Genomic DNA, 209,151 nt, shown 5'->3' with positions numbered 1-209,151 from the left:
TGGGGCAATGTGTGGTTTTCTGTGTCATTACACATTGTGAGGCCCCCAGGATGCCTGATGTCACAGGGATAGAGTTTTCTCCACCGGTAACTACAGGTCCCAAGTGCTGGGGACTGTGCAGGGGGGTGTGAGCTGCCCTTTCGGGACTGGTGAACACACCTTTGCCACCCACCCTGCCTGTGTTCTATGCCCCGTGTCCCAGAGCTGCTGGGTGGGGGGGCCAGCAATGGGAGATCACAGGCCTGTGATTGCTGAGTCAGCCTGAAGTGAGTGGGATGGCCAGCGCATGATCTCCATCCAGCTGCTTTTACCCATCCAGCCCCACTGCCCAGGAAAGGATGTGACAAACCACAGAAGTAAATAAATAACTTAGGAATAATAAATAGGGGTCCAGCAACCACGAAAGAGTACAGGCCCATGTCAGCAATGTGTCTCCTCCAATTCCATTCGCCCCAGGGCCTGGGCTGAGGCTGGGACTTCAGAGCTGCTGAGTTCTCCAGAGGAGGTGTCCTGGGTCCGTGGCCTAGTCAGTGCCAGAGTCTGTGAGAAGTGGGTCCTAAGGTCTCCACAGCTGAGGTTGTCTGGTGCCTGCGGGGCTGGGACTTGCAGGGCCAGGACCCTGGGGCCGCAGGTCAGTCGTCCTTCCATCTCTCCAGGGCTGATAGCCATCACTCACCTGGCTGAGGCCTCCATCTCTGGCCCAGAGCCCCCTACCCGCCGGCCAGCGGGCTCCTGCGAGAAGGCCCCAGGTTCGAGGATCCGCGGGTAAGGGTACAGTCCGCAAACCCCTGGAGCGAGGTCTCAGCCCAGGCAGCCGCAGGCAGTGGCGGAAAGGCGGTCCACGGTCCTCCAGGTGCTGTTGACGTCCATGAAGGAGACCGCCTCGTAGCGCGTGGGTCGGCAGCACGGCTGGCTGACGGGGCGCGAGCCCGGGGGCGGCCGCAGGGCCCCGGCGCCCAGCAGGCTGGCCAGGCTGAGGTCGTGCGGGGAGCGCGCGCGGCGGCAGGAGCCGCTGCAGAAGCGGAAACGCACCAGCTCGTCGGAGCTGTGGCCCAGGCCGAGCGCGCGCACCGGCACCAGCTGCGACCGCAGGCGGCAGCCCCGCGACCCCGCGGTCCGCGCGCGACTCCCCCAGCTCGCGCGGCCGCCCCGGCTCCCGGCCCGCGCCGCGCGGCCCCCGCGGGGAGGCGCGGGCGAGGGCGCAGGTGGCTGGGGCGCGGGCCGGGGCGGCTGGGGCGGCGGCCGCCGAGCTCTTCCGCCGCACGTGCGAGGCTGGCGGCCCCCTGCAATGAGATGGAGTCACTCGCTGGGTCCCGGGCCGGCCCCGCCCCGCCCCCCTCGCCTTCTCACCTACCCGGCAGGTGGCCGGTGGGGGCCGCCGGGGCCGGGGCGGGGCCGAGGCGCGGGGCGGGGCTGCGGGGCCCGGGGCCCAGGGAGGCCTCGGCGACGCTGCTCAGCAGGGCCAGAGCGGCCAGGGTTGGCCACAGGGCAGACTGCACAGAGAGAAAAGTGGAGCCTCAGGGAGGAAGAGGGCACCGAGGTCAGCCTGGGGTGTAGGGAGTTCGGGAAGGGGCTGGCTGGGGCAGCAGGGATCAGAGGCAGGATGGGCTCTTAGTTGGGTGGGGGTAGCTATGGAAGGGTTTAGATAGGAGGACAATGGGTCCGCGGCTTCAGGGAGCCCAGGGGAGAGGTCAGCTGAGACACTGACTTTCCTACTTACTCCTAGTCCCTCCTTGACCATTTCCCCTTCCGCTTCTGTCACCCGCCTGCCGAGGCCAAGCCATGCGTTCTCTCCCCAATCAGACCACCTTTCCTCAATACCCAGTGGCATCACTGGGAGAACCACTCACCTGCCGCCCAAGCTGGGGCCAGTGGGACAGCACAGAAGGGCCTCCACATCTGGGCTCCATCTCTGTCAATACCAGGAGCTCCCATCAGCTGTAGTTGACCTGTTCACACACACACACACATACACACACACACACACACACACACACACCCCCTTCTCTTGAGGCAGCTCGGAACATTGAGAGAAGGCCACCGCTCCACTTCAGTGTCTTCAGGCCAGGAACAAGGGGCTTGGAAAGGCGGACCCAACCCAGGAGGAGAAGTAACTACATCAAGAACCTAACTATGTGTTGATGCTTTGCACCTGTTCCTTCTTTCAGTTCTCACAACTGCATGAGGTAGATGGCAGAATCCTCATGTTCCACCTGAGCAAATAAGGCTCAGAGAAGCTCAGTGACTATCTAATGTCACAGGCCTCTTTCCTCAGGACCTTCCTGCCCTGTGCTACAGAGATGGAGCTTCCAGGAGCAGCTGGAGAAGGAACTAGGGAGCTTTTTCTCCATGTCACAGGGCAGGAAACTATGGCCTAGAGAAGAATTAGGGTGCTTGCTATTGACCTAGCTGATGTTAGCGAGACCCCGGCCTCAGCCTGTGTTGCCCACCCAGCACTGCAGCACCTTGCTCCTCTAAGATTTCAGTCTGCACCCCGAGCTGCCAGAGTTCTGTCTTCTCGCCACAGATGTCCCTCAAGAGCTAGTCCATGATGGTGGCTGATGGGTCCTCTAACATAGGGCCTGGGCATGGCTCCCTATGGCCACCAGGGGGCAGCATTGCCAAACCTGTTGACTCAAAGGGTGGATGGGCTTTTCCCTTTGCTCAAATACTCAGGCTTGAGCTATTCCCAGGAGGACCAGCCAGGCCTCCACTTCAACCTCGTCTCTGAGAGCTGGTCCAGGTTTGTCCCCCTTCCAGCTTCCTGTAGGTCTGGAAACCTGGCCCTGCTTTTATAAGTTTCCCCCCATGAACCATCCTTCCTGAGCCCATCCAGCCTTTCTGAGCCCCACCAACCTTTGGTGAACCCACATTGGCTGGCATTCCCATACACCCCTCTGGGGCCCTGGAGTCCTCACTAGCTGGTCTGCCCTTGGGTCCCAGCTGTCACCTTCCACCCCCACCCCATAGCCCACAGAACGTCTGCATACCTGTGGGCCAGATCTCCCCAGGCCTCACTGGTGTGGTCCTCCAGGGCTAGGTGTGCTCTGCTAACTGAATCGAGCCTTGATGGGCCAAGCTAGTAACTTTTCAATGATGGAGGGAAACCTGGGCCAGGCAGCCTTAGTGGCCCCCTGCACTAGGGGGAGCTCAGGAGCAGGTCTCTTGAGGGCAGGGCAGGGCAGGTCCAGTCTCCCTTCTGCAGCCTGGGGCCACTTGGTGGTCCTCCAGTCCTTGCCCCGCTTCTGCCAGCCAGATACTCACCACAGGGGTCCTGCTCCGTGTTCTTCTAGGCACCTTTCCTGGGACCAGTGCTGGGCTTTTCCCCGCAGCTTAAAAGGCTCATGCCCAAGGCTGTGCACCTGGCAGCGCCTCTTTTAGCCAAAAGCGTGGCCTTGGCAGCCAGTCTGTGCCCTGTAGCGGCAGCAGGAGCCTCACATTACAGCGGGCTAGCGCAGTCCGACCAGCAACCGGGGGACCGAGGGGGCTGGGAGGGGCTGAGGGCTGTGCCTCCGGCCCAGGGGAGGGAGAGAGAATGTGAGAAAGGAGTGGAGGGGAACCATCCTGCCCACTCCCCCTAGCCCCAGGGCTGGGCCAACAGGTCAGCTTACCGAGGTGCAGGGCTCCGGGTCCGGGACGCAGTGAAGGCTGGGGCCTGAGGGACCTGCTGCTGGCCGAGCCCCTGAGCCGTGTCTGGGGGCCGGGCCCAACTCCATCCCTCAGCAGCCTCATGCCCGCCGCCATCCGGTGTCAAATTCCAGCCCCGGCGTCACCGGATCCTGGGGTGGGGCCCAGAGCGCCCCCGCCCAACTCCACCTTTCAGGGCTCACCTGGCCACTCCACCTGCTGGGATCGAGTCCCCCCACCCCCCCCCCCCAACTACCCTAGGTCCCCAGAGCTTGGGGGGAGGAGACGCTGGGAGGGGACCCTGGGACTCAGAGCTAAGAACCCAGGCGGCGGAGAGGCGCGGGAACTGGGCGTTCAGAGTTTGTAGACACGCGAAGTAGGGAGTCGGGAGGCTGGGCTGAGGGCGGGGAGGGAGGGGACAGGCCGGTCCCTGCCTTAGCCGAGGGCCCTGCAGTCAGTGCGGTCTCTGGGGTCCCGGCTGGCCGGCCCGCAGTGGCTGCTCCTTGCTGTCTGGCCCACCGCTAACTTCTCCCAGCGGACCCATGGAACTCGTCATGTTGGTGAGGCGCTGCGCTGGGGCCCTGGGGGCCTGACCCTGCTCCAGCTGCCCTGCCGCAGGGCCCCCACTGCCCGGGGCTTGGAGTGGAGACAGATCCGAGAACACCGCTGCTCACCCGGGCGCCACAGGGGCAGTGCTGGTAGGCGCGGGTGCCCGTGCTGGAGAAGGGAGGGTCACAGAGGAGAAACATGCGCGGAGGCTTTGAGGTAGCAGCTGGAGGGTAGTATTTCAGGTGCCTAATTACGGCAATTTGGCAGGTGGGGTGGAGGTTGAGTGAGTAACATGGATAGAGGTAAGGAAAGGCCAGATCCTGTGTGTCATACTAGAGTCTGGCCTTTATCCAGGTGGCACTGGGGACCACTGAAGGGTTTCAGGCAGGAGGATGGTGTGACCAGACAAGCATTTCAGAGACTGGCCGCAGTGGGGTGGATGGTCTGGGAATATGTAAGGAGGCTGCTGGGGAGAGAGGAGCCTGAGGCGGAGTGTGGGGCTAGCGGAGGGCTGCAAGCCTCTTTCGCGAGCACACCTTCTTGAAAACTCAATTGATCCCTGATTGGATGGGGTGAAGAGGTAGGACAAAGGTATGCCTTTGGCCTGGGTGACGAGGTGGAGGCGATGCATGCTGGCAGCTGGGGCTTCCCGGAGGAGGGGCATGTGGAGGACAGGAGCTCACGAGTTCAGTGTCCGACGTGTGGAGTTGGAAGGACCTGTGAATTACCCTAGCGGCGATGTTCAGGAAGTAGCTGAATCTGTAGCCTGCAGCAACGTGGAGAGAGCTGGGGTGGAGATGGCAATTTGGAAATTGTTGACCAACTGACAATTGGAAGCCATGGGTGGGGATGAAAGTGCTCAGGGGACGTGTGTGGACCAGCTGTACCTTAACTATGCATCAGAACCACCTGTGGACCTTTTAAAACCACCCACATCTGGGCTCCACCCCAGACCTGAATCAGAATCTTGGGGTGGGCATGTGCCGTTTTCCCAATCGGTGCAGGTTATTTTGGCATATGGCCGGGGCTGAGAACCACAGCTTTTGTGAGAGCAGTTTCTGTGCAGAAGCCAGACCACAGAAAACTGGTGGTGGCTGTCCGCAGGCTTGACAGGACCCTGGTAGGACAGGGGCCACGCAGTGAGTAGATCCTCTCTTTGCTGCCTCTTGCAACCTGGGGCTTTATCAGCCGTGGCTGCCTCTTGTAGGCATGCAGCCTATGCCCTGTACAACTCCAGGGGGCGACATTCCCGTAGAACATGATGTGCTTTGGAGTTGTGCCCAGTTGCCAGCAAAATCCCAAGGGAGTTCCGGGTGTGCCTGTCTCTCAGGGTCTTGCTTTCCCCTCAGCTGAGGAGGCTTCTGCCTGAGGACAAACCATGGCAGTAAGGGGGCAGGTGGGAAGGTGGTGGTCCTTGGGATGGCAAGGACTCTTGGATTGGGATGGCAGGTGAGAGGTGAGGGGACCAGCCAGCCTGTCATAGTGGCAGCTCTGGCAGGAAGCTCACTCCATGGCTTCAGATGCAGGTGTATGTTTGTCCCATTCTCAGGCTTGCCGGGGGATGCTGGAAAGGGAGGGATCAGACTCTAGCGCTCTAAGGGGGTGGGGGTGGGGATAGCCTTTCTAATGTTCACCTGAGGGTGCCCAGAGGGGGCTGTGCCTTCCTGTTCTGTGTGGGGAGAGGGGACCCTTTATGCTCTGGATTGGGGTGGGACATACTCTCCCCAGGGCTCAGCCTGGGGTGCCAGGAGCAGGTAAGGTCTTTGAGCCTGTGTCAGAGGCTCAGTATAGATCTTTCCTGTACTTGTAGGAATCTCTGTCCCTGCTTGCAGAACTGGGGTTCTGGGGACTCAGAGGTGCTATCGTAAGGCTGTGGACTTCAGTGGCTCCTTTAGGAGGACTAGGGTAGACTCTGGGGCATGCCCTTATACCTTTGGTCTGCTTCTCTTAAAGCAAACAGGGTGTAGGACTTTGTGGGATGGGAGAGGCTTCAGGAGGCCCCTAGGTAGCTACCCGCGTCCAGCAGTTGACATGAGAAGGGAAAGAGACCCAGGAATCTGCGTGGGCTAGAGAGATGGCCCTTGAGTTTAACATAATTGCTGAGGCCCCAGATTCCTGCCTCTTCCAGGAAAGTCAGAGAAAGCAAGAGGAGGCCAGATTCGGGGAAGAGCTTTATTGCTTCCAGGATGGCTGCCACAGCCTGGGTAAGGTCCTTGAGCCTCACTTCCCTCTGGTCCAAGCTAAAGGCAGAACCCAAGGACCTGACAGTCTCATTGCTGAAGTCCAGAACAGCTGCCAGGTTGGTCAGTCCAGGCTGGGGCACTGTCCTATGGATCAGCTGCAGCTGGGGAGGGGGGCGCTATTCCCATCAGGTTGGGCCAGGCCCCATCTCCCAGGCTCTGTAGTTCTTTCTGCTTAACCCAGGGGCTGTCTTGTTGGCTTAAATGATGGCTCCAGGGTTTCCTGTGGGGTAGTTAGGGGCTGGTGAATGGGAATACCCCATCTTCTCCTCAAGAAAGGCCAAACAGTGTCATGAGCTGGAGAGGGCTGGCATGAGACCTTGCCCACCTCCCCTGTAGTCCCGAGCAGGGCCCAGGCTAGTCATGGCACCCCTACGCTACAGGGAGCCCACTGGTACCACGACCCGATAGGCCCCCTAGTGGGCCTCTTTCTGTATGGCAAGTGGACCAAAGTTGACCTCTCCAACCTTATTTAAAAATAAATTATCCCTACCCTCCCCCCAACCCCAATTCACAAAATGATAATACACCAAACACTGATTGGAGAAATGATTCCAGCAGCAGCCCTGCTGCCTGATGTCCACCTCTTGCATGCTGGGCCTGCTGGGCACGGCTGGTGGCCTCCTGGCCCTCTAGCTTCAAGGACCCAGGCTGAGAATGAGGCCAAGTGCTGGTCTCTGAGGCTGGCCTCTGGGCAGACAGCTCTGGCTGCCCTGCCAAGGCCTCGCCACCCCTGGGGCCACTTGGCACTGTCCTTCTCGGGGTCTAAAGACTCCTGTGCCTTTCAGGCAGAGCCAGACCAAGGCCAATGAAGTGGGCAGGTGGTGGTGGCTGCTGCTTGCTCTTGGCGGTGCCAGGACCTCCGTGGCCATGTGCTGGGCCCGCCTCAGATGCCGCTGGTTAGGTCGGTGATGACACGTGCTTTCACCAGCTTCCGCAGAAACTCTTTCTCTCGCTGGATATTGTGCGTCCAGGACTGGAAGGAAAGACACGGAGATGTGATGAGTTGAGCTCAGTGCCCTCTTCTGACCACCACCCTCCCATGCTCCAGAAGGGCCACGGTTCATCCTCCCTCCTTCCCCACACTGGGAGAACTATGCCTCTTCTCCTCTTCCAAGTCTTAGATGTAGGCCTTCCAACCTTGTTCCCCACAGACTTCAGCACCTCCTTGTCTGGCCGTATGTCCAGGGCACCTAGGTCCTAGGCACCCTGAGGATAGGCAATGTGAGTCACTTAGGTCTGGCCCAGGCCTGGCGGGTGGGCCCTGCTGGAAAGAGAACCGCGTGGGGTGGCTTAGTCATCCTCTGGCCTGATGCAATCCAGTCTCCAGGCCTGGGGGCAGCTGATGAAATCCTGCCTCTCAGATCAGAGGAGCCAGGGGGCCCGAGACCAAGAGGCTCACCTTTCTGTTAATGTGGAAATTATAGGGAAGATGCTGCCTTCTGGGGCTTTCCTGGGGGAAGACTGCACCCAGGCTGAGGCTCTTTCCTGTCCCCAGTACTCCCACCAGGAGGCTCTGATGGCTAAGTCTCTGATGAAAAAGGGCTAACTGATTGACTCAGTGAGCGTGGACAGCCTCTTCACAGTTTGTACCCACCTGACTGCTCTGCTGGGTTGGTCAGCACCAAGCCTCACAGCGATGTTAACAAGCACTGTTTACTGGTGCTAAGGATACGGGGCTCTGTCCTGTCCTTATTCTCATTCAGTCAACTTTGTACAACTGGCCAGATCCTTTCAATCTAAAACGCAGGCAAAATTCCCTATATTCTCTGAGTGTTCCCTTCTACTTTTTTTTTTTAATTAAAAAAAATGTTCATTTTTGAGAGAGACAGAGTGAGAGAGCATGAGTGGGGGAGGGGCAGAGAGAGAGGGAGACAGAATCTGAAGCAGCTTCCAGGCTCTGAGCTGTCAGCACAGAGCCCAACACGGGGCTCAAACTCGTGAACCGTGAGATCATGACCTGGGCCGAAGTCAGACACTCAACCAACTGAGCCACTCAGGCGCCCCTCCCCTTCAACTTCTTATGCTAACCACAAACCCAGCTGCCCCTAAGGACAGTGTACCCCAGATGCATTTCAAGTGGGGACTGTTCTCCTCTCCCCCAATCCACACTCCATGACACCTGAAGGTCTACAGGGTCTTCCTCTCTCTATTGGTCCATCTACACAACTGTTCCTCCAAACTCCCTAAAACCTCTGGCTCCCTTGAGGCTTCTGTCATTATATTCTGCTGTCTGTGAACTGCCCCCTCCCTGTTGCAGCGTGATTTGCCCTCATTCCTTGAAAAGTCCATCTTCTGGCACACTCTCTCTTTGAGGGCAGGGACTGTTTGGCACAGAGTAGGTGCTCAATAAATATGTACTGAATGAAATTAGATTTTGTGGGTAAGCTTAGGAGTGCCTAGATGACGCAGTTGGTTAAGTGTCTACGTGACCAACTCTGGATCTCAGCTCGCGTCATGATCTCACAGTTTGTGAGTTCGAGCCCCACATCGGGTTCTGCGTTGATAGCACAGAGCCTGCTTGGGATTCTGTCTCTCCTTCTCTCTGCCCCTTCCCTGCTTGTGCTCTCTTTTTCAGAATAAATAAACTAAAACAATTAAAAAAGAAAGAAAGAAAGAAGAAAGAAAGAAAGAAAGAAAGGAAGAGGAAGGAAGGAAGAGAGAAAAAGAAAGAAAGAAAGAAAGAAAGAAAGAAAGAGAAAAAGAAAGAAAGAAAAGAAAGAAAGAAAGAGAGAAAGAAAGAAAGAAAGAAAGAAAGAAAGAAAGAAAGAAAGAAAGAAAGAAAATGGATGCTTAGAGGAATGGTAGGGCCAGGATCTGAACAAATGTAGAAACTTACACTGCTCTCTGCTTATGTATCCCCTCCATCACCCCCAGCAAGAAGCAATCGATCTGATGGGTTAGTTTTAAGAACACCCACTGGGAATCACCAATGTTTGAAAGCTCAGTGGAAGACTGGACATTTTTTTCCTTAAGTTTATTATTTTTTTAGTAATCTCTACCCCCATTGTGGGGCCCACACTCACGAACCCGAAACCAAGGGTCGCATGCTCTTCTGACTGAGCCAGCCGGGTGCCCCAAGCCTAGACATTTTTTATGACGTTAAGGGATTATCCATTTTTTTAAAGGTGTGATAGCGGTATTGCGATACTTTTCATAAAGCTCTTCTCTTTTAGAGAAAGTTACTGAAATATTCAAGGCTGAAACAATACAATATCAGAGGCTTGTTTCCAAATAATCAGCGAGGAGGGGTGCATGAGGGGATAAACGGATGAAACACTGGCTATGTGCTGATAATTGAGGGATGTGGGTGACAGGTACTTGACAATTCATTATTCTCTGTATTTATGAACACGTTTGACAGTGTCCATAATGAAAGAGCAAACAAAAAGGTGCCCTGGGGTGTAGCTCTCTTGAACCAGGAAATTCCTCCTCATTCTCCCTTCTATACAGACAGCATAGGAGCTTACCAGAACTATCTGCACTGTGTTGTCTAGAGTGTCTACGGGCTGGGGCAGAATTCTGGTGGTCCTGGGTCCCCAGCCTCAGCAGAACCCCGAATTCTGGAGGCAGCTGTCTTTCCGACAGCCCTTTTTGTCTTCATCTCTGGCTCCCTGTCCTTCAGCCAATCATTAAACGCCAGTGCTGCCCCAACTGCCCACACTTCTACCCTGTCGGCTCCCTGGGCGATTCCATCCATGCTGGCCTTGTATCTGAACAGGCAGCTGTGACCACAACTCACAAAAGGACGTTTCCAGACCGGGTCTCTCTGCTGGGTGGCACGGACCTTTGTGAGCCTGTGTAAGCCTCGGGCAAGCTGCTGCTCTGTCCCTCTCCTCCTCCTCGTCCATGCTCCCTGGGAGCACGTCCTATGCACCATGCCTGCCTCTCTGTCCTCTCTGCACCGCCTCTACTCACCGCTCAGCTAGCAGTCTAGCTCCTGGTCACCGGCCTTGGAAGCTGCTCTCCCCACCGTCCATGGGGCCCCCTCACTGGTGCAGCCACTGGCTATTTCCCAGTACTCATCTTGCTGGACTTCTCGACAGCACCCGACGTGGCAGACGGTCCATAAACGCTGCTCCCTTGGTATCCGTGACCCTGCACCTTCCTATCGCTTCTGTCCTTTCACTTTTCTCCCCTCTGAACTCCTTTGATGCCCCTTGCACATCCCCCAACATGCAATCCTTGCTCCACTGGCCTCCGCAGCCCACGCACTCCCGCTGGGCCTGGAGAATGGGCCCATGGGCCGAGTGGAGGGGAAGCAGTGGTGGGGCCAGGGTGCTGCCTGGTTCACTTGCCTACTGGAGACACTAAAGGTGACGGCAGGGACCCTGAACCCAGGCACCAGCATTTCCAGTGCATCCTCGTCTAGGACGTTGGTAGGTAACAGTGAGAAGCAGGGGTAAAACATTAATATTGGTAATACCGGTGGATCTTTATGTGTGCTTGCTATGTGCCAGGCCTTTTTTTTTTTTTTTTTTTAAGCATCATCACATCTAATCTTCCCCCAAGGCAGTAGGTGCTGTCATTACCCTTTTTATTGGTAAGGAAAGGAAAGCACAGGGCCAGGCTCTGAACCCAGGCCATTTGATGTCATGGCTTGACCTCCTCAGCGCCCTGCATGAAGGGGGTGCGGCAGATACCAGGAGCCTCAAGCCAGCCTGTTTCACAGGGCTGGGCGGGGGCGGTTGGGCCTGAAAACGGAGATCTGGCGCACCGAAGAAAGGGAACAGTCTCCACCAGAGGGCTTTTCAGGGAAGGTGCTGTCCCTTCTACCTTCTTCCCGTACCGAGGCAAGCCCGGGCCCTGCGGATTTAGAATTCTGTTTCTTTCTCTGTCTTCTCACTGACACTGAAAAGTTCCTGGTCAGGGGTGTTCATCTCTTGCCTAGACTGCTGTGACAGCCTCCCAGCTAGTTCTGTCTCCACCTAGTGCCCCTCATTTTTTTTTTCCTTTACTTATTCAAATTCAAGTGAGTTAACATATAGTGTAGTATTGATTGGTTTCAGGAACAGAACAGTGATCGTCACTTACATATAACACCCAATGCTCATCCCAACAAATGCCCTCCTTAGTGTCCATCACCCATTTAGCCATCCCCCCCACCCACCTCCCCCAAAGCAACCCTCAGTTTGTTCTCTGTACTGAAGTCTGTGCCCCTGTATTTCATGCTGCAGGCGCAGTGGCCTACTATGCACTAATCTACAGCCTAAAATCCTTCCATGGCTCCTTCTGGCCTTCAGAGTAGAGTCCAAGCTCCTCACCATGGCACAGAAAGTCCTGAGTCACCTGGCTACTGCCCGCGTCTACAGCCTTTCACCCTCTGCCTGAAACGCCGACACAAAATTTACACAAAGGGAGTATGTAAGAGACCACAGATACGAGGAAAGAGAAGCCAGGAGACAGGTAAAAGCTGTGCCAGTGGTTCAGAATGGGTGCTGGCAGGGGACAAGAAAAGCAAGAAGATACATGAAGAGAGACAGATGGAAAGACCAACAGGCTCCTGGCAATCAGGAGGCAGGCTTGGAGCCAGTCACTGCTGAAGGTGATGGGGTCAGACAGACAGTTCTGGAGCTGTGCTGGACCTGAAATGGGCCCCCTATTCCTGAACCCCATTCCAGGCAACAGGAGGCCCAGCCGTAAGGCAGTTTCTGGTTTCCCAAGTCTCTCTTACATTCTTGCAATAACTTCCCATTACTTGAGGTGGCCCGAGTGAACCCCAAGCATGAAACAATACAGATGGCAACTGAAGCCACGGATGGGGGTGTCAATCTCCCACAGAACGTGTACGGCAAGAGAAGACTGTCCAGGATGGAGCCCTAGTGAATGCTGACTCTGAAATCAAGGACGCTGAGAAAGAGAATGAGAGAGACTGGCGAGCGAAATCAGAAGAACGCCAGAAATTACTGACTCCGAAGCCCGAGCAGGAGAAGTTTCAAAGAGGAAGGAGTAGTCAACATAAAGCATGTTTCTGAGAGGTCAGGAAACATGTGTCCACTGGATTTGGCAGCCTTGAGGTGAGTCACTGGTGACCTTAGTGGGAGTCATGGCAGGTGGAGGAGGAAGCCAGGCTGGGAGGGAGTGAGGAGTGCAGCGGGCACGAGCCAGCAGGAGCTGACAGAGTCCCTGCCGCAGCCTCCGTTTTCCCCGCAGGACAAGAGGGTGGGGGAGCTTTCAGGGAGGACAGGGCTCTGGGCTGGAGAAGGGCGCACCAATAAGCGGTGAGCAGAAGGACGGCTGGCTGAGATGGGAACCCCTACACTTACAGAATCTGCACAGATGGGAGGCGTCTTCCAACCCCCCCTCCACCCCTCATTCCCTTGTGGGATCAGAGAAGCTGCTCGAAGTGCTGGCCCAAGATGTGCAGGTTCCAGGCTGGCATCAGTGGAAGGCTGGTGGTGGAGGTGGAGGGAGTTGTAAGAGGGGCTTACGTGGGTCCTGGGTGTGGAGGCAGAGATGCCATCAGAAGAGGCTGACTGATAGCCCAGGAGACCTGGAATGCTTCTGGAACATTAAGGCACCTGAATACAGGGATCACTTGGGAAGCAATGCTGGGCGATAGAGAGCTTCAGTGCTTTCCTCCGTGGGGGGAGGGGGGACGGGGAGGGGCAGAAGAGGTACAGGGACTGAGAGGCAATGTCTGTGGGTGGTTTGAGGGGGCACAAAAGTCCTTGGGGGGAAGGTAGGACTTGCAGTAGAGAAGACGGTCCTGAGCTGGTGCCAGGATGAGCTTGAGGGTTGGGAATAGCAAGGATGAGGCAGGTGCAGGACCAGGGCAGGGAGAGGGTCAGGGAGGGAAAGTTTGGGGAGAAGGGTGGGGAAAGGAGTCCTGGGTTCAGGGGCACAGAGGACACTCGGTGGTCAGAGACCTGAATACAGGGATGGACCTTCAGGGATCCAACTTAGCTAAGGGCAGGGCAGAGCGTTCTTGCGAGCTCTTGGCAGCCAGACCAGCTGCTGGCTCACCCCTTTCTGTTCTTTTGTGCTGGGACACCCCTCCATCAGCCCTGCCCAAGGGACTGCCCCCCAGCCAGCCCGGCACCTCTTTGATGGCCGCCATGCGCACGGTCTCATAGTAGTGCAGGGGTGCATTGGGTGTGCTCATGTCGTAGCCAAAGCCTGCAACCGCCACCTCATCACAGCCGTGTAGTGCCATGGTCACTGCCACACTGCCAAGGGTCGGGATGTTCTGGAGGGGAGGGAGGAAGCGTAGAATTCAGCTGGAGGACCGAGTCAGGCTGAGACCCTTAGCGACACTCATCAGAGCTGAGTTCCATTTCTGAGGAACAAGCCCTCTGCCCCTCACCCTGCCACCCTGTCCTCCCCTCCCACAGCATCTCTGACCCAGCTCCCCTCTGCCCTCTCCCGGGGTCCCACTCTCTCACCCCGCGGCCCATGAGGCCGTTGTTGAAGGGCAGTCCGATGAGGGTGAAGGCGGCCTCCTGGATGAAATACGGGTTGAGGATGCGAATCTCAGGGGGCTCCTTGGGCACTCGAGTGGCCACAGATTTCCAGAAGCCATCCGACGCACTCTGTAGACACAGCGTAAGTGGGCATGAGCTGGGCACACAGCTTGCGATGGGGCCGCGTGCGTGTGTGGCCAGACCCCAAGTGTGTACAGGCAAATGAGAAACAAGGTGGGGCCTGTGTGGAATAAACACCGTGGTAGAGGGATGACCTGGTGTGTGTGTGTGTGTGTGTGTGTGTGGCGGGGGGACACGGGATGTATGACAGTCACAAGAGGAGGTGGTGGGGAACAGAGAGCACATGGTGGGGCCACGGTGTATGATGGTGGACACAGAGTGAACTGCAGGGCAGGGGCACACAGCGTGGGGCACTGGGGTGTGCTGTTCCCGTTCGAGGGGATTCTTGGATCAGCACGAAGACCCAGTGGGCCAGTTGTCCCCTGCCCTTCGCAACTAGCTGAGGGGCCCACGAGGACCCTGCCCTCTCTCTCCTATCTGCTCTGCTGGGCTCTCCTCCTTTCCCTTCTGGTGTCTCCTTGCTTTCAGTCAACTGTTCTAAAGTGAACCTGAAAAATAAGGACAGAACGTGAGCTAGTAAGGCACAGAGGAACATAGTATGCCACTGATTAGTGGCGGATGACGTTAGGCAAGTCACAAGCTCTCTGAACTTCAGTTTCTTTAACAGCAAAGTGGAGATCTCAGGGAGTGCAGTCCCATATGGGAAAGGCATCAGCTCTGAAACGCGACATCCCAGCATCCATTCCAAGGCCACACCTTCGTCTCCTGACTCTCTCCCTTCTTCCAGTTCCCAGCCCTACATTTCTGTTCAGTACACGACCCCTTCCTGGTCTAGTCCCTGAAGTAGATCACGCCAGCTCTCTTGTGAGCTCCCTCAGTCCCCTGCCCCCTTGCTCTTCGATTGCCCCAGCCTAGGGAAACCCTGAACTTGGGCTCAGTCCATTCACCCACCTTTTCCACCCTTACAACTGGGCTTCAGTACTGCAGGAGAGAGTCACAGTAATCCTGCAGACTGGAGGCATTACCAAGCCATGGACTCTAACCTACTATTTCAGGGTGTTTGTTATTCGCCTAGAAAACCTAAAACAATCAACTAAACTTAGAAGGCACAGAATAATTTAGTAATGGGATCTGTACTCCAACAGAAAACAGTCACCAGATACAATACAAAGGAGATCCCATCTGCAATCCTAACAAAATCATCAAAACTGAGTAATAAACTTAACTATAATTAAAAAAACAACAACACTACAATCCTTTATCGAGAGATATAAAAAGAGGACTTGAAAAAAAATTGGAGATAAACCATGTTTTTAGATTGGAAGGCTGAATATTAACACAATGGCACACCCTCCCTGATAAATGAAGGCCTAACAGAAGTCTAAGAAAAATCCCAACAGGGCTTTTGAAATTTACCAAAAGGATTCTAAAAACCCACCCAAAATATTCAACAGGTAAAATAGCCCCCAAATTTAAAAATTAGATATTAACAGGGGTGCCTAGGTGGCTCAGTTGGTTGAGCATCCAACTCTTGACTTTAGCTCAGGTCATGATCCCCGGGTTGTGGGATCGAGCCCCCTGTCGGGCTCTGCACTGAGCCTGGAGCCTGCTTGAGATTCTCTCCCTACGCCCCCTCCCCTGCTCATTCTCTCTAAATAAACAAATAAATAAATAAGATATTAAGAATATATTATGAAATTGCAATTATTAAGATATGGGATACGTGTATAAGAATCTGTGTGTGACACAAAGATCCGTGAAACAAGACAGCCCAGAAGTAGAGCAATATATATATTTGTTACCCTCTAAAGTATGTGTATGCGTGTGTATGTGTCTCTGTGTATGTATCCTGGTGCTTTGTGGTGGAATGCACACCTAGGTAGAATTCTCCGGTATTGCTATAGGAGTAAAATTGGTAGAACCTTTCTAAAAGACGATGTGAGGGGCACCTGGGTGGCTCAGTGGGTTAGGTAGCTGACCCCTAATTTCAGCTCAGGTCATGATCTCACAGCGAGATCTCACGTTGGACACTGTGCTGACAGTGCGGAGCCTGCTTGGGATTCTCTCTCTCCCTCTTTCTCTGCCCCTCCCCTGCTTATATGCACGCTCTTGCTCTCTCTCAAAATAAAAAATAAATAAAAGGCAATCGGACAATATGTATCAAAAGCCTCAAAGTTGTTTTTATATCCGCTGACTGCAATATTTCTCTTCTAAAAGTAGTCAGAATGGTGAAGACCTTTGGAAAAAGGTGTTTATTACAGTGTTATTCATAAAGGTGAAAAAAAAATCCAGAGGCTTACAACAGAGGTTCGATTAAATGATACATCTGTATAACTCAGTGTTATAGACATCAAAAGTATGTTTTCTAAGAATTGTGTCACTAAGATGCACTGTAACTTATTTAACCAATCTGCTGTTGCTGGACACGGACCTGGTTTCTTCTGGTTTCTCCAGATCTGCTCTGCCTTCTGTGTTCTCTCTTCTACTATCCACCCATCTTCCAAACTAGAACACCAGGAATCCACATTAAATTCTTCGTATCTTCAGCCCATCCTGGCTTACTTGGTCATCTGCTTCTTTCAATTCTATCTTCTTAGAATCCCACAGACCCAAGGTCAGGGGCGACTACCCGGTAGGAAAGGGAAGTGTGGACATGGCCCAGATCTCACGCAGACCTGGGGAGGAACCGCTCCTGGGAGGGCCAGGTGTGGACTGAAAGGAATGACAGGTGCCAGCCTGTGCCAGGCCCCTGTCCCCTCTGCGGAGCCTGGCAGGCTCCAAGAGTTCTCCCCCCGGGGTTTCTGCCCGTGCCTGTCCCCCACACGTGAAGAGCAGAGGGCACAGGGGCTGCTTGGGAGAGCCAGGAACAGGCACAGCCTGGGATGTGCGAGGCTTCAGGCTAGTTTTCACAGACAATACTTGATTTGTATCTCCTCCATTCTCCCCCACTTCACAGCTACAGATCCCAAGACAAAGTAGCATGCTCAAGGTCACACAAGTGGCTGGGCCAATACTCAAACCCGAGTGTCATAAAACCAAGACGGGCATACTTTCTCCACGCTAGTTATCACCATCACTACCATTCCCACCTCAGGAAGTCTGGGGCCTGGAGCTGAGGAAAAATGAGACCTCCCCTCTGCCTCCAGCAGCTCTGGGGTGAATAGGGGTCACCTGGTTGGTGCCCCACATCCCATTTCATGGAGGGCACTGGGGCCCAGAGAGGCGAGGAAATGGTCTGGCTGGATCCAACTTCAGAATCTGGCTCTCTCCATGACACCCTCTCTGAAACGTCTGAAGCCCCATATGTGACCACTATGCAAAACTGGCAAATGAGCTTATCACCTCAAACCCTCTGTGAAAATCTGATAAAAGCTTCAGCGGGGAGGAGGAGCAGCTGACCTGGCCACTTAGGTTTGAGGGTACTGAATGTGTCACATTTACTGGGACAAGGCAAAAAGTCTCTCTCTCTCTCTCTCTGTCTCTCTCTCTCTCTCTCTCACACACACACACACACACACACACACACACACACACACACACGCCTCTCTTTTTGACTCCCTGCTCCCATGCAGCACAGGCCCAGCTCCTGATCTTGGCCTCTGCTCCCTGCCTCAGGGGAAAAATGTAGGTCCCCCAGGGACAGGAGGCCTGCGCTTGGTCTCAAGTCCCAGGGAGCCCTGCGTGAGAGCCCTGGGAACTGGCATACGAACAAGTCAGTGGCTCTGTTTTATTTTTCCCTATCTGTCACTGTCCTGAGGCAGAGTCTCCTTAGGAATTTCAGGGAAAGGAGGAACAATAAGACTAAGATATGATTTGGGTATTTCGGTGTTTCCCCAGCCATAAAATATCAAGTACCAGCCTGTCTCCTAAAATAGAAGCTATGGCTTCTCTTCTCAGAAAAACATATACAGGCACATACACATTACATTTTGCAACCCTTGCAGAGGTTCACAGAATCCCCGAACTCAAGGGATCTGCTGACTTCTGATTAAGAATCTCTGGTATCGTGGGGCACCTGGGTGGCTCAGTCGGTTGAGCGACCGACTTCGGCTCAGGTCATGATCGCACAGCTCATGAGTTCGAGCCCCGCGTGGGGCTCTGTGCTGAAAGCTCAGAGCCTGGAGCCAGCTTTGGATTCTGTGTCTCCCTCTCTCTCTCTGCCCCTCACCCACTCACATTCTGTCTCTGTCTCTCTCAAAAATAAATAAACTTAAAAAAAAAAAAAGAATCTCTGGTATCAGGATGGGTTAAATAGGTGATGGGGATTAAGGAGGGCACTTGTGATGAGCACCAGGTGCTGTATGTAAGTGATAAATCACTAAATTCTACTCCCGAAACTAAATTTACACTGTATGCTAACTAACTGGAATTTTATCTATCTATCTATCTATCTATCTATCTATCTACCTATCTGTCTGTTTTGCTTTTAGACAATAATACAGGTATTTCTGAGGTCAGTTATGATCATTTGTTCCTTATTTTTTAAAAATTTTATGTAAATCCAAGTTAGTTAACATACCACTTACATGTAACACCCAGTGTTCATCCCGACAAGCGTCCTCCTTAATGCCCATCACCCATCTAGCCCATCCCTCCTCCCACCTCCCCTCCAGCAACCCTCAGTTTGTTCTCTGTATTTAAGAGTCTCTTATGGTTTGCCTCCCTCTCTGTTTTCATCTTATTTCTCCTTCTCTTCCCCAGTTTTGTTTCTTAAATTCCACATGAGTGAAATCATATGATATTTAGCTTTCTGACTGACTTATTTCCCTTAGCATAATACATTCTACTTCCATCCACATTGTTGCAAATGGCAAGATTTCATTCTTTCTGAGTAATGTTCCATCGCATACATATACCACATCTTTATCCATTCATCTGTCGATGGACATTTGGGTCCTTCCCATACTTTGGCTATTGTTGATAGCGCTGCTATAAACATTGGGATGTGTGTGCCCCTTCGAATCAGCATTTTTTATCCTTTGGACAACTAACTGGAATTTAAATAAAAACTTGGAAAGGAAAAAAAATCTCGGGTTATCAGGTGAGAAGGGATGAGAACCCCATACCCACCAACGTCAACGGGGCAGGTGGAAGCAGAGGCACCTGGGGGAGACCAAGAGGAGCCATGAGACAGACAGGGATGCGAGTGAAAGAGCAGGAGCCTTGGAGTCTGGAAAACCAGGGTTCGCATCCTGATTCGACACGTGTGTGACCTGGGGGCAGTCACATCATCTCTTCAAGCCTCAACTTCCTCGGGCCTAACAGGGATGACGGGACCTACTTCCCAGACTGTTGCGAGGATTGTACGAGGTGCTATGCACTTTGCAAAAGCATCTGGCACCATGTTTGGCACATAGCGCGAGCTTAGTAAGTCTCGTCTATTATGTTTGTGAGCCAGTGTCACAGAAGTGGAGAGGCAAGGAGAGGGTGTGGTCGGAAACGCCGGATGCCACGCAGGCCAGTACACAGACACACACGCGTTCACACGGGGAAGCCTGCTTTTCCCTCCGGTTCCCTGCAGGAGGGCAGTGGGCGACGGAGCCTTCCCGCGCTGGGTGACCCTGCCAAGCCCGGCCCCACAACGCAGCCCTGTTCCAGAAGGCTTGCCCAAATTTGGCCCCAGGCCTCTCACAGCTCATTTCCCTGCCCCACAGGACACAACACAGAGGCCTATAAAGCCAGCCCATGACGCTGGCCCCAGAATGGTCAAACCTCTCCTCAAGGCCAGCTGTGGACTGCATTCCTTGTCGAGTCCCTCCCCCTCCAGGAATGTCCCTGCCTCAGTCAAGCCTGGACCCAGCTCATGGGTGTGCAGCCGCCAGTCTCCCGCTGATGCAACAGCCAGGAGCAATGGGGAAAGCTTCTGGGAAGAAGGTGCCTCCCTGGACAGGTCTCCTTCCGCAGCCCCTTCCTCCCTCTCCCTCAGGAGATGAGAGATCTGGGAGTAGAGAGGCTGACCTTGGGCTGGTGTCCCGCGGCCCAGGGCAGGGTGGGCGCACTCACTCGGGCTCCCAGCTGCTATTGCCTTGGGACAGGCTACCCCTTCTCCCTGGGGTCACCCCAACAGCTACCAGGTCTGCCCACCTCCACCTTCAGTTCCTTCCCTTCCCTGCACAGGTCTGACCTGCACACTCTCAGGAGGACTAGAATGTTCAGTGGCTTTCCACTGCCCACGGAGACAGCCTGTCAGGATAATTCAGCGCGTGGGTCTGGTTTTTGCTTTTGTTTTCCTAAACCAACAGGAATCTGTAACTCAGTGGAAAAGACAGGGTAGTATACAAAGACCTCAATACATGGTAGGATGATTATAATGTGAGCAAGAGCCAAAAAAGAGGCTTAGAATACCTGCCGTGCTTATTTAGAATACAGAGGAGACATACCCCAAAAATGTTCACACACGTGGCATATAAAATGGGAGGGAGGGCAAGGTGACACAGGAACAGAACTAGAAGCAAAATGAAGAGCTCGAAAAGAAGCTATTTACAGATGCAGATACTTCAAAGCTAATGATTGCAAATCACAAAGATCACAAATACTTGGGTGCCTGCTAGACATAAACCATGTTCTTTTTGTACAGACATATTCTATAGTATTCCAGACGACCAACCCTCAAAATGCAGATTACAATCATACAAAAAGAGACCTTCAAGAGCATGTGGTCCAGTCCCCTGCTGAAGAAACCCAGGCCCAAGAGGCTTGTTTTCTTATCCAATCTATGTCCCCCGAGGATCCACTACCACTGTTCTTCCCCAGCAACCCAAACCTAGTGATCCATCTCCCGTGACCTTGCCCTCTCCCTCCTGCCCGGGGACTAAGCAACTACCAAGTCTGCAGCTTCTGCGCTGGTTCACCGTGCGACCATACGCTTCCCACCTTCAAGCTTCAGCCCATCCTGCTTGCGGCCTGAGCTGCCCCAGTTATTCTGCAGGTCTGTTTTTGAACCCTGACACCTTAACTGCTCACTCTGTGTCCCTGGCCTATGTTTTTGTCCTATCTAAGTCTTATTATCCTCGTCTATAGAGTAGGGGAAATAAGAATAGTTTCTGCTTCATGGCGTTTTGGGGCTATGACAATGAAGTCACGCGTGTCATATGTCTGGTGACAAGTCAGCTCTTTGGCTTCTGCTATTGTTTAGTCCACAGGATGAAGTCTGAGCTCCCTGACGTGACCTTTATACCAAAGACCCGTCACAAGACCCTTCACCGTCTGTCCTCTGCCTACTCAGCCTCGTCTGCAGCCCTTGCCCCCCACATACATGCAGGCCAGCCCCATCGCTTGTGGGGCCAGGGACAAAATTTCAAATGGAAGTCCAGATACCACATGTCTGAATCTTGGATTCAAATATTTGAGAGTTATAAATCAAGGTACCAAGCTGTTAAATAAAAATATATTCTCTTCTCCCTTGAAAAACCACCTGGGGACCCAGGTTTGAATTTAGAATCCGGCCTCCTGCAGATCTGTGCCGGGCCGTGGTGCTGTGAGGAGAGACAGCCCCAGCCCGGCTCCCTTCTCTCTCCACTCCCGTCCCCACCCCACGCCACGAGAAGCGTTGTGCACACGTGAGCAGACTCCCCAGCCCGCACCTCCACCTCCCTGCAAACAGCCCTCCTTGGGCTTAGGGGTCTGCACAGAGAGGTGGATTCTGTCTTTAGGAGGAAGGAAGTGGACTGACCACTGCGAGTGCAAGAAATTCTGAGGTCTCTAGCAGCTGGTAATGGTCTAGCGCCTGGGGATGCGCCTGCGGGGGGCAGCTCCCTCTTGGCCTGCTTACTCCTCTTCACTCCATGGCAGGGGTGTGGTAGGAGGAGAACCAGGTGCCCTCCCGCCCCGGTACAGGGGCACTGCACTCACGTCGCACACCAGTTATACTGAATTATTTTTAATTCACCAACTGTACCACACTCACTACCAGTGCTCTTCTCTGTGCCCCAAACTTCATCTACGATCTCCAAGAGGCTGAGACGGGCAGCTGGTTAGGGTCCAAGGCAAATTTACTTAAGTGTCCTGGAGGCTGAGAAATGGGGTGGCTGGACCTTCCCGCCCAAGTGGCACTTGCCCTGTGCCCAGGCCCCGTGCTCTCCCTGACACACTCACTCCTGGGCCCTTGCCTAGCTGAATCTCGCTTCTCAGAAGGGGACCGTCACCTGCAGGGGGAGCACACTGTGTCCAGCGTCGCCACGTGTACTGTCTTGCTCGCTCCTGAGGGCAGTCTGACAGGGAGCCACACGGGGAAGCTTTTCCTGTCCCCACTGTACAGAAGAGGAAAAACGAACCCCGAAGACATGGGCTGAGGCAGAGGAATCATCGTTTCCAACACCGAACCCAGCACTGCTTTGCCAACCTTGCCTACACCAAAGGAGCATGGCAGGGGGGGGGGGCGGCCGTGAGGACGGCTGTGAGGACAGCCATGAGGACAGCACTCCTTCACGTCACCGAACTATCATTTACATAATAGACCCCTCAGGTTATATTTGGGTTTGGCCATTATTAAATAACACTCTAATAAAACAATCTTTGTGTGCCGATCTGTCCTTCCTTTGGGTAATGGCTATTGGTGCCAAATGTCATTTTCTTTCCAAAAATCTTCTCCCCGTTTATACTCCGACCAGTAGCCTCTGAGAGCACCTGTCACTGAACTCTTGCCAGAATCACATATGATCATTTAAACATGTTCTTTAAAGATGTGGTGGGTGATAATGGCATCCTGTTGTCTTCACATGAACTTCTCTGACTGCTGGAAGGTTAAACATATTTTTGTTACTAGTTATATTTCCTTCTGTGTGATCTGCTCAGTCTCCTGCCCTTTATGTGCTGGGGTCCTAATGGTTTTCTTGTCAACTCTCATAACAATAACCATTTGTCTGTCATATTTCCCAAACACACTTTCCAAGGCTCTGTGGCATCCAGTCTCTTCATTGTTGTGAATTCAGTTTAAATTTTCATATATTATCAAGTCTCATTTCTCCTAGCGCGTCCACCCCTTGAAAGTTCTTTTCCCTCCGGGGATGTGATTTCTATTCTACTTACTTCAAAGTTCCCTTTGGTTGTATTTTTATATTTTACTTTTTAGTCCATTTGGAATTTATCTTGATGTGTGCTTTGAGGAGAGGGTCAAAAAAACCGTTTTGAAAGCTATATTTGGCAAAAGCAATGGACAGAAATAGGAGTCAGCTTGGGGCCGACTTCATGAGGTTGACAGACAACTGAAAGAGGCAAAGCGCCAGGCACCGTGCAGTTCTCGTTTTTTTTATCAAGGACAGTGATCTTGACCTGCAAAAAGAAGATCAAACATGGCTAAAGGAAAGAGAGGCCCCAGAGAAGCAAGAGGAGAGCAAGGGTCTGGATCTAAAAGAACGACCTCCCAGGGCCATGAAAGGGGGAGGCAGCCCAGCCAAGAGGAAAGAGTCCTGGCTGAGGGTCAGAAGACTTGGGTTGGAATCCTGACTCTTCCAGAGGTTCCTGACTTACTCTGGGCCTCAGTTTCCACATGTATTTATTCATTTATGTGTGGGCCAACTGTGTTTAAGACATTGCTGGAGGCGATGGACTTACAGAGACAAACCCCATGGTCCCGGTCCTCTGGGGGCTTGTGAGAGTTGGCAGGGCAGTGACCCCTCAGGCGTGAGGAGTGTTTCGGTGGGGACTCTGAAGAGAGGCATCTATGACAGCCTCACGAAGGGGAGCAGGTGAGGCGTGGAGGTGGGATATAGGATCTCTCTATTCCGGCACAGCCAGAGTGGAGGGTGTATGTTGGGTGCAAGGAAGAGGGGCAAGGACAAGGAACGGGTCGGCAGGGGCCAGGTCATGGGCGCTATGCCACAGAGCCTGGTTTTATCCTGCAGGCCAGTGGTTCTCACAGCTGAGCCTGTATCCAAACCTCCTGGAGGGCTCATTACAACAGATGGCTGGGCCCACCCCCAGAGGTTCTCATTCACCAGGCCAAAGGTGGGGCTCCAAATGCATTTCTGCCAAGTTTCTAGGTGATACCCACGTGTGGGCATAAGAAGGCCCTTTGAGAGTGGCAACATGTAGGCAAAGGGAACCATTAAGCAGGAGAAGGAACCAACCAGAGGGACACTTGAGGAGGATTCTTTTGGACACAGATTTGGAGAACAGACTGGAGGGTGACTGGACTGAAGGCAGGGAGATAGGAAGCTGCTGAAATAAGGCAAGTGAGGTTATTTTTAAAGGGGGGAAATCCCAGATTTGGAGACTGAATGAATACAGAAGGCAAAGGAGAAGGAGGAATGAAGCATGCCTCCCAGGAGTTTGGCCACGAGCCTGTAAGACCAGGGACTATCCCCGCAACTCGGTACTGTGCCCAGTTCACAGCAAATGCTCGCTGGGTATCTGCTGACAAGTTGTTCCTTTAAAGGGAGGCAGAGGTTGAGTCCACTGGATTTGGAATCAGGTCGCTGCCAGCAGAGAGACAGGTCTGGAAGCTGGACTGGAGAGGGTGGGGAAATAGAAGGGGAAGACATGGAGAGGCATCGTGGAGAGGTAATGACTCTTTCTGGAAACCTGAAAAGGAAGGAAGGACAGAGGAGGAACACAAAGTAAAGAGGGCTTTCACTTTTAAGGTGAGAGAGACCTGAACAAAATTACATGTGTGAGAGGAGGATCCAGTAAGAGGTGAGAAAAGAAGTAAAGGAAGATAGTTCCTGGGGAGGTGGGACAAGACGGCATCCAGAACCTGGGAGAAAAGCGACCTTGGACGGGAGAGGCACAGAAAGCATACTGAGGGAAGCCGGGATGGATGGGGAGGCAGGTAACTTCATACACTGGAGGCTGGGAAGTCCAGAGTTCTTGATTGCTGACCACCTTTATTCTCCCTGTGGAGTAGGGTGTGAGACTTCGGCTTAGGACAGGGATGGAGGTGTAGTGGAACTGAAGACGGTGGTGAGTAGGCTCCGAGAGGAACGACGGCCAGGGACAGGACACAGGGGTGGCAAGTGGCATCAAGATGCTGGTAAGGTGGGGCACCTGGGTGGTTCAGTCAGTTAAGCAGCCAACTTCGGCTCAGGTCATGATCTCACAGTTCGTGAGTTCGAGCTCTGCATCGGGCTCTACACAGACAGCGTGGAGCCTGCTTGGGATTCTCTCTCTCCCTCCCTCTCGGCCCCTCCCCAACTTGTGCTCTCTCAAACCAAATAAATAAACTTTAAAAAAAAGACGCCGGCAAGGTAACACCACTATCTCAGCTCAAGTTTCTCTCCATGGGGACTCCCTGGCAGTGGACTGGCTGGACGAGATAGTCGTGGGGAGGGGGAGTTGTCAGGCCAGGGAGACAGCACATGAAGCCTGGGGCTCTGTGTGATTTTGGTGATTGATTGGAATTGGCCGAATGAATGAATGAATGAGAGGTGTTACATGTTATGGTTACACAAGATACCTCTGGCTCCAAACGCGACCCTCCCACTTACTGTTACTTGTCGCCTGGCCTTGTAGGGTTGTTGACATGGCTGGCTGATGCACTGCTTGTAAATCGTGTGGCCCAGAGCCTGGTATGTGGAAGAGCTCAGTAAACGGCAGCTCTTATTCTCATGGGCCGTGACAGGTGGGAGCTGATCGACAGAGGATTCTACGCAGCAGGGTGATGTGGCTGAGCTTATTTCTTAGCAAGACCCCTGAAGCAGTCAGAGCTGGGTATGACTTCAGTTCTCCCACTCAGCTAGCTGTATGAGCTGGAGCAAGCAACTCATCCTCCCTGTGCCTCAGTTTCCCAATCCCCCAAATGGGGGTAGTAACAGAACTGATCTAATAGGATTGTTACGAGAATAAATTCAAAGGAGGCTGGCAAACTGGAGAGCGTAACACGTGACAGCTGTGACGAGGGTGGCGGAAGCCGGAGGAGGCAGAGGAAGAGGAGAAAGGAGGATGAGGAGAGAGGCAGGAAGAGGGGAGAAGAGAAGGTGGCACAGTGATCATACTGATTATGAGGCTCAGTAACCAAGAGGTCACCGATGACAGTGACGAGAGGAGCAGGGGGTGAGACGGCATGAACCCTAATCCCTCAGTACTTTCTGTCTGCGCGCAGAGGAGTAGCAGTTAGCATGTGGCCGAGGGGCCGAGCATGGAGGCCTCCTGGCCCTCAGGGCAGAAGAGGAATGAGCCACCAGAGCTGGCTGCAAAGGAAACAGTGTCCCAGGAGAGCTTGTCTCTGAGGCCTGGCGGGGAGATGGTTGCTGGTTCAGCAGAAGCCTAGTCACAGCAGGAGGAAGCCACGCTGCGTGCCAGCCTCAGCACCCTTTCCAGGTGCCCTGTGCGGAGTCGCCCCTGACGTGAGGTGATGTCCACACTGAGCTCCTAAGGCTCGGCATCCCTCCCAGGTCTGGAACAGCATACAGGCTTAGGTGCAGATGGACATTCAGTCCCCATCTCGGGCCCAGTCCAATACGGCCTCATAGGCAGGGACCTGGTGGCCCTGTTTGCCCTGTGGATTTCCTAGACTATTAGCCCACCCCTGCTGTCTCTCCCAGGAGGCCCTGCGTCTCCTGCCTCAAGGCCTGGCCTCGGACCCCTGCTTTAGGTCATCTCCTAGGTCAGACCCTACAGCCTAGACAGACAATGCTTCATTCCCTAGTGCAACTGGGCTTTTCTACTGGCACCAATAATTAATAGATAGATAGATAGATAGATAGATGGATAGATAGATAGACAGAAGTAGCATTAATCATTGCTACAGATAGCACTTGCTAAGTGTTGAGCACCAGGCCAGGTGCTTCTATATTTCAGCTGGTTTAATATTTAAAACAATCCTGAACAATGGGAAGGATTACTCCTGTTTTACGGATAAGACTAAATCTAAGGGGCCTGGGTAATTTGCCTAAGGTAACCCAGCTAACAAGTGACAGACTCTAAATCTAAACCCAAGTCTATATGACTCCAAGGCCTGATCTGCTTTCCCCTCTTAAGCCATGTTGTCTTCCCAAATTCTGGAGCCCAGTCCTCTCTTGTGCATGAATGCGGCACCCTGGCTGGCCTTAGGCCCCTCCCTCCTTCCCCAAGGCCTGAGCTACAGCTGGGAGGTTGGGCCTGTGTCCAGGCTATCCAGGGGCCAACCCCCCAGCCCCTGTCTTCTGTCCCCCTGCTGGGCTGGAACCACACCCATTCCAGCCCAACCTAGGTCTCAGGGCCTCGCTGAACTGACAACCAGTCAGAGGCCCCGCAGCAATGAGACCAGCTTTCCACTTTCAGGACTGAGGAGGGGGACAGGGAGGAGGTGGGGGATTAGGAAGGCAGCTCCTTTCTGGGTTACCGGGCATTCTGGGGCATGGGAAGGGGAGGCTGGTGGAGGCGGGAGGAATGGGGCCTGAGTGACTGCCTCTCACATGCCCTGTCCTCTCCAGACCCCACAGACAATGGACGGAGCACCTCCAGCCTTCATCAAGCATCAGGAGGGTGGTCAGTGACAGCACCTACTACATCGCATTACAACTCTAGTTTCGGGCCTGTTCCCACTAGACCGTGAGACAGGGAGCAGCATGGTGTCAGCACACAGGACACCTCAGTGACGCCTGGCAAATAAGCGCATGGCGAGATGGAGTGAGATGTGCCTCTGAACATTTCACAAGAGCTGGAGGCTGCCCTGTCCCACCATGGCCTTACATACACCTGCACCTCCGTGTCTCCGGACCTCATCTTCCCCACTCAACAGTCCACTGGTGCTCCTCTGAGCTGCCCTGAGCATGGCCTGCTGGGAACTCCTCCAAGCTTGCTGGCTGGCTCAGGGCTCCTGCGGGCTGGGAGATAACGAGCCTTGTGGTAACTTGTCTGGAACTTGTAGTGCAACTGTCCAGTGAATGAGGGAACCAAATGGCCACAAACGGTGACAAGAAAAGTTCCCATATGGATGAAGACAGTATGGCCAGCCTTAGCACAGGCTGTCTTCTGGGTTGTCCAGTCTTCCTTTCCGGTCTTTCCTCTCTCCAGACCCCACCATGACTCCTGGGTACCAGAAAGTTCCACCCACTGAGCAACTTGTTCACATAGCAAGCAGCAGGCAGCAGCCGTGACCGAGGCCTGACGCTTGTTCCAGCACTGCCCAGCCAGTCCTTAGCTCCCAAATGCAGAGCTGCCTCCTGCCAGAATTCTACAGGTGAGGCTTCCGGCAGGTGCAGAGAGTTCCCCAGTAGCCCAGAGGCTGCATGCTGGAAACATTGCTGCAGGAGCAGGACAAGCCTGTGGTTGGCACCAGACGGGGAGGCCCTGGAGAAGCAGTCTCTCCCACATTTACCTGGGTCTCAGATGCCAGAGAAGTGGAGTAGCGTGTGGGAGACGTCCTGTGAACTCATCGGCCCTGGGCTTGGAGTAGGGACGGGTTCTAAAGGACAGGCTTCTTAGGTCACCAGGAAGTGCTAGGGCGGGTGAGGCCATCAGCACTGCTGGCCTCCTCTGGCAGCTCACTCTAAAGGCCCAAATTATCTTTTTTTTTTTTTAATTTTTTTTTTTAACGTTTATTTTATTTTTGAGACAGAGAGAGACAGAGCATGAACAGGGGAGGGGCAGAGAGAGAGGGAGACACAGAATCGGAAACAGGCTCCGGGCTATGAGCCATCAGCCCAGAGCCCGACGCGGGGCTCGAACTCACGGACCGTGAGATCGTGACCTGAGCTGAAGTCGGACGCTTAACCGACTGAGCCACCCAGGCGCCCCTGGCCCAAATTATCTTTGACTTTGGAGCCAGGGAAGGATCACAGAACTTCAAAGGACTCCTCCCTGTCCCTTCTCTTCTCACTCACCCCTACCAACCCTGGGAATGAGTTCTCACTAACACAAGGCCAGTCCTACATCTCCAGTCACGGCCAGGCCAGGTCAGGACACAGACATCCACCAGAGTGACCATGTGCCTGAGCACAGCCCACACTTCCTCATCCCAACTGCTCTAGTATCTTCGATCAGACTGCAGCCTGGGCCAGGCCAGGCCAGGTGGTAAGCTCCTCAGAGTCTTCCTGGGAACAGTGAGGCCCTAAGTGGCTAGAGTACAGTGAGTCTCTAATTGGCTGCCTTCCTTTTCTTCTTTCTTTCCTTAGTTCCGTGGATGAACTATAAAAGCCTTGAATTAACTGACCTTGTTGTTCTCGGAAGGAACATGTAAAAACAACCCACCTGGCTGCCCTGACCCACCTCCTTGGCCTGGCCTCCCGGTCTGCTCAGCAGAAAGCAGGATCTGGTATTTGAGCCAATTCCAGATCATTTATGATGACTGGGCATTGAGGGGTTAAAAAAAAAGCCAGTGGGATCAGGGCCCTGCCCTCCAGGAGCTCTTCTGACAGGTGTCCATGGGCAGAGGAAAGGATGTGCCAGGAGGGGGTGGGCAGATGGTCAGAGGCCAGGGTAAGAAAGCAGCTCCCAGCCGCCCTGGAGTTCACCAAGGTGGACCAATTCCCTCCCGTTTCCCCTTAGAAGTGCCTACCTGTGACCCCAATTCTGTTGCCTTCAAAGCAAAGAGAAGGGCTCTCCCACTAGTATCCAAGCCATGGTTCTAAAAACAGAGGGGTGCTCCTTCAGCCCCATTCTCTGCCTGGTTTGCATGGGCAGTGGGCCTTCTTGCAGCTGGAGCCGGCTGAAGCCAACCCCTTCCTCCCCTTTGGGGAGCCAGGCTAAACCCAGGGGAGCCTGCCTGTCTCATTCAGCTTCCCCTTCCCCACTGTCCCACCTACCTGAATTTCTGGACCTGACTTCTGTCTTCTCTCTCGCTTGCTACCTACTTGACACTGCCTGCACTTGGCCTTGCTTGGGAAAGGGCTGTGGAGTTAAACCAAATTGCACTGAGACCTCCATAGGAAGGTTAAGCTGTTCCCACCTCCCAACTCGCCCCTAAACCTCCAGAAAGAACAACTAGCTTCTTACTGTATGCGGAGGCCATCTGTCATCATTCTCCTCACATAAGAGGCTTGGGTGTTGGAAGACGAATGGCCTGAACTCTGCAGTACTCCTCCCCTGGGGTGGCTGGTGATAGCCGGTTGAGGGGAGAGGGGGGAACGGGCCTGGACAAGTTGGCAGGCATCCCTGTAGGCCCCGAGCTGTGAATGGAGGACTCAGGAGGGGATTCCGTGGGTGGTCCACCAAAAGGAGCAGTCACTCTACTTGGCCACACAATCCCCTAGAGAAACGGGCCTGGGCCCTAGTCTGCCTAGGACAAGGAGTACAGAATCTGATCATTCCTGGAGTAGAACCAGACTCAGTGGCAGCTGGGGATCTAACTGCAGGTCAGCGGTATAAGTACAAAGCAGGGAGAGGTGGGACTTATGGGCTTGGGAACTGGCACCCTCAAGCTCACTGAGGGGTCTGCTGTCCCTGCAGAATGGCCCCAGGGTCCAAATAAGGCCTTCCTCCCTTGGCTGGGAATGAGGGTAGATCCACATGAGAGTCAGAGTGTGAGGGGGCTTGGGGAGGCCACTACAAGGGCAGGGCAGGGCAGGGCAGGAGAAGATGAATATTAGGAGTGATGCTGGGGCTAGCCAGAAAAAAGCGTTCCTTCCAGGGGGTCCTAAGGCCAGGGAAGGGCCTGCAGGGAATGCTGGAGAGGGACTCTGAGTCTGGCTGAGAAAGAACTCACAGGCTGACCTGGAAGCCAGGCAAGGCCAGGGCAAAAGGGGAAGCAGCTGGCGTACGGGGAGCTTACCACTCTCTCCTTGTAGACAATGTACTTCAACCACTTGAAGTCCTGCCACTTGAAGCCAGCGAGGACAAAGAGAGAATCGCGTTCGTATTGTTCGGGCCGCTGCATGGCGCCCTCAGGGTAGGTGATGCGCAGTGTAGTTTTGCTGCCCACGTCCTTTTCAAAGCCTTTCACGGGTGCTGAGTTCAGTCTACAGAGAGCAGGCCCAGTCAGAGCCTGCCTTGAGCTCACTGCATGTAGTCTGTGGGCTTGTGTTTGGGAGGCACTATGACCCCGGAATTCCCCAGGGGCAGAGAATGGGGAGCCAGGTCACCTGGAGTCACCTAGCTTTTGGAGCCCTTCAAGCCAGGGTTCTTCTTGAGGCTTCTGCTGACCTTAGCCCAACTGGCCAGATGGCCAGATGGTTCTCAATGGACTCAGGGGCCAGGGTTTGGGCCAGGACACTCAGGTGCCTGAGGCACTGCTTTGGGGAGCTCACCTGACCACAATGTCATAGTCATCAATGCGTGACCCCAGAGACTTGTTGGCAAGGACACCTCCATTGCCCACGATGATGCAGCGGCGGCAGCTGAGGCTGAGGGGAGAGAGGCAGAGACCTCTGAAGAGCTGTCCGCTAGGTCTCCTTCTCCCTACCCCTTTGGCCCTTGGCCCCATGCCTTTGGCCATGTGCAGGCTGGAATGGGGGAAGAGCAATGGGCTTCTGGCAACATTCTGAGGCCAAAGGCATACTGTGGGTAGTTAGGTCACTCGGGACTCTCTGACATACCTAGTCCCAGATACTCTCCAGGAAAGCGTGGGTGTGGAAGGGGCAAGGGCACTAGTTCTGGGGTGGTGAGGAAGGAGCCTCTGGTAAGATGGCCTTCTAGGCTAAAGATTCCCCAAGGGTTAGTGGAGTTCAGAAGAGAGGGCAAAGTGTGCTGAGTTTGAAGGCTGTGCCAGAAAAGCAAGCAGAGAGGACAGGCCTGGGGGCACCAGGACCCATGGCTGGACTTATTTTCAAGTCAGAAGCCCCCATGCTTCCAGTAGCCACCAGAGAGCCCTATGCATTTTGCTTCCCCCACCTGGGGCTTCCCTCACCCAGGGCCCACTGGCTTCAGCACTGTCACCGCCTCCTGCATTTAAGCCATGGCATCTTCCGCTACCACCGCCACCCATGCCCTCAGACCTCTGATGGCTGAGGACCGAAATATCTTGCCAAGTGCTTTCAGTCCATGGGGTGCAGGCCCGCTGGAGGGCCTCGCTTATCTGCTCACCACCCCCAGCACGTGTGCTGTGCCTGCATGTGGGGACACGATACCCCGGGAAGTCTGGCTGGACCTCAACACCTCTGCGCATGCCAGGCAACTGAGGGCAGGAGGCTGGGTAGCAAGTGGCTCACCTGTCCAAGGCAGGGGTCAGGCGGTACTCTTTGGTGACTGACAGGATGGCTTTGATCAGATTGTCTGTGGACAGAGGAGGGAGGTTATTGTTAGAGGGTCACTGACATCCCCATGAAGTGTTTGCGAATGACGTTGGAAGCACATGCTACTGCGTAGGTTGGAGGTGGATAGGAGGGTGGGGAGAGGGGACTCTGGGCACAAGGTTGGGCTGGGCCACTGGCCTAGCTTTCTCCCTGACGAACAAGATGGAGGCAGGGGTACAGGCAGGGACACTCAGCTCTGCCTGGAGCCGGTCCCCAGCGCTGGCATGCAGTTCCTCCCCTCAGGGCTCCCCAGCCCTTCCTGGGAAGTCTCCTCTGGCTTTCAAAGGCTCTGCAGTCAGGTCCCAGGACATGCGTTCCCAGGCCTGGGACCTGCTCAGAGACAGAGTACATGCTGGACTCACCTCTGTGCCCTGACTGAGCAGACACCAGAGAGCAAATGAGGAGACCACCAACGCTGAAGAGTTCAAGTGTGCCCAGGCAGCTCCCGACTCAGACCCCTTTGCCTCACTCACCCTCTGATATGGTCTTCCCCTCACTTCTCCCCCCAGTACTGCCCATCTCCAACCTTGGTCTTGGCAGACTGTCTCTTCCTACTTCCTTCCCTCTTCAACCTCTGAGGCCTGACATCTGCCCATTTGCACTCCACTCAGGCTGCCCCCAGCAAGGGCCCAGGACCTCTGTGTTCTCAGATCCTGTGACCACTATTCAGACCTCATTCTTCTTGGCCTCTCACTGGCTTTGGCCATGGTCATTGCTCTCCTTTCAAACTCTAGCATAATGAGAACATTATAATATACTGTATAATGATACTGGCTTTGGAGTCCAATCCTGGCTTGTGCTACTTCAGGGCTCTGTGACCTTAGATAAATCACTTACTTTCTTTGTGTTTTAGTTCCCCATCTTTCAAACGAAGATGGTAATTCCTACTCTGCAGAGTCATTAGGAAGATAAAAAGATAATGTGCACAGAGATCTAAAGATTAAGTAAGTAAATCGGTACAACCATGGTGAAGACCATCTTAATAACATTAAGCAAAGATGTAGATGTGCACAGACTAAGATCTTGCAGCTCTCCTCCTAGGTAGATAGCATCAGAACACTCACTCATTTGTTTAAGGAAACCTGTACGAGAAGGTTCACTGCAGAACTGTTTGTAATAGCAAAATGTGGGAAGCAACTAAAAAGCCCGACAAAGGAAAACAGATTAAACGTGGTACACAGAATACTACCCAGCAGTAAAAATACATAAATCAGTGACCTTTGGCTTTGGGTACTAATACAGATATGCCTGTAAAGCATAAGCAAAAAAATCAATTTGAAACACACACACACACACACACACACACACACACACACACACACACACAGAGTATTATTTGTAAAGTGTAAAAACATGCAAAAACGATAGCAGATTTTCAATGGATATATAAATATGTCACAAAGATAGATAAAGAGACATTGAAACGATAACCCCCAAACCAGGATAATGGTCTCCTGGAGAAGGAGGAGAATGGAATGGGAAGGGATACACAGAGCTTTAATTGTATCTCCTGTTTTATTTCTTAAGCTGGGTACACATTGCATTGTATTCACCTTTATTCTTTTTTATATGCCTGAAATATTCCATGTAAAGAAAGGATGCCTCCCGACTTAAAAACGACAACTCCATAATTTTTTTTTAAAAGATGGGGTGGACAACACTGTCAGATGCAGCCAAGAGGTCAAGTTAGGAACTGAACAGTATCCTTTGGATTTCCCGGGGGCACTGAGCAGTTTCACTGGAATGATGGAGGAGAAGAGAGTGCTCCAGAGTAAAGGGTGAGAAAGAAGCAGTGAGCACAGTTAATCTTCCCAGGAGGTGAAGGAGAATGGGTAAGGAAATGAACCTTTAAGGAGTGTTCTATACTAAGTGCCTTCAGATGTACCTTATGGAGGGCTTCAGGGAAGGCCACAGACACCCTCCTTTTCCCACCTCCCATTTGACCTCTAAGGAAAAGCATATTGCTACTAATTGCCCAAGGTCAAGGTATGGCTTGGGTTTTTGTTTTCTAGGAGGGGACCTTAGCAGAAAGGGTATAAATTAGCAGGTGCTCTCTTGTTGCTGGCCGATGGGCTATGGACCAGCCTTTCCAGGCCTTCATAGCTTTGTAGGATTGGAGTCTTGAGTGAGGATTTGGGAGAAAAGTAGGCTGCTTAGCTACCTGTACCCAGCAAAAAGGAGTTCTTCACATGGTTCAGCCCTACCCATTAGATTTGCCCTTGGGGATCTGAGGTCAAAACTCCCATTCTAGAGTGTCCTCCTGCTGGTCACTGTCTTCTTTTCAGGATGGTGTGGACTGGCTGAGTAGAGGACTCAGGTATTTTTAAGTCCCCTGGCCAAATGATATCACCCCTTCAACAGTTATCTTATTTAATTCTGACCACAACCTAATACAGTAGTATTATTTTCTCCATTTAACTGAGGAAGAAATTAAAGCACAGACAGGTTAAGTAACCTGTCCAAAGTCACAGCTGATAAAGAAGTAGTACTGAGATCTGATCCTTGAATGTCTGATCCTAAAGCCCAAACTCAACCATGCCATGAAATAGTGCAGGAACTTGACAAGGCATCAGAACCACTAAACCGTCAGAGGTGGGAAAGTCAGGAGGGAACTGCATGAGCGAAGTCCCTAAGGCAATGGAAGGGGACAGTTCTGAGGGCACTGGGGGGACATCAGCCTTGGACAGGGTAAGAAAGAACTGAAAGGGAGACCGGGGTAAAGAGGGGATGATGGAGGAGCCTGGGGGATGGCCTCTGTCTTCTCAGGGATTTCCCCCTCGTACCTGGTCCTCCAGGATGGATCTCCCTGATGTCCTTTCCTGTGATCTCTTCCCCCTTCAGAGCCATTACTGTCCTGCGCTCTAAATATCTGTGTCTCTACCAGACTGGAGCTTTTTTATGGAGAAGGATGGTACTGTCCATTCCACTGTTGTATACCTGGCCCTGGCCAAGTGGTGGGCTCAGAGTAAACGAAGAGTGAAGCAAGAAAAAGAAAGGAAGGGAAAAATGGAAGGAGAGGGGTGGATCACCTGCATGGGGACTTCTGAGGGTACAGCCCTATCCTGAGTGCAGGGAGACAGGCTGAGGGATGAGATGTTAATGTAGAGTGGGCCAGGGTTCCCAACGTACCTTGACCTTTGATCCCAAAAGGCGGCACAAATTCCCGAATCCTAGCCCACTTGCGGAAAGAGTCATCCAGGAACATGGGTGCTGGCTTGGAGAACCTGGAATACAACAGGGCTGTTGAGGATCCCCAAATGCAATAAGCTGGGGTATGGACTGGCTCTTCAGTACATCTGTCTTGGCAACGGATCTGCCGGGAGGACCTTGACACTCCAGCACACCCTCCCTGCCCCCGGTCAGTGGGTAGCTGCTGACATAGCTTGTCCAGTGGAACCTGAGTTCGAAGGGGCAGATCTGGCCAGTCTCTATGTGGCCGGCCATAGGGGTGGAGAGGCAAGATCCACTTGCCCTGGATGGAACTGCAGCACGCCAGAAGCTCTCTGGCAGGCGACCCAGGCATGCACCCCACCAGTCGCTGCAGCCCATGCTGTTCCTGCGGTCTGGGAACACGGAGATGACACACTGGCCACGTGAACAGAAAGATACCCGAAGACAGCCAGTGCATGGAGACAAGAGTTTTGGAGAGAATTCTGGGAGGTGGACCACCCAGGGTGAGGAGGGAGAATTCACAGTGAAGACGGAGAAGAGCCACAGGAGACAGACGTTTGGTCGAGAAGAGAAAAATGGGAGCGTCCCATGGCTGAGAGGCAGGGCCGAGCGGAGGCCTCAGACAGGTAGGAGCCTGAGCACCTCTGCTGGCAGAGACCAGGAGGGAAGGCTAAGCTCCTCAGGAGGTGAGGGAGGGACACTAAACACAAGGGGGATGGTAATGTGGGCCTGGAGGAAAGATGGGAGGGAAACAGGGGGAGAAGGAAGGATGAGTTGATGCGGAGTTGAGAAGGGAAAAGAACGTTTCACTTCTCTTGGGAAAGCCCAAGGAGTGGGCAGGCTTTCAGGGGTGGGGGTGGTGGGGCAAAGTCAGAAGGGATTCATAAGGCAGTGTGGACAGAGGGAAAAGCTACAGGAGAAACCGAGCTCTTTGGGGATGCTTGGACAACACAACCTCACGTGGAACCAAGCACCCTGGCTCTAAGACCTTTCTCAGGGCACCTGGCAGCCTGGAAGAGGGCCAGTACCTGGTCATCTACTGTGTGTTGATTCTCGCTGTGGGACCTGCTTGGGGCCTTGCTGGCCAAGAATGAATGTGTGGAGGCCTAGGCCTGGGCTCCGTCTCTGTATTTCTAACTCAGTCTGAATCAGCCACTGAAAACCTGAAGACTAGAGGAGAGGCCCTCTAGTCTGGGAGCCAGGGAGGTAGCCTGGGAGGTAGCCTTCTGAACGTACTCCAACTCAAGCAAACCTTTCTCACTTCCATCATCACTGACCACTATAATCAGCCTACCCAGGAGGAAGAATACCAGTAATCACTTGGACGTCTAATATTATTACAGATTTTGAAGTGAACTTGAAAGAGGCAGAAAACTTTCAATCCTGCTCCCTGTCCCATTACTCATGGCTGGAAAGACGTTGTCAACACTCGACAGCACGGACAGGGCATTCCTGCCGAACAGCCTGCCTCTGGACTTCTGAGTCAGCACACTTCCCTTCTGTGTACAAGGATCATGTATGTCTCTCATACCCAGTATATCAAATCCAAGTACATTAACATATTTGATGTTTCACCAGAGGCACCGAGGATCCTGGCCACAGCCTATATGAAACAGCGAAGGAAACAAGGTCCCTGGATAAGCCTGGAGCGAGAACCTCTCCTCCTGTGTCAGGAGCTTATAAAATGTTTGCAGGGGCGCCTGGGTGACGCAGTCGGTTAAGCGGCTGGCTCTTGGTTTCAGCTCAGGTCATGATCTCACAGGTTTGGGAGTTTGAGCCCTGCATCGGCCTCCTCACTGCTTGGGATTCTCTCTCTCTCTCTCTCTCTCTCTCTCTCTTTCTCTGCCCCTTCCCTGCTTGTTCTCTCTCTCTCTCTCTCTCTCTCTCAAAATAAACTTTTTTAAAAAGCTGGAACAAAGTCTTTGCAAAGTTTCTCAGTCAGGCTTGGACAGGCTTTATCTGCTTCCCAATATGTACTGGATATCATATGCTAATAAAATCTTCTAAGGTCTTACCAATGTTCTCAACATATTTTTTCCTTTGCTCTCTTTTCTTCCTGAGAAAGCGCATTTTGTTAATTTTTACTTTAAAAAAAAACTTATTTTCAGGGGCGCCTGGGTGGTGCAGTCGGTTAAGCGTCCGACTTCAGCCAGGTCACGATCTCGCGGTCCGTGAGTTCGAGCCCCGCGTCAGGCTCTGGGCTGACGGCTCGGAGCCTGGAGCCTGTTTCCGATTCTGTGTCTCCCTCTCTCTCTCTGCCCCTCCCCCGTTCATGCTCTGTCTCTCTCTGTCCCAAAAATAAATAAAAAAACGTTGAAAAAAAAAATTAAAAAAAAAAAACAAACAAAAAACAAACTTATTTTCATTGTAGCTTGTAATATATGCTAATTATGGGGAAAATACTGACAGGTGCACACACATAAACAAACAAACAAACAAATAAATAAAACCCATAATCCTAAAACACAAAGGCAACTAACCTTATGGTATATATCTGTGCTGATTTTCCTTTTCCCATATTATTTCTTAAACTACTCTGTAGACTACTTTTTTCACTTTCTTTTTTTCAATTAAAAAAAATTTTTTTAATGTTTATTTATTTTTGAGAGAGAGACACACACACAGGCTCTGAGCTGTCAGCACAGAACCTGATGTGGGGCTTGAATGCAAGAACTGTGAGATCATGACTTGAGCTGAAGTCGGATGCTTAACCGACTGAGCCACACAGGCGCCTCTTTTTCACTAATAATGAAAACATTGCTGTGGAAATGGACACAACTTTCTCATAATACACAAAGGCTAGATCAAACAACAAAAACAATAAGCTGCTGGTCACCTGACACAAGTTGGTCCCCAACAATTGAATGTACAGGATACACAAATGAAAATATGACCAAAAAAGCAGAAGTTGCAACATTAGTGTTCTAGCCTGAATGTCTGTGTTCCCTCAAGTTTGTATGTTGAAATTTCATTCCCAGTGTGATGGTACTTGGACGCGGGGGCCTTTGGGAGGTAATTAGGGCATGAGAATAGAGGCTTTATGAGTGGGATTAGTGCCTTTATAAGAAGAGGCCAGAGAGTTAACTAGCTCTCTTCCCCCATAGGAGGGTACAAGGAGAAGTCAGCCATATGAACCCTAAGATGCCTCTCACCAGAACTCGACCTTGCTGGCACCATGCTCTCCGACTTCCAGCCTCCAGAACTGTGAGAAATACATTTCTGCTGTTGAGAAGCCACCCAATTTACAGTAGTTTGTTACAGCAACTAGAGCTAAGTAAGTAATGAACAAAAAAAATTCACGGGAGAGATCCTGGCAAAAAGCATTAAATGGGTCTGGTAAGTGTTTTTTAAAAATCTTTGCCTCTAGGGGTGCTTGCATAGCTCAGCTGGTTAAGCGGCTGACTCTTGATTTCGGCTCAGGTCACGATCTCACGGTTCATGGGTTCAAGCCCTTGCATCGGGCTCTGTGCTGACAATGCAGAACCTGCTTGGGATTCTCTCTCCTTCTCTCTCTGCCCCTCCCCTGCTTGTGCACTCGCTTGCGTTCTCTTTCTCAAAAATAAATAACTAAATAACCTATTTATTTCTGGTTTTTAAACACTGTCCATCTCACCTTGTTCTTTTATTGGGTCTTTCTGTTTTAGGTGCTTATTTTGTAGACCCTCTTTATTCCTTGACAGATCAAGCCAGACTCCTCTAACATTTCCTACTGCTACTTGGGTGCACCTTTGTGCAAAGGGTACTCTTTTTTCCTGCTCTGGATATATTTAAAAAACTTTTTATTATGGGAAATTTCAAACATGCACACAAGTTGAGAAACAAAACAGTGAACCCCCATGGACCTATTACTCAGATGCAGCAATTATCAGTCATGATCAATTTTGTTTCCCTTCTACCCCATCTACTCTCTCTGTGTATTATTTTGGAAACTCTCAGAAATTATACCATTTAATCCATAAAATACCTTAGCATTAATTTCTAGAAGATAAGGACATCTTTAAAAACCTAACCACAGGGGCACCCTGTGGGTGGCTCAGTCAGTTAAGTGTCCGACTTCAGCTCAGGTCATGATTCCATGGTTCATGGGTTCAAGCCCTGTGTTGGGTTCTGTGCTGACAGCTCAGAGCCTGGAGCTTGCTTTGGATTCTGTGTCTCCCTCTCTCTTTTCCCCTTCCCTGCTCTCTCTCTCTCTCTCTCTCTCTCGCTCTCTCTCAAAAATAGACATTAAAAAAACCCAAACATAACCACACCTAAACAACTCTTCTTAAAGCCATTATCACACCTAAAACACTATAATTTCTTAATAGCAACAAATCATCAGTTTCAGATTTCTCCTTAATTAATGTTTGTTGTTATTTTAAAAGTTGTTTATTTAGATCAGAATGAAAGCATGGTCCACACACTGAATTGGGCTAATCTCTAGTCTCTTTCTAATCCATAGGTTTCCTCCTCTCTTTTTCTCTCTTTGGCCTTTTCATCTTGGCTCCTGAATCCTTCTAACACACTCCAGTAATCAAGGAAAGAAAATGTCCTTGCTTTCTAGTATGTGAAGATGTTCCCAGGTTTGGTCCTATATATTTCTTGCCTCCATCTGAAGTCAGTCGTTTTCCAAGGAGTCCTGGTTATTGGAAATGGTATTTAGAGACTACCATCTGGGTGGCTGGGTCGTGCATGTCACTATGGTTAGTCATTTTTCCCAGGTGTTTTCAGGGGGAAAAAGCCAGGAAATAATTTTTTTAACATTAATTAATTATTATTATTTTTAGAGAATATGCAGGTGTGGGAGAGGGGGAGAGAGAGAGAGAGAGAGAGAGAAAGAGAATCCTAAGCAGGCTCCATAGTCAGCATGGAGACCAACATGGGGCTCAATCCCATGACCCTGGGATCATGACCTGAGCCAAAATCAAGAGTTGGACACTCAACCAACTGAGCCACTCAGGCACCCCATAAACAGAAAATACATCATGCATTTATACTAGTATTCCCAACCCAAATTCAGGATTACAAGATTTGTACTTACTTTCTTTTTCTTGTTTAATAGCTTTATTGAGATATAATTCACATGTCATAAAAGTCATCTATGTAAGCTTCCTTTATATTTGTATCTCTTTTCAATTAAGTAGACATTCTTGCCTATAGTGATAGCAACACAATTACTTATCTGCTTTATCTTAATACATATTACAGATAGATACATGTAGAAAAATATATAATATTTTTAGCATAACATTACTAACACTCTCATTACTAAAAACAATTTAAATACAGTTTCTTTACAGTTCTTTTTGTCTCTGGGTATACCCTATTAGAGAAGTACGGACAAGTGATGGTGCTTTTGCCACTTGAAATAATTCTGCTGAGTTTTAATTCGTTAATGATACGTAGTTAAGTCCATTTGTTTCATTTTGCTTTTGCTTTTTAGGGGTTGCTTATACCCCATTTTAATTTAATTTTGTTTTATGACAATATAACACTTTACCTAGTGCCAAACTAAATTCACAAAACAAGATACATTCAGAGGAGTCTGACATTTATTTCTGTGTCTGACTTCTGTTGCTTCTATTCCCCTACAGTATTTATTTTTTATTATTAACTTCATTTTATTTGTATTTTATTCACATTAGTATTATTCCTACAATGAATTCATTTTTATTTTACCCTTCCTTTTTTTTTTTTGAGGTGAGCAAATACACAGTACATATATATGTGTGTGCAGAGTACTACTATTCCCTTCTTTATTCAATAAAAATAACATATACTGTTTCGCCTACTGAGGTGTTTTTTTTTTGTTTGTTTGTTTGCTATACAATATTCTGTGGTAATCACTCCATAGTAGTATGTAGAGTTATATACATGATAATATTATTCAGTCCCCTGAGTTGTTGCAATCTTGTATAAAGTAGGTTCTACCAACAGCGGTTACAGTGAATAACTTCATGCATACGTCTTTTCTCTTTGCCAACATATCTTTGGAATAGATCCCGAGGAGTGGGTTGGTTGGGTCAAAGGGAAAATGCACATAAGTAATTTTGCTCCATGTTGCCAAATTACGCTCCACAGGGATTGTGCCCCACCAGCCATGTAAAAGTACACTGTCCAGCACTGCAATGCGGCCAGTCTGATAGGAGAGAAAAGAGTATCTCTGTGTTGTTTTCATTTGTATCTCTTTTAGTGTAAGTGAAATTGCACATCGTTATATCTATAAAAGGGACATTTGCACTTCTCTTTCTGTTACCTTGGTTCCTATCTGTTGCCCATTTTTCTATAGGATTACTGGTTTTCCCTTTTTTTCTCCCAGCTTAAAAAAATTATTTTAATGTTTATTTTATTTATTTTGAAAGAGAGAGAGAGAGAGCGTGCAAGCAGGGGAGGGGCTGAAGCGGGGAGAGAGAGAGAGAGAGAGAGAGAGAGAGAGAGAGAGAGAATCTCAGGCACGCTCTGTGCCATTAGCACATGCGCCTGATGTGTGATTCACAAACCGTGAGATCATAACCTGAGCTGAAACTAAGAGACGCTTAACCAACTGAGCCACCCAGGTGCCCCTCTCCCAGATTTTTTGAGATATAACTGACATCTAGGTTGTGTCACTGTGTAAGAGTATGATGCGTTGGTTTCATATACTCGTATATTACATTATAATCACCAACATAGTGTTAGCTAACAATCTTCCCTTTTTTGACACCCTGCATATATTAAATATATAAACCCACTGAGACACAATTACAAATATTTCTCCTAGTTTGTTTATTTAACATTTACTTGGCTTATGGCATTTTCTTGCTTTCTTTTTTCCCCTCATTTTTTGCAATAGGTTTTTTAAAAATGTAGTAAAATTTGTCAACCTTTTACCTTACTGTTTCTGGATTCTGAGTCTTAGTTAGAAAAATTCTCTTCATTCTCAGGTTATGTCTCTTTCCTGGCTAGAATCCCATCCATTTCTCCTGTCTTTCTTGCCAGGACCCTGGACCCCCAGTTCCACTGTCTTTTTGCCCCATCCATTAGGCAAAATCTACCCAGAGATTAATCTAATCCTACACTCTTGTATTCTTTGTGCTGCTAGAACACACACACACACACACACACACACACACACACACACCCCACATTGAAGTCAAATGATACCAATACAAATTCATAGACTTGAACCTTAGGCTGGACCTTCAACTTTGCTCAGTAGCTATTCCAAACCTTCTCCACACTCCACAAATGCTCTATCCTTTCCAACTTTGTTTAAGCAGATTATTTCTTCTCTCACTTCACAGCCCAATCCAGGACACTCAGATAGGAACTCATTCAGTTTCCTGCTTCCTTATCTCACCCTTTCGCCCCCCAAAGTTGATCTCTTCAGCATGCTCTGGTTCCCTTTCCTGTTTGTCGCCCCCCCTCCATACCGCACCCCGAGGCATACAATCAAGCTCAGGTCTCTCTTATGTGAAAACAAACACACAAACCCACTCAACAAACTTTCCTGAGCACATACCCCTTCAGCCATCCATCTCTCTCTCTCTCTACGCCTTCGTGGCGAGACATCTAGAAAGAGCAATGGATATTCTGTCTCAACTCCCCCATCTCCTGTTCACTCCTTAATCTAACGTAATTGGGATTTACTCTTCTGAGACTACTATCACACTCCAGCACGGTGCACTATTTGTAGCTTCCTGAACATGCTGGTCTTCACACGCTTACATGTGCAGTGCCCCACCCCCCACTCTATTCCCCAATCCCCTCCCGTCTCTATCTGCCTGGAAAATCCCTTGTTATTCTTTCAGTTTAAAGGCTATTTCCTCTGGACAACCTTCCCTGCTGCCTCCAGGTAGGCCTGTCGTCTTCCTACAGTGTTTCCACTGCACTTTGCTCAGCCCCCATGAGGTGGCTCAGTGCCTGCAGAGGCCTTGGAAGCTGAGCTAGGGGCCATAAACAACAGGAAATGGGGTGGGGTGGTGGTAGAGGTGGTGCATGTATGTGTGTTTGTGTTAATTCTGCAGGTGGCCTGGGCAGAGCCTCATGCTACACCTGGGACGGAACCAGGGGCTTCTGTCCCGGGACTAGTGTGCCAGTGTGGGGGCCTGGCCAGGGTGGAGGTGGCCTCTGAGGTGCAGAAGGACTGGTCAGACTAGCGGGGGTGTGGGACGCCTGACCTGCTTGCCCTGGCCTGGGGGGTAGCAGGGTAGGGTGGGGCAGGCTCAGGCAGACGGGCCCCAGCCTGCCAGCCCAGGGCTCCAGCACGCGAGGCAGCCTTAGGATCAGGTTTCAGCAGGGTGTGTGAGTGCGTGAGAAGGAACAGGGGAAGGAGGAGAGGGAAGTTGCACTGGAACCTGTCCCTCTTTTCTCCTTAGATCCTAGAGCGTAGTTTGGAGACTTGTGGCACTAGGAGGGCACATGATGAGGGTGGGTCTGACCCCTGTGCCTCTCATAACAAGGCTGTGACCGCAGGAACCACAGGCTGCCCTGTCCACAGACCTACAGACTCTGACCAGCTAGCAAGGCAACCCAGGGCCCTCTGAAGATAGCTTTCAGCTCATTTTATGCCCAGTGGTGTGACTGAGGCGCAGTGTAGAAGGTGAATGTCCCCAACTCTGGCTCATCAACCTAAACCACTACTACTGAAGGTCCAGCACTTAAAAAAATTTTTTTTAATGTTTATTTATTTTTGAGAGAGAGACACACACACAAAGTGTGAGCGGGGAAAGGGCAGAGAGAGAGAGAGGGAGACACAGGATCTGAAGCACCGAGCTGGTTAGCACAGAGCCCGATACAGGGCTTGAACTCACGAACTGTGAGATCATGACCTGAGCCGAAGTTGGACGCTTAACCAACTGAGCCACCCAGGTGCTCTGAAGGTCCAGCACTTTAGCCTGTATCCAGAGACCAGCAAGAAAGGTGACTGGGTCTTATCAGGGCGTGAGGAGTACTTATACGTGGGCACCAGCAGACCCAGAGAAGGATCTCCCTCGTAGCTCCCACCAATCAAACTGAAAGAGGAGCCTCCAGATGTGGGTTTGCTGGATTAGGTAACACACATCTTCTGTTCTCTATCTGTGCCTGTCTGGCCTTCTAGCTAGTAAGTGTGAACAGCCTAAGCAGCCCAAGGGACAAAGGGAAGACAGAACCCAGCAGTGGGTCCTGAGGACCAGGGGCCACAACTAATCTGTCTGTTAGATTCAGCCATAGACCTTGGCCCCCCAGAAGTGAGATTGTCATCCAGCAGGGTGAAGGCCAATCCCCACAGATCCACTGTCCCAGAACCTGTTCTGGGAAGTGGGGAGGTGGACAACACAGAGGGACATGGGCTTTCTAGAATCTACCTGGTCTCGTTTGGGATCTTGTTGCAGCAGCCCCACCACAAAAGGCCCTGCACAGTAAGACCTTGGTATACATCCAAGCCAGCAAGATGAGCACTTCCTAAATGCCTCGCAAACTTCTGTCTTCCTGCGTATTTCCCTCACTGACCACCTGAATGGATCCCCTGGAGAACAGGAAGAGAAAGGATGGTCAACCCGTAGGGCAGGTGGACATATGTCCAGGGAGAAGCAGCACAGAGGTAGAGAACACAAACAACAGGTAACAACCAACAAGTCCTGTTCCAAACATCAGCATGCAGTTCCTGCCTCCTTACCCTGTGTGGGACTAGATGGAGTAGAAAATGCTGCCCTATCCAACAACTACTGGCCTACTCAGTGCCAGCCCTTGTGCTGAGTGCTGGCTGGGGCCTAAAGGAAAATCAGCCCTGGCCCTTCCCTTCAGGAGCTAGTAGTAGACATAGGTAAACAAATAATCATAAAATGCATCCGTCCATCGTGCATCGTGTAACAGGGATACAAAGGTCTTAGACCGACTTAGGGCTACAGGAGAATCTTCGTGAAGAAGGTGACAACAAAACTGAGCTGGGCCTTGAAGGACAAGTAAATGAGCCTGGTGGAGAATGTTAGGAGGAGAGTTCCAGGAGAAGGGTAGTGTAGGCAAAGGCACAGGAGAGAAGAGAATCTTCCCCTCAAGGTATCGCTGGGGCCAGACAGAGTAAAGCAGCACGTACCAGGGGTTAGAGTAGCTCAGCCTGGTGACCCCTCCCAATGAATCTGCCCCCTAGTCCCACCCAGGGGGTGGAGCAGTGCGTGAGGAAGGAAGGAGCTGGCGAGTGTATTCCGACTGGTGTAAATAAAGCAGTTGAGGTGTAAACTCTGCACGGAGGGAAAGGCCAGGGCAGGGCGTGCATCAGCCCCGCCGGGGTTGGCCTGGTGCCCTGACGCTGTGTCAGGACCAATTTCAAGCCAGATCATCACTGGAAACTCGGGCACTCGGTTCATGCTCTTTCTTGTTGACACCTTGCAGTGGGTATCTGCATTCCTTCCCCCTCCCTGTGTAAACGCAGGCTACTTTTCATTCTGTATGGTTCCACTGAGCTGACCTCCCCTCCCCCCACTGCTGCTGGGAGGAGCGCATGTCCCAGGCTGGCCAATCAGGACGGTTCACCCGGAACCAGAGTAACTGGCTTAAAATGGGCACCTGATCCAAGTGGGACAAATCAAATTCTTCTCTGAGGTCTAATATTTGGCCACTGGGGGATATGGGAGTCTCTTTTTCTCTGAGATAGTGAGCTGTCATGACCGTGTAAGCCAAGAACAGGGCTTGTACAAACTGCAGCCCATAGACCAGATGCCGGTTTCTATAAATAGTTTTATTAAAACACAGACATGCGGGGAGCCTGGGTGGTCAGTCGGTTGGGCGTCCGACTTCAGCTCAGGTCACGATCTCGCGGTCCGTGAGTTCAAGCCTCGCTTCGGGCTCTGGGCTGATGGCTCAGAGCCTGGAGCCTGCTTCCGATTCTCTGTCTCCCTCTCTCTGCCCCTCCCCCGTTCATGCTCTGTCTCTCTCTGTCCCAAAAATAAATAAACGTTAAAAAAAAAAATTAAAACACAGACATGCTCATTCATTTACCTAATGTCTGTGCCTGATGTCACGCTTTAACAGCAAAGTTAAGTAGCTGTGGCAATCGTTTGTGGCCCACAAAGCCAAAATATCTACTAACTGGACCTTTAAGAAAAAATGGGCTGACCCTGGGCCTAGAGCTGCTGGAGCCATCTTCGTGGCTACATAGAGAAAACAGTCTACATAACAGGCAAACCAAGATGAACCCAGAGCCAAAACACTGGGAGAAAGACACTGTTTGCGTCCCATATTCAGGCGAGCCTGAAGATAGTTCAGCCCCTTGATACAGGTTTCTACCCACGACAGCTGCTACCTAGAGGAAAAAGTTTAAGCTCTTTTGTCTGGTTTATGAAGCCCCTGTGATCTGGTTCCTGTCTACCTCTCCTGCCTCAGATACCCCCTCCTCCCTTTCCCTAAGGGCTACCCATACCCAACTATGTAGAGTTTCTGTAACCTGCCAGACTCTTTAATGCCTCCACGCTTTCATACATGCTATTCCCTTTGCCTAGAATTTTCTTCCCCTTTTCATTCACAGGCTGAATTTCTGCTCATTCTTCAACCGGACCCCAGCACCTCTACCTTCTGAAGGTAAGAGTCCTGGGGTGCCTGGTGGCTCAGTCGGTTAAGCAACCAACTCTTGATTTTGGGTCAGGTTATGATCCTACGGTTTGTGAGATCGAGCCCTGTGTTGGGCTCCATGCTTTCAGCGCAGAGCCTGCTTAAGACTCTCTCTCTCTCTCTCTCTCTCTCTCTCTCTCTTTGCCTCTTCCCCACTTGTGCTCTCTCTCTCAAAATAAATATTTTTAAAGTTTATTTATTTATTTTGAGAGAGAGAGAGAGAGAGAGAGAGAGAGCAAGTGGGGGAGGGGCAGAGAGAGGGAGAGAGAGAGAGAGAGAGAGAGAGAGAGAGAAAATCCCAAGCAGGCTCTGCACTTCCAGCACGGAGCCCAACACAGTGCTCAAACCCACAAAGTCATGAGATCATGACCTGAGCTGAAACCAAGAGTCAGACACTTAACCAACTGAGCCACCCAGGTGCCCCTCTCTCAAAATAAAGAAACTTTAAAATAAAATAAAATAAAATAAAATAATAAAATAAAATAGAATAAATAAAATAAAATAGAAAAAATAAAATAAAATAATAAAATAAAATAGAATAAATAAAATAGAATAAATAAAATAAAATAAAATAGAAAAAATAAAATAAGATAAAATAAAATAAAATAAAACACAATAAAGGTAAGAGGTCTTCCCTGAGTCACACAGGGCTGACGGGGCCCTCCTCTGGTCTCCATGGTTCCTTGTGCACTCTGTCCTCATGGCACTTACCACACGCTAGTGCAATCGCCTGTTTCCCCACCAGACCGTGTGGTAGCCCTGGCACACGGCCAAGCACACACAGGTGTTCAGCAAACGCCTGCTGGCCAGAAGCAGGGGGAGCAGCTCAGGTGGGGGACTCCACAGTGTGGACCCTGGTGGGCCACTCCAGGCCTAATTTTTGCTCCGCTATTGAGGTCTGGGGGCTGCCTTCTTGGGGCTTCTCACGGAAACTTGGATCTCCCTGCTCCAAACGGCCAGGATTCTAGCGACGTTTCTATTGTTTCAAAGCAAACCCTTCCTGAATCTGAAACACGGCCAGCTACTGCCCCTCGGCCTGCTCTAGGACTGTGGCCACAGACAGACTGGAGCCACATGTATGACATGTATGACAGGCAGGGAGGCCTATGCTGAAGGAGGAGAGGAAAGGCTGAGCCAGGCGCCCTTCAGGGAGCAGTGCCCAGGCTCCTGCTTGACAGGGCTCCCACTGATGATGTCGACAGCCTGTGCTCAGTGTGGATGAAGGAGGGGGGGAAGGGGCTGAGACTTCCTAGTGAGGGGAGGGAAGCGCGGGAGGCAAAGGGGAGAACTGTGAGCTGAGAAGCTGCTGAGAGGCAAGCACTCCTCTCCCTGTGAGAGCGTGGGTGATGGCCAGACTGCCCATGGGGGCCATGTGTCTTTGGTGCCCACCATCCATCTCGTCAACGTGTGCTACAACAGCTCAGAGTCCCTGCCTTCGAGGATGATGGGGAAAGCAGCCAAGCACAGACAGACACAGCTGTGAAATATCTGACAAGGGCCACAATAATCACAACAGTAATGACAGCAGTTTACAGTTATCGAGACCTTACTACATTCTGGACGCTGCCCTAAGTGCTCTACGCGCATTATCTTTTTTCATCCTCACAACACCCTCATGGATTGGCACTACTTGCACCCGTATTTTTACTGATCACACTGCCTGTGGGAATACACTCAAGCCACCCACCCCTCTGGGAAGTGCGTTATTGGGGCTGGAGAGAGGACCGAGCCAGACTGCAGGGGACTGAGGAGGGAGAGAAGTAAGTGTTCAGGAGAGCTCAGGCCATTTCGAAAGGAACTTGGTAGTGAAGGAGAAGACAGAAATAGGATGATAGCTGCTGAGTAGGGGGGTGGGTAGGCAATGAGCGTGTTTGTATCCGGCCAGAAGGAGACGAGCAGAAGAGAGAGGGGGTGCAAGAGATGGGGCAGGGGGACAAGGGAACGAGGCCCAAGGAGGAAGGGGGACAGGATCCAGAGTAGAAGGGGAGGGACACAGAAGGCAGGATACCTTCTCCCTGGAAACAGGGGGGCAGGATGTGAAGATGGCCACTCTGAGAGGTGCGGCTACAGACAGGGGAACCTGAGAGAATGCTCCCCAGACAGACTCTTTGCTCTGGGAAATGCCTGGGCCTGGGGATTTGGGGGATTGTGGGTATGAAGGTGTAGACTGCAGTAACCTGTGAATGGTGAAGACTGGAACAGTCACCGTGATAAGTCCACCAGGGACAAGGAGCACTGAGCAGTGCTGACACTGAGAAGAGGCTGAGGCCATGGAGCCCCAGTGGGGCCCATGCATGCGTTGTGTTCTCCATCAGCAGCTCAGCGGCCCAAAAGCAGAAGCAGAGACATGGTTGGATGAATACAACAAGCATGGGCATTGCTGTATCGGGTTCGTTGGAAGGATCGGAACATAATGGAACTCAGAGAAATGATGAGAGTACCACTGATGCCTAAGACCATACTCCTTGCTGCCTTAGGGCCTTTACTCTGCCTGGAACGTTCTTCCTCCAGATATCCATTTGGCCTACTCCCTCCTCTCCCTCCAGTCTTTATTCAAATGTCACCTCTCCCACAAGGTGAACTCTGACCAGCCTATTTAACACTGCAATCTGCTCCTACCCGCCTACTACACTTTCTTTTTTCTCTACAGTATTTATTTTGTTCTGATTTACTAAATAATTTCCTGATTCATTGTTTAGTGTCTGTGCTTCCCTGGTAGGACATAAGCTTCGTGAAGGTAGGATTTTGAGGTGAGGACATTATCTTAGATTATCCAGGTGAGCCCTTATGCATTCACAAGTGTCCTTATAAGAGAGAGGTGGAGAGAAGTTTTCCCACATGCAGAAGAAAAGGCAATATGACCACAGGGGCAGAGACTGAAGTGATGTGGCCACAAGCCAGGGAACATCAGCAGCCATGAGAAGCTGGAAGAGGCAAGGAACAGATAATCTCCCAGAGCATCCCAAGGGAGTGTGGGTCCTGCTGACACTTTGATTTGTGCCCAATGACGCTTATTTTGGACTTCTGGCTTCCAGAACTGTGAGAAAATAATTTGTTATAGCAGCTACAGGAAACTCACACAAGTACACTATTTTCTCAGGCCCAGAGATAAATGAAATTCTTAGAAGAAGGCTTCAGCCATTTTTTCCCCTCTGCTTAGACATAGTGATAGTGAATGAGCAGAAGCTGTCTTGTCGTATGAGACCTCTTGCCCTCAGAGGAGAGGGCTGGGGAAGGCAGTCCAGGGGAGGGGCACAGGGCAGTTGTTGCTGACCACCATCTACTCTGCATCCCACCACAGCTTACGGGCCCAGGAAGGACTGGAAAAAAAAAGACTAGAAAACATGACTGTCTTAAGAGGGTTCAAGTTCCAAATACCCAGATGCTTATGCCCAACTGGTGGTTGCCAAATTTCCGTCTCAAATCCAGACCTATATCCTGTGCTCAAGACTTATTATCCAGCTGCATCTGGAGTGTCTTGGCCAAGATATCTCACTGGCACCTGAGTTCAACATATTTTTAAAAAGGAATCCATGATCTTCCCCTAAACCTATGCCTCTTCTCTTTTTTTCAGTGAAGAGCACCCAAGTCACAGACTAAGGGGCAACCTATCTGGCTGCTTGCTGCTTCTGGGGTCTCAGGGTGGCCTCGCTGCTTCTATCGGCAGGGAAGCTGAAGGCTGTGCCATCTGTGCTGGCCACAGAAGCCTGAGCCTCTGACCCAACGTGCTGGATTATGTCACACACCTCTTCACTGGCCGAGGGTGGACAAGGCATCAATGCAGACTGCTCTTGGAATTTCCTCTGCAGGTCGCCCTGGGCCCTAGCTGGGCATGCTGTTCCTACAGGGAAGTACTCTAGCCGTCTTCTTTAGTCCAAGGGCCCCAGCTTTGCTCTGGACTTTGGAGACTTTGGGTGAGGCTGCACGGGCGGGATGTTCTCTCTCCTAAAGCTACACCAATTGCCAAATGGAACGGGTCAAGCTAGTGACAGATGGGAACCCCACCAGTCACAGTGTTACTGTTCAGATCCACAGAGAGAACAGTCTCACAATAAGAATTCCAGCCCACGTGAAACACAGACGCGGCTACTTGCACTGTTTCCACCACCTTTTGCCTCCATACAGATGGCCTGGCCCCTGCAAACCCAAGAGGCCCTACCTCTGCACAATAAGCTGAGAGGTGTCCTGAGAGACAGACTCTCTTATCACCATGTCTGACACTTACCGCCATATCCTTAATACTCAGGAGAGCACCTAGCATATTGTAGTTAATCAACGAACAAATGAATGGCCAGCCACAGCATGTGGGCCCTGCACATGAGGCAGGGATCCGTCAGAGCCGTAAACCAAATTGAACCAGCATTCAATTTCCTCTTTCACATCCATCCATCCTGTGCTCCGCTACTTAGCTCTGCATGGCCATCTAGCCAACCACCAGGAAGGAGGACCAGAGACTTGCTAGAGTCATGGAGTCATTCCATGTACTTTCCCAAGACACGCATTGCTAATGCCTGGTAGAATAAAGGGTCCTGCAGACAAGCAGGCCCCAGCCCATCCTGCCCTTCCTTGGAAGATCTTCAGATTGCGCTGTTATCCCTAGAGTAACTTGTTCCGTCGATCAAATTTTTGGATCAATAAGTGATGCGATGCTTTTGACTGGTTAGTCTAGATCAAAATCATTCGGAGGTTGTTTTATTCTCCGAGGTCACCCCAACCTAAATTGTTGACTCATGGTGAGGTCTGTTGTCCCTGTTGGTTGATTGATAAGGTCTCTTTGAGCTAGTTAATTAAAGCTCCATGGGGTCTTCTCGTCTTGTTATTATATTCCCGTCTCTTCACGGGAAGGTCAATTTCACGGATTGGAAGTAAGAGACAGTAAAGCCCTCGTGTGGCCATTCATACAAGTCCCTATTTAGGGAACAAGTGATTATGCTACAGAAGTTTCATATCATTGATATCATTGACCTAGGTTCAAATCCCTAATCCTACCTACTGATACCTTATAACAGCCTCTGTGACTTAATCTCTTATACTTGACAGCCAAGACCCTCACTTCTGATGCTTGACAGGCTCTCATCCCCTTATGACCTTTGCTGACTTTCTGATCTCTGCCAGCCTTGACTGTGGCCATAGACTGGTTCCCAGATTTGGTGAAGTCTAGCACCACCTTCCTTAGCAGGCTCCTGTTCCCTCAACTCCAGTCTCAGTGTAAAATGAAGTGCAGAAGAGAAACCCTAAAGCAGTTATCGTCAGTCTCAATACTTGTAGCATATTCCTTCCTCACAAAGCCAGAAACAGGAAAGATGAGCTTCCTTCTCAACTAGAAACTGGTAAACTCCAAGGGGGAGGGGGGGCTGCCTTGACCTCCCCTCTCCTGGTGATCTTATTCTCCACCCCACCTCACTTATTTACTCCTAAATTATACCCTAGACCGGGTCATTACTGATAACCAAAGCCCTCTCTAATCCCAATCTCAAACTGTCTCTCTCGCCACCTCCACCTCTGTAAGCACAGCTCACCTACTCTTGTAGCTAAATTCCCATCCTTCAACCCACTAGATCTTCAAGCCACAGGTTCTGCCATCTTTCCAATGTCCTTCAGCTCCTTCTGTTCGTACTGTAATTCTTACCCATCTTGAATTACACATCAATCATAATAATCACTTCCTTAATTCACCCTCAGCTTCTTCGCTCCTCTCTCAGTCAGCTAAAACACAACCGTGGCTAAATTCTGCTCCCTACCTACTCCGGGCATGTGCCTGCACAGGTGAAGGAAGCTGGCTGGAGAAAGATGCATGCTGGTTCATCTTTTTTTTTTTTTTTTTTTTTAAGATTTAAAAAAAATGTTTATTTATTTTGAGACAGAGAGAGAGCAAGAGAGTGAGCATGAACAGGGGAGGGGAAGAGAGAGAGGGAGAGAGAGAGTCCCAAGCAGGGTCTGTGCTGTCAGCATGGAGCTGGACGTGGGGCTCGATCTCATGAACCGTAAGATCCTGACCTGAGCTGAAATCAAGAGTCAGACGCTTAACTGACTGAGCCACCCAGACACCCCTTGTCTCACCTTAACTGCAAATGAGTGAGGCCCCTGTGCTGCCTGGCAACCATACTATATGTTACTAGCTCATTCTCTGGTTCTAGATAACTATTCACACCTTCTCCTCTTGTCATGTCCCCAACACCTCCTCCCTCATTCTTGCTGTCCACAGATGGTGTCACTTACCACGGCACCAAAAGAGCAGAAACAGAACAGTTTCCATAAGCTCCCTATCACCACTTGCCTGCATCTGTGCCCCCAGTCTCTACTTTCTTTCCTGTTTGAAGTCTCCATACTCACCACCGGGCCAGCTTTTGTTCCCTAGACCTGATCCCTTCCCATTTTCTACAGACACTGCTCCGGGAAGTCTTCACTCCTGCATCATCTCATTTCTCGCTGATTCCCGTTAGCCTAGAGATGTTATTTTCCCCCCATAATGAACTTGCCCCTGCCCCCTCTCTCTTTTAAAGCTTTAACATTTTCACTTTCCCAACTCTCTATTACAAAAAAATCAAACATACAGAAAAGTTGAAAGAATAATACAATGATCACCTATATATCTACCACCTAGATTCATGCATTTGCTTCTTTCTCTTTACAGAAACACACCTTGAAAGGGTTGCCTACACCTGCCATCTCTAAGCTCTCTCCTCCCATGTGTCCTGAATCCATTCTAATGACTCCCTCTCAACTCATCATTCAAGGTCACCAACTTTCTTTTTAAAAAAAAATTTTTTTAGGGGCACCTGGGTGGCTCAGTCGGTTAAGCGTCCGACTTCGGCTCAGGTCATGATCTCACGGTTCGTGAGTTCAAGCCCCGTGTTGGGCTCTGTGCTGACAGCTCAGAGCCTGGAGCCTGTTTCAGATTCTGTGTCTCCCTCTCTCTCTCTGACCCTCCCCCATTCATGCTCTGTCTCTCTGTCTCAAAAATAAATAAACGTTAAGAAAAAAAAAAAAATTAAAAAAAAAATTTTTTTAATGTTTATTCATTTTTGAGACAGAGGGAGATAGAGTGCAAGTGGGGGAGGGGCAGAGAGCGAGGGAGACACAGAATCTGAAACAGGCTCCAGGCTCTGAGCTGTCGGCACAGAGCCCGACGCGGGGCTCGAACCCACGAACCGTGAGGTCATGGCCTGAGCTGAAGTCAGGCGGTTAACCGACTGAGCCACCCAGGTGCCCCATCAAGGTCACCAACTTTCATGTTGCTACATCCAATGGTCAATTCTTATTGACCTATTAGTAGAGTGACCACACAACATTCTGATCTTCCTGGGACGATCTTGGATTCCATGTCTCCTCCTGGAGTAATTACTAAAAGTGTCCTGATTTGGACAATTCATAGGCGCACCCTACCTACGAGCAACATATGATACAGTTCATCGTTCCTCTTAAAAGACTTTCATAGTTTGGTTTCCAGAACGCCACACTTTCCTGGTTTTCCTCCTGTGACACTGGGCATTCTTCTTTCTCCTTTGCAGATTCTTCTGCATCTTCCACAGCACTAAATGCCAGTTTGTCCTACGCCTCAGTCCTTGCTTTTCTTCCGCATCTGCATTCACTGATTTGGCAGTCTCTTCCATTTTCACAGCCTGGACCTCTCCCCTGAATGCCAGACTTGTACATTCTCCTGCCTTCTCGATACCTCCACTTTCATGTCTATGAGGCCTCTCAAATTTTACGTGTTTAAACTCGAGTTCCCGATACCCCCCCGAAAACCTGCTTTTCTTGCAATCATCTCTCCATCTTGGTAAAAGGCACCTTCTTTATGCTTCTAGTTGCTCAGGCTAAACACTGGAAGTCAGCCTAGATTCTTTTCTTTCTCTCACACCCACATCTGAGCTGCTGGCAAACCTGTCATCTTTACCTTCAGGATATCTCTTCTTACCGCCTCCGCTGCTTCCACCGCGGTCCGAGTCACCATCTTCTCTCTGGTAGATTATTATAACGGTCTCCTAATTGGACTCCCGACCTTCCTGGCAACAGTCGACTCTCATCAAGGCAGCCAGAATGATCCTGTAAAACCTATGATACTCCTCTGCCCATTCCTCCATCCGTATAATGACCTACAATATCCCCAGGCTTTGGACTTCTCTTAACTTTCAGACTTCATCTCTTATTATTCTCCACTCCAGCAACACAGGCCTCCTTCCTGTTCTGGGATCCCACCTCAGAGCTTTTGCACTGGCTATTCCCTGTCCCCAAAGGGCTCTTCCCTCAGATGTCAGCACACCCCACCCCCCCCCAACTTCCTTCAGAGTCTTACGTAAGTGTCATCTTTCCAGGGAGGGCTTCCCCAGGCACCCTATCTAAAGTGGCAACCCGTGGGGCGCCTGGGTTAAGCGTCTAACTTCAGGCTCAGGTCATGAGCTCATGGTTCCTGAGTTCGAGCCCTACATCGGGCTCTGTGCTGACAGCATAGAGCCCACTTCGGATCCTCTGTCTCCCCCCACTGCCTCTCCTCTGAGCATTTGCTCTTTCTTTCTCTCTCTCTCTCTCCCTCAAAAATAAACATTAAAAGGGGTGCCTGGGTGGTTCAGTCAGTTAAGCGTCTGACTTCAGCTCAGGTCATGATCTCACGGTCTATGGGCTAGAGCTCCGCGTCGGGCTTTGAGCTCAGAGGCTGGAGCCTGCTTCAGATCCTGTCTCCCTCCCTCTCTGCCCCTCCCCTGCTTGTGCTCTGTCTCCCTCACTTTCTTTTTTTTTTTAATTTTTTTTTTCTTAATGTTTTTATTTATTTTTGAGACAGAGAGAGAGCATGAGCAGGGAAGGGGCAGAGAGAGAGGGAGACACAGAATCGGAAGCAGGCTCCAGGCTCTGAGCCATCAGCACAGAGCCTGATGCGAGGCTCGAACTCACAGACTGTGAGATCATGACCTGAGCCGAAGTCAGATGCTCAACCGACTGAGCCACCCAGGTGCCCCTGTCTCCCTCACTTTCAAAAGTAAACATAAAAAAATTTGTTTAATAAAAAATAAACATTAAAAAAAAACTTAACAAAAATAATGTGGCAACCGTTCCCTAACTTTCTAGTCCCCACTCCTGCTTTAGTTTTCTCTGGCACTCCCCACTATCTAATATACCACACATTTTACTTACATGTCTTGATTTTTTTTGCCTGCTTCCACTAGAATATGAGCTCCACGAAGGCAGGGATGTTTGTGTATTTATTTTGCTCACTGCTGTATCTCCAGCACCTGGAGCAGCACCTGATGCCTAGCAGGCACTCCATAAATATTTGTAGAATGAATGAATGTAAAATGGGGCTAACATCCCCACCTCACGGATTACCGTGGAGATGAAATGAGATAAAGCATGCAAAGTTCCTGGCACACCATGTTGCTCAATAACTGTCAGCTTCCTTCACCTCCCCCCCTCCCCTCCCAGTTTTGGTATCAGCCATGCCCTCCCTCTCCCTCAGGGAGTGCCGGGTCAGAGGCAGGGGTGATGGCAGTAGCTGCCTTACCAGCAACCACCGAAAGCCCTCCCGGGATTCCCTCAGTCCCGAGGTGCAGCCCTGCTCCCAGACACTGATTTCTCTGGTGAGGTGTGAGCCACCTCGCTTTAACTCAGGAAGCTGGAGGCTCCAGAATGACTAAGTGAGGCTTTCAGAAACCCCATCTGCGACCAGATCTTTGTATCGAAGGCCCAGGGACTGTGGTGCCCAGTACCCCAGCCTCTCGCACACACCCCAGCAACACTGCTCTGATGTGCCTCACCCCTGGGCGAACGTCTTAGCCTCGCAGGTTTGTGCAGTGACACTACCTCACTGTCTCCCCAGCCGTCCTCCAGAATTCTCTACCACAGTGCTTCTGGGCCCCTCCACGTTACAGTGTGCAACCTGCCCAGGACTTTGCCCACTTCATTTCAGGAAGCCCGGTGTGCTCTGTGCCCCAGAGACTACTGCTGTCCCCACACACAGGAGGGTCCCGGGAACTAACATCCTTGGCCAGCTGCCGGCCAGGCACAATCCGTTCTGGCTATGGCCGCTCCCTTCTGGAATGGCCTGAGTCCTGTCCCTGCCCTGACTCTGGGCACGCTTCTCTTCACTTTAGGAACTGAGGCAGGCCTGGGGTTACCTCTTTTAGCATCCCTGCCCCTATACTTGGATGACTAAGCCAGCTGGAGAAAACCCTCACAAGCACAACTGGTGCCACTACAGATCCCGGGTCTCCCACGTGGCCTGCTCTGCTGCTTGGCGGTCTTTGGGCTGCCCATTCTCCACAGTGGCCTCATAAGCATCTTCCACTCTTCCCAAACCTCCATCCTAGCACCCCGCCCTCATGTGCAGCGCGTGAACCCATCTCCTGCTTTCTAGGGAAAATTAAAGCCACCAGCAGGGAATCCCTTCACTCTTGCACTGCACTTAACAAGCCCATCTATGTTTCTACCACTCTCTCCTCTTGAGATCAAAGGCCAGTCCCTCCCCTCCCTGTCCTCAGGGACCTTGTGGTGCCACCCACCCAGTCATTCTCTCCTGTGTTCCCACCTCTCCTCTCTGTGAACAGGACTCTCCGACACCCTCTTCACTCTCATGGCCATACCCTCTTCCCTCCCTCACTCCCCAAAGACCACACACAACGACCACAGGTCCTGCTTCACAATTCGGCCGGAAGTGTGGCCTCCTCCAGGTCCTCTACCCCAGAGGCATAGGTCTCGCCCAGGACTTCTCTGTCTCTAGTTCCAACCTCTGAGGCCCCGTTCCTGCCTTGCCTCTGACAGGTTTCAAGCCTCTTATTCTCAAAACACGTGTTCTGACACTGGACCAGACTAAGCAAAGGCTGACTGTTCTCAGCCTGATCTCAGACCTTCCTAGGAAGCCCTTCCTCTACCCTGTCTCTGGTCCCTGAGCGCTGACTTCGCCTGATCCCATCTTCTGGCTCCCTTGTTCTTGGCCTGGCCTGTGACTGCTAGGGGCTGGTGGCATATCCAAACCTCCTGCTGGATTGAAATTCAGCAGGGTCTGTGTGGTTCCTATTTGCATCCTGCATGGTGCTTACACTCTCACCTACTGTTTTGCATTATAATAGAATTCTTTCATCCTCACAAAAGCCATGTGAAGTGAGCAGGGTGGGCATTTCCCCTCATTTACAGATGAAGAGACTGAGGTTCAAAGAGTTTAAGTGAGTTGTCCAAGGTGAAAAGGTGCTAAGCCAGGTCTGAAACCTGGGATTTCTGATTTCAAAGTCAGTGTGCCTCCTAGGACTCTGCAATGCTGATTTAAAGGATGTGTCTTGGAAGTGCGCCTGGGTGGCCCAGTCGGTTGAGCGTCTGACCCTTGGTTTCAGCTCGGGTCGTGATCTCCATGGTTCGTGAGTTTGAGCCCCACATCACCCTCTGCGCTGACAGTGAGGAGCCTGCCTGGGATTCTCTTTCTCCCTCTCTCTGTCTCTCAAAATGAATGAACTTAAAAAATAAAAAATAAAAAAATAAAGGATGTGGCTTGTGGATGGAGCTCTCAGACACCACATGGGGGTTGTGACAACGTCCCAGAAGAGCATGTGGCCAATGTCCTCTCGGATAGACTCATTCAGGTATAAGACACGGGTAGCAGAGTGGGCGAGGTGGTAGGACAGTTCAGGGGTTTGGTAGCTGGTGCACAGCTCTGTTCATGCCCACGAGGTCAGTGGCAAGATTCTGTTTTAGGCTTATCTTGGTCACTGTTCTTACGTATATTGTTTGGACAGGGATAGAATCGCTTGGTCATCAAATCTACGGAAGACAAAGAAAGGAAAGAAACAGCTTATGCTGGAGGTCTAAGGAGGATCCAGAAAGCTCCAGACAGGCAGCTACATGGCCAGGCCTGGTTTAGGCCCATAAATTCCACCATACATGCTGAGTAGGACAGGGATAGGGATTTGGCATCAGCATGTATAAAATAAGCTTCCAGTCTATGAGACGTGCCCGCTAAAGTAGTGTCTCTTGGAGGTCAGTCACTATAAGGAACATCAAAAATAGGGAAATGCCTACCCCACTATCCTCCGTGCCTGCAAGGCTACCTCGGAGTGAGCCTGAGCTCCATTCTGGGTGTCTCCTAAGGGAACAGCAATAAAGTGGACCTGTCCCAGAGAAGAGGACTACCATGACAGCAAGGGGCCTTCCGTAACTCAAGGGAACTAAGGTGTTGCAGGCTCAAGATCACCAACTTCAAATCTCTGACCATCTGATAGAGGGGATCCAATTTGTTCTGCGTGGCTCTGACAGGCACAATTAGGCCCGTAGGTGGAAGTCACAGAAAGACAGATTTTGCCTTTTCCTAGTTAAAACTCTCTAGTTACGGAGGATCTTGAAATGGATGGGCTGTTTCTGCAGGTTAAGAGCCTCTGGTTCTTGGGAATGGGGGTAGACTGGGCAATCTCCATGGTTCAGAGACACCGGGTTCTAGATCTACCAAGCCCGGGGAAATGGCAAGAATCGTCTCCTCCATGGGCCTCCCCAGGGTGAGGCTGGGCTGGAAGTGGTGGCAGGCCCAGCCTCCAGTACCACCTCCATGGCTGAGGCTGCAAATTCAGTCACTCAGTGCTAGTGTCTGGGGACTTTCTTGGTAGGGCTGTCTACAGCTTGGTTAACTTGTCTTCTTTCTTTAAAAGGAAAAACTTCAGAAAGGGGGGAGGCTGTGGGAGACTATTTCCATCTCGGGTATCTATTCCAAAGCTCTGGTGTTTTGCCAGGATTTAAGCATGGTATACACGACACTGTTAAAAATAACTCCTTGATTGAACAGGAGGCGTGGGAGAGAGGGGACAGCCAGGCAATTTTGCTGGAGGGTCGGGAGGTGAATGTGGAGATGAAACTTGTACCCAGAGATCCTGGGAAGGTTTTATTCCAGAAGAGTTATGTAGACTCCAAGAGCCTTAAGGACCACAGAAATACTATCCCTCAGTGCTCCTTTTCAGAGAATTACCCAATAAGTGCCCTGCTTTGGGCATGCCTAGGACATAAACAAGCTACCAGTTTTGAAGGGCTCTCCCAGGATTGAGTCTGCCATTTTTTGGTCCTGATTGCCAGCCTATGAGACAAAGGTCAGGGAATAACAACAAGAAGTTGAAGCCAAGAGAGGTTAACAATGTCAAAAGCCACAGAGAGGTCAAAGCCACAGAGGCCAGAGAAAGGTCTACTAGATTTAGCTACTGGGAGGTCCTTGTGATCATATGTGAAGTCTTCCAGACTTTTCCTTCTATAACCATAGCATAAATGGAATTATCTCATATGTACTGTTTCACAGCTTGCTTTTGAAAAATTTAACGATAAATTGTGGGGTCGTGACAACAAATATAATCTGACATCATTTTTTATGACTACATAGTATTTCATCATGCGGGCATACTATATTTACTTAATCATTCTCAACTAAGAGACATTCATGTTGTTTCCAATTTTTTGCTATTATAAACATGCTGCGACAAGCATCAGATTACAATAACTTACATGCACAGACATGATTATGTCCTTCTGTTAAGTATTTAGAAGTAGAATTGCTGGATCAAGTGGAATCCACATTTTATATTTTATTACACATTGCCTACGTTGCCCTCTATAATTTTGGGGAGAACAAAATGCTGTTCTCATGACTTCCTCCAATCTTTCGAGCCATTCTCTCTCCTCTTTCTCCTTTATGTGTTGGGATTCCCCAATTACATCCTTCTGTTTTCTTCTTCCTCCCCAAATTACAAACTCAAATGCCTACGAGAGCCAAGAAGGTACTGTAAATACAGGAATTGGGCCAGATGTGAGACAGTAAGAAGTGGCAGGGTTATAGCAAGCTGGAACATACACACTGCCTAAAAGCATTCACATTACTTGAAAACACTGTGCCAGCCACACAAAGCATGTCTGCAGGTGGGTTTGGCTGGTAAACAACTAGTTGGGACCCAGTCTATACACTTTTCCTACGGTACCTCATCCACTGCGAAAACTCCATCTATATGCTGACAGCTCCCACTGCATCATCTCGGGCCCTGACCTCTCCTCCTGGACTCCAGACTCATGCACGCAAATGACTACTCTACATCTCCCAAGCGTCCTCAAAGCATCTCAAAACCATCATGTCCCCAACCAAGTTCATTATCTTCATCCTTTCCTCTCCTCCTGACAAAAGCCAGAAAGCTAAAACCAGAAATAACTGCCCTTCTTTGCAGGTCCCCTATCTCAATGAATGGCACCCTCGGTTTTCCTATCTGGAAGCCAGAAACCTTGGGAGTCATTCCAGATTCTTCTCTCGCCCTAGCCTTCCAAATTATCAAATCAATTCAATAGGCATAATAAGCACTTCCTTGAGTACCTCATCAGTACCAGGTGCTATTAGGTGTTAGGACTGACCACAAAGATGGATGATATGCAGCCCCTGCCCTGGAGGGGGAGACAGATAACAATGTCACGATCAGATGTGGCGGTGGTGGTGTGGTGGTAGGAGAAACACCATACAAGATGTTCTGGGATGAGAGAAAGGGCATTCTTTGATCCTATTTCCTAAGTGTTCCTCAAATAGTCCCTATTCTCCATCCTCACAGGATTGCCATTTTCAGTGACTGCAACAGTGTTGTAACTGATCTCCACGTTTCCAAGTTCTCTCCTCCAATTCATCTTCCATACTGGGTTAGAACAATCTTTCCAAATAGCAGATCTGGCCAAGTCTTTCTCTCATCTTTTGTCTAAAACATTTCAATAATACCCCATGCTATTCAGGATAGAATAAAAATCCTTTCAGAATGACTTGTAAGGTGTCCCAGGATCTGGCCCTGGATGACTTCTCTAATCCCGTCTTCCAGCATTATAGGATATAACCCTACACCCTGAACATGCCAAACCACTGGCAGCTCTCTGAATACCCTTGTGTGTCTCATGCTCTTGGTTTATGCATTCCCTCTGTCTAGAACACCTGCCCTATCATTTCTCATTTGCCTAATTCCTATGCAATCTTTAAGACTTGGAAAAAATATCACCTCCTTCAAAAATCTTTCCCTTACCACTTCACCAAAAAAGATGGCTTCTCCAGGTGTTTTCTGTTACACACCCTCCCCTACTCCCTACTGCAGGCTGATAGCAGGGGAGGGAAAGGAACTTCTGAGACATTTTGCCCTTGCTGCTGAAGGGGACCATGACACGTCCTTACCTGGAGGTCTTTGAGAACAGGCAGTGTTCAGAAACCATGGGATTGTGGGGCAGACAGTGAGCAATTCCAGAGGTCAGGAGACCAGAAAGAGGCACAGTTCTTTGGCTCTGGTTGGGCATAGCCTTGAGGAGCTCATGAATATTTCTGGTCCATAGACTACATATTTTGAGGAGCTACTGACATGACCTATCCTACCCACTGACATTTAAAGCACCCACTCCTGCCAAATACAAAACAAAACAAAAACAAACAAAAAAAGAAAGCAAGTTTCAACTAAATGATGGTGAGATACCACTCACTGTTGTACCAATGAAAGGATCATCTCTGGCTTTTACGTTTTTATTTTATTAAAAAAAATTTTTTTTAACGTTTATTCATTTTAAGAGACAGAGAGAGACAGAGCGTGAGTGGGGGAGGGGCAGAGAGAGCAAGACACAATCCAAAGCAGGCTCCAGGCTCTGAGCTGTCAGCACAGAGCCTGACGCAGGGCTCAAACTCACCGACCGCGAGATCATGACTTAAGCCAAAGTGAGCCGCTCAACCAACTGAGCCGCCCAGGTGCCCCTTTTGTTATTTTTATTTTTTAATTTATTATTATTATTTCTTTAATGTTTATTTATTTTTGAGACAGGGCGTGAGTGGGGGAGCAGCAGAGAGAGAGGGAGACACAGAATCTGAAGCAGGCTCCAAGCTCTGAGCTGTCAGCACAGAGCCTGACACAGAGCTCGAACTCACAAACCATGAGATCGTGACCTGTGAGATGAAGTCCGATGCTTAACTGACTGAGCCACCCAGGCGCCCCTATTTTTTTTAATTAAATTAAAATTTTTTTAGAGAGTGAGTGTGCTCAAGTGGGGGAGGGGCGAAGGGGTGGGGAGAGAGAGAAAATCCTAAGCACGTTCCATGCTGAGCACAAAGCCTGACATGGGGCTCGATCCCACGACCCTAGGATCATGACCTGAGCCAAAATCAAGAGTCAGACGCTCAACCAACTATGCCACCCAGGCACCCCCATCTCTGGGTTTTTTTTTTTAACGTTTATTTATTTTTGAGACAGAGAGAGACAGAGCATGAACAGGGGAGGGGCAGAGAGAGAGGGAGACACAGAATCGGAAGCATGCTCCAGGCTCTGAGCCATCAGCCCAGAGCCCGACGTGGGGCTCGAACTCACGGACCGTGAGATCGTGACCTGAGCCGAAGTCAGACGCCCAACCGACTGAGCCACCCAGGCGCCCCCCCCCATCTCTGGGTTTTAAATGCTTGAAGCAGATTATTAGAATGAAAGTCGAGAAGTACTGTAAATAATAATGGTACAGGAGTGGATCCAGAAATCCAAGCCTTCTCTGACCCCCTCAATTTAATTAGGTGTCTCCTTTCTGTACATTCATGGCATCCTACGCTTTCCTCTACCATTGTGTCAATAATCTATATTATAACCATTTTGTGTTCATGCCTGACTCCCCTTTCTAGACCGACTTCTAGGCTGGGAATTATATGTTACTCTGCATCCTTAGTACCTAGCATGGTGCCAGTACATGGAAATGCTTACAAGATACATACCGGGGGAGGGAGTCAAAGGAAGTTTAGGCAGACAGATTTCAAGTGAAGTCTGGTGATAAAGAGGGAGATATACAATGAATCTGTGTGATATCGAGAAAAAAAAATGTCTTTTATTACGTCAGAGACTTGAGGAAATTGTCAAGGAACCGCATAAAGACTTCGTTATAAGAATATGGTTCAGAGCGATGTTGAACCAAATGAGGGTTGCTGGAGGGGTGTTAGGTGGGGGGGATGGGCTAAATGGGGGATGGGCATTAAGGAGGGCACTTGTGGGGATGAGCACTGGGTGTTGTACGTGGGTGATGAATCACTAAATTCTACTCCTGAAATCATTATTACACTATATGTTAACTAATTTGGATCAAAATAAGATTAGAAAAGAACGGGCAGTAAAAGTAGACTTAAAAAAAAAAAGAAGAAGAAAAAGAAAGAACAGAAAGGACGGTGGTGATTCTCATCTCCCCTGGATGTTCCACTGGAATCTCAAGGTCAGCAATTCCCCCAATGAACTCAACAGCTGCCCCCCAAACTTGTGTTCTCTAGGATAGGAAGTGGCACCCCAGCTGCCTCAAACAGCAGGGGGGCTGTTTTCACTACTCCCTCCACCAGCCACTTAACATCCCCATTTCTCTCCTGCTGACATCTCACCAATCCACCCCTGTCCCATCACTGCCTCCTGAGGGTCGCCCTCCTCATTCTCACCTCCTCTGACCACCCGCCCTTCCCCTTTTCAGGTACTGATCTTTCTAAAGCACAAATCCCATGCCACCCCTCCCCCGCCTTGCCTTGAAACCATCGCTGACCTCATCATAAACTCCTTGGCATGGCATTTGGGGCCTGTTCCAAGCCCAGGGCCTGTACTCCAGGCAGCCCAGGTGACCTGCCAGGGAGCCTCCTTCCCTCAGGGTGAGTGCCTTTCCTAGACTCTCTGCCTTGCCAGCTGCTAATGTCCTCTAATAGTCAGCATGGGTGGCACCTCCTCTAGGAAGCCCTTCCTGCCTCCCCGCCCCCATGTGGTTAGATGTCCCTAATTCTGCTTGGCTTGCTGGTTCCCTGCAGTCAACCCATTCTCCTGCTTGTCACCCACTCACTGCAAGCTCCTAGGAGGCAGTGACCATTTCTTACCACTGTCCCCCAAAGCTGTGCATAAGGCTTGGCAGAGAAGGGGTGCTCAGGGGCTGGGAAAGGGGCGGAATCTACCTTGGGTCCCTAGGGGTCAGGAATGGGGCAAGTCCCCATGGACAGGGTGCAGATGGAGATCTGTGAGGCCTGGTCCGGTCTTCACAGAGGTGGAGGATGCGGGAGGTTTTCTTGTATGCTGAGGGCAGCACTGCCATGCTGGAACCTGTGCAGGGGGCCCGAGGGATTAAGGCCACATGCTGTGGGAATGCAAGCTGGTGCAGTCATTCTGGAAAACAGTATGGAGGTTCCTCAAAAAACTAAAAATAGAACTACCTTAACAATTACACTACTAGGTATTTATCCAAGGGATACAGGTATGCTGTTTCGAAGGAACACATGCACCCCCATGTTTATAGCAGTGCTATCGACAATAGCCAGAGTATGGAAAGAGCCCAAATGTCCATCGATGGATGAATGGATAAAGAAGATGTGGTATATATCTACAACGGAGTATTACTCAGCAATCAAAAAGAATGAAATCTTGCCATTTGCAACTACATGGATGGAACTAGAGGGTATTACGCTAAGTGAAATTAGTCAGAGAAAGACAAAAATCATATGACTTCACTCATAGGAGGACTTTAAGAGACAAAACAGATGAACATAAGGGAAGGGAAACAAAAAAATATATAAAAACAGGGAGGGGGACAAAACATAAGATACTCATAAATATGGAGAACAAACTGAGGGTTACTGGAGGGGGTGTGGAAGGGGGGATGGGCTAAATGGGTAAGGGGCATTAAGGAATCTACTCCTGAAATCACTGTTGCACCATATGCTAATTTGGATGTAAATTTAAAAAAAATTAAATTAATTAAAAAAAAAGACCACATGCTGTACAGACATGCCCAATTCTAGGGGGCTGATGTTGGCTTCATGATGGAGCCACGCTCTCCCCAAGCCATTCTTCATTCTTTATAGTTTCTGAATTGCAGAAGCAGAAATTGCTCACCCTCAGTCTGAAGCTTTTCGTGACTTGTGCAGAAGAAATGTCATCAACAGCCTTTTGTTTAGGCTTGACTTGGGTGAACGTGCCAAGAAGACTTGCTCAGAAGAGTCTTTTCAGATGTCATTTCTGTCTCCCTAAAACCCTGCTCCATGAAAGCCATTCACAAGCCGGTTTTTCTGCGGCTCCAAAGCTGTCATCCTCTCAGTCCTGCCACAGCCCACAGAGCTACCGTGACACTCACTCGGCAATGGCATGTGCTGTTAGCCCGGGGCGGGGATGCAGCAGTGGGGAGGCTCCCAGCCGAGTGTCTCGCTTTCAGCCCGGCCCGAATGCCCCGAGAACCCTGAGGTACAACTTCAACTTACATCCCCTAGATCGTGATCTGGCACCATGCCCACATTTTTCAAAACCATTTTCCCAATGCCCAACACAGGCACTCGATAAATGTGCAATGAGTAAATAAACAAATATGCAACGCTCAATTATTTGAGCTAATTGAGGGAGACCATCAAACTCAGAGTTTTGAGGGGAGAATTATCTAGAAGTTAACATATTCTTAGACTTGGGGCGCCTTTGCCCTCTCCAGGCCAAAGCTAGCTGTGACAGCTGTGCTGGGAACGGACAGAGGCAAGGGAGATGGGAGCTGTCTCCAGCTCATTCTCAGTAAGCGGTGACACAGGGTGAATTAAAGGTGAAAATGAGACCGGGATCAGTGGAGGACTAATCAGAGGGGGGCACTACCAAACGGCGTGTGGAGTGTCAGGCAGAGACGCACAACGGGCTGCGGGAGCCCCAGGGCCCACTCTGCCTGGGGATCCAGGGAAGAGCTTCAAGGAGGAGGCGACATTTGAGTCGGGAGTGTGAGAGGTAGAGAATGTGAGGAGATAGCAGGTGCATGTGGCCAGTCGCCCGGGCTGAGAGCGCACCCCATCCAGGCCCCTTCTGAGGGGGAAGCTGCCACGAGCAGCTCTTGGAGTAGAGATACCAGGGCATGGAGCCAAGTGATGTGTGGGCGGCTTGCCGAAGCTAAAGCAGTGGTTCTAAAGGCAGAGAGTTTGCAGAAGAGCGTTCCAGGCTGGGGGAACAGCACGTGTACAGCACAAAGGTGAACAAGACCATGGCTTAGTAGGGCGAGGCCACCCGGGGGGTTACGGCACCAGGAGGCATCAGGTCCCTGGTGCTCTGACAGCTCTGAGAAGCCGTTTTACTAAATTACAAGTTATCAGTTGCGTCCTGTGCGGCTGGAGTTGCCCAGAGCCACACTTCCCGATATGTGGAGGCATTCCTGTATCAACAAATGCCAATCACCTGGGTTTGTATACACAGTCTGTACAAGTCCTGACGGCTCCCGGCCGAGACGCACTACCGAAAGGTCTCACTGAAAGCTGAAGCAGCCAGGGTATGAGGGCAGAACAGCAGCAGCAACTACCACCACTGACCAGGTGCTCCCTGACTGGGTGCTCCCTGACCGGACGCTCACTGACCCAGTGCTCCCCGTCGGTCAGCACCACGCCACAAGCCTCATGGGTGTGAAACTCCCATAACTGCCCATGAGGTAGGACTATTACCTCACTCTGCACATGAGGGGGCCAAAGCCGACACGACTGTGGAGCTTGTCCAAGGTCACACAGCTAGGTGAGTGGCAAAGCTGGGATTCAAACCCACGTTTGCTGGATACCAAAGCCAACCTCTTTTCACTTGCCCAGAGTGAGGAAGGGGATCCCCGAGCCCCATCCGGTCGTTGCTAAGATAGCATGAATGAGCGGCTGTGAACCCGGCACGGGCACTGACAAGGCCCCGACCTCAAGGGATCGCTGACCCAGTGGTGAAGTCAAGTGGTAAAGATGCCCCTCCCCACATCCCCTGCCCAACTTCACCCCAGCACCGAGTGACAACAGTCTGAATATGGTTGGACCATTGCTGTCCCAGCTGCAAGGCTCTCTGCTTCCTGAAATCCAGGCCCACCCTCAGAATAAGGGCTGAAGTATAGCCTGTAGTTCAATCCAATCATGGCCCGGGAAGAAAATGAGCAACCTCTGGCTTGAGGGAGCATGGTGGCTGCAGCCATGGAGCCCATGTCCTTGCCCTCTCTCTCTGCCCGCATCCGGCCCCCAAGCCCCATCTAGAAGGGGTTCGTGGCTGGATGAGGACACGGCCTGCTACTCACAGGGGTGGGTCCTGGGGCTCCGGATGCAGGGCAGAGAAAGGCCAGTCCCCTCTTTCTTCAGCAAGTGCTCCTTCATGGAGTGGGGGTCCCAGCAGAGATGGATGGAGCCAGGCTCACTCCTGAACCTGCACCCTATATCAGCTGTGCCTGTGCTGACAGCTCTCCTTGGCCGGACCGCAGCCCCCAAACCCTTTGTTTCCTCCTCACAATTTGAGCGGCAAAAGAATGCATTTTCATGAGGGTCAGTGACTCTGCTGGAGGCTGCTGGTGACAGGGCTGGGTCAAAGGCCCAAGTGTCCCGATGAGCAGTCCTCCCCCACAGCCTCGAGCACTGGGGCATGGTTTGCTGTGCTCTGCCCTGCCACCTCTTACATTGCTCTTCATTCAACTTCGAGAAGACTGGGCCACCCGCAGGACTGGCTACACCACAGGAAGCTGCTGGGCGTATTAAAACAAGGTCACTCAGGAAAGGATTCTTTCCATCAGGGGAACCACGTGGGCTCACAGGACCTAATCAAACCAGTGGTCATTCTCACTGCATCCTCCCAAGGAGTTAAAGAGTGGAGACAAGCCCACTGAGGGGGAAGGGATACCCCTAAATTTCAGGGGCATCTGAGTATGCAACAGCTTCTGAGCAGGAAGAGAAAGGAGCGGCGTATAGGCAGTGGCTTAGAGAGGATCCTCAGGGCAAACACACGGCTGGGCAAAGTCCCGCCCTTAATCCCCCTTGCGGGTCCTGGGGGTGTGCAGGAGGGCTAATAGGGCAGACAGGGAATCAGGTGGAGACAGCTTTACCAGGCCAGAACTGATCAGAGCCACCCTCGGATACATGGGAGCAAGGCCAGTGGGGATAGCCGGCACAGACTCATCCCTAATTAGGCCCCATGGAGCTGGTTTCTGAGCCCAGGCTCCATGCACCATTGCCTTGCCCCACGTGGGGGGCTTGTTCCATTTGGGGGTATGCTTCTCGGGCAAGCTCTGCAGCTGGCTTCTGGCCTAGACCCTCCTTCTCGAGGGGCTGAGCAACAGTGCAAGATGTCTTTTGTTTCTTCCAACTATTCCAAACTGTGTTCTCAAGTGGTCCTGCTGCAGGGAAGTTCCTCATACTAAGCCCCCGGAACACAGGGAAGGGGGGTGGGTCTGTCCCAACACGAGAGGCACAGAGATGTCACAGAGCCAGCTGTCAACAGACCTGCCTTTGTGACGCTGCCAGGAGTCAGACTTGTGTTTTCCCCATCAGGGTCTCCCAAGAGCAGAGACCGTGTTGGCCGATATTCTCCACATCATCTCACACAATCTCGTCCACCCTCTGAGGTTCGTGTATGAATCATCTCCAGGGTTTTCCCTCCAGCCCGGACCTCTCCCCTGAGTGATCCACTGTGCTCCTGTGTGGAGCTGTGGCTTCCCTCTGGCTACTTCATTCGCCCAGGCCCAGACTCCACACACAGCATTGGGGCAGAGAGTAGAAAGCTCTCGTGCCAGAAGGCAGGCATGGACTGGTGTCTTGCATCCACCTGGGGGAGGTGAGGCTTCAGCCCTGCTTCTCCCCTCTAGCTCTGGTCCCACAATGACCACTCCCATCCCCCGAAGTGCAGACAGAGTAGGGAGAGCAGGACCGAGTCCTGAAAATGCCAGCACCCTCCTCTCTGCCCACCTTCTGCCTGGGCCCTGGGACGTGTGTGGGTGGAGCTCGGACTGGAACCTTCCCTCTGGCTGCAGAGCCGCAGAGACGGAGCCCTGCAGGGCTGTTCCTGGCCTGGAGCCTCTCTCCTTGGGAGGAGGGCCAGGATTACGTTTTGTACTTTCACCAGCCGTTGCAGCTCACAAGCAGTACGGCTCCCCAGGCTCCCCACGTGGGGAATTTGTAGCTCAACTAAGAAAAGCAAAGCTGCTAATCTGACAAGATCAATCCTCAAAGACCGCAGGAATGCAGCCTGCCTACTCTCACCAGGGACAGTGCTTCTGAACACCTCTAGGATTCCTGCTTCCGGGTAGAGCCTGGAGCTTGGTCTGCAAAGCAGGAAGCTGCTCCACACCTTGTCCGACCTTGACACTGAAGCCCCAGCCTTCTAGGCATAGCTCAGGCATCCCTTGCACCAGGAACTCCTCTCATTCATCTTTCATCAGCCCTTCCTGCCTAAGGGCCTCCTCAACCCTCTGTCCTCACCTCTTTCAGAGCACATATTCCGGATATGTGTTCATGTCCCTGCGTTGCCTCCTTGAACCCTGAGGTCAGTAGGTACAGATGAGGAAAGGGAGGCCCAGGGGGTTTAAGCCACCCAGCCCTACTCACTTTTAAAGCCTGGGCATTAATCACTACAGTCCAGTGCTTCTCAAACCATCTGTGAAGAAGGACTGGTTTGTTCGGCTTTTGAAATTTCAATTCTGTCACAGAGCGATACTTTTATAAAGCATAATAAAAATGAATCGCTAGAAAATTTAAAACATATAAAATGCGAACTCCATTTTTAAATTACTAGGTTCAACTGACATAAACTTACTCTAGTTGCTATAGACATGTCTAAAATTTTATTATCAATTTCTCAGAAATCTGGCTGCAGACCAGTTCACATCACTTTTGATTCCATAGCTCACAACAGGCTTCCAAATGACTGACACCCAAGGGTTCTGCCTGGCACTCACCTTCAGGAGAAGCTGGAGAGGGGACAAGACATGGCTCCTCAGGTCCTGAACCCGGCAAGAGAAAGACACACTGACATCATCAGGGGCTGAGGCCCAGCCCCTCATCTGCAGCAGATGAATTTACAACTAGGGAAAACCCAACAGGTTTTCTACAAGATTCACCTGTTCAAAGAAGTATGGGTCCCCAGTCATCTAGGGAAGGAGATTTTTCCAAAGCAAACACAACTTCTGGTCATTTACTGCACACTCACCTAGAAGGGTTAGTACACAGAGCAAAGAGGAAGGAGATGGAATGCACAGCTACAGGGTCCAGGGGAGGGGAGGGGGCAGGCGACAGTGGCTGAATTCCTTGAAGGGTGGGGGAGGCAGAAGGGATAGACTGAGACAGGAAGTGGTGTTAATTTAAAAGCAGATCATGAATTGGTTCCCAGAGGAGGTCAGAACAGCTGATACCAAGAAATGCATGGAGACAAAACTGACGCCAGAGAAACCAAGAGGACACAGATGGCGATTCTTCTAGCTTCAAGCTGGAGGCCAGGTCAAGGACAGCCATTTGGTCTGCCTAGCTAGCCCATGAGGGGCTGTAGATCCCTGGACAACACGCAGAGAAGCTTTAGTTACTGAGGACTCTGCACTTCCTGAAAAGGCCCAGCACCCAAAGATTTCACTGCAGGGATTCCCCACTGAAAATATTTAAAACAGTCTCCAATCAAAAGGAATCTGCATTCCCCTCCGGGCTCATGGTTCAGAGCCCTGACTCAAGGTAGGGTTAGTGGGTTTGATTGCTCGCTCTGTGCTACTATGACTATGGCCAAGTTACAGCTTTTTCATCTGTAAAATGGGCATAAACAACACTTATTCCACAGCGTCATTGTAAAAACTAAATGAAGAAATGAATATACAACGTTTAGCACAGTGGCTGGAACATAGTAAGTGCTCTATATAAAACTATGTGACCTTTTATATACACAGGCTGTCTATATCTGCCAATGGAATGTAAGCTCTTTGAGGGGACAGATTTTATGTATCTTTTTCTTTTTTAATTTATTTATTTTTGAGAGAGACAGAGAGACAGAGTGTGGGCAGGGGAGGGGCATAGAGAGAGAGGGAGACACAGAATCTGAAGCAGGCTCCAGGCTCTGAGCTGTCAGCACGGAACCCGATGCGGGGCTTGAACTCACGGATTATGAGATCATGACCTGAGCTGAAGTAGGATGCTTAACCGACTGAGCCACCCAGGTGCTCCAGATTTTCTGTATCTTATACAATGCTGAAGCTCTAGCACCTACAGAAGTGTCAGGCACATAGTAGGTGCTCAATAAGGTTTGTTAAGTGAATGAAATGGGAGCTATTACCATTGGGTTTACAGGATAGTAGAGTCAATGTGGCAGCCTTTTCAGGGAACTGAGAGACTTCAGTCTGACTAAACAGTGGTATGAAGGAGTCAGTAAAGAGAATGAAGATCCAGGTCCTGGATCTTTAGGTCCAAGATCTAGGAAAGGTTGAAGAACCAGGGCACAGGGAAGAGACTGACCTCAGAGAAGAGATCTTACAGAGGGCAGAAGTGTCATGACTCAATGACTAGCCGGATATTTGGTTGAGAGAAGGAGAAAGAAGAACTCACAGATTTCTGGCTCATGTTACCCTCTCAGGTGGATACTGGTGTCATTCACTGAAAGAGGCAATATGGACTGATTTTTTTTAGAAATTCAGTGATTTGGGCACATTGAGTTTGAGATGCTCGAGAGTCCTCCAAGTGGAGTTGTCTGGCAGGAAGTTGGGCGTCTGGGTCCACAGATCAGGAGCTGAGAGAGTCACTGGCACACAGGTGTTCACTGATGCCGTGGAGTAAGAAGTGAAGAAGACCACAACCGAGCCCTGGCAGACATCAGCATTTAAAGGTGGGCACAGGAACAGGAGGTTGCTTGCGAAAGAGACTGAGAAGGAACAATCAGAGAAGTAGGAGAACTGGAAGGGAGTGTGGACAAAGAATTACTGAGGAGAGAGTTTGAAAATGAAGGAAGAAATGAGTACTGCCAAATGCTTCAAAGAGGTCAGAAAAAGAAAAGGTCCACCCTTGGATTTGTCAGTTAGTCCTTTCAAGTGATCTGGGCGAGAGCATTTCAGGGAGGGAAGTGGTGGGAGTGGAGAAAGCAATTGACGAGTCTGCACACTCCTGTCTGGGCTGGGGCGGGGGCGGTACTCAACTTGCTACCACTCTGAAAGGACAACAATTCTGTAGAAGTAGATGATGATCTATTCTCCTTTGTCATTTATGTCTGGAACAAAGCTTAGCAAGGATGCCTTTCAATCCTACCATCCCTCTCTGGTATTGTAGTAATAAGAATCCTAGGATCTGCCCTGGAAGAGCAGAGAGAGAGGAGCTTTGGAATGTGGGGATACTAGGTACCCAGTTACTCTGGCCAGGAACCCACAAGCTTTCAAAACCCCCAGGAGGCAGTGCAATAGGCCTCCTGTACCTTTTAACGCAGGGGTCCCAAAACATGCAGCTAGGGGCTCTGTCAATATTCCAGACTTCCTGCCTCAGAGAGCTCAGTGGGGTTTCAAAGGCCATCCCTGCACTCTTAAGAATTCAGCCAGCTTGGACCATGGCTAAAAATCACAGATACATACAGTCACAGATACCGTGCACCTCGGCTTTTTGAAAGCAAAGTACATCTCAAAAGACGTTTGTTTTCCCCTGTAGAGATGGGCAAGAGGGCAATTTCTACACCAGTACCTCATTAACCACCACCGGGCATCAGGTAGACCTCTGTACTCTGGCCACTAGCCAGCCTGTCCATGAGACAGCAGCTATGAGAGGAAGCAGAAAGTAGCAGTTAAGCTTGTGGGCTCTGCGGTCGGAGGGCTTGGGTTCGAAACTCGGCTTCATCGCTTCCTACTGCTATGACCTTAAGCAAATGGATGGACTCTCTCCACCCTCATCTTCTCCTGCTTAACACTGGATTAATGACAACACCTATGTCACAAGACTGTTGGGAAGATTAAAACAGGAAAGACAGGGAAAGGTCTCAGCATAGGAACCGCTACATCAAGAGGTGTGGGCTAGCATTGTTGCTACCGATGTTTCTGCCCTGCAGCACGGCCACCGCCTCAATTTGGATTCTGCTTTCTGCTGAAACTGCCTGCCACGGGCTTACCCTGCCGATGCTGCACTGGCTCCCCATGCCCATGGTTCCAATGGCCACCACCTAAAAGACACGACACTAAATCTTTCACGAAAGCACAAAAAGCGACTCCTACGCACATAGCAAAGTACTGCCAGGAGAATGGGGTGTGTCGATTAAGGTTTTTATCAGTCACATTTCTTTGCTTTGAAATCTACCTTTCCCCCCTGCCCCAGAAACCTACATTTTTAATGTTTATCATGATCTATTCTGGGATCTTTATTCCTTCCTGAAAAAAACTTACCTGTTCATAAGAAAAGTCACTGAGAAAACAGAATTCACTTAGTAAGTGTCTGACATTAAAATTTTCTGGAATGATCAGCATTTACAGCCCCAGGATACAACATCTCACTTCATTCTCTTCACTAATGAGATAAGCAATGCTCAGACTTTTCCAAGATCACACAGTATGTTAAGTGAGAAAGCCGCGAGAACTTTCTGTCTCCAAATCTCATCTCCTTCCAGTCTATCATGTATTGGTCTATGTCAGAATAATTTTTCTACATCAAAATAATTACTTTTCTTCACTCTTTCCATCAAGAGTATTTTATTAACAACCCTCATACCCTTGAGTCTCTCAATTTCCTGAGGGCAGAGATTAATATCCACTCGTAAAACAAATATTAAGTGCCTACTAAGTGTCAAAAGCTCTGCTAAGTGTTGGCAGCCATGAACAAGACCATGTCTCTATGTTGAGAAGTTCACATCCTACTATGGGAGAAGACACATCAATCAATAGTTGTAAGTACGATGACAGAGCTGTGTATGCGACACTGTGGTGGCACAAGCTGAGGAAAGAGTAACTGGGTGTGTGTAGATGGGTGGGGGTCCGGGAAGACTTTCCCTTCCATGAGACCAACAATGTTCAGAGCACAGCAGGTGCTCAATAAATCTGAGTTGCTTTAAGCCTTATGCCCTCTCTTCCCTATCTCTCTCATTAGAAGAAGATGTCTCAGGGCGCCTGGGTGGCTCAGTCAGTTGAATGTCTGGCTCTTGATTTTGGCTTGAGTCATGACCTCACGGTTTGTGAGATCAAGCCCCACGTCGGCTCTGTGTTGACAACACAGGGCCTCCTTGGGATTCTCTCTCTTTCCCTCCCTCTCTGCCCCTCACCCCCTCTCAAAATAAATAAACATTAAAAAAAAGAAAAAAAGATGTCTCTAGGCAGGCAAGTCTCAGGGAAAATAAGGAAGACTTCCCAGGAGACAGTACAAAGGTCTAAGAGGGAACAGGCTGGCTTCCCTGAGAGGCAGGACTCTGTAGGCAGAACAGGCTGGCATACTGGCATCCCTTCCATTACCACCGCCTGCTCCCCCACAAGCGAGGCTTGGGAACAGAGTAAGAATGTATGCTTCACACAACACTTGACAATAAAGGAGAAATAAATAAAGTAAAGATTTAATGGTTTATTTATATTGGGTTGTGTCAAAAACTAATACATCAAAACTGCATTAAGGCTTTTTGTGTCAAAATATTAATGCTATCAAAACTAAAATCCTGACTTTACTTAGTATATTTAGTCAAAATATCAAGAAATGCTAGCTACTCACTAGGAAAAAGTAAAGAAACCTCAATCGCAATATCAGGGATCACTCGTAACACCAAGACAACACAAAATACAAACAAAAACAACAACAACAAAAACGCAGATGGCTATATATATCCATATAAAAAATAAAGTTATAAAAATACTAGAAGAAAGCGTAAAGGAAGGCATATTCATAAACTACCACATATGGATGTGAATCCAGAAACTGCTACGGAAGGCAATTTGCCAATAACTTTCAAAATTTCAAACATCTACAATTGTGATCCAGACATTTTCTTCTTTATTCTAGATGATCTCACGTGTGTAGGAAAAAGTCATTCACTGATGTAATAATACTTGTTGTAATAGAAAAGATTAGAAGTTGCCTAAATGTCCATCAATAGGGAATTAACTAATTAAACTACTATACATCTGCACAATGGAATCCATGTAACATGGAATAAGGGACTTCTGTTTCTAGCCACGATGTGGTAACAGGGATGGGATTTAACCTCTTACCTTAAACAACTAGCAAGCAAGTCAAAATACACGAAAAAAACATTTTTCAGACCAGTGCAGGAATGGAGAACCCAAAAAGAGCCCAGTGGTCTTTCAGAGTTGAGATAATGGGTCACAATTTAGAAGACAAAAACGCTAGAATTTGTGAAGACGCTAGAGGACAGAGCTGCACAAAAAGCTCCAGAGATCTTCAAAGGGTTCCCTTACCCCTCTGGTAACTATAATAGACTTTCCCCCATGAAAAATCTTTTAAAAACTGGGGGGGCCTGGCTGGCTTAGTCGGTAGAGCATGTGACTCTTGGTCTCTTGGATGTGAGTTCAAACCCCACACTGGGTATAGAGATTACTTAAAAATAAAATATTTTTAAAATTTTGTCAAAAAATTAAATTGTTGGGGCACCAGGTGGCTCAGTTGGTTAGGCGTCCAACTTCAGCTCAGGTCATGATCTCGCGGTTTGTGAGCTCCAGTCCCATATCAGGCTCTGTGCTGACAGCTCAGAGCCTGGAGCCTGCTTCGGATTCTGTCTCCCTCTCTCTGCCCCTCCCATGCTCATACTCTGTCTCTCTCTCTCTCTCTCTCAATATTAAATAAAAGTTGGGGCGCCTGGGTGGCTCAGTTGGTTGGACGTCCAACTTCGGCTCAGGTCATGATCTTGCAGTCTGTGAGTTCGAGCCCCGCGTCGGGCTCTGGGCTGACAGCTCAGAGCCTGGAGCCTGTTTCAGATTCTGTGTGTGTCTCTCTCTCTCTCTGACCCTCCCCCATTCATGCTCTGTCGCTCTCTGTCTCAAAAATAAATAAACGTTAAAAAAAAAAATCTTAAAAAAAATAAAAAATAAATAAAAGTTAAAAAAAATTTTTTTTTAATTTAAATCGTGGTAAAATACACATAACATAAAATCTACCATCTTAAACATTTTTTTAAGTAAGCTCTACATGCAGCATGGGGCTCGAACTCATGACCCTGAGATCAAGAGTCAAATGCTCCACCTACTGAGCCAGCCAGATGCTTTCCATCTTAAACATTTTTGACTGTACAATTCAGTAGTGTTAAAGTACATACATATTATTACACAGTCAATCTCCAGAACTCTTTTCATCTTGAAAAAGATGATGAAACTCTATATCCATTAAAGAGCAACTTCCTGTTTCCTCTTACCCCCAGTCCCTGGCAATCACGATTCTGCTTTCTGTCTCTATGAATCTGACTGCTCTAGGTACTTCATATAGTGGAATCAAACATATTTTTCTTTCTATGACTGGCTTATTTCACTTAGCATAATATCTTCAATCTCACACATGTTGTAGCATATCAAAATTTCCTTCCTTTTTAAGGGTGAATAATGTTCCATTGTATAAATATATCACATTTTATTTATCATTCCATCTCTTGATGGACACTTGGATTGCTCTGGCTATTGTAAAATAATGCTGTTGTGAAACGGGTGTACAACTATCAGTGTGAGACCCTGCTTTCATTTCTTTTGGGTATATATCCAGAAATGGAATTACTAGGTCACATGGTAATTACATTTTCTTTTTCTTTTTTTTTTTTTTTTTAGGAATTACCATACTGTTCCCATAGTGGCCACACCATTTTATATTCTGACCACAAGTGTACAAGGATTCTGATTTTTCTATATCTTCATCAATACTTGCTATTTTCTTTCTTTCTTTCTCTTTTTTCTTCCTCTCTCTCCCTCTCTCTCTCCTTCTTTCTTTCTTTTTTGATAGCAGCCATCTAATGCGGGTGAGGTATAGCTCATTGTGGTTTTAATTTGCATTTCCCTAGTGATTAGTGATGTTGAGCAGTTTTCCATGTGCTTGCTGGGTCATTTGCTTTGGAGAAATGTCTACTCAACTCCTTTGCCCATTTTTTAATCAGTTGTTTTGCTGTTGTTGAGTTGTAGTTCTTTACATATTCTAAACATAATTCCACATCAGATATATGATTTGCAAATATCTTCTCCCACTCTGCAGGCTGCCTTTTTCTGGTTCATTGCTAAATCACTTTAAATAACTGACTCTTTAAGACAAAAATAAATAAGAATAGTGCCATGTGGATTTACAATATATAGATGTAAAATGTATGACAAAAATAGCACAAAGGATGGGAGAGATAATGGAACTATACTGTTGCAAGGTTCTTAAACTCTAAGTGAAGTCCTATAATATTATTTGAAAATATATTATAAATTAAAGACATATATTGTAAACTCTAGAACAGTCACAAAAAACATAAACAAAGAATTAAACCTATAAGCCAATACTGAAGGTAAAATGAAGTCATAAAACACATTCAATTTCTGGCTCAACAAGAGCCAGAAAAAGAAAGAAAAAATAAGAAAAACAGAAAACTAATACCAAGATAGATTTAAACCCAACCATATTGATGATTACATTAAATGTAAATGGTATAAGATCTGCAATAAAAGGCAGACATGGCCAAATTGGATAAAAAAGCAATACTCAGCTATGAACTACGTTCTGTCTACAAGAAACTCACTTTAATTGTGAAGACACAGTCAAACATAAAAGGACAGATTGTTGTAAACCAGCGCCGAGACTCAACTTTTCTGAGGCTCAAGGGTATACACAAACATATGCTTCCCCCCACAACACACACAGAAGTAAAAGTATGGGAAACATATACCACAATGAAGCTAACTCTAAAAAGGCTGGAGTGGTTACATAAATATCAAACAAGGGAGATTTAAGAATAAGGAAAAAAAGGACAATTCAAAATAATGAAAGGATCTATTCACATCAAGGGAATATAATAATCCTAAATGTGCATACACTAAATGTCACAGCTTCAAAATATGGGAAGCAAAAACTAATAAATGGAGACCTCAACATCTGTCTGTCAAGAACTGTTGGAAAATCAGTAAGGATATAAGAGACTTGAAAAACACTATCAACCAACGTAATCTAATTGCCATTTATAGAATACCCAATAACAGCAGAAAAATCTCCAAGTGCACACAGAATATTCACCAAAATAGACCATATTTTATCTTATAACTCAGGTCTCAATCAACTTAAAAGTGTTAAAATCCTATGAAAACTATTTTCTGATCACAACAAAAATAAATTAGATATCTGTCACACATGGATATTTGGAACACCCTCAAATACTTGGAAATTAAGCTAAATTTCCAACACTTCAAAAGAAACCATGGGACAAAGTAGAAATCACAAGTAAAGTTAGAAAATATCTTTAACTCAATGAAACTAATAATACAATATCAAAATTTGTGGGATGTACCTGATGCAGTTTATAGAGGGAAATTTATAGCATGAAATCAAGGAATCAAATCAGTGGTCTAACCTTCTATCCCAAGAAACAAACAACAAATTAAACCCCAAATAAGCGTAAGGTAGGAAATAATAAAGATAAGAACAAAAAATAATGATTACAGTGAAAAAAAATACCAATAGAGAAAAATCAATGAACCCAAAAGCTAGTTCTGTGAGAACAATGAAAACAATAAAACTCTAACCAGAAAGACTAGTAAAAAAAAAGGGAAAATATATAAATGACCAATATCAGGCATATTATGCCAATACATTCAACAACTTAGAGGAAATCCACAAATTCTCTGTCAGGCACAAACTACCAAAGAAGAAATAGGAAAACCCAAATAGAAATAGAAAAGCTCCAGATCTATTAAAGAAATGTAATTCTTTTTTTTTTTTTTTTAGAAATATAATTCTTTGGGTTTTTTTTGTTTTTGGTTTTTGAGAGAGAGAGTGCGAGCAGGAAAGGGGCAGAGGGAGAGAGAAAGAGAGAGAGAGACAGAGAGAGAGAGAGAGAGACAGAGAGAATATCTTAAGCAGGCTCCACACCTAGCGTGGAGCCCAATATGGAGTTTAATCCCAGGATCCTGGGATCATGACCTGAGATCAAGAGTCAGACACTCAACTGACTGAGCTACCCAGGTGCCCCTAGAAATGTAATTCTATGTTTTTTTATTAAAAAACTTCCCACAAGGGGATTTTCTTAACACAAAACCTAGGGAGCCCTAGATGTCTTTGCTGGTACATTCTATCAATCATTTAAAGAAAAATATTATCAATTCTATACAAAACTTTCAGGAAAATGCAAATGAAGGAATATTTTCTCACTGATTCTATAATGTCAGCATTACTCTGATATCAAAACCAAAAACGTTACAAAAAAACGACAGACCAATCTCTCACGAACAGAGAAACAAAAATCCTTAATAAAACATTAGTGAATTAAATCTAGAAATATATAAAAGAGAATAATAAATTAGAATAAAATGAAGTTTATTCTAGTATTAAAAGGTTGGCTTAACATTAAAAAAATCAGTCAACGAAAAAAATCACTGTGATTCACTATATTAATAGATTAAAGAAGAAAAGCCATCTGGTTGTGTCAAAAGATGCAGAAAAGGAAGTATTTGACAAAATTTGACATTATTCATTATAAAAATTCTCAACAAACCAGAAATAGAAGAGAATTCCCTCTATCCTAAAAGGGTATCTATGAAAAACCTACAGCTAACACCATAATGGTAATAGACTAAATGCCTTCCCCCTGAAATTGGAAACAAGTCACGGATATTCACTCTCACCTCATCTATTCAACACTGTATTGATGAGTCTAGCCAGTGCAATGAGGCAAGAAAAAGGAAAAAGAGGCAACCAGAATGGAAAGGAAGAAATAAAACTGTCCTTAATAGAAGACATGATTGTTGAGGTGCCTGGCGGGCTCAGTCAGCAGAGCATGTGACTCTTGATTTCAGGGTCATGAGTTCAAGCCCCACACTGGGCATGGAGCCTACTCAAAAAAAAAAGACATGAGTGTCTACATATTGTGATATTAATGCATGGACAGATATAAAGATCCATGAAATGGAATAAAAATTCCAGAAAGAGCCCCACATACATATGTTTGGCTGATTTTTAACAAATAGGCCAACGTAATTCAATGAAGAAAGAAGTCTTCAACAAATGGTTCTGGAACAACTAAACATACATATGCAAAACTATATACAAGAATTAACTTGATATGAGTCATAGACCTAAATGTAAGAGCTAAACCTATAAAAATTCTAGAAGAAAACACAGGAAAAGACCTTTTGACTTTGGATTAGGGTAAGATTTCTTAGATAAACCACCAAAAGCAAAATCCATAAAAGAAAAAATTTATAAATTGGACTTCATCATGATTAAAAACTTCTGCTTTGTAAAAGATATTGTTAAGACAATGAAAAGGCGAGCCATAGGCTGGAAGAAAATATTTGCAAATCGCATGACAGAGGGCTTCAATCCAGAATATGTAAAGTTGTCTTACATTCAATAAGGAAACAACCAATTTACAAAATGACAAGAGCTTTGACAATTCCTCAGAGATAAAAGAATGCTAAATAAGCACATGAAAATGAAAATGAATATCATTAGTATTACTAAAATGCAAATTAAAACCACAGTGAGGTATCACTAAATTTTAGAATAGCTAAAATTAAAAAGACTGATGGCAGAGACGTAGAGCACCTGGAACTCTTTTTTTTTTTTTTTTTTTTTTTTTTTCCAACGTTTTTTTATTTATTTTTGGGACAGAGAGAGACAGACAGAGCATGAACGGGGGAGGGGCAGATAGAGGGAGACACAGAATCGGAAACAGGCTCCAGGCTCTGAGCCATCAGCCCAGAGCCCGACGCGGGGCTCGAACTCACGGACCGTGAGATCGTGACCTGGCTGAAGTCGGACGCTTAACCGACTGCGCCACCCAGGCGCCCCTAGAGCACCTGGAACTCTTATACAACGATGGCAGGAAAGCAACATAGCACAGTCAATTTGGAAAACTCTTTGGCAATTCTTGGGGTGCCTGGGTGGCTCAGTCGGTTGAACATCCAACTCTTGATTTTGGCTTAGGACATGACACCATTCATGAGATCAAGCCCCGCAACAGGCTCTGCGCTGACAGCGTGGAGCCTGCTTGGGATTCTCTCTCCCTCTCTCTCTGCCCCTCCTCCACTCACATTCTCTCCCTCTCAAAATAAATAAATAGACATTAAAAAAAAAAGTTTGGCAATTTCTTATAGAGTTAATGAGACATCCCATATACAAATTTTATGGTGGCTTTATTTATAATCACCAAAAACTGGAATCTACCCAAATGTCTTTTGACTACTGAGTAGATATTTTTTATTGTTTATTCATTTTTAAACTTTTTAAAATGTTTATTCACTTTTGAGAGAGAGAGCGAGCGAGCGGAGTGGGGGAGGGGCACAGGGAGAGGGAAACACAGAATCTGAAGTAGGCTCCAGGCTCCAAACTGTCAGCACAGAACCCAACGTGGGGCTCGAACTCATAGACTGCGAGATCATGACCTGAGCCAAAGTTGGACACTTAACTGACTGAGCCACCCAGGCGCCCCTCAACTATTGAGTAGATAAACAGACTGTTGTATCCATACGATGGAATACCATTCAGCAATAAAAAAGAACTGATACACACAATACATGTATGAACCTCAAATGCATTAGAGTGAATGAAAGAGGCACACTCAAAAGGCTTCATACTATATGATTCCATGAATATAACACTCTGAAAATGCTACAGGAACAGAAAACTGTTCAGTGGTTGCCAGGGGTTGGGGGTTAGGGGAGAGGTTAACTACAAAGCAGCACAAGGGAGCTTTCAGGAGGTGATGATGGGAAAGCTCTACTGGATTGCTGTGGTTACTCAAAGGTGTGCATTTACCAAAACCCCTACAACTACACCAAAAAGTAAGTTTTGCTGCATGTAAATTAAACTTCAATAAGTCTTACTTGTGAAAAAATTACTATACATCCATATAATCATGTTATGCAAGCATCAAATGAATAAGATTACCATGTATGCTGGTAATAGGATGATTTCTAACATATATTGTTAGGAGTAAAAAGCAAGATACAAAACAATAAATACATGATATTTCTATTTATATTACCCAGGCTGTCTGGGTAATATTGGCTATCTCTGGGGATCTAGAGTGAGAGCAAATACCCTTTTGCACATTTTCAGTTATTATTTTTTTGACCGTATGCTTGCATTACTTTCAATTATAAAAAGTAAAGGGGTGCCTGGGTGGCTCAGTCGGTTGAGCATCCCACTTCGGCTCAGGTCATGATTTCGTGGTTCATGAGTTCTAGCCCCACGTCAGGCTCACTGCTGTCAGTGTGGAGCCTGCTTCAGATCCTCTGTCCCCCACTCTCTCTATCCCTCCCCCAATGGTGCTCTCTATCTCAAAAGTAAATAAACATTTTAAAATATATATAAAGAAAGAAAGAAAAAAGAAAAAGTAAAACAAAACAAAACAAAACCCAACACCTATATCCAGGTCAAGGAAAACTCGTAGGTGTCTGGCCCAAGGCACTGAGTCAAGTAAATCTAAGAAAAGATGTATAAGAATATGGAACATAATACCAGACACTTACGAGGTGCTCAATAAATAGCTGGGGGAAGAAAAATATTTGGAAGCAAGTCAGAAGGCAGACCCTAGACAAAGAGATCTCTATCTGAACACCAGATATTCAGCAGAGCCCCTGTTTTAGACAAGGAGCTTCCATCACTCCCATTAGAAAAAGAAAAGGAGCATAAAAACCACATATTCTGGATCTACTTTGGGGCAAGTTGTTTCTCAGCCTTCCTCGGCAAGCACGTTGTATGCCCTAACCTCAGCCTTCTCAGGGATGGGATGTAAGCCCTTCCCCCAGTGAACGGACCCCACCCCAGGAGGCCACCCCAAGGGCTCCCCTGTGGTCCAAGTGCTGCATCCCCACTCCCAGAGGGTCCTGAGCGGCCTTTCCTCCAGCTCCTCTAAGTTAGACACTCCGATAACTTTCTGAAGGAACAAAATGACCCTGGCAGTCTCACTACACTCCAGACTGCAGACAAGCCCATCTTGGCACATCAGGTCCTTCTCCACACTGTAGCTTCATGGAAAGAAAACTCAAGAGGAAAAGGCAGATATGTAAGCAAGGCCCCTCAGCAGAATATGGTCAAAGAAACTCCCAGGGTTTGGCACAGTTTCTTCCAGCAAGCTTGGTTATCAGGAAATCAGGAACTCCAGAATGCAAAACGGACAAAGAGAGAAGGTGCCAGAACAGCCAGGCCAGGCTCAGAAACCTCTCTTTGTTCCCTGCTTTATTTGGATATGCTTCCCTGAAGCCATGTAGTTTTGATGCTATGACTTAGAGCTTCTATGCTGAGGAGGCTTATCTGGCTGCCTCTGGGTACCTGGCTTCCAAGGAGTGCCACGCAGGTTCTACCTGTCCCCTCCCCTCCACAGAAACAGGCTGTGCTGGCAGGTGCAAGCTCCAGAGACAGGACGGGGGTAAGGTACAGCAAGGGCACAGAGTGGGACTGGGGTACGAACCAACCCGAAACAAGTCCTCTCCAGGCACCCACAGACTCAAGGACACAGGGCAGTAAGTTACACCAGAATTTCGCTTTCTCAGAGCACATCACTTGCACAGCATAGAGTTTCTGACTCCTGGGCCATGGACCAGGCTGTCTGGGCAGCGGGAAGAAATAGGAACACTTACCGAGGAAAGATGGCAGTCATCAAGGCTGAAGCATAGCCAGGCTTGCAAGCTCCCTCTGAAAAGTTTGCGTATTTGGTGGCTAACTCAGCAGGCCTATGGGAAGAAAAGGAAAGTCACAGCTTGCCAGGCACTGAGCAGTCAGTGGGGTATTAGTTCTTAAAGAGCTGTAGCTGTTTGAACCTTGAATAACGCTTCATTCTCTACAATCAGCCTTTCAGCCCCTTTTCCACACCAAGGCTTCGGGGCGGGGGGAGGGGGGGAGTGGGGAACCCAAACCAAAAATTCTAAAGGAATATAGGTAGATAAATTAGCAAGGCCCCTGTACAGAATTTGGCAAAAGGAACTTGCTGGGTTTTGCAGCAAGCTTAATACCAAGGAAATCACGAACTCCATCCAGGCTCCCAGACTAGAAATATGGAGCCTGCAGACCTAGGGAGAGAGCTGCCCAGGCTTTGACAGTCACAGGCACCTGCCCTTTCAGGCTTCATTGTGGGGTTGTACACGCCCAGCCACACCTGCCTCTACTCTCTCCACATATACTATGATCCCGCCAGTGGGAAACACTCTCAGTATCCTGAATATAGGTCAAATATATGTTGGGACTATTGCTGTAACCGTTAGATGTTTAGTTGAGGATGCTCTGCTGCTTTCCTATTCTCTTTGCCCAGAATGTTCTTCCTTGTCCTTCTCCACCTGGCTATGCCGACTGGTCCTTCACAACTAAGCTTAGGTCTCAGCTTCACTGGGAGTAACTCCCTGGCCCCCAGGTTGGGCTAAGTGCCTCTTCTGTGCTCCACAGTCTGTCCCCCGTCACCCACATTACATGCTTATCCCCAGAGGCACTTGCCATACTATACTGTAACTGTTGGTAGTTTGTCTCCCTCATCATACTGTGAACTCCCAAGGTCAGAGTCTGATTTAACCCTGCATCCCCAGTACCTTGTGCAGAGATGGGCCCACAGAAGATGCCTATAATTTTCTGAAGGAACAAAATGACTCTGATAGTCTCATTGCACTTGTACTGAAAACAAGACAGTCTCGAGAGCCCACAAGCCCTCTAGAGTGTTTGCTGCATATTTGCTGAAAATTTTTTCAGAAGACCTGTGTGTTCCAGCCCCGGCTTTGTTGCTGTGTGACTGTAGTCGAGTCACTTCACGTCTTTGGGCTTCAGTGCCCTTATGTGTTCGATGTGGGGCTAGAGTCACCGCCTTGCCACCAAAATCCGTGCCAGTGCAGTTTAGAGAAAACCGCCGTGGAAGAACAGGACACATTCAGCGACTGCTGAGGCTGGCGGCCCTGCATGCTGGGGCACCTGAGAGAGCCCTGGCTGGCTGCCAGTTCCCAGGCCCAACCTCCCCCGCCTCCACCCTTGGGCCTGCCGCCAACATGCTGGTGCCCAGCTGCTCTACTGTGCTGGGGCCCCCCGTGGTAAGTCTTCCCTCGGGGCTGCTGCAGGAACTGGGTGGGGCAGGCCTGGGGGGAAGGGGGCTGGCGCCTATACTAGACAGCCAGAAACGATGATGCCACTGCCTAGCATGTGTCATGTGTGATTCACTCCCATGCCCCTGCGGGCCTAGCCCAGGGCCTTGCACAGAGTAATTGCTCACTGAATTTAGACAAACCCATCTGTATCCGTGTGCGTTTCTTCTGGAAATCTACAATTTTTTTTAGCATTTCCTACCAGTGAAATGTAAAGCCTGAAATGCAAATACAAATGCTGAGTAATAAGCCAGAGTCGAGACTTTATTTGGTAGGCAAAAGAAAAGTCAGAGGTTTAACAAGAGAATTTACGTAACAGTATTTTCTTATATAAACAACTATTTCCGAAACAAAACAGAAACTTCAGCATACTTCGTGAACTTGCGGAACGCTCTGAGACTAGGTGCAGTGACTGAAATACAGATTTTTTTCAATTACGTCTTCAACAGCCATGTGAGTAGGTGCTATTAGTTATCCACTTACACGTGAGCCCAGAAAGAGAAAGAGACTTATCCAAGATCCTATAGCGCGTAAGTGGTAGACATCAGTAAAGGAGCTCTTCACATGGAAGTACCACCAGTGCGGATCGTGGTAAGGGCCATCACAGAGGGAAGCACAGAGTCCAGCGACAGCACATTAAGTGGTGAGTGCCAATGGACAGGGGTAGAGAAGAGGGTCAAGAAAGCCTCACACAGCTCTCCGACAGCGTGTCTACAAGCAGTGAGGTGTTGTGAGTCTCCCAATCCCCCACTCTCTGTGTCCTGCCTTGTAGCAGTGGATTCCTGTGCTCTTCCTGAATTCCAGAAAGTTTCACACTGAGGACGAAAGACGGACAGCAGCTGCCCCTCTAACACGGTGTACCACAGACACAGATATACAACAACAGATAAACCTTTGGCCCCATCTTTCCTCTCTCTGGCTTACATCGTCCACCTCTGGCAAGGTGCTTCTGGAATAAGGGCTATGGGCAGTCCAAGATCCATGGACTCAGGTAATCTATCATGGAAAAGAGGGGGGCACCGGCCAGCTGGAGCACAAGGAAGCCAGAACCTACCCCGGAAGGCTCTTCCCATGACAGTGCAAGGTAGTCAGATGTCAAGGATGAGCACCTCTAAATCAACCCCCCCACCTCCATTTAGAAAGCAACAGTAACTTCTAAAACATACAGCCCCGGGGACAGTGGGCCATGTCAAGTTATTACCAAATTAAAATGCCTTAGCAATGGCCTCCTGACTATCCCAGTGGGAGAAGAATAGGGGGAGTGTTGGGGATTCTGAGTCATACAGCAGGCTGGGACCTCTGGGGCAGTTAGCGGTCAAAACCACCAAGATTAACAGTCGCCAACTCCCTCAGGCCAGAATAGTTAGTTTCTCTAAGGCACTCACACTCCAAATGCCAGGAGGCCCCCACAGATGTCTGATCAAATCATTCAGCCCTTGTTCCTCTCAAACTCTGCAGCTGGCCTTTCATTTTGGGAGATTTAGCATTTCAACCAGTAAGAGCACCCATTGTCCTGCAAACGTGACGACCAAGCCCCTGGGGTGAAGAGTGTAAACCACTGTACTCAAGAGGAAATCCAGATGGACAGACTGGAACCCAAAAGAAGGAACCAAACATCCACTCCCCTGCTTCACCCCAGAGCATGGAGTTTAAGGATCAGGCCAAGCAAAGGGTTGTAAATGAGAAGAGCATAGGATCTGGGATCAGAAACTTCAGTGTCCAGGGGACACTGGCAAGTTGTGTGACCTTGGGCAATGATGAAACTCTGATTCTCAGCTTTCTCATCTGCAAATGGGAACCACTCACTTCCCAGGGATCTTGGGAGGATGTGGCGAGAAAGTGCACGTGAAGGGGCTGGCTGTCCTACAGAGTGCCACCCAAATGTTATGTGAAAGATGAGATGCCAGAGGCAGGCATCGGATCATGGAGGCTTTGAACACTTGGCTCTAGTTTGAATTCTGTGGTAGGGGAGGGTCACTGAAGGATTCCCAGAGGGCGAGTGCTCTGACCAACGTGTGCATTTTTAAGGATCAATGCCTGGGAGGCGAGGAGGCAGAGAGAGGCTGAAAGGAAAAGTCCAGGAGACAGAACACTAATCTGGAGAGAGTGCTCTCTCAGTTGCCGAGGGGAGGAAGTGTCTCAAGAAGGACACAGGAACCAACCGAGTGCAACACAGTGGGAGGCCTGGTGAGGTGTGGCCACTGGATCAACAGCTGGCTTTGGCAACAGGGAGGTTACTCTTGACCTTGACAAAAGCTGGTTCACTGGAGTGGGGGTGAAATGCTGATTTCATTGGGTTTAAGAGAACACAGAAAAAGTGGAGTCATGGAATACAGACTACTATTTTTAGGAGTTTTGCTATAAAGGAAGACAGAGAAATGGGGCAATGAGGGAAGAAGCAGGGAGAGACGTTTTTGAGGTTAGAAATTAGCTTAGCATGTTTGTAAGCTGGCTGGAATAAGAGGGAAATTCCTGATGTGATAGAGAGAGGATGGCCATAGGAGAAATGTCCTAGAAGAGGTGAGGGGGGAAAGGACCTAACACAGAAGTAAGAGGGTTGGCCTTCCTCTGCTCGCCCTGCCCTGCCCTGCCCTGGCCCATGACTACCTCTTTATCTTGCAACACTCAGTGCAAGCACCACCCCTTTATGAAACTTTGTAAAAATTTTTTCCCCTCCCTGGCAGAACCAACCTACCTGCCTGTGGACCCCATTTCGCTTTGCTGACTTTCACCTTAGCTCGCTCACTTGTTCCCACACTCTTCTCTCCCTTCCTCCTTCCCTTCCTCCCTCTCATTCATTCATGCATGCATGCATGCATTCATGTAACAAATATTTAGAGGCGAAAGAGACACTCTGCTTGGATTTGTAACCTGGCTCTATCCCTTCCTCGTTGTTTGACTTTGGGCATGTTATTTAATTGCTCTGTGCCTTAACTTCCACATCTTGAAAAACTGGGATTATACTCATACAATTGTACTGAGAATTATGTTAAGAATAAAGTGTGTTTAACTAACTAGAATTAAAAAAAAAAAAAAAAAAAAGACATGACAGGGGCACCTCGGTGGCTTGGTCGGTTAAGCATCTAGCTCTTGGTTTCAGCTCAGGTCATGATCTCATGGTTCATGAATTCAAGCCCAGCACTGGGCTCTGCGCTGGCAGGAGGAAGCCTGCTTCAGATTCTCTCTCTCTTTCTCTCTCTGCCCCTCCCCCACTTGTGCTCGCTCTCTCTCTCTCTCTCTCAAAATAAACTTAAAAAAAAAAAGACATGACAAATAAATACAAAAACAAAACAACAACAACAACAAAAAATAAATTGCATCCAGGTCTTTGCATAGCTTAATGTTCATTTGTTTTAATCACTGAATATTATTTAATTGTATGGATGCCCCACTCTTCATGTATCCATTCACCTTGACAGATATCTTGTCTCCTTCCAGTTTTTGATGATTTTGAATAAAATTGCTACAGTTATTTATATTTTAAAAAAGATAATAAAGTGCTTACTACAATGCCAAGGCACTTGGTTTTCTCTCAATACATGTGAACTGTAACAGCCTTGTTGTTGTTGTGTTCCAGACACTGGCCTGGGATTAGGGATACAATGATGACTAAGACCTGGTTATAGCCTAGCATTGACCACACTAAAGAGTAACTGTCCATTTAAATGATCTTTCTCTCGTACACCACGAAAACTGAGTGTGGTGCATGGCACAGAGTACCATGCATATTGGACTGAACTCAACTGATTACTTTGACAACTGGAAGGTTAATTAATAAAAAGTGGGGGGGAAGCAGTGGTGATGGCTGGGGGAAATGGAGATGGGACTTTGAGGGTTCTTCCTAGGCCTCTATATTCCAGTCAATGATCTAATTTCTAGAACCCTCCCAGAAAGGACTGAAATCAGATCAGCCCTCTACTATGTCTCTTCCTTCATTCAGACACTAGTTCACTGATGTAGAGTACAGGAACTGGCCATGAAAATGAAACAAGACCACATAGAGAACACTCAACACAATGCCTGACAAGGAACAGTTAATAAATATTAATGCCCTTTCATGCAAGCATAGTTATTTAATCAAAGCTGGCCAACATTACTGTTGGAGGACTTGCACGAACACACAGATGAGAACCCTCAGCCCAGGGTGGGTCCGACCACTGCTTCTTCAATACTCTCTTCTCTGACATTCCTGATGGTGCATTTCTCCATTTACTAAAGGGCTGTTCCTGGAACAGGACTTGGGAAATGGCAGAAGCAGCTTAGATTAGTTTTAGTAATCCTATTCTGTCATTAAACATTTTCATTTTTATTTTTTTCTGAAGTAGACTTTATGTAAGGAAGGGTACTTAATACTGCCACAGATCCTTTCAAGCTCCAAGATGGGAACTTTTCTCCTTAAGGACAATTTCTATCTCCTCTGACTACCTCTTCTGTCTGACTTCATTATTATGGATCTGCTGGCTCTTCCTACATTATCATTAGTCTCTTCATTTACCCACATTCAGGAGTTGTGGATCCATCCTTCCCTGGGCATCACCAACCCTCTGCTCTTGTGAACTCCCAATGCAGACCAGGGCTTCCATATAGGTTCTGCCCCACTTACGGTGACCTATAATAAACTTGGCAGCACTGGCTTATGTCTTTCATCACGTTAAGGCAGAGGGACTGCTTCATCTGAGCCATGTGGAATTTGTGGTATTTCTCAGCTCTAGAGGACCTGCCTTTCAGCTCTTGCTACTTACTGCGCACGTAATACCTTTTCAACACACCAGGCCACTCTGCTGTTTGATCAGTGACTCTGGAGCTGACATAACTGCAGTTTATTTTTGTCTCCAGGATCTTGTCATTTATGTCATTTTGGCTGGGAAGACGTCCTCCAGTAATCTCTTGCAAACGCGTTAGCCTGAACTGTATAGGCAATGCTCACAGAGACTCTCTGTCAGGGATCTATTGGAAATGCTCCAATTCAATTTTGTTTCTACATTTCATTTATTTGGAAAAAAAAAAAACAAACAACCACATCCTCTTTAAGGATGGTAGTGGAAAGAACATGGAAACTAACATTTATTGAGCACAAGCCATGTGCTGATAGTTGACCTAGTTATTTAATTTAGCTTTACAATAATCCTCTAAAGCAGTACAGCCCTTAGATTCAGGCATGAGTCCAAAAGAAGACATGGTTGGAAGATGTACTGTTCTATTTTTAACACTATAAAATTTCAAATGATAAATTTTGATAGGGTTTGCACTGAAACTGTTGATTGCTTTGGGTAGTCGACATTTTAACAATATTAATTCTTCCAATCCAAGAGCATGTAATACCTTTGCGTTTATTTGTGTCTACTTCAACTTCTTTCATCTAAGTCTTATAGTCTATTGGTACAGGTCTTTCACCTCCTTGGTTAAATTTATTTCTAGGTATTTTATTCTTTGAGGCAACCGTAAACGGACTTCGAAGGAATTTCTCTGATAGTTATTGCTGCATAAAAATGCAACTGATTTTGTGTATTAATTTTGTATCCTACACCTTTACTGAGTTTGTGTATTAGTTCTAACAGTTTTCCGGTGGAGTCTTCAGGATCTTCTCCATATAATATCATGTCATCTGCAAATACAGACAGTTTCACTTCTTCCTTTCTGATGTGGATGCCTTTATTTCTTTTTCTTGCTTGTTTTGGCTAGGTCCTCAAATAGTATGACGAAGAAAAATGGTGGGAATGGATATCCTTGTCTTCTTCCTGATCTTAAAGGAAAAGCTTTCAGCTTCTTATTGTTGAGTATGGTGTTAGCTGTGGGCTTGTCATTTATGGCCTTCATTTTGTTGAGGTAAATTCCCTCTATACTCACTTTTTTGAGAGCTTTTATTATGAACGGATGTTGAAATTTGTCAAATGCCTTGTCTGCATCTATTGGGATGATCATTTAATTTTTATCCTTCATTTTGTTACTGTGGTATATCACACTAATTGATTTGCAATGGTAAACCATCCTTGCGTCCCTGGAATAAATCCCATTTAGTCATGGTGTGTGATCTTTTCAATGTATTGTTGAATTTAGTTTGCTAAAATTTTGTTGAGGATTTTTGCATCTATGTTCGCAAGGAAAATTGGCCTGTAATTTTCTCTTCTTGTAGTGTCTTTGTCTGGTTTTGATATCAGGGTAACACTGGCCTCATAAAATGAGTTTGGAAGTGTTCCCCACCCCCTCTAGTTTTCGGAAAAGTTTGAGAAGAATTGATATGAATTCTTCTTTCGATGTTTAGTAGAATTCGCCAGTGAAGCCATTTGGTCCAGGACTTTTGTTTTCTGGGAGTTTCTGATGACCAATTCAATCTCCTTACTAGCAATTGGTCTGTTCAGATTTTCTATTTCTCCATGATTCAGTCCCGATAGGTTCAAATGATAAACTTAACATGACTAGAAAACTAACTGCAATTCACATTTCCCCTGCATACTCTGGGTAAGACTTGCATTTGTGGCCACTGTCAACAAAGCACAGTCACAACCTTTGAGAGTCAATGGAAGCCAGTATTCACAGGCAGCACAAAGGATAAAGATAATGAAGCATCATGAGTAATGATATAACTAGCATGACATAAGTGGTACTGGAGAACTGAAGAGAAAGAAGATCTATACTGTTTCCATTCTTTTTTTTTTTAATTTTTAAATGTTTATGCATTTTTGAGAGAGACAGACAGACAGAGAGAGCGAGCAGAGGAGGGTTAGAGAGAGACGGAGACACAGAATCTGAAGCAGGCTCCAGGCTCCAAGCTGTCAGCATAGAGTTTGACTTGGGGCTCAAACCCATGGACTGCAATATCATGACCTGAGATGGTTGGAAGCTTAACTGACTGAGCCACCCAGGCGCCCCTATACCATTCTATAAAACAGGTTTCAGACAGCCATGGCTACTATGAATAGTAACAGTATTATTAGCTTTTTCTTGTGGGAGATGTGAATTAGCCAGGAATGATGCAATGGACCGTAAAATACACGAAGAGATGGTTCCTGAACCTGAACAGAAAGACATGGTGTCTGGATACTATGAAGAACTGTCATGTATACTGATTAGGTAATAAACAAATACATAAGTATCTCCTTTCCCCATTGTTCTAAATCCTCATCAGTAAATCAGTGTATTTCACATGGACCCATCAACATGTTTACACACCAAAGGCATTACAAAAAATATTTAGCCAGGGCTCTGCACACCCTTAGAGAAGCCCTACTTTAAGTATTATTCTCATTTTTGACAAGACAAACTGACTCTAAAATCCATTCTCTGCTCTCACCAAAGCTCTTGCTTTCTTTGGTATAAACTGTAATGGGCATAAAGGTAAAAAGACTTGAATTTAAGTAACCAGCTCTTCACTTACTAGCTGTGTAACCTCAGGTAGGTAATCGGTTTCCTTAACTCTTGTAATAGCTGTAATAATACATATTTTATAGAGTTGATGGAAAGATCAAATGATTTCCTGCAACAACGTATGTCAGAGCATTCTTTGAAAGGTTATACAAATGTGAGTTACTGTTCCTACTGTTGTAATGCTTGATTTCTGTTTTTACTACTTCTAGATCATCTGAATTAGTATCATTTCACTAATCTAATGATGAAAAATTGTTCCTTTTATTTTTCTTACTTGGATTATTTTCTCCAACTTACTTGGCTGTCTCCAAACTTCTGCAAATAGGTAGGGGTGTGCAGGTGTGTGTGTGTGTGTGTGTGTGTGTGTGTGTGTGTGCAGTTAGATTTATGCCTAAGTCTTTCTTTGCATGTGTGCTTGCTAATATAAATGATACTGTGCTTTTAATGCCAAATTCCAATATAGGAAAACAACTGACTTTTGTATATTATTAGCCTCATATCCTATAATCTTGCTGTAATTGCTAATTAGCTCCAGGAGTTTTTGGCAAGTCCCTGGGTTTTTCTACATAGACAATCGTGTCATCTGTGAACAAAGACAGTGTTATTTCTTCATTCCCAATCTCTACGCCTTCTAATTCCTTTTCTTTTTTTATTGAATTAGCTGGAGCTTAGAGTATAACACTGGAAAGGAGTGGTGAAGGGGACATTCTTGCCTTTTCCCAATCTTGGGGGAAAGCATTTAGTTTCTCATCATTAAGCATGACGTTGGCTACAGGTTTTTTTATAAGTATTCTTTACCATACTCTATTCCGAGTTTGCTGACAGTTTTTTTGTAAAATCATGATTGGATGTTGGATTGTTATCAAGTGCTTTTTCTGCATCTTATAGGTATGATCATATGATTTTTCTCCTTCAGCCTGTTCATATGATGGAATACAGTCACTGATTTGCTAATGTTGAAGCAGGCTTGCATACTTGGAATAAATCCTACTTGGTTGGAGTGTTTGATTCTTCTTACATATTATTGGATTCAATATGCTAATATTTTGTTGGGATTTTTATGTTAGCAAAAGATAACAGTCTGTGGTTTTCCTTTCTTACGATGTCTTTTTTCAAAGTAAACTCTACCCCCAACATGGGGCTTGAACTTATGGCCCCAACATCAAGAGTCTCACACTTTCCCAAATGAGCCAGCCAGGCACCACCTTTCGTATAATGTCTTCATCTAGTTTTGGTTTTAGGATAATGCTAGCTTCACAGAACAAGTTAGGAAGTGTTCCCTCTGCTTCTATTTTCTGGAAGAGACTGTAGAGAACTGGTATCATCTTTTCCTGAAATGTTTGATAGAATTCACCAGTGAAACCAACTGAGTGTAGTGTTTTCTGTTTTAGGTTATTAAATTTTGATTCAGTTTCTTTAGTAGATACAGGCTTATTCAGATGATCTATTTCTTCTTGTGTGAGTTTTGATGGTTTGTGTCTTCCAAGGAATTGGTCCATTTCCCCTAAGTTATCAAATATGCCTTTACAGAGTTGTTCACACTATTCTTTTATTATCCTTTTAATATCCATGGGATCAGTACTGATGATCCCCCTTTTATTTCTGATCTTAGTCATTTGTATCTTCTCTCTTTTTTCTTGGTTAGCCTGGCTAGAGGTTTCTCAATTTCATTAATATTTTCAAAGAACCAGTTGTGGGTTTTGCTGATTTTCTCTACTCATTTCTGCTCTCTACTTCTTTGATGGCCTCCTAAGTATTACACCTCTTTACACTTCTGTCCTCTCCAATCGGTAGCCCAAGTCATCTTCCTACGGGTCAAAACTGATGATGTTTTTCACCCGCTTAAAACATTTCAGTGGCATCTTCTGACCTCAAGATGAAGCCTAAACTTCTTACTGTTATATCTAAAGCCCTGCATGATTTGGCCGCCCCATTCTTCCAGACTTATTATGTCTCACCCTCAGATCTCCTGGAGATTTGACAGCCCAGCAAAGATAAATATTGAATATTAAGCCTTTACACAAATATTAATTTCAATTGTAGATAAGGATGAGATACTTAAACAGGCTCATAGGATATATAGAAAACTCTCCAACTGATTCAGAATTTAAAAGACCATAAAGAAAAACCAGATTAGCAAAATCTAATATATGTTAGCAAAAATTAATATATGTTTTTGAAAACAGTGTTTAGAGACCTAGAGATTATGAAAGTTTGAAAAAAATTACAGAAAAGAAGGCACATCCAAATATATCTTTTCACTGTAAATGTACATGAGGAAACACAGAAAATGTAAACTCAAAAGGAAGAAAAGTACCCACAATCCCACTATCCTAATATAACTACTACATTCTGCCATAGTGATTATGATATAGTCAGATCTGATTATAGTGACAGACTTGAAGGCTATACCCCCATGGTTCTCAACCCTGGCATGTTAGAATCACCTGGGAGAACTTTTAAACTTTAAGGCACCTACACCTGATTCCTGATCAACTAAATCAGAATCTCTGGGTGGTGAGGACTTGGGTTGAGAGACACTGTATATGGGCAGACTCCTGTGTGTCAAGCAGGGCTCTCTCCTCAAAGCTGAGTTTACTCTTGGTATCAATCAACTGGGAAAGTGGAGAGTTCCTCAGACAGAAGGCAGCATCTTTTAGAGCAATGATTCTCAACTTGGACCCATATTGGACTCACCCGAAGAGCTTAAAAAACCCCTAATGCCCAAGCTACACCTCAACCCAATGACATCAGAAGCTATACGGGGTGGAATGCAGGCATCAGCAATTTTTTAAGCTCCCCAGGTGATTCCAATAAGTAGTCCAGTTTCAGAGCCACTGTGCTGAGAGCTCCAGGTAAGCTACAAAGTGAGAATGTGGCTCTTTGGGTCTTGATCATATAGGTATCGAGATGTATAGCAGGAAGCCCTGTTGTGAAACAGGGCAGAAGTTGTGAGGCAAAGAGCCCAGTCAAATCCAGCGATGCTGAGCTCTCCTGTTGTGAACTAAGTATGGCCCTGGCTTGAGCTGTCTACAGAAGAGACAGACTACTATTTTGAGTTTCTTATATTTTCAGGGTTTATTTCTCTGTTGTCCTCTTTTAATTCTTAGTGAAATATTTTTAGCTCTGCTTAGAGGAACCAAGATAAAAAGGTTTCTGTTGTTGTTTTCTTTTTGACAGCATTAAAGAAAACCTATGCTCTCTGGAATCAACGTAATGGTAGTGGCAGTTCCTGAAGTGAGAGACCCTCCAGGAGATGGTGACACTCGGGGTTAAAGGCAGGGGCCACGTGACAGTTCCATTCCCCCCAAATCTTCCAATATGGAGACTTGGGCCTGGGTTTTGTTATTAAAGATGGCACTATTCTGTCTTACATCCTCTTCCTCTGCCCTTAATTAATTTAACATTTATCGAATATTTACTGTGAGCCACAAACACTATACAAGGCACTGGGAATACAACTGTGAGCAAGACATTCATACCTCCTGCCCTTATAATGCTTACTTAAGATCAAATTGACAGAGTGAATTTGGGAAAAAGAGAAAGCACTATGGAATAGTGGGATGGGTAGAAAATTTGGAGCCAGGTGGAGAAGGAGTAGAATGCTAGCTTGATCACATACAGTTCTCTGAACACAGGTAAATTATTTCTATGGTTACTTTCTCATTTGTTAAAATGCATTTAAATACCACCTACTTCGGGGCGCCTGGGTGGCTCAGTTGGTTAAGCGCCCAACTCTTGATTTCGGCTTAGGTCATGATCTCGTGGTTTGTGGCATCAAGTGTCAGGGTCTGCACTGACAGCACAGGGTCTGCTTGGGATTCTCTCTCTCTCCCTCTCTCTCTGCCCCTCCCCCACTCTCATGCATATTCTCTCTCTCTCTCAAAAATAAATTTAAAAAACATTAAAAAACAATAAAATAAGGGGCGCCTGGGTGGCTCAGTCTGACTCTTGGTTTCAGCCCAGGTCATGATCTTGCAATTCGTGGGTTCGAACCCCACACTGGGCTCCATGCTAACCGTGTAGAGCCGGCTTGGGATTTTCTCTCTCTCCCTCTCTTTCTGTCCCTCCCCTGCTCATGCTCTCTAAGTAAATAAATAAACTTTAAAAACTAAAATAAATTAAAGGCCACCTATTTCATAGAATTGTCCACCAATTAATCCATCCATCCATCCATCCATCCATCCATCCAACAAATGTTTATTGAGCAATCACTAAGTGCTAGGCCCTGTTTTATGTGCTAAGAAATAGTTGTGAAAAAAAACAGACAAGTACCTTCCACCTGCCCTCCCTCTACTGGAAGGAGACAATCAACAAGTAAGTGAAACATAGATATCCAACAGTAAAAAACACCCTAGAGAAAAATGACACAGTAGAGGGAACGGGGAATGAATGCCAATGGAGGTTGTGGCTACAACTTTAAATGGGATGGACAGGGAAGACTTCACTGAGAAAGGGGATATTTGAGCCAACCTCTGAAAAAGTGGGGCAGATGTCAGGGGAAGAGCACCCCAAACAAAGAAATGAGCGAATGCCAAGAGTCTGAGGCAGGAATGGGCCTGGAGGATTTGAGGCACGGCAAAGGGCCCAGTATAGTATAATAAACAAGGAAAGTCATTAAGAAAACAGGAGTCTAGACCATGTAGGGGCCTTGGTTGAGCATGGTAAAACCAAACTGGCTCTTAGCTAAGAGAAGTCACTGGAGAGTTCTGATCGCAGGAGCAATCAGGTCTATCTTACACTTGAACAGGATCACTTTGGCTTCAGTGTGGAACTGGACCACCGGGAAGCAAGCATGAAAGCAGCCAGGAGTGAAATAATGGAGGAGACGATGGTTGTCTGGACAGAGGGATGGTGGCAGAGATAGCGAGGAACAGTTGGCTCTGGAGGTATTTAAAGTAAAGCCAATAGGCTCTGCTGATGATTAGTGTCAGAGACATGATGCTAGGTTTTTTTCCTGAGCAACTGGAAGGATGAAGTCACCATTTACCGGGGTCGGGAAGATTCTGGGGGGAGGCAGGGGTTGTGAATCAGGGGTTTGGTTCTGGACATGTTAAGTGTGAGGTGCCCACACATCCAAGTAAAGAAGACAACTGGATAAGTGAGTCAGAAGTATGGGGAAAGAGGACTAGGCTTGCACTGTGCATTTGGGAGATACCAGCTTCAGATGATACAGCATCTAAAGTCACGGGACGGGTGAGATCTTCTAAGAAAAGCATGAGGCACATAGTAAGTGTTCAATAAACACTTTCCCCATGCAGCCACAGGGACTTGGCAGGCCATTCTGGAGTTAACTGGCCTTGGGGTATATTACAGACTGTTCTGGGTTTACAGGCCTTTCACAGTTGGCTTGGTTTTCACAAGCCTTTGGGGGTTAAAAATGGTTGGTTTTGGCTTTCGGATCTTTGTGTCTTCACAGAGAATTCATTATGAAAGTAGACAGAGCGCCAAAGTCCCCATGCTCTTGCCCATATGGTGACGATAAAACACCACATCATGGCAGTAGACAGGAGCTCTCCCAGAGCACAGAGCACCTACCCACATGCAGCTGATGTGGATGAAGCCTCCCTTTGACTAAACCAGCTCCCTGAAGGCTGACATCAGCTCAGGAAACACACACCTGGACACCACGGTCTGGCTCCGTCAAGGCTCCAGGTGGCTCTTCTCTCCATTCCTGGCTCCTGGTGTCACATTCCTCATAACTGAGATTTCCTTCAGGTTCTGTGCTGAATGTTCCGCCTGCGGATACTGGCAGGCCTAACCCCCTCTCTTCCCCTCATCTGCTCGGATGTCACCTTTCAACGAGGCCTGCCCTGACCACTCCATTTAAACCTGTAATCTCTTCATGAGCATTTCCTTGTCCTGCGCGACTGTCTTCTGTGCCACATACTACCTTCCAAGATATTGAAAACTTTACTTATTTATTACACTTTTTGTTTAATGACCTTTTTAAAAAATATTTTTGAGAAAGAGAGACAGAACGTGATTGGGGGAGGGGCAGAGAGAGGGAGACACAGAATCCGAAGCAGGCTCTAAGCTCTGAGGTGTCAGCACCGAGTCTGACATGGCGCTCGAACTCACGAACTGCGAGATTGTGATCTGAGTCAAAGTCACAGCTTAACTGACTGAGCCACCCAGGTGGCCCTAATGACCATCCTGTTCACTGGGCTATCCTCAGAACAGAGAACGCTGCTTGCCACATTGCACTTGCTGGAGAAGTTTGTTAAATAAATGAGGAGGTGCTTACCTCAATGTTGGGGCAGCAGCCTGTAGCCCTGAGACTTTCCCCAGGACCCTCAACTTTAAACAACAGACTTGCAGAGAACCCAGAGCCTCCCCAGGGACCAGACTGGACACCCCACCCCCACCCCGGAAGTATCATCCAATCAAACTGTAGTTGAATACACTCAACAGCCTGAGTGTCCACCCCCAGGGGAATATGAGATTAGTTCTTGGGCAATCTTGAGGCCAGCAAAACCCAGCTCACCAGCCTCACATCCTGGTTATTCTTGTTCAGTCCCCCAATTATGCCTTCTCAGTTTCCTCACGCTCAAGTCACTGCTCTCTGCTTCTTCGTGGCCCACATCTCCCCCGCTGCCCCATATTCTAACTTTCCACTGTGTTCTCTGAAGACTTGTTCCTTTATATCCTCAGCTTCTCCAGTGAACGTCCCTTCCATCTGCTGCTTTCACAGAAACCTGGGTCTCCCCTGAAAACGCCATTTCCTCTACAGCCCTGTGTGAGGGAGGCTGCTCTTTCCTGTGTTCTCCACGCACCTGAGGATCCCTTGTCTCCTCTTTGTGCTCCATCTTTCCAGCTACCAGTATGTCATTCTTATTAGATAAAATCAGAAACAAGAACCTGTTCCTTGTTCGTGCTATCCAGAAATACTACCCCTTACCCTCCCTCACTGTTCTCATTTACTCCCTTCCCATTCACTAAGTCTTTAGCTCACAGGATAGTCTTTCCCATCAAACTTATAAGGGTGTTCATTTGGCTTAGAATTTTCAGTTTTAGGGTGCCTGGGTGGCTCAGTCATTTGAGCACTGGCTCTTGGTTTCAGCTCAGGTTAGGATCTCAGAGTTTGTGAGTTCAAGCTCCACATGGGGCTCCATGCTGACAGTGCAGAGCCTGATTGGGATTCTCTCTCTCCCTCAAAATAAATAAATAAACTTTAAAAAAAAGAATTTTCAGGGGCGCCTAGATGGCTCAGTCTGTTAAGCATCTGACTTTGGCTCAGGTCATGATCTTGCTGGTCATGAAAGTGAGCCCCTCGTCGGTCTCTGTGCTGACAGCTCAGAGCCTGAAGCCTGCTTCGAATTCTGTGTCTCCCTCTCCCTCTGCGCCCCCTTCAAAAACGAATAAACATTAAAAAAATTTTTTTTAATAAATAAAAGTATTTTCAATTTTATCCCAATTACAAAGCACAGAGTTGGTACTTAAGAAATAGTTGCTAAATGAATGAGTGAAAAAATGAAATCTGGGGCATGGAGCAAGAGGCAAGCTGAAGTTCAAGTCTCATTTTGGGGCTAGATTTTTCCTAGTTTAGCAGACACAGATAAGGGTACAGGATAGGCTGAATCTCATCCTTGGGTGATTATTATTATCCCCATTTTATAACTCTCTCAAGATTATATCAAGTGAGACGTGGAACTGGGCTTTAAAAATCCATGTCTGACACCATAGCCTATGTTTCTAACTGCCAATAAACACTGCCCTCCTCAACAACATAGCTTGCAGTTAAAAGACAAAGTTTCAGACAGATCACTGCATTGAAGTATTTTGAGTAATTTTCATAGTGCTGACACATGATCTTGTCATATACATACGAGCAGTAGGGAATTCTCAAAGAAAATGGAAAACTATTTTTTCCACAAAGGTATCAAGAAATATAGTGAAGACAAACAAAAATCCAAAGCATCTATTTTCAGATTTGTAGAGAATCACTGGATATAGAGACATTTAAAGAATATTTCTCTATATTAGGAATTTAAGAATGGAAAAACACCTGAGGTGGGGACACAATTTTTATGCAGCTATATCTGTGCAGAACTCTCAATTCAAGCAACTATGATTCATGGGCCAAATCTGACCCACTATCTTGTTTTTCATATGGCCTGTGAGTTAAGAGTTATTTTTAATGGTTGAGAATAAAAATCAGAAGAGTATTTCATGACACATAAAAATTATAATAAAATTTCAGTATCCATAAATAAAATTTCATTGGAATACAGACCTATTCATTTGTCTACATGACGTCCATGGCTGTTTTCATGTTACAGCGGCAGAGTTGAGTAGTTGCAACAGAAACAATAAAGCCAAAAAACCTAACATATCGATCATCTGGCCCTTACAGAAAACGTTGCCCAACCCATAATAGTTCATTTCTTCTGACTTATCTTCCAGTTTGCTAATGCTATCTTCAGTTGTCTCTAATCTGCTGCTAAATCCTATTGAGTTTTTAATTTTAGTAAATGTGTTTTTTAATTCTAGAAGCTTTGTTTTTCCAACCTAATATTTTGCTTTTTCTAATCCCCTAGTCCATGTATACAGCTCAATCTTGTCTTTATTTCCTTAAATATAGTATATCTAATTGCCTTATCAACTGTGTCTGGTAAGCCCAATTTCACAAGTCTTTGTGGGCCCCCCTCTGTTGTCTGTTGTTTTTCACGGTTCTCACTAATGGAGACTTGTTCCCTTGCACACTTCAGTTATTTTTACTCTGAGCTGTTTGTTTCTTTTAAAGGTTATTTGCAGGGATTTCACGTCTTCCTCCAGAGCAGGTTTGCGTTTGCCTCTGCCAGGACTTTGGCGGCACTGCCAGTCTGGAATACATTAAACTCTCATATAATTAAAGTTCACAGCTTGAGGTTCCACAGATCACCTGAGCGACGAGAACCCTGGCTGCAAATAGCAAGTGTGGCTTTTTTTAAATGAATTTATTGCTCTGATCCACTAAGAGTTCTGGAAACCTGAGTTGAACTTCTAGCTCCACCTGTGCTAAGTCCTTTGGGGTTCCAGTTTGATGTGGAAAGGGTCAAAAGATGGAAAATATGGAAGAGATGTCAGTAGACCTGGAGGCTAGAATGAAAAGGTCTAACAATTTAATCAGAGTTTCAGAAGAGGAGTGGAGAGAGGGTGGGCAGAGGCAATATTTAAAGAGATGATGGCTGAAAATTTTCCAAAACATATGAGTTCTTATACTACAGAAGTATAGTGACAGACAGTAGCTACACTTGTGGTTAGCAAGGTGTAACATATGGACTCTTCAAATCCCTATGTTGTACACCTGAAACTAATATAACACTGTATGTCAACTATACTTCAATTTAAAAAACCAATTCTGTAAACACACACACACACACACACACACACACACACACACAATCTGTTTGATTTAAAAATTAAATAATTTTTGGGGTGCCTGAGTGGCTCAGTCGGTTAAGCATCCAACTCTTGGTTTTGGCTCAGGTCATGATTTCACGGTTCGTGAGCTCGAGCCCCACATCAGGCTCTGCACAGACAGTGCGGAGCCTACTTGGGATTTTCTCTCTCCCTCTCTCTCTGTTCCTCTTTCCCTCTCAAAATAAATAAACATTTTTTAAATTAATTAAATTTTAAAAATCTAAATGAATCTAATCACGATAAATAAAAAGAAATGCTCACATTTATAAATCTATTTATACTTTGTAGAACCCTTTCTTCTAGTCTTCCTTAAAAACCTTGGGAAGTGGATCTTATTATCTACATTTTTGATAAGAAAAAACTGGTATTCAGAGAGCTAAAACAAATTATCTAAGGTCGCATAATTCTTTTCTTTTAATTATTGTTTATTTATTTTTGAGAGAGAGACAGATCACGAGCAGGGGAGGGGCAGAGAGAGAGGGAGACACAGAATGTGAAGCAGGCTCCAGGCTCTGAGCTGTCAGCACAGAGCCTGACGCAGGGCTTGAACCCATGAACTATGAGATCATGACCTGAGCCGAAGTCAGACGCCCAACTGACCAAGCCACCCAGGCGCCCCTAAGGTCACATAATTCTAAGCAGCAGGGGCAGAATTCAAATCTAGTTCTTCTGATTCAAGTTCAGGTCCTTTCCTGTGCATTAGAATTAGAACACAACACAGCAGGGGCACCTGGGTGGCTCAGTCGGTTGGGTGTCTGACTTCAACTCAGGTCATGATCTCCTGGTCGGTGAGTTCTCATGCTGTCAGCTTGTCAGTGCAGAGCCTGCTTCGGAAGCTCTGTCCCTGTCTCTCTCTCTGCCCCTCCCCTGCTTACACTCACTCTCTCAAAAATTAAAAAAAAAAATTAAAAAAAAAAAAAAGAACACAACACAGAAGGTGACTTCATAAGAGGCGATCTGGATACTGCCGAGGGATCAACTCCAAAACCCAGAATCGTTCACTTGGAAACTTCTCCTTGGAAGCAGGTAAAGACCGTTTCCACACATCTGTGCTTTCTTCTAAAGATAGCACTGGATTGGAAAAGTCTTTGCAATCAGAGGCAGGAAAGTTCTAGCTTATACCTTAACTTGTGAGTTATTCCCCAGGCTAAAGACCAAGTTGACTCAAATGGCTCATGGATCTGGCCTGGTACACACCAGAAAGCTGCACATCAGCCTGCTGTGTACCACCCAACTGTTGAGACAACAGGGCAGGAGTGTCCTCCTAATTCCCCTTCTTACGCTGCTGGAGACAGTTTAAATACCATAGTTAACATGTCCTAAATAACATGCCTTTTGTTCATCGATGTGATTTGACTTGGTAAATTACTACATCTCTTCCATTCTGGTGGCATTTCACTTGCTTAGCTGATACTTGATTTTTTTTTTTTTTTTTTTTTTTTTTTTTTTTTTTTTTGCCCAGAGTACTAAATTAAGAATTTTCGAAGAGTGAAGGCTGTGGCTTTCTAGCATAATTGAGCCCCATTCCCCAGATGTTAACATATAGCTGACATCTCTTTACTAGCCTGGTATAAAGGGCAGACCATCCTTCCCTCGTGGCTGCCTCCGTGATGTATAAAAGCTGGAAGAATTACAATGCCTGAATTCACAATATGAGGCATGAAAGCCAAAATGCCAGAAGCCAGGGAAAGGGTTTAGATGCTAGATAATTCAGTGGGAAAGCCAAATAGCCCCAGATTCAATGTCTTGTATGTAGGCACAGCCATCACCATCACAAGCGGCTGTGGGCAAGGCTTCATGCAAGAGAGGAAAGGAGACACAATGCCCATCTTTCATGTCAGTCTGGTGCTGGCAGGGGACACAGGACTACAAAAGTGACTGACAACAGAAGGGAGCCACAGGCAGTTTTTCAACCATTTACTGCATATCAACCATGTGAGAGGTGCCATGCAGGGTATGAACACACAGAATGGATACAGTCCAATCTCAAGGCATCCCAGTCTAACTGGAGAAGTGCACGGTCATCCACCTATCATCCATGCATCCATCCATGCAGCCATGGTTACTGAGCACCTCACAAACATAAACCAGCGCTGGCTGGGTGCTAGAAAGGACAAGAAGGCCGGAACAGAGCAGGATTCTGAAAGGATTAGACTCTCTGTAGTTGAAAGCCCTTATGAAGTAATCACTTCAGTTAAGTCCTCACAATAACCCTAAGAGGTAGGTATATTGGTGTCCTCCTCTTACAGATGGACTGAGGCTCACAGTGGCTAAGTAGCTTGCCCCAAATCAAAAAGAGAATAAATGGCAATCTGGGATTTGAACCAAGGCAGGCCTGGCTCTAAGCCTGTGCTCTTAATAAATTGATAATTATGACATAGTTCATTATACTACAATGAGATAATCAGTGGCAGAAGGAGAAAATTCACAGGAAGCAGAGGGGGAGAGATCGTGAATTTTGTGCAGGGAAGAGGTAGTCTTTGAGTTTTCCCAGGAGACCAGCAAGGAAAGGGAATTGCAGGCACAGAGAAGAAGCACACGCAAAGGCAGACGGGAATGGGGGGTTTGCCAGTGGCAGAGACAGGAGCTAACGCAGCAGAGGAAGCCTGATCACAGCAGTCTTTTGCACATCAGGCCACAGAGCATCTCTGACAGGCCACTGCCTCCTGCTACAATTCAACCATCCTCCGCTCTGTAGCAGAAGCCTTCCCAGGGCCTCCTTGTCCCTCAAACCTGGCAGTGGCTCCTTCTGTAGGGAGCTCCCTGTGCCAGCCAAATCTAAGGCTTCATGTTTGCACTCACAATCCCATCCCCTCTGGGCCCCTGCAGACTATAACATGCTCCAAGATTCTGCTAATGGCGGGGGCGGGGAGCAGAGGTCCCAGGGAGTCCCCCAACAAAAGCAGGGCTGAGGAGGTGACCCTTCGAAGATGGACCCCAGTTCTCACAGACGTCTCTACCACAGAGTCAAGGTGCTTTCTTGTTCTACTCACAGTTTAGAGTCCAGCTTCAGGAGGAAACCCAACCGATCATACTCTGAAAAAGAACAGAAAAGCAGAAAATGTCACTAAAGTCAAGCCACTGTTGACACTAGCAGGTTACATTCCCCAGACACAGATCATGGGGACAGACAACTGCTCAAGGAACAGACCCAAATACATAAGCCGTAACTAAATTCAAGTCTCAGAACTCTTGCTGAACACCTGTTTTATGAAGGACGAGGTTCAATGCCAGGTGTTTCCCAGACCCTCTAGGCCAACCAGTTCCTATGCTGGTATATAACTGCCTTCCTGTTTAAACGTGGTGCTTGACTGAAACTTAGTTAAACCGCAAAACTGGACCCCCAAAGAAGTAACAGGGTTAGAAGCAATTTCTGATTCCTCTATGCTCTAGTCATAATTTTTGCTGGAGCAGCCGTGTTAACTATGGAGTGAAGATGTGGCAGCCAAGGGGTCCTCAAATCCAGGGCAATGACCCCATCATCTTCATGACAGGCACAAGGAACTGACAGGTCTGATTACATAAAGGGTAGGAAATTTAGAGTGAAATCTAAAAATAAGTTGTAAGGTGTTTACAACAAACGATAAATCATGAATATTTTAGGTTCTTTATATCTTGTCTCATCCTAAAACGAGGTTGAAGCAGTTTTACAAAATTGTAATGAAGTACAAGATCTTTTAAAAAGAAGGTATCTGGGGGGAGGCACCTCGGTGGCTCAGTCAGTTAAGTGTCTGCCTCTTGATTTCAGCTCAGGTCATGATCTTAGGGCCGTGAGACTGAGCCCCGCATCAGACTCCATGCTGAGCATGGAGCCTGCTTAAGATTCCCTCCCCTGCTCTCTCTCTTTCTCTCTCTAAATAAAAAAAGAATAAAACAAGGAAGATATCTGGTATCTGGGACCACAGGGGAAATAAGCATAAGAAAAATAGTACAGCCAGGATAAGAATACCAAAACTGGATGATCTAAGGTCCTATGTGCTGGCTGGAGGAAGATTATACATTTACCCCCAAGATTTCTCACAGCCAAAGCTAAATGCGAAGCACTGATGAAATGATTTATAGTGTTCATCAAATAAACCAGGAGAAACACAGCTATCCCTGCTACTAAGACTTGAGGGAAGTATCATGAGGTTATTTCTTATAGCTTTGGTCAATGTTTGCAAAGCGTGTGTGTGTGTGTGTTTGTGTGTGCGTGGTGTTGACTATGTCAAAATAAAGCAGTCTATGAATTCAGTTCTCAGTTGGCCTGGCTTAACCTGAGGATAAAACAGAATACCAAGGCCAAACACCTAAATGGCAAAGGCCATGCAGCAAGGTTTTCGAGGAACTCAGTCTTCAATGAGAATGATGGCCAAGAGAAAGAAGGTACCCATATTGACAAGTACCTCACAGGAGCCATTCAGCAAGGCCAACTAAGGCCCAAATCTGTACCCTTTCTTAAACAGCAGAACTGCAGTGAGAGAATAATTCTTCTTAAAATTGAAGATACCGAATAGAACATACAGCTCAACAGAAGGCTTGCCTCCCAAGAGGAAAGTCAAAGCCTTTCCTCAAAATAATTCTGCTTTTGCTCGAACTGAGATAAATGGATGGGAGACTTTGCTTAATATATCAGGAACTCATAAAAGTAAAAAAAAAAAAAGTGTCAATTTTTAAAATAAAGTGAAAACAAAATTTGCAAAAAGAGTTAGTTTCAAAGGTTAATACTCTTTCAACAATCCTAGTTATCATTCCATAAAAAAGAAAATCTCATTAACTTGCCAACACCTGTTGCTTTCCCCCCATGTGGTCATAACCTTGGGGCAAGTATTCTGCTACTGCTCCTCAGACCCAAGCTAAGACTTCACTGGATATACAATGAATCCACATTTTGGCTGTTTCCTTCCAGAGACTCCAGAGAATGCCCTCCCCTTGTTGCAAACTCAGATGTTGGGGGCCAGGCAAGAACCTAACACAAATGAAGGAAGGAGGGAATGTGATACCTTTCCAGAGTAACTCATACTACTGATTTCAGTTGCATTAAAAACAAATCCCGTTGAAATGTATTTTTTCACCACGTATTTTTGTACAGTAGCCATGATTATCTCTGCGGGTTATTTTCCAATGGCATCTTAAGTTTTGTTTTATGGACACATACACTAATTGCATATTAAACATATGAGAACACTGCATATCTAAAGAAATCCCCTTCATAGCTCTCTGGGACTGTTGTTTTCTCTCTTTTGCTAAAAGACAGGAGTGCCAGAAATATTTCTCTTCATTCTGTTAATTTGAGGAAAGGTAACTGCGTGAGCCCAATAATGATAAATGGCAACTGGCATTGCCTTTGGGTCACAGAGCCACGAGGGAATGGAGCCCATCTGGAGACTCCATGCCCTGTCCAACGGGGAGTTTCCACCAGCACTAGCGGACGATGTCAGGCAGTAATGCAGGCCCAGCACTGCCACATCTTCTGATTTTTTTTTTTTTAAGCCAAGGATCTGGGGCACTTGGGTGGCTCAGTCAGTTAAGCGTGCAACTCTTGGTTTCGGCTCAGGTCACGATCTCAGTTGTGTGGGTTCAAGCCCCATATCAGGCTCTGCACTCTCAGTGCTTGAGATTCTCTGTCTCACTCTCTCTCTGCCCCTTCCCAACTCATGCTGTCTCTATGTCTCTCAAAATAAATAAACTTTATAAAGCCAAGAATCTGGATCTTTTCTTTCTTTTTTTTTTAAGTAGGTTCCATGCCCAGTGTGGAGCCCAATGTGGAGCTTGAACTCTCAAGACCCTGAGATCAAGACCTGAGCTGAGCTCAAGAGTCAGATGCTTAACCAACTGAGCCACCCAGGCACCCCAGAATCTGGATCTTTTAAGGTAAAAATTTTCAATGTGTAACTATTGGCAGTAGATTCCACAAAACTTTGGGGAGCACCTGGTCGGCTGTTGGTTAAGCGTCAGACTCTTGATTTTGCCTCAGGTCATGATCTCACGGTCATGAGATCGAGCCCTGCATCGGGCTCTGCACTGGGCATGAAGCCTGCTTGAGATTCTCTCTCCCTCCCCCTCTACCCCTCCCCATCTTGTGTTCTTTCTCTCTCTCTGTAAAAATAAAAAAAAATAACTTAAAAAAAAGAAAAATTTAAAGATTATGATGATTAACCAAAATACGTCCACGGGCAGGATTCAGCCAGTGGGCTAACAATCTGTAAACTCTGTCCTAGACTGGCAGCCTGTGAGGACTGGAAGCATTTCTCTTTTGTGGCTGCACACAGTAGATGCTCAATAAATATTTGTCGACTGTTACTACCAGGATTATTTGGTCACAATGGTCATAAATCCAAATCAAATTAGTCTAACAGGATGCTAAAAAGAATATTTCAGTCAAGCCTCTGGGATGATAAATTTCAGACACTAACGTGAGGTTCTAGACTGAGATGTAAATTTTCAAAGGAAATATCTGAAAACTGAAAAATTTCAAAGGAAATATCAAATCAAAATGATCTGAAAGGCCCTCCCTACATCAAATATAAAAGTAACCGGCAATGAGAAGTTAAGGAAAGAGAATTTGAACAACTTGCCTGGACTGAGCAGTGCTATGGACTCCTCACTTAAGGGGCAGAATGAGTACTTGTCTCTCCCTCATGCCTGGTGAGGGAAGCTTAACTTTGACCCTTAAAAAATGGGGAACACAGTGGACTTCTAGGTGCTTGACTTCTACCTGACAAGTGTAAAGGCCACAAGATAGGCTGGATGCAGGAACTGGTCTGCACTCCTGGAATTTGTTGTAAAAAAGGGTGCATAAATGAGCGAGAGTGGGTTTGTTTTAGGTCCTTTCCAAAACACGGGTCCAGAGGGTTGCCAGGGGCCTCAGCAGACAGCAGTGGGGACAGACACTGGGAGTCCTAGGGGCCACAGGAGTGAGTGACAAGGTTTGGGCAAGTACATGACCTCCATCAGGGGAGCTGTACAGCAGAGGTCCCTAGTTGCAGGGGTCTCCAAAATGCCTCCCAGAGCACCCACAGGCGTTAGTTTTAAACACTCAACAGCTCAGACAGCGCTGATACTATCTTATGTCTTTTCTATTCACATTGTCTCTTTCCCTTCCCCACCGATTCCAGAGAGGTCAGAAACCACAACCAGCATCCGAGGAGGAGTGGGAAAATGACAGGCAGGGCACATCCCCTTCCCAGGGTCAGGCACCTGCTGGTACTAAGCCCTAAATGCAGGGAGGGGAAGTCACTGTAGCTTTGAATGAATTGAAAGCTATGGCTCTTACATAAGGCCAGATACTCTAATTTTGGAATTGGTGACTCAATGTGACCATGGGATTTTTAGTACCTCCTCGATATCAAAAAATTCTCTGGACTTCCCACACTGAAAACATTTTAAGAGGGCACAGGGAGACAAAATAAAACCGGCTTTGATTATCTCCTGATGTGTCTTGGACGTTCAATACACTGGTTGTACTAATCTAGGCAAAAAGGGCAATGTAATGGTTCACGCAACCAGTGTGGAAAGGGTCAAGGTACAGAAGGTTTCAGGGACCACAGAAAGTGACTGGACCACCACTGCGCCTCCCTGAGTCATTGCTCTCCCCTGACCAGCTTCCTTCCTCAGTTAGAAAACATGCTGCTGGCAACCTTCAGATACACACCTTCAGCTTTGCCTCTGAAAGGGACTGAGACTCGGTCTCTCTGCACAAAATGGCAAAACTCCCAGGGAAGGGCCAGGAGTGGCCTTGTGTACATCTGTTCCTCACACCCGCTCTAATCACAGTGACAGGAAGCAAGGATTGTAAAAAAATTACTACTCCCACATTACACATGTGGTTAGGAGAATTTACCAGAAGAACGGACATGCCGTCCTGAACAAATGCAGGTTCTCGGGAACAGTAGGAAGTCTTTGGAAAACATACAGCTAGCTCAGTCTCCGCGGAAAATAGGTATAGCCATGGACGATATTAAATGGACCACTGTTAAAATGGGTTTCGGACTTTTTCCTTCCCATCCTCATTCTGCCGTGGGTTTTTTCTTCCCTGACCAATCTCCTTTTATTTTTTTTAAATTTTTTTTTTTAACGTTTATTTATTTTTGAGACAGAGAGAGACAGAGCATGAACGGGGGAGGGTCAGAGAGAGGGAGACACAGAATCTAAAACAGGTTCCAGGCTCTGAGCTGTCAGCACAAAGCCTGACGCAGGGCTCGAACTCACGGACCGCGAGATCGTGATCTGGGCCGAAGTCGGCTGCTCAACCGACTGAGCCACCCAGGCGCCCCACCAATCTCCTTTTAAAATCTTTCTCATAATGCGCTCTGGCTTACCTCCCTCGACCTCCTCGCAGACTTGAAGCCCTGCTCTGCCATATGAGACCTCACTTTTCCTGTGGCTTTCAAGGGGAAGCTGCTTTTTCTGTCAGATGCCAAGTCCCTGTGGCCATGAGGGGGAAGTTCTTCTGATGTGCTCTGGTGGTTTTTTTTCATCACTTTTCTTGGGTTTGGGGTTCCTTGAGCTTCTTAGATCTATTATGGGTCTATGGTTTTCATCAAATTTGAAAAATTTCTGGCCATTATTTCTTCAAAAAATTTTCTGCCCTCCCCTCTCTGGGGGAGTTCCAGTGACACAAGTATTAGGCTGCTTGATGCCCCACCACTCACTGATGTTCTGTTACTTTTTTTTCCCAGTAATTTTGCTCTCTTATTATTTTAGATACTTCCTATTGCAATATCTTCCAGTTGACTACTCTTCTCTTCTGCAGTGTCGAATTGCCTGTTTACCCATCTCGTCTGCAGTGTCGAATTGCCTGTTTACCCATTCAGTATAGTTTTCATCTCAAACACTATTTTTTCACCTCTAAATTTCTTTTTCGTATCTTATATGTCTTTCCTTAATATTCTCATGCTTTCTTCTACCTTCTTGAAGATATGGACTATGTTTTAATGTCTTTGCCTACTAATTCTATCTTTTGTGTTATCACTAGGCTTATTTCTATTGTTTTTTTCTCATTATGGGTTGTATTTTCATGCTTTTCTGAATTAGTTAGTCATTCTTTATACACACACACACACACACACACACACACACACACACACACACACACACACTTTTTAATTTTAATTCCGGAATAGTTAACATACAGTATTATAGTAGCTTCAGGTGAGCCTGGTCACTCTTGACCGGATGCCAGCCATGTGAATTTTACTTTGCTGAGCACAGAATATTTGTGCATTCTTTATTTATTTTTGAGGTGCAATTAAATTACTTGGAAACAGTTGGATCCTTTCAAGGCTTGCTTTCAAGCTTTGTAGGATTAAGATGAGAGGTAAAGTGGACTTTCATCTAGGGCTAATTTTGCACCACTGCTAACACTGCCCCACGACTAAGGCAATGCCCTTCTGAATGTGCCATGGATGCCCATGTATTATGATGCTTCACCACTATTCCCAGCCCTGTGTGAACTGTAGTGAGTCTAAGGGGACCCTCTACAGATCTCTAGAGCTGTCTCTGTGTGCAGCTCTTCCCTCTTTGGTACTTATGAATTCTGGCAGCCCTTCTCTCAAATTCTCAAATCTGTTTCCTCTTAGGAAGACTCTAGGATCCTATATGGGTTCTTCTTCCCTGTGCAGGGGTCTGGAAACTCCATCCAGGCTGTTAGCTTGGACAATTATAGGGCTAACCTCATTTGTTCCTCTTCTTTCAGAGACCAGTGCCGTGTGCTACCTATTGTTCAATGTCAGAAAAAATTTTTTCATATATTGTGTCTGTTTTGTTGTTGTTGTTGTTGTTGTTGTTGTTGTTGTTGTTGTTTTCCCTCTTTCTTTGCTTTTTCCTTATCCAGGGTAGACTTCACCCCACTCAACTATTCAGGTTAGCCTGCCCAACGATCCTTCCATTGCACCCAAACCCAACCTCTCATTCCTGCCCAACCCCTCTCCTGAGTCCCAGACTTATATATTCAGCTGTCTGCTGCACATTTCCACCTCCTACAGACACCTGAAACTCAGGCTGCCCCACACAGAGTTCACATTCACAGAACTCACATACCTGTAGAGCCTGGTTCTCCTCCTGTATTCCCTACCTTAATGAATTGTACCACTATTCACCCAGCTGCCCAAGCTTGAAACCTGAGAGAATTACTTGATTTCTGTTTCCTTCTTATTTAATTACCATGTCCATTTTTTAAGTTTCTATTTAAATTTCAGTTAGTTAACATACAGTGTAATATTAGCTTCATGTGTACAACATAGTGATTTAATACTCCCATACACCACCCAGTGCTCAGTACAACAAGTGCCCTCCTTAATCCCTAACACCTATTTAATCCATCCTCCCACTCACATCTTCTCTGGTAACCATCAGTTTGTTCTGTATAGTTAAGAGTCTGTTTTTTGGTTTGCCTCTCTCTCTTTTTTTTCCCCTCTGCTCATTTGTTTTGTTTCTTAAATTCCACATGTAAGCGAAATCATATGGTATTTGTCTATCTCTTATTTCGCTTGCCATAACACTCTCTGGCTCCATCCATGTCCTTGCAAATGGCAAGATTCCATTCTTTTTTAAGGCTAACATTCCATTGTATATATATACACCATATCTTCATTTTCCATCCATCAATTGATAGACACTTGGGCTATTTCCATAATTTGGCGATGGTAGATAACACTGCTATAAACATTGGAGTGCTTGAATTACCATGTCCTTTTAATTTCATCTTCTAAATGGATCTCCAACCCACTTACTTTTGTTCATTTTTGTTCTCTAAGAAGCCAGCTTTACCTCTCATCTGGATTACTGCTAGGCTTCCTGCCTCCTGTCTTGTCCCCCTCTAATAGATTTTTCCTGATGTGATCAGAGCTATCTTTCTATAGGACAAACATGGTTATGTCATAACCCTGCTTAAAACCTTTGAACAGCCTCTACTGTTCTAAGAACGAATCCCAGTCTCTTGATTCATAAGGTCCTTCAGGATCTGACCTACAGTGACCATTCCAACTTTACTTTTGGAGTCCCTATATTACCGCCACCCTGCCCCTGCCAAAGTCTATGCTCTGACCAAACTGAACTATTTTATTTGCCTCCTAAGTATCTTTACAATCTCCAGCCCTTTGTACCCGCTTTTCCTTTCACTTAAAACATTATTCCTGGGGCGCCTGGGTGGCTCAGCTGGTTAAGTGTCCGACTTCAGCTCAGGTCATGATCTCTCGGCCCGTGGGTTCAAGCCCTGTGTCAGGCTCTGTGCCAACAGCTCAGAGCCTGGAACCTGCTTTGGATTCTGCGTCTCCCTCTCTCTCTCTGACCTTCCCCTGCTCATGCTCTGTCTCTCTCTCTCAAAAATAAATAAACATTAAAAAAAATTTTAACATTATTCCCAACCCCTTTCCACATTGGTTCTTTCCTACGCATTGCTCCTAAATGATCCAGTCACCGCAAACTCAGAATGCCGCAAATCAGATTTATGCGCACCCTGTTCCCCAGCCACGTTTTTTGTTTTGTTTTGTTTGTTTGCTAGTGCCATTGCCATTCAGTACTTCAAGGCAGACATGTTTGGTATACTCTTTCTCATTTCTAAATACAGATCCTGTTCCCTAAACCACGGCCACTGCTTTTGCCGCATATGCACTGTTGCTTAGACCACACAGCCACCTCTCACTCTGTACCTGTCTCCCTAGCCTCACCTTCCATCACTCCTCTGTGTGCAGCCTCTATGCCTGAGAGCTACTCAGACCACGTTACCTCTCTTTGTAATGCCCTCCCTCAGCCTGCTGACTTGGCAAACACCCACTCATCCTTCACAATTTTGGTTGTCACCGAAGCAAAATCTAACAGGTATTTTTGTAGAGCCACAAGACCTTTCATGGCTTGGCTTTTAGCTACCTTTCCATCTCCATCTTCCACTATCTTGCCCCCTGTGCCTGCTGCTCAGGCCATCCCAGCCTTCTTCAGTTCCCTGCATAAGCCGTGAGCTCCCTCGGCATAGGACTCTTTTGTAGAAGCAGCTTTTTTCTGCCTGAAATGTGCTCTCATCTCTTTACTCGTGTTAATTCCTGCTTATCCTTTAGACTGTAGTTCAAACGTACTCTCTTTCAGAAGAGCATTTGTTGACCCTCCTGCCTCGGATGTGCCCACTCTTACATGCTCCTCGAACGCAGCATTAGAGCATCAACGATTACTTGCCCTCACGGCACTTCTGCCTCCCTTTGGAAACAAGTCGCTTGAATTTCTTTTAAGGAACTGCCTTTCTTCTACAGCAGGCAAGTGGTGATACTGTCAGTGGGATTTGCCTGTCCAGAGTGGGGGCACTCGACAACAGCTAGGTTAGCCGGACCCTTCTCTCTTAAGCGGCGTGGCACTGGGGAGAGCAACAGGATGCTGAAAAAATGGACCACTGGTTGCAATCTAGATTCCTGGCACTGCCTTTGTGTCCTGAGGGCCGGCTGTTTGACGCTTAATTTTATTCTATGGGTACCCGTGTCCTTCCAGTAAATTCCTTTTTCTTTTAAACTAGCCGGGTTCCGTTTCTGTTGCTTGCAATTAAACAATCCTAGCTATATGTATCTGTATCTCTAGCCCCTCGTATGGGGTGTGGCAGAGAGGCGGTATTCCGTAAATGTGCTAAGCAAATGGAAGAATGAAGGGAGTGACCTAATGACCAAGAGAGTCTAATAGTAACCTCAAGACCTGGATTCTTTGTCTTCCTCCACCCTTGCAAGGGGGCAACATTAAGAGCATAACAATGGTGGCATCAGTGGCTTCATCTGTCACTAGCCCACCACCTTTTGCAGTGCTCTGGCCACTTCTGCTCCCAGCCCTACAGATAACTGCATCACAGTCACCTCTGCTTATGCAGAGGCTGCCCTGCTCTTCTGGGGAAACTCCTCCCCTGTATCGGTTTCTGGCTTTTACTTTGGGGTTCCCTTTTGAGGACTCCACACTTGCCAAGGTTAATTCCCTCCCGGCATTTATAATAGCCTAAAACTTAACTTCCTCCACAAAGACTTTCTGAGGCTTCTGACTGCCCGTTTCCAGCACATCCGGGGATCTTACCAACAAGCACCCCACTCTCATATTCGTAAGCTGGTACTGGTGGTTGGATCTGTGCCCAGCTCCTCATAGAGTTCCGGGACTAGCAGGGAAGCTTAAGTCTAGTGTTCAGGAAATATAAACCAGAGAAAGCAATCAGGAAGGCCGAGGCATAATGCTCTGGGACACAGGAGCAGAGCTTCCTACCGTCGGGTTTGCGCAAGGCAAATCTGCAGATCGCAGAGCATCTCACTGTTTATGAATGTGTTTTTGAAGTTGCATGTGAATTCGGTTTTACAATACGGAAATGCTAGTCTGAGCATTTCTTCAGCGTCAACTCACATCTGGGGAAGTTGGCAGTAAAGCCTGGACCTCACTGACAGTCCACTGATCCCAAATCTGTAGTAAGTACAGAAGACTCTGGGACTCACCAGTCAGCCAGGCATAATGTAGGTTGATGTGCATATACAGCACCCCCAGCACCTGAAGGTATTCTCTCCTCAGGTGTCAAAGCAGCAAGCCCACAGCTATGCAGTGAAGGAGAGATGTTTAGTCTGGTGGTTTGGGCTTCCTGCCTTAGCCAGGCTGCAAAGCTCAGCAGTACAAAACCCCCTGGCCGAGGAGCACATGTGTGTCCTTTGCCTGGCTCCAGGTGGGAAGTGGCATGGATAATGCAAATATCTGCTCTTCTCCTCCTGCACCTGTACCAAGTCAGACCTGTGAATGCACACGGTGCTTTTTCAAATGACTCAGGTCTCCGAAATTAACCATTAACTCTTCCATTTCCATTCCAAAGGACTAGGTCAGTGTTCTGAGCTCACATAAACTCCTAGAAGGTTCAGAAACTGGACATAAACAAAAGGGGGCTATGTGCTCAAATGTGTATGTACCTAGTGACGAAGCCTCTCTCTCTAAAAGGCCAAATTCACAAAAATTACAAGGAGAAATATACAAGTCTCCTGTCATCATAATGGGAAACACAACCACTGAAAAACCAGGCTCTCTGAATCAGTGAGAATTCAAAGGATTTGAGCAGAACAATTAATAAATTTGAACCGATATAGACTACCTTACATCCACTGAGTGGAGACTGCACATTCTTTTCAAGCATATATGGAACATTTATGAAAACTGACCACCTCTGAGGCTCAAACCCTGATATGAAAATTTATGAACAGTGAAACAAGCTCAAGCTTTTCACTTAAAAATCTGAAAATATTAGGGCACCTTCGTGGCTCAGTTGGTTAGGCGTCTGACTCTTGGTTTCAGCTCAGGTCACGATCTCATGGTCTGTAATTTCTAGCCCCGCACTGGGATCTGTGCCGACAGTGCAGAGCCTGCTTGGGGTTCTCTCTCTCCCTCTCTCTCTGCCCCTCCCTGCCTGTCTCTCTCTCTCAAAATAAACAAACTTTAAAAAATTTTGGAAAATATTTATTTTATAGCAATTCAACATTTAATATATTCCATAATACTTTGTATTTCACTTTGTTCATAATTCCGAAAAGAAAATTATGAATGCTTGGGGTGCCTGAGTGGATCAGTCAGTTAAGCATCTGACTCTTGATCTCAGGTCAGGTCATGATCTCATGGTTTGTGAGATCAAGCCCCACCTCAGGCTCTGCGCTAACATCTTAGGGCCTGCTTGGGATTCTCTCTCTCCCTCACTCTCTGCCCCTGCTCTCTCTCTCAAAATAAATAAATAAACATTTAAAAAAAGAAAGTTATGAATGCTTTCACAATGCCCGATTTACACACAGTGTCTTCCTGTTTATCTCAGCATGGTGTACAAATTAGTATCACTCTCAGCCTCTGTTCTCTCTCACGTGTAAACAGCTGGGAGCACTGCATGACACAGCGAGATCCTCTTCTAGAATGAAGGGAGACCTCCCTGAAAGTTCCCCAAGCCAAGTATCCTACTCTAGCCTCATCAGCAGGCCACTGAGCCCCAGAATGGAATTTCTGGGAACACAGGTGCATGTCGTGAGCCAACTGTGCTGCTGGCATTTTTGGTCTCCAGTGACCCACTTCCTTTTTTCATTCTAAGGGACCGCCAGAAATTCCCACCAGCTGTCCCTATGCTCTGCACAAAGCAGATGTTCATTAAGTAATTGCTGCTGCCCCCCACGTGAATCACGGGAGTTAACCACGGCCTGAGAGGGGCTGGCCAAAATGCAAACAGCTCCCACATCATCTCAAGTCAGGGAAATAAATCATAATGGAGGATCAATTAATCAAAGACAAACTAAAATAGGAAAAGCAGTATCATAAAATAAACAGAAAAATTCACTGACCTAGACTAAATTAAGTGACCCAGTAAAATAACTTAGAAGTTCACACACTGAAATCCAATCTCAAATGGGTGCACATCGGCATGGGGGCAGAGAGGGCCTCGCAAGAAACTCCTGATAAGCCCCGATCTCCTGTGACTCTGCACCACGCTCCCTCTGAGCACAGCACAGCTGTGACACACCTGGGGACAAAGGAAAGTGGAACCTCCCCTGGAAGGTAAAAGCCCCAGCCCAGCCAGTGGAGGCAAAGGGGTCATGTACCCATTTCCCCTCTGTCCTGGGAAAATAGCAATGTCCAGTGTCCAGAGCAGGGCATGCAGTGAATTCAATTCTATTCATGATAGCAAGCGTGTCCAGACCATGTCAGGCCATCTCGCGTGAAGCTGCAGCAGAATTTTGGTGGAAAACACGTCAAAAGAGCAGCTGGGGCAGGAAAAAAAAATGGCTCACTCTGCAATTTGTATCTTAAACTTCATGGAGCTTACCACCTAGTAGGTAGAGAAGTACAAATAATCACCAAGCAATTATTGTATAAAATAAGACAGAGTCCCTCTCTCCAAACAAAAATAATTTTATTTTTTCCCCAGTTTAGGGTTAACACATGCTTACCATATAAGTTTTTTTACATTTGGGTTTTCATTTTATTTTTTTAGTTTCTTTATTTTTGAGAGAGAGAGAGAGAGAGAGAGACAGAGGCAGAGAGAGAGAGAAAGAGAGCACGCACAAGTGGGGAAGGGGCAGAGAAAGAGAAGGAGACTTAGAATCTGAAGCAGACTCCAGACTCTGAGCTGTCAGCACAGAGCCCGATGCGGGGCTCTAACCCACAAACTGTGAGATCATGACCTGAGCTGAAGCAGGATGCCCAACCGACTGAGCCACCAGGTGCCCCTACATTTGGATTTTGAAAGCATGAAGTAAGCACCATTTGAAATTCTGATTTTCTAAAGTTAATATCTTCAAACGTTTTGGTGACTACCTTCACAGAAATCTCTTTCCATAAATACATGTGTGAACGTGCATATATAATTTTATTTACGTGTGGCCTCAATATACATGTTCTTTGTTCCTGTTTTGTTCACTCAGCAATATCCCTAATGTCTTCTGTGTCAATAAACATAAGACTGCATCATTTTTAATGGCTGTTGGAGTCCATTTCACCATACGGATGTGCCATTTCTATGTAATCCCTAAGTATGTGTTACATGATGGACATTACGGTTTCCATTTTCCTACTTTTCATTCAACAAATATTTGCTGAGCACCTATTATATGCCAGGTACTGTTCTAAGTACCAGGGACACAGTGATAAATAAGATAGGCAAGGTCCCTGGCCAAATTCTACTGGGGGAGACTGACAGTATGCAAGTAAATAGCAGATAATTTGAAGGAAGGATGAGTGCTAAGAAGAAATAAAGACAAACTCTCTTAGAGAAGGACTGGGTGTCAAGAGAGTAGACTACTTTAGACGCAGTGATCCAAGAAGGCCTTTCTGCAGAATGACATTTGAACACAGACCTTGGACAGTCATGTAAAGCAGGAGTAAAGCATTCTAGAGGCAGGAGGCATGGAGTACAAAGGCCCTGGTGCAGGAAGGGGTCTGGCATATTCATGGACTCACAGGAATGACAATGTGGCTTGAGGGCAGAGAGGGACAAAATGGACTAAGCATTGAGAAAACTCAAGAGAAACCACAGTAGGAGCTAGCAAGTCAGATCCTATAGGTCATGGAGTTTGGGTCTTATTTTAAGTGTACCATGAAGTCAATGGAGAGTTTTCAGTGGGAACAAGATATGATCTGATGTACATTTTAAAAGATCACTCTGGCTACAATGTGGAGAATGGACTACTGGGAAACGACAAATGAGCAGAGAGACCAGTAGATGTTTCCTTATCCAAGGGAGAGAAGATGGTACCTTGGACAGAGCTGCTGGAAAAAGGCTAGACAAGAACACATTGTGAAGACAGAAAAAGTGAGAAAGGGAGAGGAGGGGCAACAATCAAAGAGGTTTCCGGGTCTGTGGCTTGAACACTTGGGCAGATGGGGACAAAAACATGGGAGAGGAACAGCTTTGAGCACACAGATCCCACACACATTCCATTAGATTTATATGTAACTATTTTGGTTTGGGGACAGGAGGGCTACTGCTAATTTATTTTTTTTATTTTATTTATGTATTTTTATTTTCATTTGAGAGAGAGAGAGAGAGCAAAGGTGGGGGGGGGGGGAGGGGAGAGAATCTTAAGCAGGCTCCATGCACAGCACAAAGGGCTTTATCCCACAGCTCATGACCTGAGCCAAAATCCAGTCAGAAGTTCAACCCTCTGAGCCACCCAGGTACCCCTAATTTTTTATTTTCAATTATTCATTGCTAACATATATAAATATATTTTTAATTTTTACATTTTGATCTTCTTTCTTATCTTGCTAAACTCAGTTATTAGTTCTAGGATTTTTTTTTTGTAGATTCCTTGAGATTTTCTATGTAAACAATCATGTCACCTGTGAAGAGAGCCAGTTTTATTCCTTCCTTTCCAATTTATATTCTTGTTGTCTCTTTTTCTTGCCTCACCACACTGGCTGGGACTTTTAGGAGTGGTTCCTGATCTCTGGGGGAGAACAGTTTTTTACCATGAAGCATGATGTTTGCTGTGGGCTGTTTGTAGATGCCCCACATCCAGTTGAAGAAGTTCCCTTTTAAGCATGCTGAGAGTTTTTGTCACGAGTAGATGCTGAATCTTTGTCAGATGCTTTTTCTTCACCAATTGACATGACCATGCGGTTCCCCTTCTTTAGACAGTGAACATGGTGGACTCCATTGAGTGACTTTTGAATGCTGACCCAGCCTTCCATCTCTAGGATAAACCCCAGGTGGGCACCAAACCTGGGGAGTTTTAGCAGTATCTCTTCTGCACTGCACTTTCTTCTTCTGGGACTCCAACGACAGACAGCAAAGCTTCTGGTGTTGTCCCACAAGTCACTGAGGCTCTGCTCAACTTTGTAACTCTTTCCTGTTGTTCATATTGGGTAATTTCTATTGCTTTCCTTTCAAGGTCATTGATTCTTTGTTCTTCATCTCCATTTTGTTATTGAGTCCACTCAGTTTTTAAAATGTCAACTATTGCATTTTTTTTCTTATATCTCCATTTGGTTCCTTTTTATTTCCTTTTTCGGGGGTAGTGGCTAACAGTTTCTATCTTTTTTGCATCAATACCATTTGCCCTTATTTTGGAGAGCATTTTCATAACAGCTTCTTTAAAGGAAGTGTCTGGTTATTCCAACATCTGTGTTGAGATGTTCCTGGTCCTTCACATGATGATTAATTCTGGATTGTATCCTGGATATTTTGAATATGAGGTTATGAACATTTAGGTCTTGTTTAAATCCAGTGGAGAGTGTTGACATTTTTGTTTTCCCAGACTCTCAACCAGGTTGGATTTAGGTGGCAAGTTTTGACCAGCCTTCCATAGGTTATAGTTTCAACGCCAGTTCCATTTTCAAAGCCTCCTCAAGTGGGTCCTCTGTGGACACCACCCAATGTCCAGTCTAGGACTCAGTCAGTGGTCTATCCCTTGGACCACTTCTCAGAGTCTTTGGCGTTAGCTAGAATCAGATGCGTGTGTGCACAGCTCAGCGGTTAGCTGTTCATAAACAACTTTAAAGGGCTGCTTTCCTGAGCTCTTCCCTGTTTTCTCCTGGTGATTTCCAGTTCATCGGGCCTCCCCCTCTCGGACCTCTGGCTAGACAGCTGAGATCTTAGTTACTGCCTTCTCCCTCACATTTCCTGAACGGTACCCAGATCTGGGCCCCAGCAGCAGGAAGGCAGAGGAAAAAGAGCAACCGATTTCACCCCCTGCCCCCACCATCCTGGGATTACAGCTCCTCTGATCAGAGAGGAACATTTCCCTTTTTCAGTTTTAGGTGCTTGGCGACCCCACTGCTGTCACAGGCGGTACCACCACCACTATAGTGGGGCTGCCTGCCGTCTAAGGCACGAGGGAAAAGGGAGGAAAATAAAACCAACCTTTGGAATTTCCCCCTCTGTCTGAGTCTCAGAGCCCCGTCCCCGCCCCAGAGCCATAACTAGAGGTCTTCTGGAATTCTCTCTGGCTGTCCTCTAACAGGCACTGCTGGGTTTGGGGCCTTGCATTGAGGACATGGGATACCAGAGGAAAAAATGAAAAATTCACTGCCAGCGTGGTAGTGCTTTTAATTCTGGTCTCTTCCCCCAATCTGCCTACTACTCTTTATATTTCAGAGTCCTCAAATAGCTGCTAAATGCACCTGTCCAGGCCTTTAGCTGCAGCCAATGAGAGAGATTCCTGTCCATGTATCTTGTACATATATCCTGGTACATACAGACGCATCCATTTCTGTAGGGAATATAGCTACGAGAGGAAGTGCCAGCTCATGAGGTATGTGTATATTCAAATTGTGCTAGATACTACATAGTCTTTTCTAAAGGGATTGCAACCAATTTACCCTCTGACCAGTGGAGACCCAGAGTTTCCACTGTCCCACATCCACACCAATACTGGAATATGGAGCTTTTCAAGTTTTGCTACTTTGGTGGATGTGCAGTGGTATCTCAAGGTAATCCTAATTTGCCTCTCCCTAGGCAGCGATGCAACCGAACACGTTTTCATAAGTTTATCGGCCATTTGGATTTCCTCTTTCATGGAGTGCTTACTCAGGCCTTTTGCTTGTTTTGATACTGGGTTGTTTCTTTATTCCTGTTGATTTCTGTAGCTCTCTATTCTGGAAACACACCCTTTGTTGGCTGTTCATGTTATAAATATCTTTTTTTCACTCTGGATTGCCTTTTCATTCTCTTAATGGTGTCTTCCTGGTGAATGAGAAGTTCTTAACTTTAATACAGCAAAAGCGATCGATCTTTTCCTATAGCAGCAGACACAACTTTTGTGTCTATTTAAGAACCTTCTGTCTGTCCACTCTATCTTAAAGTGATCTCTCTTGTCTCAGCATTTGAGTGGAGTATACCTCAAGCATACAAAGTATGAAAGAGCAAGATAGCAAGGGAGAGAGTATGAGCTCTAGAGGTGGACAGATAAGAGTGGTCCTGGACAGGTTACTTTACCTTTGGGAGCATTAGTTTCTTTTATCTGTAATCAAAGATACACTATCCACCTTGCACGATGTGTATAAAGCACCTACCACAGTGTTGGCACATAGTAGGCCCTTAGTAAGCAGTGGTAGCAGTGATTATAGTCTCTGAACTCACCTCTCCCCTTGCCCACATGGCCACAACTGTCAAAGCCTCAGGGCTGCTCTGTGAAACACCAATCTGCTGCATTCAAGGACAGCTACACGGATTCAATTAACTGCCCTCGGCAGGCCAGCAAAGTCTCCCTGTTGTTCACAGGCAGCACCCACCACCAAGGCCCACTATCTCCAACTAGAAATGCAGGCTTGATGCCCGGAGATGCTCTTCTCACAAAGGAAAGTCGTCCTGGGGCTCCCATACGAACGTGATGTCAGCCAAGGTGAAGAATCAAAACGACGTCTCTTACTGCTCACCGCCAAGCTCCACTGAGCCGGAGTGATTTGGTGTCAAAGGTGACTTGTAAGTCCATATGTGGGTCCCACATTTCGACACAGGGAAGAGAGGCAGCATGATGACATGCATGTGGGTTGGCACAAGTACACAGTAAAGTGCACACCCTGGAGGGGGTGTGTATTGGGGTACATGGGATGTGCGTGCAAACGTGCAACAGTGTATGTCCGCAGGAAGCCGGGACATTCTCCTCAGCCTAAGGTTTTGCTGGAGAGGCCTGATAATTATCTACTCCAACATACCCAGAGCTCTGGGCCTCTTAATGCCCTCTGCCCCACCCTCTAGGCCGCAATCTGTGCTCAGGAAACAGATTCCTGTTCTATGGACCTGGATGGATCTGAATGAGGAAGGAGCATCTACTGCAAATTCTTTAAGCAACTGGCAGAGTCTTCTAGATGCTACATCCCACTTCTGAGACCACAAGTCTCCAGAAAAGCTTCATAAGACTTTCCCACAATCCTGAGATATCCCACTGCCCTTCCCAGAGACCCCCTCCCCCACCTCACCAGGCTCCACTTCAAATGTGGCCAAGTGCTGAGTGCAGAAAGGACAGAGGGGGGAAGATTGGTACCTGCGCCTAGTGTTTGTCCAGCGGAGTCAAAGGAAAGAACCACTGAATCTGCAACACAAGAGGACAAGTTCATTTCTTTCTCCTTGCTAGAGTTAAAAAGACAAAAAAAAAAAAAAAAAAAAAAAAATCCAAGCTCCCACTGACTCTGCCCAAACCCTCCCCCATGAGGGAAAATCAACTGGATTGGAACTCAGCTGCATAGACAGCCTCCACAGGCCCATGCCCACCCATCCACTGGGCCAGGAGGCCCTACCGAGCCCAGCCCCTAGCCTCCCACCACTGGGAGGAACGTCTCAGGGCAGAGACAGGCCTCAAATTCTTCAGAGGCATTTCCTGCAAAACTAGGGGACAAATTTACTTTTTTTCCCCCCTTCTTATAATGAAAATAAAATTAAAACAATGCAAAAGAAAACTCTTCTGCAGCTGGTTAAAGGCACTAACATTTCCCTTTGACTTCTCCCTTTCTTTTCCTACTCATATACCCAATTTGTTTATTATTTCTTCCCCAGAAGGGCTTAAAATGGCCTACAGGAATTTACAGGACACACTGGAATTTTTTAAAAAATGAAGAAGTCAAGAAAGGAAAAATATTACATAGTCCGGGGAATGTTAGTGCACAAAACGCATGCCATGAGGACCTGTGCATACGCCACAGGTGGAATCAAGAAGGCTTGAGCTCCCAAACTGCCAAAGGAAAGGAGAAAATGAACAGTCACAAGATTTAGTACCCACAGCACATTCATTCATTTGACCAGTCAGCAAATATTTATTGGGCATGACAATATGCTATGACTTTGAGATACAGCCACAAACAAAAGGGCATGGTCTCTACCCTCACAGGTCTCCCTAACATCAGTCTAAGAGACAAAAAAAAAAAAAAAAAAGTTACCAAACAACAAATCACCCAACTAAAAATTGTCTGAGTGAAACAGAGTGCTTTGAATATCTCTATTAAGAATCAGACCGAGGGACACCTGGGTGGCTCAGTCAGTTAAGCGTCTGACTTCAGCTCAGGCCATGATCTCACAGTTTGTGAGTTCGAGCCCCGCATCGGGCTCCGACAGCTCAGAGCCTGGAGACTGCTTCGGATTCTGTGTCTCCCTCTCTCTCTGCCCCTCCCCTGCTCGCACTGTATCTCTCTCTCAAAAAATAAATGAACATTAAAAGAAATGAAGAAAAAAAAAAAAAAGAATCAGACCGAGTTTGGAAGGGGACTGGGGGCTGGTTAGGGAAGGCTTCCCTGAAGAAGTGACACCTGGACTAACAGCTGAGGGATAAGTGAGGGTTAAACCCCACAAACCCCTGGAATGAGGCATTCCAGGTAGAGAGAATACCTGTGTGGAGACCTGAAGCGTGATGCAGCAGGGTGCTTCGGGGCGACTGAAGACCAAAATATAAAAGCAAATATGAAACAGTCAGCAGGAAGAAATTTCTCCTGTGGGTCCTAATAATAAAAGGGGATCCTATATGACGTTGAAGACTGTAACTTCTACAACATTTCTATAATACATAAGCGTGACTCTTGTATGGCTATTTCTTACAACGCGAGCTCATACAAAATGATGGAATAAAGCCAATGCATAATTCAATAAAAGCTATTACAAGGAACACTGAGATAAGGCCCAAGATAACCCCAGAAACCCCAGACTCAAAAGGGATCATATTCAAAAGGCTCACTCACCACCAAGGAAAGCCAGCTAGATGTATATAGGACCAGGGTCTATAGCCACACCCCCACCCCAGCCATATCCTCTGACCTCAGGCTGAGGTCATTTTCTCTTAACTGCACAAGGAAACCCAACACATGATAAATCATTATCATAACTGTACATAACATCTGTCCCCGCTGCTGGACTATCAGCTCCACGAGGGCAGACACTATACCTGCTTTCTTCCCTGGCACATTACCAGCAGAACACCGGGAAGTAACCATCTGCTGAAGGGCCCGACCGTGGCTCAGTCGGTTGAGCGTCTTACTCTTAATTTCAGGTCGGGTCATGATCCCACAGTTGTGGGATTGAGCCCCACATCGGGCTCCACGCTGAGCATGGAGCCTGCTTGGGACTCACTCTCTCTCTCTCTCTCTCTCTCTCTCTCTCCCTCTGCCCCTCTCCCCTGCTTGCATGCACTCTCTCTCTCTCTAATAAAACAAAAATTTACCCATTTGCTGAATAACAGTGCCTAGAGAAGTAAATGGATCACAGATGCTTCATAAATATCATGTCTTAAAACCAAATGTTTACAAAGAACAAGGTGGCAGAGAGCCGACAGATATGGTATCTGATAAGGGTCCAGAGGCAGACATTCTGTGCTTCCAATTAAGGGCAGATCCATATGCCGTGAAACCTACCAAGTAGAAGGTAGGGTTGAAGTTTTCTCACAAAGATGCAGAAGCACAATTAGGACACCTGGCTGATCAGACAGGTGACCGTCCTATCTCGTATGAGATCAAATCAATGTCTCATTCTACAACCTCTTCCTCTTTATCAACATTTCACACATCTGTCTTCTCTCAGTGCTACTGCTCTTCTAGAAGAGAGCCCCTTATTTTTTGTCTCTCTTTTTTAAAGAAGCTTTACTGAGGTATAATTTACATACTATAAAATTCACTCATTCTAAATGTACAATTCAGTGGTTTTTAGAAAATTTGCAGAGCTATGTAACCATCACCACACGCAATTTTGACATTTCCATCATTCCAAAAAGATCCCTCATGTCCATTTACAGTCCTGCCCTGCTCTCACCTCCAGCCCCAGGCAACCACTGATTTACTTTCTGTCTCTGTAAATTCCCCTTTCTGGACATCTATCTATCTGCTTTTGTTAGAACTGTTCCATAGCCCCTAACCATACCCCTGCCTCTGATGTGGCCCACTTCCATCATCCTTTATAGCGCTGATGATCTTTCTTTCTTTCTTTCTTTCTTTCTTTCTTTCTTTCTTTCTATTTATTTATTTAGAGACAGACAGACAGACTGCAGGAGGAGAAGAGAGGGAGAGAGAATCCCAAGCAGGTTCTGAGCCATGAGCCCAGAGCCCAAAGTGGGTCTTGAACCCACAAACTGCAAGACCATGACCCAAGCCAAGACAAAGAACCGGATGCCCAACTGACTGAGCCACCCAGGTGCCCCTATATCCCTGATGACTTTTCTAAACAGTATGCCTCACTGTGGCTTTGCTCTTAATTAAAATCCTTCAGAGACCAAAAACCATAAAATACCTAAGAATAAATCTAACCAAAGAGGTGAAAAATCTATACACTGAAAACCAAAGAAAGCTTATGAAAGAAATTGAAGAAGACACAAAAAAATAGAAAAAGATTCCATGCTCCTGGATAGGAAGAATAAATATTGTTTAAATGTCGATACTACCCAAAGCAATCTACATATTCAATGCAATCCCTATCAAAATTATAGCAGCATTCTTCACAGAGCTAGAACAAACAATCCTAAAATTTGTATGGAACCAGAAAAGACCCCAAATAGCCAAAGCAATCTTGAAAAAGAAAACCAAAGCAGGAGGCATCATAATCCTGGACTTCAAGCTATACTACAAAGCTGTAATCATCAAGACAATATGGTACTGGCATAAGAACAGACACTCAGATCAATGGAACAGAATAGAGAACCCAGAAATGGATCCACAAACGTATGGCCAACTAATCTTTGACAAAGCAGGAAAGAATATCCAATGGAATAAAGACAGTCTCTTCAGCAAGTGGTGCTGGGAAAAATGGACAGCGACATGCAGAAGAACGAACCTGGACCACTTTCTTACCCCATACACTAAAATAAACTCAAAATGGATGAAAGACCTAAATATAAGACAGGAAGCCATCAAAATCCTCGAGGAGAAAGCAGGCAAAAACCTCTTTGATCTTGGCCGCAGCAACTTCTTATTCAACACGTCTCCAGAGGCAAGGGAAACAAAAGCAAAAATGAACTACTGGGACCTCATCAAGATTAAAAAGCTTCTGCATATCAAAGAAACAATCAGCAAAACTAAAAGGCAACCGACAGAATGGGAGAAGATATTTGCAAATGACATATCAGATAAAGGGTTAGTATCCAAAATTTATAAAGAACTTCTCAAACTCAACGCCCAAAAAGCAAATAATCCAGTGAAGAAATGGGCAAAAGACATGAATAGACACTTCTCCAAAGAAGACATCCAGATGGCCAACCGACACATGAAAAGATACTCAACATCACTCACCATCAGGGAAATACAAATCAAAACCACCATGAGATACCACTTTACACCTGTCAGAATGGCTAACATTAACAACTCAGAAATCAACAGATGTTGGCGAGGATGTGGAGAAAGAGGATCTCTTTTGCACTGCTGGTGGGAATGCAAACAGGTGCAGCCACTCTGGAAACAGTATGGAGGTTCCTCAAAAAACTAAAAATAGAACTACCCTATGACCCAGCAATTGCACTACTAGGTATTTATCCAAAGGATACAGGCGTGCTGTTTCAAAGGGATACATGCACCCCCATGTTTATAGCAGCACTATCAACAATAGCAAAAGTATGGAAAGAGCCCAAATGTCCATCGATGGATGAATGGATAAAGAAGATGTGGTATATATATATATATACAATGGAGTAATACTCAGCAGTCAAAAAGAATGAAATCTTGCCATTTGCAACTATGTGGATGGAACTGGAGGGTATTATGCTAAGTGAAATTAGTCAGAGAAAGACAAATATCACATGGCTTCTCTCATATGAGGTCTTTAAGAGACAAAACAGATGAACATAAGGGAAGGGAAACAAAATAATATAAAAACAGGAAGGGGGTTAAAACAGAAGAGACTCATGAATATGGAGAACAAACAGAGGGTTACTGGAGGGGGTGTGGGAGGGGGGATGGGCTAAATGAGTAAAGGGCATTAAGGAATCTACTCCTGAAATCATTGTTGCACTATATGCTAATTTGGATGTAAATTAAAAAAATAAAATTAAAATAAAAGACAAAAAAACAAAATCAAAAAAAAAAAAAAAAAAATCCTTCAGAGGGTTCGCACGGCCTGGAAAATAAAGTCCAAGCTCTGACATTCCTTCATTTTCTCTCATTTGCCATTTTTAATATATCTTATGTTCCAGATATGGCAAACTACCTCCATTTCCCCAGAGGCATACACCATCTTTTCTTCACACATCAGACACACTGTGCTCACTGCCTGTTTGCATGCAAAAACCTCCAACTTTTTCATTAAGATCCAATTCAGTCATCCCCACTTCTTGACGCCTTCTCTGGTCAGTTCTGCTCATCCTCTCCTTTAGGCCAAGACTGTACTGTTATTGTCATTTATTGTAATCCCTGGTTACCTCTCTTTTTCTCTTCTTTTTTTTTTTCTTTTTCTCTTATTAAACATTTCAAGTTCCCTGAGGACAAGGAATATTTATTCATCTTGAGGCTGTGATGCCTAGCTCAGTAACTGACACACAGAAAGTGGTCAAGATGCTTCTTAAACAAAGGAATAAACCGGTAAATGTCCTTGCTTGCTTCCAAAGGTGATGTTATCTAAGTGGTATTTCACAAGCTGGGAGGACAGGGCAGCGGGGAGGGAATCCATTCTGCATACAGATTCTCATTCGACTCAAGTCGACCTAACTGTCCCTGGACAGTGAAGCTTTGGGGGTTCAAGTGTGGCCTCCTCCCAGGAAGATAAAAACATGTGCACAAATCAGAATAAGAAAAGTGGCAGGGAGCTTCCTAGGTTAGAGGCTGCAGTCACCTGGAGAAGATTAGGCCCAGCTTCCTGAGGCGCTGCACGACCAACAATAAAAACAGCATCTGAAATTTTTATTGCAGTTGACAAGTACTTTTCCAATTGCAATTTACCTTCTTTGTACTCACAAGCAGACTTGAAATAATCTCTTTTAAACTTTTCGATCTAAACAAAGACAAAGGGCTTAGAAGTTAAGTAAAAGATGATAACTTAACTAAGCCTTAAAAGAAACGAGACAAAATGTTAACAGTGGCTGTCTCTGGGTGAAAGAATTACAGGTGATAGTTTTTCTCTGCGCTTTTGCAAAATTTCTACAGTGAACATGTATTCCTTATATCATCAGAATAAAAAAAAAAAAAAAACTAAAAAAAAAAGAACTCTACTCCAGCTGTAGGATTTTAACCTCTAATTCACTGGTACCAAAGCAAAATGATGGAAAGTTCCTGACTGCCTTCATTTTTCTGTGCATGCCCAAAAGCTGTTCAGCTCTTCCCTGTAGGTACTGAGGTCATCCTTGTATTTCATGCCGTTTAAATATTATCTCCGTGACATCAATTCCTAGCTCAGCTACAACAATTCCTAAATAGACTGGACTTTTTTTTTCTTCCCTCTCCCCTCCCCCACAAATAGTATCAAATGCCTATTATGTGCCAGGCCCAGTGCTAGATACTAGAGACAGGGAGCCGAGTAAGAGACAGTCTCTGCCTTGCAGCCAAGAAAGACAGGCAAGTTCACTGGAACCTAAAATAAAAATAAAGTATGATCAGGGTATGCAAAGAGTAAGCAGTGAGCAGAGGAGAGACTCCCTGGAAAGAAAAAGTCAGAGTGTCGGTGGAATGCTCCCAAGACCACGTGTCCGTACCGTGGAAGGTGCAAGTAACAGGGCAGAAATTGCAGGAGGAAGTTAGTGACATATTCATGTTTTGTGTGAGTTTTCATGGATTTTGCTTTGAACGTGAAAAGCACTGACTTGAGAATGTTTGGTCATTTGTTGTTTGCGTTTATTCTAAGGGATGGAAGATCACTTCAGACATAAACTACACTGTGGCAGCTAAAGGGGAAAACTCGGCATTCAACAAATCAAGAAGTTTCTTTTGTAAGACGCAGAGCAAGAATATCCAGACTGCTCCCTCTCAGGCTAACAAATATGTCATTTTTATTTCAAGCAGCCCAGGCTCCAGCTGTTCCTGGCTCCCAGGCCAGAGGCAGCCATGTGGTGCACTATACAAGTGAGCAAATAGAATTCCAGACCCAGGTACAACAGAGCATTGCTGTGTATGACTTTGTTCAATGAGGAAACCTAGAATTTACTGGAAATCTTTTATTGTAGTCAGATGTTTCCTGTGTCTGGTTTCTGAAGTGGATAAAAGGAGTATGAAGAAGAGTGGAGCTCAGTCTTTCTAGCACTGGAGGGGCTTCCAAAGCTCAAATGATGTGAACAAGCTATATATTCAGGTAGTACCTGGCACAGTACAGATTCAACATGTATCTTCTGCTATCTACCACGTGTAAGCGCTAGAGATCCACGAATGAGTAATTTAAAAAAAAAAAAATGTCCCCTCAAACAGCTTGCAAGCAGGTAAAATAAAAACATACAAAGCTGGGGCACCTGGGTGGCTCAGTCGGTTGGGCGTCCAACTTCACAGGTCATGATCTCGCAGTCATGAGTTCAAGCACGACATCGGGCTCTGTGCTGATAGCTCAGAGCCTGGAGCCTGCTTCAGATTCTGTGTCTCCCTCTCTCTCTGCTTCTCCCCCACTTGCACTCTGTCTCTCTCTGTCTCTCAAAAATGAATAAATGTTAAAAAAAATTTTTTAACACATACAAAGCTAAGCATTTGATACTTATCAATATCGTACTATACACCTGATATTTGCTAAGAGGGTAGATCTTAAATGTTCTCACCACAGGCACACCCACACAAAGGTAACTAGGTGAGCCAACGGACGTGCCAACTTGCCTTCTTTCACAAATACATATATATATATCAAACCATCACATCATACACCCTGACCTCACACAATGTTATTTGTCAATTAGCTCTTAATAAAGTTGGGGATAAAAAGCTAAGTATAATACACCAGGATAGAAATAAGAGTAACGAAGGAAATAACTCACTGTTTCTTAATTTAACAGATATTTATTAAATAACTACTGCACATCAGACCTAGGGATACAACGGTAAGCCAAGAACAAGAATGTTCCTATTCTCGAAGACTTTTATGTTTTAGGCAGGGAGCCCGGAAAAAACAGGAGTAAACGATCGAACAAACCAACTTCTGACAGTGAGTAAGTGGTATGAGGAACAGTCAGGGATGTGACAGTGACCGAGACTGAAGTACAGGCACTGCCAGAGGAAGTGTTTTGGGAAGGCTTCTCTAAGGAGGTGACACAGGGGCCGAGACCTGAAGACAGGAGCCAGCCAAGACAAGATGAAGGGATAAAAGAGCTCCAGGCCAAAGGAGAAGGAAGTACAGCAATCTTAGTACATTTAAGGAACAGGGAGAAGGCAGTTGTTGGAACGCAGACCATGGAAAATAAAAGGAGGTGGGCAATGAGGTCAGAGAGGAAGACGGGAACTAGATCCTTGGGAGGCCCTGTGTAGGAGGACATAGAAAAAGTCTGCATTGTGTTTTAATAGCTTAAACCCGGGGAGTAACATAATCTGATTTATTTTTTAAATATAAACTTTGCTATGTGGGAATGAAATTGACTATTCTGGCAAGGGAATGAAAGACAGCTTAGGGCAGAGAGACTGAAGGCAGGGAGATCGGTAATGTGGAGAACGCTCATTCCAGAGAGGACACGGCAGCCTGAACCAAGGCAGGGGCAACAGGAAGAGAAAAAAGGACGGATGCTAAATATTGAACAAAAGGAAAACTTTACGGGATGAGTGACTGGTGGGACAAGAGTGAGAGATGAGGAAGGAGGTGGATTATATCTACATTTGGGGCTTGGGGCAAACAGATGGTGACTGCTGCCTGATTGCGAATGGCCTTCATCTAAACTGCACAACCCTGCCCCTCCTCTGGCCACTGACGGCTGGACCACCGTGGGTACCTGACCCAGGGGCAGCCAATCCAAAGACCAATCATCATCCATCTATGAGGCAGATGGGAGTCTGCCTTTGGGAGACTTGAACTGGGAAGTACAGAGAGTTGGGGAGACACAAGCAGACAAAGAAGAGCAAAGACTGGGAGGCCATGGGCCAGACCTGATGCTGGGCCCTGGGGCCCACGCTGGTGGCAGAGATCAGAGTGAAAGCCACAGACCAGCCATTGAGGGCAAAAAGATGCCTTAAAGAGCGGTCTTAAATCCAGAATGTTCTTCCAGTGCCCTCTCTGTGGCATTTGACTGTGCCATGGATCACCTTTCCACTAGACCTTTAGAGTTCAGCTTTTCCTCAGTTCCTTTGAAGCTTACCTTATAATCCTATAATTGAGATTCTCCTTTCCATATCTGTTGCTATCACAGAGCCATCTATAGTATGAGTGGGCTCACTTCCTCTAACTTCCAGTCCTCACCCTTTAATACCCTGGGGCACTCTCTCTCTCTCTCTCTTTTTTTTTTGGCCTTCCTGATGACGGGGTGTAATGTGTGGATCTGACAGCAGGCTGGACCTGCTCCAAGCACAACTTACCCCACAGGGTCTGACTCTCAGAAGTAAAAGGTCCCACTCGGACCTTAGGTCTAAGCTGTGTTCTCCAATCTAGCTTTACGGAAGAGCCTCAACTTTAGGGCTTTATTGGTCTATCAGCGGCACTAAAACTTTAATGGCCACACGGCTCTTTCTTGTAGATTCTCCATTGCCTAGATCCTGGGGGGAGGGCTCTAACCCCCTAGTCTTAGTCCCTCAATTTCTCCCTGATCCCAAACGAGACCTGAGTAAATGAGATTCCTGAAGATACAGAGAAAGAGGTCAGAAGACAGAATATAAAACACAATCATTAATGTGGTTTATGGAAGAGAAATCAGTGAAATAATTAAAGAGACAGGAGTAGCAGGACAGGGTGAGCCAGAGGAGGTGACAACCAGTTACAAGAAGGAATGCTGAAATGTGGCAAAGAGGTGGAAGAAAGGAGTAGATGAAAAGATACAGCAAAATTGTCCCCTGGGAAGACATCTGCAACCTTGGTGGGAACAATTTCGGTACAACGATCAGAATGCAGATGCGGCTGTGAGTAAGTAGAGGCTGTTGATACAGTAGACTTATTTCAGGGAGTTTCTCCTTAGATTTATTTCATTAATTTATCAAACATATTTGAGTCCTTCCTAAGCTCAAAAGACAGCAGGAAGGGACGCCTGGCTGGCTTAGACAGTTAAACTTCTGACTTCAGCTCAGGTCATGATCTCACGGTTTCATGAGTTTGATCCCCACATCGGGCTCCACACTGACAGGGCAGAGCCTGCTTGGGCGTTTCTCTCTCTCTCTCTCAAAATAAATAAATAAACTTAAAAAAAAAAAAAAAAAAAAAAGGCTGCAGGAAAAGATCCTGCCCCTGACATGGAAGTGTTTACAAACTATCAGGAGGAGAATATAGAGAACTTGCTGTAGGAGTTCAGATGCAAAAGGCAGAGTTTTTGCTGGGAGAATCTGGTAAGATCGTGGAGGAGATGGTGTTTAAGCTTGCATTAGATGACCTTATAGGTCACCTTATAGGCTATGCTGGTAGAGTGCGAACAGCTTAGGAGAAGCACTGAAGCATTGAAAGTAAGGGGTGTGTGGTTTCAGGAAGCTAAAATCAGGCCTAATTAATATATTAGGGTTTCTTTCAGGAGGTAAAAATGCATGTGACTGAAAGGGAACTCGTCAATACAATCTGTTTAAACTTTCAAAAAAAGGCTTTGACACATCAAAGACTATTTTTAAAAAGTGAGTCACCATGAAATTGAGGAAGAAACTGCTATATCATCCAGGAAACAAAAGGTGCTTGGCTGAGGATCTAGGGCAGGACACCCCCTGGGGCACCAGCACCCACAGGGAGACCAGAAAGTCTGGCAGTAGCTGGAATTCTACTACTCACTGCCTTTAGGAGGGTGGGGGATGGGAAGCTGGACATCTGTGTGTGCAACAGAAGAAGCTGGAATGAGAACACAACTAGGCATGTGCTGCAACTGAGTGAGATGGAGGATGAGGTCTGGAACTTCAGGGGCATGCGAAAGCTTTAGTCCTGGTGCCCTGCAAACTTAAGGACTGGATGTGGTACAGAGACTACAGTTTGCTGCACTCTGATTTACAGTACCCACATCCCTCCACTCCCTTCCAAACCCCTCAAAATGACATAAAAGATTGTTTGTTGTAAAGCAGAAGTACACAGGGGCACCTGGGTGGCTCAGTCGATTAAGCGTCCAACTTCGGTTCCGGTCGTGATCTCGTGGTTCATGGGTTCGAGCCCCGCATCAGGCTCTGTGCTGACAACTCGCAGCCTGGAGCCTGCTTCAGATTCTGTGTCTTCGCTTTCTCTGCCCTCCCCCGCTTGCTCTCTCTCTGTCTCTCTCTCAAAGACAAATCAACATTTAAAAATTAAAAAAAAAAAAAGCAGACATACACAAAGACAAAGAAAACAGAAGAAGAGACACCAGCAATAAAGGTTTTGAAGCTGGAAAGCAGGTAAACAGACAGAACTAACTCAGCAAACCCCAAAAAGCTGAATCCTATACTAGTAGTGGGGAAAGCTGGCATATAACCTGAAATACCCCACAGAACTCCCCAAAGGCTCAGTTGCTGAGGGCACTGGGTACCACAGGAAGTGGGAGAGCAAACAATACTAAAAACAAGACACCACACTCTTAAGTATGGGCTGAGATCATGAGACATTAGGAGAAAGTATCCAATGTAAACACAGAGACCAAAACAATTGAAAAATAAACACAGTGTGGAAAAACAGAAAATGCACACGGAGATGAAAACTTAGGGGGAAAAAATCATTAAAATCCTAAGAGAGAAAACATTTTATTTATAAAACAAATAAATGATGTCAATTATTCAAAAAGGTATAGTTAGTGAATAAAAAGAAAATTCTTGAAAAGAAAACTCTTGAAAATTAAAAACAGGATAGCAGAAATAAGAAGGATTGAAAAATAAGTTGAGGAAATCTCTCAGAATGTAGAGCAAACGACAGAGATGGAAAACAGGAGAGAAAAGTTGGGTTTGCTTTTTTTTTAATTAGAAGACCAGTCTATGAGACATGACATCTGAATACAGGAGTTCTAGGAAGAGAAAATAAGAGGAAAAAAATGGAAGGGGAAAATATTGAAGGAAATAATTCAATAAAACGCCTCCATAATTAGAGGGGTTGTTTTGTTTTGTTTTAGTGTAAGGGACCTCTGAGTGCATAGCACAGTATGAAAATAACCCTCCACACCAAGGTACAGCATCATGAAACTTCAGAACACTCAAATTTCCAGAAAGAACAATGGGTTTTATACAAATAAAAAATCAGAATGGCATAAGATGCCTCAATAGGAACACTGAAAACCTAATTGTAGTGGGGCAACATCATTAAAACACTGAGGGAAAATAGTTTCTAACCAAGAATTCTATGCCCAGCCATACTATCAATAAAGTGTGAGACAAACACTTTCAAACAGACAAGGTCTCAAAAATTTATTTCTTATGCATCCTTTCTTGGGAAATTATTAGAAGATGTGTCCCATGAGATAAAGAAGAACATGAAAAAAAATGGGATCCATGAAACAAGATACACCAAAAGAAGATGATGGTAGAGGCTGACTCCAAGATCATAGCTCGGCAGCAGCGATAAACAGCAAACAGTCCAAAACACAGCCCATCAAAGCCTCCAAGAGAGATTTATTCAACAAAATGGAACTGATACACTACCTAATGTGTTTGAACATATGGAGAACAGATTCATACAGCTAAGGAACAGTTTAGGACTGAAGTAAAGATAAATACACAGAAAACTAAGCAAAATAAAAGGCAAGACTGTTAATGGACTTTAGAGCAAACAAAATGTGCAGCAAAAAACCAGTAATCTTGTTATCTATGAATAGCATTTTCATGGTCAGAATATGTGGATTGAATGCTGTTCTAACTATATTAGGAGAATGGGACGAGGTACTTCATATCTGTGGTGGAGAAACAGTGAGTGTGATAGAGTACTAAATCTTCATCTTCCATTGTGGAAAGCCAATAGATAATACCCTAAGTAGAGATATTAAGAACTGGCAATATAAGTGTGTTACTCTCAGGTTTGGAGGTAAATACCAAACAGATTAGTTGGAAGAATTGAAACTGGATGCTTCCTGGATAAGAAATCTAGTAGTGGCGGAAATGAGGGAGTGCTTTCTTTCTGGTTCATGTTTGTTGGTAACCAGTCTTGCAGAATTGTCTTTTTGAACTATGCACAGGTATAACTTCAATAAGAACAAACACTAAATTAGCTTGCACAAGATTACAGGACTACTGAGGCTGGCCTGGGGCTTCAAATCTAGTTGATCTAGTTCTCTAACCTATTTGTCATAGATCTACCAATAGGGCCAATTAAGACTCTATTAGAAACCTAGATGACTCATATTTTACCATATCCTACTTAATGCCTGACTAGATACTACTTTGTTATTTTGTGATTATTTATCTAAATATAATTTATCAGGGGCACCTGGATGGCTCAGTCAGTTAACTGTGTGACTTCAGCTCAGGTCAGGATCTTGTGGCTTGTGGATTCAGGCCCATGTCGGGCTCTGTGCTGACAGTTCAGAGCCTGGAGCCTGCTTCAGATTCTGTGTCTCCCTCTCTCTCTACCCTTCCCCTGCTCATGCTCTCTCTCTCTCTCAGAGATAAATAAAACATTTTTAAAAATTAAAAATATTTCTATAAATATGGCACAAAAACAGATACTCAGGTCAATGGAACAGAATAGAGAACCCAGAAATGGACCCACAAATGTATGGTCAACTAATCTCTGACAAAGCAGGAAAGAATATCCAATGGAATAAAGACAGTCTCTTCAGCAAGTGGTGCTGGGAAAACTGGACAGCGACATGCAGAAGAATGAACCTGGACCACTTTCTTACCCCATACACAAACATAAACTCAAAATGGATGAAAGACCTAAATATAAGACAGGAAGCCATCAAAATCCTCGAGGAGAAAGCAGGCAAAAACCTCTTTGATCTTGGCCGCAGCAACTACTTATTCAACACGTCTCCAGAGGCAAGGGAAACAAAAGCAAAAATGAACTACTGGGACCTCATCAAGATAAAAAAGCTTCTGCATATCAAAGAAACAATCAGCAAAACTAAAAGGCAACCGACAGAATGGGAGAAGATATTTGCAAATGACATATCAGATAAAGGGTTAGTATCCAAAATTTATAAAGAACTTCTCAAACTCAACGCCCAAAAAGCAAATAATCCAGTGAAGAAATGGGCAAAAGACATGAATAGACACTTCTCCAAAGAAGACATCCAGATGGCCAACCGACACATGAAAAGATACTCAACATCACTCACCATCAGGGAAATACAAATCAAAACCACCATGAGATACCACTTTACACCTGTCAGAATGGCTAACATTAACAACTCAGAAATCAACAGATGTTGGCGAGGATGTGGAGAAAGAGGATCTCTTTTGCACTGCTGGTGGGAATGCAAACAGGTGCAGCCACTTTGGAAAACAGTATGGAGGTTCCTCAAAGAACTAAAAATAGAACTACCCTATGACCCAGCAATTGCGCTACTAGGTATTTATCCAAAGGATACAGGCGTGCTGTTTCAAAGGGATACATGCACCCCCATGTTTATAGCAGCACTATCAACAATAGCAAAAGTATGAAAAAAGCCCAAAAGTCCATTGATGGATGAATGGATAAAGAAGATGTGGTGTATGTATATATATATATATATATATATATATATATATATATATATATATACACAATGGAGTATTACTCAGCAATCAAAAAGAATGAAATCTTGCCATTTGCAACTACATAGATGGGAACTGGAGGGTATTACGCTAAGTGAAATTAGTCAGTCAGAGAAAGACAAATATCATATGACTTCACTCATATGAGGACTTTAAGACACAGAACAGATGAACATAAGGGAAGGGAAGCAAAAATAATATAAAAACAGGGAGGGGGACAAAACATAAGAGACTTTTAAGTATGGAGAACAAACAGAGGGTTACTGGAAGGGTTGTGGGAGGGGGGATGGGCTAAATGGGTAAGGGGCACTAAGGAATCTACTCCTGAAATCACTGTTGCACTATATGCTAACTAATTTGGATGTAAATTTAAAAAAAAATTAAAAATAAATATTTCTATAAATAAATAAACAAATAAATTTTTATCAAAAATAATTAGTTTAGGATAAAAAATAACCAAATGTGTGGAACTGATCTGGACCCAGGTGAAAACAACCTGGTCCCCAATACAACAACAACAACAACAACAACATGAGACTCTTGACCTCAGGGTCGTGAGTTCAAACCCCACATTGGGTATAGAGCCTACTTAAAAAAAAAAAAATAACTATGAAAAGGCATATTTAAGATAATTACAGACGTTTGAGTATGGATTAGGTATTAGAAGATATTCAGGAATTATAGTTAGTGTGAGATAGTAACATTATGGCTACACTTTTAAAAGTTCTTACCTTAGAAATATATATACTGGAATATGTAGGGGTAAAATGACACAATGTCTGGGATTTGCTTTAAAATCCAATGTAATTTTAGAAATCACAGAAATGGACCCACAAACATATGGCCAACTAATCTCTGACAAAGCAAGAAAGAATACCCAATGGAATAAAGACAGTCTCTTTAGCAAGTGGTGCTGGGAAAACTGGATAGCGACATGCAGAAGAACGAACCTGGACCACTTTCTTACCCCATACACAAACATAAACTCAAAATGGATGAAAGACCTAAATATAAGACAGGAAGCCATCAAAATCCTCGAGGAGAAAGTAGGCAAAAACCTCTTTGATCTTGGCCGCAGCAACTTCTTACTCAACATGAGGAGAGAGAGGATCTCTTTTGCACTGCTGGTGGGAATGCAAACTGGTGCAGCCACTCTGGAAAAGAGTATGGAGGATCCTCAAAAACTAAAAATAGAACTACCCTACGACCCAGCAATTGCATTACTAGGTATTTATCCAAAGGATACAAAAATGCTGATTTTTTATAGGGGCACATGCACCCCAATGTTTATAGCAGCGCTATCAACAATAGCCAAAGTATGGTGAGAGCCCAAATGTCCATCGATGGATGAATGGATAAAGAAGATGTGGTATATATATATATATATATATATATATATATATATATATATATACAATGGAGTTATTACTCAGCAATCAAAAAGAATGAAATCTTGCCATCTGCAACAATGTGGATGGAAATAGAGTATATTATGCTAACTTAAATAAGTCAGTCAGAAAGACAAATCTATAATTTCATTCACATGTGGAATTTAAGAAACACAACAGATGAACATAGGGGGAGGAAAGGAAAAATGAGATAACAGAGAGGGAGACAAACCATAAGAGACTCTTAACTACAGCTAACAAACTGAGGGTTGATGACAGGGAGGTGAGTGGGGGGATGGGCTAAATGGGTGATGGACATTAAGGAGGGCATTTGTTGGGATGAGCACTGTGTATTACATGTAAGTGATGAATCACTAAATTCTATTCCTGAAATCATTATTGTACTACATGTTAACTAACTTGGATTTAAATTTAAATAAATAAATAAATACATAAATAAATAATAAATAAAATAAAATAAAAAATGAAAAAAAAATTAACAAGGGTGCCTGGGTGGTTCAGTCGGTTAAGTGTCCAACCCTTGGTTTCAGCTCAGGTCATGATCTTGCAGCTTGAGCCCCACATTGGCACTGACAGGGCAGGGCATCTTTGGGATTCTCTCTCTCTCTGCCCCACCCCTGCTCGTCCTCTTTCTCTCTCTCTCTCTCTCAAAATAAATAAACTTTAAAAAATTATTAAATGAATAAATACAGGAGGACGGGGCGCCTGGCTGGCTCAGTGGGAAGTGCATGCGACTCTTGATTTAGAGGTCATGAGTTTGAGTTCCACGTTGGGTGTAGAGATTACTAAAAATAATAATAATAAACTATTTCATTTTTTTAAGTTTATTTATTTACCTTGAGAGAGAGAGAGAGAGAGAGAGGGCCAGGGAAGGGCAGAGAGAAAGGGAGAGAGAATCCCAAGCAGGCTCCACACTGTTAGCGTGGAGCCTGAGCAGCGCTCGAAGCCCCAAACGGCAAGATCATGACCTGAATGGAAATCAAGAGTCGGTCACCCGACCAACTGAGCCACCCAGGTGCCCCTAAATAAACTATTTTTTTTAAAAAGGAGGATATGCATCGCTCAATACCCCAGCTGAGAAATGAAAAGTTGTAACTGGTTGTCACCACTGTCATTCATCTAAAATATTAAGAGTGGATGGCAGGGGGAGAAATGGAATATATCACCGGTGAGAATATAAAATGGTGAACCGGATTGGGAAAAGAGTCTGGGATTTCCTCAGTAGGCTTTTTTTTTTAAGTTTTTATTTATTTATTTAAGCAGTCTCTACACCCAATGTGGGGCTCAATTCACGACCCTGAGATCAAGAGACCCTGAGATCAAGAGTCACATGCTCTACCAACTGAGCCAGACAGGCGCCCCCTCAGTAGGTTAAATATAGAGTTACTGTAGGACTCAGCAATTCTACTGAGAGGTCTATACATACCCAAGAGAATTTTATGTCCACACAAAAACTTGAACATGAATGTTTACACCAGTCTTGTTCATTAATAGCCAAAAAGTAGAAGCATCCTAAATGTCCATCGACTGATAAATGGATACATCAAATGTGGAATAACCATATAATGGAGTATCATTTCACCATAAAAAGGAATGAAGTATTGTTACATGCTTCGACATGGATGAACCTTGAAACATTATGCAAAGTGAAAGCCAGTCACGAAAGACCACATACTGTATGATTCCATTTATATGAAATGCCCCAAATAGACAAATCTATCCTGATAGAAAGCAGATTAGTGGCTGCCTAGGGCTAGTGGTGGTTGGCGAGAAATGGAGCATGACTGCAAGAGGGTACAGAGTTTCTTTCTAAAATAATGAAAATGTTCGAAAATTAACTGTGGTGATGTGTGAATACTCTATGAATACACTAAAAAACATTTAATGCTATACTTTCAATGGGTGAGTTGTATGGAATATAAATTATATTTTAAGAAAGCTATTATCTAAAAAGGGGGGAAGGAGAGTGGAAGGTATGTCATGTTCACTCTAGGGAAACATGGACCCCTATTGCCATGGAGGCTGACCATGGGCAAATCTCTGCTCCTCTGAACAGAGGGAACCGGACTGTTTGGATTTTTTTTTTTTTTTTAATGAAAGCAACAAAGAAACCCCATCAGCAGTGGGCTAAGAAATCAGTAAAGGTAATCATTATTTATTACTTATTATACTGAGGAGAAAATTAAAAGGAGCTGGCTTTGAAAGCCCTCTTTCAGTTTCTGTCCTTAGTATTCTGAACTTCTTGTTTAATAACCTTTTTATTTTATTTTTTTTAAGAACTAGACAAGAAGGGAATTTTGCCTCATCTTTTGACTTAGAATTCTCCTATACCTGAACTTCCGTCCCCTCAAGCAGATATTGCAAACTGGAGGCTCTCAGCTGTGTTATATTTAGCCCACAAAGTGTATGACCATTTTTGAATTTGGTAACATTTATAAGTCAGGAGATGTCACATAAAAATTTGCATTTCCAGCTTCTCTTGAAAAAATGGACAGATTCTGATAATAAAGAAGAATGTGTCTTTTATTCAGCAAGGTGACGAATGATCTTTGTACATCGATATCCAAAGTACTCGAAGAGTAAGTTAGCCAGTTCGTGCTCTGAAACTGGGGAAGAGAAGGTAAAGGAATCAGGCAGACAGGGACAGGGTGTACCAGAGGCAGAGGACAGAGATGGAAGGGCGAACATCTTTAGAGCTATCCTCTGAGGTAACATGCAAGTTGGGACAGTCTTCCCGTTATTCCCTGTCAGAGCCCCTCTACCTCTCTCCATGGAGGGCTTACCACAGATCAACTGAGTATTTACTTGTGTTCAATGCTGGTTTCCCATACAGACTTTTAAAAAGCTCCAGGTGACACGTACTGCCTTATTCACACTACTCTTCACTTAACACAGTACCTGACACACAGCAGACACTCGATAAATACCTATTGAATTTAAAAATCAATGAAGAAATGATGTGGAAAGGGATCTGGAAACCAGGTAATCTAGGAAACAAAAATCCTAAAAGAAAGGGTCAAAAACTGTGTAGAGTCACTACAGCTTTTTAGAAGTCTGTATTTTAGAATATCCACAGGATGCTTGGCTCCCCCTCCCTCAGAGAGATGAATCATGTATGCCTTCATGCAGGACTTTCCCATACTTCACCGGGGCTTTACTACTCTAGTCCTGTCTCTGGCCCCTAAGCTAAAAACTCCAGTTCACGGTCTGCAATGCAAAGGTCCTGAATCTGCCACTCAGGGGCCCACATACCTGCACGTACAGCAAGGTGCAATCTTCTGGAAGCATTCACTGCAAAACTCTCCACAAGGGAATGGCACAGAACACAGCTTTGATTTTTATTAAAATATATTGTAAGTTACACAGCCCTATTTGCTCAGTGAAGCAAGAATCAAAATATCAAAAGAAAAAAAAACAAGTTAGAACTGGAATCACCACAACTTCTAACACTACTTTATATAATAACAAGGATTCAGGGTCATCGCATACAGTTCCTATTAAAATTTAATCAATTGCCCTCCAAATGTCTTCAATGGCTTTTCCCCTCACATCTGGGTTCCAATCAAAGACACCCATTGCACTTGGTTATTTTGTCTCCTTAACCTCTCTTAATTAGGAATAGCCCACCTCCTCCATGTTTGTTTATTCGTGTCACTGACTTTTTTTTTTCAAGAGTCCAGGTCAGTCAGCTAGTAGCATGTCCCACATGTTGAATTTGTCTGATTATTTCCTCAATATTAGATTCAGGTTAAACATTTCTGGCACAAACACTCTGTAGATGATGGGTATTTACTACTGCATCACACTAGAAGGCTATCATACTGGTCAGATATCATACTGGTGATATTAAATTTGATCATCTGGTCAACGTATTGACCCTCAGACCACTTTTCCCCCCTTGTGATTAGTAAGGTAATTATTAAGTAATTAATAATAAAGCAATTAAGGTAATTAGTAAGTAATTAAGTAATTATTAAGTAATTAATATGAGAATTAATAAGTCAATTTTCTTTATGCCATAATGGTACTGTGGCTATGTAGGAGAATATCCTTGTTTTTAAGAAATGCAAGATGAGATATTTAAGAAAAAGTACAAAAACTCTGGAACTTCTAAAGGAATACTATAAACAACTCTAGGCCCACTCTAGATGAGATGGACCAATTCCCTGGAGACACAATATGTCAAAACTCACACAAGAAAAAAAAATCAACAATCTGAATAGGCCTGTATCTATTAAAGAAATTAAATCAAGAGCACCTGGGTGGCTCAATCAGTTGGATGTTCGACTTCAGCTCAGGTCATGATCTCACAATTTGTGGGTTCAAGCCCCATGTCAGGCTCTGCGTTGACAGCTCAGAGCCTGGAGCCTGCTTCAGAGTCTATGTCTCCCTCTCTCTCTCTGCTCCTCCTCTGCTTGTGCTCTCTTTCTCTCTCTCTCTCAAAAGTAAATAAAAAATAAACATTAAAAAAAATTTTTTTAAGAAAATAAACCAATAATTAATAACCTTCCAAAATAGAAGGCACCAGGCCCAGATGAATTCACCAGTGAATTCCACCCATCATTTAAGGAAGACATTAAACCAATTCTGTACTCTATCTTCCAGAAGATAGAAGCAGAGGGAATGCTTCCTCACTCATTCTAAAAGGCTGGCATTACCCTAATACCAAAATAGGACAAAGACATTACAGGAAAAGAAAACTACAGACTAATATCTCTCATGAACACAGATGTAAAAATCCTCAAGAAAATATTAGCAAACTGAATCCAGAAATGTGTTAAAAATTATATACCACAACCAAGTGAGATTTACCCCAGGGATGCAAGGCTGATTTGCCATTTGAAAATCAATTAATGTAATATACCAATATCAACAGGTTAACGAAGAAAAAGCAAATGATCATATCAAGAGATGCAGGAAAAGCATTTGACAAATCTAACAATCATGAGAAAAACTCTCAGTAAACTAAGGAAAGAGCAGAACTTTCTCAACTTGATAAAGAATATCTACCAAAAACCTATTGCTAATACCACTTAATGGTGAGAAACTAGAAGTTTTCCCAGTAAGATAAGGAACGAGGCAAGGATGTCCCCACTCACCACTCCTTTTTAACACTGTACTGCAAGTCTGAGCTAATGCAATGAGAAAAGAACAGGAAATAAGGTATACTGATAGGGAGGGAAGACACAAAACTGTCTTTGTTCACAGATGACATGACTGTCTATGCAGAAAATCTGGAAGAATTGGCAAAAAACTCCTGGAACTAATATGCAATTATAGCAAGTGTGCAAGATACAAGGTTAATATATAAACGTCAATCACTCCTATAAACTAGCACCGAAGAAATGAAATTTGAAATTTAAAACAATACCATTTACATTAGTACATCCCCAAATGAAATACTTACATTTAAATCTAACAAAATACAAGATCTATATTAGGAAAACTATAAAACTCTGATGACTGAAATCAAAGAAAAACTAAATAAATGAAGAGATATCTCATATTCCATAAGAAGACTAAATATTTCCAAGATGTCAGTTCTTCCAAACTTGAGCTATAGATTCAAGGCAATCCCAATCAAAATCCCAGCAAGTTGTTTCATGAATACTGACAAATGGATTCTAAAGTTTATAGGGAGAGGTAAAAGACCCAGAATGGGCAACACAGTACTACAGAAGAACAGGGGTGCGTGGGTGGCTCAGTAGGTTGAGCAGCCACCCGAGTTCGGCTCAGGTCATGATCTCATGGTTCACAAAATTCAAGTCCCACATCAGGCTCTGTGCTGACAGCTGGGAGCCTGGAACCTGCTTTGGATTCTCTGTCTCCCTCTCTCTCTGCCCCTCCCCCGCTCACACACTGTCTCTCTCTCTTTCAAAAATAAACAAACATTTATAGAAGAAGAACAAAGGTTGCAGACCGGCATTACCTAACTTCAACACTTACTATAACACTATAGTAATCAAGACAGTGTGGTATTGGCAAAAGACAAACAGATCAATGGAACAGCATAGAGAGCCCAGAAATAGACCCACATAAATACAGTCAACTGATCTCGGACAAAGGAGCAGAGGCAATACAATAGAGCAGACACAGCCCCTTCAACAAGTTGGTACTGGACGCCCACATGCAAAAAAGTGAACCTGAGTAGAGACCCTTCAAAAAACTCAAAATGGATCACAGACCTATGTATAAAACAGAAAACTATAAAACTGTTAGAACATTGAGAAGAAATCTAGATGACCTTGGGTTTGGCTGTGACTTTTAAAAAAAAATTTTTTTTTAACATTTATTTATTTTTGAGACAGAGAGACAGCATGAACAGGGGAGGGTCAGAGAAAGAAGGAGACACAGAATCTGAAACAGGCTCCAGGCTCTGAGCTGTCAGCACAGAGCCCGACGCGGGGCTCGAACCCACGGACTGCAAGATCATGACCTGAGCCGAAGTCGGATGCTCAACCAACTGAGCCACCCAAGCGCCCCTGGCTGTGACTTTTTAGATACGCCACCAAAGATGGGATTCAGGAAAGAAAGAGCTGTTATGCCAGACCTCATTAAAATGAAAAACTGCTCTGTAAAGAGAATGAAAAGACAAGCACAGTTTGGGAGAAAATAATTATAAAGGCATATCTGATAAAGGACATTTATCCAAAATATACAAAGAACTCTTAAAACTCAACAATAAGAACACAGACAACCCAATTAAAAAAATGGGCCAAAGATGTCAACAGACTCCTCATCAAACAAGATATACTGATGGCAAATAAACATTTAAAAAGATGGGCGCCTGGGTGGCTCAGTCGGTTAAGCATCCATCTTCTCTTCGGCTTAGGTCATGAGCTCATGGTTCATGAGTTCAAGCCCTGTATCGGGCTCTCTGCCGTCAGCACAGAGCCCACTTCAGATCCTCTGTTCCCCTCTCTCTCTGTCCCTCCCCCACTAGCATGTGTGCAGCTTCTCTTTTTTTCTCTCTCTCAAAAATAAATAAACTTAAAACAAACAAACAAACATAAAAAGATGTTCCACAGGGCACCTGGCTGGCTCAGTTGGTAGAGCATGTGACCCTTGATCTCAGGGTTGTGAGTTCAAGCCCCATAATGGGTGTGGAGCCTAATTAAAATAAATAAAATAAACACTTCCAAAAAAAAGAAGATGTTCTACATCATATGTCAACAGAGAAATACAAATTTTAAAACAACAATGACATACACATATTAGAATGGCCAAAATGCAGAACACTGACAACACCAAAAACTGACAGGGATGTAGAGTGACAGCGGTTCTCGTTCATTGCCGGTAGGCGTGCAAAATGGTACGGCCATTTCGGAACACTGTGGGGCCGCTTCTCACAAAACTAAACATACTCTACTATACAATGCAACAACGTATGTGGTATTTATCCAAAGGGACTGAAATTTTATGTCCACAGAAAAACCTTCATACAGATGTTTATAGCCGCTGTATTCATAATTGCCAAAACTGGGAAGCAATCGCAATGTCCTTTAACAGTTGAATGGAGAAATCAACTGTGGCAGATCCAGACAATGAAATATTATTAAGTGTCAAAAAGAAATAAACTATCAAGTCATGAAAAGACATGGAGGAGCGTTACATGCCTATTGTTTGGTGAAAGAGGCCAATCTGAAAAGGCTGCATACTGTGTGATTCCAACTATATGACACCTGGAAAAGGCAGAACTATGGAGGCCATAAAAAGATCAGTGGTTGCCGGCGGGGAGGGAGAAATGAACAGGTGGAGCACAGAAGATTTTTAGAGCAGTGAAACTATTCTGCATGATTATATAACAGTGGATACATGTCATTATACGTTTATCCAAAGCCACAGACAGTAGAACACCAAAAGTAAACCCTAACGTAAACCATGGGTTTTGGGTAATAATGATCTATCAATGCAGGTTCATCAATTGTAATAAATGTGGATGGTGGGGATGTTGGTAATGGGGGGAGGCTGTGCATATGTGGGGACAGAGGGTTTATGGGAAACATCTGTACTCTCCCTTCGATTTTACTGAAAACCTAAAAATGCTCAAAAAAATAAAGTCTTAAAAATAAAAACTCTGCAACTCACTTTCAAACAGTGAAGAAAAATGTGTGTCTGTCTACCTCCAAAGACAGAACAAATGTGGCAAAACATTAACATGTTAATTTTTCTTAATGTTTTCATTTTTGAGAAAGAAAGAGCACAAGCAAGGAAGGGAGAGGCACCGAGAGAGGGAGACACAGAATCCAAAGCAGGCTCCAGGCTGAGCTGTCAGCACAGAGCCCGACACAGGGCTCGAACCCACGAACTGTGAGATCATGACCTGAGCTGAAGTTGGAGGTTTAACTGACTGAGCCATCCAGGTGTCCAAAAACATTAACATGTTAACCAGATAATCTAGCTGAAAGGATCCTCATGCTCCCTGTACTGTTCTATCAACTTTTTACTGTTTGCAATTTTTCCAAAGCAAAAAGTTGAGGTGAAACACATAGAAAGGATTAACAACGAGTCAGAACTGAAGCCCTGAGACCAGAGCACGTGGTAACCGCTGTAGGACAACACTAAGATACCAAAGGAAGTCGAACCAGAATCTCTCCACTCCTTGGGGAAAAAGAATAAAAGAAAAAGAAAAAGAAAAAGAAAAGAATAAAAAAAAAAACCCTCACAGGTTGAATGTCAACCAGGAGCCAAAATCACAGCCACACAGAGCTGGGTCAGATGTGAACCTCCAAACTGAGGTAAACTGAGAAGGCACTGCAGTTACAACACGCAAAACCCTGCCCTTCCTCCTTCCTCACTTCCATTTTCCTACTTGTGAGGACATTCAGAACCTAATTAAGAAGTTCACTAATACAGAGACTTTTTTTCCAAAAAAAGATTTGAAAACAAAGGTTGTATTAGTCAAAAGAGAACAAATAATGTCCCCACTTGACTCCATTTATTGAACAACTGGACTAAATAAAAAATTCTTTCTTTAAAAAAAAAACGAACCTTGTGGGATAAGAAAGGACACAGAAAATGTAGAAGAGCACTTAAGCAATGAGTTAGTTCATAAAGGAAGGTCAGTTCTGTCATCAGAGCTCTGGATTTCAGGTAATATGTATATAATTAGAAAAAGCACATACATGTATCAAATAAAAAACTGGACTGCCCCTACTGGATGTGTTTGATTTCAAGTCAGCAGGCTTCGAATATTCCCCCCTTTCTTATTTTTTCTTTTAACTTTCATGCTCCTGGAGGAGAGACAAAGGAGATCCCATATCCAGGAGCACACATCTTTGAAAAGGGCAATCTTCTGTAGAATACGAAGTATCCATTTGTTTAAGAAACTTATTTTTCTGGGGTGCCTGGGTGGCTCAGTCAGTTAAGCATCTGACTCTTGATTTCAGCTCAGGTCACGATCTCCCAGTTCGTGGGTTCAAACCCTGCATCAGGCTCCATGCTGACAGTGTGGAGCCTGCTTTGGATTCTCTCTCTCTGCCCCTCTCCACCTGTGCTCTCGCTCTCAAAAATAAATAAATAAACTTTAAAAAAAAAAAGAAAGAAACTTATTTCCCTGAAAATAATAGTATAGGTGTCACAGCTATAATCACCTGGATGGCAGAAACATCCATACACATACACAAAACACACATCCATGAAAATGGCCTAGAGAGATACACGCCAAACCTTTCGAGTGGGACTGTGTGATGGGTCAGTTTTAGTTTTCACTCTGTACATTTGTTCACTGAAGTTAGGTAAATGAGCATATGTTCATGTTTAAAACGTCTAATGTATGTATTTACTTTAAATATTTATTTCTGAGCGACTGCACACGCGATCAGTGCAAGCAGGGGAGGGGCAAAGAGAGTGAGGGGGACAGAGGATCCAGAGCAGGCTCAGCCCTGACAGCAGAGAGCCCGATGAGGGGCTCAAACTCATAAACCGTGAGATCATGACCTGAGCCAAAGTCAGACGCTCAACCGACTGAGCCACCCAGGTGCCCCTAAGATGTATGCCTAATTTAATAAGGCCCTATGATCTTCTAATATCAGGCTACTAATGCTATACCATATAAGTCACACAATTAAAAACTTTAAAAAACATATGTATACACAAGTGTGATTCATTATATGTAACAAGGAAAAACATTCGGGACACAGAAAACAATTCAGGAAAAAAATAAAACAAAAATTACCTCAGATTGCCTCTGAATGACAGAAGCGTAGATGTTTATTCTAAAATGAGCCTTATTTTATCGTGGCTCAAACACACAGCCTCACAAAATTTTGTGAAAAATTGTAATTTCTGAGCTCTAATTTTGAGATTACTGCATCAAAAGTGGTCTCCAAAAAGACGCAGCCCCACTTATTCAAATATAAATGATGATTCCCAAGAATCTGTTTTTACAGTACATGGAAAAAAGGTCTCTAATTCATGTCTTCTAAACCAGCCAGTCTGTTTATGGCAGACATGCTCAAGCACTCATTTTGGATATAAAATGCATTCACAATTTTCACGTACATGTAAATAAGCGAAGCGTGTTGATTGCCCAAAGGGAGGGAGCCGGGAGAAACCGCAGGCTGGGAAAGGCAGAGGGAGAAACGCTGATGGACTGATGCGGGACTAGAGAATCCCACTGGACTTGGAAAACTGGAAGAGTGAAGGTCCGAGTCCGGCAGACACACGGTGAGGCCCTGAGACGCGACAGATGCCAGCCACCCTTGTTCCTGTGGCAGTCGAGGCTGCACCCATCAGAATGTGAAAAGGGCTTTGTCTACCTTGAGGGGAAGATCTGAATACCTCCTGCTCGAGACTGGGGCACAGCGCTTCCTTCCAGCTCAGAGATGGAACTTCATTTGATTAAGATCCCAGGCAGTTGGCAAAGTATCTGGCATGAAGCAGGAACTCGGCAATGTTTGCTCAACTTCTCCCTTCTTTTTTTCTAAATGTATGTTTGTTTGTTTTGTGTGTGTGAGAGAGAGAGAGAGAGAGCCCTTGCGTGCAAGCAGAGGAGGGGAAGAGAGAGTGAGAGAGAGAGAATGAATCCTAAGCAATGCATCCACACTGTCAGCAGGGAGCCCGACGCGGGCAGAGCTCATGAACCGTGAGATCATGATCTGAACAAGTCAGATGCTTAACCACTGAGCCACCCGGTGCCCCTCTTCTCCCTTCCAAGCAATGAAGAAGCAAGGTGCGATTTTATCAGAGGCTTTGTTTCTAGCATTAACAGTCTGTCAAAAACTGTCCAACTGATTCTCATCCCTGTTCTCACTTCCAGGATAGCTTGTTTCTTTTCCTCGGATCAAGGTGGTCTTTGAACAAGACACCCTCTTTCTTTAGGATCTTGTCACCAGCTCTACCTGAACAAGTCAAGATGAGACTGCACCTTCCCTCTTGGGCCAAAAGCTTCCAATCTGCACTGTCTGCGTTAATCTATGCATACAGCTGAGGACTGCAGGCCGGTCACGGAGGCAGAAGTTCTCTCTCTCAAAACTTCTGGCATAAAATTGCTCACAATATTCTCTCTTTATCTTTTTCATGTCTGTTAGCTTCTCTACTGTTGCCCCTGCCCATTCCTGGTGTTGCTCATTGGGCACTGGGGCTCCCACGCTCTCCCTCCCCTGATTCCTCTGTGGTCAGTCGTGCCAGAGCTCTGACCATTTTATCTGCCTTTTGAAAGGACAAACTTTTGGGTTTGTTAATCCTCTATATTCTGTTTTGTTTTTCTCTTCAAACTCTACTCTTAATTATTTTGGTTTCCTTCTTTGGGTTTAATTCACTGTATATTTTCTAACGTCTTGAAACACATGTTTAGATCACTGATTTTCACCCTTTGTTTCAGTTTTTTCCCCATATACACATTTAGGTCTATAGATTTCCCTCTAAGCTTGGTTTTAGTAGCATTACATAAGTTCTAACGTAGTGTTTTTACTATCATTTAATTCAAAATACTCTCCAATTTCCACTATGATTTCGCCATTGACCCAATGATTATTTACAAGTTCATTTCTTAACTTCTAAACATACAAGGATTTTCTAGTTATCTTTCTGTTACTGATTTCTAGCTTAATTCCACTGTGGCTAGAGAATTTGTTCCATATGCTACCAATCCTGGGAAACTTGTTGAGATTTGCTGCATGTATGACCTGATGTTTTCTCTTCATTTACCCAATAAAATCTACACTCTTCAACATGACCTGAATCATGACCTACCCACCCGGTAAGGGATGTCCCCCCATTTACACCCTACATGCCGGCCACGCTGGACTCCCCGTAGATGCCAGGCTCTTTCACATTCTGTGCCTTTTCCCATAATCTTCACTTTGCCAGAAATGCCCCTCTCTGTCTGCTCCTCCTCATCCTTCTCTATGTAGTTCAGAGTACCCCTCCTCCATGCAGCCCTTCCAGCCCTCTCCCCATTCCTGGCCTAAGGGGCAGCCAGTCCCTGTACCTCCAGGTTTTCCCTTGCCACCACTCCTCCACACTGCTGCCAGAGCTATCTTACTCAAGCACAAATCCGACCACTTCTCTCTCTGGTTTACAATCCTTTCATCAGAGGCTCCCCTCTACCCAGAGCCCAAACTTGGTGCTCCAATGCAGGACTCTCTCCCAGCCCTTCTCCAGGTCCCCCGCACCTCTGTTCATGCTATTCCCTCCACCTAAAATGCACTTCCCAAACAGTAAATATCAAGGGCAGTGGTGGGGGCAGAAGAATTTCCCTTCATTAATTTGTAATTACAGTATTTATTTTATTTCAGGAGGATTCCAGTGCTTTCCCAGCAGAGTGTGGGCTATGCAAAAGGCTGGACGGCACTGTGTGCCCACCTATACCTCCCTGTCTTAGTATGTGTAACACCTGGTGCCCTCGTGTTTTGTGTTTTTTTTTTAATTTTTTTTTTAACGTTTATTTAATTTTTGAGACAGAGAGAGACAGAGCATGAATGGGGGAGGGTCAGAGAGAGGGAGACACAGAATCTGAAACAGGCTCCGGGCTCTGAGCTGTCAGCACAGGGGCCCGATGCGGGGCTGGAACTCACGGACCGCGAGATCGTGACCTGAGCCGAAGTCGGCGCTCAACCGACGGAGCCACCCAGGCGCCCCGGTGCCCTCGTGTTTTAAAGCATGCCTTACCAGGGACGCCTGGGTGGCTCAGTCGGTTAAGCATCTGACTTCAGCTCAGGTCATGATCTCACGGTTCATCAGGCTCTGGGCCGACAGCTCGGAGTCTGAAGCCTGCTTCGGATTCTGTGTCTCCCTCTCTCTCTTCCCCTCCCCTGCTTGCACTCTCTCTCTTTCAAAAATTAATAAACGTTTAAAAAACAATAATAAAATAAAGTATGCCTTACCTAACCAGGCTATAATTTCCTTAAAGGTATGGACTGAGGCTGATTTAATTTTGATCTCAGGAGACTAGCATAGTAACTAGCTTAATAAGTACAACTAAATGAACTTCACTGAGGGAATAAAGGAAGGCAATTTTAAATTCTAGGTACTCAAATGGAAAATCCAGAAGAAAACTCTGCGTTCTGTTAATTCTCCTTCACACCCAAGTCCAGAACACCACGTCTCCACCAGTTATTTCCATTCCGTGTAAGAATATTTAATGGCCGGGCTACATCAAACCTAAACTTGGACGGCTGATATGGGGGCCTCCATAAATGGGACTCTGCCCCACTCCAATCTTCCGTCCCACTCCCCCCGCCCCCATTCTTCACTGGCTGCTCTCAGCAATCACCGTCGCTTCAGAAATACTGCTAATGCTCTACTTACCTAGATCACTTTTCCTAGGTCCCCTAACGTCTTACCCCTTTCTTTTTTAAAGTTTTGTTTTTGTTTTTTTTTGTTGTTTTGTTTTGTTTTGAGAGAAAGAGAGCTGGGGAGGGGCAGAGAGAGAGAGAGAGAGAGAGAAAGAAAGAATTCCAAGCAAGCTGTCAGTGCAAAGCCTGACACAGGGCTCGATCTCACAAACAGTGAGATCAAGACCTGAGCTGAAACCAAGAGTCGGACGCTTAACCAACTGAGGCACCCAGGCGCCCCAGTCTTACCCCTTCCATCAGGGTCCCTGCTTTAGGGCACATGTCTTTCTCAAGGCCCCCCTCGATTTCACTTCTTCCTCCTCACCTCTGAAACACTTAATCTGGCCCTGTCTTACCCCTGGGTCCTTTCTCTGAGCCTCGGCTTTCAGGCTGCAAACTTCCCAGACCCTGGTGCCTCTCATCCTACGTGTCCCACACTGCCTAGAACAAAGCTAGCTGTCAGCTGTCACTCAACAGTAACACCCGTTGACTGACAAGTCACTGATGTCTCTACCTTGGCTTCTCTCCGTCCGACTCAAGGGCTGCTTGGGTGGTGCCCAGGTGAATCCCCAGGAGCTATCAGTGCTATTTGCATGAACATTTCCTGTAATCCTAGCTCCCCCAACCACCTCCCTGTTACCATGAGAAGACCTGCCTGCACAGCTGAGCGATTCTCACAGCTCTGTGACAGAACCAGAGGCTTTTCCATTTCCTTCTGTACCACTAGAAATACACACACACACACACACACACACACACACACGCACGTGCACAACTGAAGTCGTTTTGCCTCTTTTTGCCTTTCCAGAGCAAGTAAGCTTTAAATTCTCAGCTCTGTACGACTTTGTTCTGTCCCTACCCTCTGGTAAAACCTTGCTTTCCTGAGCCTTTGAAAAATACCCCCTCCCCCCCAGGTAAAAATAAAACTGTGATATTACGCTTTTGGAAACTTCAACATGTAATTCTATGAAAGTAAAAAAATACAGTTTTGAAGTGTCTTTGGTTCACCAACAGTGACGGAGTCCAGCCACCGCAGGGTGTGAGCACTAGAATACCCCAGCAGTGCGGGCTCCACGTCTGTCTTCGTCCTCCTGGCCGCACGGCTATGCTAGGGTCCAGCTCCCCTCAGCCGGTGCCTGGGGTCTGGAGGATGGGATGTGGGCGGCGGAGGTACACCACCTCCGGCCCTGGCCCTTGGAGAGCTTCTGCAAAACCTCCATGTTCTCTCCTATTCGTCCTCTGTGAACTGGGTCAGAGGACCAGGGGAGGCCTCCAAGGCTGCAGGAGCTGCTGGGGTCACTAGATGGGAACGGTCTGTGTCCCTGAACGATGAGGTGGAAGGGAACTCTTCCCCCGGCCCCCACAGCCCTGCCCTAGAGGTGTTAAGTCACTGCAATTTGGGGGTAGTTTGTAATTATAGCAAGTCTGCCCTAAAATGATAGTATCCTGAATTCTTTTTATTTTTTTAAATATATTTTTAAAAAATTTTTAATGTTTATTTTGGAGAGAGAGAGGCGGGGGGGGGGGGGGGGTGCAGAGAGAGAGGGAGACACAGAATCCGAAGCAGGCTCCAGGCTCTGAGCTGTCAGCACAGAGACCCATACAGGCCCAGAACTCACGAGCTGTGAGATCATGACGTGAGCCAAAGTCAGACACTCAACCGACTGAGCCACCCAGGCACCCCCTGAATTCTTAAAGTTAAAAATAGCAATTATTCCTGAGTGTTACTTACAAGCAACTCTGTCTAAAGCCCTTTTGTTACACTGCACTAGCCATGTTACTATTTTCCCTTTCGGGTGACTTGGGCACTGGTGGGAGCTGTGGTGCACCCTTCAGATCCCCTCCCCACCGCCCCGTAAGGAACTGACGACTAGTCCCCATCTGCTGGGATCATGGTGGGCAGAAAGCCTCCAGCTGTCAGGCGTCTTCAGGAAATGCTTAGCTGAAAACAGATGCTTGCCCAGGATCATGCCTTCTTGGTCTTCCAATGACTAGTGGCAGCCTATGGCCAGTCAAGGAGAAACTATACAGACGAAGTCCCCTCCCTTCAACTCAGAAGGGCCATCCCAACTTTACAGCCCCCACGGCATCGGCTGAAGCCTTTCTTGGGACTGAACCACAGTCCAACTTCTCCCTCTGCACGATCCAGCCTCCCTTTCCTCCCTTTCCTTTCTTTTCCTATCGAGAATGTTGACCCCAAACCACTCCCCAATAAGACTAACCTTTGTGTCAGAGTTGCTTTTTCAGGATCCAAGCAGAGACAGGCACTGTATTCTTGACACAACAACCCTGCCTCCGAATATGACACAAATACCATACTTCCCAATCAAAAATGAAAATACACAAAGTCCCAATGGGATAGAAGCTTTAAGCTTAAAACTTAGACTCTCCAGGAGGGGTGAAACAGGTGATGGGGATTAAGTGCACTTGTTGTGATGAGCACCGGGTCATGGATGGAAGTGTTGAATCACTATTCTGTGTACCTGAAACTAATATTACACTACAGGTGAACTAACTGGAATTTAAATAAAAACTTCCCCAAAATAAAATAAAACAGACTCTCTACAAAAATTCAGAATGTATTATACTATTAAAAGACAGACTCTTTCCAAGAAAACAAGTAAAAGAAACCATAAACATTTTAAGATCCGCTTTGAGAAAAGGAGCTTTGAAACTGTCCTAAAGAAAATGTTACCACCTGGCTTGTAATCAAATAAAATTATTAAATACGTAGCAAAGAGGTACACAATAAAAATTACTGAGGATCTATTATCCATCCATGCAGGTATTGAGTTTTTGTTTTGTTTTGTTGTTGTTGTTTTGAGAGAGAGATCGCAAACAGGGAAGGGACAGAGAGAGAGGGAGACAGAATCCCAAGCAGGCTCCACACTGTCAACACAGCACCCAGTGTGGGGCTCAAACTCACGAACTGTAAGATCATGACCTGAGCCAAACAAGAGTCGGATGCTTAACCGACCGAGCCACACAGGCACCCCTAGACCAGTTGCTTTTTCAGTACTCACCACAACACAGCACTGGGAGCTTTATTCACATGCACTATCTCATTAAATTCTTTCTAAGTTCTGCAGGCAGTAAAACTCAGGTTCAGAAAGCGTAAATAAACTACTTAAAGTCCCAGAGTTAGAACTCCAAGTCAGGTTGGGCTTCTTCCAGAGCCTCAACTCCTGTGGTAGTCTTGCATATTCAAGCTACTATGAGGTGTTGACTAAGTAATTTGCGAGGGGGAAGGAAGAGCAAAAGGCGAGTATATGTGGTTCCAAAACCTGTTCTCTCCTCTTACCCGTCTCTACTGACAGTAGGCACAGGCACTGCCTTCTAGATACACACACTCCAAGGAATGAGTTAAAGAACTATTCCATGCACGATTCTGCCAGAAGGAAGATACCCAGGACAAAACTGTTCTCTAGCAATTCAAAAGGTTCTTCTGCCCTCTTGTGGCTGAAGGAGACTACTACAGATCAAAGCTCCATTAAAAAGCTAAAATACCATATAAAGGCAATTGGCAGTCACACAACACAGGAGGCAACTGTGATGGGCTCATAATGAACCAGATTTAATAACTCAAAAATTTGATCTTGCCACTCTTCCATGACAACCACTGCTTGGAATAAGATAAGAATAACAATACTAGAGATCAGGGAGAAAAACAACAAAAATCAGTATTTTTGTAATGATAATAAGGACTATGACAACCGCTACATCCATCCAGAACAATGATAAAAGTGTAAAACATTCTAAACCCCAAACAAAAATCCTCATCTTTACTTTCCACACGTAACAATGTATTTTAGAAATCTTCTCACAGCAGCCAATACAGAGCCTCCTCATGAGCCAATACAGAAGCTCCTCAGAGCTTCCGGGGCACAGCACCCCCTTGGATGGGTGAACTTGGCCCCTACTGGTGAATGCTTCGCCGCCTTCCAAACTTTCACCATTAAAAACAATGCTGCAAAAAGCAAACAAATAAAAACTACGACAGTGCTATCATTTTGTAAGTTTGCAAGGATACCTGCAGATGAATTCCTAGGGGAGGAAATGGGGGGTCAAAGGGCACATGCATGCCTTTGCACTACTTTTTAAAAACTCTTTTCTCCCTCTGATTTTCCCTCCTCTCTCTCTGGCTGCTCCTTCTCATGCTTTCTTAAAAGTTTTATTTTAAGAAAAACAAAAGTTTTATCTGGGGTGACTTTCTAAGCAGTGACCACGTGTGCTGCTCACCCCTTAGTTATAAATTCCTCCAGGACTTGGTCTTTGGTCCTCTTTCATCCTGTAACCTTTCCCAACTATCATTTCTCTTCCCTGAAGGCAATCAAAGTTACTATTTGGGGGTTTTATGCTTCCAGAGTGATTTTATGCATATATATGCAAATGTATATGTACTGTGTATGCCTGTGTATGTATAAATATGAACATACATGCACGAGACTTTTCCCTCCCTTGCTCTACAAATCCATACTCTAAACTGAAGGGGTGGTAAGGGGACACTGCCAAGCAGCAACTTTCATAAGAGATGAAACTGAGGCCCCAAACCTTTTTCAACCTGCAGGTCTGTGCCAGACAACTGAAGTGGACCCACAGGGGAAGATCAGATTCGAGTACTGTCTGCCATCCTAGCCTACTGTAGGACAGGTTTCACCAAGTAGCCACAGATTAACTCAAGGGAAGGACAGAGCACAGAAGCCAATAAGTCAAAGATCAGAGTCTAAATACGATCTTTCACATCTATGGTTATTTGCCTATGAAAGATTTTTGATTTTTTAAAAACATTTCTTTATTTTGAGAGAGACGGTGCAAATGGGGGAGGGACAGACAGAGAGGGACAGAGAGAATCCCAAGCGGGCTCCACACTGTCAGCACAGAGCCCGATGTGGGACTTGAACTCACGACCATGAGATCATGACCTGGCCCTAAAACAAGAGTCAGACATTTAACCAGCTGAGCCACCCAGGTGCCCCTGATTTTACTTTCAATGAAAGTTTTCTAACTACACAAAAGTAGAGAGGAATGTAATGAACCCCATCCAACAGATTAAGCAATTAAAACATTTTGCTATTGGTTTCCTGGTTTCAGTCCTTTCTTCTTTCGCTCTCTCTTCCCTTCCCTCCCCTCGCCCCTCTTTCTTTCTCCTTCTCTCTGTTTTGGCTACATTATTTTAAAATAAGTCCCTGACATCATGCTATTTCATCTCTAAATACTTTGTCTGGACATAATTATAAGACAGAAAGAGATTTCCTTATTGTGACCACAATATCATGATCACATCTAACAAAGTTAATTTCTTAATATCATCAAATGCTCAGTCCCCATTCATTATTTCCACAATTATCTCAAAAAAAAAAAAATCTTTCTAGAGCTGACTCCTTAGGTTTCAAGAGAACCTAGAGCCAAACAAATTCCAAGCCCAGCGTGCAACAGCCCATGACTACTAAATCTTAAAAGAATTTCCAGGTTCCTAAACCCCCACCAACAGGAAATGAACTGCTAAGGCTCCCAGGAAGGGCATTCCTCCCAATGCCCATGCTGACGTAGCCTTGGCAGGTATGGGTTCAGGAAGAACCACCCTATACCTCTCATACTCCCATCCCTCCAGTTCTAAGCAAATACTAATCTATTTTCTGTCTCTACAGATTTGCCTCATTTGGACATCTCATACCGCATGTGGTCCTTTATGACCGGTTCACATGCTTTCAATGTTCATTCACGTTGTAGGATATATCAGTACCTCATTCCTTTCTTCATATTCCATTGTGTGGAGAGACCACATTTCATTTATCCACTCACCAGTTGATAGATATCTGGGTTGTTTCCACTTTTTGGCTGTTATGAATAATGCCACTATGAAAGTTTGTACAAGTTTTAATTTGGACATGTGTTTTCATTTCTCTTGAGATCCTAGGTATAAACTCTAGGTCAAACGTTAGCCCTGTGTTTAACTTTTTTTTTTTTTAATGTTAATTTACTTATTTTGAGAGAAAGAGAAAGAGAGAGCGCGGGGGAGGGGCAGAGAGTGAGGGAGAGACAGAGAGAATCCGGTGAGATCATCACCTAAGCCAAAACCAAGAGTCCGACCAAGCCACCCAGGCACCCTGGTAACCCTGTGTTTAACTTTTTAAGGAACTGCCAGGCTGTTTTCCAAAGTGTCTACACCATTTTACATTCCCACCAGCAGTGCATGAGGGCTCTAACTTCTCCACATCCTCACCAACACTTGCCCTGTCATTTTGATTACAGCCATCCTCCTAGGTGTTAAGTGGTGTCTCATCGTGATCTTTATTTGCACTGCTCTGGTGACTCATGATATTGGGCATCTTTTCACGTGCTTACTGACCATGTGTACAAGGGTTTCCCCAATATCCGAAAGCAGAGCATTCCTATGAAACCTTTCATAAGCCAAAATGGCCTAAAGTGAGGAAGCAATTACCACTAATTTATATGGAAAAATGTTTGAGCGTTCCCAGGCACAAAAATAATAACCCCTTTAGGCTTTTCTGGTATTTTAGGACACATCTTGCTAAAGGATGCACAAAATAAGCTGAGATAAAGCACTGATGCTCACAGACACAGTCCAAAGCTTATGGCAGCTTGAGGCTGACACAGTGACTGTGGTTCCCGCGGAAGGAACTAGGGGGCGCCACTCTCACTGCTTGAAGGGCACGCTTCCTGGATAATAGCTCACTGCAAAACACTGAACGCTACTTTCTCTTTTCACCTTTTTTCATGAAAACAAAAATCCTCTTCAGAGTTCCCTCAGCGAAAACAGGTACTAATAATGCAGGTCTTTCGGAAAAGCAAAGTGGCTAACACAAACTTTTGCAAAGCAGGAAATACCCGCATCTTCTTTGCAGAGATGGCTATTCGGATCCTTTGCCCATTTGAAAAATTGGGTTGTCTTTTTATTTTTGAGTTATGAGAGTTGCGCACTCTATTTTTCCCATCTTTTCCACTGAGAATAAAAGCTTCCCAACCACTTAAGAAAGTAGTGATTGTTCTTTTTCTATAGCAAGAAGTAACTACCAGAACTGGTTTCGAGCTCACCCAAATCAATGACAGCTTCACACCATTATACAAGCTTTTGAAAAGCCAGGCAATCAACAACAGCTTCACCTCAATGACCATGCTTCTGAAAGCCATTCCATTTAACAAGAATCCTACTCAGACAGCTGTGTATCCAGAGCTAAAGGTCAACCAACCTCTAAACACTCTTACTTCTGAAAGTCTACCAATGCCTGAACTCCACTCTTTTGAAGACTCTAGAATAAACAGGGGTTCTTGAAGTCCTGGTATCAGGACCATCTTACGTCTTTAAAACTCACTGAGGATTCCAAAGAGGGCCTATATGATATGGGTTAATAATTATACTAACATTTACTATATTGGACATTAAAACTAAGAAATAAATAAAAAATAATAATAAAAAAGTAAAACTAAGAAATATTTAAATAGCAATTTAAAATTAACAGTAAAAAGCTCATATTATAAGTTTAAGAAAAATAACTATTTTCCCCCCAAAATTAGTAGGAAGAGTGGCACTGTTTTAAATTTGTGCAAATGTCATTTACTGCTTTATAAAAGTCTGGATATGCATCCATTTCCACATTCAATCTGTTGTGAAATGTTTTAAATATACGAAATTTTTTTTGGCCTCTCACAGATACACAGTTAGAAGAGGGAAAGGTATTATAATAACCTTTTCAGATGGTTATGGATATTCCTCTTTGATGCTACCCCAAACTCAAAAAGCAGTAGTTTCTTACAAGTTAGTGGCAATATTGAATCTGAAAGCATATCAGTAAACATTTTCATACTTTGTTACATTAACATCCACTGCTCTTACACTTTGAATGAATCTTTTAGCCACGCATAATTTGTTAACATCATAACAGTGGTCTTTTGGACATTATTAGTTCACTGAATTATACAAAACTTCCAATGTTTTCACACTCATTTTGCCATATTAAAAAAATCACATTTGTTAATATCACTACCAATCTCATCAGAAACGTGTTTAAATATTGAGAAGGTGTCAGTTTCATGGCAGCAGACAGAAGCTTTTCAGAATTCTAATTTTCGTTTGAAAGCTCAAGTTTTATCTAAATAACAAAAAAATCCGTTGTTTCCCTTGAAGTGACAGGTGTACTGTATTCCTTTTTGAGAAAGTCTCCCAAATACCCAAGTCTGAATAACCATGGTTTGCCTGTCAGTCATTTTTTCAAGTAAAAATGGTGTTCCCTCAAAAGAGTAGCTAGTTCAGCTTGCAGCTCAATCACACAAGTGCTTTTCCTTGAGACAATAATAAAACGTCAGTGTGCATAGTAGTGCTTTATGCATACTTATGCATATTTCCCATTTCATCATCATATTTGTTTTGTTATTAATTTATTTTTTTAAATAGGCTCTACACCCAATGCGGGGCTCGAACTCACAACTCCGAGATCCACAGCTACATGCTCTACCAACTGAACCAGCCAGATGCTCCCATCATATTTGTTTTTTAGAAAAATGATATATACTCAAAGGTCAAGATTTAGTCAAATTAAGATCTGTTTCATCAAGAACTTTCTTCAAAAAAAAATTTACTTATTTAAGTAATCTCTGCATTCAATGTGGGGCTCAAACTCACGACCCCAAGATCAAGAGTTACATGCTCTACCAACTGAGCCAGCCAGACACCCCTCACCAAGAACATTAAGTGAGGGGCGCCTGGGTGGCTCAGTTGGTTGAGCGTCCGACTCTTGATTTCTGCTCAGGTCATGATCCCAGAGTTATGGAATCAAGCTCTGCGTTGGGTTCCATGCTGAGCGTGGAACCTGCTTGGGATTCTCTCTCTCTCCCCTGCTCATGCTCACACACACTCTCTAAAATAAAAATTAGGGGCGCCTGCCTGGGTGGCTCAGCTGTTTGAGCATCCAACTCTTGATTTTGGCTCAGGTCATGATCTCACAGTTGGTGAGATCGAGCCCTGGGTTGGGCTCCATGCTGTTAGCCCTTTTAGCTCAGAGCCCACTTGGAATTCCCTCTCTCTTCCCTACCCTCTGCCCCTCCCCCCATCAAAATAAACTTTTAAAAGTTAATAAATTTAATTAAAATTAAAAAACAACATTCTCAGGATGCCTGGGTGGCTCAGTCAGTTAAGCATCTGACTTCATCTCACGGTTCGTTGAGTTCAAGCCCCATGTCGGGCTCTGTGCTGACAGCTCAGAGCCTGGAGCCTGCTTTGGATTCTGTGTCTCCCTCTGTCTGTCCCTCCCCTGCTCGTGCTCTCTCTCTCTCTCAAAGAATAAATGAACATTAAACAATTTTCAATAAAAAAATTTTTAATAAAAAAATTTTAAACATTCTTAAATGAAACTGGCTTTTTTTTTCCCTCAGTGTGTGGGGCAGTGAAAAGTACAATGACTGTTAGTTCAGTTTGGTACCCTGCTTTGCTCTGTGCTAAGGTGTGAGCCGTTGTACCCACCATCACTTTGCAACATCAATGCAAATGGCAACCCGCTGCAGTGGGCAACCAGTATCTTATTATTAACATGAAAACGCTCTTGACAAAACTCTGAAAACCACTGCTAGGCAAGAGGGCTCTCTGTTTTGTTCTAAGAAACTATGTCTTACAAGCACAGTTCTTGCTCAAATGACCAATACGTTCAACTTTTTGTTTCATGTATAAGTGTTGGCCTGTTCTTTCAAACATTTGTTTGACATCCTGCCTTCTTTTTTCTTTTCCTCGCTACATTTTTTTCTTCTGTTAGTTCTGGAGTCACGCACTTTACACACTCTATTCATGTAGCAGTTAAGCGAGAAAACTCACCTGCACGTAAAACTTAGAATTCTAAATTTATCAATATATTGAACCCTCCTACCAAACAACGTAAGAATACTTTAACTCTTAACCTCTCTCAATTGATATGCTATTACTGACTAGTAGTATAGTTCTCTCCCTTTGTTTCTATAATACCAAATATTGGGCAACAGCATCAATGTTTGCTTAGATATCCTGACATTTACCATTCTCTTTGCTTACCATTCCTTCCTGCGTCTTTCTTCTGGAATCATTTTCTTTTTTCTGAGGTTTATGCTTTGTAAGTGCCTTTACTGAGTATCTGTTAGTATGAACTTTCTTCCATGTTTGTGTCATTCTTGAAACATACATATGCAGGGTTCTAGGTTGACAGGTGTTTTCTTTACACAAAATAAAATAGTTCACTGTCTCTGGCTTTTACTGCTGCTCTTGAGAAGTCAATTGTCAGTCTAACTGTTGTTCTTTGGAAGGTAATCGCTCCTTTTCCTCTGGCTATTTTTTTTAAATATTTATTTATTTTTGGGAGAGAGAACAAGTAGAGGAGGGGCAGAGAGAGGGAAACGGGATCCGAAGTAGGCTCTATGCTGAGAGCAGAGAGCTCGACGCAGGGCTCAAACTCACGAACCATGAGATCATGACCTGAGCCGAAGTTGGACACTTAAACCCACTCAGCCACCCAGGCGCCCCATCTCTGGCTATTTTTAAAAACAGTATTACTGTGGTGCCTGGGTGGCTCAGTCGGTTAAGCATCTGACTTCAGCTCAGGTCATGATCTCACAGTTCATGTGTTCAAGTCCTGCATCAGGTTCTGTGCTGACAGCTCACAGCCTGGAACCTGCTTTGAACTGTGTCTCCCTCTCTCTCTGTCCCTCCCCTGTTTGTGCTCTGTCTCTCTCAAAAATAAATAAAAATTTTAAAAATTAAAAAAACACAGTATTCCTGAGGTCTAAATTAACATACAATAAACTGTCTATATATAAAGTGTACAACTTGAATTTTGACATATATCTGTGAAACCATCACCACAACTATGATAAGAAAGATATCAACCCCACAAGTTTCCTCAGGCTCCTTTAATCCCACCCCTCACCCTACTCCATTCCCAAGCTACCCCTGACCTGCTTCTTGTCACTATAAATAAGTTTGCCTTTTATAAATAGAATCATATTTTACGTACTCATTTGTGTCTGGCTTCTCTCACTCGGCGCAATTACTGTGAGATTCATCCATGTTATTTGTGTATGAACAGTTCATTCCTCTTTTGTACTCACATGAGATGACAGACGTTACGTAAATTTGTTGTGGTAGTTATTTCACAACACATACATATATCAAATCATCGTGCTGGACACCTAAAACCAATAGAATGCTGTGTGCCAATTATATCTCATAAAACTGGGAAAAAACGGTTCACTCTTCTAAGTTCATTCCTTTTTAATGCTGAGTAGCATTCCATTGTGTAGATGTACCACAATGTATTCATTTACCTACTGATGGATCTTTGAGTTGTTTCTAGTTTGGAGCTATTACAAACAAAGCTATGATGAATGCACACGTACAAGTCTTTGCATGAACATACACTTTCACCCCTCTTGAAGAGGAATAGCTAGGTATGTTAGGTGAATGTTTAATGTTTTTAAGAACTGCCAAATTGCTTTTCCAAGTGGTTGTACCATTTTCCATGACCACTTGCAGTGCAGAAGTGTTAACAGCTGTCCCATTCTGGACAACACCTGATGTAATCTATCTTTTTCATATTAGCCATTCTAAAGAGTTTAGAGTAATACTTTCTTATGGTTTTAACTTCTATTTTCTCCTAAGGACTAATCATGATTAGTATCTTTTCATGTGCTCACATGCCATCTGCATATCTACTTTGGTAAAGTGTCTATTTACATCTCTGCCCACTTTGATGTATTCAAAATACAAGTTATTTATTGTATTTATGGTTTGCAAATTTTCTCCCAGTCCATGGCTTGCCTTAAAATTTTTGTTAACAATGTTTTTTGAAGAGCAAAATTTTTTACCTTTGATGCAGCCCCATTTATTAATGTTTTCATGCTTTTTTTTTTTACCCTCCTAAGATATCTTTAGCAAATTCAAGGTTACCAAGATTCTGCCCTATATTTTGTTTATAGTTTTAGCACTTCCATTTAGATATATGATACATATCAAATTAATCTTGTATACGGTGAGAAACATGAGTCAAGATTTGTTTGCTACCATTTATCAAAAAGATTGTATTTTTTTCCTATTGAATTGCCTTGGTATCTTTATCAAAAATCAACTGGCTATTAAATAAGTAAATCATAGGAATAAAAGGCACAGCATAAGGAACACAGTCAATGTATGTGTATTTCCTTCCCTTTCCCTTATGTTCATCTATTTTAAGTTCCACATGAGTGAAATCAGATATTTGTCTTTCTCTGATTTATTTCACTAATATGCTCTAATTCCATCCACACTGTTGCAAATGATGACTTCATTCTTTTTGATCACTGAGTAATATTCCATTGTGCATGTGTGTGTCTGTGTGTATATACACACATATGTGTGTATATACACACATACACACATACTACATATGTGTATATATATACACACACATACACACATACTACATGTGTGTGTGTGTGTATATATTGTGTGTGTGTGTGTGTATATATATATATATACACACACACACACACACACACATATACACATACTACATCTTCTTTATCTATTCATCAGTCAATGGACATTTGGGTTCTTTCCATAATTTGGCTATTGTTGATAGCACTGCTATAAATATTGGGGTGCATATGTCCCTTCGAATCAGCATTTTTATACCCTTTGGGTAAATACCTAGTAGTGCAATTGCTGGGCCATAGGGTAGTTCTTTTTTTTTATTACTAAAAAAAATGTTTTCTTAATGTTTATGTATTTTTGAGAGAGAGAGAGAGAGAGAGAGTCAGAGTGTGAGTGGGGGAGGGACAGAAAGAAAGGGAGACACAGAACCTGAAGCAGGCTCTAGGCTCTGAGCTGTCAGCAGAGAGCCCGATGTGGGGCTCAAACTCACGAACCACAAGATCATGACCTGAACCAAAATCAGACGCTTAACTGACTGAGCCACCCAGGCACTCCAGGGTAGTTCTATTTTTAATTTTTTGAGGAACCTCCATACTGTTTTCCAGAGTGGCTGCACCAGTTTGCATTCCCACCAACAGTCCAAAAGGGCTCCCCTTTCTCTGCACCCTTGCCAACATACATCTGTTGTTTCTTGAGTTGTTAATTTTAGCCATTATAAGTAAGCTCTGTGCCCAACCTGGGGCTTGAACTCACGACCACATGATCAAGAAGAGTCACATGCCCTACCAAAACTATTTTGACAATTTTAAATTCTCTGTATTTTCATATTAACTTTAGAGTCAGCAATTTCTAGCAAAAAAGTGAATTTTTAAAAGAACCCACCACACCTTCTGGGATTTTTAGTGGAAATGTGTTGAATCCTAAAACAAATTGGGGAGATTCAGTATCTTAAGATCATGCCTTCTGCTCCATGAACACGGTGTATCTTTATTTCAATATTCTTTCATTTCTTACGCAGCAATGTTATGTGGATTTTAGCGTACATGCTGGCTATTCTGCTCCCTAGAGGGTCTCTCCTGCATTCAGATAGGCTAGTCTCCTAACTATCACAGAATGTACCTGCATACAGAAACGATTACCCAACCACATTGAGGGAATTGCAAAGAACCCTATGGAAAATAGTATAAATCAAGTCATAAATTTTATTCCCCTTTTTCTCCCATTTCTTCCTCCTACAGAGGCAACCATTCTATTGTTTAATGGATACATTTGCTTATGTTCTTTTAATATATGTATGTTTGATATGCATTTACTCTTTCTTATCAACTTTATCCAGGAGTAATTTACATACAATAAACTGCTTCAATTTAATGTATACAATTTGAAGAGTATTGACAGTTATATACATTCACAAAACCACTGCCATTATCAAGACACAGGGCATTTCTATCTCAAAAAATTCCTGTGCCCGTTTGCAATCCATTTCTCCCTTCATGTTTCATCCAAGGTAACTAACAATCTGCTTTTAATTATTAATAATTAGCTTGTATTTTATATAAATGGAACATATAATATGTAGTCATAATATACTATTATACTAATATCAATTAATATTAATGTGTACTAATATTAATATTAGTATGTACTTAATATGTACTTAATAATATTAATATGTACTCATTCATGAGCTTAACATTCATCCACGATGCTGAACGTATCAACTTTTTTCCTTTTCATTGTTAAATGGTACTTCACTGTGTGAATATGTCACATTTTGTTCATCCATTCACCTGTTGATAGACATTTGGGTTGGTTTCCAGTTTGGAGCTCCTGGGAATAAAGCTGCTGTGAGCATTCATGTACAGGTCTTATTTGGTCATATGCTTTTACTTTTTCTTAGGTAAATACTTACGAGTGGAATGACTGCCATTTGGCAGGTGTATGTATAACTTTTTTTTTTTTTAATTTTTTTTTTAACGTTTATTTATTTTTCAGACAGAGAGACACAGCATGAACGGGGGAGGGGCAGAGAGAGAGGGAAACACAGAATTGGAAGCAGGCTCCAGGCTCTGAGCCATCAGCCCAGAGCCCAACGCGGGGCTCGAACCCGCGGACCACGAGATCGTGACCTGAGCTGAAGTCGGACGCTTAACCGACTGAGCCACCCAGGCGCCCCAGCTTTTTAAGAGATTGCCAAACTGGTTTTCAAAGGAGTTGCACCATTTTACATTCACAACAGCAATATAAGAGTTCCATTTACTTCATATTCTTGCTACCACTTTGTTATCTTTTATCAAAACTTAAGTCATTCTAGTTGATATGTAATGTTATCTCACTATGGTTTTAATTTGTATTTCTATGATGAGTAACAATGTTGAGCATCTTTTCATGTGCTTATTACCATTCGTACATCTTTTGTAAAGTGTCTCTTCAAATATTTTACCCATTTTTGGTTAAGCTGTTTACCCTCATTAAATTATAAGAATTTTTTATATATTTTAGATACAAACATATGCATGTACTAAATATTTTTAACTGAATGTTATATATACAAGTACTAAATATTCTTCCCCATTCTATGGCTTGTCTTTTCATTTTCTTGGTGTTTTTTAAAAGACATTTTTTTTTTTGACAGGAAGCAGGATTTATTGGTGGGCATGAATGGGGAAGGGCAGTGCTGAGGTTCTCATGAGTGCAGAGCCCTCCATTTGTCCAAGAGGCCACGATTAGGGGTGTATTTGACCCCACAGCCATCTGTGGATGAGCCGCTTTTCAGCCACCATGTCTTCAAATTCGTCCACATTAAACTTAGTAAAGCCCCACTTCTTGGAAATGTGGATCTTCTGGCGGCCAGGGAACTTGAACTTGGCCCTAGGTAGGGCCTCAATCACATGCTCCTTGTTCTGCAACTTGGTACGGATGGACATGATGACTTGGCCAATGTGGACCCTGGCCACTGTGCCCTGGGGCTTTCCAAAGGCACCCCGCATACCTGTCTGGAGCCTAGACTGGAGAAAGCGTGAGGCCAAACCTCAACGTCCACCAGAAGAAAACTGTCTCCAAGGTCCCTTAGGGCAACCCATACAACCAACAGGCTGCATACCTACCAAGGAGGCTGCTGTTCACAGCCAATGCACACTGGGCCCCACGGGGAAAGAGCACAGTCGGCTTAATTGGCTGCAGAGGACAAACATTTTTAGTTTGGGTCAAGTTAATTTATCACTTTTTAATTTTATGGCTCATGTTTTTTGTTTCCTAAGAAATCTTTGTATTCCTGTTCTTTTAATTTACAAAAGTGGCACTGTGTTATTCTGTTTCACTTTTGACTTAAATTATGTATTTTGGGGCACCTGGGTGGCTCGGTCGGTTAAGTGTCCGACTTTGGCTCAGGTCATGATCTCGTGGTCCGTGAGTTCGAGCCCCGCGTCGGGCTCTGTGCTGACAGCTCAGAGCCTGGAGCCTGTTTCAGATTCTGTGTCTCGCTCTCTCTCTGCCCCTCCCCTGTTCATGCTCTGTCTCTCTCTGTCTCAAAAATAAATAAACGTTAAAAAAAATTTTTTTTAAATTATGTGTTTAAAGTTCCATCCATGTTGTTTTGTGTATATTGGATCTGTTACTTCTAACAGCTGCAAATCATTTCATGATATAAATACCCTACTTTTTGCCTACTCACCCCCACCCCTAGGATGGAAATACATTCATCCTCCAACTCCCTGAGCACACAAATAATGTATGTCTCTGGTAAGTGCCATGGAATGAATGAATATATATATATATATATATATATATATATATATATATATATATATATATACACACACACACACACACATATACATATATATACACACACACACACATACATTCACACACATACATATATATATGGCAGATTTGCTGAGCTAAAGGATGTATGTATACTTCAGTTAGTTATTACAAGAATGTGTTCCAGAATGGCTTTACCAGTCTACTTCCCACTGACAAAGAATACAGGTTACTATATTCTCACATTCCTGCCAACACTTGGATTATCCAGCTTTCTAACATTTCTTTTGTCAGTCTAAGGTATAAGGAGATATCTTGTTTTAATTTTAATATTTGTTATAGCTCATGAGTTTGAATATCTATTCCTACGCTTAACCTTATGGGTTTCTTATTCTGTAAACTCGTTCTAATTCTTTGCCCATTTTCTACTGGGATTGCTGCCTTTTTCTTCTTCGTTTGCAGGAATTCCTTGTATATTCTAAATATCAAACCTAGCAAATTTTATTTTTTTAATTTTATTTTAATTCCAGTATCATTGACAAATACTGAAATTTTCTCCTCCCAGTATATTATCTACATATTAACTTCATCTATCATGTCCTCAATAGCACAAAAATCTCAATGAACATTCTCTGTACACTTGGAACGAATGTGTATTCTGCCATTGGGTAAAATGTTCTATAAATGTCAATTAGGAAAAGGTAGTTCATAGAGTTGCTTAGGTCTTCTATATCCTTACAGATTTTTGACTTGTTTTATTAATTACTGAGAGAGGGGTATTAATATATTTGAACATGATTGTGGATTTGTCCCTTTCTCCCTTAGTTTTAACCAGTTTTTGCTTAATGAAGTTTAACACTCTCTGATTATTAGGTACATACATATTTATGTATGTCTTCTTGACAAACTGCTCCTTTTATCATTATGTAATAACCCTCTGTAATCTCTTGTCATATTTTTTGTCATAAGGTGTAATGACTGAAATTAATAGTTATGCCAACTTTCCTATGCTTATTATTTATATAAGATATATTTTCCATATCTTTGACCCTGTTTTTACTTTGAACCTGTTTTTAAATTTAAAATACAGGTCTCTTAGGGGTGCCTGGGTGGCTTGGTTGGTTGAGCATCTGACTTCGGCTCAGGTCATGATCTCGCGATTCGTGGGTTCGAGCCCCGCATCGGGCTCTGTGCTGACAGCTCAGAGCCTGGAGCCTGCTTCTGATTTTGTCTCCCTCTCTCTCTGCCCCTCTAGCTCACACTCTGTGTGTGTGTGTGTGGGTGTGTGTGTGTGTGTGTGTGTGTGTGTCAAAAATAAATAAACACTAAAAAACAGATTTAAAATACAGGTCTCCTATATCAGGACATACATCCTGCTTTGTTAACCATTCTGACAATTTCTGCCTTTAGCTGGAGTTTTAATCCATTCCCATTGAAATGTAATTGTTAACACAGTCAGGATTAAGTCAACTGTCAAATTTGTTTTCCATTTCTCTCTTCGGTTTTTTTGCTCTTATATTGCTGTTTTCCTGCTTTTGGGGGCGGTTAACTATTTTTTAGTGCTTTTTATTTCTTCATTGGCCTCTCAGATAAGTATACCTCTTTGTGTTATTTTTTTTTCCTAGTAGTTGTTCTACCAAGGAGTTCTGCTAAGGAATACACATCCTTAACTTATCAGAGTCTATTTAGAGCCAATATAATACCTCTTCACGTCTGACATTTCCTACCTCTTACTTTACTCTTTCCTCACTTTATACACAACATTCCTACTTCCCACTTCTTCTTTTCACAAATGTAATAACTTTACGACAGGTAAGGTTCCACTTATCTCCCCTCTCCCCATTTCTTGTGCAAGTTTTGTCATATCTTACCTTTACATAAATTCTAAGCCTCATTCTACAGGGTTATTATTTTTGCTTTAAGCAATTAGTTGTCTTTTAAGCAAACGATGAGAAAAAAAGGAATGAGTCTTTTATATTTGCCCCTTATTTACCATTTCCAGCAACCTTCGCTTTTCCCTGTTGATCCAAATGTCCATCTGCTCTCACGTCCTGTTGGCCTGAAGGATATTCTTTAGTGTTTTTTCTGTTAATGCAGCTTTGCTAGCAACAAACTCTCTTAACTGTTATCTGAAAAAAATGTCTTCATTTCATCCTCATTTTTGAAGGATATTTCCAACAGATAAAGGATTCTGGGATGACAGGTGTTTGGTATTTCTCTTTCAGCACTTTGAAGATCTTTCATTGTGTGAACTCTACTGCTTCTGGTGAAAGGTCAGTGGGGTTTCCTACTCCCATAGACAAAGTTTCTTTTTCTTTGTCTTCAAGATTTTCACTTTAGATTTCAGACGTTTAACTATCATATGCCTAAACTTTCCCAATATTTATCCTTTTTAGAGTTTGCTGAACTTCTTAGATCTGTAAGTCAACGTTTTTCACCAAATTTAGGAAGCTTTCAGCCGTTATGTCTTAACATTTTTTTCTGTCCAACACTCATATATATTAGACAATTTTATACTGCCCCACAGGTCCCTGAGGCTCAGTTCATTTTTCCTCAATATTTTTTTTCTTTCTGTGTTTCAGACTGGATAATTTCTATTGCACTCCCTTCAACTTCACTGACTTCTGTTATATTCAACCTACTGTGAAGTGCAATCTTCATTTTCTGTTCCTATACTTTTTAGTACTAGAATTTGTTTTTGGTTTTTTTATAGTTTTGATTTCTCTGCTGAGACTACTTATTGTTCACTGTATTTTTCTTTAATCCTTTAAATTATTTGTAATAGGAGCAGTTGGGTGGCTCAGTCAGTTAAGTGCCAGACTTTGGCTCAGGTCATGATCTTGCAGTTTGTGGGTTCAAGCCCCACACTGGGTTCTGCACTGATGGTACAGAGCCTGCTTAGAATACTCTCTATCTCGCTCACACTCTCTGCCCCTCCCCCACATGCATTCACACTCTCTCAAAATAAATAAGCTTAAAAAAAAAAAAAGAACAGCATTTATTTAAAAAAATAAAATAGGGGCAATGGGGTGGCTCAGTCGGTTGAGTGTCCAACTTCGGCTCAGGTCATGATCTCACAGCTTGTGAGTTCAAGCCCTATGTCGGGCTCTGTGCTGGCAGCTCAGAGCTTAGAGCCTGTTTCAGATTCTGTGTCTCCCTCTCTCTCTCTGTGTCTCCCCTGCTTGTGCTCTGTCTCTGTCTCTGTCTCTCTCTCTCTCTCTCAAAAATAAACAAAGAAATGTTTAATAAAATAAAATAAATTATTTGTAATAGCTATTTTGCTATGTGAGTTCTCTCATCTACAGGCTTTGTTTTTTCTTTAATATGGGTCACTATTTCCTTCCTGTCTGTTTGTATGTCTACTAACTTTTTATTGAACACTGACCACTCTGGATGTTGCATGCAGAAACTATGAATACTGCTATCTTCCTCTGAAGCGTGCCGATTTCTATTTTATCAGGCAGTTCAATTACTGCCTGACCACCTTGAATTTGTGGAGGCAGGATTCGACGCTATGTTTAGTGTGGATCTGAAGAAAGTCCATGGTATTTTTGACTCTTCTCTAACTTGACAGGACCCAGCCTTGGTTGGGGCTTGGTTTTAGGTCTTGTTAGGGTGAGTCTTACTCTGGAGTGAGATCTTTATTCTTAAGGCATGAACTTTCTGGCATCTGGATGCCAGGGGTAGTAAAGTTCTAATGAGATTTCTCCACTCTGGTAGGGCTGCAACTTCAAAGTCCCTGACTCTTCAGCCACCCACAGACTGCTTGACCTCTACTCCTGTCCTGTACAGCCGTTACCTACGTAGTTAAATTCAGGTGGTTTTGCCCTGCACATACATAGCCCAGTCCACAGCTACCGACTCCTAGGAATTCCTCCCCCAGCCCGGCTTGTGTCTCTCAAAAATTCCCTACTCAGTGATGACCTGCCTCACGGACTCCAACCACTTCAGCTGCCCTACACCCTGATCTCTGCCTCCTCAGCCAAGTGGAGGCACTATGGTCTGTTGAGATTCCAGCTCTGTGGGCAGGGCTGGGAAATTGCCCCCACAAAGAGAACTGCAGAGCTCACCTCATAAGTTTTCCTTTTCTTAGGCACTGAAATTTTATACTGCCTCCTGTCCACTGCTTGGCAAGAGTTGCTTCATTTATACTGTCCAGCTCTGTAACTATTAATAGAGAGACGGCTAGCTTGATACCAGTTATGCCATTATCATAAGAAGCAGAGTGTTACCCTAAGCCACAGGCTAGAAATACCAGCCTCCATTTCGTTTTTAAGATGGAAAACTAAGAGTGAACATAATTTCCTATGTCTATTAAGCTAAACTTAATCTACCCTTCTCCCAACATCAGATCAAAACTCCAACTTACTTGCCAGATGGTATTCTCCATAGTAATCAGATCAATAATGCATATTTTATGATCTCTCCCGTTATGATCTTTTGTAAAATATAGGCAAGAACACAGAGGGAATTGCAATATTGATAAATATGGTAACATGAATTTTTAAAGGTCCCATAAGAAATTAATCCTACTCCTCCAAAATATCCACTTTAACTTATGAAATACATATAGATAAAAATTAAAATAATAAAATATGTAAAGTTTCCATGAAAGGGAGCACGGGAATCAGGTCTACCGATAAGAGGCAACAACCCAACTCTCCTATAAGACCTGACCTGAATAAAGCATCAGAGCCAAGAGAAATGTCAGTATTTTGTCTCCATTTTGGAGATGAAGAAACTGAAGTACATCTAACTCACTCCAAGACTGTGTTCATTTGTTCATTAAGTTAAACATATGTACATATATATTTTTATCATCTTACATGTGTGTGTGTATAAACATGCACACACATACATAAAATATGATAATTCTACAGTACTTTACTAAGAGTATTTTTTTAGAGCAGTTAGGTTCACAGAAAATTCAAGGGAAAGTACAAATATTTCTTATTATACCTCCTGCCCCCACACATGTATATCCTCCCCCATTATCAATATCCCTCACCAGAGTGGTACACTTTTAAAACTGATGAACCTATCCTGATACATCATAATTACCTAAAGTCCATAGTTTACATAAGGGTTTATGCCTGGTGTTGCACAGCCTCTGTGTTTGGACAAAAGTACAAAAACATATTCATCATTATGATATCTTATAGATTCACTACCCTAAAAATCCTCTATGCCCTGCTTATACCTACCTCTCCCCACTTCCAACCTCTGCAACCACTAATCTTTTTATTATCGCCATAGTTTTGCCTTTTCCAGAATGTCATATAGTTGGAATCATACAGTGTGTAGCATTTTCAGATTGGCTTCCTTCACTTAGAAATATGCATTTAAGGCTCCCCCATGTCTATTCATGACTTGATAGTTCACTTACGTTTAGCGATTGACAATATTCCATTGTCTGGATCTACCACAGTTTCTCCATTCAACTATTAAAGGACATCTTGGTTGCTTCCAACTTTTGGCCATTAGGATGAATATAGCTGCTATAAACATCTGTGTGCAGGGTTTTTTGTGGACAAAAAAACAACCAACTCCTTTGGGTAAATACCAAGGAATGTGACTGCTAGATCACAGAGTAAGAATATGTTTAGTATTATAAGAAACTGCCAAACTGTCTTCCAAAGTGTCTGTACCATCTTGTGTTCCCACCAGCAATGAATGAGGGTTCCTGTTGCTCCACATCCTCGCCAGCATTTGATGTTGTCAGTGTTCTAGGACTTTGACCATTCTAATAGGTACATAGTGGTATCTCAACGTTGTTTTAGTTTGTATATCCCTGATGATGTATGATGTCTTTTCATCATTTCCCATCTGTATCCCTTCCGTGGGGAATTCTTTGCCCTCAAGGATGGAACTGGATATTTCCTTTCTCCCACGTGGAAGGCTAGAGATGACTGGAGCTGGATACTTCCCTTTCCCCAGATCAGTTAGGTTCTGATACTACTCCAACAGGCTGGGCTCTGGTTAACTAGTTTCCCTTGAGGGCAGCTCTTATTAAGAAGAAAAAACTGTCCTGGCATATTTCAAAACGGTTCCTTTCTTCTCATGTGCCAGATGCATGGAAGACCTTTCCCCAATATCTCCTGTGAGAATCTGGCTGAGCCCCTGGAAATAAATCTCACAATACTGTGGGGGCCCCCTGTGACTGGCTCCTCCTAGAGTTTTTGATTCTCGGACTTGTCCAGAGCCTCCAGCAATTCATCTATTATAATTCAGGTTTTCCTATTCTGGCACTGCTTCCTGTGACAGTTTTTGCATGCCACTCCCTGTATTCACCTGTCTCTCCAATCTCAGAGGCAGCAGTCTGCCCTGTGTCCTCCTCTCTCTTATGGATCCAAAAAGAATTACTGGTTTTTCTGTCTGCTCAGGTTTTTAGGTGTTGTGAGGACAGAGCGGTAACTTCCAAGCTCCTTAACATAAGAAACCAAAAACTGCAAGCTACAGAACTTTTAAAAACAAGTTGATAATGAGACCAATCTTATACTTAAAGCCTTTCAGGTTAAGCACTTGACCCAGGTCCTGGCAAGTTGACCAAGCCTTGGCCACACACGGCTCTAAGCTGCTCAAAACAAAGCAGTGTGCACCTTGCCACAATGTCTTGGGACTGATGAAATCATAAGATTTTCTGTCTAGAAGGGATTCTATGCCCTAACATGGCATTTCATACACACATCTCTTTTAGAACACAACATATAAGGGGCACCTGGGTGGCTAAGTCAGTTGAGCGTCCGACTTCAGCTCAAGTCATCTCACAGTTCATGGGTTCGAGGCCTGCATTGGGCTCACTGCTGTCAGCATAGAGCCTGCTTCAGATTCTCTGTCTCCCTCTCTCTCTCCGCCCCTCCCCTGCTTGCGCGCTCTCTTTCAAAAATAAATAAACTATTTTTTAAAAATAGAGCTGTTATTGTGTCAATAGGCTGAGACCATGAAGGTCTACGTTCATCTTATATCCACTTTACACAGAATAGTACATGGGCCAAAATAGGAATATACTGCTTACTGAATGCATAATTTAATAATAAAAATCTCTAGATTCCCCCCACCACCATGAAGGAATTCCAATAGATAACCTTGGTAAGTCATAAAAAAGTGTAAAAATTAAGGAAAAATAATGCTAAAGACATTTATTGTTCAAACTTGGAAATACCCCCCCGGATGAAAGACATACAAACTCTTATTGAGCCTCTTTGAAGCCTCAGCTCCTGCATCTGTAAGAGAGCATAATAATAATCAATCTAAACTATGAGGACCAGGGGCACTTGGGTGGCTCAGTCAGTTCAGCGTCTGACTCTTGATTTTGGCTCAGGTCACAGGATTGAGCCCCACATCAGGCACCACACTGAGCATGAAGCCTGCTTAAGATTGTCTCTCTCTTTCTCTCTCTCTCTCTCTCTCTCTCTCTCTCTCTCTGTCTCTCCGTCTCTCTCTCTCTCTCCCTCAGCCCCTCTGCCCCGCTCGTGCTCTCTCCCTGTCTCTAAACAAAAGAAATCAGTGTGCCTGGATGGCTGAGTCGGTTAAGTGTCCGACTTTGGCTCGGGTCACGATCTGATGGTTCACAAACTGGAGCCCCGCATCAGGCTGTCTGCTGTCAGCACAGAGCCTTCTTCAGAAACTCTGTCCCCCTGTCTCTCTGCCCCTCCCCTGCTCATTTTCTCTCAAAAATAAGCATTAAAAAAATAATAATAATAAATTTAATTAAAAAAAACTTTTAATGTTTGTTTATTTTGAGAGAGACAGCATGCGACCAGGGAAGGGGCAGAGAGAGGGAGAGAGCAGGCTCGACATAGGGCTCAATCTCACAAACCGTGAGATCATGACCTGAGCCAAAATTGAGAGTCAGACACTTAACTGACTCAGCCAGCCAGGAGCCCCCACAAAAAAAAGTCTTAATAAACTATGAGGTTCAAATACATTATGAATACAAAGTTCCCATCACAGCACATAGACACTCAGTAAATTACTATTTTCGTTTTATTATTATTAGCAGCAGCAGTAAATTTCACTACACAATGGCCATCTCCTATAGGAGGCTCAATAAACTGACTTTTGTTTCTTGAGTAAAAGACACTTCTCCGCCTTGGTCAGCCATCAGAGTTGGTCATATTACCCTGCTCTCTGATGTTACAGTACAGAAAACAATATGCTACAGTAAGACGGTCTAAAACGACCTATTCAAAGTCAAGTATCTAAAAGGCCTGAGTGTCAGAAGAACAAAAAGATGCAAATAGTGGTTAGTCAGCTGATAATTCACTCCAAGGAAAGCAGACAGCTATTAATAAACTACTGAAGCCTACAGCGCTGGCTCGTGAACACACAGCACCCTGCCACCTCCAAGCCAATAAACTGCTTGCTCGTTTGGAGAACTTCCTTTCTTTCCCTTCCCCTTACTTCCCTTCCTTCTTTCTTCTCCGCCTCCGTCCTGACACTCTCTGCTATTTCTTCTCTGAGTCCCTCTCCTCTCTTTTTACCAATTAGAATACAGAATTCAATCCTATCCTTAGTCTTAGTATTTATTATACTTTTCAATAAAATAAGGAACATGGGTTTTAAAGACAAACCAGGATTCAGTTCCGGTTCTAATAATTAGCTGTGTAACATTTAATTAAGTCCTTGTTTGCTCAGCTGGAAAACAGGGATAACAGCATCTCCACATGGTTACAGTGAGAAGTAAATTTATTTTAATTTAATTTAACTTCATATAATTTAATATAATTAATAAGTTGTGTAGCCTAACACCTGGCATATGATAGGTCTTCCATAAAGTTAATGTCCTTCTCAACTTCTCTAGGAAAATATTATCTAATTCTTAGTTATGTTGTCTACAGGTCAAGAGTTCTCAACAGAAAAGGAGACCACCATTCCTTGAACATATTTCTATTTTATGGATACAGATAAAATCTATCCATGATGGATATAGAGAATGCTTTTGACTACAGAATTTTGCACTGCACTGATGCAAACACTTGATTCTGGGTAGTCTTCTTGTTTTAAAAAATAAGTTGGGACAGAGAAATTTAAATAAACTCTGGAAAGACAAAGTAATTAGTGAAAATTATAAGCTAACCGTTTAAGAGGCACTGAAACATCCCACGTAAAACAAGAAGTTAAGAGGTAACACTACATTTTAAAAATTGGCTTGAGGGGCGCCTGGGTGGCTCAGTCGGTTGGGTGTCGACTTCGGCTTAGGTCATGATCTTACGGTTCACAAATACGGGCCCTGCATCAGGCTCTGTGCTGACAGCTCGGAGCCTGGAGCCTGCTTCAGATTCTTTGTCTTCCTCTCTCTCTGCCCCTCCCCTCCTCACACTCTGTTGCTCTCTCTCTCTCTCAAAACTAAATAAACATTAAAAAAAATTTTTTTTAGTTGGCTTGAAACTGCTTCAGGAGTTTGGGCCATGTAAGAAATAAATGAATTACTTCATAGGAATGGTTCCGCTATCAAGGTCTCAATACAATAATAGTAGGTCAATGCCACTTGCCTCTTCCCACTCATTTTAACCTGAGACCCAGAGACTGACTCGACTCTCGAGTGAATTCTACACTGGTAGCCAGTCAATGTTTGTAAAAACAAAACTATTTTAGGGAAGTCACATTCACCAGGAATCAGGACCAGACTACCCAGTGTTTCCTGCACCGAACTCAGCCAGCCATCAGACAAACAGAACCAAAAGGAAAACTACATATGGTCACTGTGTGATACTTCAGGCAACATCCAAGAAGAGAATGTGCACCTGCTGGTGACGCCCAATGAGAGCCCTTTGGCCACAAGCCTCAAAACACCACAGCACAGGCCATACTGCATGAGTCGAAACCAAGTCAGGGGGTACAGAGAACTGTGTGGCAAACACTGTGTAACATAGGAGGCCAGGAGTACAAGCCAGAGAAAGGGATTAGGAGGTACTGGGGAGGGTGCGGGGAGGGGAGCCATTATTCTGTTCAGGTACAAGTTCAGTGCCAGCAAGGACAAAATAACTAGGTAGACAAAATTTCTTCAGGGAACATAAAACAAAGACAGTATTAAATTGAAAACTGCAAATTCAAAGAAAAGGTAAAGGTGAACGTTTTCAGGACAGAAGAAAACCAGCTGTGATACGGAGCCCCGAGGCAACGAATACAAATGGGAGAGGCAACGCACTTTAGTAATTAAAAAGCACGGCATTCAGAAACCAGAAGTACTGGAAGAGTTTGGGCTTTTATTGCAGAATAGCATGTTTTTACGGATATCATAAGAGGATATGCCATGGCATGCAGTTTTTGAAAAACATCAAAGATCTCAACCTACAGCCACAAAAATGGGAGGCAATTTCTGAGCCTGAGTCCCAGGAGCGTGCGGTCTCCTCTCACTGCCTGTCTCCGAAGGGTGTGAGGGCACTGCAGCCCAGCGAACACCCCACGTTCCCTGGGGGCAGGCTGGGGTGACCATACTTACTGGGGTCCTCCCACTGGAGTAAATGCAGCTTCCACGCAGAGTAATACAAAAATCCCAGTACCAGAAAAAGGCAGAGGGCTAGCAGCAGATTGCGCACAAATACCAAGAGTCCCATCTTCACATGGTTTACAATTTCCTACATGACCTAAAAGGAAAAAAAAAAAAAAAAAATCAAAAAAATAATTCAGGTCTTAAAGGATAAAGCAATCATCTTGTTGATATACTCTATCTTAAAATAAGTATTTACAGGAGAATTTCCAAACGAAGAACCACCTGGAGTTACCACTGAGTTCCTGACCTAGCAATCCTCCAAGCTGCCCGTCCTGGCCTTGAGACACAGCTCCACCAGTCACTCAGCATCCAAAGCCAGAACTCAGCAATTGTCCCTGCGTTCCTCCTCTCCCTCCTTCCCAGCACCCAATCAATGACCAAATTGTGGCGATTCCAACCTCCCACGTAAGTCTTGAGTCATGCTCCTTCCCCCCATCACTACCCTAGTCCACACCACCGCTGCATTCCCACAGACAGTTCCCCGCCTCCGAAGTGCACTCTCCCGGATCCATTCTCACACGGAGGTAGGACTGGTCCGTTATTCTGACGCCATTCTCCTGCTTCAACCCCGCTGAGCTGGCGTTCCACCGACGTGTAACAAAGTACCGCAAACCCGGCAGCTCCAAGCAACACAGATGTGTTGTCTCAGAGCTCCGGGTGCCCAACGTCCCGGTACACTGTGTCTCAACAGGGTCCTCTGCACAGGGTGTCACAGGGCCAAAACCAAGGAGTCGGTCGGTAGGGCTGTGTTCCTTTCTACAGACACCGGAGACGGATCTGCTTCCGAGCTCATTCCAGCTATGGGCTGAACGCAGTTCCCAGCAGCTGTAGGGCTGATGTCCCCATCTCCTGGCCGGATATCAGTCTCTGCTCCACGCGGCCCCCTTCAGCCACGCTGGATTAGGTCCCTCTCACTCTGAATCTCTCCAACTTCCCCTTCTACCACATATTGCTTCTGTCCCCAGCCAGAGAAACTTCTTTGCTTCTCAGGCTCATATGATTAGGTCGGGTCCACTTGAAGAATCCAGGATAATCTCCCTGTTTTAAGGTCTGTAGTCTTTAAAAAAAAAAAATTTTTTTAATGTTTCTTTATTTTTGAGAGAGAAAGAGAGAGATAGAGCATGAGCAGGGGAGGAATAGAGAGAGAGGGAGCCACAGAATCCAAAGCAGGCTCGAGGCTCTGGGCTGTCAGCACAGAGCCCGACGTGGGGCTCAAACTCACGAACCGTGAGATCATGACCTGAGCTGAAGTCGGATGCTTAACTGACTGAGCCACCCAGGCTCCCCAAGGTCTGTAGTCTTAACTGCATTTGCAAAGTCCCTTCTGCCACATGAGGGAACATATTTATGGATACCAGGGATTCAGATGTGGACATCTTTGGGGGGCCATTCTGCCTAACACATCTTTCATTAAATTCTCAATTCCTTGAGAATAAAGGAATTGCTCCTTAGAGTTTAGCAGTTTCTGACTGTACCCCTATTTACTCTCCAACCCATCTCTTGCACTTTCCAACCCTGTCTGTGTCCTTTGCCTTTCTTCTTCCAACTCACTGAACGCAGCCTTGTTTCTTTCCTCAAGGCCTGCCTGGAACATTCTCTGATGATCAGCATTCTCTGATGCTCACCTTAAATGTAACATCAGCCGGGAAGACTTCCTAGGATCACCACCCCCTACCCCACTAAGATATCTTGGCCATGAAATAACATATGAGAAAGAAATTATGTATAAACACTATACATAAAGTGATTAAAAAGTTATCAACTAGAGATTATATAACTGTCCACCTAGAAAAGCCAAGAGAATCAACTGAAAAAACCATCAGAACAAATAAGTAGGTGATAAGATTAATTTACAAAACTCAACAGCTTTTTTTAAGTTTGTTTTTTTTTTTTTTTAATTTTTTTTTTTAAGTTTATTTATTTTTGACAGAGAGAGAGGCAGAGAATGAGCAGGGGAGAGGCAGAGAGAGATGGAGACACAGACTCGGAAGCAGGCTCCAGGCTCTGAATTGTCAGCACAGAGCCCGATGTGGGGCCCGAACTCACAAACTGCGAGATCATGACCTGAGCTGAAGTCAGATGCTCAACCCACTGAGCCACCCAGGCGCCCCATTAAGTTTTAATTTAAGTAATCTCTACACTCCACATGGGGCTCGAACTCACAACCCTGAGATTAAGAGTCGCGTGCTCTTTCAACTGAGCCAGCCAGGCACCCCACAAAAATCTTCTTAAAAACTATACCAACAATAACTGATGAGAAGATGTAAGAGGAAGAATTCCATTCATGATGGCAACAAAACCTATAATATATCTAAAAATAAACTTAGGAGGAAATGGGCAAGATTTTCACCAAAGGGCATAAAAGATCTGAATAAATAAAGAAAACACACCAGGCTCCTAAGTGAGAAGTTTCGATATTGGAAATATGTCAGTTCTCTATAAATTCAGTCTGACTCCAGCCAAGATCCATGTTTGTTTGTTTGTTTTAACTTAAATCTAAAGTTAATCCAAACACTTCATGCCCAAGAAGAGCCAAGAAATTGTTTTTCATGAAAAATAATGAGGATTTGCCTTACCAGATATCAAAACAACTCAAAAAACTAAAAGTAAATAAAATAAAAATACAAATAAAATTAAAAAAAAAAAAACAAAACTCAAAGCTGTAATTCTTAAGATAGATGAGTACTGGCACAGGAAAAGACAAACAGATGAATAGAACAGAGTCTACAAATGAGCTTCCTTAGTAGAGATAGATAAATAGAGATATACACACATACATACATGTATAAATGATTTTACTTTATCTATATATGAATTTATTCTATGATAAGGATATAAATCTTATAAAGAAAAAAAAAAACATGATAGGATACATAGCTGTTGATGGGGTTACCTCCAGGAAATAGGATGCAATGTTAGGAAGTACTTTTTCCTTTATATATTTCTAAGTTAAGTTTATTTGTTGTAAGTCACAAGTATTACCTCTACAATTTTTTAACATTAAAAAAACCAAACACCACACTGTAGAAATGTAAAATGGCAGACTCTTTCAGAAGCAAAGGGGAAGTAAGTGGCTACTGAAATTTATAACATTCGTGCACCCTGGCCCAGCATTTCTATTTCTGTGACTTCTTCCTAAAGGAACATTCCAACAAATACTTTACAAAATAGGTACATAAATGTCCATTAGCAACACTCACTATAAGAACAAAATACTAGAAAAAAAATTCAAATGTCCATCAACAGGGAACCAAACAAATAAATTATTGTGCATCTACACAATGACATCTATATCAGCTGGGGTCTTGGCAGGAAACAGATGGCACATGCAGAGAATGAACCGAAGGAAATTAATGACAGGATTTTTTATAGCTGTGTGAGTAGAGTGAAAGGAACCAACCACGGGTGGTGAAGCATCCAGGGACTATCAACAGTAGGAAGCTACTCTTGCCCTCAAGGTGAAAGAGCAGGAGACAAAGGGTATCATCGGAAAAGAGAGGCCAGCCATCAGGAAGATCACTACCAAGGGCACAGCGGCTCCTGGAGCCCCAGTAAGGGGTGGGAGGGGTAAGAAATGCTCTGACTTCTCCCACCACTCACCCTCCGATCCCTGTCCATGTCTTTTATCAGCTGATTCCAAGCCAGAGGGCAAAAAAGCCCAGATGATGCTGTTCTTAGATGTCAGTCACCAGCACAGAGGATACAAGGTGGGTGATGGATTGATGAGGGCAAGAGAATGACATGTATAGTATACGATGTACCCATTACACAGAATGAGGCACAGCTGTATGTCCTCACATAGGCAAAACGTCTAGTATACACTGCTAAGTGGAAAAAATCTAGTTGTAGAGTCGTAATATATATGTATGGCCCATATGCTGGTGGTAACAAACAAGGACGACACTGATATTGAAAATTAAGGTTACGTGTTAAGCACATACTTACAAGAATAGGCACCAAACTGAAAAGTGGGTTTGGAGGGTTGTTTTCTTTTCACAATCTGTTTATTTGTACATTTATGTTTAATTTTAATTTTTATATTTATGCAAATAACAAATGTACAAAGGGGTGCTTGGGTGGCTCAGTTGGTTGAGCGTCTGACTTCAGCTCAGGTCATGATCTCGCAGTCTGTGGGTTCGAGCCCCGCGTCGGGCTCTGTGCTGACAGCGCAGAGCCTGGAGCCTGCTTCAGATTCTGTCTCCCTCTCTCTCCGCCCCTCCCCACTCATGCTCTGTCACTCTCTCTGTCAAAAATAAATAAACATTAAAAAAAATATAACAAATGTACAAAGTTTTCACATTGAAACAGGAATTAGAGACTTGCAATTCCAGCAACACAAAGGCCTGTATCCCATCCAGGGCTCCTGTTAAAAACAACAACAAATTTAAGGGGTAAGCAGCCTGCCTACAAAGGCAAGTGGCTGTTGGAAAGCTATTCCTTTCAGGGACGCCTGGGTGGCTCAGTCGGTTAAGCGTCCAACTTCGGCTCAGGTCAGCATTTCATGGTTCATGAGTTCGATCTCCGAGTCGGGCTCTGTGCTGACAGCTCAGAGCCTGGAGCCTGCTTTGGATTCTGTGTCTCCCTCTCTCTCTGCTCCTGCCCCGCTCGCACTCCGTCTCTCTCTCTCTCACTCAAACACAAACGTTAAAAAACAATTAAAAACAAAACAAAACAAGCCTTGCCTTTCAGAAGGCGGCCGTACCTTCCCCTGCTTTCTGTCCTGAATGCAGATGTGATGCCTGAACATACATACAGTCTACAAACCTGAGGCTCCAGCAGACACAGGACCATCAGTCAGTCAACAGATTTACCTATCTGTTCAGCAAATATGACAGCGAGAAGGCTGAACTAATCACCTATTTCACTTCTACCTCCTCTTCCATTAAGGAAAAGGATCTTCAAATGAAGATGTAGAACAAACACCCAAACACCCAAAGAGGAAACTGGTTTCCTAAAGTGGATGACATACAAAGAAACAAATAAAATAAGCGTTTAAAATACGCCAAAACCTCCAAGACGGAAAAATAACAGCACCTCAAAATTCTGAGAGACAAAATTTCAAACTCACAGCTAGGACAAAAGCTTGAGGGTGTTGGGGGAAACCGCTCCTCTCACACACTGTGTGGTGGTGGGAAGGATGGGGCCATGTCTAACGAAATTACATGCTTTGCCCTTTACCCCAGTAATCTCACATTTAAGAAACTATCCAAAGACACACTGACAAAAATTCACAATTCACGCACATGGCTATTTACCGCAGCACTATTTGTAATATAAGAGAGTTAAGTCCTTTGGTCGGAACTGAATAAACTACGGTATATCCACTAAAATGGAGGATTATGCAGCCATGAAAAGGAATGAGCTCCCTCCTTGTCTGCCTTTCTGAATAATTTAATCTAAAAGCCATTAAGCTTCAGGTGCCAATCAGGGTAGGCGTGGACTGGAGTGAAGAGAGGTGCGGGGCATCCAGCCATCATGAGGGGGTCTCGGGGTGTGGCAACAGGCAATGCTGGGATTAACCAAATAAGTAAGTAAGTACACTGACGCTAGCTAACAGGAGCCAGATTTCTCCATGGTGGGGAAGGGAATTGCAAACAGGAAAAGAGAAAAACTAGAAAAAATTTTGGGGGTTGTACTGAAATTGAAAGGTTTGGTATAAATGGATGGTTTTTGATATATAAAGATATGAACTATAAAAATAAATATAGATGTGGGCAGTGTGTGTGCCTTTGTGTGATACATGCATATATTCCCTAGCTCTGGTCACTGGGAAGAGCCTGGCAGCAGTCATGTCCCAATTACAAAGAGCACGTCTAGCAGCTAGACCTTGGTTTCTAAATACCATTCTTCCCTGACAAGAACCAGGGATCCCTGGAAGCATGGCTGACTGCAGGGCTGAGGCAAAGAAGGCACAAACAAGATAAGCCTGGATCCTTTGCGGTGCCTCGGAGCAGGTAAAGGCTCAAGGAGTGAGGCCATATCGAACGTAAAATGAAGCCAACTTGTGGGGCTCCTAATGGTCAGCTCTGGAGCAGTTCAGATCAATAATAAAAGATCATAACCCATTAAACAAGAGTCTAATAAATGAGGAGAGGAGAAAGTGCTCCCTTAGATCAGAATACCAACTAATGAATGTAGAAGGAATAACGTAATTAGAAAGTCACCATTTGTTATAGCGGCATTATCAACAACAGCCATAGTATGGAAAGAGCCCAAATGTCCATCGATGGATGAATGCATAAAGAAGATGTGGTATATATCTATACATATATATCTATAGATATGTCTATATATATCTATAGATAGATAGATAGATATAGATATCTATATCTATATAGATACATAGATATAGATATCTATATATACATAGATATCCATATATAGATATATACATAGATATCTATATATAGATAGATAGATATAGTATATATATATATATAGATATAGATATATATATAATATATAGATAGATGTATATATATATAGTATATATATATACATACACACACACACACACTGGAGTATTACTCGGCAATCAAAAAGAATGAAATCTTGCCATTTGCAACTACATGGATGGAACTAGAGGGTATTATGCTAAGTGAAATTAGTCAGTCAGAGAAAGACAAATATCATACGACTTCACTCATATGAGGACTTTAAGAGACAAAACAGATGAACATAAGGGAAGAGAGGCAAAAATCATATGAAAACAGGGTGGGTGATAAAACAGAAGAGACTCTTAAACATGGAGAACAAACAGAGAGTTACTGGAGGGGTTGTGGGAGCGGGAATGGGCTAAATGGGTAAGGGGCATTACAGAATCTACTCCTGAAATCACTGTTGCACTATATGCTAACTAACTTGAAAGTAAATTTTAAAAATAAATTAAATTTAAAAAAAAAGAAAGTCACCATTTGGTAACCATTTCAGCAATAATTCAGCTAAGAAACATCAAAGGATGCTAAAATTAATGGGCAGAATTTTGAGAAATGGGGTATTCTACAGTCTTCAAGTTTCTGCCCATAAGATACTTCTTATAATTAGAGGGGAAAAGTGTAACCTTACAATGGAGAAATCGGATAGACGACACAATAAATGAGCTAAACGCTATATGGGAATTCTTGGCAATATTTTTGCAACTCTTTTGTAATTATTTCAAATTATTACAAAAGAAAAAAATTAAACCAGTCCTCAAATGAATGTTCAAATACACATCCAAGTGAGAGATTTTGCAGCCACTTAAGATGTAATTTATGAAATTATTACATTTCATAAATTATGGGGGAAGATGTAATTTATGAAAAAATTATAGTGACATGGGGAAGTGCTTATGGTACAGTAGTGAATGAAAAAAAAGACACAGGTATCATGTACCCAGCCATGAAAAAGAAAAGAAAAAGACTAGAGTAAAACATAAAAATAACACTAGATTAATAGCGAGAACTGTTCAGGCTGCAGGAGCTCACCTGGCCTCCCTGTACAGCCACAAAAAAAGCATGCAGGTAAAGAGTTGCCATAAGCTTGCTGCAGCACGTAGAGTGGAGCAGCAATCAGGCTCATCCTCTTCCCGTGTATTCACCTTGGAGAAGGAGGTGTCTCGCTTCTGCCCAAAGCTAGCGCAACAAACACTAAGTGCCAGGAATTATGCAAAGCCCAGGAGACACGAAGACAATCAAACGCATACTCTGCTCTAGAGGGTCACTAAGTTCGCCACTGACCTCTTAACTGTCAAACCCAATGGACATTACTGTCCTCTCGGGCCTTGACCTTCCTGCAGCCTCTGAAACTGGGAGAGGCAGTACAGCATGGTGGTAGGTCCTTTCTCTGCCTTCTTTGCCTACCAATGCCAGCTCATCTTTTAGGTCTCTAAGTCAGAGCAGACTTGGCTCTTACCTCTCTCAGGAAGCTTTCCTTAATGCCCTATACTATGGCTATGTCTGCTCCCATAACATCCCATGCTTACCTATATCACAGCATTTATAAAACATCTTGCCTATTTTTCTGTCTCTGCAAAGAATCAGCATATAATTTGAAAGCAGAATCTATAACTTAGGTCTGTGAATCACCTGCATCTAACAGCACAGCACCTAGTACAGAGCAACACTCAAGAAGTGTTTGTTTAGGGGCCCCTGGGTGGCTCAGATGGCTGAGTGTCTGACTCTTGATTTCAGCTCAGGTCACGATCCCAGAGTCGTGAGATCAAGCCATGCTGAGCGTGGAGCCTGCTTAAGATTCTCATTCTCTCTCTCCCTTTGCCCCTCTTCTCCCCGGCTTGCCGGCTCTCTCTCTAAAAGAAAAAAGAAAAATTTTCTGAAGTATTTGTTTAAGAAATAAACCAATATATTTCTAATTATGTGCACCAACTCAAGACACGATATAAGCTGTACACATTCCAAAACATAATATATCCTGAAGCTATGATTTGTGTGCAAATCATATATCGGCATAGCAATTTTGAAAGAGGAGAGGAGCTTGGGGTACTACGTGAGGCCGTCTTAACATTTTCATTCTGCAGATATCCCCAAGGCAATTTTGTTCCACATCTATGATTTAATTTGCCATCATTATGCTGACCATCCCGAACTTTACCTTCTAAGTAACTGCTTCTGAGTTCCACATCCACGCAACGTCCTGCTCTACAGCATCATCTAGATGTTTCACAGATGCCCCACATTTCCTCCTTCTCCTCTGTTCACTATTTCAGGTGAAAGGCGACATCTTCACAGGTGCTTCTGTCAGAAACCTGGAAATCATCCTTGACACCACCCTCCTTCCCACTCCCACCTCCACATATAATCAATCACTGAGTCCTATGAGTTTCACCTGTGAAATCCTTCTTGCATCCATCCACCCCTCCACCTTCACTACCACCATCCTATTTCAAGTCGCTATAATCTTTGGCTTGGACTCCTACTACAGCCCCCTGGTAAGCCTCCATTACCCATTCTTGGTCTTCGCCGACTCATTCCCCACAGAGCAGCCAATGTGAATTTATCTCATTCCCAAGCTTAGACTTTGCAAATGTCCCACTGTCCTTAGGGTAAGGTCCCAGATTCCTTCACAAGCCACGTAAGGCTCTGCATCATTTGGTCCCTGCCCACCGCTTCCCACGTCTCCTGCCATCCCCTACACCTCACCTCGATGAGTCTGCAACACTGACCGTCTTTCAGTGTTTTCCACTCCCCATGCTCTCTCCCAAGGTCAGGCTGACACTGTCCCGACACTTACGCTTCATATCACCAATTCCCACTCAGACTTAAAGGTTAATTCCACAGAGAAAGCCTTACCTGTCTCCACACTTCAGGTCTCCCTGTTCTAAATTCCCACAGCAGCTGCTTATCCTCTTATGAGCATTTATAGCAATAATTTAACATTCATATTCTGGCTAATTCAGGCAGGGAACGTGTCTGTTTGGTTCACCATTGTATCCTTGGTAGTGACTCAAAAATCTACCTGCTCACTGACTGAATATTTAGTCAGAGTGTGCTCAAAACAAGGTACAGGGGCGCACCTGGGTGGCTCAGTTGGTTGAGCGTCCAACTGCAGCTCAGGTCATGATCTCATGGTTTGTGAGTTCGAGCCCCGCATCAGGCTCTGTGCTGACAGCTCAGAGCCTGGAGTCTACTCCAGATCCTGTGTCTCCCTCTCTCTCTGCCCCTCCCCCACTCACACTCTGTCTCTCTCTTTCTTTCAAAATAAATAAAAACATTTTAAAAAGGTACAAAAGGCATATAATGCTAGGTTATTTTAATTTAGCCATGAAAGTAAAATTATATTAAAAATATGAACTCATTGAAACAAACTGTATCAAACTCCTATAATTTCTAAAACATCCTACAATATGGTTATTTTCTGAACTATACTTAGCAAGAATTTTTAGCCTAAAATGTCAGAATTTTGCTGACCTTCAAATATCAGTCCCTATTGGATATAAACTCAAGTATGACAAAAGCATGCAGAGCAAAAACCAAAGTATTTCCTGAGCATGTCTCCTATGAATATTTTCAAGGCAAGCTAATTAGAAGTTATTATATACTGTACTATTTATTATACAGCTTCCCAAAAAATTACTGAAAAGCTCATCAATTTTTTGAAAACATTTTTGCTGAATGCACACCTCCTATTCAGATGTTATGCATGACTAGGCAGATTTAAGTAATTAATATGCAATATGTTAAATCCTTCTATGCAAAAAAGCTGTGCATTTTCTAAGTGCAAGTAAGTGTGTAGGGTAGGTTAATATTGTTAATATTCATACAGCACACACCGTGAACTGGCCACAGTTTTAAGAGTTTTGAACAACTTAACTCACTGAATCTTCTCACCAATCCTGTGAGGTTACTGTTTCCATTGTATAGAGAAAAAACTGAGACACAGAAAGGTTAAATTACCTTAAGATCACAGAGCCAGTCAGTGACAAAGCCAGAATTCAAATCCTGACCTGGCTTCAGTCACGTAACTTTTTCCACTTGAAGACGCCCTAGAATGTATCAAAACAATAATAAAAGGGCGCCTGGGTGGCTCAGTCAGTTACGCATCTGACTTCAGCTCAGGTCATGATTTCACGGTTTGAGTTCGAGCCCCACATCGGGTTCTCTGCTGTCGCCATGGAACTGGCCTAGGATCCTCTGTCCCCTGCTCTCTCTGCCCCTACCCCACTTGCTTTATCTCTCTCTCTCTCTCAAAATAAATAAACTTTAAAAAAAAAAAAAAGAGGGGAGCCTGGGTGGCTCAGTCGGTTAAGCATCCGACTTCGGCTCAGGTCATGATCTCACGGTCCGTGAGTTCGAGCCCCGCGTCGGGCTCTGTGCTGGCAGCTCAGAGCCTGGAGCCTGTTTCGGATTCTGTGTCTCCCTCTCTCTCTCTGACCCTCCCCCATTCATGCTCTGTCTCTCTCTGTCTCAAAAATAAATAAACATTAAAAAAAATAATAAAAAAATTAAAAAAAGAGGAACTAGCCATAACCTCTTAAAAGAAAATAAAAATAGTAAAAAGAAATCAGTATAGGATCTAAACAAAAATGCTGCAACAATGTTAGAGAGGAACCGGGGGGTGGGGAGAAGCATAGTAGATGAAGACCACAAGACAGGAAAAATGTTGTCACAGAACAGATGAAGATCATTAACAAAGATTACCCCAGCCCTACCCACTCCCAAATGGCGCTATAAAGCAAGAGATAACTAAGAGCAGAGACTACAGGTAGCGCTCAGGGAAAAAACAGTAAGACAACATTAAAAAAAAAATAAAATAAAATTAGCATTCAGGAAGAGTAAACAAAGAAAACTAACAACATCATGGAAATTAAAACCTCAGTGGAAAGTGGTCACTGCTGAAAAGACAGTAAGAGTCATGAGAGCAACGGTGGGGCACCTGGTCGGCTCAGTCCATACAGCATAGAGCTCTTGATCTTGGGGTTGTGGGCTGGAGCCCCACATGGGATGTAGAGCTTACTTAAAAAAAATAAAATCTGTAGGAAGGAAGGAAGGAAGGAAGGAAGGAAGGAAGGAAGAAAGAAAGAAAGAAAGAAAGAAAGAAAGAAAGAAAGACTGGAAGAAAGCAAGCAAGCAAGCCATGGTGGATAAAAAAATGAGCAAGATAAAATGAAAAAGAATAAAAAGTGTAAGAGGATTACTAAAACCCAAACAACAAAACAAAAACATGCAGCAGTAGTAGTCACAGGAGATCCAGCATAAGTGTAAATGGTATCTGAAAAAGAGAACTGGGCAAACAGAAGAGGAAACAAGATGTAAAAATGGATTAGAGAGAGCTGAGCTAAGGGCAAGTTGGCCCAAAGATACAGCGTCTTTGGCTTCTCCAAACCACAACAGCCTAAGGGCAAGGATTACCTGGGGACCTCCAAAGGGAATTCAAAAGCTAGAGGTATGCTGAGGTCCCGGTGACTTCTGAGTGGGTTACAGATTTATTGCCTTTCAGTTCCACATTCACCCTTTTTGCTTGCTCTGTGAAAATGAGCCCGGGCCCTTTTAAGTATTTTTCTTTGCCAGCTCACATGACGTGGAGCTTTGTTAGAAGTTGCTGAAGAGCTACTGCAGGAGGAAAATAGTTTTGCTTCTGGGTGCCAGTGTGTTCCTCTGGGTAGGCTCCTACAGCGCACCTGGCTTTTCCAGTGCCCAGCCGTCAGCAATGAGGAGCAGCAGCCAACAGCTGCCCTCAGCACCCCTCCTGGGCGGTTTTGTACCAGTGCCTCTCATGAGACCCCTCTGTGCAAACAGCTTCCCCCAACACCCCAGAAGGCTGGTTTCCCACTAATTCCACCATGTGGCATCACAGGAACTCATCTGCAACCCAGTGAGTCATGGTCATGTCCACAAAGTCTGTAACTCAACCTGCAGCAGGTGTGGGGGAGACTGTGGGGCTCCTCATGGAGCACTCTCTCTCAGCCCTGGGGTGGGGGCTGCTCCTTATATCTGCTACATCTATATTCTTTAGAGTCCTCTTTACTTCTTTTGAAAAGCTTTATCGAGGGGCACCTGGGGGGTTCAGTCGGTTAAGCGTCCAACTTTGGCTCGGGTCATGATCTCACAGTTCATGAAATCAAGTCCTGTGTCAAGCTCTGTGCCTGCCTACAGCTCGGAGCCGGGAGCCTGCTTCAGATTCTGTGTCTCCCTCTCTCTCTGCCCCTCCCCACTCGAGCTCCGTCTCTTTCTCACTCAAAAATAAATAAACATAAAAAATTTAAAAAATAAAAAAGAAGGGGCGCCCAGGTGGCTCAGTCGATTAGGTGTCTGACTTCAGCTGGGGTCATGATCTCTTGGTTTGTGAGTTCAAGCCCCGTGTAGGGCTCTGTGCTGACAGCTCAGAGCCTGGAGCCTGCTTTGGATTCTATGACTCCCTCTCTCTGTCCATCCCCTGCTCACTCTCTCTCTCTCTCTCTCTCTCTCTCTCTCTCTCTCAAGAATAAATAAAACATTAAAAAAAGAAAAGAAAAAAGAAAAGCTTTATTGAGATATCATTCACATACCATACAATTCACCCAAAGTATACATTTCGATGGCTTTTAGTATTTTTACACAGTTGGGCAAACATTACTACAATCAATTTTAGAAGATTTCCATCACCCCAAAACAATACCCAGCACCTCTTAGCTGCTACCCCCCTGCCCAACATCCTGTTCTCTGAGCCCTAATCTACTTTCTGTTCCACAGAATAGGCAAATGTCTATAGACATTTCATACACAGTAAAACCTTGGATTGTGAGTAACTTGTTCTGCGAGTGTTCCGCAAGAAGAGCAAACATTTCTAATATATTTTAACTTGATAAATGAGCGATGTCTTGCAACACCAGTAGCATAGAACACTGAATGTCACATGATCACAATGGAGTCAATGGTTCTTCTCTCTTGCACACGCTGCAGGATTGTGGGTGATCGTCTCCCATGCTCAGATGCTCCGTCTCAGGCTGCAGTGTTTGGCAGAAATCAGTGATTTTTCAGAACACTGGAAGGTGCCCACACCTGGCACTAGGATAATTTTGTCACTTCAAAGCACCTACAGACAGTCCTCTGCTTTTCCATACAAGAGTAAGCTTAGGAATGCTTTGCTTCACTCTAGGTCAGGCTGCTTGCAGACATAGACCCTTTCCTCTGCTGCCTTATTGCCAGTTATATTAAATACAGTATATGACAAGGGTTTACTAATACTGTACTGTAGTCAACATCCGTGTGAGCATATACAATGGTCCCCATGCAGAAAAAAGTTAAAAAGAACAGTGGTAAGAAGGAGATGATTACGGTGGAAATTAAGAAGGAAATCATCAAGAAGTACGAACAAGGTATGCGAGTGGCCGAAACTGTAAGATTTTCTAAGAAGTCTATGTCTGCATCTCATCTGCAGAGAAGGAGGAGAAAAAGGTGGAGGAATCCCTCACTTTAAATGAAGTTAGGGAGATGTGTAAAATGTGGGAAACAGTGCAAAACGAAATTCTGCAGAAAAGCACTACCCAAATAAGGCTGTAGCCCCCAAATAAGGTTGTAGCGGGGCAAACAATGAATCTGTTTAATGACAATGCAATGTCACATTTCTGCAACATCCTCAGAAGGAGGCAAAAGCAAGTGTCATTGGAAAGGTTCCTTGCTAAAGTTGCACAAAAGGAAAAAGATTACATTGAGCCAAGAGATAGCAGTGATTCCGTTAGTGATAGTGAAAGTTGTCTGACATGATAACCCTCCTCTCTCGTCTCCCTCGCACGAGCCACAAAGGTTTCCAAAGGTAAGTGCAGGTTAATTTACTTTTCTTTACATTTTGTATTTTATTTATTACTTTGTATTATATTATAGTATTGTAATCATTTTTATATCAATATTTTTGGGTTGTGGAACGAATCATCTGAGTTTCCATTATTTCTTTTTTTTAATTTTTTAAATGTTTATGTATTTTTGAGAGCAAGAGAGGCAGAAAGAGGGAAACACAGAATCTGAAGCAGGCTCCAGGCTCTGAGCTGCCAGCACAGAGCCTGATGCAGGGCTTGAACCCACAAACCGCAAGATCATGACCTGAGCTGAAGTCGGACATTTAACCAACTGAGCCACCCAGGCTCCCCTTCCTTATTTCTTATGGAGAAATTTGCTTTGATATACAAATGCTGTGGATTACAAGCATGTTTCCAGAACAAATTACGCTCGCAAACCAAGGTTTTACTGTATATGGAATAATACAATATGTGGTCTTTTGTGACAGGCTCCTTTCACTTAGCATAACATTTTCAAGGTTCATGTATATTGTAGCATGTTATCAGTACTTCATTTCTTTTTATTGCCAAATAACATTCCATCATACGAACACATCACATTTTATTCATCCGTTTATCAGTTGACTGACGTTGGGTTGTTTCCACTTTTTGGCTGAATAATGCTGCTAGGAACACTGATGTGCAAGTTTCTACATGGACATAAGTTTTAATTTCTCTTGGGTATATACTTATGAATGCACTTGGGTATACACCTAGGAGTGAAATATACCTGGTACATATGGTAACTCTATGTTTAACTGTTTGAGGAAATGCCAGCTGTACCTTTGTATGTTCCCATCAGCAGGGTTGTGAGAGTTCTGATTTCTCCACACCTGTGCCAACCCTAGTTCTTATCTGTCTTTTTGATTACAGCCATCCTAGTGGGTATGAACCAAGCAAATGGAACAACAGATGTATAGATACAAAAATGGATAATTAGAGAGAGCTGGGGTGAGGGCAAGCGTCTCATTCTGGTTTTGCTTTACATTCCATTAGTTAATGATGTTGAGGAGGGGCGCCTGGGCAGCTCAGTCGGTTAAGCTTCCAACTTCGGCTCAGGTCATGATATCGCGGTCCGTTAGTTCGAGCCCAGGCTCCGTGCGGACAGCTCAGAGCAGGGAGCCTGCTTAGGATTCTGTGTCTCCCTCTCTCTCTGCCCCTTTCCCCACTTGTGCTCTATCACTCTCTCTCAAAAAGTAAATAAACATTTTTTAAAAATTGTTTTAATAATAAAAAAATGATGTTAAGCATCCTTCCACATGCTTATTTTTTTACTTACTAGTTGATTTCATGTTACTTCAAATCCCTGTTATAGTTAACAATTCTTGAAGTTTGGGGGCACCTGGGTGGCTTAGTTGGTTAAGCGTCCGACTTCAGCTCAGGTCATGATCTCACAGTTCATGGGTTCAAGCCCCGCATGGGCTCTGTGCTGACAGCTCAAGGCCTGGAGCCTGCTTCAGATTCTGTGTCTCCCTCTCTCTCTGCCCCTCCCTTGCTCACATTCTGTGAGTGTGATCAAAAGTAAATAAACATTTAAAATAATAATAACAACAATAATTCTTAAAGCTTGACTGCTCAAAGTCCCATGTGGTTTCTCTCCCCTGATTGGACCCAGGCTCCTATAACACAGGTCGTCAGTGACTAAGTGAAAATTAGATATCTACCAAGATGATAAAAACAGAAGACGGAAAATGTTTTGTCCCTGGTCGGATACTCCCTTCAGAAGTAGCTGAGGAAAAGGGGGGTTGGGGAGGGGTTACCCAAGGAAACAAAACTTTCAGTTCTTTGTTTTTACTCAAAAACCAAACAAACAAAAAACAACCCTTTCGGAATAGGAGCTGTTAAGGTTTGGTTTTAAGGGGGTTTTGCTTAACACTGTTTTAATGGTGTTTGGAGGACAAGGTTGTAGACATGGTGCCTTATTTGGAAAAGGTAAATTCTATGTGGAAGTTTAAAAATTGCTGAACGCAATCAGTTTGAGGAGATGACCCTCCTTTGCCTGAGCCAATTGAGATCAACAGGCAGGGGCTGAAGGGGGCTGGGAGATGGCAATGTGTCCAGAAAACTATAGCATGAGAGCAGTCAATAACAACACTTAAACATGGGCATGGCAGTGTTCCAATAAAACCCGCAAGTTCATTCGCCAACCCCTGGTATGTACAGTACGTGGGATATAACATGTGGCAAAAGCATAAAAACACGTATGGGGCTTTAAAAACTTTAAATTCAAGATAGTTTTCTCTGGTGAACGAGGAAAAAGACTAGGGAAAAATACTTATGAGGCATTTATTGGAAATGTAATGTTCTATCTCTTTAAGCAAAACAAAACAAAACTCTGATACGATATGGCATATTAAGGCTTTAGGGGCACCTGGGTGCCTCGGGCAGTTGCCTGTCCGGCTTCGGCTCAGGTCACGATCTCACAGTTTGTGAGTTCAAGCCCCACGTCGGGCTTCCTGCTGTCAGTGCAGAGCTTGCTTCTGATCCTCCGTCCCCTGGCCCCCTTTCAAAAATAAACATTAAAAAATAAAAAATAAAAAAAGACCTAGTGATAGGTATCATTATAGTGTTCTGTTGTTTTAAGCGTAAAATACAATATTAGAAAATATGGGGGCACTGGCTGGCTCAGAGGGTAGAGCATGCGACTTTTGATCTCAGGGTTGTGAGTTTGAGCCCCAAGTTGGGTAGAGAAAGTACTAAAAATAAATAAATAAACTTAAAAAAAAAAATAAAACAGGGCCACCTGGGTGGCTCAGTTGGTTAAGCATCCGACTTCAGCTCAGGTGTCATCTCACTGTTTGTGAGTTCAAGCCCCATGTCGGGTTCTGTGCTGATAGCTCAGAGCCTGGAGCCTGCTTCAGATTCTGTGTCTCCCTCTCTCTCTGACCATCCCCCACTCACAATCTCTCTCTCTCTCTCTCTCAAAAATAAGTAAGCATTAAATTTTTTTTTTTAAAAAATAAAGCATTTAAGGGACCTGGGTGGCTCAGTCAGTAGAGCATCCAATTCTTGATCTGAGAGTCATGAGTTCAAGCCCCACACTGGGCAGGGAGACTACATACATACACACATGATCTAAAGACAAAGAAAGAAAGAAAAGAAAGAAAAGAAAGAAAAGAAGGAAGAGAAAGAAAGAAAGAAAGAAAGAAGAAAGAGGGAGGGAGGGAGGGAGGGAGAGAGAAAGAGAGAGAGAGAGAGAGAGAGAGAGAGAAAGAAAGAAAGAAAGAAAGAAAGAAAGAAAGAAAGAAAGAAGAAAGAGGGAGGGAGGGAGGGAGGGAGGGAGGGAGAGAGAGAGAAAGAGAGAGAGAGAGAGAGAGAGAGAAAGAAAGAAAGAAAGAAAGAAAGAAAGAAAGAAAGAAAGAAAATACAAGTTAACTGTTCTCTTCACTCCCGTTATTTGAGACATTAAATGTCTTAGGCCTACATAGTAGTTCCACATCATTGTTTATCTGCCATGCTTTATATATATATATATATATATATATATATATATATATATATATATATATATATATATATAATACTATATACGTCATATAGAACATATAACATTAATCTATCTACAGACAACATGTTAGCTTAATGTATAGAATGTATATTATAACATACGTCCAGGTAGAAGCCATTATTAGGCACCTGAGTACAACAGTAGGAACACAGTGTGATGTCTGCCCTAGAGAGAGAGCAGGGTGGTGCATGCAGTTAGAGTACAAACATTATAAGATGATGGAAATTAATGACATATAGGAAAAGCTTCAGCAAAGAAGGTGAGGCAGTAAAAGGGTAGGAGAGGCCTTAGATGCCATGCTAAAGAGTCTGAAATTTATCCCATTGGCAATGGAAAACCACTTCGGGGATTAAGCAGAGAAATGATACAGTCAGATCTGTATTTTGGAAAGATCACTGGGATAGTGATATGGAGCACAGCCTGGAAAAGACTAAGCCAAGACCAAGAAGAGGCTACTGCAATACCTCAGGCCCTTTGCCTTCAGACAGGATGTGCATCGCAAAGCATACTCAAAATGATTCACCAAAGTATGGAAAGAAACAAAACTTTTACTTATAAACATTTCTAACATTTAACTTCAGTCAACACTTACACAACCCCATGTCAAATGTCTTGTGGCACGAGGCTCAGGAAAAATCCTCAGGAAGTATGAAAGTCCCACAGCATGGAGGAGAGTGGATCATTATTTGTTCACCTGCTCTGTGATGCAGTGCAGTTTACGCATTACAGAATGACATTAATGTCGCTAATCTCGTAAGAATCGAATCTCTGAAATAGGATCATAACCAAATTTGATAACGAGACGGTGAGTAACCACGAAACTCTTACATCTCAAAGAAGTTCTCTAAGTATTGTCTGACAGACAGCATATTAAGATTTCTAGAACTAAAAGAGCAGTTGTGTATTTTTCTTTTACAAAAATACTCGTGTTCCAAGTTTGCTGACCATGACTGGCATGACAAATGTCTGTTAGCAGTATGGTACTTTGCAGATATTCCAAAAATACACACAATTGTCCTTTCAAGGTAAAGGACTTGTCTTAACCAAAGCTAGAAACTAGTTACTTTAAAAAAAAAATATACTGTGTTGAGCACATTTTGAAAACCAATGTTTGGTAGTATATCCACCTTTATGTTACTTTGTTGCCAAAAAGATATAAAAGTGTCACTTATAAAAACTCTCACATTTATATGTCAGTAGTCATCAAAGTGGTCCATGTACCCATGAGGGTCCCCAAGGCCCTTTCAGCAGATCCATGAGTTTAAAACTACTTTCATAATAATTCGAACACACCATTTGCCTTATTCACTCTCATTTTCTCACAAGGGTCTAGCACATTATCCAAAGGCTACATAACAGCTGTTGTCACATCACTGTCCTCACAGCTAATGGAATGTATGGTTGTATTCTTAGGATTTAAAGTTTTCTCAGTAATTTTTAGTACATTAAATATCAATAGACAAAGCCCACAGGAGTAGAAGTTCTTTAGGGTTTCAATAATTTTTAAATTTATAAAGGGGTCCTGAGACTAAAAACCCTAAGAATCACTGCTGCATAATTTATTTTTTATATGTTTTAAAGATTTAGTAATAAAGCATTAACTAGACTTCAATTAAAAAAAAAAAAAAACTTAGTGGGGTACCTGGCTGGCTCAGTCAGAAGAGCATACAACTCTTGATCTCGGGGTCATGAGTTTGAGCCCTACACTGGATGTAGAGATTGCATTAGTTAATTAATTAATTAAGAAAAAAACTTGGGGCGCCTGGGTTGCTCAATCAGTTAAGCGTCCGACTCTTGACTTTGGCTCAGGTCATGATCTCAGTTTGTGAGATCAAGCCCAGCATCCGGCTCTGCACTGACAGCAAGGAGCCTGCTTGGGATTCTCTCTCTCCCAGTCTCTCTACCCCTCTCCCACATGCACACATGTGTGCTCTCTCTCAAAATAAATAAACTTTTTTTTTTTTAAATCTAGCAATAGAATTTTCTCTTTTTTAAACATTTTACTTTTAAGTAATCTCTACACCCAATGTGGGGCTCCAGCTTACAACCCCAAGATCAAGAGTTGCATACTCTACCAACCGAGTCAGCCAGGTACCCCAGTCATTGAATTTTCTAAACTGTTCAACATATTTCAAACAAAAGGCTTCAGTGGGTTTTTAAGTCATGTTAAAAATACATAAACATGCCATCTTTCTATTACTGTGTAAGAAAAACTGACATCAAGGAATGGGAAAATGTACTGATATATAGACAAATAATGATAAGACAAGGCAGTAGATGACATTTAATCAGAATAACATAAATTAAGTGGTACAGGAGCTCAGAGGGGAGGAACTCCTGTCAGCCGGGATGACCAAGGAGGAACCTAATGGAGAACAAACCCAATTAAAGTTCCATTATCATCTTTAAAAACATGTTCAGGGGGCGCCTGGGTGGCTCAGTCGGTTGAGTGTCCGACCTCGGCTCAGGTCATGATCTCACGGTCCGTGAGTTTGAGCCCCGCGTCAGGCTCTGTGCTGACAGCTCAGAGCCTGGAGCCTGTTTCAAATTCTGTGTCTCCCTCTCTCTCTGCCCCTCCCCTGTTCATGCTCTGTCTCTCTCTGTCTCAAAAATAAATAAACATTAAAAAAATAAATAAATAAATGTTAAAAAAAGCTTTTAATAAAAAATAAAAACATGCTCAGAAGACTGAGGAGGAGCAAAATTTCAGGGGGGAAGCTGTCGATGATGACAACAGGCTGAAGAAATACACACTTTTTTGTTGCACATGCAGTGAGCACATTATAGTAACACCAGTAGCAAGAGTATGTGCACATGTGCATGTGTGACTTCTGGGTGAGGGCTGGCAGCAGCTGAAGAGCCATATATAATGTGCTGGCCTTTAAAGAATGTTTAAGTTGGTATGATATCTGTATCAATTCTTCCCTTCATGACCTCAGAATAATCCCCTGATGCCTAACACTCCCAGACAGACCAGCATCACCAACCACTTAAAATGCAGAAATAAAACCACAGGGATGGCAGTGGTTATCTCTAGATGGTGGGATTTAAGGCTAATGATTTCATCACCTACCATGAGCCAGGTAATATGCTAAACCTTAGAAGTCTTAAAACTATTATTATCATTATCATTTTTTAAATGTTTATTTAATTTTGAGAGAGAAAGAGAGAAAGAGAGAAAGAGAGAAAGAGAGAAAGAGAGAAAGAGAGAAAGAGAGGGAGAGAGAAAGAGAGAGAGCACAACTAAAAGAGGGGCAAAGAGAGAGGGAGACACAGAATCGGAAACAGGCTCCAGGCTCCGAGCTGTCAGCACAGAGCCCGATGTAGGGCTCAAACTCGGGACCAGCGAGATCATGACATAGGTTGAAGTCAGAAGCTTAACCAACTGAGCCGCCCAGGCGCCCCTTAAAATTATTATTTTTATTAGAAGAAGGTCCCTTATGTTATCTAATAGCACCAGGCTTTTAACATCTTTTTGCCTGAGTCTCCAGGGCAGCAATCTTGCAAGGTAGCTGTTTTTTACCCCATTTTACAAATCTGGAAACCAAGACACAAGGGGTTCTGAAACTGGCCCGGGGTCCTACTGTAGAAACTGCGGAAGCCATGACTGAAACCCTGGTCTGCTGGCCCCCGTCCAGGGCGCTCTTCCCGCCCAGGAAGGGCACGGACACAGCCTTCGCATCATGGCAGTAGTCCAACTGGTACCCTCCCCGCACTCGCCTCCTTCTCCTCTCTCCCCACACATAAATATTTTACAACCCTCGTGTAGCAGGCTCAGTCAGAACTGTGGCTGCACACTCAGCACTTCCCCTGTCAGGGAAACGGGATAATCACTCCTCTGCGCCCTCCACACACAGGGACCTTCCTAAAAAGGCAGAGCTGATTTCCTACCCTGGAACCCCTCCGTGGCTACTAATCATGCGCAGGATAAAAGCTTTGTCCCCTGAACTCACAGCCTTCGCAAGCCGCCTCCTGCAGCCTCCACACACTCCACAAACATACCCTTTCCTCCTGCCACTCAAGTGTCCTCAGGATGTAGCCACACTCTCGTGTTTCTAGGGCATTACACACATTTCCTGCCTGAAAGCCTTTCAAACCCACATCCACCCTTCTTATAACCAGTCGTTCTTCAAGACTTGGGCTGGTGTGAACGTCTCCGGAAAACCATGATTTATATTCCAGTGTGACAGCAGGTGCCCTTTTAGGAGATCCCACAGGCCCCTCAAATGTATTTTCACTGCTGGGTTCACTGGCTTCCGGTCCTACCAGACTACAGGCCCCTTCAGGCCAGGGACACACCTTTCTTACTTACAATGCCATGACCCAGCACAGAGCCTTGCACACAGCACCTGTTCAGTAAATACTTGGGTCACAAGTAGGGTGTCGAGTGGGATGGAGGACACAGACAGGCGCACAGCTTCGTCATATAAAATACGACACATGTGAAAATAAGAAAGGTGTGGCAGGAATGCTATCCAAGGAAAGGAAAAAGGTAGGAAAATCTGGCGGAACACCTCTACCTACATTCCTGAGTTTTCTCAAAGGTTTTTCAAATCCTGCTACTGCTGCTGGTGATGTCCCTGAACGGGGGTGCGTCCTCTGAACGAGGTACTGCGCAAAGCACTTGCCATAAACGAACGCTTTTTATTCACCCTATGCACTGAGAACACCCTGCGCATTTTACTGATGGGGAATCTCGGGCTCAAGAATAAGATGCTTCCTCAGTGTCAGACAATTAGTGGCAGAGACAAGATTTCAACCCAGACCCTGTCTTCTGAACCACAGCTCCAACCGCTCTCTGCTTCTCTTCTTTACCAAAAGTGAAATCCCCTCGCCAAATACCCAAGTTTGATGGCCTCAAGCAAACCCAATTAAACCAACGTGAAACTAAGAGTCCTTCTTAGTTCAGCAAGCAATAATGTACCTCAAGTTACTTCACTCTTCCTGGCTAAATAACTTGAATAGAACTTAACTATTTTTGGACCATTCAGGTGTTCATTACTGAGGGCACTGTAAAACTGTGATGCCCTTAGGCATGACTGCACTGTGGTTAGGGTATACCCTGTACCAGCAGCCCTGGCCTGTGGGCAGGTACAGTGCCTGTTACGGAGTTCCAGCTTCCCAATTCACCTTCATCTCATGCCAAGTTAGAGCGACCATTTCTTGCTACTGTCAATGTGCTGGTCTCTACCGGGCCAGCTGATTTTGCTACTTCCAATCTTCTAGAGGCTGTGATAGTCATAAATGATGTAGCGGTCCTTCGTGCCGTCCACCAATCATGTCCAACTCTTTGCTTCCCAGGCACATGCTAACTGTGATTTCTCGTTCTTCTTTAAAGTCAGGTGTGGCCACGTGACTTGCCTCAGTCCATGAAACGTGACCGAAAGTGACACACGCCATTTGGGACCGAGACTTCAAAAATCAGTGCCCCTTGGGGTGCCTGGGTGGCCCAGCTGGCTAAGCGTCCGACTCTTGATTTCAGCTCAGCTCATGATCTCACAGTTTGTGGGTTTGAGCCCTGCGTCTGGCTCTGCGCTGACAGCACAGAGCCTGCTTGGGATTCTCCCTCCCTCTCTCTCTCTCTCTCTCTCTCTCTCTCTCTGCCCTTCTCCCGCTTGCACTCTCTTTCTCTCAAAATAAATAAGTAAACTTTAAAAATAAAAATAAAAATCAGTGCCCCTTGGGGTGCCTGGGTGGCTCAGTCAGCCAAGCATCTGACTAGGTTTTGGCTCAGGTCACGATCTCACAGTTCGTGAGATCGAGCCCCATTTCAGGCTCTGCCCTGACAGCACAGAACCTGCTTGGGATCCTCTCTCTCTGCCCCTCCCCTGATTGCTCTCTCTCTCAAAATAAACAAACTTAAAAAAACAAAATCAGTGCCCCTTAACCACCATCTTTCACTCAATCGAAGTGACCATGGAAAACACTATGTTCAGATGGAGTTTCCATCAGTCTGGGTCCCTGAGTGACTGTGAGGAGCAGAGTTCCCTGTGCATGAAGGAAAAATCAACTTTTGTTCTATTAAGCCACTTAAGTCTTAATGGGTTTTTGTTATGCAGTCTAATCCAAGTTATCCAGATCAATACATCAGATCAATACGTCAGATCTCTTAGTAAAGAATTCTCTCACGTAAGTTACTTTCTTTGCATCCATCTCTGTTCCAGGCTATGTGCAATATAAAACACACCTGTCAAGTACCTACTATGTACAAAATACCATGCTAGATGACGAAGATAGTCTATGTCTCGAAAAAGTTGCAGTCTTATGTTGACGACTGTGCCAAAAAGGCAGACGCCAGCGTTACAATGGTTTAAAGGAGAGACAAGTCCCATGTAGATGGGAAGAAAAGTACAGAGAAGTTTCACAAAGGAAGTTCCATATCACATGGCCCTGAAACACGGGTAAGAACCAACAATTAGAGATCCAAGGGGGTCATTTAAGATAGAAAAAGCAACATAAGCAAAGATATGGAGCACAAACAGCAAAGCACAAAGAGCAAATACTTCTACTGACCTGGAAAACTTAATAAAATCTAAGGGAATGACAAGAAATTGGTTCACCCGTAGTGTCTTTGCCAGGCGGGTCTGTGCCTAATTCAACGGACAGGAGGGAACCATTCAAAGTCTTGACTGGGGAAGTGAGATGTCTGGAGGTGATGGCAGTACACAGCATAGATGGGAGGAAAGAAAAGAAAATGTTGGGGGATGTCTGCAACAACTCAAGAGAACGGTATCAATGACCCCAAATAAGTGTGATGACAGTAGAAATGGAAAGAAGCAAAAACAGCGTGGCAGTATGTCAGCAAGGCCTGGCACCCAAGTGAACACGAGGGGAGGAGAGTCTAGAAAGGCAAGAGGGAGTCTCGAGGGGCAGATCCTGGGTAGCTACGAGGACTGTCCATCCACACTGCGGAGATTAATCACAAAAGTGACAAGAACAAATAAAGTGCTACCATGTATTTTTCTAAATGCTAGCTCCAGCTTCACCTGAAGTAAATGCTACTACTAGTTTAATCCTTTGCTCTCCTGGGACAAAGTTACTTCTCAATCTGACACTACACCTCCCTCTTTTGTACAAACTTATCTCCTACTTTTCCCTGATAGGAACGCCCTGGAATCACCCTTAAGCACTTTGGGTTCTCCCCTGCCCCCCCCCCACCCCCACCCCAGACCGTCCTCACTTTCTCCTTTCTTCACTTCTTCCTCTTCATCCCCCCCCCCCCCCCCCACAGGCTTACCCATTCATGGCTTAAGTCAAGCTTCACCTTCCCTGTAAAACCTTCCTCAAACACATGGGTTTCTCCTTTTCCCGATTTCCATACCTACTGTCTAGGAATTCCAGAGGCAACAGCATTAGTTATCAGTTTCCCGTGTGTCCTTTATTCCCACAACTATCTCATGGGCCTGGTCAGAACAAGTCTCTTCCATTACAGGTCTTGAGTTCCCCACAGTCCAATGACCTTGTGCACAATATGCATTCATTAGACACTCTAGTGATAACCCAAAGCCAATTAAGAACATGCACATCTTATTTCCTCTTTAATAACGTGTTTTCAGTAAATCACGATTATATAGACATGCAAAATAGGCAGCTTCAGCACCTAATACTTCAAAATGTCCTTGAGTTAAGCATCCTTAAATCTTAGGAGCTGTTTATTGCCTTAATAAGAGATCTGAAAACACCATTTGGTCATAAACTTTTCGGCCAGCTTCCTTTTAATCCTTTTGACTTGAAGGCATACCAAACAGTTCAATGATCATCACTCCAAGGTGATTCTGACTCAGAAATAAATAACCTAATTTCCCATGCGGACTATTTCACTTTTGGGAACCTAATAAGTGTTCCGTTGTACCCTCACGTTCAACCAGCTATATAGTATAGACAGCGCAAACTAGATCCACAAAAAAAAAGTTCCTAGATTTTACAAAATAACAGCTGTCTCCATTGGTCTCTCTCTCTCTCTCTCTCTCTCTCTCTCTCTCTCTCTCTCAATTAACGACTATGCTTTATAGCTCAACACGTTTCACTCCCCCCTGGCATGTGAGGGAAACACAAACAGAAATCAAGTTTATTGCGGAATCCTAAAAATGAGCAGTTGTAAAAAGGAATCCAAAATATTCGTAGGACACCATCCTAACCAAACCTGCTGTCATCACGAAGATTATTTCCTCTTGCAAGCAAGACCGGCGAGTTAACAATGGGGGAAAGAAAAGTGTGAGAGGGAAAGGAAGCAGGAGAGGCGGCGTACTATGCCGATCAAACTGACCGGGTTTCCAGGACGTCTGGCTGCTAGGAAAGCGGTAAGCAAGGACAGCCGCTACCAGTACGCTGCAGATTCCCGCTCAAGCTCTCCCTGCACTTTTCCTTCCCCTTCCCACAGCCGAGGCCCGCCTGCCCGTCCTTCCTCTGCACCAAGGTGCGCAGCGCGGCGGGGTCCCGCACGCAGGTGACCTCACACCGCTCGGCCCGGGTCCAGCCGTCCTCCCCGGAGGCCTGGCGGCCCCTTCCCGGCCGAGGTCGCCCAGGGGCCGGGCTCCGGGCCGGAGTCCCCAGTCCGAACCGGACTTCGGTACTCGAGGACAGCTAGGCCGTGTGTCCCGACCGTCCCTTCTTCCCCAGCGCGAGCAGGCAGGCGGGCTCCGCGCGCCCCGCCGGGACCCGGGGCGGCGGGGGAAGGGAGGGGAGGGGAGGGGAGGGGAGAAAAGGGGTGGCGCGGACACCGTTAGCCGCGGTGGCTGCCGCGCCCCGACGCGCGCGCGACTGGCTCTTACCGCAGCGGAGAGGGAGGCAGGGGGGAGGCGGCGCCCGGCCCGGCGCGGGCGGGAAGGCGGAGGCGAGGGCGCAGGCGGCGGCGGCAGCCGCGGGGGACCCCGGCGGGCGCCCACGACGCGGTGGGCTGCCTGGGCGCCGCCATAGTGGGGACGCAGCGGCGGGCGGAGCGCGCGGCCGCGACCCGGGGACGGCGGGACCACCAATCCCGCTCTCCGCCTCAGCGCCCTCGCCGGGGGTCGGGCACATCCACGGCCAATCGGGGCGCGGGAGCCGGGCGGGGCGCCGGGCTGACCAATGCAGAGCTGCGCTGCGGGCAGCGGGCGAGCGCAAGCTCGCGGAGGCCCAATAGGCGCGGGCACCCCCACTTTCCCGACCCGGGCTGCGGGTGGTGAGGAGCCGAGCGGGGCCGGCCTGCTGGTCAACGCGAACACCTCGCCTTGGCTCCTCGGAGCACGTCCGCCGCCTGGAGACATCCTTCTCCCCCCAGCATCACGCCCGGAGGGCGCCCGTTCGTGCGGACACCTGAAGCCCGCGGGGATGACCCAGCCCCTCGGGAGCCTTTCTCGCCGTGCGGCACGGTGGGCCGGGGGCCTCCCGGGCGCAGAGTGCTGGGCGGTCACCGTCATTCCACGCCGAGGGCGCAGCTGCCGCCCGGAGACCAGCTGAGCGCCTCCACTGGGCTCTCGGAGGCCCAAGGCTTGGAGACCTCTACGGATCCTGTGGGGTAAAGGGTGGGTGTGGTGGGGGCAGGATTCGCTGGCTGCTATTCGTTATTTCCCATTTCAGAGTCTGGCAGGAAGGGTTTTAGTTCGGGCACCGGACCACTCGCCCCGTCTACCCTTTGCAGCTCCCGAGGTCCCAGCTCTCTTCCACCCTACCCCTCCTTCCCGCAGCAGAGCACCGGCATCCATCTGGGGCACAATTTGAAACGTAGGACCTCCAGTGGGATTAACGGAAGGGAGAAGATACTGTCGGGTTGCGATCCTTGGCTGCCAACCCAGGGATCCTACCTTAGGAAAAGAGAGCAGTTTGCCCTGACAAAAAGGGTTCTGGTTAGAACCTGCCTAAAACGCTTCCCTGGAGTGTGTCCTCTAAGTCCTGGGCCTGACTGCACTGGCAGGCAGTGAGGAAGAAAACCAAGGAGCCTGGAGTCCCTGGCTGACTCAGTCATAAGAGCATGCAGCTCTTGATCTCAGGGTCATGAGTTCGAGCCCCCCTAACCCCCATGGGGTGTAGAGATCACTTAAAATCTGAAAAATACAACAGCCTGCTCTGTGGGACTTGAGCAACTCTTTAAACTTCGGGTTTCCCCAGAGTTATTACTTAAACTAAAATTCAAAGTGCAAAATTTCTAGAAAAACAGCTGCTAAGAATTCTTCTGGGGTTAGACCAGGCACCTCAGCCCTGCAGGTCATTCAGCAGGGATGGGGATGGTGGGGTCAGTGAGAGGTAGCAAGGCCTGGGGCCCTGCCAAGTCTAGGGAAGTGTTCCTTCCCTTCAAAGATGTGTGCTCTGAGGGATCAAACAATTCATTAAGGCCTGGCTCCGCCTAGTCTCTCAAATGAATTCTTGGATGCTGGACAAAAAAAAGTCAACTTCCTTTTCTTGGGCCCAGGAAGGAGTTGGCATAGAAAAGTGTTTTTGAAACCTCCTGTTCCTGCCTTCCCCCACAATCAGACACGAGGTAGCATCCACCTCCTAAGCCCCAGGCTGACACAAAGAAGCATTGAGAGCTACTGAGCTGACCCAAGCCTCTCCGGCACCTGGAAAGGGCCAGGCCATCCAAGGGCCAGCTGGAGCAGCTCTACTGTGCCCACGTCCTGCACCTAGTCACTGGCACCTCCCTGCCCTGCCGCTGCTCTATCCTCATCCACCTGGACCCCAGAAACCCACCAGGCAAAGGGACCGATCTTTCTCCAGGGATGCTTCTCAGCAACTAGACAGCTCAGAGCAGCTTCAAGACCCCACTGGATCCCACTAGGAGCCGAGTCTCTTGCTCTTAAAGCACCTAAAATACACTCCTTCCTTTCAAGCTGGCTCCACAATTTGTACAGGACACAGATGCTTGCATGAACTTAGACTAGCTCCATGAAGATAATAATCAAGCGCTGCAGGAGTGAGAGCTCAAACCCAGTTTGACTGTGGAAGTGGTCTGGTCCTCTATGCCCATCTCTTTCCCATTCCTAAGGCAAAGGAAGCAAAACAAAGTGCTCAGAGCCACAGGTGCCTCTGCCCCCCATGTCCCACCTTGCTCGTCCTAACTCAGAGCCACAGGACCGGAGCCCATCGCTTTAGGACAGCTTCCTAGATCCCGCCCAAGTTTTCTTAAAGTGTCCAGCCCTTCTTC

At 45.2% G+C, this 209,151-nt stretch overlaps 2 protein-coding genes, 1 non-coding gene and 1 pseudogene across 4 annotated transcripts; all 4 read right to left on the bottom strand.

The window, feature by feature from the left end:
* Nucleotides 1–457: 457 nt before the first annotated feature.
* Nucleotides 458–3,744, bottom strand: ARTN (artemin). The gene is given in 5 exon segments (XM_042948590.1): nt 458–1,283; nt 1,355–1,507; nt 1,510–1,577; nt 3,363–3,414; nt 3,612–3,744. Coding segments are annotated over 5 exon segments (888 nt in total). The 3' UTR covers nt 458–801.
* Nucleotides 3,745–7,211: 3,467 nt separating this feature from the next.
* Nucleotides 7,212–206,851, bottom strand: ST3GAL3 (ST3 beta-galactoside alpha-2,3-sialyltransferase 3). Of its 2 annotated transcripts, XM_042951105.1 has the most exons (13): nt 206,804–206,851; nt 180,226–180,370; nt 123,813–123,860; nt 105,381–105,423; nt 84,139–84,231; nt 35,116–35,210; nt 31,903–31,966; nt 31,003–31,098; nt 30,528–30,714; nt 22,045–22,149; nt 13,802–13,948; nt 13,459–13,605; nt 7,212–7,392 (listed from the first exon to the last, which is right to left on the bottom strand). In XM_042951105.1, the coding sequence occupies exons 2-13, from the start codon at nt 180,338–180,340 to the stop codon at nt 7,303–7,305; spliced, it is 1,230 nt and encodes a 409-aa protein (XP_042807039.1). In that variant the 5' UTR covers nt 180,341–180,370; nt 206,804–206,851; the 3' UTR covers nt 7,212–7,302. The 2 variants fall into 2 exon arrangements, with proteins under 2 accessions (XP_042807039.1, XP_042807038.1); XM_042951104.1 differs by lacking the exon at nt 22,045–22,149.
* LOC122227004 lies at nt 168,636–169,054 on the bottom strand (annotated as a pseudogene).
* Nucleotides 169,068–169,199, bottom strand: LOC122229039. The gene has a single exon (XR_006206901.1). It is a non-coding gene; the product is annotated as a small nucleolar RNA SNORA70 (small nucleolar RNA).
* Nucleotides 206,852–209,151: the final 2,300 nt, after the last annotated feature.

Source organism: Panthera leo, chromosome C1 (genome assembly GCF_018350215.1).
Source record: "Panthera leo isolate Ple1 chromosome C1, P.leo_Ple1_pat1.1, whole genome shotgun sequence".
NCBI lineage: Eukaryota > Metazoa > Chordata > Mammalia > Carnivora > Felidae > Panthera > Panthera leo.
This window is presented reverse-complemented; position numbering and strand designations above follow the sequence as displayed.

Coding starts and splice junctions, on each gene's coding strand:
- ST3GAL3 (XM_042951105.1), bottom strand. CDS start 180,340: ATGGGACTCTTGGTATTTGTGCGCAATCTGCTGCTAGCCCTCTGCCTT. Junction 123,861..180,225: donor ACTCCAGTGGGAGGACCCCA/GTAAGTATGGTC, acceptor CTTGTGTTGCAG/ATTCAGTGGTTCTTTCCTTT. Junction 22,150..30,527: donor TTGTCTACAAGGAGAGAGTG/GTAAGCTCCCCG, acceptor TCTTCTGTACAG/TGGGGACAGGAAAAGCTTCC.